The sequence below is a fragment of the Cygnus olor genome, chromosome 1 (assembly GCF_009769625.2).
Source record: "Cygnus olor isolate bCygOlo1 chromosome 1, bCygOlo1.pri.v2, whole genome shotgun sequence".
Classification (NCBI taxonomy): domain Eukaryota; kingdom Metazoa; phylum Chordata; class Aves; order Anseriformes; family Anatidae; genus Cygnus; species Cygnus olor.
The window spans coordinates 55,125,581-55,393,498 of NC_049169.1; the positions used below are offsets into that span (position 1 = coordinate 55,125,581).

General features: G+C 54.8%; 24 protein-coding genes and 1 long non-coding RNA gene across 36 annotated transcripts; 10 read left to right on the plus strand and 15 right to left on the minus strand.

Annotated features, from left to right (window-relative positions):
• Positions 1 to 1,373: 1,373 nt before the first annotated feature.
• Positions 1,374 to 11,265, minus strand: PICK1 (protein interacting with PRKCA 1). Of its 2 annotated transcripts, none has more exons than XM_040544820.1 (13): positions 11,176 to 11,265; positions 10,759 to 10,850; positions 10,131 to 10,242; positions 9,515 to 9,643; positions 9,324 to 9,390; positions 7,916 to 8,005; positions 7,417 to 7,470; positions 7,256 to 7,318; positions 6,794 to 6,927; positions 5,924 to 6,016; positions 5,130 to 5,180; positions 3,521 to 3,665; positions 1,374 to 3,255 (listed from the first exon to the last, which is right to left on the minus strand). In XM_040544820.1, exons 2-13 carry the CDS (start codon positions 10,797 to 10,799, stop codon positions 3,005 to 3,007), a joined length of 1,230 nt encoding a protein of 409 aa, XP_040400754.1. In that variant the 5' UTR covers positions 10,800 to 10,850; positions 11,176 to 11,265; the 3' UTR covers positions 1,374 to 3,004. The 2 variants fall into 2 exon arrangements, with proteins under 2 accessions (XP_040400754.1, XP_040400753.1); XM_040544819.1 differs by lacking the exon at positions 11,176 to 11,265 and adding an exon at positions 10,996 to 11,155.
• A 22,748-nt stretch (positions 11,266 to 34,013) lies between these two features.
• On the plus strand, positions 34,014 to 44,977 carry SOX10 (SRY-box transcription factor 10). The gene is made up of 4 exons (XM_040544808.1): positions 34,014 to 34,308; positions 35,442 to 35,882; positions 41,814 to 42,079; positions 42,475 to 44,977. The coding sequence occupies exons 2-4, from the start codon at positions 35,473 to 35,475 to the stop codon at positions 43,188 to 43,190; spliced, it is 1,392 nt and encodes a 463-aa protein (XP_040400742.1). The 5' UTR covers positions 34,014 to 34,308; positions 35,442 to 35,472; the 3' UTR covers positions 43,191 to 44,977.
• A 3,211-nt stretch (positions 44,978 to 48,188) lies between these two features.
• POLR2F (RNA polymerase II, I and III subunit F) lies at positions 48,189 to 59,340 on the minus strand. The gene is made up of 6 exons (XM_040544884.1): positions 59,330 to 59,340; positions 52,391 to 52,433; positions 52,130 to 52,199; positions 51,922 to 52,052; positions 50,081 to 50,152; positions 48,189 to 48,365 (listed from the first exon to the last, which is right to left on the minus strand). Exons 2-6 carry the CDS (start codon positions 52,408 to 52,410, stop codon positions 48,275 to 48,277), a joined length of 384 nt encoding a protein of 127 aa, XP_040400818.1. The 5' UTR covers positions 52,411 to 52,433; positions 59,330 to 59,340; the 3' UTR covers positions 48,189 to 48,274.
• Positions 52,403 to 55,662, plus strand: C1H22orf23 (chromosome 1 C22orf23 homolog). 3 transcript variants are annotated; one of them, XM_040544858.1, is made up of 6 exons: positions 52,403 to 52,620; positions 52,809 to 52,871; positions 53,191 to 53,376; positions 53,899 to 54,033; positions 54,880 to 54,980; positions 55,286 to 55,662. In XM_040544858.1, exons 1-6 carry the CDS (start codon positions 52,557 to 52,559, stop codon positions 55,388 to 55,390), a joined length of 654 nt encoding a protein of 217 aa, XP_040400792.1. In that variant the 5' UTR covers positions 52,403 to 52,556; the 3' UTR covers positions 55,391 to 55,662. The 3 variants fall into 3 exon arrangements, with proteins under 3 accessions (XP_040400792.1, XP_040400793.1, XP_040400794.1); XM_040544859.1 differs by having other exon boundaries at positions 52,563 to 52,674; XM_040544860.1 differs by lacking the exons at positions 52,403 to 52,620; positions 52,809 to 52,871 and adding an exon at positions 52,878 to 53,021.
• MICALL1 (MICAL like 1) lies at positions 57,466 to 74,218 on the minus strand. Its single transcript, XM_040544791.1, has 16 exons — positions 73,733 to 74,218; positions 68,752 to 68,800; positions 67,340 to 67,481; positions 65,959 to 66,062; positions 65,109 to 65,245; positions 62,660 to 63,234; positions 62,131 to 62,194; positions 61,167 to 61,558; positions 60,554 to 61,032; positions 59,993 to 60,127; positions 59,762 to 59,888; positions 59,419 to 59,509; positions 59,001 to 59,074; positions 58,749 to 58,863; positions 58,388 to 58,434; positions 57,466 to 58,098 (listed from the first exon to the last, which is right to left on the minus strand). Exons 1-16 carry the CDS (start codon positions 73,876 to 73,878, stop codon positions 57,977 to 57,979), a joined length of 2,799 nt encoding a protein of 932 aa, XP_040400725.1. The 5' UTR covers positions 73,879 to 74,218; the 3' UTR covers positions 57,466 to 57,976.
• LOC121063934 lies at positions 73,728 to 77,250 on the plus strand. Its single transcript, XR_005816230.1, has 3 exons — positions 73,728 to 73,821; positions 74,117 to 75,408; positions 75,498 to 77,250. It is a non-coding gene; the product is annotated as an uncharacterized LOC121063934 (long non-coding RNA).
• Positions 77,251 to 77,405: 155 nt separating this feature from the next.
• EIF3L (eukaryotic translation initiation factor 3 subunit L) lies at positions 77,406 to 87,361 on the minus strand. Its single transcript, XM_040544810.1, has 13 exons — positions 87,264 to 87,361; positions 87,066 to 87,114; positions 86,751 to 86,961; positions 86,093 to 86,172; positions 85,749 to 85,810; positions 84,320 to 84,389; positions 83,548 to 83,621; positions 82,332 to 82,503; positions 81,911 to 82,065; positions 80,967 to 81,137; positions 79,454 to 79,951; positions 78,342 to 78,422; positions 77,406 to 77,656 (listed from the first exon to the last, which is right to left on the minus strand). Exons 1-13 carry the CDS (start codon positions 87,294 to 87,296, stop codon positions 77,618 to 77,620), a joined length of 1,695 nt encoding a protein of 564 aa, XP_040400744.1. The 5' UTR covers positions 87,297 to 87,361; the 3' UTR covers positions 77,406 to 77,617.
• Positions 87,362 to 87,584: 223 nt separating this feature from the next.
• On the plus strand, positions 87,585 to 91,645 carry ANKRD54 (ankyrin repeat domain 54; the record flags this gene model as incomplete). Its single annotated transcript, XM_040544885.1, has 8 exons — positions 87,585 to 87,789; positions 87,900 to 87,947; positions 89,138 to 89,236; positions 89,612 to 89,683; positions 90,063 to 90,110; positions 90,217 to 90,341; positions 90,605 to 90,712; positions 91,365 to 91,645. Coding segments are annotated over 8 exons (780 nt in total), but the record flags the coding sequence as incomplete, so codon positions are not given.
• Positions 91,646 to 99,711: 8,066 nt separating this feature from the next.
• On the minus strand, positions 99,712 to 102,847 carry GALR3 (galanin receptor 3). Its single transcript, XM_040544886.1, has 3 exons — positions 102,624 to 102,847; positions 101,235 to 101,606; positions 99,712 to 100,611 (listed from the first exon to the last, which is right to left on the minus strand). The coding sequence occupies exons 2-3, from the start codon at positions 101,582 to 101,584 to the stop codon at positions 99,726 to 99,728; spliced, it is 1,236 nt and encodes a 411-aa protein (XP_040400820.1). The 5' UTR covers positions 101,585 to 101,606; positions 102,624 to 102,847; the 3' UTR covers positions 99,712 to 99,725.
• Positions 102,848 to 103,466: 619 nt separating this feature from the next.
• LOC121063914 (noggin-like) lies at positions 103,467 to 104,812 on the plus strand. Its single transcript, XM_040544853.1, has one exon. The coding sequence runs from the start codon at positions 103,996 to 103,998 to the stop codon at positions 104,779 to 104,781; it is 786 nt and encodes a 261-aa protein (XP_040400787.1). The 5' UTR covers positions 103,467 to 103,995; the 3' UTR covers positions 104,782 to 104,812.
• Positions 104,813 to 106,154: 1,342 nt separating this feature from the next.
• GCAT (glycine C-acetyltransferase) lies at positions 106,155 to 109,972 on the minus strand. The gene is made up of 9 exons (XM_040544809.1): positions 109,756 to 109,972; positions 109,514 to 109,644; positions 108,875 to 108,976; positions 108,428 to 108,574; positions 108,002 to 108,156; positions 107,749 to 107,831; positions 107,217 to 107,388; positions 106,827 to 106,948; positions 106,155 to 106,495 (listed from the first exon to the last, which is right to left on the minus strand). The coding sequence occupies exons 1-9, from the start codon at positions 109,955 to 109,957 to the stop codon at positions 106,344 to 106,346; spliced, it is 1,266 nt and encodes a 421-aa protein (XP_040400743.1). The 5' UTR covers positions 109,958 to 109,972; the 3' UTR covers positions 106,155 to 106,343.
• A 2,128-nt stretch (positions 109,973 to 112,100) lies between these two features.
• Positions 112,101 to 115,632, minus strand: LOC121063917 (histone H5). Its single transcript, XM_040544861.1, has one exon. It carries the CDS (start codon positions 112,877 to 112,879, stop codon positions 112,295 to 112,297), a length of 585 nt encoding a protein of 194 aa, XP_040400795.1. The 5' UTR covers positions 112,880 to 115,632; the 3' UTR covers positions 112,101 to 112,294.
• Positions 115,633 to 116,149: 517 nt separating this feature from the next.
• LOC121063875 (TRIO and F-actin binding protein) lies at positions 116,150 to 133,076 on the minus strand. 2 transcript variants are annotated; one of them, XM_040544788.1, is made up of 21 exons: positions 132,848 to 133,076; positions 131,805 to 131,938; positions 131,451 to 131,562; positions 130,903 to 131,098; positions 130,130 to 130,511; positions 129,874 to 130,006; positions 128,631 to 129,626; positions 128,187 to 128,273; positions 124,404 to 124,460; positions 124,015 to 124,083; positions 123,535 to 123,624; positions 122,958 to 123,067; positions 122,127 to 122,679; positions 121,590 to 121,700; positions 120,041 to 120,188; positions 119,733 to 119,844; positions 119,073 to 119,232; positions 118,823 to 118,933; positions 118,490 to 118,576; positions 117,694 to 117,857; positions 116,150 to 116,565 (listed from the first exon to the last, which is right to left on the minus strand). In XM_040544788.1, the coding sequence occupies exons 1-20, from the start codon at positions 132,959 to 132,961 to the stop codon at positions 117,696 to 117,698; spliced, it is 3,924 nt and encodes a 1,307-aa protein (XP_040400722.1). In that variant the 5' UTR covers positions 132,962 to 133,076; the 3' UTR covers positions 116,150 to 116,565; positions 117,694 to 117,695. The 2 variants fall into 2 exon arrangements, with proteins under 2 accessions (XP_040400722.1, XP_040400720.1); XM_040544786.1 differs by having other exon boundaries at positions 116,150 to 116,935.
• A 3,805-nt stretch (positions 133,077 to 136,881) lies between these two features.
• NOL12 (nucleolar protein 12) lies at positions 136,882 to 140,286 on the minus strand. The gene is made up of 6 exons (XM_040544846.1): positions 140,133 to 140,286; positions 139,946 to 140,051; positions 139,668 to 139,716; positions 139,206 to 139,348; positions 138,154 to 138,254; positions 136,882 to 137,513 (listed from the first exon to the last, which is right to left on the minus strand). The coding sequence occupies exons 1-6, from the start codon at positions 140,207 to 140,209 to the stop codon at positions 137,342 to 137,344; spliced, it is 648 nt and encodes a 215-aa protein (XP_040400780.1). The 5' UTR covers positions 140,210 to 140,286; the 3' UTR covers positions 136,882 to 137,341.
• Positions 140,287 to 141,333: 1,047 nt separating this feature from the next.
• Positions 141,334 to 149,546, plus strand: LOC121063900 (arf-GAP with dual PH domain-containing protein 1-like). The gene is made up of 11 exons (XM_040544832.1): positions 141,334 to 141,870; positions 142,916 to 143,046; positions 143,923 to 144,014; positions 144,104 to 144,186; positions 144,788 to 144,900; positions 145,771 to 145,917; positions 146,314 to 146,397; positions 146,744 to 146,806; positions 147,316 to 147,387; positions 147,890 to 148,121; positions 148,209 to 149,546. The coding sequence occupies exons 1-11, from the start codon at positions 141,783 to 141,785 to the stop codon at positions 148,235 to 148,237; spliced, it is 1,134 nt and encodes a 377-aa protein (XP_040400766.1). The 5' UTR covers positions 141,334 to 141,782; the 3' UTR covers positions 148,238 to 149,546.
• Positions 149,547 to 151,275: 1,729 nt separating this feature from the next.
• On the plus strand, positions 151,276 to 152,910 carry LOC121063902 (urotensin-2 receptor-like). Its single transcript, XM_040544834.1, has one exon. It carries the CDS (start codon positions 151,731 to 151,733, stop codon positions 152,835 to 152,837), a length of 1,107 nt encoding a protein of 368 aa, XP_040400768.1. The 5' UTR covers positions 151,276 to 151,730; the 3' UTR covers positions 152,838 to 152,910.
• Positions 152,911 to 154,998: 2,088 nt separating this feature from the next.
• Positions 154,999 to 158,470, minus strand: LGALS1 (galectin 1). Its single transcript, XM_040544879.1, has 4 exons — positions 158,317 to 158,470; positions 157,049 to 157,128; positions 155,577 to 155,748; positions 154,999 to 155,200 (listed from the first exon to the last, which is right to left on the minus strand). Exons 1-4 carry the CDS (start codon positions 158,323 to 158,325, stop codon positions 155,057 to 155,059), a joined length of 405 nt encoding a protein of 134 aa, XP_040400813.1. The 5' UTR covers positions 158,326 to 158,470; the 3' UTR covers positions 154,999 to 155,056.
• A 14,715-nt stretch (positions 158,471 to 173,185) lies between these two features.
• LOC121063910 (pyridoxal phosphatase) lies at positions 173,186 to 175,469 on the minus strand. The gene is made up of 2 exons (XM_040544850.1): positions 174,832 to 175,469; positions 173,186 to 174,735 (listed from the first exon to the last, which is right to left on the minus strand). The coding sequence occupies exons 1-2, from the start codon at positions 175,424 to 175,426 to the stop codon at positions 174,410 to 174,412; spliced, it is 921 nt and encodes a 306-aa protein (XP_040400784.1). The 5' UTR covers positions 175,427 to 175,469; the 3' UTR covers positions 173,186 to 174,409.
• A 370-nt stretch (positions 175,470 to 175,839) lies between these two features.
• Positions 175,840 to 176,169, minus strand: LOC121063964 (keratin-associated protein 6-2-like). Its single transcript, XM_040544996.1, has one exon. It carries the CDS (start codon positions 176,167 to 176,169, stop codon positions 175,840 to 175,842), a length of 330 nt encoding a protein of 109 aa, XP_040400930.1.
• A 206-nt stretch (positions 176,170 to 176,375) lies between these two features.
• On the minus strand, positions 176,376 to 184,706 carry SH3BP1 (SH3 domain binding protein 1). Its single transcript, XM_040544802.1, has 18 exons — positions 183,541 to 184,706; positions 181,853 to 181,895; positions 181,532 to 181,636; positions 181,318 to 181,394; positions 180,993 to 181,104; positions 180,842 to 180,918; positions 180,255 to 180,387; positions 180,039 to 180,107; positions 179,843 to 179,933; positions 179,461 to 179,603; positions 179,273 to 179,384; positions 179,103 to 179,184; positions 178,663 to 178,743; positions 178,445 to 178,561; positions 178,207 to 178,304; positions 177,874 to 178,003; positions 177,602 to 177,714; positions 176,376 to 177,125 (listed from the first exon to the last, which is right to left on the minus strand). Exons 1-18 carry the CDS (start codon positions 183,600 to 183,602, stop codon positions 176,836 to 176,838), a joined length of 1,935 nt encoding a protein of 644 aa, XP_040400736.1. The 5' UTR covers positions 183,603 to 184,706; the 3' UTR covers positions 176,376 to 176,835.
• A 695-nt stretch (positions 184,707 to 185,401) lies between these two features.
• Positions 185,402 to 196,164, minus strand: GGA1 (golgi associated, gamma adaptin ear containing, ARF binding protein 1). Its single transcript, XM_040544801.1, has 17 exons — positions 196,025 to 196,164; positions 195,858 to 195,942; positions 195,493 to 195,568; positions 194,950 to 195,048; positions 193,815 to 193,938; positions 193,207 to 193,307; positions 191,353 to 191,433; positions 190,844 to 190,981; positions 190,637 to 190,718; positions 190,083 to 190,190; positions 189,624 to 189,779; positions 188,789 to 188,853; positions 188,463 to 188,641; positions 188,077 to 188,357; positions 187,647 to 187,816; positions 187,337 to 187,447; positions 185,402 to 187,233 (listed from the first exon to the last, which is right to left on the minus strand). Exons 1-17 carry the CDS (start codon positions 196,053 to 196,055, stop codon positions 187,123 to 187,125), a joined length of 1,998 nt encoding a protein of 665 aa, XP_040400735.1. The 5' UTR covers positions 196,056 to 196,164; the 3' UTR covers positions 185,402 to 187,122.
• On the plus strand, positions 195,492 to 210,458 carry LGALS2 (galectin 2). Of its 6 annotated transcripts, none has more exons than XM_040544876.1 (5): positions 201,591 to 201,817; positions 203,093 to 203,212; positions 208,637 to 208,719; positions 209,019 to 209,178; positions 210,246 to 210,458. In XM_040544876.1, the coding sequence occupies exons 3-5, from the start codon at positions 208,664 to 208,666 to the stop codon at positions 210,390 to 210,392; spliced, it is 363 nt and encodes a 120-aa protein (XP_040400810.1). In that variant the 5' UTR covers positions 201,591 to 201,817; positions 203,093 to 203,212; positions 208,637 to 208,663; the 3' UTR covers positions 210,393 to 210,458. The 6 variants fall into 6 exon arrangements, with proteins under 6 accessions (XP_040400809.1, XP_040400811.1, XP_040400807.1 ...); XM_040544878.1 differs by lacking the exon at positions 201,591 to 201,817 and adding an exon at positions 202,140 to 202,592; XM_040544875.1 differs by lacking the exons at positions 201,591 to 201,817; positions 203,093 to 203,212 and adding an exon at positions 195,492 to 195,668.
• Positions 210,459 to 211,809: 1,351 nt separating this feature from the next.
• CDC42EP1 (CDC42 effector protein 1) lies at positions 211,810 to 218,470 on the minus strand. The gene is made up of 3 exons (XM_040544828.1): positions 218,115 to 218,470; positions 214,580 to 215,415; positions 211,810 to 214,000 (listed from the first exon to the last, which is right to left on the minus strand). Exons 2-3 carry the CDS (start codon positions 215,016 to 215,018, stop codon positions 213,195 to 213,197), a joined length of 1,245 nt encoding a protein of 414 aa, XP_040400762.1. The 5' UTR covers positions 215,019 to 215,415; positions 218,115 to 218,470; the 3' UTR covers positions 211,810 to 213,194.
• Positions 218,471 to 221,295: 2,825 nt separating this feature from the next.
• Positions 221,296 to 242,515, plus strand: CARD10 (caspase recruitment domain family member 10). Of its 2 annotated transcripts, none has more exons than XM_040544789.1 (21): positions 221,296 to 221,872; positions 231,420 to 231,638; positions 231,998 to 232,135; positions 232,419 to 232,744; positions 233,884 to 234,066; positions 234,364 to 234,519; positions 234,601 to 234,726; positions 234,884 to 235,078; positions 235,169 to 235,291; positions 235,692 to 235,807; positions 236,008 to 236,048; positions 236,442 to 236,562; positions 237,026 to 237,206; positions 238,023 to 238,146; positions 238,473 to 238,713; positions 238,992 to 239,061; positions 239,151 to 239,250; positions 239,345 to 239,503; positions 240,939 to 241,060; positions 241,371 to 241,486; positions 241,711 to 242,515. In XM_040544789.1, the coding sequence occupies exons 1-21, from the start codon at positions 221,836 to 221,838 to the stop codon at positions 241,916 to 241,918; spliced, it is 3,102 nt and encodes a 1,033-aa protein (XP_040400723.1). In that variant the 5' UTR covers positions 221,296 to 221,835; the 3' UTR covers positions 241,919 to 242,515. The 2 variants fall into 2 exon arrangements, with proteins under 2 accessions (XP_040400723.1, XP_040400724.1); XM_040544790.1 differs by lacking the exon at positions 221,296 to 221,872 and adding an exon at positions 229,910 to 230,033.
• A 3,025-nt stretch (positions 242,516 to 245,540) lies between these two features.
• Positions 245,541 to 261,711, plus strand: MFNG (MFNG O-fucosylpeptide 3-beta-N-acetylglucosaminyltransferase). Of its 2 annotated transcripts, none has more exons than XM_040544836.1 (8): positions 245,541 to 246,664; positions 251,085 to 251,133; positions 251,766 to 251,868; positions 251,963 to 252,116; positions 252,749 to 252,834; positions 254,162 to 254,327; positions 254,869 to 254,954; positions 255,801 to 261,711. In XM_040544836.1, the coding sequence occupies exons 1-8, from the start codon at positions 246,311 to 246,313 to the stop codon at positions 255,868 to 255,870; spliced, it is 1,068 nt and encodes a 355-aa protein (XP_040400770.1). In that variant the 5' UTR covers positions 245,541 to 246,310; the 3' UTR covers positions 255,871 to 261,711. The 2 variants fall into 2 exon arrangements, with proteins under 2 accessions (XP_040400770.1, XP_040400771.1); XM_040544837.1 differs by having other exon boundaries at positions 245,550 to 246,664; positions 255,804 to 261,711.
• Positions 261,712 to 267,918: the final 6,207 nt, after the last annotated feature.

Consider the following 267,918-nt stretch of genomic DNA (forward strand, 5'->3'; position numbering starts at 1 on the left):
CTGGCCAAAGCCTTCTCTTCCGGTTTCCTGAACTGTTTCACCTCAGGGGCCCTGGGGGAACCTATTACTGCATCGAGGGATCAAGAACTAAGCGGAGGGCTGCAAGGAAGGCAGCTCATGGGACCGTCAGACGTGGTCTTTCGTTACAGATGGGGCTGACTACAAATTGATGGGTAATGGGTGAAGCCTGCAGGACCCGTAAAGCCATTTAAACCTAGCTGGGGCGTGGGGACACAACGGAAAGCCTTTCAGTCTAGATATGCTCAAGTGAAAAAAAACATAAACGATGAGCAAACTAAGGCCCTGCTCTTCCTTACTCACCAATCCCCCGTCCAAGCAGCCCCCAGCTTCCCAGAGGTCCGAGGTCCACAGCCTGAGAACAACCGCCCTTGTCAGCGCCAGGCAGGTCACCGGAACAACGTCCCCTCTGTTCCCTTGTCACCACTTAACATTTCCCACCAAGCCTTCCCCTCTTAAATCTTTTCACAGAGGGGCATAAAAGCCCTCAGGGTACAAGATCTTGCTACAGACTATGCCGTGAGACAGTCAGCCCTCCGCCTGCCCACCCGCCCCTCTGTGATGGCAGCACCACGCTTGGGTACTTGTCAGAGCACCTCAGGGGGCTAAAACCATCACCAAACCAGACTGTTTCCTGCAGCCCCTGGACCCAGAGCTGATTCAGGCCCTAATACACCCACTGCTCAAAGCATGCTAGCTCATGCTATCACCACCATGCCATACACACAATCCTTTGCTGCAGCAACTTGTTTCTGCTTGGCTTTCTTACTCAAGCAGGGTCAACCATAGCCATGAACACAGGAAGCCTGAGGGGTGCTGCTGTGGCAGAAACGGGTGCCATCCTCCTGCTGTACCGCTCCAGGGGTGCTACAGCTGATGGTTTGCCAGCTTCCACTGGTCAGGTCACAAAAAGGGCTGCTGGGCTACACCGCCTTCCACTTTGTCGACTTTCAGACAGGCTCCACTGAAGCATTTTCTCTGTTCCTCTGAACCGGCACAGCAAACAGCTCTGAAAGAGGGTCAGGGACTTGAGCATTAGCTTGTGGTGCAACTTACCTTGTGGAGTTGTGTGGCCAAGCTGGCCCTGGAGCAGTAATGGCAGCAGCAGGCAGGACCAAAGCTAAGTTGCAGAGAATCTGCTGCTAGATGGAGGAATGGCCTTGCTTTACCATTTGTAATCCTCTTCTGGAAACTTGCGCCACAGTGACTGTTGCGTCTTGGCACAAAGACATCCATGATTACGAGCTAGACAGGCCAGCACATGACAGTCCGTTCCTTTCACTGTATTTTAAGATTAAAAGCAACAGAGGATGAGCACACGAATAACTGAAGAAAAGCCAGGAAGAACAAGAAACAAAACTGTCACATTTGTCTTTATTACAGTCAACAGTCAGTACACTAGAGTCCCTTTAAGTCTTCCAGAGCAGCTTGACCACGGATGACTTTCTTCCAGGCACCCACAGAGATGACAAGGCTCCAAATATAAATCAAACAGAAAAACAACACAAAACAAACAACCATAAATTAATGCCCTTAAATAACTTCTACCACTAGAATGTAATGACAGAAGTCAAAACCTTGACCTCTGAGAAGTACACCACTGCTGGCAGTTGTGCTGCCTGCAAGAAGAGAAAGTGCCATCTGGATTTGGAATCAACCCACAAGGACAGAGGGAGAAGAAAAGGAAGCTTTTCCTTTTCCCTCCTTCCCTTGTGCAGGATAATTGGACGTTACCTACTGTTTCTGGCTGGCCCAAGGGCAGCACAAAACAGTTGTGTAGAGAGGAGAGCAGCAGGTTGTATGCAAGTCACGCTTTGCACTAAAAAAACACAATGTCTCTGCCTACAGGCCCTGTCTTCCTCTCTCCACGAGGCTTCCTGCCTCTCCTCGCTAGTGTAAGGACAGAACACCACCTTTGCAGCGGTGGCTCTTTGTGGCACCTGCACAAGAAGAGTGTGCAGGACTCGCTGCACATCTTCAAAAACACATTTGGTTACCATCCATTACAAGGAGCTGTACGAGAATAAGAGAAAAATGCATGCAGCTTTGCTCTTACTCCCAGGAACCTGTCTGCCTCAGGCAACCACGTTCACATCTCTGCTGACTGCGAGAGCTTCTTCCTGAGCCAGGTCCCTCCTTTCCACAGGGGAGGGCAGAGCCACATCCTGGAGGATTCTAGCCCTGGGGTGGAGCTATTGGGGTGGAACTAAGGAATATGAAGAGGATGGGAGCTGGGGAAAAGACTTGCAGACCCTTGCAGGTGAGTTGTGGCAGCCCAACGTGCCAGGTAGCCACTGCCACCAGCCTCTGCTACGTGAGCTTCCCCCAGCCCCTTGGATGGGGACACGATCAGAACACATGTACCACCACTAGTTCTAGATGTCACTTCTGACTTGCCCCTATTTCTTAAAAACAATGGTGCAGAGAGCTAGGAGTGGATCATCCTACAGAAATCTGCCCTAGAGCCCAAGGGATTGGCTCCAGGAAGAAACAGAGGAAGCTTAAAATAGGCCAAAGCTTGAAGTTTGAAAACAGCAAGCATTGGGGTGAACAAAACAATGCTGGTGCCAACGCTTTCCCATAGCACAAGTGGAGGGCAGGAGGGGGAGGCTCTTCCATTTGTAGTCACCTCCAGATGTTCAACTGCCTTCCCCTTGCCAGAAAGTGGATCCTGCACGCTCAGCAGTGCACACAAAGTCACACGGCGACACGGTAGGAGATTTTCCTCCCCACAACTCAGTATCCAAGTTGGGCAACAGAAATCTGGGGGGCGGGGGGAGGGGGGGAAGGAATATCCAGGCAAACAAGCAAAAGAAGAGAGATGGAAAGGTTGGTCCCAATCCAACCAGCTACTCCCACCCAGGGCAGAGGAGGAATCCCAGGCTGGACATACACAGAGAATCACGGAGGATGAATCGCCATGTGAAACACATGTTTTTATATCGGTCTGCAAAGCCTTTCTTTTCCTCTGGCCATACCGGCACGCTCATGCGTCATCAATGAGCTTTTCACCATTTGCATCCTCCTTCCCGCTCTTCTCTCTGTCACCTCCTCCTCCTTCCTCTTCTTCTTCTGCTCCGTCTGTGTACGTGTCCTTCTGCCCATAGCTGAGAGTAGTGCGGGCGAGGTCCACCTCAATGGGGAAGACGTCTGCATCTCGGAGCACGGCGTAGCAGTCGTCGTAGTACTTGGACATCGTCGAGACAAACCGCTGCAGCTGGAACACGATGTCCTGAACTGCAGTGGAGACACGTTGACAAGAAATCAGGTGAAACACCCTTCCCAAACAAAGTGCGAAGGCTGTGATCAAGCCTCCCTCGCCAGCAGTAGTTACAGACTCCCATTTATTAGTCCCAAGTGGCGCCTGAGGGCAGATGTCTCAGACATAACCACAGAAGGATTCTTTAGCAAAGGCTCTTGAGCTAAGATGAAGGAGGAGCACGAAGCCCGAAGCCTTGTCTGCCTGACCCCTTCAGGTGCTGGACACAGCAGCGGTACTCACCATGTTTCTGGTCCAGGAGCTCTATTTTCTCCAGCACGTCCTTCCTCATCTTGGCGAAACGCGTGCGAGCCTCCTGGCGGCAACGTAGGATAAGGCGGTATTCATAGTTCCCAGTGCTGACTCGGTAGAGGGGTTCACCCAGGGCCTGCCAGAACACGGCACCATTTCAGAGACTCCCACAACGGTGCCTGAGCTCAGCTTGCATGCCAACGTTGACGTGAAATAACCTTGGGTTATTACAGCCCTCTTGGGCTCACTGAAACTGCAGTCAGGAAGCATGAAACAATACGAACATTTGCCACAACAGCAAACTGGATGTTAATGTGGCCATTTTAAAGGCCAAAAATGTGCCAGCCACAGTAAAGAAAAAAGCGTGACCACAAAGCAAAGCAAACAGGACAGGTACCTTTCAAGTCAGCACGGAGAAATGGAAAGGCTTCTTAACTGAACTAAGACAGGCACCATAAAAAAAAAAAAAGCCTAGGGTCTGAGGGATGTATTAATTTATACAAATAACTCTGCTCTTCTTGCAAACTTCATCCTGTATTGATTGCATAACGTAGTGTATGTCTACAGTGAATCCTGTGCTATTTACAACCATCCAGACACAAGACCGGATGCCATTAGGGATGGAACTATAAATTATCCCACAAAAGAGTTTTGAGGAAAAGGGGTTAGTCTGTCAGCTGAATAGCATTCTTCTCTTGCACTTGCAAACAAAACATAAAATTCCACATTACTATGGCTTCATAACGCACATTATATATGCTAAAACCCAGAGATATTACTCTGCTGGCCAAGACTTCTTTCCTTCCTCTTTCCTTCTCATTTAACACCAAAAATATAATTAAATGTTGTGTTAGGAAAGCTTTTTTCATCCCTGGCATTGTGATCTAGGAATTAAAAAATAAAATAAAATCCCTTCTCTGAGATCAATACCTAGGATAAAATAGATCTTGCTTTTATGCAGGGAACCTCGGTATGTAGGGGACACCTTTAAGTATCTTAAGCAGAGCTGTTAAGGATTACAGATGTGAAACTTCAGAACAGGCAGCAAACTTACTGAAGAATGTCATCAGGTTTTTGGAAGTCTTCTGACTTTAAATTACTTATTTTTAGGAAAAAAACATTGTTAGGAGAGATCCTTTAATCCATTTTCTTCAACTACGTATGCAGCTTTTGCATGCATTTTGCTGCAGAGAAGCTAAACCTCCATTTCTCAGAAGCAAGTCCAGAATTAATGATAAGCTGTACAGTGGACACAAATGTAATCTGTGAAGACAACGCCTTAATCCTCCTTACACAAGCCAGTATTACTTAAACACCGAGGCAGGCAACCACTAAGCAAACAGGCTGCAGGGGAGATGACTGGCTGCTCTAGTATTCCACAGCACCAGTGATTCGTGAGTTACTGGCAGTGTTTTCTACAAAGTGTTTAAGGGCCTCCAGTTCTAGTACGTTCAGAAGAAATACATGGCGTTCTTAGGATGTGTTCCCGTGTTTGGATCTGCACAGACACAGGAGCGCTTTTGCAATTGCAAGGCAGCGTGCACACAGAAGCTACAGAAACAGAGGATGCAATTCTCAGTGCCACAATACTGGTACTCACAATGCAGCTGTATTCTTCATCATCCATCTCTTTGACTTTCAGGCAGTAAGACTTCACAGGATTTAAAACAAAACAACAAAAAACACAAAACGAGAAAGGAATATTAAAGATTAGAAGCAATTCCACCATCACCCACAGACATAGGGTCATACCATTTCAAACCTTCCTTCAATGATGTAGGGCATAAGTAAGAAGTTGAAAAAAAAAGATGAGTTATGGGAAGGATTGGTGTGGGAAGAGCTGACATATTCATTTGCCTTAGGGTTGCAGTTTCAATTATTTCCCTTAACAGGTAAAAGCAAACAGATTTCTACAGTTACAGAAAAGATGCACTTAACAACCCTGTTTTTTCGTATGTAGAAAGGAAGGGATGAATTGAATGGAGGAGGAAAAAATATTTGATTGTTATTCTATTTGGTATTCCAAACTACCTACAAAATATGGACTCTGAGATTGGAGAGCTACGTAGGGGAGTTCAAGAGTGTAAGTTCCATCAGAATTCTTTCCAAACAATAAGGAAATTAATTTGGTCGGGTAGAAAGTAAGTGTAGAAAGTAAGTGATCTTGATTCTGGGAGATCCCTCTCCCCAGTGAGAACTATGAGGTCAAAAAGGAGGTGTTTGAATCTGAGTCATCTGCCAATGGACAAAGAATTTGAGGAACAATAACAACAAAATCATTTTCGCATTAACTGTGGGGGAACGCACACGTGATTGTATAGGCTGTATGTGATCCTCAAGCTATGATTCTATAAAACTTAATTTCAACCAGCATTAAAAATAAGAGCAGCTCACCAAATATTCAAACTTGACATCCAGGTATTTTTTGATAGTCAGCCTTGTGTCAGGAATGGCTTTATTCAAATACGTGTTTAAGTCAGTCAGCATCTGCAAGGGAAACATCCTGTCACTGAATGAAGGTCAAAAAGCACGACTTTAATTCATGAAGTCCAACTTTCTAACCAGCACAGGTCACGAGACTGCCTCGAGTTAACTCTTCTTTGAATTGGAGCACATTTGAAAAAAAAAAAAATTGATCTTGATTCAGAATTGCCATTGTTAGAGCATCCATTACAGTCACTGGCAAGTAGCTCCAGCGTTAAGAAATGCATGTCTGGCTTCATCTTCTTTCAACTCATCCTGTTTCACTTTCAATTAATCCTGGAAATTGCTCTCCCCCATCCAAAGGGGCATTATCCAACACTGTCCATCCAACACGGCACTTAAAGTGCGCTCAAATCAACATTTAATATTCTCTTTGCTAAACTAAATGAATGGATCTCCTGGAGACTCACTCACATATATTGACTGATCATTAAATCGTTACCGGATCGCTTAACTAAACTCTTAAATTTAGTGACATCTTTTAATTATGGGTACTAATATCAGGGAAAGGACTCAAGGGACTACACTGATCAAACTATGCTCCCATCCACAATAGAAAAAGGTGAGGAATATATTCACGTGCAAAAGCCAAATGGACAAAACTGATATATTCCCTGTGTTACCTCTCGGGTTATGATGAGATATCCATGAAGGAAAACAGACAATGACAGTTCTTCCCACAATGAATTATCGTGAAGACCACACCTTCAAAGCCAGCCTTCTGTCTTTCTAGATTCCCCTCTTCTCCAAACCCTTTACTGCTATGGTTAAATACTTTACCGGCTTAATTGTTTTCAGAAGATGAATCCCAAACTTCTCAATGTTGCGATGGGCATCAGCAAATTTCACAAAAGCTTCGCTGGCAGCAGGTTGCGGCTCCCGTACGCCAATGACAGAGAAAACATCTCCAAACGCTAGACAAGGGTAATAAATGTAAACAAGTGGAAGAAGAGGTTGGCTCTGGAGAAGAATCATGCCCTTCCCATAACCTTGCACTTAGCCAGGGGACAATGCTATGTATTCCCTAAAGGCCAGAGATTGGCAGGGCATTTCTTTAATGTCTCATGTGAAATACAGAGCCTGTGTTAACACCATGACTGCTCACACCAGCAGCGCAGCCCTTCCCACCTCATTTGTGCAACACTTAATTTTCTTTGGGTAAGGGAACCACACCTCTAAGTACTGACTGAAAATCCTGAAACTGGAGGTTAAAGCTTTCCGCTCCCTTTGCTCACTTGTTACCTCTGTGCGTCTGGGATAGCTCAAAGAAAGCTCTGAGAAGACTCTTGGTGTGTTCTGTCAAGCCTGTGACGGAAGACAGAATAAAACATTTGTCGTTTCACTGAGACATGATGTAGATATCCTTCCTTCCCACATGGTGCTTGATGGAAGACCCAGCTTACCTTTGTACAACTCTGCAGTCCTCTCCAGCTCCTCCAATCTCTTCACCAATCCATCTAAATGGAAACAAGAATCAGAATACAGAATTACAACAGTCAAAGCCAGGACGTGGTTAAGACTTGACTGACGGGAAAAACACCAGTTCCGTATCTTTGGTTCTAATTTCCCTCACCTCCAAAGCCTGTCCTCTGGTCCAATGTGGGAAGCTCTTAAAATAAATGCAAACTAGTCTTACAGTGTGGGACAGTGGTGTGGGGTCATCATCTATCAGCATTCACAATGTGGGCCCCCACTTTAAATTAATTTGACCTTAGTTATTATTTAAATGGCTCCAAGGATATAATTTGTATCACCCAGGAAGAGGCAATCGCAACAATGAAGTAGAGCAGAAGGAAAGGACTCCGAAGGAATAACGTAGAATGTGTAAGTAACTATAGAAAGTTTGTTAGCACAAGTGGGCAACTGTGCCCTTAAGAAAATGTCCTTCTGGGCAATACTTACCGTTGCAAAGTATGGCTCGGCTTAACCCCAGGGCATCTGCCGTCCCTGAGCTCATGTTCTCCACCAGTCGGTGCTTCACCTTCTTCAATACTGAAGGCCAAAAGAGAGTTGCAAACCAGGGTCAGGGGCATTTCTATGAGCACGAAAAGCACACTACATACTTCACCGATTTATTAGGCTCTGAATAAACTGGTCGGCCTCAACTTAACTCGCTATTGAGACAGTGAGCAGAAAAAGAATACCATAGAAACTGAATGTTCAATCCAGCTGTGCATAGCGTATCCTTTATCTTGCCCAACTGTTCTGCTCTCACATCCTATATAATTAAATCAATAGAGCTCCAGTGCTTCATTTGGAAGACTACTCCAATAAATCACTTCATATTTGGAACTAAACTTTGCTTATGCTACCTGCAATATTACTTCATCTGAAGTCAGGATATCAGGCTGAAAGTGAGAGAAATAGGATTTAATACTCAAATTATCCCTTTGCTTACTTATAATGTTTTAGATCTTAAGTTAAATCTTTTTGTCACCCCTTGAATTAATTTCTGTCTGCGGTGGTCATACCCTGCAAATTACTAGAGACAATTATGCCCTTTTTAGAACCAGATGACTCAACTACATTTGTTTAGAGGCAAACTTGCAGGGGTGCCAAGCGCCCGCAGCTCCTAAGAAAGTCAGCTGAAGCCACAGCGTTCAACATCTCTGGAAAATATTCCATATTCTCACTACCCTTCTGTTTTCCCAGAAATCCATCCCAGTCCTCAGCGTTTCCCTGAATTCCTGTCAATTCATTGGTACCTTAAATTAATCCCCATTAAAAGAAATTAAAGCAAAAATAATACATCGATCTTTTAGGGAACTGAGAAAGGTAAGTCATACAAAGGAGACAGCTGCATAGGCTTAGTCCAAAACTTATACTTTATTTTAGTAATAAAGCCTCCCCTTTCTCCTATAAAATATATGGCTGTACAAAACTCAGTGTAGACAGGTATTTTGTCACTGTTCTACAAGCTGAGGAACTGCAACCAGTGTTTTACAACACACATTTCTGTGTACACGTTTGCAAAAATCGCAGTAGGTCAGCAAAATTTACATGCATTAAAAATAAATAGATTAAATGACTATGTAATTGAGTTTCATCATCCATGCTAAATACAGTGCAGAAAAGCAAGCCAGCTGCAGCAACAGTAAAGCCCCAATTTAATTATCAAGACTATTTCAAGAAGGCAGGGAAGGATTTTTTTTTTAAACCTCTAATTATCTTTGACAGTTTCCATTTGAAAATGACTGAGTTAACAGTAAGAATGGAAACAGAATTTTACTCCAGTTTTAGCTAGAACCAATCTTTCACTCCTCTACGTCACTTTAAACACTCTAGGGAGAAAGATGCCAGTAAGTCTTACCGATATCCAAAGACTTCCCCTGCTTTGGGTCGGCCTGAAGTTTGTTGTAGTGAATTGTCACTTCTCCCTGCAGGCAGAACAAAATCAAAACTGCTGTGCTGGAAGCAAGCAGCAGTAGCTTTCCTTCAGCAGTGAACTATAAACCATCAACTGTGACCCAGAAGCTCCAGTGGCCCCCTCCTACCTCTCACCTTTACCATCTGTATCATCTTGGCCACCTCCACCTTGGTCTTCCCTTTGACAGACTTGCCGTTCACTCCTGTGATTTCATCGCCCGCTGCTACGGTTCCATCCAAGGCTGCTGGAGTGTTATCAAATACCTAGTGGAGAGGAAAAAGAGCACAGGTGGCCTGGAATCAGGAGGTTTAGAAAGGAAAATGCAGGGCTGAAGGGCAAAAAACCGACAATTATATTCCTCCTATTTAACTCATTTGTATTTAGTACTGCTCATGGTGAAGCCTCGCTTTTTCTCTTCTAATTCTGAGGTGGGACGGTCGCCTTGTTCTCTCAGGAACTTCTTGTCTTCGGGATGTGCTTCTTCACGCGTAGGATTTGTTGATGCTACGTGTCAACACTATTCCCTTGTAATTCTAGCATGCTCTCCAAGGAGAAGGATAATTTCAGAAGTCTTAATTTAATTCTTCAACACCTATTAGGTACTAGGGTAAGGAAATCTTATTTACTGCAAAGTGCGAACATTTCTCTCACTTTGAGAAAAGCACCTAGCACATTGCTCCCCATGGTTTCCATCTCTCAGGCCAACACTCTTTTAGGAAGACAGTTTATTACGTCTTCCTAAGCGCCTACCTGGACGATATAGAGACAGGGGCAGTACTGTGCTCCACCCCCAATGCTGATCCCAATCAGGTTCTGGGAGTCCTTCTTCAGGGTCACCGTCCCAGGTACAGTGGGGATCCCGCTAGAACGAGAAAGAAGGAAGAGAAAACCAATCATGGCAGGCAGAGCTGTATCTGTAAAAATGACTGCGGTATCTGAGTCAATATGAACTGAAAACATAATGGGAGTTGTAGATTTGAATTAATGACGTTATCTCTGCCATAGAGTCTATCAGCCCAGGCCAGCAGAAAGACCCTCCGGGCTATTGTTTTTGAGACTGTGCGCAAGGAGCAGATGTAGGAGAAACAACTTCATCCATTGCTAGTAAGGGGCAAACACATGCCACATAAATGAGATGCAAGACCAATGCTCCATGCCAAGCTCACTGCTAATCTCACAAAACTTTTCACTTGTTCAGAGCAGTCCACTGTCCTCCTTACAGACCCAGCAGTTCCCGAGTTTCTCTCTACTTCTTCCTGGCTCTCGACACCTTTCCCCCATTACAAACCCTTTCTCCTCTGTCCAAGGCCGCTAATAAGGAGGCTGAGGCTGCTTCTGCTGCCAGCAAGAAGCAGGGCAGGCGAAGCACAACACTCACAGCTTGTCCTCCTCGATATCGTAGTCCAGATCCGCAAACATCGCGACGCTCAGACGGAGCCCGTTCGCCCGGAACCACTTGTGGGGAGCTCCCTGTGAAGAGAGGACAGCGCAGACCCCATCAGCCCGCGATGCCTGCGGGTAACTCCAATTCCCTGAGGCCCCCAGCAGCCCCCTCCCCTTATTTTTCCCCCCCAAAATTCGCTCCCCGTCCACATACAGAAGGCAAAACCCACACCAGGTGCCTCCATCCCCCCACAGGTGCCTCCATCCCCTCACCCCCCCCCCCCCGCCCCATTTGGGCCCAGGCCCAGGGGGTCGCTCCCCCCCCCCAGCCCCTCCCACGCAGAAAGCGTTGCCATGGCAACCGCGGAGGCCCGGCGCGGGAGGCGGGGGGGGGGGGGGTCCCGCCGCTCACCGGAAGTGGCCGTCCTGCGCGCGGCCCCCGCTGCCGCCCGCCGCTGTCGGCCGGCCGACACGTCACCGCCGGACCGGCCCGGAAGCGCCCGGCTCCCTCCCCCTCCCCTCCGCCCCGTTGCTATGGGGACGGAGAGGCGAGGGGGCGCCGCCATCTTGAGAGTGGCGAGGTGATGGCGGCTGCCTGCTCGCCGCCGGTTCGGGGCGCTGATAAAATAAAAAAATAAAAATAAAATAAAATAAAATAAAATAAAATAAAATAAAATAAAATAAATAACAAAACACCAACGAAACACCAACAAAACAAAACAAAACACCAACAAAACAAAACACCAACAAAAAGCACAAAACAAAACAAAAATAAACAAGACAAAAAAACTAAACTAAACTAACATAAAATAAAAAAATAAATACACTTTGAACTCTAAACTCCTTCATGACCAGGAAAAAGGACTAGCCGATGACAATGACCTCTTGCTGTCTGAGAGGGTATTTAGTGTTTGCAGTGTGCAGCACCATAAACCTAGGGGCTATGTACGTTGAAACACCAACTGGAGCCTCCCAGAGTGCTGGAGTACAAGAGCAAAAGCGTGTTGTTAATAATCAGTTTGAAGTCCTGGGTCTAAGAGGTGATTTGTTTATGAAGGGGAGCTCAGTGAGAACGGTCCTTCAGGTGGGAGCTGTCTGCAAAGAGCAGGCTGGCATCCTGAGCCCAGGGAGCTGTCTGAAGACTGCAGCCTGACGTCCTGAGCCCCGACACCGACAGTTTTACACCAGTGAAGGGGTCGCAGCGATGAGCCGGGCCCTGGTCTCTGCACCTGAGGAGCTCACCGGGGCTCAGCGGTGCAAGGGCACCTTACCGTGGCTGAGGATGATACGGGGAAAACAGAACTGGGCTCTTCTCAGGGCTTTTGCACAGCAAAAGACAAGGGGCAACAGTCACAAGTCGCAGCATAGAAATTCTGGTTAGATAAAAGTAAAAAATAATCACAGTGAGGATGGGCACAGCAGTCCAGAGGGATGGTGGAATATCCACCCCTAGAGAAGGTGAAAATTTAACTAGGCAGATTCTGAGATGTTGAGAGAGAAATCCTGCAACTTACTTTAAAATGCATTTGTATTTATTATATATATATATATAATATATGTTTTAAATCTGTCTTTCCATCCTTTTCAGAATGTACAACTTTGCTGTTGACAGCTGGTGGCTGACACGCCTATGACAGAGTTACCTTGCAGCTTCTGCTGAAGTGCAGCCTCTGGCCAGCCAGGTGCTGCAGAACACAGAGGAAAAACCCTACTTAACCCTTCCCGGAGCTGGCAGCTCACACAGCCAACAGGTTATTAAGCAAATGTCACACAGCGGATCAGCACCAGAGGCATAAGCCAGGCCTGCTGTCAGTGCCATGCCATGATGGCAGGACTGCTGTACGACATGGGTTGGGGGCCTGGGAGTCCCACCCTGTTCCTTTGCTGGCTCCTGCTTTTTTTTTTTTTTGCAAAACACGGGTTTTGCTGTCCCAGGGAGGTGACACCAGGCCACCCAGCTGGGCTTCATCTCTAAGGCAGGAGCTCCGCCGTGTGGACACTGCAGAGAACGGCTGCAGGAAGTGGGCCTGGGCGCAGGCATGCAAGTCTGGAGTGCTATTTCTCCTATTTTACTACAAGGGTGGCAAAAAAATAAAATAATTAAAAAAAAGCTTACCCCCCACCTAGGATAATACCTGCATAATGCAAATAATTTGTCTGTGCCCAAGGGGATTTCTCCTAGCCTTGCTTGTGGCTGGGCAAAAAGCTGGTTAAACGGATACTGAATTTCTGCTGGGTCTGCTGCTGGGGCTGCAAGGGGAAAGAACAGGCAGTGAATTTCTCCTTTTCTGTCACCTCCTGAAAAGAAAAAGGAAAAAAAAAAAAAAAAAAGAAAAGAAAGAAAGAAAAAGAAAAAAAAAAGAGAAGAAAAAAAAGAAAAAAGGAAAAAAAAAAAGACCTGCTGACAGATACAAGGCCAAAATCTGTAGGTTTGATGAGCCTTGCTTTTGTGCTGCTCCACTGATGTGTGTGTATTGTATATATCCTTCGGTATGTCTCTGAAGTGCCAGCCTTTGTATGCGCGTGCTGACTGACCCTGCCTTTTGTGTGCACTCTCTCCAATGTGTCCAGGGTCGATTGGATGCACTGTGTATGGGATGGAGAAGGAATCTACACGCGCCCCAAAGCCATGGCTGTCTCAATATTAGAAACCCAGCAGATTGCCTCATCCTGAGGGGAAAAGTAATGAAAATGATAATCTAAAACAAGCAAAAAAGGCCGTGTGATCTGTAAAAATATCCCAGGAAGCTGTTCATTCTCAAGAATGGTTCTGATTAATTTTAGCATCAAAAATTTGAAATGCAGTTTTATCTCAAAAAGATAGGCCCTTAATGTCTACCAATGTGGTTTGGATCAAGAGGGCTCAGTTTGCAAGTACAGACATTTACCCTCCTCTAAACAGACAACCCGGCAAAGTCAGCCCAGGCTCTGAGAGTCAAACTCTCTTCTGCTCGTCTCTCATCACGTGTAATGAGGAGTCTGCAAGCAGATCACACGTTGCATGACTAGTTGGCTTCTTGGCACTCAGACTTATTTCTCTGCACTGGGGCTGTGCTGTGTCTCGTGGGTCTGGCTGCTCTTCTGCTACTGTTCTCAGCTTAGAGTCAACATGACTAACACTGAGCTAACGTCCTCCCCATTCGCTGTTCCTCGAGCGTGTTTTCTGTTTTGGGGAAACATTCAGGGGATAAGTATGGGGATTGGATAAGTATGGGGATTATATTCCCTGGGACTACCAACTCAGAGAGGAAGGGGTGAGAAGCATTGAGAACATGGCTAGTTGTGACCTAACTGCTCATTTCCCAGCGTCTACATCTTATCACTGCCATGTTCAAACTCTCAGGACCTCCTGGGATGAAATGCATCTTCAGTCCACTGGCAAGCTGGAAATATCCCTCCCCACAGGTTCAACAAGCTCTGAGTTCTTGCCCTATACCATTGCAAAAGAGCACAATATCGCTGTCCTTTGGAGTACAGGCTGACTTCATTCCGGTGTCAAAAATTCACATTTTGGAGATGAAAACAATATTTTTGTGCCTTGATTCATTTTATTTTAATAAAATCTTTTTCTTCCTTCCTTCCTTCCTTCCTTCCTTCCTTCCTTCCTTCCTTCCTTCCCTCCCTCCCTCCCTCCCTCCCTTCCCTGGTGGATGTTTGATTGTCTGGAGTTTCCTGAATTTAGGATTATCAGAAGCTTACCAAAGGGCAGCAGCCTGATGATATAGACATTAATGCATGGTGGATGCATTGTGTTTCCACATACTCGAAGCACATTTCGTTCCCCCTTAAATTTGTCCCCACAAAGTTCCCCTCCTAGTCAAGGAGATAGGTCTCAGGTGCATCTCTTGTTACCCACCACTAATATGCTGCTTGGTGCTAATCCCCCAGAAGGTCCAGCTGTTAGTTAGATCAAAGCATTTGCCATGGAAATGCAATACCTGCAACTTGAAAAAACAACAGTGTAAAGTGTAACGGGGTTTCCGAGACCCCGCAGGTGGAAGGGTGGGCTCTGGCTTGGCCGATCCTTTTTAATTTAGAAGGCAACTATCAGTCTTTCCAAACCAGGGGCATGATAACTTGCTACGGCACAGCCTAGGAGGACTGCCCATCTCATGAGGTGCTACCAGAGCTTGTGTTGCTTGGGTTGAGCCCTTGGGATGTGGATGCCTGCAGTGGAATAGCAATGGGGCATGCGGGGACCACAACTCATGAGCAGTGGAAGGGTGGAGGGTGGGAAACAGGCAGAGATTTGCCCTCATTATGCATGGGTCTAACATGCCCAATTACCCCATCCTCTCCTCACCTCCGCGATGTAAAAGACTCTTGTTGAGAGTGGTCATAATTCACGGTGAACCCCCTGGCCCCCCCCTTACTCCCTTCACACCCGCCGCTCTCCATTTTCCTTCCAGAAAAAAACGTGCCTTTGATGAAATGAAACGGCTCAGTCAAAGAACCCCTCAAATGGTTGGGGACCCCTGCACTTGGCCACCCTTGCCCACTTCTCAGCTCTATTTCAGGCCGAGTTTGGAGTTTAAGTGGGCTGACCTTGTGCCCCGGCTGCCCCGGGGGTCAGTGATGAAAGCGGATGGAGGCTTCACAGTCAGGTCTCTCGTGTGTGACTCTTTTGTTCCCAGGACAGGGGTGTGCAGTGCCTGGGACAGTGCTTAATTGTTTCGGGGGCACTGCCTTACCCGTCATGCCCTTCCTCGGGTGGCCCCAGCCCTTTTTGCTCATGCGTGGGAGGGAGGCAGCTTCTCCACTCGGGGCAGGGAGGAGGAAGCAGAGTCTGGGTTGCTTGGCATCATTTCTGGCTGTTTATCAATCCGTGTAATAACTTTCAGAGCGCCAGGAAGGAAAAAAAAATGAAAGAAAGAGGGAAAAGAAAGGACTTCCTGGCATTTCACAAGTCCTGTCTGCCACTGCTGTCATCCTCCCTCGTCCTGCTGTGCAGGCGAGAGCAGCATCACCTCATCCCGGCCAGCTGCTGGACCCATCCGCCATGCCCCATAGGACGCACCCCACAACCAAGACACTGGGAAAAGGATTTTGGAGGTGGCGGGTTAGTGCCAGGGACTGCCAAAACTTCGGGTTGGGGCACATGAGCAACACCAAGTGGTGGTGTGAGGAAGCGAGCCCAAGGCTGGAGGTGCTAGGGTCCCTGGAAAGCTTTGCTAGACCTGAGCTGGGCACCCAAATCTGGCACGGCACTGAGGGCACACAGAGGAGCAGCGGGTTTGTCATATGTGTAGGCAGGGGAAGGATGCTGGACAGCCTTTTGGGGGGCTGATGATAAAGAGCTGAAGGTTTGCAGATGTCCACGATGGAGGTAGATGAGCAGATCTCAGCGTGAGCGTGTGGGAAGCCTTGTACCACTCAATAAATACCTCTTTGGATGCCCTCTCAGCATCTTTTTGCAGTGAGTCCTTCCTGTGCTTTACATCTTCATTACAGCTGGAGGCTGGGGCAGGAGCCTCCACAGCAGGCCCTCCCCTCCGCCGTTTCGGGGAGTGACTGCACAGAGGAAATGGATAAAAGGAGCGGAGGGTCAGGGTTTAATTACCCCATTGTGTGCAGAGACGAGTGATGGACAGAGACTGTCAGTGGGTCACCGATTAGCTGCCAGGGAGCAGACAGAGGAGGGGGGGATCGTGATGAGCCCCCGGGACAGACCAGTGTTGGGGAGAGCCCGTGGAGATGGCAGCTTATAATGGGAGACAATTTTTCTTTTAGTTGCTCCCCCAATCCTTCAGCTACAGGCAGCTCTGGCCAGGTGTGAAGGTCTCCTGCAGAGAGATCAGCCCATGCTGCTTGTCTTCAGCCCCACAGCCTCACCACTGCCTGCCTTGGACATGGCTGAATGTCTCGGGTGACAAACCTCTCCCCACTGCAGTTCTGGCATCTGTTGGCTCTGGGGCTGAGAGATCAGGATTATTCTTGACAACTCAGTCCAGTCTTATACCTGACCCTGCCCTCAGTCCTGCCATACAATATCACACCTCACCTTCTTCCACCACTTCTGTTGCCCTTGGTCTCAAGGCTCCTCTTCCTTTCCTTTTTCCCTACAATCTCTCTACTCATTCTCTTTGGGATTCTGACCTTCTAACTCCATCCACAACTGTCCTCTGAAGTCCTGCGTCCCGTGTCCCCTCTCCCTATCACTCCTACCTTTTCCTCTCCCTTTCTCTCCTCACTCATCCTTCATCCCTCATTCCTGTCCCCTTCACCCCTCATCTCCTAGGGTTGTTTGCATGAATCATCTCTGGAATCATGAGATCACTATTTTTTTTTCTGTCTCTCTGTCAGTGGAAACATCACATTAGGGAGCATGGAGAAGTGACCGGGGGCCATTGGGGTGACTCTGGCACCCCCTCTCCTCACTCTCCCTACCCCCCCCCCTCTTCTTCTGTATCAAAGGAAGCTTTGTTGTCCACAAGCAGAAAGAGAAAAGCAGATAAAAAGGCGGAACATGTGATCTCATTGGCTTTATTTAGACATCCAGCTAACCCTCCTCTCCTTTCTTGATTCATCCAAAATTATCTAAGCAAGAATCCATAATCCATCTCTGGGTTTCTCATCTGTGAAAGAGGTAGTGAGAGCTTCTTTTTTTTTTTTTTTCCTTTTTTTTTTTCCTTTTTTTTTTTCCCAAAAACTTCAACCGCTAGCCTCTTGGTCTCCACAAGGTGTGAAGATCAGCCTGACAGGGCTCGCTGCCAGCAGTATGACGCCTTTGACTGCAGTAGTCTCCATTGTATAAAACTGTGGGATGCCACCTTGTTGAAAGGGAATCGGGATCAGGGAGAAGCAACTCCTTTTCCTTGTTTCACTGTTGCTGAATTGGGGATTTCTAAGAGGGTCCAGAAACACATGGCTTCGGTGGGGACACTGCTTACTGAGGAGGTCAATGGCTGCAGCATTAGGCAACACTCAAGTTGAGCTTCTCGATCCGCCACAGACATCCTTTTTGACCAGGGTAAAATTCTCCATCTCAGGATGCTTTGGTTGCCTTTTGTGACGGCAATGATCAGTGTTTGTCCGCTGAGGCTGACTGTGCCTCCCTGGCAAGCACACCGTACTACAGGTCTAATGTGGGAGCAGCAGGACACGGCTGGGATTGCAGTAAGGATCTGTGTTGGGATTCACTTAGATGTTACCAAGGCAGAAGACAGGAAGAGGACTATAATATACTCATTAATTATTACATATTAGATGGGCTCGATGCTTTACAATGGAAGCTGCTCTGCACGCAGTTTTGAAAAAGATATGGTTGACTTGGCACAAATCTTTGTTATGGGCACAGTCAGACGAATGTAAGGAGTTGGTCAGTGTGCCATTTTCATGATGTTTTAACCAGCTTGGTTTAGAAATCCACCAGACAAGAAGTCCTTCTAATGTGGGAATATAATAGCCCTTTTATCTGTATAGTCCATTCCCCTTCTTTTCAAGAAGAAAAATTATCTGGATCACCCCCTACATCCACAACTTTTTATGCATGTATGTGGGAAGCCTCTTTCTGTGTCACTAAGGCTGAAATTTAATGATTGTTCCAAGGGCCTTCCAAAATAATTGAGGCACTGCATGTGAGAAGAATATAGAAAGTTTGGCAGATGAAGCCAGGGAGCATACAGTGTTCACCTAGAGCACAGCACAGAGTGAGATAGAGTCAGGACAAAGGGTAGTTGGAGGAGTAAAGAGAGGGTCAGTAGAGAAGACAAGCAAAAAGGCAGAAGGAGCAAGATTGCTTCAGGTGAGAATGAAGGATTTGATTTTCTTGCAGAAGGCATTATCAGAGAAGGATACACTAAAATGCTCCCAATCAAAAAGGTACGGAGGTGGGAATTTGGCTGGGAAATTTTCTGTTGCAGGAGAATGGTCACTGTGGAAGCTGCAGTGACTTCAGCATCATGTGAACCTTTTTTTACACATCCATACGTGTGCGTGTAAAATGACTCAGTGAAGCACTATGTGCAAGGAGGAGGCTATAACTAGGATGATGTCTGTGGGAATGCTTGAGGTATAATTTAATGGGGCGTGGGAAGTCATGACATCCCTGGGGATCTGCCAGAGCTTTACTGTGGTGGAGGGTAGAAAGATATCTGTTGGACATGTGCTGGAGGTTAGTGCTGTGGGAGGTGGAGGGGTTTCTCTGAGAAAACAGGCTTTGTTAAACTGAGGTATTCTTGATGTGGAGGGTGACATTTGTCAGTAGGCAGCACTGAAGGGTGCACTGGTGAGAAGAAAATTTTCTTGTAGCACATCCTCAAGCACAATAGCATTTGCAGCAACGGAACAGAGATACTCTATGACATTACAACCTCTCCAATAAAGAGTGTTGGCTCCAGCTTGCAAATTGCTAAATCAGAAAATATGGAGGCAAGAAAGTGACTTTTTTCTGTCTTTTTAAAAAAATGCAGAGTTCCTATAAAAATCGAGACCAGTTGTAGCTGCCACTGGACTCCTGCCAGTTCTGGGTCCCCATCATTTGATTTTCCTGAAACAGGCACCATGACTCCATTCGCAAGACATTTCCATTAGCATGTTGGGCTGATTCAACTTATATCCTGCCCTGTTGTGTCTGACTCATTTTTCCCCATCTCTAGGAGAAGCCTGAAGGAAGGCAGAGGGCCCTTCTCATAGATGCTCAAGGTCTCTATCAGATAATAGCTGAAGAAATATTTGCCATGACCGCGCTATGGTCATTTTTTGCCATTCCTTAGTCACTTGGCAGCCAATGGAGGGAAGAGGCGAGAGCAGGGTGGGGGAGAGTAAATGAGACAGAGGGACAAGAACAAAAGATTCCTTTGTGGTACAGAGAGAGAAAAAAGGGAAAGCATCACCAAATGCCCAGAAGCCATGTTTGTAACAAGAGACCTATTCTCTCAGCTTCTTGGAAAACAACTTGGAGTAAAAGGCCCTGGTTGAATTAACCCTTCATGGAGGCGACTTAATGAGCGTGCAGGAAAGAGGCATGGCCATGGGAGGCGTAAGCTGTGTGCGAGGTAGTGGCACTGGCTCTTGAGCAATTTAAGGAAGGATTGGTTGTCCGGAAAGATGAGGTAGGGATGACGTTGAGTGGTTTGACCATACCAGAGATCTAAAATGTCAGATGTCCTTTCTTCACGGGAGCTTTGATTTCGGCAAAGATCTCTAGAGGGGGTTTTGCGGCATATGAAGCAACAACTCTTTTCAATGAACAATTTTTCTAGGGGTGCCGGTACCTTGGACTGTGCAGAGACAAAGGAAAAGAAAACACACCACCTCAAAATATATGTTTTACTGCAGCATAATCTTGTCCAAGCAGCCTCTCTGAAGTCAGCCCCTATCATTGGCCTTCAAAAAATCTCTTCTCAAACGTTGCATCTCTCTTGCTCGTGTCTTAGATCTCCCCTTGGCTGAGCAGAACAATTATATTGGAGTTAAGGGTTCCCTACACAAATGAATCGAAGGTAGCCCAAATCCCCAATCCCCAAAGAAATATTCAGCTTTTTTTTTTTTTTATCATGAACACTCTCCCTTAGACTCCTCCTCATCATTTCTAAGAAATTTTCCTCTGTTAATGAGCAGATCTTTGAGTGAGATGGGACTTCATTAATGATGGTACAAGAAAAAGATACAGCCCTGGAAAGACACTCTACACTTATTTGAAGATCAAATATCAGCACATGCCAGATTGGTTTGCATCTGAGCTTGCTCTGGGTGCTCTGCAACTTAAAAGAAGTTACTTTAAAAAGTAAAAAGAAGCAACTTGAAAGAACAGCCAGGTCGGAAATAAATGCTTCTTCTCTTCCTGAAAGTACAGAAGGAACACTGTCCTGCTTCTGGAGCCTCCTACTGTAGAGCCAGGCAAAGAGAAGCAAAGGGCAGCTTGGAAAAGGCTAGACGTTCCCCTTGTCCGCTTCCCCACGTCACCAGGACAAGAGCAGTCCTGGATCACCCATCGCCCTAGGCATGGATGGGCAGGATGCAGCGGGTGCCCCGCAGCCCGCAGTCAGGTGGGGTGCCGAAAGGATGTGAGTTGCACACAACATTACGAATGTGCTTTCGTAAATAAGCAATCACATGGAACTCGTACACCTGTGTTTGAGCAGTGCCTTGAAAACAACCAGGAAAATCATGTGGCCGCAGAAGTCTGTAGGCTCCCAGCCCTCCCCCACTTCCTGACCTTCTCCCTCCCTTTCGTCTCCTTTCTCTCTCTCTCGCTGTATTACTGAGATGGTAACCACAAAGGCTGGAGATGAATTTTGTGCCCACTAAACTCATCCTGGGCCTTGGGGTGTTTGTGTTGGCACCTGGTCTTGGCATCCAACACACCTGTGCCACTCGAGGCTACCAAGTGCTGTGTGATGTTCCCTGCAGCCCTACCATGAAAATCCTTGAGTTCAGTCTCCAAGAGGGATTGAAGGGCATTTACCCCGAGTGGATGCTAAATATGATCCAACTCATTGCTGAATGGGATTTTCATTTACTGGAGTCACTCAAAAGAGCAAGTTCTGTGAGACTAATTTTGAAATACAGGTCAGAAAGTAAGAAACTTGAACTTCACATCTGTCCAGTATTCACTGCTCCCTCATACAATTAATTCACAGTAGGAAGCCATGAGTCTCAGAGCATTAAGACCCTGGCCAAGCTAAGAGCAGGTGGTCTCTGTAGAACAAGGGCCACCACACTATCAATAAATGCATGCCTTTGAGCCTGGTCTCCACTACTTGGCTCCTATTGTAGCTAAGCTCCCACATGCATACGGTTACCAACCTCGCTAAGCACAAAGAAACTGAGAGATTTAGTGGGCTATGCCAGATGAGGCTAACCTGCTCCGCTGTCCCTGGATTTGTGCAGTGTTGCCAGTTATGGTGTCTTCTACTGTACATTTGTCCAGCTATCATTTCTTTCCAGCATAGAAGTTGAGGATCTTGGTCTGTAGTCCATAAGGCCTTCATCTTTTCCTGCTTCAGATGCTTCCTTCAGATGCATTTCTACTGACTACAGTTCTTCCCTTCCCTTCCCTTCCCTTCCCTTCCCTTCCCTTCCCTTCCCTTCCCTTCCCTTCCCTTCCCTTCCCTTCCCTTCCCTTCCCTTCCCTTCCCTTCCCTTCCCTTCCCTTCCCTTCCCTTCCCTTCCCTTCCCTTCCCTTCCCTTCCCTTCCCTTCCCTTCCCTTCCCTTCCCTTCCCTTCCCTTCCCTTCCCTTCCCTTCCCTTCCCTTCCCTTCCCTCTTCTCTTTTTTATCTGTTCTTAAAATAGATGGGAGAATTTTGGAGCAAAGTCCCTATCGTTTTATGTACCCATCTGGATTGGAGTCAAGAGGATCTGCTGGAAGCAAAACAATAAATGCCAACGTGTGGGAGAGGACTGAAGAAAGAGCGAGTCTGTATCAGTGGGGTATGAAGGGAGTTTCATGGGGTCCAATGTGGTTAACCTGTTTGAGCAAAAGTGCCACAGGCCAGAATTGGGATCTGAAAATGCATCTGGTTTGGGCTCAATTAAGAATATTTATTATGGATTAGAGTGGGCTGATGGGAAAATTTGCCTGGGTACAGTGTTGATGAGGTGGAGAGAGTGACTTTGTTGGGGCTGGTGGAAAGCTTCATTTTTTTTTATACCAGAACCTGTTGCCCCAGTGGGAAGCCATTTGCCAGACCAACTTCCCATGGATAGGAAAAAGATTATTCAGCAACTGCTGACATGGGATCCCCAAAAGGCTGACAAAGACCTCCAGTTCCCCAGTGTCCATCTGCTCCGTGCCATTTCCTTGCATGCTCATGAGCAGTACACACCAGAACATCTGCATCTCCTGCCCGAACTGGTCCACCACGTCAAATCCATCATCACTCAACATCCTAGCCGTAAAAAGGAAAAGTTTTCCTGTTTGACCAGTTCCCTGACCAGGATGACCACCAGTGTTTGGAGTGAGGAAATAGGACATGAAAACCCAGCACATGGTTTCTTCTATAGAGGCTGGGGTTCCTTAACAGTGCAAAATTTGGTGGTCTGCTATGGGTGTGTGTAATGCACTGCCACAGTGTTACTGATTGAGGGGATAAAATAAAGATTTAGCTTGGAGACAGCTTTAAGTCCCAAATAAAGGTAAATCCAGACTGTTTCTGAATAAATAACGTCTCAACATAAAATGCAGTACCTGGATGATCTGGGAGGTCAGCCTAGGTGGGGTGACAGCACGGTCAAATCCCTTGCCTCCCCACTTGTTCGGGCTCTGCTTTTTTCTTTTTTCTTTTTTAAACAAAACCAAGCAAACAAACAAAAAACAGGAAGAAATGTGTAGCGAGGGGTAGGAGATGGTGTGGTTGCGCTGAGAAGCAGAGCCCCACCGCCTTACAGAGCTAGCAGAGTGGAGCAGGAGAGCGGAGGGTAGCACAGTGCTGTACAGCTGCAGGGCTGCTCACAACAGGGCAGAGCTCGCGGAGAATGTGCTCTTTGTTCCCTGCCTTTAAAGGGTAAGAGAAACACTTATGCATGGCAAATTAGCCCAAAAATGTATTTCTCTAAAACACCCGATTGTCTGGCCAGCTCTGCAGCTGCAGGGAAGTTCCAGGGAGAGAAGGGGGAGGCGGCGGGAAGGAGAAGAAGGAGGGAGGCAGGGAAGGAGGATTTTGATCGCTGGGGAGGGGGGAAGGCAACATGATTGTGCGAACAGGGGAGAAATTCTCATGCCTCGATTCAAAGAGAGCAGACAAGTGAGCGAGGGCACCCCTGACGGAGGGGGCTGTGTTGGTGGTCAGGGCCCGGTCCCCCGGGGGTGGAGAGGAAGGGGGACGCGAGACAGCTGCAGCCGGCGGTGCCGGGGCGTCCTGACCCCCCAGCAGGTTCAGCTGTGCCATCTGGGCCAAGATGCTCCGCGAGCAGTGCCATGCTCCTCTCGTCACCGTGTCGTGCATCCCCGGGGGCGACCGGCCGTGCATCCTCTCCCGCTTCAGAGCAAAACACACAGGGTGCAAATTGCCATGGAGGTGCAGGGTCTGTGCTACTCTCCAGAGTGTTTCAAGGGTGGCACTTGTTTTTAAAATGTCCCAAATGTACCCAGACTTGGTCTGGGCTTGCTATGAATTGCCATCACAACGCTGATACACATTTAGAAACTCCCAGAACGTTGCTGGTGGACAAGTGTTATCCTGAACTTCCCCGGGGTTTGGAAAGCCAAACCCAAAGGTAATGTTCTCAACAACTGCTGAAGCCCTGCCAGACGTATGGACCCAGTACTGGGAGCACAGAGAGTTTCTCTGGGATAAGTCTGCCAATGACTGCATCTTCTAGAGGTTAGGACATGCTCACTTGGGTGCCCAGATTCCCTAGGGAATTTCTGAGCTCTCAAAGGAGCTTGCTGTCTCTTTTCTCTTCTGAGAGCAACAGGAGCTTGTGAATGGGATAAAAACTTTGAAAAAGCGGGACATGCTCTGTGGGAACAGCACCATGGAGACAAAGAAGCTGGACTGAACTCAGCCTGTGGCAGTCATGGTGACTGCCATGGTCCTGTTCCTGCCCCAAGGGATGCCACTGAAACCAGAGCCAGGCCCACCGCCAGCATGGCTGGGACCTGGGTGTCTAGGGAGGGTTTGATATTTGTTCATCTTGTCGTCCAGCTCAGATGCAGGGTTGATGTTGCCACCCACTCCAGCTGGCAGAAGTAAACTGTACTCTGTCTCCAGGTTGCTGTTATATTAATTTTGTGACAAGATTCTTCCAAGGAGGGCAATATAACTCTTCAGGTAACCCAGAAGACCAACAAGCCTTCTCTCACAGGACTGAAGGAAGTGAAGGGCAAGTGTGCCTGGATGTTTTACCTGCACAATACCAGCTGTTGGTGGGAATTATTCATTCAAAAGAGACGTGAGATGAAGATCATTTGGCTGACAGAGTCGTCCCATGGAGGTACCTGCTGGATATGGAGCAGCACCTGACTGGGGGAAGCCAGCTCTAGGTCTGAGGAGGGTTCCTGTAAGGGAGAATTGGATCAGACTTGCTCTGGCAAAGGCATGTGATGGGCAGAGGAGGAGGTGGGAGCTGATCTGCTCTTGAAATGAGTGTTTGGGAAGCTGGTGACAACTCTAAACTCCTGTTGTTGTTACCTGGCTCACCTCTGCGTGGCCATTGGGATGGTTTGCTCTCTCATGTGGTGTGTACAGAGAAGAATAGGGGAGGGAAAATGTTGCCTTTGATCAAACCAGCAGCATTTCTCAGCAGTGACGTGCTTCGTTTTCCACTCAGGTGAAAAGGAGCCACACTGCGTACATTGCCATGTATCTGTGATAAGGCAGAGTCCGTCCTGTCCCCTGCTCTCCTCCCCTCCACTTCTCCTGCAGCACCACACCTTCACAGCCCTGACATCCAGCTCCTCACACGTCCCTTTAGAAACAGCCTGGGCAGCAACTCTACAAACACGTGTGACCGAGTTACATGAGTTTAAGCCTTGGTTCCTAAGGCCACAGAGCTACGGCTGGGCCTGTGCTAGGCCTCACTCCCAATTTTCAGGGAGCCTAAAGGCAGGCCTGCCATGAGTCCCCACATCGCTTGTGGCAAGACGGGACTCGGGGACACCATGAATCCAGCGGTGTGGAGACCCTAAGGCCTCCCAGGGATGTGGTATTACCTGAAGGTGGGAAAGAGGGGTACCAAGCAAGTGTTTATTGGCAAATAATTTGCCAAGAAATGGGATTTCAGGGCAATGAAAACGTTCGCATATCCAGGCCTAATGCAGCAAGCGGTTTTGGCTGGAAGGCGGGTGTGGGAGGGGGATTTTTAAAATATCAAAATATTTCATTTCATGGCAATCTTTCTGAATTATTCTGTTTTCTAAATGCCAAAATGTTGTGAATGGACATTTTGAAAGGGAATTTCTGACATTTCATTTCAAACCAGCATTTTGCATTTAAGTCTTGACCCAGGTTGACAGATAAGAGGTCAGACACAAGAGCCTAATAACCACAAATTAAAAGCTTATTCAAATTAAAAGCTATTTCAAGCTCAGCAGAATGTTTCAATCTCTGAATAATGCCTTGAAAAAAAAATATTAAAAAAAAGTCTTTATTGGTTCAACCACAATGATTTCCTCCACATTTTTTTTTTTTTTTTAATCTCTGGTTTTGAACCAGAGCTTACATTATTTGCCCAGCTTTCCTGGTAGAAATCTTCATTAGTGGTAAGTGTGCTGTGGCAGGCATAGTCGGAGGAAGCTGAGGTTTGGTTAAGTATCAGCACGGGATGCTTGGCCAGTGGTCAGTCCTGAGAGCTGGTGACCTGGATTCCTTCCCTGACCACGTGTCTGGGTCAACGTGCCCAACACCTCTGGGATGGTGGAGACACTGGAGCAGAAATGTGGTTGGGGTATCCCATTGTGTTTGGGATAAAAGTGGCTTGAGGTGAAATAAAAACACCCTTGAGCACCTCGGACAGGGTTTCACTCTTATCTCAATAAATTTTGCTCTTATCTCAGTACAGCTGGTTACGGTGGGGTTTTGGCTGTGCGCTTCTCAATGACGTTTGCTTGGGTTCAGCTCCACAGGTGGCAACAAGCAGTGACACCTAGCAAAGCCCTAGTGGCCACAGCACTTTCGTCATCTAGCTTTAGGAAAGGTGAAGACCAAAGCACCATCATCTTCTAGCACTGTCCCACGGACCCCTGTGAGAAGCAGTGGAGCTCTCTGTGGGCAGTTTTAGAGGGGGGATCCTAGTGTAAGAAAGAAATTTTTTTACTGATTTGGGAAGGGGCCCTGGTTCTTCTCACAATGGGTGGGTGGGCTGGGGAAAAGCTGCCTGGGTGGGATGAAGGACAGTGCCGGTGCTTTGAGAAGATGCTGTGCCCCGACTGCATCTGCTGTACAAAGGCCAGTTCAGCCTCGAAGGACATGAAGAACAGCCTTCCTCCCCACTCTTGCTGCCCCCAGCCCCTCCCCACTCTTGCTGCCCCCAGCCCCTCGTCCCCACCACCCCATCCTCCCTACTGGCCATGAACAGAGTTGGCACGGGTGGGCGCAGCCCCAGCCACTAGGGCTGATGGCTCCTGACCTGAATAAGCAGCATAAAGGCACGGAGCAGCCCCATCGCGGCTCCATCCCGACTCATCCTCCCCAGCTGCGGGAGCATCCGCTGCGAGCCCAGACTGGCCATTCCTACCCCATCCTTCAGTGCAGTTTGCCTTTCTCTCCCTCTCTCATCTCCCCCCGCCTCTCTCTCTCTTGCTCTCTCTCTCTCTTTTTTTATTTAATCTCCTTTTTAGAACATATCATTACAGGAGCAACAAAAAAGATGGGACAATACAACCATTGATGAGCTGCTCTCGTCCTCCCATCCCGGTCCCCCCCACTCCCTCCCTCCCCTTCTCTGGTGCGTGCCAACACTCTTTCCACCCGCCCAGGGCTGGAGCCAGCGCCAAACAACCTCTGCTAATAAACAAGAGGAACCAGATAAACCAGGAACACAATAGAGGGATTTGTTGCACTTTAGTGATGGTGGGAACAATGTCAACTCCGTGGTGCAGCTGCATGGACCCCCTCCCATCATCTCCCCCCACTGCCTCGTGCCCCCCGCGCACTCACAGCCCAACGCTGTGATTTATGAAAGGCCAGAGGTCACTGTGCATTAAAGGGCTCCTTTCTTGCATCATTTATTAACCCTTCTACAACAAGGGGTGCTCATTGTGGTGGTGGTGGTGGTGGGATGGGGATGGGGAGGGGGCGGAGGAGTCCATCCTGGAGGCACCGTGCATCTCTTGCAGGATGCTGAGATGCAGAGCTAGTGCTTAAAACCATTTTCACACCAACCCGGTGTGTATGGGGAGGAGGAAAAGCTTTGGTGAGATGCACTTCGGCTGCAAAACGTGGGCCAGCAAAAGCAACTCGTGCATTCCAGCAGGGCTCTGTTCACATTTCCCATGGGCCGCCAGCTACCCAGCCTGTGCTCAACACCGTGCTGGTGAGCTGAGCTCACAGTCAGCCCTGCGGCCGTGCACACACCTAGGGCTGGCCTGAAAGGTTGCCCTGAATAACCCATCGGCCATATAGTGGCCCTGCAGAGACAATCTGGGTGCATCACCGTAGCCCTGGGACACCTTGTGCCACCAGGCGTGAACATACAGGCCACCTGCAATGCAGCCAGGCAGAGAGGAGGTAGGCGGGCCACTCTGAGATCCCCTTCTCAGGCCAGTAGGGATGTGGCCAAAATCTTTTTTGCCGGTTGCCATCACAGGTAGCATTGTGGTGTCACCACACGGTGCTTTCAAGCCTCCCTGCATGGCCATGAAGCAGCGTGGTGAAATGCAGACGTGCTCATTTGCCGGCCTGGTCTTTTGTTACAGAAACTGCGGTGACCACAGTCACTTTGGGAGAGCTGATGTGATGGCAAAGGGCTCAGCACTGAACTCTGCAGTCTCCTAAGCCACCCCACATCCCCAGATGCACTTATGGGCTCCTTGGAGACCCTCTCTGTGGGCAAGCTTGCTGGGAAGGACAAATCCCAGCTTTCCTGATGGCCCTTGCAGCTTGGTGGAAGGGAGGTGGTGGCGGTGATGGGTTGGGACATCTTCCCCCACCATGAAACAAACAGGGAACAAGGGACAAAAGGTCTGGAAATGAGCCCCCAGATAAGGAGCTGGCCCTTTGAGAAAGGGTGCGCAGGGCAGAGGGGATGCAGAGGCTGGGGTCCCGCCGCCCGAATGCCGGCTGGTAGCTCTGGTTACCAGCACAAGCGCTCCTGCCCTGGCTTTGGTGCCTCGGCCTGGGGCCGTGCTCCCTCGCTCGCTCTCCCTCACATTCCTCCGGGAGCTGATCAGGGCTTGAATGACACCCCAGATGACTCCTTGCTATTAATTCCTGCGAATAGAATGGGCTCCTTGTTCTCCCAGTCCTACTCTCTGGAGGAATTACAGGGGCCAAGGCAGCGGGCTGAAGCCTTCCTGACTTAACCCTTCCCCTGGCTCCCCAGGAGCCTCCCTGCTGCCAGTGGGCTGGTGGAGCTGAAGATCCCCCCAGAGCCACCTTGGTCCCCACTGAACGAGCCCACCCGAGTCACCCAGCACTGCTACGACCCCTTGGGAGGATCCCCTTTTCTCATCATTCAGCCCAAGAGTACACAATTCCTTTCTTCTCCCCTCCAGGTATCCCTCCTTGGCCACACAGCCCAAGAGCACCTGGCTCCCTGCACTGTATCACACTGGACGTGGAAGACTCCCCCCAAGAAAAAGCAAAACTTCCTTCCCCCAGCTCCTCGCCCCTTCAATGCTTGCTTTTTGGGGCGGTCACTTTTTGGAATCGCACCTGGCCTCTCCAGCAGGAGACGAGGGGGTTAACAGCCAGGGAGGCTCTTGCCACCCATCAAAGCAGGTAGCAGACAGACCTGCCCTGCCTCGCGCCTCTTTGATCTTCCCAGACCCTGGTAAATTGTCCCAGGGACAATGGGGAGGACTTGTGTGGCATTGGAAGTCCTTCCCGTGCCTGGGGAGCCTTGGGCTATCCAAGATGACGGGTCAGGAGCTGCCCCAGGGTCTTTGTGGTCCTCAGAGGTGCTTGTCTCCTTTGCTTTCCAGGAGGGTTCCTGCACCTTCTCCCCAAAGCAGCTGGCACCGTAATCCACTGCTTTAGAGAAAATAACGCTGCTGAGCCAAGTCTCCCGCATGTCCACAGCAATGCCTGCATGGCCACAGCAGAGCGAAGCAGGTTCCTGCATCCACAGCCCCCCTCTGCCTTTCCTGCAGCCACCATGTGCCTCTCAGTGCAGTGCTGACAGACTCAGAACGGGTCACAGGCAGCTCTTTGATTTTTCTGAGTGACCCATACCATCTCCTTCCTCCTCGGGCTGCCTTGCTCTTTACTGAGCCTCCTGATGGTTAAAGCAAAGAGTCACCTGGGAAGATCTAGGACCAATATTGGAAGCTTTAGATGAAACTGATGAGGGGTGATGAAGGCCAGAGCCTGGCTGTGGTTCCTGTGCCTGGCTCCCCGTTGCAAGGACACTTACGAATTGAAGGGCTCTGGTCATGCTGACAACAGTGGCTGATCAAATTTGGGGTGGCTTTCATGCTTTTGTCCCCTGCAACAGGAGATCATGGCTGCCATAGCACCAGGGAACGTGGGCTTTGGGGCCTCTCCACTTCTCCTGTTCATGGAAAGTCCTTGAAAATGACCCGAATGCTGGGAGCCCGCTGATATCAGATCGGGGAGGATTTCGGAGAGAAAGGCGCGAGGAAGCAGAGGAGACGGGGCTGGCTTTGGGTGCCCCGGCAAGCATCAGGCCTGGTCCTGACCTCACACAGCCTCCATAAATCAAGTCCCATGATGTCTCACGAGTGAGGCCATCCACAGACTCATAGATTTTCTGAGAGTCATGATGAAATGTTGGGCACTCCCTTTGCTCCTCGCTGCTTTTCCTATCACACTCAGGCGACCTTCAAATAAAAAGAGTAACCGGTTGAAACCTTGCCATTTTTTTTTCTGATTCGTTCATGCCTTCCTCTCTGCACGGTTCAGCTGGTCACCTGGCCATCCCTTCGCTGCCAAAACCTTGCCTTCACTGGCCTCCACGTTGTCCCAGGACTGAGCTACATGGCTTCCCAGCTATTCCATGGTCATGGTGATGAGATGTGAGAGGGCCCTGTCACATCTCCACACCAAAGGGGACATGCAGTCCTCACCGAGGAAGTCTGATACACTATTGCTGACTGGGGCAGGGGTATTTCCAGCAGGTGCCAAACATCTCCACCATCCTCAGCCTTCCCAGAACCGCCCTGGTCCTCCTTTCTCTTTCTCCCTCCCGGCTGATGGGACTGAGCAAACCCATCTAGCCCTCCCTTAGGGGCTGAGGTCCCCCATTTCCAGCAGAAGGGCTTCCTCCTCCTCCTCTTCCTCCTCCTCACCAGCTGTCTCTTCCCCTCCCCTCCAGCCATGGTGGGACCAAGGAACCTCAGGCCGGCGAGGACACAAGGACGCTCATCCCACGTGGGAGCCAGGGAGGGACGAGGGCTCAGCTTCAGCGCCTCCCCCCGAGCCACGCGAGGTGAAGGGGACCTTCTGCACCCCGTCCCCAGCATGGCCACCCCACACCCGGAACCAGCCCGTGCCAGCCTGCCTCCCGAGGAGGCGGCAGGGTCAAGACCCCCGCGGCCCCCCGACCTTGCCCCGCATCTCCCCGCAGGCCCACCTCCGCGGGACGGGGTGCTGCAGCGGGATGGAGCAGCGCCGCCGTCCCCGCTGCTCCCGGCCCGGGTCTCCTCTCCCGTCTTCGGGTCTGAGGCGAGCCGGGCGCTCTGAAAAAGCTTTTTATGTGCGCGCGCGCGTGTGCATGCATCACATGATGGCCGTTCACCTGTATCCCGAACAAAGGCAGCGCACTGTTTGAGGCCCAAACAAGCGAGCAGGCAAGGGAAGGAGGGGGGTGCCGGGAAAACTGAAGGGGCCGTTGAGAGAGCGGGCGCGCGCGGGAGAAAATCCTTATCAAACTCCCAATTCATGGGTCTCCCTTTCCCTCAGCACACTGCCGGTATTGTTTGCCCGTTGTGTGTGTGTTTTTTTTCTGGTGTCTGCCCCAGCCCCCCCCCCCCCCCCAGGCCCGGCTCTGACGCTGTTTTGCTCTATGGAAAGGTTTCATGGGGAACCCCTCCCATTTTCCCAGGCGGTCCCGGGACAATACCAGTGCTGTGCCCCCGGGCTGGGCACGGGACAAAAGCTGGCCCTGTCTCGCGGATGGGGAGCTTGCTGGGGTGCAGCCACGCCAGGTCTTTGGGGCACACAGGGGATTCCTCACCTACCCCTAGGAGCAGACATGGTTTGGGGACACCAAAACTTCCCAATGGGCATCCTGTGGACATTTTTCCCCCCTCCAAGCCCATTTGCCTGTCATATTTCTCCCCACTCCCCTCCTGCAGACACAGTCTCCCCTCTTACTCCTCCACTTCCCACGGGTGCAGTGAATGGGGGTCACCTCAGTGGAGGTTGCCTCTGGTGTCCCACCAACGTGGCCCTCCCAGTGAAACCCTACTGAGCAGGGCCCCCTGCTCCTGTGGTGTTGCTCTTTGTCCAGCTTGCCCAGCCCAGTGATTCCTAAAACAAAGATGGCCTCTTCTCCTCCCTCTCTTTGTGTCCTCTCACCTCAACTGAACAGAAAGCATCACACCTCTCCCCATTGCCCTACAGATATGTTCTTCCACAGCTCGCTCTCCTGTCTCTCCCTCTTCATAGCACGAGGAAAGAGATGAAACACAGACGGAAAAGACTTGGAAAAGGCTGTATGAGCATGCACCTGCAATCAGTGTTGCAAGGGAGAGCTGGAAACAGGAAAAAAGGGCTACATACAGGGAAAGAGAATTCAAAAAGAGGAGGCAGAAGCAAAGGAGACAACAAGCAACAACTAGAAAAAGGCAGAACGGGGGAAAAAAAAAAACTTGCCCACCATTTAAATAGGAGGAGACACTGAGACTGCAGATTGCAGAAACTGTGTGTCTGGTACGTGCTCCTTTGAGTCAGGCCCACATATTTTGGGATGTCCCTGTCTGGGGCCAAGGCACCCACAGCTCTTCCAACAGGGCACAGATGGGACCCGGCTCCTGCCTAGCAGGTGGCAGCAGCCCCTGATGGGGACAGTGAGCAGTGGGACCAACGCTAGTCCACATCCCTCTGGGTTACTGAAGTCCCTTCCTGATTTGCTCCCTTTCTTGCCACAGTTGGGACTGGGGGACTCAGACACTCTTCTGCTCACCCAGACCTTGGGGACATGTAAGAAAATGTGAGCTCCACAGTGCTTACTCTGCATCCAGTGGGCCATGGGCGTCCGCTGGCTTGGGAGCTGGGGTGTCTCCTGCGGGGAGAACTTGCTCCATATTATAAGGTGCAATGTTCACCTGCTGCTGCTTTGGCCAAGGAAGCAGGAACTGGATGTTAGTTTGCTAGGCTCTCCTTTGGGTTTTCTCAGCATCCAAGAAAAAGCCACACATGTTTCTCTCTTCCAAAGGGAAAAAGGCATCATGTGAGGAAAATTATCTGAGCCCCTTTTTCTGGAGTGGGTAATGATTTCTGGAGTGGGTAATGAGAAGGAAGGTAGGAGAATGCTTAAGAGGTTGTTATGCACACAGACACCTTCAAGCACCTCTGCCTGCCACAAGTTTGATCCCATTGACATGCAGCCATTCCCACTCTCAGTTCCATTCTGTAGACTCCTCAGTGGGCTCTAGTGAGGTTTTCCTTGGAACCACACTATGGTTTCAGAGCTACATTCATAGGGAAATGGTCCTATGCTGTTAGCCAGGTCCGCAAGGGCAGCAGCCAGCCCCGCAGCTTTGCTCTGAGTGTGTTAGCTCGGATGCTCAGCACCATCCTTGGGACTGGTTCCCTTATGCTTCATGTGGTGCCAGTCAGGGGTTTTGTGGGATCTTTCTAACAGTCTGTGAAGAACAAAGATTTGCTACAGGAGCTGGAAATGCTCTGGAAATCGCTTGAGGTTGGTTCCCTGGGTCACAGCCGTGCAGACTTAGCACTGAAGCACCTTCAGGTTGGCTCTCCAGTGAGGGGTTGGGGCAGGAGCTAGCTCTATCTCATCGGTAGCTCTGGAGGATCTGGGGAGGTCGTCAGATTTTTATGGGTGACCTCTCATGGTTACGGGGTTGGTGCTGCTCTTTGATAGCCCGTTGAGAAAGGAACAACAACCAGAGGTATCTAGGAAGGAAAGTAAGCTAGAAAATGGAAGAAGTGATGGCAACATCCTTGCACACTGTGTGCTGAGAACCTGTATGTGTCCCAGCAAGGAGTGAGTGTGAGAGAGTCCTTCTCACCAGACGTTCCCCCCTTTCCATGTGAAAGACACCACATTTGCCTTTGGGAGCAACCCATCACGTCCGAGGAAGCTCACCTTGGTTGTTTTGCTGAGAACCCACAGAAATGAAGGCGTTGTGAGGATCCCCGCTCTAGGGTGCAAGAGACCTAAGCAGGTTCCAGCTGGTATACGCTGCCCAGCAGTGCAGTATTCTCTCTGGACCTAATGTCCTCCATTCTCAGGACACTCCTGACCTTCTGCAACATCTTGACCCCGGGGTCCTGGGCCAGCTTATTACAGCACACTGGGGTCCCCGTCAGACCCCGTGACAGGGACAAGGAATATGTTGGGAATGTGGGGGCCACCGTGCCCTGCAAGAACAAGGGTGATGGCAGGGGGAAGAAGGGGAGCCCAGCCACATCCCTCTCTGCACCCAGCAACCCCAACCTGCTGGAGGTTTCATTCTCCGTCCTTGATCTCCGGCCAAGCAGCCGGTGCTGGTGGAAAGTGGGGAACGCCGAGGTGGGGTGGGGGGCTGCCCGCGTCCCCTCCCCAGCGGCCTGACCGTGTCCTGGCTCTGAGAAACGCTTGGCTCCACCTTCCGCCCTTCCCTCCCCCGGTGCTAAGCAGCAAAGCCAGCGAGAGGCATCCAGCCGGGGTATTAGAAAAAACCAAGCCTCCCTCCAGGAATGGCACTCGCCTGATCACCTCCCCGGCAGCGCACCCCGAAGCCGGAGGGAGAGCAGAGGGGCGACTGGGATACTGCAGCCCTCGCAGGATTTGCCGGCCGCACCAGCCAGCAACGTAAGTTTTCCTACCTGAGCTCCCTGGCATTCACACACACATTCACTCCATTTTTTTTTTTTTTTTTTTTTCCTTTTCCCTACTTTCTGCCACTTTTTCAATTTCCCCAGCAAAGCTCCGTGCCACCCTCTGCAAGCGGAGCGACAGCAGCCTTTGCTCCCCATTAACTTTCTGAGCTAAACCAGAGGCATGCTTTTCTAAAACTTCTTTTTTTTTTTTTTTTCCTTTCCTTCTTTTTATTTCTGGCTGGGGGGGATGGATAAGGAGGCCTTTATTTTCAGAGCATTTCTTTCTCAAAGAGGGCAGCGACTGTGCCGTGGCAGGGACTTTTAGAGGTGACTGCAGACAGCGAGAGAGGAGGGGTGTGCGGGGCAGGCAGCTCAGATCTGTGGCTTCTCTCAAAGTTCAACTTCATGTGTGCTTGCATCTGAATATCTATATGTATGTGATATACATATATCCCCACGGATGTGCGTGGGGATGCAATGTAGATATATTTTAAGTCTTTGCTTTGTGGGCAGTGGCCAAGGGATGGGGTGTCCCCGCAGAGGCACTTTTCACTGCCTGCCGGTGCCTTGCGTCCCTGGAGGTGGCCAGGAGATATGAGACATGCCCCTTTGGTTTGTCAACATGGTGCTGGTGCCCCTGTCTTCCTAGGCACTGTGCTGGCGATACAAGGCATGTCTTCAGAAGAAAAGGGCACCTCCTGACACAAGTTTTGTGGCTGTCCCTCCAGTCCTGCTTCCTGTGGGGAGCTGTGGCCGGGCAGGAGGCTCCATGCCTCCCTCCTCTGGGGTCCCCACACCCCCTTGTCCCACTGGTCCTTAGCATAGCTGGGCAGCTGCCGTAGGCCCCTCTGCAGACAACAGCTTGGGATGACTGCAAAGATAGGAGCTCCCGATTAATTGGGGCCCCGGCCCATCCCCACCCCCCCTCGATCACGGGTTTTGTGGTGTGCATGGCAATTGCTTTGCTTGTGTTTTTATCAAGCGGCCCCTGTCTCGTGGTCAGCTCTTCAGAGAGCGCGGAGTCCCTGTTGGATTTGGTGGTCGCTTTTCCTTTTCTCTCTTTCCCCTCGTTTTTTTTTTTTCCTTTCTTTCCTTTGTTTTTGTCTTCCTCCCTCCCCTCCCCAGTGAGAAGAAGGACACTGAGAAGGAAGAGACCATGGCCGACGACCAAGACCTTTCAGAGGTGGAGATGAGCCCGGTGGGCTCCGAAGACCACCACTGCCTCTCGCCGGGACCCTCTATGGCATCAGACAACTCTCCTCACCTCGCCGGCTCTGGGAACGGAGAGATGGGCAAGGTCAAGAAGGAACAGCAAGACTCGGAGGCGGACGACGACAAGTTCCCCGTGTGCATCCGCGAGGCGGTCAGCCAGGTGCTGAGCGGCTATGACTGGACCCTGGTACCCATGCCCGTTCGGGTCAATGGAAGTAACAAGAGCAAACCCCACGTCAAGCGGCCCATGAACGCCTTCATGGTATGGGCACAGGCTGCCCGGAGGAAACTGGCTGACCAGTACCCGCACCTCCACAACGCCGAGCTCAGTAAGACCTTGGGGAAGCTCTGGAGGTAAGAGCAGGCGCGCGAGCGCTGAGGCCCGGAGGTGTCCTAGAGAGGAATATGTAGTCAGGAGGAAGTTTGGGGACGGGGTGGGATGGAGGGGGTGTCCCCTGAGAAGGTTTTTTCCCCACGGGGAGCCTCCTCCCTGGTGGCTGGGAGAACGGGGCAAGAGTGACTGTTATGTACCCTGTATATGTAGGGAAGGATTCCTCAGCAGAGCTCACCTCCACCCCAGATGGAGCCCATGCCTCCGTTTTCCACCTGTTTCCCTCTAACTTTCCCTCTTGGTCCTGACCGGGACACTCATCCTGGTCCTACTTGACTGTCAGGGGAGACCTTGCCTGCTTGGCTCACCCTCTGTTGGGCAAAGTTGTGCATGAACAGAAGCTGGGCTGAGCCCTGTCAGACTTAACTCGCTTGTGGCTGCCCTGAGCCTGTTTGATCTCGGGTCCCCACACCAGCAGGGGTTATCTTCTGTGCAGTGCTGCAGAGCAAGTGGGAAATGAAGACATGGCTGAGGAGGAAGGTTGAGGGAAGGGAGCCAGGGGTTGAGCCACCCACCCGTCCTTCCCGGGTCGGTCCTGGTTTTGGCAGGCCATGTGGGTGCAGCGAGGCCCATGGTGGGGAGTGGTGGGCAAGAGACCCTGCTATAAAGGGGTCCCACGCGTGCAAGGCTAGCCGTGCTGCTTCACTCCCATCGGGCCATTTCTGCCAATAACCCCGTTGACTTATCACAAGCGCTTTCTGCTGCAAGCCCCCCGCACCGTCACCCCCTTGCCTTGCACCGACCAACACTTATCATGGCCATCGGCCTCCTGTGAAGAGGCCCTTTCATTCCCTCTCCCATCCTGACAGCATTGCGTGGGAGGAAGCCCTCTGCCTCAGATGGGCCACTAGACATTTTTCCAAGCCGAAGTGAAACACACCCTGTCCAACAGGTCTCCTCCTGACTCCAAAACTCCTTGCTCACAAGGGAGAACTGAGCCCTTGAGCATCGGTTTCTCCCTCTGCTGTGTCCCCCCATTTACACCGACCCGCCAGTGTCTGCTGTAACTCAAGCAAATGGATTTCTTTGGGAAGCTGAAGGCAGAGGTCTCCTCTGATGCTCTTTCCCTCCCTCCCGCTTTGTTCCCTGCTGCCTTCATTTTCCTCTACCCAGCCTGCTGCTTGATCCTCGGGCTCTGCTGCCAGCCTCTGGACCGCAGGCAAAACTACGATGCGCAGCTCTCAGCCCCCTACCTGCTCTTTCACCTCCACCCTGGTAGCCCACTGGTTCGCTCCGTTCCCCCCCACAGCTTTTGTTGTCCCGACACAGCCATCTCTACCTACTATCACTGTGGTGTCCTCTTCCATTTGTGCCATTATGAACTGATCTCCTTCTTACACTTTGCCCCCACTGCTCTGCCTCCCAGCTCCTTCTGGCTCCCCTCGCTCACATCCCTGCATCTGAATCCACTTTTTCTTTGCTCCCAGAGTGTTATTTCAAGGTATCATTCCCTTGTTGTGAAATACTGCCAGATTTTAGAGCAGTGGCCTCCCTTCGGACACTGCATTTCCTTTGAAAACAGAGCAGAGTGGTAAATCCCTCCACAGCTGCTGCAGAAAGAGTGCACGGAGACGCAGCCCCCGGCCCGTGGTGACATTTGTGCACCTGAGCAGGAGAAAGCACAGCTCCTGCCACCGGCAAACCAGCGTGAGAGCGGCCGGGTGCGGCAGGGGACGTGGCCGTCAGGTGATGGCTGAGGTCCTGCCGAGGGCCCCGGCTGTTTCGTAGGGCATTGTGCAGCCAGAGAGCGCGTGCGTCACGTGGAGGAGCTTGCAGGATCAGTCCTGGGGTCGTGGCTGCTGGGTGCCGATGGCTTTGCTGGGACGCGGATCCTTTCCGAGTCTTTGCTGCTAGGGCAGACAGTGGCTCTCGGAGCTGTGCCAGCCCGTATGGGACTGTACCGCCAGGGTTATGGGTGCAGCAGCACGGTCAGCGTCTGAGCTGGCTAGGACGACGTGTACGTGTCTTTCTGTGGGGCTGGGGGCAAACAATAGGTCACAAAAGTCCAAGGGAGGTGGCCTGAAGGTTTCCAGGATTGCAGCCCCGAGCCAAGCCTTTCAGCCATGGTGCAGTTGGGTTTTCCCCCATTTAGGTTCCTGCCGCCCCCAAGGTATTGCATCTATGTGCCCGTCTAACTGCGGGCAGCCCAGCTGAGCTCTGGATTAATCTCAGTCATGTCACAAATGCATTTGACAGGTCTCCTGCAAAGGAACCTGGATGCTTACAGATCACCTACAAAGTGACCGCCCAAACCCAACAGCCTAAATCCCTAGTTGCTTTGGAAAACATGAGTGGCAAAGTGTATTTCCACATAGGTGGCTGGCTGTGAGCTTGTACAGGTACGGGCTGCGTTAGCAGTGCAGGGAGCGAGAGCTGGTGAGCACAGAGGCTGCCTGCAGACCTTTAAGACAAATATATGCCCAGCGAACAGTGATGGGTAGGGACAGCAGAGCCTGGAAAATCTTTTTGAAGGCTAGTCCAGGTAGTTTTTCTACTAGAAAATCTTAGTGCTGTGTTTGCTCACGGGGCTCGTGATCTCCAGCTGCACACTGCGGAAAGCACTGGGGAGCTGCAAAGTGAGGATGGTGCCATCCTGCAGGAGATATGGGGGAAAATGGGCCAGAGGGAGCCGGGGAGATCCCGGTGCCACACGGCATCCCTGCTGCGTTGTCAGATATCCCCCGGGGAGGCCGCAGGGGGAAGGAATGAGAGGAAGGGGATTCGGCTCCCAACCTCTCTCCTCACCCTCTCCCAGCTCAGACTTGACTTAGGAGCAGATGTGGGAGAAGGGAGCGGCCAAGGGGGGGGTGTACAAGGGGTGTGGGGGCCGTCTCCAGCCGCCTGCAAAGCAAGGAGCAAGGAGCACGCAGCCCCGGCAGCCCGCAACGCTGGGGAAGGAGGAAGATGGAGGGTGTGCTGGTGGAGACAGCTGGTGGCCCCTCTGGCTCTGTGCCACCGCCGCATCCTCCACAGGTCCCAGCCCGTGGTGGGAAGGGCTGCAGGACCCCAGGACTGGGGGGGACTTATGGCCCCTGGTTTGTGTCCACTTGGGATGAGAAGGATGCAGATGAAGAAGCGAATTCGCTAAAATGGAGGGCGAGGGGAAGGGGAGGAGAAGAAGGGAGGGTTTCCATGCTTGACGAAAGCTCGCCTTGGCTGCTTTCCTTCCCTGGGGTGGGATGAGGAACAGCTCTCAAATGGAGGCCGGCTGCTGAAAATGTCGGCGTGACTCTAAGCCAACACGCCAGCCAGCACTGTCTAAAGGGCCAAAAACAAGCGGGACACGAGAAGAAGGGGACAGCGGGGCTGTTGAGAGGGACGAGAAGACCTGATGAAGGGACCTTTGTATGGGGGTGGCAGCTCCCTCGTTTTCTGCACCCCACCTTACCAAGGCAAAGTGCCCAGGACAGGGTGATGCCCATGAAATCCGGGGCTCTGGACGTGTAGGACAAGCCATCCCTGGATGTGCCCCAGGAGATGCCGACCCCATCCCCACCACACCGACTCATCGGTGGCGTTTGGTGCCGGGGTGGGTGGAGAGGGCTGTGTTAAGCCCCACAAGGGCTTTGCTCCGTGATCCATAAGTTCTCTGCCCGTGCAAGATTCCTGTGCATTATCGACAGGGGAGCGTGGGGGGCGGAGGGGGAGGGCAGGAAGCGAGTGAAATCCAAATCCCCCAAATCTCCTGGCCTTTGCCTGCTCGCACCAGTTTCACTTTGCTAAAGCCGATTTGAGCTCTGATCCCAGCGGGAGGGAGGAGGGAGCAGGGAGGCTGGGGAAGAAGACAAAGGCGCGGGGAGTGGACGTCCCGCTGGCCTGCTGGTGGCACTGCTAGCGGGCGGCTGTCGAGGGGAGAGGAGAGGCGGTGAGGAGACCAGGCACAGATGAGAGGGCAGGGATTTGACTCCTGCATAGACATGGGTGACTCTGGTTCAGGCCAGATGTGGAAGGTTGAGCGTCGGCCTTCACTGCTGGCCTCCACTGGAAGCTCTGCTCTGAGTTCACTGGTACATCCAGCAGATCAAAGCTGGCTGTCCGGCACCCAGCCTCTTACAGAAGCACCTCTTTGAGCAAAAGGAGACATTTCGTTCCCAACCACAGCATCTTAATAACTCTGGCACCATCTGGGTTGGCAGTGTAGAGAAGCCTAAACCCAGCTTCCTTGTAGTGAAGGGTTGTAAGGCTGCAGAGTTTGCCTCCGTTTCTTCATCTCCCGTGGAGAAGGGGTGTCCTCAAGGATGGTGTGAGGTTGCCTCCCAGTCCTTGATGCCTCCAGAGGCCAGGATGGCTGGACGGGCTGTCCCTTCAGACCTCTTGGGCAGCCTGGAGCAGGGCTGGCTGAGGGATTAGAGCCCTCCAGGACGTGTGAGCATGGTGTACAGGGGCAGGCGGGAGACAGAAAAGCCGGTGCTGGATTCATGGTGGCTCAGTTGCTTTAATCTGCAGGATTAAGGCAGCGGAGGAATGCGGCGTGTGGCTGCGACCTTCTCAGGCTGCCTAGAGTGAACCCAGGTCAGCACCGTAACGTGCTCCAGGCCACGCCACACACCTTCTGGCTGATGGTCAGGGGGATGCAGAGAGAGTGGTGAGAAAGGGCATGCTTAGAAACCAGCCAGTTACTTGCTGGTGACCCCTTGGTCCTTCTCTGCAGTTTTATCTTTGTGATCTTTGAGACGTCCCTCCCCTCTGTCTTCTGTTTTTCAGGCCTTGTCTTCTTCCACAGTGCCTACAGCATAACAGAATGGCTCGCCTTTTAGCGCTGAGGGCTTTGGGGTGCTTGAGGTACAAGTCACAGGAAAAGACTGGCCCCTTCTGAGAGCACTGGTTTCTGCTTGGAAGCAGGTTGACTCTAAGTCACAAGGATATTTGAGGGGGAAAAAAACACAAAATTAAACTGAAGAGCTTCCAACTGAAGCTGCTTAAGCCTTGAGCAACCAGATCGTTCTCATCTTCAAGCTTTCTGAGCTGCCCTGCCTGTACATTTCATGATTGTCTTGGAGATCCTATCTTAACCAGAGCAGCTCATGATCTGGCAGGAATACAGAGAAGGAGCTTACATTTCTACAGCCTTTCATCTAGAGACCAAAGCTTACCGATTTGTACATGGTCTAGCAATGTAGAAGCTAATTTTTTACAACTACAAGGCCACGTTCAAGAAGGGCTGGGCATTTGTGTTTCAACCTTTCGCATTATCCCTGTCTACAGCGAGCAGGAGCTCCAGGAGGAGCAGGATACACCATTTTCCCCCTTCTAAATTTTTTTAATTCCATTCTAGGATATTGCAAGAGGTTTAAGGGCCCAGTGAGCTTCAGGCAGTAGCTTGGGTGGAGCCAACGCCAATTACTACCATTTATGTTCAAACTCAGAGCAGAGCCCACAAGAAGGCTTAAATTGGAATAAAAACAGTCTGGGGAGGAGCAAGAGATGTGGAAGGCAGCGGTATGGGTAGTAAGGGTGTGCCACACTGCCATTGTTTGAGGCCTGCTCCCAGCTTCCCTTACTTTGCCCGAAATCTTTGAAAGCAGCTTGTCCAGCCTTATTTTCCACGGCTGTGAAAGGCTGGGTTTTCCTTTGGGGGTGAAACTAAAATGCAAGTGAGGCTGTTGAAGTTCCTGAGAAGTATAATGCAGCTGGGGAAGGGACACCCAGCGCTGGCACTGACCATGACAATGAGTTATTAATGCTGACTGTTAACGATGAGGAGGAAAACATTGCTGTCTCCATTAAATCACCCCCAGCTCTCCCTGTTGTTCTGGGAAATACCCTAAAACAGGGCAACGCCCTGATGCTTGGATTTATATGTTGTGCCCTATAATTGTGTGTATTGGGATTTTTTTTTTCTCACACACCTGCCCCTCTCCTTCCCCTCTTCTTTACCACCTTGGCCCCTGCAGGCTGCTGAACGAAAGCGACAAGCGCCCCTTTATCGAAGAGGCGGAGCGGCTGAGGATGCAGCACAAGAAAGACCACCCCGACTACAAGTACCAGCCCCGCCGGCGGAAAAACGGCAAGGCCGCGCAGGGCGAGGGCGAAGGCCAGGTGGAGGCGGAGGCTGGCGGGGCTGCCGCTATCCAGGCCCACTACAAGAACGCCCACCTGGACCACAGGCATCCCGGGGAAGGGTCGCCCATGTCCGACGGGCACCCAGAACACTCCTCAGGTGAGTCCCAGGTCTCTGTGAACCCACTGGCAGGTTACGGCCGACGGGGAGGCTCAGGAAAACAAGCCATCGCTGTAAAAGCCTTAGTGGTGTGGCTCACACCTTGCTCACGACCCAGCAGACTGCTGGAGTCATTGGTATAGGGGCATGCCTGAGTTTCATGGCACTTACATTCCTCTTCTCCGGTGGGGTATCCTTTTACCTTTCCTTGGTTTTGGCAAGATGATATAAAAAGGTTTGGTTTTGGCTGGCCATTTCCCTCCCTCCACTGAAGTCTTCGTGCAGCTGCTGGCATACTGGGAGGAGCGGAGCTGGCCTGTGGAGCTGCCCAGGTATAAAGCAGTAACTCACCTTCTTCTCTCTCTTTCCTCCTCAAAATGTTTTTCACCTTGCAGGTCAGAGCCACGGCCCCCCCACGCCTCCCACCACCCCTAAGACCGAGCTGCAGGCAGGCAAAGCCGACTCCAAACGGGAAGGGCGCTCCCTGGGGGAAGGGGGAAAGCCCCACATCGACTTCGGCAACGTGGACATCGGGGAGATCAGCCACGAGGTGATGTCCAACATGGAGACCTTTGACGTCAACGAGTTTGACCAGTACCTGCCGCCCAACGGACACGCTGGCCACCCAGGCCATGTCGGGGGCTACGCGGCAGCCGCGGCGGCTGGCTACGGCCTCGGGAGCGCCCTGGCTGCGGCCAGCGGACACTCGGCCTGGATCTCCAAGCAGCACGGGGTCTCCTTGTCCACCGCCACGTCACCGGTGGTGGACTCCAAGGCCCAGGTGAAAACGGAGGGGTCCGCCCCCGGAGGTCATTACACCGACCAGCCCTCCACCTCCCAGATAGCTTACACATCCCTGAGTCTGCCCCACTACGGTTCGGCCTTCCCCTCCATCTCCAGGCCCCAGTTTGACTACCCTGACCACCAGCCCTCAGGACCCTACTACAGCCACTCCAGCCAAGCCTCTGGTCTCTATTCTGCCTTCTCCTACATGGGACCTTCCCAACGTCCCCTTTACACCGCCATCTCTGACCCTGCACCCTCCGTGCCACAGTCCCATAGCCCCACACATTGGGAACAGCCCGTCTATACGACTCTCTCCAGACCGTAGGGAATGGGGAACAGTGACCGAAGCAGCGACGGAAAGGCTCCGAAGAATCAGCACAGGCAGAAGAGCCTCCGAACTCCGAGGTCACTCAGTGCCACCATCCAGCCACCAAAACCCACTGAGTATCTGGAAGTGCCTTTCTTGACCCCGGCTATCGCTGGCTCACCCGCCTCGAGGAAGGTTTTTCGTCCTTTTGCCCTTTACCGATTTCACGCAGGCCATGCTACTGGCTTGCAACACCTTATTGGCCTTCTAGATGAGGAGGATTCAAGACATGGAGTGACTGGTCCGTGGCGGGCTTCGTTGTGTGCACCCTGGATTTCAGAGAAGAGACACTGTCCTTTCCTTCCCCTCCCCAGACTCCTCCAGTGAGTTAGCAAGTGTTTCCAAAAGACCACAACGGCCGACTCTTTGTCACCTGCTGTGGGTGAAGGGTGGCTGCTCAGCCGTGGTGAACATGTTGTGGGAGGAGGAGCGGGGAGGACGGCACAGCCGGCTTCCTTGCGATCAGTGTTGCGCAGCAGTCCTGCCCAAGATTCACACATGCATGAATCTCGATCCCCGTTTGAAGACCAACTTACGCTTGCTTCCCCGCTGATTTCCACGACTGCGCCCTAGCTTTTCTCCTCGCCTCTTCTCTCCGTCCTGCCTCTGTTTAATCCCACACTCCTTCCTGCATGGATTTTTTTGTAAGGCTTGACTGAACAATGCGTAGGACTCAGGAACTGCATTGTCACTCTTAGCCTTTCTCATATCATAGCCTGTGTGTGCACGTGTGTTCGTGTATGGAGGTGCAGGAGAGGTGGGGCAGGACCTGTGGATCATTAAGGTGCTGTGAGTGAATCCTCCTTTCTTACAATTACTTTATATCGTTCACTTGTGTCTGGTATTTCTGGCATCTCAGTCGTTTCTAATCTCTTCAGTATCCCAAACAACCTCTGAGCAAACCTAGTCCTTGCTCTTCCAGTGCCTGACCATGCCTCCCTGAAAGTGGAGGCACCAAGAAAGCTACTGTGCACTTGCCAACACCCAGAGGCAATTGCATTGCTCACTTTGAACCCCTGCTCCAAACTCAGGCTGATGTGGCGTGCATCCCTGCTCATTTGTTCATCACATATTGCCATCCGTCAACACTGCCCTCCTACCTTCACTGGGGATGGAAAGATGCTCCTGTGGCTTTAAGCAAGGTAGATACGCACCCAGTCTTGGATGAGTGTAAAGAAAACAAGCCTGGTTAGGTGCAGAAGAACTCATTTTTGCCTCTGGGATTCGAACTGGAAGCGAGCAACTCTTGCAGTCAGATCAACCCTCTTTTTTTCAGCCCAACGCCTGAGGACACTCTGCTGACTTCTCCTTTGACACCTCCAGGACTGGGGTGGTTTGCCATGCCAGGGAGCGAATTGGCACAGAAGTTGCTGCAGGAAAAAAAATGACTCCTGGCAATTGATCGCAGAGACATGTTGTGGGACCTTCCAATGGATAATCCAGTCTAGAAAGATAAAATACTTGGACCAAACATGGACTGTGATCCGTGCCGCTGTTTCCCTCTGCTGTTATGACTGTCAGATGCCCTTCCTGCCTCCCTTAGCTATGGATGACTTCTCCTCGTGGTGTCTGAAAAGATCATGTAGAATGTTTGCTCCCTGTACGCATGTAACCTGTTCAAGCCCTGTCCCCTTATTTATGCAAGTAGCACCTTCCTCCCCCAGCTCCCTTTCCCCAGTCTCTATGCTGTCCTAGCACCATTAACTCTGCATTAAACATATGGAATAATAAACTTAAAAGTTTCATTTTCATGTCTCTGGATTTTTTTTTGACCTCTTTCATGAAAGTCTCTTTTTTTCCCCCCCCGGTAAGTTTGTCATGTGTCACTACAACACCGCACGGATCCCGTGCCCAGCTTTCCTCTGCCTGTCACTGAGAGGACACAAGCAGAACTCCAGCTGGCTTACTGCACTCCTTCATGGAGATGAAACTCTTCTGCTCATAACCCAGCTCCAACCATTTCCTAAGTGAGGGATGTAGTAACACTGAATCCTGTTCCTCAGTTAAAATTCATCACATGCCATCAAGAAGAGCACTGTTTGTGTGTGTTTCACCCAAGAATTTCTTAGCATCATTAATTCTCTCCAGAATAGGAGTGTGGGGTTTCTCTCTCAGTTCCATATCTCCAGGTGGCCATTATGTACCTTCATAAAAAACTTCTCTTACACAAACTTGTGTATTTTGGAAGCATTTTGGAACAACCATTAGTTTCTCTGTAGAAACTCAATGCACCCAGCCTCTTGCCTTCCACAAGCAAGAATTTGAACACACACACACACACACATTGTATTCAAGAATAGAAGTACGTACCTTAGCTGTTGAAGAGGACATCCGGGGTGTAGTCAGGTCCTAGGAGACTATCTGAAGATGTTTGGAAAGAAAATGTACAGCAGGTATTGGTCTGCTTAAGAACTTCTTTCAAGGCCAATGGGAGCAAGGTAGGGTTCCAATTAAAACAGAGACTCCACGACAACTAAAAATGGATTCCAAAGGCTTCAGAGCAAAGACACGTGATCTATCCTGTGATTTTGTGTTCACTAGGCACTTAATGGGTGAGTAAAATAAGCAGGAGGTCCAGGAACTGCAGAGCACATTCAAAGCTTTTTAAAACTCGTGGCACTATTTGGATGAAGTCCTATATAGGACCAAGAGCATCAGCAGCAGAACAACGTAATGACTTTTAATGACGGTGAATTCAAGGTAAACAGTTCTGTGCAAAATAAACCTGTGACCTCTCAGTGAATTGAAGGAGAAATCTCTACCCCAGACTACAGGCTGTGGGGAGAGTCCAGAAGGGAACTAGTGCACTGCCGAGCAGGTCAGGAGCATGTAGGGGATAAGGGGAGCCATGGCAGAGTTAGGGGTAGGACAGCTAATCCCAGGGGTGGAGGAGAGAAGGGCCGTGGTGTGGGTGAACGGAAGACTGGGAAAAGAAAGTCCTTAACCATACACAAGTACCCTTCTCCAGCTCCTCAAAAAGCAAACTAAGAAAGCGATCGGGTTCCACATCAACCATCCTCTAGTGGAAGGGGATGCCTCCTCTCACCTAGGAGTGTCCTCACAACGAAGACATGACTGAGAACAGAGACATGACACTGGTAACAGAGGGGTTAAACACTCCTCCCGCAGCCTAGCAGGAGCTGGCCCAGCATCCTTCCCTATCCCTTTAATCGTATCTGATACAGATGCAAGGCTGGGGAGGGGAGGCGGGCAGGGAACAAAGAAGCCATTTAAAAAAAAAAAAATGGACAAGAAAACGACCCCCGCGCTCCATGGCGGACGCCAGAATGATTGCACAAAGGCACCATTTCAGGGCTGAAATTTCACCGCACCAACGTGATTAAAGGATTCCATGGAGGGTGGGGGGAGAAGGCTGAAGGCCACAGCGCTGCGAATTAACCTTTTCTTGGTAAGGATGGCCGGGATCAGGAAGCACTTGAGTTCTTTGGGGTCAACCCCCTTCCCACACCTGCAAGCATCTCCACGATCCCTGTGACCTGTCGTTTTGCTCAGGGACCTGTTCAGCCCTTGCGTTCTCGCCTCCAAAACCAGCCCCTCCTGCACACATCGCATCCCTGCACAGACCAACAAAGGAAGGATGGATGGGTGAGTGCCTTTACAGGGACCGGTAGGAGAATGACATACACGGCTGGTTATACGAGCTGGGTCCCCAAGCAGGTGGATGTAAACTCCCTTTGGGATGTGGATGTTTGTCTGCAGGCACTGACCACACATACAGCATGAGGAATGCACGCTTTAAACATGAGCACGAGCTTTAACATGAGCTGGTTGGAAAAAGTCTTCCTGGACCAGTGTAAGGAAAAAAAATCGACATAAAGCAGAAACAATAGGTGCACCTTACCTTGTCTTCTCTTAAAAAAAAAAAAAGGCAAGAATTCCAAGGGCACATTTTAATAAGATCACCCGCTATGAAGGACTCGGTGTATTCTGCCTTCCTCGTGCAAAGCAAGAACCACAGAGAAGATTAAGAAATGAAAAAGAGGTATTCGCTGGCTGGAAGCCCTTGCAGATTTTAACACATCCACCCAACTCTTTCTGATCTGAGCAGGGAGCTGTACGATTTTTCTCCTCCTTGCACATCAGAGGCGAGAACACCGGTACCTTGAGAGGACAAATGACTGATCTGTCATCACACTGCAGATTACCAAAGGAACTCTAGAATTTAACTACTGTCGTGCCACTGTAAGATGCGCTGGGCTTCACACAACTGAGATGGCTTGGGAGAGCACCCGTGCACCGAAGAGCGCTGGTCCCATGGCGCATCAGAGAGGAGCTGAATGAGGAGCGAGCGCAGCAACCGAACCTACCCTGCCAAGCTGGCGGGGACCACGACTGGCGACTGTGCTTCCGGCTGGGGCAGTGCCACTGAAAGGGGATCCCCAGCACTGATAAGCAGCAGGAGCAGGGAAACAATAGGTGATTTGATGAGAGCTGCTCTACGATACTCCTGAGAAGCTCCACAGCCAGCTCTGGCCAGAGAGGAAATTGGGGGTTTCCACAGCAACCTGCTCAGGGCACAAAGGCCTGACTGTCTAGGGGGAAGCAATGGAGGTGTCTCACACCCGTGTTTTAAGAAGGGGTAGTGGTGGAGGGCTGGAGTCTTTCTGAAGCCAAAGTACCTGCAAGATCATTTCTGTCCAACAGTAGTTCGGTTGGCTGTTGGTCCTACAACTGGAGAGGAGGGGCAGCTGGAGGCAGCTACTGCAGTCTTTACCCTAGCTAAAATGTACGGGCTTTTCAGGTGGAAATAAAAGAAGAACTTGGCACTTTGCACCCTAATCTTAGTAAAGCCCACACAGACCGACACAGAATGAAAGAATAACCAAGCTGGTGTACAGAAATAAGAAAGGGTCCAAAAGAAATCCTGGGCACATACGACAGAGATGGGGAAAAAAAGGTGGGGGAGAGGAAAAAAAAAACACATTCAGCTTAAAATGGGAAGGTTTATAATTTATTTACACAAATATAAACAAAAATAGAAACATCTGTTGGAGAAGGAAAGAACCAAAAGCAACGGCTGATCAGTCTGTGATAATTAACTCATCCACACCCCAGTCTTCATAGCTCCCGTCAGGTAGATAACGACGTATGATTATGGGGATCTTGCGTGCTCTGGAGGAAGGACAGAGAGGTGAAAAGAAATGCCAGGGCCTTCACTATAGCATTTCAGCAGGCAATGGGAATTGAGGTACGCTGCCATGCTAGCTTCAGTAAGCTCATCAGGTTTAAGTGGGAGATCTGTATGGCACCAGAGATTTGGCATTACACGGTAGAGGGAAGTACCAACACAGTTTTCTTTTGTAGGTGCAAAGCATCGAGCACCCTAAGTCTCAAAACAATCAAAGACCTCCAGAAGGTCAGCACCCTGTTGCTACTGCAGGAATTGAGCCCTGTGACCGGAATTCACTACGAGAAAACACCAAGCATCTAAAAAAAAGATAGGGAAAAAAAAACAAAAAGTAACTTGAGTAATAAATTCTTTTCTTTCCAAGGAAAACCTAGTGAAGATTTTTTTCCCCCTACAAGACACTACAGAAGTGTCAGAATTCCAAGAGCCTTCATGAAAAGCTGACTTCTATGGAGTGTTTTGCATGTCTGGAGGCATCAGGTACATTTTAAAGAAGGATATGTGAAATATTATGGACTATTCAGCCACCAAAGCCTGGTAAAGCTGGGACAGAACACATCGTCTGCTAGCAGCAGCTCCAATTAGAAAGCAAGAAAGTGCTGAACAGAATTTAACTTAGTGGAAGCAGATTTAAATCTGCAGAATGTAATTAAACAGTCTGGAATCTAACGAGGGCATCAGGTTTACGACCATATCAGACGTGAAAAGTAATACGACGTCTTTAATGACCACGTTCAGGGCTTCTGTTTTTCTAGTGCCAGAGCAGCTCCCTCATGCCAAGAATCACAATTTAATTTTGGCACAGCACAGGATGCCACTGTGTGTCACACTCTGCTTTCTAGAGCTCGCACTCAGACAGTGACCAGAAGCAAATTAGGATCTTGGAGATCTGATAGGAGCATGACCTGTGGAGGTTTTAGCAATGATAAAAGGAGCTGCTGTAATAGAGATATAAAGTCTGCAAGAGCAACTGCAACGCACTGAGAAACTGGGGGAGCAGAGGGACAACTCAACTCAAGTATAGGGACTTTATCAGTAAGGGAGTCTGGCTGGTCTGCTTGAAAGAAGCCTATCCGTGACATATTAGCTCGCTGACCACGTCAGCAAGCTGTGGGCCAGAACACTCTGCTGTGGAAAGGTGGGCCTGTCAGCAGCCATCCAGAAGCTGATTTCGCTAGTCAGAAAGGATTTATTTAATCTCTCTGTAAGCAAGGGTTGTGCCTCCTGCAAGCACAATAAGCCAAGTGTAGAAGGATGCAGGAAAAAAAGACATTCTTACCAGGGCTTTCACATTACCAGCCTGACCCTTATTTTAATTTTTGCCAGCACTCCATTTGAACACAGGTCTGTTCAGAAGGCTCCTTCGCATCAATCCCTTTGAGAGAATTAAACTGATTCCAGAAAGATGAGGACCTTGTGTTCTCATCACAGAAATAAAAGACACTTGGACTCCCAAGTAAAAGAGATCAGAGCACTGCTAATCACCAGCACTATGCAAGAGCTCCCATGATGGAAGAGCAGCTGTGGAGAAGTCCCAAGGAGCAGAAAAGGAAGGCAACTGTAGTACTCACTGTTACTGAGGGAACACAATGTTGTCCTGGAATGAGCTGCATGGAATAAGCTGCTAAATGCTGGGATGAGGAAGGGAGTGCTTGCTTTATGGAAATCAATACACTCACTGCCAAAGGCTGGGACTTACTTGAGTTCTTTCATGGCAATCAGCAAGGGATCTGTCTCTCCTTCCAATTCCACCATCACGGGGGCACACATCCTGGAACAAAACATCAACAACCATTTGAGAGAACACAAAGAAGGGACAGCTAAGCACGTGCCTGCGTGTTGCACTCTCATCCACTTTGGAAAGAAAATTTCTCCAGGGGACGATGGACCAAGTTTTTGCTTGAATGTTCTTCTGGCTCTGCCAGCGAGCAGGCTGGGGGTGCACAAGGAGCTGGGAGGGGACAGAACCAGGACAGCTGACTCAGACTGGCCAAAGGGATATTCTATAAGGCATGGCATTGTGCTGAATTAACAGGTGGTGGCTGGCCAGGGGGAAGGGGGAAGGCTGGTCAGGGACAGGACGGCGAGCAATTGCATCATGCATCACTTGCTTTATATATTCTGTTATTATCATCATCATTATTTCTCTTCCTTTTCTGTTTTATTAAATTGTCTCTATCTCAATCCACGAGCTTTTACTTTTTTTTCCCCCCTCCCAAATCTCTCCCCCATCCCATTGGTCGGGGGAGAAGGTAAGTGAGCAAATGGCTGTGTGGTGCTTAGCTGCCTGCCAGGTTGAACCACCACAGAGGAACAGAATATCAAAATTGATCTCAAAGTTATCTAACAGAGAGGGTGGAAACACTGTTAAATAGGCATCCCTCGTGTTCTCACTTGCTCACATCTTCCAGGCTTTCTTTAGGAGAAAATGAAAGGCTGGATTTTTGATGCAGTCTATCGCTAGGGAAAAAAATGCATTTTTGCAGAGGGCTGTAAAAGTAGAGCAAACGCTGATGATGATTGTCTCTCTGTCTGGTGGCAACAGCAACAGAAGTTCACGTTATGTGTGGTTAAGGCCACTGGGGGGCTGCTGCTTGCCTAGAGTCAGCACCAAAAGCAGAAATATGTAGCTGAAGGAGAACCAGGCGCCAGAGTGCTTTGGATTACAGGCCTGGCACATACCCATCCCATCTCACCCATTTTTCTGGTCTTTGACCAGTTGAAAGAATGCACACAAAATAGCCTTCTGGAGTGATAACTGGGCAAAGAACAACTCACCAAAGTGACAATTAAAGAAAGTTCATTTAGAAGCTTGTAGATGGTGATGAGATGTGGAGAAGCACTATATTTTTGAAGGTGCATGTAGCTAAGATGAAATTCAGAGACGCCCTTTCAGACAAATTTTAACACAGTTTAATAGTCTCGCTTGTAGGGCAGTTTTTCAAAAACCACAAAACTTTTTTGACATGTATTATTAAACCAGATCTGGACAGGTAAATGGAACAGATTGAGAGCAGCCAGCCTTAATGGGACTCAAAATAGGATTTAAGTGGCATTATCTATCATAAATGATGCCACACTATTCCAAACACTTAACAAACTTATAGTTTGCCAGAATACAGCTGCACTCAGAGAAGATTTCAGGATGGCTATACCATTCCTAATTCTTACAGCCCTATGGTAATAAATGAAGATGTTGTAGAGCATCTCTCCCTACAACTTTAGCTTCTGCCAGCAGGTCCTGAGCTTTCCAGCCCATGCTGGCTGCCTTATGAAAGGCAGAAAGCAGGATCAGCGTGTCACATTCCCCACTCCTTTTGCCTGTGACACCTGAGGGATTGTTAGAGATGTAAGGGCACGCAGTGATGCTTTTCAGTGCTGACTGAGATGATGATCCACAAGCTCAGCTGTCAGGTAAGGGACTACATGAGGTCCAGGAGGTTTTACAGAAAGGAATAAGCAGCTTTAACAGGGCTGGGAGATATTAGGAGATGACAACCTCACTATAGGGATGCTTGGGATACGGCAGGGAATACTCACGCTATCTGGAGGGCACGTGTGCCCAGGACTCTGGCCCGCTCATACTTGGTCATGTAGGGGGTGGTGATCCGCTTCTGGTTAGCCGCCTGCCGCTCTCCCGACGGGAGGATCTCCACGTTCTCCTGTCCCTCCTGGGGAAACCAGCACAACGCTACGGCTCGGCTGCACCTCAGGCCCGAGCGGCGGGCGAGCCGGCGGGGGCACCCACCTCCTCCGCGTTCTCCAGGTCCTCCAGACCCTCGTCCTCCTCCACATCGTCGAAATCATCCCCGTCGAAGCTGAGGGGCAGGACGGAAGGGCACGTCAGGCAACGCGCTTGGCTCCCAGTTCCCAACCCGAATCCTGGTCCTGATCCGAATCCGGATCCGGATCCTGATCCCAATCCTGATCCCGATCCCGATCCCGATCCCGATCGCGATCCCGATCCCCGTCCCCCAGCCCGCCCCCTGCCTCCCGCTGCCGCTCTCACTTGTCCTCGTTGTCGGACATCTTGCCTCCTTCCTCCCCGCCCGCTTCTGGTCGCTCCCCGTGACGTGACTAGCAGTCGCCCGGCGCCATGGCGCCGTTGCCGTGGCGACGCGCCGCCATTTTACCCCCTCCTTCTTCACCCCCCCTCTGAATGGTAGCCATCGGCTATGGCGGGCTCGGAGGGCGGAGGCAGAGCCCGGTATAGCCCCAAAACCCGGGAGCTGCTGCGAGGTAACGGGGCCTGCGGCGGGGAAGGCCCTGAGGGGTGCTTCTGGGCCATGTGAGGTGGTGGAAGACCCGTGTCTGTCTGTCTTGTCTGTAGGGATTACCCCCTGCCCTGTCCCGCCCGTTCTGGGTGTTATGGGGGGGGGGGGGAGCCCTCTGGGGCCCTGTGTTTACACATAGACAATGTTTTCCAGCCATGATGGAGGAGTCGAAGCTGACGAGCTTCCAGAGGCGATGCCTGATGGAGTGCCTGGAACGTGAGTGCCGTCCGCCTCGCGTTCCCCCCTCGCTGCTGTGGTGAACAGCTCGTGCCCCTCGCCCCAATCGAGGGGGCGTTCACCTACAGGCTGCTTGGATGGAGGCGTCCTGCTCCCTTACACACAGCAGCACAGCTGCTGATGTTTTTTGTAAGTACCAGGTGAGGTGTCCCCAAAGGACGTGTACCCGTGAGCAGCATCTGTGGCACCGTGGATATTTCTTGGCTGTGCTACACCAGGTCTTCGGCTGGTAGTAGTTGGGGGCCATCCAGCCAGGCTCGTCTGTGTCTGACATCAATATTTTGGGTTTGTTCTCCAGGGGGAGATGCCCTGCCCCTCCAGTGCCACCCCACATCCAGCAAACAACCAGCGCCCATGCTGCCTGCTTCCTCCCCACCGCTCTGTCAGCCGAGCAGGCTTTCAGCTAAACCACATCTTCGGCCTGCCAAGGTCTGCCAGGCAGGAGATGCTTACACCCGAGACAAATTCAAGCCACGAGCAAGGAGTAAGTCAGAAAACATTACTAATCATGCCACCCAGTCCCTCTCTCTTCCCCTTATGTCCACCCCCTGCCTGCAACCTCAGCAGTCATAGGAGGTGTTCTTAACTACTGTTAATCCTCATACTTTCTGACTTCAAAGATGCTTAAAAAAGAGATCTCTGAGGGAATGTTCACTGCAAATGCTCACTGACTTCTGCCCACTAGCTAGGGGGATTATAAGTGATAGGACCTTGTACAATCCTTGTGTAAGAAGGGGTGCTGTATAATTTTCTAGCTTATAAATGTGGGTCAATGTGGGTAATAATATGGGCAATAATATGGGTAATATGGGCAATAATACGGGCAATAAATGTGGGTTTGATGTCTGTTTGGTTTTCTCTTCACAGTGAGCAGTTCAGTCTGGGGATGCACTGTCATTAATGTCACATTTCTTCTGGTGTCATTAGCCGGGCAGCAGGGTGGCCAGGCTCCTTGCTGAGGAGACAGGCTGTTAAGCATTTATGTTTTTTTCCTTTTCATTCACAGGAGATTTGGAAAGGGAGAAGCAAAGGCTCCAAAATATCTTAGCGACAGGGAAGGATGTGGTGGAACACCAAGTAAAACAGACACTTGTTCAGACAAAGGAAGAGGAGATAACTGAGATTGACCGCTTTGAAGAATGTATGTCCCTGGGAGAGGGCGCAGGGGAAGCCTGGAAAGCTGCTCCCCCTGAGGGCTGTGAGGCAGGCTGTGTGGTCCCAAATCTGAAGCCCTGGGTGGAAGGGAGCACAGAGCCGGATTCCCAGAGGAAGGACTTGACACTGTGCCTCTGCGATCCAGTCTTCCTTGCAGAATTTGTTCTGCAGAGGCTTGCTGGCAGATGTAGGCTGTCTGGATTGCCCACAGAACACAAACTGCTGGCAGAGGAATACCGTGGTGATTCGCAGGGGCAGCCTGGGCAGAAAGCCCAGGTACTGTGGATCCTTTCTCCAGCCAGTGTGACTCAGAGTAGGCTAGGATGTTTACCAGCCTGACCGTGATTTGGGCTGTGTTTATTTTCACGCCAAGATCAGTAAAGTTATACTAGCAAAGCTTAAATGTAGGGCAGAATTTTAAGCAGTGGTGGACTTTGTCCTGCACAATATTCTGGGATGGCAAAACCCTGCCTTATACCTCCCTGTGCTTGAATCTCCTATGTGTGTGAACGCTCCAGACAGCCCTTCCTGAACTGTGACAGCACAGATTGATAACTATTAAGTACAGAAAACTCTCATGTTGCAAAGAAAACTGGGAAGTCACCGTTCCTGCAGATTAGGGAAGGGAGCTGTGCAGGGGAGGGGGACTTCCCACTGTGTGAAGGACCACCGAGGTATTTTGGTGGGCAAGATGGGTGGGTGTTTCAGCAGATATCCCCCCTCCCCTGGTGGGACCGCTGCTCCAACAGAGCTGGGAGGTTGAGGGTTTGCAGCTAGACATTTCCTTGCCTTTTGGCTGGATCCCATTTTCACAGTGTTTTCTCTCTGTCAGTGGTGAATGAAGTCCAGGAGAGGCAGGAGTTCCTGGCAGAGATGGAAGCTCTAGGACAGGGCAAGAAGTATCAGAGAATTATCGTCACTGAAATCTCCCAGGTATGTGAGGGCCCTGGCAGCACTGCCCCTACAGGGTGTTGAGAGCATTCCTCGTGTCAGAAATCTTAAAGCACAATCTCCCTCCTATAGCTGAGTGGGGAAGAGGAGGAGACAGTTCCTCTTTTGTGGCATAAGAGGGGCATGAATTTGGGAAACTGGGAATAAGAGGCTTTCAGCCTTTCTTTCTACATCTGCATGCACCTTAATCAGGGAAGCAGAATCTTTGCTCTTGGAGTTTGTTTAAAAAAGAAGAAAAAAGCTCCTGGCGTTCTCCTCACTCAGCCCACCCCCTTTGTACTTTGCAGAAAATGCGCGAGATGGAGATCATTGACAAGAAGAGAAGCGAGGAAGTGAGAGAGACCATGACAAAAGACTTTCCTGGTGGGAACAAATCTGATTCCCATGACTAGGCCAAGGGAAAATCGCAAATGCAATTTGTTCCCGCCTCTTCTCCCACATCCCTGGCATTGGAGTCTCAAGGCCTGGCCTGTGTCTGCCTTTCTCTCAGTGGTCCCCCTGAAGAGGGAGCAGTACCACCTGTTGCCTAAAGCCAGAAGGCAGGAACAGTTTGTACATAGCTGGTAACAGAAGCAAGCTGTTGTAAAGTCCTACCCGTGCACCAGATCCCTTCTTGCTCAACAATATGAAAGAGATGAAAACACAACAGCAGCGGCTATTAAAACATGACAAAGCAGAGCCTCCTTCCAGTTATGCAATGCCTTGGAGTACAGCACTCCACGCAGCTACAAATGTCATTCCTTCTCCTCCATCTACCCAGAGGTGGAGGTTTCTAGGGGAGGTACAATGCTAACGTGTCACCACCCGCATCCACGACCCGCTCCAGCCCGCACAGCTTCGGGAATGGCTGTGCTGGCAGATGGCGAGCAGGAAGATGCAGCCGCCTGGCCTTGCGCAAGCGCGAGCCTCCAACATGACTGCAGGTCAGCGTGACTGCATGCATCAGCAGGCTTCTCCGTGGCAGCTAAACTGGGCAGGCGCTCAGGAACACAGATTCAGTGTCGGGGGAGAGGGGATTTCAGCCTGGAGCGTGCTGCTGTTTGCAGCAGGCTTGCTGTGGTTTTTTTGGTTCCTGAAACCGTGGTATGCTGAGCAGCCATCAGTCTCCCACAAAGCCTGGAGATGGCCATTGAGTCACCACCTCTGTCCTTCAGCAGGCTGAAGCACGACGCCCCCCCATTCCTGCACAAAGTCCAGTGTAAGGAAATGCAGAGGCGGATTTTAAGATCCCATCATCTGCTTCTCAGCGATGCTCATCAGCCACTCCACGAGCCAGGCAGCGTGCCTTGTCCCCAGGACAGTGTGAGTACAGAAAGGAATAAGAAACCTAAGCCGTGATTGGTTTTTAAATCTTTTTTTTTTTTTCTTTTCTTTATTTCTGTTCAGGTGAATGGAAGTCATGGAGTTAGTACAGTGTAATTTACAAATCAAGGTTCTGACCGGGCACAGGGCCAAGGGGTGTCAGGCTGCGGCGATCCTGACGGCCTTTGGCAACGACGACACGACAGCAGGCTCCGAAACGGATGCGTTTCTCCGTGGAGAAGCGTTGTGCTTTGGGATCTCCCCTCCCCTACCACTGCTCCTGAGCAGCCTGCTGAGGTATGGCAGGAGTGGCACGGCATTTGGGGGAAATGGGGGCCTGTTTCCAGAACGCTACGCCAGCCATGTTGCAAGGCACTGCTTCGAGAGTGTTTTGGCTGAAGCCTGCTGTATTTTTGGAAGGGAGTGCAGCAGTTTGTTTGGGGCTGACATGACTAATTTGCTAATGGGAAGGCGTGACGAACAGCTGACCAACCAAACACCCATGAAACAGAACGTCTAATTCAGACCAAGCGAACGACCCAATAAATAGCTCCTCACCTTGGAGGAGAAGGCAGGAAACAAAAATGGAAGGAAGGAGGGAGGGGTGGAAGAATACTGTCCCCCCCTTCCCTCCTCTGATGTACACACACGCACACATACAACAAATAAAATAAGGGTTTAAAAACTTTCAGGGCGGGTTTGAATTCATGTAGTAAAGGAGGTGTTAAAAAAAACAACCAACCAGCCAAACCCTCTTTACACACTTTTAAAGTATACACAGGCGAAGCTGGGGAAAGGTCAGTTGTAACCGTGCCTCTCTCCCCAGCCGCTCAAGGGTGGCACTGGTGAGCAGGGGCTCGCCCCTTGCACTAAGTCAGTCTTGTGCTTTTCTGCCCTCGCCTGGAAAAGGAATGTTCCTCCCTCCCCCTGACGGCAGCAGTCAGCGGTGGTTAGCAGCAGTGGGGGTAAGATGTCCTGAGTGGGGCGCGTGGGCTACATCTGGGCAGATGTACGCGGTCCCCTTGGGTCCTCTCAGCCCTGAAATGCTCAAGGGGGGAAAGTCTTCAGGGGGAGGGGACAGCTCAAAATAAATAGGGCACCGGTTATTTTTTTGGCTACGGCTTTAGAGCCTTGTGACGCGAGAGTGTGGTTGGTTTTTTTTTTAAACATTTTAGTTTAGGCCAGTAAAACCTGAAGAATCCTGATTCTAACGCCAGGCTTTTCTCCTGCAGTTAAAAATGGGGCAGGAAGGGGACAAGAGGGAGGGACAGCCAGATGCCCCCCGGCAGAGGATGGAGGCACACGGAGCTGTCACAGTAAGAGCGGGAGAAGGGGAAGGGGGGACAGTTAGTGCAAGTTTTCCCACAGACACCAAACTCCTCAGCTCGCTTCTCAGTCAGTAACACAGACGCGCGACAGGGCAACACTTCCGAAAAGCGAATCCATTTGCTCCCTGCCCTGTTAGCGAGGCCTCGGAGGGGAAAGCCAGCCTCCCCCGCTGCGGGCAGGGGGCTGGAGGCACCCTGGGGTGGCAGCGCCGGTGCCTGGGGAGGGAGCGAGGGGGAGAGGCGAGGGGAGCAGAGGGAGCCAAGCCCCCCTGGCAGGCACCCTACCCCGGCCGCGGGAGGCCGGGGCAGTCGGGCAGCACGTCCCTCCCACTGCTGGCGGCCCCTGCTCTAGCTTTTCTCCTTGGGTGACTTGCTCTTGGAGTCGTGCTTGTTGCCCAGCAGCTTGAGCACCTTCATGGGCTTGAATTTGCCTTTCTTCTTGCTCTCGGCCTCCGTCTCCTTGTGGAACTCTGGGGTGGCAAAGGAGGGTTGTTACTGGGAGAGGCTGATGGTTTGCACACAACAACAGGGACAAGGAATCAAAGCCCTCCGCTGCACGCACACTTCCTTCTGCGTAACAGGGCCTCACAGCACAGCTGTGCTCCAAACTTTTCAGGGCCCTACAGGAAAGGCTTCATTGTCTGCACAGAACAGTGTCACTTCCTCCTCCTGCACGCAATTTCACGAATGGTTTACGCTGCCCCTCACTGAGGTCAGCAGCGAAACCAGTGCTCCAAAATCCTCCTGCTAGTTTCTTACCTTTCCTTTTAATCATGGCTTCCAGCATTTTATCCTCCTCCTCTTCCCTGAAAGAAAGAGTGGGAGACAGGTCAGTGATTCCGCCTTGAGAACAGCTGCTGCGTTGTTTAAAGTCTGAGAACCTCCCACTTCGAAGCCGTGGAGGTGTAGATCCATCAGTGTCGTGTGAGCAAGTCCCACACGCTGCGAGCGCGGCCCTGGCCTTCCCACACACGAGCCGTTCAGAGAGCCAAGGACCAGGAAGCCTGGGAAAGACGTCAGCAGCAGGGACATCTCGGGACATGCCCACGAGCCCATTTGTGTGGCGCTGAGTCAGACGGGCCCACTTTTCCCCTCGCCCCCAGCCCGCATCACTCCTCACCTCTGCCGGTCCTCGTCCAGGCAGTTGACGATGGCGTTCCTCTGCTCGATGATGGTCACCAGCTCCTGCATCAGCACCTGCTCCCTCACCCGGTCCTCCTCAGTCCAGTCCTTCTCTGCCGAGCCAACCCCCAAGGAAGGACAGGCAGTTACACGGCTGAAGGAGCTCTGAAATTCAGAGCTCGGGGCAGAGATCCCAGAGGTGAAGCCCAGGCGAAAAGCAGAGGCAGCTACGGCCGGCGCGATGCCTTACCTGGCTTGTTGAGGAGGCAGCGCAGCTCGTACTCCACGTCCGCCTGCCGCTGCTCCAGGTTCTGCTGCTTGAAGCTGCAAGGGAAGGGGGCACTGCTGGGACCCGCTGCGAGGCTCCAGGAAGGCAGGACATCATCCCAAAATAGGGGGTGACCTCGGGAAGAACCGCCAAGGTGCTGGTCTTATCCCAGACAGCCAAGCCCCACCAGGGACCAACCCCGACTGCTCGAGGCCTTCCTGGGAGAGATGCTGCAGGGACTTTGGGGACTTGCAGCGGGTCGGTTCTGAATATGTTTGGACACTTCTGTCCGCTTGCCCTCTTTCCCCTACTTCTCCAGGCCCTCCAGTTTTAGCAGCGCTGAGACGGGACTCCCCACAGCACCGTCGGTGCCCCCTGCCACACACACGCGCGCGCTTACATGTAGATGAGCTCTGACTCGTGGCGCACCAGCATGTGCTTCTCGTGGATGAGTTTGAACCAGTCCACCAGCAGGCTGTCCTCGGGGCTGTCTGCCAAGCAAAAGGACAGTTCAGAGCCCGCCCCAGCCCTGCAGGATCCTGTCAGCGCTCCGCGAGAGTCAGCCTGACCTCATCCTGTTCCTGAGCCCCAGAAAGAGCCTTGTCTCCTCTTTCACCTGCTTCCACTCTACGAGCGTGGCTGTGACCTTTCCTGGAGCCCCGCCACCAGCGGGGAGGAAGTCACCGCTGCCAACTCCTCGGCTGGACGCAGAGCAGCCCGCGGGTCCGTCCTGCCCCACGTACCGTTCTCAGCGCTGCGAAGTTTCTCCTCCAAGGCCACCCCGCGGTGCTCCAGCTGGTCCAGCTGGTGCTCGATGGCATCCATCTCTCCGTAGATGTCTTCCTCGGGGATGTACTGATCTGTCTGCACCTGCCAAACCGCACAGCGGGGACTGCCATTACCACCAACCTCCGGTTTCCAGTGGTAACCCTAGGGCTGGTCTCCCCCCCTGGTTTCCCCAAGGGCCCTTTTACCTTGCGTTTGATCAGCGGGAAGCCGTGACCCGGCGCAGGAGGACGCGCTGGCTTGGAGCCTTTGGGAGGTTTCTTTGCCGAGGGCGAGGCAGCAGGCGATGGCTTTCGGTTGAAGGGGTTCTCTTTGCAGGAGGACTGGAGCGAGAGGACAAAGGGAGATACGTGAGGCTCCGGAAGGGGTACAGCATCCCAACAGCTGGGATCGAGCAGACGGGCAGCCCTACAGCCTGTCCTACCCCACGCCCTCCCAGAGGAGGCGCACAGCGCTGAGCTCCACCAGCAGCCTAGCCATGGGGTGACAAACGGCTCTCCTCACGTTTGCCGTGGGTTCCCCAGCCTCCCTCTAGCGAGCACGCCGAATTATTTTCTGTGATGGTTCCCTTCCCGTTTGCTTTGAGCACATGAAATTTAGCATGTGGGGCAAGCAGAACAGGAGCACAGCCACCACTTAACCAACACACGCCTGAGCTTTGCTTTTGGGACACACACACACACACACACCCCAAACCTGTGTACGGGGCAAACCTGGACTCAATCCCCCCTTTGAGGTCACCACCTCACCTTCAGCTGGGGTTTGGGTGAAGAGGGGGGCTTAGGGCTCCCAGCCCCGCCATCCGAAGCCAAGAGGATGGGCGCAGGGCTAGCCCCAGCAGGAGGCTTGGGGGGCAGCCGGCTGGGGCTGGTCTTTAAGCTGCCGGCAGAGACGCTCCTGCCGGCGTGCGGGGCGCCGGGCTGCGCCTCCCCGCCGAAGCCGGCCAGTTCGCTGGAGGAGGAGAAGGAGGAGGTGGTGGAGAGGCTGGCTGGGGCGGCAGGGCTCTCGCTGGAGGAGACGCTGGCCAGCGGCGCGTCAGCGCTGGAGGTCTTGGTGGCCGTTGGCGTGTGGACAGTGGGCTCGGAGGAGCTTTTAGGCACCGAGGCCTCGTCGGTGTCACCCAGCACCTTGGCCGAACTCTCGGAACTGATGCTCTCGAGGCTGAGGGCTGGAGACGGGGTGGAGGAGGATGGCTCGGAGTGTGACAGCCTGGAGATGGGGTGGTGGGCTGCGAAGCAAAGGGAGACCTCGGGGAGTAAGGGGGGCAGCCAGGAGAGAAGGGGGGTACGTGCCGGGGTTAGGGGCGTGTGGAAGGGGAAGCGGTGAGGAGGAGGAGGGATAAGGGGGTGGGGGAAAGCTCACCTAGCGGGGAAGCACTGGGGGCTCGCGGGGCTGGCCGCTTCTTTGCCTTGGGGCTGCTGGTGGGAGTGATCCCGTACCAGGGGTGGAGAGACTTGGCAGCAGCCTCACCCTGCTCCTGCTCAGGCGTGCTCTTTTGGGCAGGGGCAACCTCCTCTTCCTCCTCCTCCTCCTCCTCCTCGAAGGGGTTGTACGGTTTGGGCTCTGCGGCATCAGGTTTGCTCTCCTCGCTCTTGGCTTTGCCCACCTCCTCCCCATCCTCCTCCTCTGCAGTCCTGCTGGGGGTCTCGTGGCCGCTCCCCGGGGGAGGAGGAGGAGGAGCTGGCTTCTTCTTGGGCTCTGCCTGCACTAAGGCCATCCACGGCGGGTCCTTGGCTCTCGCAGCGGCTCCAGCACTGGGAGAAGAGAGGAAAAGATAGCGAGAGGTGGCAGGGAGCCGCCCGTCCCGCAGCTCGGAGGATCCCTGCTCATCAGGGACGTGGCACGCATCCGCTCCTCGGCACTGCGAACGCGGTGTGCTTGTGCAACCTCTGTCCCGAGAGCGGGCACCAGCAGGCTCCTGGAAGGAGCCCGGTGGGTATAAAGGTTCCTGACCGCAGCCAAGCACCCGCCACGTCCTTGCACTGGGCCTTTCCCTGGACGAACCCTCCACGAGGCAGCCGCGCGTCCCCTTCCCAGCATGCACACGCAAGGCTGCTTCAGCAGGAAACGCTGAAAGACTTTCCTGCACTCCTGAAGCCCCCCAAGCTTTTTATAGACCCTAAAGGACAGAGCCCCTGGGAGGTACCAACACCAACAGCCCAGCTAACACCGGGCTGGCACCAGCCAGGGAAGGGATTCGATCACGACCTCCTTCCTCCCAAGAGCTGGGGCTGATGGAGGTGGGAGGGGAGACCGCAGCCGAGCCGCCCCCACAGCCCCACCTCGCTAGGGGGGTCCCAGGTGACCCGTGAACAGAAGGACGTACCGATCAGAGGAGCAGGGTCTCCCTCGGGGTTTTGGGACAGGGGGACTGGGTTCAGGTCCCCTACCTAGAAAGACACAGGGGCAGACTGTCACAACACCAGAACGACATATAGGGAGAGGTTAAATCAACGCGAGGCGCATCTCCCCGTGGGAGGCTGGTTGGTCCCGCTTTCCGCAAACCTCGTGGCATGGTCGGTGCAGTCAGTCTCCCCCAGACACCCCCCCCCCTTTTCCTCCCAACCTCATCCTGGAGTTGCAGCTGGAAGACTGACGTGTCCCTCTGTTTTCACCCCTGCACGCTGCCCTAACACTGCCACCTCCCAGCACCCTCTGGAAAGCTCCAGAGGGATAAAATGGAGCAGGCGGGCGCGACACCTAGCACCGCTCCCTCCTCCACGGGGTCTGCAGGCAGATAAGGCTCAGTGTCCGAGCCCAAGATTTAACTGGAGGCAGAAGGGCGCCGGGCTACAGAGAAGGAAGGAAACTCGTGGACGAGGGCAGCGCCCCGTGCTGCCACCAGGCTCTCTCACCGTTCACCATGCCAGGCGCGCAGTCGCTTGCCTCGCCCTGGACGGTGGAGCGGGGCCGGGGCACGGGGTGGGAGGCTGGAGGGGTGAGGGCTGAGGCATCCGTGGACCTCCTCGGGGCCGGGGTGGGCCGAGTGTCTCTGAGGCGTCCGTCCAGAGGGCTGGCTTTGTCCTGGCCGGGCGCTGAGGGTTTGGTGGGAAGGGGAGGCCTGGGGGGTATCTGGGAGGTGGGCGCCCCGCTTCCCGCGTGGGGCGTCGCTGTCTCTGCTTTGCTGGGCGTGCTGTCCTTCTCCTCCGGGCTGGCCGTGCCCTCTGCAGGCGTCTGGGTCTCCGCCGCGTTCTCCACAGCAGTGCTGTTGTCCTTCCCCACCTCTGCTCCCGCAGGGAGCCCATCCTCACCCGCGCTGCCGGCAGCAATTTCAGTTCTTAGCTCCGGCGACTGTCGGTCGGGGCTGGCCCTCCTGTCCATCTTCCCGCTCACGGCCAATTTGCCACGATGGTGTGTGCAGACAAACGTCCCCGCCTCTGACCCGGGCTTGTACGACCCTGGGAGCAGGGTGCTGGAGCACTCCTTGCACCTGCCAACGAGAAGAAAGAGCCCCGTGAGGTGGGAGAGGCCAGCCTGCCCTCCAGGGAACCGATGGGGCTGAGGAGAAGGGCTGGGCTGGCACTCGGAGATCCCTGCAGGGCTCTCGGGTCAGGCTTCAACCCTGCTACTAAATCGCATCGTGATCTTGGGGAAGTCATGCAGGAAAGGAGAGGAACAGAAAAACGTCATCACACCAGCGTGTGCCCCAGTGAGCTCGCAACTCAAGTACCGCATGCATTTGGGTTCCTCTCTCAGCTCAGAAAGGATATAATAAAGGGCAACGTTGGTGCTGGGGTACAGCACGGTTTCCAGAGTCAGGAAAATGAAACTTGACGGGCTGGAAAAGATGCACCTGGTGGGGGCCAGGAGAAAGAACAAACACTGAGCATTAACTAAAACAATACTACTTCTGACTCAGGAAATCCCTAAGCTGGAGGCTCGAAGGGTAGTCAGGAGAAGCAACATTCATGCCTAGCCTGGTCTGACGCTCATCCACTCTCTTCCTGAATCCTCCCTAATGAAGCCCTCCAGGTGCAGCCCTAAGTACACAGCACGGGCAACCAGCTCAGCCCTTTTCCACCTGGGAAGGGAGGAGGGCAGCGTGTATGAAAAAGAGCCAAGGGCAAGGGGCTGATCAAGCAGTCCCATGAAAGCCAAGCTTGTTTCTTCTTGCCTGAACGCTTGGCGCTCACAGCAGCTGGCCGCCCTGCGCTGCCATCAGATAATTTTGGTGAGGAATTCTGCTCTGGGTGTCCACTTGGCTGCTGCTTCCTTTGAAATGCAGAGCAGAAGCGTGAAGACACAGGGGCGGGGAGAAGGGGTATGACGAAATGAAGAGGTAACAAGTTTGGACAAGGGGAGAAAGAAGTTTGTTTTGGTTTTATCTCTGTCAGCCCACAGAGCACGCTGCCGCAGAACGTTCCCAAGCAAACAGCGGCCATGAATCAGCAGGAAAAAAAAAAAAAAAAAGGTAAGGAAAGCACACAGAGAAAAAATACTTAGGATGAAGTTTTGGGACTCTCACTGCTCAGTCTGAAGGGCCACGAGCTGTGCCAAGACAGGCACTGCAGCTCGCCTGTTCCTGGCCCTAGAACAGTGGTGCACCTGCACTCCAAAGCTCCTGCTTTTGCCCTAGCTGCAGACAAGAAGCTGTCAGCACTCTCTCACAGTGCTGTTTCTAAAACACCCCCCCGGTTGGCTTAGTCAGGAGCTGTTCGCACAGTTAAATGAGTTAAATGAGGCCTCCCATAACTTTCCTGTGGCTCAGCTTTTCTGTCCTCGGATGCCGGCTCTTGTCCTGTGGTCCAGAGGAGAGATCTCAACCCCCTCGTCATCCGAGCAGGGAAAGCGAAGTGAAATGACTTCACTGGTGCTGCAGGTAAGGACCTGCACCCGGGGAGTAACCGCAAGGCTGCTGACATCTGATCCCTCGTTCCTTGGTCTGGTAACAGCTTGTAGCTCCCCACACGCTCCCCCTGAGAGCTCAGCACCGCCCCAGGCACCGCGGGAGGAAGCAGATCTGCAGGGCTGATGGCCCACCTCGGACCTCATCGTGGTGGGGGTGTTATGTGGTAGGGAGGCAGTAAAGAGGCAGAACATCCTGGTTTTGGGGGGCGGGAGAAGCGCAAGAAGCTGGTCAGCAGAGTGGGAAAGAGCAGAGTGGGAAAGAGCAGGAGAGGCAGGGAGCGGGGACAGCAAGCAGCACGGGGCTGCACACAAGGAACCAGCCAGACCTCTGGGACAGGAGGCTGCGAGGGAAACACCATCACCGAACCCCTCTCCCTCGCGGCTCCGTGTTGCAGAAGGACACACAGGGATGGGGTCTGGCTGGCTGCAGAGCTCCAGCAGCTGCCCACCACGTACCTGAAGCACTGGCGGTGGTAGAGCTTGCCCTCGGCCAGGTAGCGCTGCACCAGGTGGACGTGCTGCTGGCAGGCGGCGCAGGTACTGCTGAGCGTGGTGCGCTGCGACGGCTCTGCCGGCTCCGAGGGGACATCGTCCTGAGGGGTGACACGCGGGGAGCTCAGCGAGGGGGGCCACGAGGTGCTCGCCACCAGCCCGTGGCTCCTCCAGAGCAGCTGCTGCCCGTGCTATGCCCGCTGCCGAGCGCTTGTGGCACGGGGGCTGACCTCAGGGTCCAGCAATGTGCACAACAGCTGCCCCCAAGTCTGGGCACAGGCGGGCCGCCACTGCCCGAATTAGAGAGGAAATCCTCCGAAAGGTGCCTTGTCTCTGTCCGGAGGCAGGGCTGAAGGGCCGTGCAAGGAACTAATCTAAACCCCAGGCAGCCCGGACCTCCAGGTGGTCTCCCTGCTCTTTGCCATCCCAGACACCCACTAGACCCTGAAATAAAGGGCCAAGGAGATGTCTTTTCTGCTCACCTAATCTCACATTCCTGCTCCTGCCTCATCTACAGCATTATCCTTCCATAGGAAGGGAGGTGTTTGTGCCCTGGGTGCTGAAGGAACCACCCCACACCCATGCCCCTCCATCTCTTCCTTGCCAGAGACAAATTTCAGTCCAGAGACCCCTAGAGAGCAAGGGGTGTCTCCCAAGGTTACCAGCCCCCAAACATCCCTCCTACCCCAAAACACGAAGCTATCCCCCTGCACAGATCTGTCTCACCGTGATGGGCTCTCTCCCCTCCCCTCGCCCCCAGCGCAGGGAGGACCACCGCCTCAGGCCGACTCAAAATCAAGGAATCGGGCGGTACCTGCGGCGTGGAGGAACTCTCGGCCGCAGCCACGGGCTTCTTGTGGGACAGCAGAGGCGGCGAGGCGGCAGCGGCCGGGCGCTTCATAGGCGGAGGGACTCTGGCTGGAGACAGAAGGCAAGGAGGATCAGGCGAGAGCGGTGACTCATGCCACGCATGTGGGGGAAGGGGAGGGGAGGGGAAAAAAAAAAACTCCAGCCTTGTGACACAGGATGGGACTTGCCACTCCTGACGCTTCGGTGTCTATTTTAGGGGGCAGAGAGAAAGGCAATCTAATAACGGGGCAGCCACGAGCCTGCAGCAGGTCCCCTTCTGTGGCCCATGGACACCATCAAATGCCACTTGGCTTCCTCGTTATCAGCTCCCTAAACAACGCTTAAAGACCAGAGCACCCTAAATACCTGCTGCTAATGCATTATTGTTCCCCACTGGGTTCCGGGGTGTCAGCGGGTCTGTGGAGCACCCCTTGCCCATCAGGCACTCACAACAGCCCCCAAAGGCAGCCCGTGGCTGGGAGGCCAGCATCTCAGCAGAAGTGCTCACATCCACGCACGTGGAAGAGATTTATCCGGCGTTGTGGCTGACGTGCTGGAGCGAGAGAGCAGAGCAGAGACCTGGAGCACTGGTCTCCACCCTGGAGGGATGCCCTGGAAGAGCTGTCTCAGAGCTTAGGTTGCAGCTGCAAGGACAGATGAGCTGATTTAAGACACCCCACCCTGCTTCCCCTCCCCCCGTCACTTCAAGCTTACCAAGGTGATAAAAACGAGCTGTGGTAGGCAGGTTCCCTATCTAGCTTTCCTCCATTTCAGTGGGTTAAAGCAGATCACAAAGGGGTCTGATGCGCTCCAGGGGCAACCCCAGTGGCAGGAATGCAGCATGGAGGGAGGAGAACCAAGGCGTTCCCCTTTCCCCAGGTGAGCTGTTAAATCATTCCCTGCCTCTTGTGAAACCTCGCCCTACCCCACTCCCTGTTCCAGGCTCGACTCGCCAGCACCACCAAGATCCAGAACAGGCAGGTGTTATCTGTCCCTCTCCCATTTTCTACAGAAAAGAAGGGGCATGTTTCCACTACCTCCAGGCCCACAAGCCTTCAAACACCCGCCCACAAAGTGGCTGCAGGACCCCACAAATGCTGAACTCCAAAACCACCACGCAGGATTCCTTCCCAGATATCAGCCCCAACTCCCATAAAATCTAATTTCTAGATGCAGAGCACTCCATGCACAGAAAAAAAAAAAAAAGAAGAAAAAAAAAGGTTTGGGCTAGGAATAGGAAGGGGATGGAAGGAATTTGGAAGACTTCTCTCAGCACGCGGTGCCTCTGGGTTTCTGGAGCCAAGCGGGGGGCAAACTGGAAGGCAGAGGTGGGGAAGGGCACTCACCTTGGCTGGGGTTGTTGAAATGGTTGTAATACTGAGACACGTAAGTCATGATGCTGAGGCAGTCGGGGACTTTCATGGAGACCATGTCATTGGGATCTAGCAGAGCTGGGATGCCCAGCTCCCGCTCCGCCAACTCGAAGGCCTGCAGGAACAGCAGAAAGAGGTGGTAACGAGAGAAAATCGATACCCTCTGACAAATAACACAGAAATCAAGCCGGGAGGATCCTGCTGGAGATTAAGCAGTAAGCCTGTGGCGTCCCAGGTAGACAGAGGATCCCAGACGTGCTGCTTGACTGGAAAGAAGGGAACAAGCTGCTGCAGCTGCCCCAGTGTCATTTCAGCTGTCCGCGCCCCTGCAGCTTCCTCCTAAGTGCTCAAGTCATTCAGCTACCGCTCTGGGACAGGGAGGGGGACTCTCAGGAGGTCTCAGAGCTGAAAAAGATGTGTTTTTTCAACCTGTGAAACAGGCACACCACCGCTTACCCTCAAGCAAGAGCCTGGCAGAGCCTTGGCTGGCTCTGGGGAGGGCCGGGGACCGGCAGGTACTTCCTACACAGCCAAATACCAGCTCTACTGCGCGGTGGCCCTGGTCACCCCAAACAGTGACCCTGCAGAAAGCCAGCCCCTGCCCATCCTTTCACACTCTGGGGTGCCACATCTCCTCCTGCCACCACCAGTGCAGCCACGCCTGACCAACAGCCAGCAGCCTGCCACGCACAAGCCGCTTGGGTGCTTTTCTGGGTCTTGGTGAGCAGAAATAACAGCGACACTGTGACAAGAAGCACGTAACTCCTGCAGTTACGTACGTGGCTACTTGAAAGGAAGCAGTGAAGGAAGAAAACAGCAAACAGCCATTTGAGAGCTTCCCACTCAGCAGTATACATGGATTACCAGCTACACAGATACACTCGGCATCCTGCTGTTGCTCTCAGGGCAGCGCACCCACAAGTGATCTCTGAGGGCGGGGGGATGCTAGACCATGCAGAGACCGAAGAGAAAGCGGGTCAGGAGGGGATAGGAGTGGTGTGGGCCCTGAATGGACAGGTACCAGATGCAGGGCAGTAGATAAGGACTGGAGGTGTGTGGTCTCTGGGGTACAAGATGCTGTGCAGGGTGTGGGATCTGAAAGTTATGGAGGAATAAATGAAAATGGCCCTATGAAGTAAGTGGGGGTGTAATCCTCACTCGAGATGTCATCTTGGCAACTACCAGGATAACCACCTTATCTTCTCTTTAGTGCAGGCTGGACGTTGATGTTTCAGACGTTTCCAGAGAAGCTCCTGCCTGCTGCTTACCAACAGATCTTTCTCACCCCCTCAGCGCTGTCACTAAGTTCTTCCCCACTGCATGACCTCCACCCAGTCATTCTCGTGTTCCTTTTTCCTTCTGTGTATGGTGCAGCTGGGACTTACCAAGCGGTTGTTTTCGTAGACATTTTCCTTGGAGAGAGAATCAAAGTCTCTGAAACGAGAAAGCACAAACAAGCGACATGAGACACAGAGGTGGAACGTGAGCGCCCCAATGCCACCACATGAAGGTTCTGGGGATGGACAACCTTCCTCGGGCATTTCAGCAAGTCAGCACGTAAGAACCTAGATAAACAAAACCTTGGTAAAGTAGAAAAATTGTTAGGGAAATTCAAATTAAAAAAAAGAAAGCCCCAAACGGGTGTTGGGCAGGAAATCAAACTGTTCTGCCTCTCATTTCTGCCCGTGCAGTACAGGCTGCAGAAACAACCACGGCACAGAGAGGAACCCCAACAGCTCCCAACCTGGGCACACTGTGGGATTTCACCTGTCCCCTCAGATCCCTTCGGGAAATCAAAACAGGGATCAAGCAGCTCCCCTTGCCAGAGGAGCAAGGCCACAGCAGGGGGACAGAGGGCTAAAAATGGTCTGCAGGTTTTCCAGAGAGGGGAAGACATACAGGAAGGAGTTAGCTACGCCTTTTGCACATTTACGGGGGTATTATGTGTGAAAGCAGCACCACGCTAAACCAAATATAACCCCTTCCTGTCGAAGATCTCAGCTTCGTTACAAAAAAAAAACCCCTCGCACAGCAGCATGGTGTGCCTGTGAGCTGCATTCACAGCCCAGAGGGGTTCAGCGTCAGGTGAAACGAACCTGATGGCGCAGTGAAAGGTGCCGAAATTTGGGACACTGATGCAGGATTCCCCCCGCAGCCCCCGTGCTGTCCCGTAGGCACCCGGGGCCCTCCTCAGCGCCGCTCGCGCGCCTGTCCCAAGGCTGCAGAGGAAGTCCCCGGCGAGCTCGGGGAGGTTTTCCCAGCTGCCCGCGACCCCATAAAATTACACTTCCCCCGTTCAAAAGCGAGAGGCTGCTGGTGCCGTTTCCTCCGAGACGAACCAAGCTGCAAGAGCGAAGGCAGGAGGCGTGCAGAAGGCGGGCCGGGCGTCCTACAGAAGCACCTTGCAGAAAGCACAGGCAAACGAGCCCACAGAACTCAGCCGGGTCGAAACACCACAACTTTTCCCATCCTGCACGCTGCTGAGAAAAGGTTTCAGTGGCAGGCTTCGCTTTGATGTGAACGCTGGGGCCTTTTCTGTATTTATGTCCAGTTTCCACTGGGAGATGTTTTTCCTCCGAGTCATTTTTTTTTGCCTCGAGAACTCCTTTAACCTTGCTGCATGTATTTATTATTTCTCTTTTAAAGAAAATACCAGCTTGGGAACGGAGAAGAAGTGATGACAGCAGAGTTATGGATCGGCTGCCCTCTAAGCATTAACAAGCTTCATTTTGAATGCCCTCGCTTTCAGGATATGGGAGTGGTGCAGCTTGAAGGCTCCTTGGTGGCCTGGGCTGGGAGTTTTTGACAGACAAAACACATGTCCACTCCACCCCACCCTAGCAAACCAAGGCCTTTTTAGAAAACCAAGTCAAAGCTGCCTGGGAAAGCGGAAGGCAGCGGGGAGGACGTGATGCTCAGAAGGCAACAGGAGGGCTCCTAAGCAGCGAGGGAATACAAGGATGGTTTTCCCACTAATGCAAGAGCGAAAAGTCTCCGCTTTTACCCTGGATACTGAGTTCCACCAGTACGAGGCCCTGGGGATCACAGCTTGTTTGGTCGCTCTCCGCCGCCTCTTCCAGCTCTCTCCAGGCACAAACTGGACCACACTGGTCTCCATCACCCGTAAGGATGTGCAAAGAGCACAGGAGGGTTTCCCCGGACATCATCTCCTCTCCCGAGGAAACACCAGGAAACACCAGTCCAAGGCATCGGACGTGAGAATAAGAGAGACTCTGGGCATCCCAGTCGATGGGATGCCTCGACTCAGCAAACCCCAGCGCAGCAGCGTATCCTGGAGGAATATTTCCATGCAAATAACATCCCGAGCGCTTCCCTAATTAGATACACGCCGAGCCACTAAGTACTGTGGGGTTTAGGGCAGCAGGCCCGGGGAAGGGGGAAGGGTGTGCTGCTCTGCTAAAACCCAAGCAAATCCCTGGATTCCTCCAACATCAATCACGAGCTCTCTAACGGCAGTGCTGCATAACGAGGCCCTCAGCTTCCCAGAGCTGGTCAGGGAAACGCAGGCAGGACATGGGAGGGAACAAATGGGATTTGTGAGCCTGCCTGTAAGCGATCCTGCGGCTGCTGGGACGCAGGGCAGCCTTCCTAGCACGGCTCTCCTCTCCCATTTTCCTCAAGCCTCCTCCATCTCTCCCTCGGCACTCGAAAGGCCATGCCCTCTTGTTCTTCTGGCTCCCGAGTGCCAAAACCTCCCCGGAGCTCTGGGAAGGCTGAACAGCTTAAGCTAAAAGATGCTTGTTGCTTCCCTAAGCTGCCACAGACGCCTCGCAAACATTAATTTCATGCTTCAGATTTCAAGAACACTAAGAAAACAAACTTGTTAAGCCCCGCAGTCTGCTGTCAAGTCGGCCTGGATGCTTCCAGCTTAACTGACAAGGGGAAAGAAGAGATTAAATGTCTTGCCCCAAGATCACGGTCAGACTAAATCCAGGTTGCGCCCGAGGGAGCAGGTTTGCCAAAGGAGTGCCTCTGCTGCTCCCAGCTCCCAGATAGGGAGAGCAAGGCAGCGAAGCCGAGATGTGTACTCAGTGGAACAAGAGCTGGAAGGCCTGGATGCAGACGTTCAGCCTCGTGGTTAAACACACAGGTCCCACAAGCACGCAGCCTACCCTCGGTGGGCAGTTCAAGATGTTCTGGATTCAGCAGACACCGAGCACTTCCAGCTTTGGCTGCTTCTATCAGAAAAATCAGTGCTCCCAGAGGAGCATCCCTCCAGTGCCACCTGCCTCAGTGCAGGGGGATTGTGATCGAAACAGGGGTTATACCGAAAATTATTCCAGCTTCACTAATCTGTGTGGCCTGTCGTTCCTTTCGAGACAGGGTCGGACAAGCAGGACAGACAACCAGTTGACACTACAGCCAAAGAAAGCCCTGAGGGTCCGGGTGCCAGAGCAGCAGCATCATCACACAGGTACACGAGAGATCTCCGGCTCCACTCCTGCACGGACACGCTCACTCCTCCGTTCTGCGGCTGAACGGAAAGGCAGCAGGAAAGGGGGAGGCAGCTGAACGCAGACGAACGTCAGCCTTTGGGGCTGACGGGAGCAGCGCGGTCGTCTCAGGAGAGCCCCTCGCAGAGGAAGACCCTGCCAGGTCAGAAAGGTCTCGGTAGTCTTTGCCAAGTCCTGTTACCAAGCTGACTGAGAGCACTTCAGAAGGAAAGGAGGGCCGTTACTTTTACTCTGCCATCGGGAGATTTTCCGCCTCTGATCCAAACCTCCCACTTCCAAATCAGGACAGGCTGAGGAAGCTGGAATCAGATGAAATGGTGCTGCTCCTGACCACCCTGCGAAAATCCTTCCACAAGATGCCATGTCCTTGTAAGGCACTGGGCTTTGCCTTTACAACGCAGCTCGTGCAGAGCAACTGTGAAGCATTTCGTTAGGACATCTGCCAGGAGCTGATTTAAGCCCACTGACGACTTAAGAGCAGCGGCTGCTGCTTAGTGGGATGGTAAATATGGTCAACGGGAAGCCAGCAGGTGGTTTTAGTGGTCTTTATTGTCAGCTTTTACTGAACCTTCGCTTTTCGGTTCTGTTACTGTGCTACCGACCAAAAAATCAGAAACACAGGAGCTGCTGGTGTTCCGGTCCTTGACTTGCCTCTTCCTCTCCAGCAGCCGAGACAGAGACACATAGCACCCTTGAGACCAGGAGCATTGTCAGAGGCTCTGTTCTGCCTTGTCAGTGTCAAACACTGGATGGCTGGGCTCTCAGTGACTCCTCAACACCACACTGAGGGTTTCAAGGTGTCCACCCCAAAAAAAGTCAGACAGCAGTAGGGTTTCTAGCCTACCTGTTCAGCTCCTGCTTGTACCAACGCGGGCGCTGCAGCTCCACTGGGGCACCGCTGCTACCCTGCTGCCTGCCATAGACTGTCTTTGCTGCTGTTGTGACGAAAAGCCACCCCAGGGCCAGCTCAGAAAAGAGGATTTGGTCAGTCGAGGCAGCCTCAGCTGACGGCAGGAACAAGAACCAGCCCAGGAGCAGAACGTGACAGGGGACGCAGCGCTGTTCGCGGGGCTGGAAAGCCTTGCTGACAGGTGAGGAGCGCGTGCACACGTGCACGCCGGGGGCACAGCAAGGTGGGGCGAAGCGAAAGGTGAGGGCTAGCGAAGACGAGAAGACTGGAGCAGACAGGAGGCGGATTCCCAGCAGCGTCGGGGCAGGCAGGGTTACAGCAGCAGCGGCAGGTCGGGGCAGATTCCTTCCCTCGGCTCAGCCAGTTTCGCCAGCGTGACAGCGTGCCCCGGAGCGATCCCAAGCTCACGTCTGCCTCGTCGAGCTCCCATCCCCTCTGCTCTCCCAGAAACCTCGCAAAAGGGAGGCGGATGGGCAGGAGTAACCGAATTACAAGCCGTTTGCGGAGGGAGGCCAGCGGAGCTCGATAACCCCGGTGGCGTTCGCTGCGGCACGAATCGGGCTGGGAGCAGCCCGGCGCGTTGCGGGCTGGCCACCTTTGGCGAGCCGGGAGCAGCCCCGCGCCAGGCGGGATGCTGCTCCTTGGGAAGAGGGATCGCCCACCTCGCTCCGCTGCGAAACACCCCCTCGGGGATGCAGCAACAACCACTGCCCGCCAGCCCCGCAAACCCTCCCTGACGGCTGAGCCCAGCCCAGCACCAACCCCGCGCCACTCCCGCACACCCCCAAGCTCAGTACCCAGCGGCCGCTCCCCCAACCCCAAAACCCCCAGCCCCAAAACCCCACGGGGGGCGGAGGGGACGGAGGCGGGGTGGGGGGGGGGACACCCCTCCGCCTCCTCCCCGTCCCCCACCCGCCCCTGCCCGGCTGGGCGGCCGAGGCGAGGCCGGTGCTGCGCGGCCTGGTTCGCCGCCCTACTCACAGCAGGTCGGGCCGGTGCCGGTGCAGGATGGCGCAGAAGGCCAGGCCGTCGCGGAACGAGGCGCTGAGGTCGCGGATCTCCACGCCGCGGTAACCCTCGCACTGCCGCCGGCACCAGGCTTGCAGGGCGCCCCGCGGGCCCGACATGGGGGCTGCCGCTCCGCCGCCCCGGGGACCGACGAGGGGAAGGGAGGCACGGAGCGAGCGGGGAGGGCGGCGGCGCGGCCCCGCCTGCGGGGAGGAGGAGGAGGAGGAGGAGGAGGGAGCCGGGGCCTCGGTGAGGGACGGCCCCGAAGGCCCGGGGACCGAAAACGATGGGCCCCCCCTCGGCGGTGGGGAAGCTGAGGGTGCCGCTGCTAACGCCCCGGTTTTGTTTTCCCCACAGGAGCGCCCGGGCTGGAGCCCCAGGCTTTCTGCTCGCAGGTGGGTGCTGTGGCAGGCTGAGGGGAGCCTCTCCTGCTTCTTCTCCCCACAGCACGGAGAAGGCTGAACGCCTGGAGAAAAGCGCCTGAAGCCGATGAAGTCACCAGCCCTCGCTCCTGCCTTTTTTTTTTTTTTTCTGCTCAGCCCTTGAAGGAGTGGGAGAGAGCAGTATAAGCAGGAACTGAAAACGGTTTGGAGTGAACCCTAGTTTGCCTTAAAAAAAAAAAAAAAAAAAAAAAAAGGAAAAGGCAACCTCATTTCTGGATCCTGTTCGGGCTTAGATGAGGCTGCTCTTGACATCAGCAGCGCTCAGAATTGCTAGGGCATGAGCCGCTGCAGCAGAGGATGTGAAAACATCGGACAGCAAAGTACATATGGGACATGGGTGTCTCCAGGGGTAGGCTCTGGGCCAGGGAGGGCTTTGAAGATAAGAACATTTGGAGTTGCAGGCGGTACTTCGCAGGAAGCCCTGGAAGAAGTGGAGGAAGAGCACGATACGATCTCAGGAACCCATGACACTGGGAAGATGGATTGTCACAAGCATTGGCTTGTATGCTGAGTGTAACGATCTGACAAGGGGAAGGGGGGAAGCACGCTATTAAGCATTTGCTTATTTTGCTAAAGCTTTTTTTTCCATTTCCAGTTAGACAATCTATACCTACCTCTGTGGAAGACTGATCCATCACACACTGATGTCAAGCTTATTGCTGCCAATCCCAAATCTGGAGTCCCCTCTTCCTCTGCACATTTTTAAGTGGGCTGTGCATTCCATTCTCCTCTCAGATCTCACGCTTAGCACCATCCATACTCCATTCCTTCCTTGCTCTGTTTCATTCTATCACTCCCTGTCCCCAAAAGCTGTAACAGGTGAAAAAAAATAGGTTCTCTGGGGTTCAGCCCCTCTTTAAGTGCCCAAGACAAGCTGTGGCATAAATCACTAGAAAAGATACTATGTAGAGAAGAAAGGAAGGAAGTATTGCCACGACTTTGTAGCAACAGGGCTGGCTGCTCAGCCTTCCCCAGACGTGCCTGACAGAATCTTCCTGCTGTATCCTAAGGGAGCACAGGCTCAGGGATGTTTACTTAACTGCCTTTTCCAGGGTTGCTCGCTCCATACTTGCTCCCCTCACGACTGCAGGTCAGAGAGACAAAGTAGATAACCCTGTGCTGCAGCTCCCTCTTAAAACCACGTTGACCAGAACCGCCTGAGAGCGCATCTGCTATCCGAACCTTGCTGCGGCACGCGAGGCTGAGGTATAACAAACCCACCCTGCCTCCCTGCAGGGCGCAATTCCAGCAGCAAGGCTCTGCGGATGCTGCATGAACGCCCTGCATTCCTCTAGTTTCAAGCGGTGCCAGGCACCACGTCTCACTGAGCCCATCTTTCCGCTCTGTGAGAGAGCTGCAGCTCTTCCTGGCTCCATTCCACAAGTGCCAGCCCCGGTCAGTTAACCTTCAGCAGTCCCTCACGAGGCGTGGAGCCAGGCAGCCCAGCTGCGCCAGGCAGCGGATGGTCTCTGTGCATCCTCAGGAAGACACTCTGGCAGGCACAAAGACAAGCAGCAACGTATTCGCCTATGCGAAAACAGCCTGAAAACACTGGAGGGTTTAAGTTGGTAAATACATGCAGTGAAACTTTGTCATCCAAACACATCAATCACGGATTAAAAATGGACTAAATCCCAGTAACACATTTGATTCGTTTTCTATGCTGTGAATTAGATCATGGAGATGCTGCCTTGCCAGAGGTTCCTCTGTTGTATATCACATCTACCTTAGCACATTATCTGTGAAAAACTTGGGCTTCGGATAATGAGAAAGCGAGAGGGGTGTTGCTGCTGACAGCTCTAGTCACTGTGCTGCTGTTGGTAAATATACCCAGGCAGAAGAGTCACAGAATCACAGAATCATCTAGGTTGGAAGAGCCAGCCCTAAAAATTAAAAGGACCAGATTCTCTTGGAACACCACCCAGCTCCTGTTTTGCTGCAATGCAGCAGCATCTCAATCCTTCCATTTAATGATTTGGTTGCCCCAAACCCTTCAAAACCAGGCATAAGTTCTGAGCAAGCACAACACCAGCAGCAGCAGCTAGAAGGCCAACAGGAGTCGCCCACTTAAACTGCGCTGCCTGTGCCCTGCCTGCTTGGGTTACGGGACTTCGTGATGGGGAATGCAACTTTTGAAGTTATCTAGGACAGCAGAAACTTGACCCTCGTTCAAACACAGCGTATAGTCCAACAAAGGCTTATTATTCCTGACTTCCAAACAGAATCACACATGAAGCCAGGCTGGACTGCCAGGACCCTCTCTCAGTGGAAAGGAATGAAAGGGAGGGGTACCAGGAGGCAGACGGGGTACAAGAAGCGTGCTTTGTGTAGCTTTCCTATTACACACGCAGGTTTTTTCTCTTGCACCTGTTGTTTCCACTCAAACACAAAACTATTTAAAGGCAGTCTGCAAAAGGAGAGGGGAGAGAGAGGGTGTGGAGGGTTGAAGATGCAATTCATTCTTTGCATCCTTTTCTCTTCCCCAATATTTATAGATCCTTGCTTCCCCTTCACAGGACTAATTTTCAGCTGCTCTTTCAAGGCACTGCAAGTTTGCCTGGAAGAATCCAAGGTGGCTGGAGAGCTAGGAAAACGTTTGAAGCTTAAAGCATTTAAAAGGTTTTAACAAATCGAATGCCCTCAGGCAATTTTCTGGGGAAAATGAACTCCATTAAATTAAGGGCCAGGACGTGGGCATTGCCTGTGCTGAAATAAAACACAGCCTCCAGCAAGGACATCTCATCAGATGACCAAAGTTAATATTGGTTGAATGTTTAAAAATATCCTTCCCTTCCTTTAAAAACATGTCGATCCACTTGGGAGCATTTCTACTTCTTAAGAGCTAAAAAAAAAGAGGGGTGGGAAGACAAAAAGGCAACCTTCTAGGAAAACAACCACGACTCGGGTTTATTCAATGTGGAACAACAGCTGAAAGGAATAATATTAGCTTGCAACTTTTTCCATATCCTGTGGAAATGCTGTGGAACAGCTCCTTTTCTCCCTGTTCACCAGTCCTGCAGCCTTCCCTGTTCGCTGTGTGCAGCGCCTCACTGAGCCCGTAGAGCTATTCCCAGTTACCTGCTACAGCATCAGCCACAGACAGCACAAACCGGCAGTAGCTGCCCATACCTCCGGATGCAATTATGTTCTTACATGAAGGGGAGAAAAAAAAAAAAAGAAAGAGAATAGCAGATACCGAATGCTCACCAGGAAAATTCCACTCCTTTATTAGATGTCTCGTCCTTCGTAGGATGGTTTGAGCCAAATGAGTCTGCTTATTTAAAGTACAAAAACCTTTTGAGCCACAGAGGATTCCAGAAATGCCAGAACCCTGGGCTCCCCTCCCTCACAGCAAAGAGAATAACCTCTCCCACCCACTTCTCTGCTCAGGCCGACGGTTGAATCCACAGAAGTTTCAGGGTCTCTGGCCCATCTTCTTCAAGGTTCGGTTCAGCTGGAATTAGAAAAAGCAAAGGTCAGAAACATACACAGTGATCGACACGCTACTGATCTCCTTAGCGACCTTAATCCAGTGGCTCTACTCCTTCCTCTGCACCTCACTGCCAAAAGAGCTCTCGTGCAGCTGCAGGCAGTGTGCGGAACTGAATTAGAGAAACTCCCTCCTCCTCTCCAAGACAGCAGAGGAAGATGTGGGGAGAAGAGAGGTTGCAAAGTTCTAGCAATGGTATCTTAACAGGGTAACCCTCAGCCACGTACTGCTCACATCCCTGCGTCTCAGGATTTTGCTGCCAACGTTTCCAACCCCACAGCAGCCTCTGCTGGGAGAGCGGAGCAGTGACAGCACCTCACCTCCTGTCAAGTCTTTGAGGACGCTTTCTAGAGCCTTAGTTATGAGGGTAGAGATGTGAGGAACACCACACTTGTCTAGGGACGATGGAGTCCGCAGCATTCGAAAGTAAAACCCTCCTTTTCGGTGTGGCTCAACTGGATGAGCACTTCTTACACAAGAACATACCATTCCTCCAAAGCGAGCAGCTGCTGCTCAGACCACTTGCCTTTGCCCAGCAAGGCACAGCACAGCTGTCACACACAAAGCACTCCTTCATCAGGCTCTGCAGAGCCCAAACCTTTCCCTACTTTTCCCACAGAGCTAACACAGTTTTCCTGTCTGGCCTCACCTCCTCAAACTTGTGGATCTGGCGGATGAAGAAGTCCCCATAGCGTCGAGCAACCTTTGTGTCTGCAATGTGGATCATGTCCTGGGGAAGGAAGAGCAGGAAGTCAGGAAAAGGACTGCGCTGGCAGTGAGCAGCGGGCACTGCCGAACAGGAGGGGCAATGAAAGGGGCTCGACTCCAGCCCCAGTTCAGCACCGCACACGTACCCGACCTGTGCTAGTCCCACAGCAAGCATTCTCTGGGGACTGCCTTCCCTTTACCCTCGCCTGTGATGGGTCCCAAACTTGCACTGTATTTGTTTCCCATGTTCTTGCGCCCTCTGCCTATTTTCAGCTCCTGTGGCAGCAGTTGGACAGCCCCAACCCCAGCTCACACTTTGGTTCCCTCTACCAGCAGCTAAAAGTGGTTCTGTCTACCAGGAGAGCTAGGCTGCCATGCGAGTCAGGCACAAATCTATTTGGTTCAGGTAAACAGGGAAGACAAAGCAACAACGAGACCTTGCAGGTACAGACCTGCTCTAAGGACAAAGAGCAAGGGGCAACATTTTCTCCTCGTTTGGCAGGCGGCAAGAAACCCAACTGCTTTGAAACAAAATCCTAAAAGGGTCTTTCCCGTGTTTCCTACTGCCCTAAGCTGCACGGGTAGGTTGGTGACAGGACCATAGCTTGCATTTAGGTTCCTCCTAGAGCAGAGAGGGCTAGATGATGCTTCTGTGAGAAACAGAACTGTAACACGACAGAGCCACACCCCTCCTTTGTCAAGCAAAGGAGACACGGGACACACCTACAAAACTGATAAATCTCACCTGACGCTGACAGCGCTATCTGTCACCCAGCTACCACCCCCTGAGAACACTGACAAACGATTCGCTCTGTCCTGGGGAGGACATTTAGGGCTTTTTTCTCCTGGGTATGACGACTGCCAAAGCTGCCTGCAATATCCTATCGCTGTTCATCCACCAGCACTTCCATTAAGCAGGGCTACAGCTTCATCGTGGGCAGCCACGCCCATCGCATGGCATGGGAATGTTTCCCACAGGCTGGAGCAAAACCCGGTGCTGCCAAAATTTGCCGGGTGAAGGAACTTCCCAGCCAGCGAGGGGCAGATACCAACCTTGTCAATATAGAAGTCGACCTCAGAGGCGGACTGGAACTCCCCATCCAGCGCAGATATGCCGCTGGTCCAAACCAAGTTCTTCATCTTGTGCTTGAAGACAAGCAGCTGGATGCGAAACTCCTGTTCTGTGAGGTCCAAGAAGCCAGCAAGCTTGGCCACGGGCATGGTGGTATAGAGCTTGAGGAAGCTACGGATGGTGGAGAGCTGAGCCTGCTGCTGAACCTCGTCAGCAAAGACCTTGAGTTGCTGCAGGAAGGGCTCCTTGTGGTAGTTAGGGTGCACATTGTCATAGTTGGGCACCACGGGGGAGAGGAACTTGGGGCAAGCGTAACTGAAGAGCTCCTCGTAGACTTGAGCGTCCCCCTTCTGCATGCGCAGCATCTTATCCCCGTACTTCTCTCGCAGCTGCAGGTGGATGCTCTCGTCTATGCGCATGGGGTACATGGTGAGGGCGATGGCAAGGAGCGCGTGCATCTGCTCGTTCTGCTTGTTAATCTGAGGCAGAGAGGAGAACCCGTCAGCCTGTCGGCGGGCTCAGGATTTACGGCGCAGGGGAGAGGAGGGAGCTGTGTTTTTCAGAGACAGATCCTCTACCCAGAGCACTGCTGGTCCTAATGCTCAAGGGGAACAGCACCAAGAAGTGCTTCTGGGCAAAGCAGATGAATGCTGTACCAAGCCTAACGTCAATGAAAAAGGGGAAACGACAAGAGGAAAGCACAGCGAGGGAATGTATCCACAGCCACGCAGAGCTTGGACGGCCAGAAGCAGGTTTGATTTCTTTGGTGCAAGAAAGTCCAGAGGAGTAGGTACAGGAAAGGAAACGAGTTTAAGTCATCTCCTACACGGACTGGCGAGGGACTGTTATTAGGGAGGCCAGTGAAGAAAAGAGTGAGAAGGAAAATTCGTATGAGCGAGGGATAAAACAGTTATGTGGCTAAAACTTACACGCCAAGTTTTTGAAGTGCCACGGAAATAGGAACTGCCTGATTTGGCTACACAAGGAGTTGTAAATGAATCCTAAGGATGACGAGGAGAGAATAGCAGCAAGGTAGTTAAAAAAAAAAAAAAAAGGCATCAGAGGCAGCTTAGGTGGAGAACGACAGAAGCTTTGTTTTAGGCACGATGAGTTTAAACAATTTGCATGTGACTATCTGATAATGGAAATATATCTGATAACAGAAGTAGCCTGAAACACGGGACTGAACAGGACTGAGTTTTAAGGAGCTTTGGCAAGAATATCATTAGCAGCTGACATTCATTAACGACACTGCCCACAGGAAAAATGCAGATGGAACAGGGGCAACTGCACAGCGAACAGCTAAAAGAACCAGTAACGCAGCTAAAAGAAAACTGACACAAATGGCAAAGCAGGTCAAAGGATCTCCAGTCACCATCAGTCTAGAAAATAAAGCTGGACTATTAGATGGGGGTTATTGGGTGACAGAGGAGGGACAGGAAAGGAGACAGCAGCTTTCTCTTTTGGGAAGCCTAGACCCACTCTCTCTCTTACCATCTCGTACTTGTAGGTTGTCCTCTGAAACATGCTCTTGGTCCTCTGGATGTAGAGGAGGATGTTGGCAAAGACGCGGATGGCATCCTGGTAACGCCGCATCATGAGGTAGGCGAAGCCCACGTAGTAATAGGTGGTCACCTGGCACTCAGGCACCCGGGAGTACATGCTCTGGGAAGGACGGACGAACCGTTAGAGGGGAGACAAGCACCTCCGACCCCAGCAGCTCGTTACCCAGCATCCAGACACCTCTGCCTTTACTCCAGTCTGAAATATTGTAGGAAACCTCACCTCACACCCATCCCTGCACTGGCTTCCTCACTGCTTGTTAGATCATCCCACCCCCTACGTTTTCTAGTTTTGGCTTCCTGCAAGCAGGAGACCCTTGCGCTGTGCCTAGTACCGCTCCACTCAGCTCCCCTTCTCGCTATCTCCTGCCGAGCCTTGGACCAAGCCCGTGTTGCAGGGGGACTTTTTTTAGGCGCTGTTGTCACAAGTAACACCCAATCCTAGAGCAAACACATGCAGGGTGGGAGTGGGCACAGCGAGAACAAGAGAGTCGAAAAGAAGAGGAATGAGCCATAAACCAAGGTGGGAGCGACGTATCCCGCTAGCACCGTGCTACCGCTCACAATTCAATTAACACTGCCCCTACTGACGCTGCCTTGCGCAACGCAGCAAACAAACCTCCTAAAGAATCGGGCGCACGTGCTACAACAGCAGCAGTCATTATCATATGGCTCGATTTGCTGCCAAAGCTCCAGCTGTGTTCTGCACACACAAGTGTGGAACTAGATGTTTCTTCCAGCTAATCCTACGAACAAACTCCTGACAACAGCAACAACCTCCTCCTCAGCTACAGGATCAATTACGGCAATTTTTCAGGAGCCCATCTGAACAGAAGCATTTGGAAAACTACAGTGGAGGATTTGCTGCCTCGTTACCTTCTTGTTGAGCTCAATGTTCTCCAGAACCTTGATCGCTTGGTAGTAATCCCCCAGCAGGGAGTGCAGACGCAGCAGCCCAACCAGGCTGAAATAGCCCAGCATCTTGTAGAGGGAGTGGCGACCATATTCACCAGCCACACTTTCAGGATCACCTAGGAACAAAAAAGGAGCTGTTACGCTGTCCCCCCAAGGGAACGAGCTCTCCTTTCCACACCTCTGTGTTTACAAATAAAGGAGCAGGACCTCCAGTGTAATCACTCCTCACGTAAGGCCTATGAGAACATAAGAACCTCTTCCCAGTCAATCCATCCAACGATGAAGGGTTTGATCCAGCTCCCAGATCAAGAAAACAGCCTGGTCAAACCAAAGCAAGGCAGCAGAGACACCAACCTTCCGTGGCATCACCCAGCTATCTCACCTCCACTTGTGTAGACCTCCAGCTGTCGGTTGATGTTGGATTTGTCCACCAGAGAGTGCAGCACGTTAAGGACACTGTGGACGTTCCAGATCTTGGGGTTGGAACGAAGGAAATCAATTTCTTCTTCAGACTTCTTGGCTGTCTTGCAGCGGTACTGGCTGAAAGACTGGAACTGTGGGGAAGAAGCAGATTTGATGTTGAGGGGCTAGTTTGGAGACGTTCATCTCAGTGCAGTAAGCTCACGAGTTGATCACACAAATGCAGTACGACAAGCTACAAGTCCCACGGAGTTTAACTTGAGAACACCTGGCAAACAAAATGGCAAATTTTGGCAAAAAAAAAAAAATATACCACCATTAAAGTACTTAAAGAAAAAAGTGGTACTGTGCAGAGGCAATCTGAGGAAAAAGGCCAGTAAACACAACCAAGTGAAAGATCTCTTTGACAATTAGGACAGGCAACTAAACACCAATTTGCTGTCTAAGGAAGTAACAAAAAGAATGACCAAGTCATAAGATGTGTCCGCACACAAGACACCCATCCTTTCTTATCTAAGCTTCACAAGACTGCACTTGAGGAATTCCAAGCACCTCTACAATATTAAGTTACACAGAAAGGAGTCTGTAGAGAAAAACCAATAGTATTTGAGATCTGAATTACTGCACTCCGAACAGTAAGCATAAAAATATTTCCTAACATCAAGATCTTAGACCATAGACTTCAAATAAGGTCAGCAATCTCTCAGTGCATGCATAAAGGCCCTGCAAACTACAAAATACAAAACTAAAGTAAAACCATGTAACACAACAGAACTAGTATGAACAAGTACGTTAATAAAGCCTTTGTGGTTATAGCAGCAGATTTCAGTCCGGCTCTGCACAAACCAGGCAAAAATGGAGCTGTAAAAAAAAAGCAAACCAAATGAGGAAAAAAAAAATAACACCACCACCACCACAAAAACCCAAACAACGCAACAACTGAAACAGAAATATCAGTAGCAGTTCAGGACTCCCTAAATGGCTGCTGGTAGCTGAAAAACCTGTATATCTACAACTACTTCATCTACCCAGTGTCACACAAATAACAGCGCTCACCAGAGTTGTTTGACCTGCAATGGTACCCTAGATATGAGAATCACAGAGAGGAAGACGGAAAATTTAGTAGTGCTAATAGAGGCGAGGCCACCCCACGATGGCCCAGTCTTAGAGTCACGTACCTGGTATATGAATTCATCGATAATATCCCAGAGCCACTGGTTGGGCAGTTCCAGAGGAGCAGGACCATCAGCATCTGCAGAAGACCGTTAGTAACAGATGAGAAATTAACGCCTCGAGCAAGAGCAGTGGCAGAACTGGAGGAAGAGGCAGAATTGAGAACACAAGAATTCTCCTGAGCTGGGAAATACAGCAGCAGATGAATGAAGTTTGCAGCAGGGAGGTGATACGTAGCTCTGGCTACCTCAGCTGCCGTCATTTTTAAATACGAGTGTGTACGGGGTTAATGTCTAGAGCGTGACTGCTCAGCAGCAGCGATTCTCAGAAACCGCACACAAATTCTACGGGTTTATCCCAGCCACTTTTCTCTGCAAGACGACTGGCAGGAAGTCACAAACATTTAAATTTATCCCAAGCGGAGTCAACAACAGTAAAGAGCTGTGAAACGCTGCTGCAGTTTCCTAGCTTACGTTTACACGAAAATTCAAGGAAGATGGAAAACTAGATAAGTTCTGGTTTGTTTTTCTTTCTTTCTCTTCTCTCCCTTTAGAACATTTCAGAGAGCACTGTAAACTGTTTGGGCTTTCTGTGGTTTAAAGTTCCTGGATGTAAAGTTCAATAAATTCAAATATATGGAAAGCTCATGGACTACTTTTCTCTATACGATCTATAAGGAAACGTCTTCCAGTTTCTCTCCCTTTCTCCAGCTTTATCCTTGCCACCCATTTTTTCTCTCCAAAACGCACAAACCAAAAGAGAACTGCAGCAACTCACTCAGGATGTAGTTGAAGAGATTGCAGTAGTTGTAGTAAGATTCAAATCTCTGCTCCAGAGTGGGGCCCCCCTGCAATGAGAAGGCAGTACAGTCCGTTTAGTTTGAAGCACAGCAGGACTGAATTTACGGGCAATAACGTAGGAAGGACAGTCAACGGTCACAGCATTTGAGGGTATAATTTGGCGATGTTAGCGCCAATTTTCAACCAGGACACCATCAGCACCACCCAGAAAACCTGAAATTGTCTCACTATGGTCCAGTAGAAGAGGGCTAGGGTTAGGTGGCTTGTATCACTGAAATCTCCTACAAATAGAACGCCTTAACTCTCCTCGTCCAGACTGTCCTCTTGCTGTCCAGACTTAGGAACTTCATATTACGTTCAACAGCTTCTTGTCCTTCTCCCTTCACGAAAGACCTTGGACCCTAGACAATACTTTTAAACGCTTTCGAAAGACCAATGAACACAGTAGGGAATCACTCTTCCTAGAGCCACCTTCCTTGTTTCACCTGTAGACACCCGTGGACAGTTTGAGAACCTCTTACAGAGCACCTCAAGAAACCAGTCTCTCCTGTTAAAGCAAGCCTTGGTACTTGGGTTAATACATCAAGCGTTCTGAAGTTCCCATTTCTCCACCCTCTGGTCCCCATCAAAGCTACAGCTATTATTCATCTACCCTGTAAGTCACATACCTGTTCTGTTTCTTTCCTTAAACAAACGAGAACTAGTTTGATTTTCCTACTGATTTCAAATTAGCCTTTTTAAGGGAAAAAAAAAGTGTTTTTCCATAGATTATTATTTCCTCTGTTTCCTTTTCCTCTTCGGTGCCCATGTTTCCTTTTCCACGAGGCACTCTGACCCCATACGGTCTTTTAATCGCAAACAATGTAGCCTTCTCTTGTGACACCCACTCTCATGACACCCCCTCTCATCCACCTGATGATCTGAAGAACAAATAAAGAGCCGCAAAGGAACACGCAAAACAAGCCGATCTCTAAGTCCTGTATTTACAGCTCTACCCAGAAGAAAACTCAGCTCCCTCCCAGCACCTCCTTCTCCCCTAAGTTTGTCAGTGACAAACTGCCACATAACGGCCTCCTGAAAACGCAGACCAGGCCTTCTTTTTCGTACCAGCTGTCATGGAAACCTGCACGCTAATTACAACCAAGTTCGGGGAGACACCTAACGAGCTTCAGAAAGAGAGTCAAGTCTTGCTTTTCAGCTATCAGCAAATCTTTGCTCAACTAACAAAATGCACGGATTTTAAGCTTCCCTAAAAGTAACTTGACTCATACTTCATAAACCTTTCCAAACTTGTTTTGCAAAAATTATGGAACCACTAATGCTATTGTGGCAAGAAGATTTGTCAAGTTTTCTGGCACAGAGAAGCCGGCGTACAACCCAAAGGAAGACACGGGGCAAATACTCACGCTGACTTTGGCATAGATGTGCCTGTAATACAGCTCCTTGTACAGGATGAGGAAAACTGCATCTGTGAAAGGTGAGAGAACTGAACGTTAGCAAACCACAAGGCTTAGGCAACTGGAACTCTCAGAGATGCTGGTGATGCTCTTACTGGCACAATAATAAAGAGAGGCAAAAGAGGACACTTTGCTCAGTTTTGACTTCCTGACAGGCATCTACTGACGGAGCTGCCGCAGTGAGCAAAGATGAGCGACCCAGAAATCAGCGACAGTGTGCTCCAGCTCATTAATAAATCAGAAGTGATTTAGTTCCTTAGCTCTCTGATAAGGAAAGAGGAAGAAATGCTTACCATTTCCAACCTGGGGGGCAATGGCCTCCGCCTCTGGCCATGGGGTATTCTTGAAAAACCTTTCTGTCAGCTTTGTCCAGCTGAAAGATAGACACACACATGGCTTGAGAAACCGTTTAGCAGTACCAGAGAGCGGGAGTTAGGAGTTCACAATACAGAAGGCTTGGACTTGACGGGAAGTAGAGCAACATCCCCCTTTATTAAGACCAGTGTTGAAGCAAAGAAGGGCAAACAGAGAAATTAAATTCTTTAATTTGTCTGTAAAGCATGGAACAGTTGCACGTGTTGCTTTTGCATTCTCTTTATGGTAAAGTTAACGCAGCTATGGGCACAAACGGGAGCACCTGTAGAGAACAGACGTGACTATAGCTCGTCGCTTTCTACAAACCGGCACTGCTGGGCTCACTTTTTGCTGCCGACATGCCACGGGACCTGTATGTTCTTTCAGGTGGGTCACAACTCACTTAGACTTATGTTAAACTAATGCCCAAGAATTATGCTTTTCTTTTGTTTTTCCAATTTAATTCAAGCCGCGGGCTGTATTTTAAAGAAAACCCAGAGCTGGAACAAGACCACTAGTGACTCCTTAAACAAACTGGGAGTGATTTCAACCGGTTTTGAGGGGCGATTCTCCCCCGTGGGAAGGCCGGCCTGGTACCTGTTCTCGTAGATGTCCTGGATCTCGTACACCTTCTGGTCGATGACGTCGCTGGAGACGCGGCTGGCCTGCAGCTCGTACACCTTCTGGTCGATGAGATCCGACACGGTCTTGTGGAAGTACTGGATGAAGTTTTTGATCACCTCGGGGATCACCTGGTAGGTCTGCTGCTCGTACTGCCGCTCGTAGGCCAGGTCCTGCTTCGGGTCCCCTGCGAGGGGCAGAGAGAGCGGCGGTTGGGGGGGGGGGGGGGTGTGTGGCAGCCCCCCCAGGGCCTGCTCGCCCCCCTCCCGGCGGGCTGCGGCCCGCACTCACCCGTGTGCAGGTCGTAGTCGGCCGAGTAGGCGTACGGGTCGTAGGCGGCCTGCGGGAGAGAGGTCACCGACATGAGCCCCGATCCGGATCAGAATCCGAATCCCGATCCCAACTCGGATCCCGATCCGGATTCAGGATCCGGATTCCGATCCCGATTCGGGTCCGGCCCGGCCCCCCACCCCCTCGCGCCCCCCTCACATCGTTGTCGTAGTCCTCGCCCGGGTAGGCCATGGCGGCGGCGCGGCAGGAAGGAGGAAGGCCGCGCAACCCGGCGTACGGCTACGGCTGAGGTGAGAGGCCGCGCGCTCTCATTGGTTGAACTAACCGTCTGTCTTCGACTCTTCTCTCTGATTGGATACACCGCCTGCCCATCATCGCCACCCAGCTCCCGCCTCCGCGGCCGCGCCGGGGGCGTGCTGCGCCTCCGATTGGCCGAGCCGAGCCGTTGCCGTGGCGACGGGCTAGTCCCGCCCCCCCCGGCGGCCCGGCCCGCTCCGTGAGGGGATGGAGGAGGGCGGCGGCGGCGGCGGCGCGGGGCCGGCAGCGGGGCCAGGCCCGGGACTGGGCCCGGCGGTGGCGGCGGCGGCGGGGGGCGGCGGCGCGCTGGGCTGCCTGCACGTCCTGTGGCAGCGGGACGAGCCCGCCGGCAAGATCCCGGCCCGCCGCCTGCGCAGGGCCGCCCGCCTCCACCGCCGCCTGGGGCCTACGGGCAAGGAGAGCCACGGTGAGGGGGGAGGGGAGGGGAGGGGGGGCCTGCAGCGGGCCCGGGGGGAGCTTCCCGGCCTCCCCCACCCCCCCCGGGCCTGCACGGTAACGGCCGGCTTCTCTCCACAGCGCTGAAGAGGCTGCGCGAAGCCGCCAACGGGAACGATTTGGATACAGGTGAGGCGCCGGGCTGCATAAGGCAGCGTGGCACTGATTGATCGGCCCCATTGTCATCGCCTGGCCTGCTCTGTGCTGTTCCCTCGGCCGAACTGTGCACCAGGCCCTGCTGCGAAGGGAGCTGGAAGCTGAGCTGGCGTGTGGGAGCTCCTGAAATGTCAGACAGGGGGTTGTCGGGCACCCTTCAACCCCAAAATACACCTGGCATCACGAACTGATGGGTACAGCCACCCGTGAGCTCTGGCAGGGCAGGAAGGACGCGGCTTGGCTTCAGTCACCGAGTCAAAATGAAGACCAAAAGAGTCAGGCTTTATGAAAATCCTGTTTCTTTCACTTTAGTTCTGGACCTGTGCTTGATACGCGGTTTCCCCTGTTTATAATCCTGAGGTGTTCCGTGTACCCCACAGCTTGAGGAAGAGTTGGCAGCTCTGTTGGAGAAGCAGCTGGGTGGAAGAGCAAGGGGAACAACTGCAAGTAGATGATGATAAGGCTACTGGGGCTCTTCATTAGCTCACTTCCATACATCATCTCTTAACAGTATATTCATACTGCCACTTGTAGGGCAAAAACTAGGGCTGCCAGTCAGTAGCCGCCACTCTTAGGGCAAAAACTAGGAGCTGCAGGTGAACCCAGGAAGTGGCCTATTCAAAACAGATACGAAGAGGTAGTTTTTCCTCACTGGGCGGAGTTACACTGTGAAACTTGTCACCGTGCGTCCACACTGATGTGCAAAGTCCATGCAGATGCAAAAAACGACTGCAGAAATCCGTGAAGACAGCCCGTGGAGGGCTGTTGACCACACGTTGCTATTTCTGGCTTGGGAAGTGCCTGAGATACAGATGACTCAAGGCTGTGAGAGCTAGCCTCGCATCCTTGGCATCATTTTGTACTCCATTTGCTGCTGATTGTTCTTGGAGCCTGAATATTTGGCTAGACAGATCTTGAGCATTAGCCATTACAGCCGTTGGGTTGTCTTTTAAGACAGTGCGTGCGAGCTGGCAAAGGCTGTAGCAGGGGAGGAGGGCGTGTTGCTGGTTCTGCTGAGCCTGGATGCCTGCTGGAGCTGGCTCATGCCCAGCTGACGGCGTGCACAGTCCACATGTAGCTGCAGAAGAGCGGGTGGCATCACCCCTTTCTGGTCAGGTGCCCCCTCAACTCACCTGCGTCCTTCTCCTCCTTGGCGCTGTCAGTGCAGCAACTCCTGGAGGATGGAGCCGACCCCTGCGCTGCAGACGACAAAGGCCGGACAGCCCTGCACTTCGCCTCCTGCAACGGCAACGACCACATCGGTGAGTGGGGAGGGGTCGCTTTTGGGGGATGTTCTTTCTTCTGGTGCAGCGCGTAATGGAAGTTGCCGGTTCTGTGTGTTTTGTGGCAAAGTTGCCAGCTGAACTCCGGCTGTGGGACTTGCAATCCCCGTGCTGGGGTGGGAGCAGCGGCGGCTCCCAGCTGTAGGGCTGTGCTGGTGCAGAAGGAAGGATGTCCTTGGCCCCAGTCCTTCCTCTCCGGGAGTGAGGGAGCTGGAGAGCTGAGAGAAGCACCCCTAATGCAGGTGCAGACCTGTGGCACGCCGTGTGCTGCCAAACGAGGCTTCTTTCAGCAGCGAGGTTTGTTCAGTGGGGCAGAGGGAAGGGACTGACGTGGCTCTGTTTCGTTGTTCCCAGTGCAACTGCTTCTGGACCACGGCGCTGACCCAAACCAGAGGGACGGGCTGGGGAACACTCCCTTGCACCTGGGTAAGTGCCACGCAGCTCAGCTCCGCGTGCGGGGAGGTGAGGTGAGCACTGCGTCGCTCTCCTTCCTTTGCATCTTCTGTCCTGCGCATCACAGTATGCATCCCCAGCTTTAAGAACTTCGGAGGGATTCTTTGCGTTCAGTACCTTCATCCCTCGGGAGGGTTTAGGGTCAGATTTAGAGAAATCCCATTTCCCTGCCTCTGCCGGCCCCAAGGAGCATGAGATCTGTTCCAGAGAGAGTACCCAGGCTTGAGCGTGAGATTACACGTAACGGTGGGGCTCTTCCTCTTTCTCACGGCAGAGAGCCTTGGGAAAGCGGCAGGAATTTCGTTGTTTGCTAGTACCTCTGAGTTGTGTGTCCTGTGTTTTCCCTCCCCAGCTGCCTGCACGAACCATGTTCCTGTCATCACCACGCTGCTGCGCGGAGGTAACGTTTCCTCTCTAACAATCGCAGCCTGCCCCTGCCCTGTTGACGTTCCCCAGGAACACTGGGTCTTTAAGACAGACCTCGCTTTCTGTCCTTGCTCCTGCAGGGGCCAGAGTCGACGCCTTGGATCGAGCTGGCAGAACCCCCCTGCACCTCGCTAAATCGAAGCTCAACATCCTGCAGGAAGGGCTCTCCCACAGCCTGGAGGCCGTCCGCCTCGAAGTGAAACAGGTAAAAGAAACGGTCCCACGTCCTGGTGAGGTGCTGCAGCCGCTGGCAGCCTCCCGCGTGCTACAGGTCACGTATTTAGCAGCTGTTTTAAATACCTGTCTCTAGTCTTTTAGCTGCTCTGGGGAGAGTTTGACTTCTTCCTTCTGTTTTCGGAGACCTTCCTTTTTCCAACCACTGCTCTGAATTTTAACTGCTCTTCCTGCTAAGACATCCCAGCCTGATGTGGCTGTCTGACGGCCGCCCCTTCTGCCTGGTGGTTTCAGATTATCCAGATGTTGCGGGAATACCTGGACCGCCTGGGGAGGCACGAGCAGAAGGAACAGCTGGACGACCTCTGCTCGAAGTTACAGATGACCAGCACAAAGGAGCAGGTAGGCAGCGTCGGGCTACTGTGACTCACCTGCTTGTGTTGTGGCTTCTGCGTTCAAGAGGGTTACTACGTGAGCGAGGGAGCTTTAAGGACAGGCTTGTGGACGTGTTCTTGCTCACGCTGGGTGACGTGGCCAAGTTACGTGGCGACTTGTGGTACTCCTTTGGCTGGACTTCAAAATGCAGAAAGCATCAGGGTGTCCAGCAGCTCAGCAGAGAAGCTGGAAACCAGGTGTGCTGGGTGCACAGGCGTTTTAAGGCCAGCACAAACGCACAGGGTTTTGGTGCCTTTGTTTTACCCGTTTGGTTGGCTTTATTTTGTTTTCTTTTCTTTTTCTGGTAGAAAAGATTGGCCCTCGAAAACAGGCTTAGAGGCCATGGCCGTGATACTCACTGTTGAGTTCTGAGTAGTGCACCAACGCGCTTCTATTTTAAGGGCTGGTTAGATGAGGTGGAGGTCAAGCATCAGAAAAGCTCCTTTGCCTTAGTTTAGGACTTGTTTGAGCGTGAGGACAGAAGTCCTCCTGCATGATTGTGGAACCAGTCGCTCAGCACGGGCGTTCCTGCGGATCTGTAGTCCCTGCTGCATGGGGTTTTTCTCTGGGGTGGCGGGCAGCTGCATTCCCGTGCCTGATGTCCATGTGTATTCTTCAGGTGGATGAGGTTACAGACCTCCTCGCCAGCTTCACGTCACTCAGCCTGCAGATGCAGAAGATGGAGAAGAGGTAACGGGCTTCCGACCCACGTCTCTGACCCAGAAGGAGAAGCCTTAGAGAAGAAGGCGCGCTTCGCAGACTGATGAATGAACGTTGCCGCCCCTGGCCGTGCCTGCCAGATCCGCGCTCTGGCTGGTGCTCAGACTGTCCCCGTGGCTGCCTCATGGGGAGGCAGCGGGGTTTGGACAGCAGAGTTCTGCGGCTGAGACTTTTGGGGAAGGAAAAAAAAAAAAAAAAAAGAGAGTTGTTCTTTTTGTCAGATGGGCTGGCACTGAATAAGATACCCCTCTCGGAGGTATTCTGCCTTGTCCTAAGCACTTAGCTCAACGCAGGTCGGTGCTGGTGGCACGGGCAGTCGCCAGCCAGCTCAGCTCACTGCTGGCCACCTCACTCAGCTGCTGGCCACCGTCACAGACCTGCCTGGAACAGGCATCTTTTGCCACCACCGCAGTACCAAACAGCGTGGGGGGTGGGAAGTGGGCGCCTCGGACGACAGAAGGCTTTGTGCTGTGAGAATTACATGCACTTTATTCTGCATGGTAGCAGCTGAGCAAACATACTGCCTTCAGAAACGCGCACCCAAGCTTAATCCTAACTGTCCCCAGAGCCTGCAGTCAGAGGGCAGAGAATCTGGCCGGTTACGATTGGGATACAAAGCTTTTAATCAAACTAGCAGGTTCCTCTGGGCACGGTGTATAAATCACTGCTGAAAGTTAATGCTTAAATACTAGGGTGAATCACCTGTGAAAGTTACCCAGGTAGACAGTTAGCAGGTCAGGGTTGCCCCGATGCAAAGATAAGGTTTAGGGGATGACTTAATATTAGCGCGGTTTTAGGCAGCCATCTGCATCTTGTAAAAAATCAAACCAAAACCAAAACCAAAACAACAAAAACCCAGCGTAACTGACTTCTCTGTTTCCTGCTACTGGCAGTCTCGGGCAGGAGGTCCAGCAGCAAGAGGAGCTGCTGTGTATTCAGCCATGTTGTCGGGCTGGGGTGAAGGTGGATTTAACCCCAACCCAGAGCTGACACCCAGGCTTGCTTGTCGTAGAGACACGCTGCTCCCGGGTCTTAAGTTCATTTTGAGGAATAAGTTGAGACTTCTGCCCAGGGTGATGCCGCTATGAAGGATGCAGGGAATTGCCCTTGCTGCTCTGCCCCGCTGTGGTTAGTAATGAAGACATGGGTTGATTTGGTTTGAAGCAGAGATGTGTGAAATCTCGTAGGTAGGGCATGGACAGCAGCAGGGTGACGAGAACATGCCCAATAGTTCCCACCTGTGCAGCACACCTAAATGAGGAGGTGTGCTGGTAGCAATACCCACCCCACAGCTTGGGGATTGCTGGTTTGGAGTGTCAGTTCTTAGGATTCAGCTTAACCGGATAACGGCCGCAGTCTGGAGCATTCCTCAGAGACATCTTCTCTAACACCTGGCCTCCTGTCCAGGAAAAGGACCTCAAAGCTGAGATACCAGAATACGCATTGCTTTTAGATGGGGTCATCCGCTGGTGCTGGAAGCCACGGTTAAGACACAGCGTTGTGGTAGGGCTGGAGCTGTCACTGTGAATAACGTTACTTTGTTAGGATATGCTGGAAGGGAAGGATGCGGAGGGGGTGGGAGGCAATCTGACCTTTTTGTATTTTGAACTTCAATAAAATCCTGTGAGCGTTTTTTGGACTCCTCAGCCAGTTCTCTCTTTTCGGAGCGGCTCATTCCTCTTTACCTATGCTCCCGGCCCCAGGCACAGCACCAGGCTCTGTAACTGCTACTCTCGAACCTAGTATTGAAATCAGAAGTGACAACACGAAATTGTTTGAATTCAAACAGCAGTCTGTTTGCAGACCAAGGTACACGGCTGCTGGCTCGCTTTCCGATCTTGACTCCCACAGTCAAGGAATCCAAACTTTAAATCTAGTTAGTCGCTGTGAAACTGTACAAACAGAGGGAAGAAAATCCCAGGGGGATTGCTTCAAGGTGGAAGGTGGCATGCTGTGCAACGAGAAAAAGCAGTCTGCGCTCCTGCATCGGTATGGAGCTGGTGGGGAGGAGGCAGCAGAACTCAAGTCTTGCTCTGTGCCAAGTGAAATGTCTGTGCTGTGAAGAGGGCGAAGGGATTAAGTAGGTGCTAGGGAGGACATTGGGCAGGGCAGAGACTTCACAAAGAGGTCCCTGTGAGAGGAGCGGGTGACCTGTGTGTCCGGCCTGTCCCGGTCGTGCTTCCTCCCACCCCAGCCTAGGCTCGGTGACCACGTTCACCCGGCCGCCACCGCTTCTGTGCTCAACAGCCTTGTTGCTGAGGAGACCATTAAGGTGCCCGCAGAGCAGGCGGATGAGGTGCTCTTATCGCTGCAGTTACCTTGGCTGCTGATGGTGTCTGCAAACTAGATGCGGCTTGGAAGCTTTCCACCCGACGGGGAATTCACTTAGCGGAGATCCAGCGCTAAGCTTTTAGCCCGAGCACTCAGGACCTCGTTGTCCACAGCTCTTCAGGCCTTTGTTTTGCCTGGTGCTGGAGTTTTCCGTAACTGCTCCTGACTGTATGCTTGGAGTGGAAAGGTGAGGGTGCTGCAGCCAGCCTGGAGTGTTTTTGCCTTGCCTTTCACAGCACTGCTGCCTCCGTGGGAGGCGAAGCAGCACTGGCAGGCCCCTGGAGGCTGGCACAATGAGCTGAGGCAACTAAGAGCAGCCTCGTCGCTGGCTTCGCTGCTGCTTCAGCGGTAACAGATAAAGAAAATGGGATCTGATTTTCAGTGGGGAGAAAAATATAGAGGAATCACCACACTCAATTTGTTGGGTCAGCTGGCCATGTTCCGCAGCTCTGTCTCAGAAGGGAGTTAGGTGCTGTGGAGGGAAAGAAGAGGTTCTGGGGGGAGAAAGCGAGCGTGGCTTCACACTGTGCTGGGAGCTGCTCCCGGGCTCCATCTGTTTTTCCTTCTGCTCCTGGCACAGAGTTTTCAGCCTCACTCAGCCGCTTTTCCCCCTGCCCTTGCACCCTGGCCATGGATTTGCCTGCGCAGCCCATAGGTGTGAGGCTGGTGGCAGCTTCCCACATTCCCCGGAGGTGTCTGCTACTGTAATGATGAAAACAACAGCACAGGGCTTCACTCTGCTGTTTATTTTGCCATTAAACTCGGTCCAACCTCCATTTTTCCCTTGCATTACACTGACAAGCACCACATTTCAGGCCTTTCTCGAGTGGCGGTGCCCATCCTCCTCCTCAGGGCCGTGGCGCCAGGCTGCCAGCAGGCTCTGGCAGACAGGACTTGACCCAAAGCCCTGCTTCCCCCTCACCACTGCCTGGCCTCCAAACGTACTCCAATTCCCCTCCTCATTCAGAGCACGGCTCCGCAGCGACGTGCTGAATCCCCAGCCACTGACCCCAACACTGACACAAATAAAACCAGCCAGGCTGAGGATCTGGCTCATTCAAGCAAGTGACAACTTGAAACCTGCTTGCGTGTCACTGAGGACCCACGGCAGAAGCAACAGCCCTGTACGAAGCCTCCCAACAAAGCTGCGTGGATGTTTCAAAGCAAAAGGCCTTGCTCTGAAGCAGCCACTCACCCACGCTAGTGAACGCGAAGCGTGTGCTGCGGTAATGCATGAGCATCAAGAAGCTGTTACCTTTCACTCTTCAGCAGTTGAAATAATTAAACTCCAGGGTATCGAGCCAACATCTGAACACCATTACTTCCTCCGCTTTTACCTTTCCAGCGGACTCCAAATCCATCATGGTAATTATCCTCTGTGCTGCTAAGGAGGCCCCGTGAAGCATCTCCAGCAAACCTTCCACCCTTTCATCTGCTTCCTCCGCTCATTCAGCGAGCAAGCTGGATTTCATCTCCTCCGTCATGGAAAGGTACTGGCAGAAAGATGCCTTCCTCGTGCACTGCACCCAGCCAGCATGGGAGAGCGGCCCCGAGCAGCTCAGGGCCCAGGGGATGGCTAGGTGGAAGAGCCAGCAGTTTTGATTAGGAAGCTGATGAAGGAGATGCAGCAAATAGCACTCATCTGTTGTTTTCTTTCTTTCTTTTTTTTTTTTTTTTTTTCCTGAAAGCTTTGAGTGGGGAAGATATCATGGGGTTTGCAGAAGAGCTGAAATAATCAGCTGGCAGCCTGCTAAGCCCGGTCAGGGATTAGGAACCAGAAGACAGGCGGCTAAACCCAAAAGCAAATAAGCAGAGTTTCCTATAGCTAACGGGCTCACTGGGGAAAGGCCCAGGTACCAGAAGCAGCACAAAACCTATAGGACATGCTGCCCATGACTGTCACCTCACCCCAAAGCTGTCCCTTGCCTGCTTTTATGGCAGAGGCAGCTGCCCAGCCTGCCCTCACTGCCCCACTGAGCTGTGCTCAGCCACTGCCCAGGTGTGGCCAGCCCTGAGAGGGTTAAAGCCAAGCTCATCAGCCTGAGTGATGACAAGTAGGGAAGAAAATATAAGCAAGTAATCATTAATTAAGGTGAAAAGCTGGAAGCAGAGACCTCCGAATGCTAATCAGTCTGACGGAGAGGCTGCGTGCAGAACAGCAATCAAGCTCCTTCAGCTTTAATTACAGCCAGCTCGGTATCAAGGATAAGTCACATTTTCTTCTCCCCTAGCTTTGAGCTGTTGGACCGGTTGGAGTGTGCGTGCTGTTACTGGGCAGACTGGAATTCCCTCCTGGCTATGGGAGCTCCCCAAGCCAGACACAGTGTCTGCCCTTCCCGCTCACGTGCTCCCCAAAACAGGGGCTCAGCCCCAGAGAGCTAAGGAACATGAGCCTGGGCTTGCAGAGGCTTGCTGGGCTAAATGAACCTTCTCACGCAGGTTTTCCCCCTGTCTTCTTTGTCCCGTGTTATTTAGGCTTCACCCCGATGCAGCACTCAGCCCTGACCTGGTCTGCTTCCTTTGCAAGCAGGGACCACGAGGAGCAGGATCGGAGCATCACTGTTCCTGACCACTGTTCCCTTCTCCCTCTCTTGTATGCTTTGGGCTGTGAAGTGGGCCCTCGCATCTGGAAACGATGCAGATTTTTGTACCTGGAGGCTGGTGTGACATGCCAGCTGGCTGCCAGCCATGGTGTCACGCACAAAGGATGGTGGCAGCGAGCTGCAGGACTAGCAAACCCCTGGGGAGGTGGCCAAAGAACACCGGAGATATTTCCAGAGGAGCAGCAGCCACCACAGAGAAAGGGAGACAGAGGAATCGGGAACAGGGATGGGAGGCGAGGGAGGCTCGAGGTGCAGAAAGCAACATCAAACACTTAAGTGGGAAAAGAAGAATAATCCCCAGCACAGCAACAGAGTTGACCTCAGCGCGGGGAAGGGGGTGTCCTTGCAGCTGAGCTCTAACAAGCTGCACAACAGCGTCAGCGAGGGTTAGAAATGCCACGTCGCCTGGGAATTTGATGAGTGGGCAGGACAAAGCAATAAGGGAAGATTTACGCAAGCAGAAGCAGGGGATACAAAGAGAAGAGGGATAAAGGGCGGCGGGGGGGTTGTAGCTCTGCTGCGAGGTCTGCAGCATCTTGCACGCACCAGAGCCCTTCAGACCCCCAGCTCCCATTGCTGCCAGGTGTCCTCATCCCCACTCTATAGTGCCCATAGCACTGAAAGTGTCAGAGGACAAGGACGGGGCCAAAATCTCCTCACCTGTGACCGCAGCCTCCAGCTGCATCTCCAAGGTCCCGCCACACACAGGAGCAAGGAAGGACACCAGGATTTCCACAGCCCGTGCAGGGCTCGGGGCACCACTGACGGGGCTGTGCTGCCTCCAACGATTTTACATTTGGCACAGGCTCACACTGGCATTTGGCAGTGGGCTGGCAGTAAATGGCTCCTCTCTCCCAGCTGGGGCTCCCTCGCTGTTTGAATTAGCCGTAAAGTGAGCAGCGCGGTCCCCGCTGATTTCCAGCCTGCAGTCTGCCGCACCACCTGGCCTCTGCGTCTCCTCCCGGAAAATCAGCCTTAGGGGCTTTGCTGGGAGGGTTAGCTCCATGCATGTGCTGGCTGCGGGCAGCAGGGCAGCGAGAAGTGAACTGTCAGGAAAGAATTGCCATCCACCCTATTCAGGGCAAACACGTTCACTCTGAAACCTACTGATGCCATGACAGTCAGCTCCAGCACGAAACTCTGGAGTGTCCCACAATGTCACTGCCCTCACTAGACACTTTCTGCCAAGCTTTCTCTTTTTCACCTGCTCTTAGGGCATTATCAGTGGAGATCTGCTTCATGCTATAGGTTACACGCTCAGGAGCCACACAGCACTAAGCAAATTCCATCTGCAATTAAGGAAAACGAGGGCTGTTGCAAGCATGCAATATTTACTGTAAATATTGAGCTGGAACAGTGGCAGGTTTAACGCTTTGCAGATAAGGCATCTGAGGTCTGGCTGTGGGATTTTGGAGGGGGTTGTTGAGCTCTGCAGCACTCGAGCTCAGCTTTGTGGGTTTGAATGAGAGAATTCTCTTTCACTGCCCAGAGAAAACCATCTCAGTGGGGATAAAGCATGGGCCTGATGATCCTTGCCTCTCCTGGAGGAAAGCAAAGCCCCTGGGATGTGATCAGAAAGTGTGATGCTAACAGAGATTTCTCTTTCGTCTCTCACCATGGACTTCCTTTCATGGCCTTTCCCAGAGCTTGTCTATGCTGGTAAATGAAGGAGGACGTGGACCACTTGCACTCACAAGCCAAGTACATCAGAGAGCCATGTCCCCATGGCAAAGCTGTCTCATCCCCACAGAAGATGGCTGCCACCATCTGCTGCACATGACCACGCGTGCTGGGGCAGCAGAGATCCCTTGCTTGTCCCCTCCCTGTTCCACTCTCGTCACAACTGTGGTTATCCACCTATGACAAAAGTGGAGCCGTGCGAAGGCCCCACGCAGCCGCATGGTGCTCACCCCACCTCTGGAGCTGCATAACACTGTGAGGACTCCTGCAAAAACGTGGCTGCTCTGCCAGCATGCTGCTTCTCGCCTCCCTCATGCCTGCTTATCCCCCTTCTGCCCTCTGCTCCTTGCCCTTCCTTCACCCTTCTCACCACTGCTTTCAGCCCCTGTGAAGCTTCCATCACCAGTCTCCATCAGCCCATGCTGCAGAGCCCTGCGCCGGGCAGAGACTGTGTCCAGCACATGTCAAACGCAGCAGGCAAAGGAAATAACCAGGGTTTACTTGGGTCAAGGGAGAGAAATTCCAGCACCCTCTGGTGAACGTGGTTTCTCGTCCCCCATAACCCCAAAGCACTTTACATCTGTCCCACGGTCAGGCCGCAGGGATGCTCGGCCATCCCGTGGGGTGTCATTCAACTGCTACCACAAACAAAGTCTCCTCTGTGGTTGTTCAGGGCAGGGTGGCCAACAGGAAACAAAGCATGGCTAAGTTTTGCTCCCAGGAGGACATGGGTCCCACAGCAATCCCACAGTGATGACTGTTGTGGAAGACGTCCCAGCCCACCGACTGGTGTAGGCCTCGCATTCTCCTGGAAGCCCCCTTCATTAGGTTGGAAGGGGCACTGAGGAGAAAAGATTGAACTAAGTGCACATGGGTGCCACCACAATTGTCATTACGTGGAAAAAGGTGTCTTGCCAAGTCAGTAAACCACGCACATGGAGCTAATTCTACCGAATAACATCACCGCTCAGAGAGCAACAGGTCCTTCAGCCCCGGAAGGAAGGGATGAAACTCCTCATGATGAACAAATATCAAAGAGAAGGCAGCAATCCTTCAGGAATTTGCAAAAGGCAGACAGAAAGTAAGCAGAGGGATGAACCAGGTAGAACAACATGGTGGGAGGAGGAGTTGTGGGGTTTGTTTAGGAAGAACCGAGGGACAGACCTCTAGGAGACATCCTACAGCAAGTACTTCTGGTGGAGCAGGGTCAAGGGAAGAGGCCTGTCCTTTCTGCCTTGAACTTCAGAGAAGCCCCAAGAAGGGCACGCAGATATGTCAGCATACAAGTCTTTCCACTCTGCTGCAGAGGTTGTATAATCAAGCTGTTGACACAGATGGCTGGCTTTTTTTACATGAGACAGCGTTTTGAAGGCCTTCTCTGTTCTGGATGCAAGGGCTAGAGAAGGGGAAGTGGACCAGGACCTGGCCCATGGGAAACGGCATCACATTAATGTGTCCCTCTCTTCTGCATTTGTATGGTGGATTGTGCCATTCCTAGACAAGTGGTCCAGTAAGTGGAGGTGAGTTTGAACAACTGGTTGACCATTGCCACAGGGGCTTTCAGCTTGGCTGTGCCCCTCATTATTCTGCCTGCTTGGGAATGAAGTGTTTACTCACTGGCTGGAAAACATGTTCCTTTCCTTTGCTCATTTGTAGTGAACAGTCAGACACTCCTGAGATCTTCTCGGAGGGGTCATGGCTAGGAGATTGCCAGTTGTTACCAAGCTTTCCTCCTCCAGCAGTTCCTTCTGAGCAGAGACCACGGCATCTTGCAGCTGGTGAGTCCATGCTCTGGCATGCTTGGCACCTTCAGTGTCCCTCCTCCTGGTGTTCTCCCGTGGGACCTGGGTCACCTCCGTGTTGCCTCCATAGAAGCCTCTGGTGCTGTTGGTGAAACCTTTTCCCACGTTGACCACGTGGACTTTATTTCCAACTCTCTTCTTCTTCTTCCTGTTCTTGTTCTGGAAGAAGAGGCAGGTGAAGACCTGCTTGAAACGCTTTCGGAAGTGTTTGGAGATGAGGGCATAGACGATGGGGTTGAGGCAGGAATTGGCGTACGAAAGGCAGTGGGAAGCCAGGCGGCAGGCATACGTGGCTCTGTTGAAGGGAAAGTGCCCAAACCAGAAGCACAGGATGACCAGATGGTGGGGAAGCCAACAGAGGCAGAACAGGATGGCGACAGCCACAATCATCTTGGTGACCTTACGCTTGGCCTTACGGGACTCTGAGATCCTTTCAATGGGGTCTACAGAGGTCCACAGGAACTTGATGGTCCTGGCATATGCCAGGCTCACCACAGTCACGGGTAAGAGGTATCCAAAGACAAACGTGAGGATGTCCAGAATCTTTCGGCGCTGGTCCTCCCAGATGGGGACGCAGATGGGCACCCCGTGGTAATGGACAATCTGGTAGTAACTGAGGTAAGGCCCTGCAAAGAGCAGGGACAGCGACCAGATCACTATGATGGCCACTCCTGCGTTTCGGGTGGTGCGGAGATCCCGGGACTTCAGCGGATAGCGGATGGCCAGGTACCTGGTGGGGAGGGGAAGGAGAGACCAAGCAGAATGTGGGTGAGATATCTCGTTGCCCTCCTGCCCTGTGGAGTTGCCATCTGTGAAGCCTTTCCCATGTAGCCCCCCATTTCTCCTCTTCCCCACCTTTCATGAGGGAGGGTTATGGTGAACTCACATAGCTAATGGGATCATCCCAACATGGAGCTGGGAATCTCCATCACCCCGTGCTAGCTCAGGAGGGGCAGGCAACGTGCCTCTTGAACCAGGGAAGAGGGCAGGAGAAGGACATAGAGGGCTCCCTGTTTCTCCTCTGGTGCGTTGTTTCCTCAGGTTTTAGCACTCTTGGTTTTGTATGGTGGACACCAAGCCTCAGTGCATGCTTGCACTCCTCCTGCTCAGGTGAGAAAGAGAAAGGGCTGGGTAATATGGCTGAGAGCTTGGCTGGGTGCTGGGAGAAGGCACGGGGAGATGTGGAGTAACAGTTAGAAGCTGGATCTGCTGGCCCTGCCTCTAGGGAGACCCTATTTGCTCTTTACAGGACATTCAACAAGGTAGGGACTGGTCTTTCTCTTACCCCTTAGCTTGAGAGTGGCAAACACGTTGTCCCTGATCTGAGGGACCGAGATGGGAGGGGACACTTGCCTGTCAATGGAGACCGCAGCCAGGGTGAAGCTGCTGGCGTACATGGTGAGGTAGATCAGAAAATGCACGGCCTTGCAGGCAAAGGCCCCGAAGAGCCACCCATCCAGGGTGTAAATGGTGGCCTGGAAGGGGACACAGCAGACAATGAAGCACAGGTCGGCCATGGCCAGGTTGAGGATGAAGAGGTTGGTGGTGTTATACTTCACTTGGCCATTCCGTAGCAGCACGGCCAGCACCAGCCCATTCCCCATGGTGCCCAGAAGAAAGATGAGGGAGAAGATGATGGGCACGATGATCCCTGCAGCTCGCAGCTCCGGGCTGTCAGAGGAGGCATTCCAGCCCCCTGGCATCTCCCCATCCAACAGCAGGGCCCTGTGAGCAGAGAGAGAGACAGCCTGGATTCATGTCCCAGTCACAGTGTCCTTTCTCCCACCAGCTCACCTACATTTCTCCTACAATCCCAAAGCTGCTTTGAAACCTTTCGGGATTTCTTGCTTTGGCAAGTCTTCATCCCAGCTGACGTTCAACCAGGCTTGGCCAGGGCCGTGGGGACATGGAGAAGGAACACCACCCAGCAGCAGCACCCTGCACTGTGCTGTATCGCCTTTAATGTGCTTTCAAATCAGAGTTCAACAGGTCTCTGAAAAGCGCAGGTGGGACGCATTTGATCTGTGGGTTTGGGGTATTGCTGACCTGATAGAAGGGCAGGAAAGGAAAATTTGGTTGCTGGGTACTATCTTGTCCTTGCCTGCTGGCAGGACTCACTTGTGCTCTCTCATCTCTGCTCTTTGCGCAGCTCTGGGCTGCCAAGCATCCCTCCCCTGTGATGTGGGAGAAGATGGGGGGGAGAAACAACCCGATAGTCATCACAAAGGAGTGATTTATCCCAAAGCTCGAGGAGCAGCGAGGTGCTGACATTTGCTGCCAAACTTCCTTCAGCACTGACTAACACCGTGCTCAGGCAGGGAGCGCAAACACCCTATCTCCTAATGAGCCTTCGCCTTATTGTTCTATCATTAGAACAAATTGTCCTTCGCTGAGCAGCAACCAAGAAGGAAAGACACCGTTATCTAGCAACTGTTGACATGCAATTAACTCTTTTTGGGTCGTGCGAGCTCTTTCACCCCGTGCTCCCCCATCTCTCTTCTCATGCCACTTCTTCGCATCACACTCTGTACTGTGCTGGAAACTCATCCCTGGCTCTGAGCTCCCCTCTGTCCTACTGCTGACGGCCCAGCTCCTCCATCCTGGCCCCATGGGACCTTCTTGCACAAGCAGAAGACCGCGGTGTCCCTCTGGGCCCACACCTCGCACGTAGGCTGCGGGGAACTGTGGGCACACACTCATCCCTGCTCAGGGAGCCCCGAGGCTTGTGAAGCTGGCACTCACCTTTGCGAGAAGGGGCCTTCAGCTTCTCTGCTTGCTCAGGGGAAACCTCCAGAAGAGCCAGGGCAGCAGTGGCGAGGAGGAGGCAGCCCCTCGTCCACGTGGGACAAGGAGAGTTTGAGCAGCGCCGTCACCCCTGCCCAGTGCTCCAGCACTCCCTGCCAGCCGCCAGCTCTGCTCTCGTCTCCTCCTCACTCCCGCACTCGTCTCTCTCCTCCTGGAGCTCCTCGCACGCTCGCTCTCTCTCTGTCTCCCCCTTTTCCCTCCCTCTGCTCTTGCTGCTGATCCATTGATCTCTCTCTGTTTTATTTTTTTCCCCTCTCCCTCTCGTTGGGTTTGGAGTTAACTCCTCTCTGCCCAGCTTTCCTGTGGGTTCAGCAGCTTCCCCGCTCCCACAAGGAGGGGACAGTGGAGAACAAGGGTGCTGCTCCTTGCTGGGAGAGGCAGGATAGGGTCCTGCAGCCCCGTCACCTCTGTGTGTTTGGGAGGTGCTTCCCAACACCTCCAGGGAACGTGGCTGTCCCACCATGCCTGACCCTTACCTTGTCCTCAGTGTATGGGGCTAAAACCTCTGGAGCACGAGCAATTAGTTGCTATTTCTAGCTGTTATTAATTGCTAGCAGCATGGCAAAAAGTGCTTGTTGTGCAGACCAGATCAAATCGCACCCAGCATCAGACCTGGAGACGGAAGGCAAAGCAGGCTTTTGTTTTCTGTCCAGCGCAGGTCTGACCTCTCACCAGCATTCCCCTCCCTGGGGAGAGAGGACAAGCAATCCAGGGATGGCCCCACCAGACATCCAGCTCCGTTATCACCACACAGGACAGCATGTGCTCCGGCTGATGTGACAAAAAGCAACTGTGACCCACACAGCCATCCTCCACTGAATCCAGCCCCAGGGTGCGACACATGCCCTTCAGACCTCCAGGACCACCAGGGCCGAGCATGGCTTGGGGGTCCTTTCTGAGCAAGACCCAAAATCCAGCAGCTGCTGCCCCCCCCCCCCCTTTGCTGGGAAGGTCCCGGATGCCTCTTCAAGCACAGGAGTGGGCAGGATGTGGAGGAGGAGGAGGTGCTGGACCCTACCCATCTGTGGCAGCCTCCTCTCCCTGGGGCAGCACGGGTGCAGGCGGCTGGGGGGAAAAGAGGCAGAGGTGAGGGTCCCGCTGCCCCTGCCCACATTCACCCCACCCGCTGCACCTCAGCCCAGTGGGAGGCCCCCGCTGCCCCCCCGATGTCTGGAGGGAGCAGGGTGTCCCCGGGTAGGCGGGCGGGCGGCCGGGTATCAGCATCCGCAACCAGGGAAAAGGGGAAGGCCGTGCTCGGGACGTGGCGATAACCCGGGGGACGCGGCCACAGCCCGCAGCACCGCTCGCCATGCAGGACCCCTGCCGCTGCCTCCTCCTCCTCCTCCTCTTCCTCCTCCTCCTCTGCCTGCTGCCGCTGCCGCCGCCGGGTGCCTCAGGCCTTGCATCACCGCTGCTGGATGACCCTCGAGACCTGCCACCGCCACCCGGCACCGCTGACCCTGCTGCCCGCCTGCTGCGCGGCCGCCCCTCGGCCCCGGTGCGGCCCTACAGCCTCTCGCTCTCCCCCGAGGACTACCGCTACGCGCCCAAGCCCCGACATCTACGGCCCGGGCGGCTTCGCCGGCTGCTGGGCTCGGCCTTCGACTCCTTCTGGATGTCGGCCGAGGAGCCGGCGGGTCGCAACAGCACCGCCGCCACCGAGGACCTGGAGGCCCTGAGCCGGGAGCTGGCGGAGGGCGCCGGGCGGTACCGCCGCAAGCTGTGGCGCGAGGCCGAGGGGCTGGAGCTGCCCACCCTGCTGCCCCCCGTGCCCGGGCTGCCCCCCGAGCTGCCCACCACCGTGGCACGGCGCCTGCGGCAGTGGCTGGTGGAGTGGGCCGCTTGCCGCCTCACCTCTGCCTGGGTGGACCTGGGGCCCGTCTTCTGGCCCCGCTGGGTGCGCCATACCGCCTGCCAGCCCGACGCCTCCGGCTGCTCCTGGCCCCCCGGCATGGCCTGCCGTCCTGCCCAGCTCACCCACCTCAAGCTGCTGGCCTGGCACTGCTGGGCCCCGCGGCCCCCCGGCCCCCCGCACTGCGCCTGGCGCCAGATCCCCTACCCCGTGGTGGTCGCCTGCAAGTGCTCCTGCCGCTGAGGGGCTGGGGAACAGAAGAAAATAAAATGCCAGAAGCCAAGCGGGCCACCCCTGTGTGTTTATCTGGGGCAAAGGATGCGGGGTGGATTACTCCCTGGCATCCCCGTGCGCAGGGGACTGAGGGTGGTGGGAGTGGGGCTGAGGTGTGGGGAAGATGTGGGGGGATGTGGGTTGAACTTCAAGGTGGACACTGCAGCATGGAGAAGGGCTGGAAGAGAGGCAGGTTTGGGAATGAGGTGTGACAGCATGGTGAGGGTTGTTCATGAGGGTGGGTGGAAGTGGGGGAGGCAAGAACCCAGGGCTGGAAGTGTCCTTGTTTGTATGGGAACTGGATGGGATGGGGCGCTCTGGTAGCTTACCACACAACGGGAGAGATAGGTGAACCCACACCTACCCCACATTACCTGCAGGGTGGTGGCTCGAGATGGGGACGGACCAGCATCTGGTCCCAACTGGGGTGGGCCCACCTGGGATGGGTCGGGCTGGGAGCTACAGCCTGGGAAGGCAGCACCTCCTGCCTTTGCATCCTAACGAGCAAAAAGTCCTCTGCTTTCTGGGCTAAAAGCCATAAACAGCCGCAGATCAGACCTCCGTCAGGAAGCCTTGAAGAAAATAAAGAGCTGGAGGATTCGCCTGGGAACGAAACGTTCTTGCACCTCCTGTGGTCGGCAGCGACTGCGTTATTCAATCGCGGCGCTCTGTGGCCTGACCCGCCCGCCTCCCCGGCGCTGCAGCTCCCAGCGCCACGCAGACCGCAGCCTGCTGCATAGCTCGGCCTTGAAGCAGCTGGGAGAGGCAGCGGGGACGGAGGGGAGAGGTTGGGGTGTCCAGAGGAGACGAGGAGGATGGGGAGTGTACATGTGCGTGCAAGGACACGGGAGGGAGGCTGCATGACACACGGTTGGAGCAGAGGCAATTTGAACAAAGCCATCCTGCGATGCCCAGGACCCGGTGTGTGCCTGCTCGAGTGCTAAATCACCACCTCGGCAGGGCTCAGAGGAACAAATGCAGAGATGCCAGCCTGCTGTGTGTTCTCTGCCGTGTGAAAATTGCACTTGATGGAGGGAAATTACAGGTTTCTGTCACCTGCTCAGATGCATGCCCTCTAACCCATCTCCTGGGCTTGTGCCACATGGGGCGAGATGCAGCTCTCGGGGCTGGGGTGGGAGCCTGGGAGCCCTGCGGTGAGGGTAAAGTTGTAGGGCTGATCTCAGGCACCAAGCAAGCCGGGGAGCAAGGAGCAGCAGTGCTGGGTCCAGCCTCTGCCCTCTTTCCCAAATTGGCTGCTGGTGGCACGGGTTGCCAAGGGCCGATGCACAGCCTAAGAAACCACAGCTCCCAGATGAGAAAGCAAGAGCCGGACATCTACCCACTGCACTGCAGGAAACCTTTAATGACACAGGGGCTGCTGCCAGTGCACCGCAACAGCCAGAGCCTTCCATCGGCCATATGCCTCGAGGTCCCGCATCCAGCAGCACGGTGCTCGAGCCTTACCCCCATGGCACAGGCACTTGTGCTGGTCACGGCCAGGAAAGGCACCGAGGGACGCATCTGGTGGCCCCTCAAGGCAGCGCTCCGTGTTTCCGTCCCACCTCGGTGAAGGCCTCCACACAGCGGTCGATGTCTTCATCGCTGTGCAGAGCCGAAATCTGGACCCGGATGCGGGCTTTCCCCTTGGGGACCACGGGGTAGCTGAAGCCAATGACATAAATACCTGGGGAGAAAGAGCATGGAGAGCTGGAGCTGGCCAGGAGGGAAGCCTGAGGTGGCAGCGGGTGACAGAAAGGCTCCTGGCTCCCCCTCTTCAATCTCAGCAAACATTTCCAAGCTGAATTTCAAGGGGTATCTGCTTCTGAGCTCTGATGGACTAATGAAAAATCCCCTCTCCTCTGGGAAGGACCAAGAGGATATTTGCAGCTGGAGGGTACAGAACTAGCAGATTTCATGCAGCAATCTCTCTGGAGGAGAGATGGTGGTGGTGGCACCATCAGACGTTGATTCCGTCGAGGCATGCGCTTGCAGCCAGAGCTCCCTGCCCTGCTCACCTCTGCTCAGCATGTCCTCAGCCATCACTGCAGCCAGACGGGCGTCCCCGAGCATGACGGGACAGATGGGATGGTCTTTCCCTGAGATGGTGAAGCCAGCTGCCGTCATCTTGCTTCTGAAGCTGGTGAGGAGAACGAGAGGAGGAGTAAAAATTTGTCATCCCTGTCCTGGGGGACCACTGCTGTGTTTTTCCTGGGAGCTCTGGCCACTGAGGGCCAGGTGTGATTCTGGTTCACATCTCCTTCCCCCGAGGGCCTCCAGCTGTGACTGCAAAGTGCCTCACGGCTGTCAGAAGAGGGTGAACACACACACAACTCGCTCCCAACGAGCCCCTTCCTGTGCTCCCACCCCACCCGGGGCCAGAGAGGAGCAGAGACATGGCCCCTCACCGCTGGGTCTTGGCGGCCATGGACTGGGCGATGGCGTTGCTCTCCATGAGCAGGTCCAGGGCCTTGGAGGCGCAGCCCACCACGGCGGGGGGCAGGCTGTTGGAGAAGAGGTATGGGCGGGAGCGCTGGCGGAGCAGATCGATGAGGGGTTTGGGGCCCGTCGTGTACCCACCTGCGGAGGCAGGGAAGAAGAATGGGCGAGGCACCCCCAGGGTGAGCTGTTCAGAGCGGGGTGCCTCGATAAAGCCAACCTGATACCTGCAGCAGGTATTTCAGTGCAAACCAGGCCTAAAAAACACAGCTGATGCCTTTTACCAAGAGTTTCCACCTTGACCCCAAGGGCAATTCCATCGGGAAGTCGAGAACAGGGCAGGACCTCCCTTGGTCCTGTGGCAGGGTCCCAAACTGAGCCTCGTGCCACCAGCAGGACAAGGAGAGCATGTGTTTCGTTGCTTTGTTGTTGGACAGATGAAGGCAACGTCAAAGCAATGCTATGGAGCACTTTAGGGCATGGGCAAGGAAATGCCTTCACCTGCAGCTCCTCCAAGAGCTTTTCCCAGGGTGGAGTTGATGATGGTGACCTTGTCCATCACTCCCAGGAGCTCATCAGTACCCCTGCAGAAAAAGGAATGTCACGTTAGGACCTGTGCCAGCGCGTACCAGGGAAACTGCTCCACACCTGGCACCTCGAGGGAAACAAAGCACCACCAGGCCGGTGGCCAGGCAATGACACAAAACCCCCAAGACTCAAGGGGGCCTTCCACGAGGCTGAAACGACCCCTTACCGGCCGTTGGGCCCGAGGAACCCTGTGGCATGGCATTCGTCGATGAAGACCAGGGCGTCGTACTTCTGGGCCAGCTGGCAGATCTCCCGCAGGGGCGCGATGTCACCGTCCATGGAGAAGGCACCATCGGTGGCCACCAGCCGCAGGCGGTGTTTCTGTGGGAGGGAAGAGTGGCACGCTGCGAGGACGTCACCCTGAGGAACGGGGCTGGAGAAGGGACCCAGCCCTCGTCCCATCTGCTGTAGGGAATGGGTACATCTAACCGAGACGGGGGGTTGTGTTGCAGCCAGCTGCATCCCCACATGGCTTATCCATGCCAAACGGCAAAAAAAAAGGATGCCAATGGCACGGGAAAAGGCCAAATCCTTCAGGGCTGGTTACTGCCCAGACACGTGGGAGCCTTGGGGTGGGAGCGCAGCCCCGTACCTGCGCGTCCTGCAGCTTGGCCTCCAGGTCCTGCATGTCCATGTGCTTGTAGCGGTACTTGTTCGCCTTGCACAGGCGGATGCCGTCGATGATGGAGGCATGGTTCAGCTCATCGGACAGCACCGCGTCCTCTGGGGTGAGCAGAGCCTGTCCGTGTCAAACAGACAGGATGAGCCTCTCCTGCAGGGCGCCACCTCACCCGAATAGGGCAGCCCGTCCCGGTGCGGAGGACAAAGCTGCGTTTGACTGCAGCTGCCACGTCTCTCCTGGCGCTGCTAAATTTTCCACTTTCCTGCCCAGCTCCCTTATCCCCTGGTTTTCTGAGGGCTGAGTAAACAGCTCCACACAGCCAAGGGCACCAGGCCTGGGCTCTCCACCAGGGAACCTCTGCAGGATGCGGCAGGCTCTTTGCTGTCCTTCCCCTCTTCTTTGCCAAGCACTACAAACCTCAAAGATGCCGGCGTTTGCGTCGAAGCAGCTGGCGTAGAGGATGGCATCCTCCCTCTGGTGGAAGCGCGCGATCTTCTCCTCCAGGTCCTTGTGTATGCTCTGAGAAGAAAGAAAAAGCAAGCATCACCGCTTGGGCAGCACAAGTTCCTGCTTGCCTGCTGCTGATGGGTGCATTCTGTGAAAGGGAGAGAACAGACGTGTTTTATCCAGGAAAGGTTTATGTGGGGGAGAAGTTAATGGGCCCTAAAACCACAGTGATCGGCTTGGACGCCAAAAACCCAGCAGGGAGACTCCAGCCTCCCAGCCACGAGGCAGGAGCCGCGGGTTTTCTGTGTTTAACCTGCTGGGGCTCTGAGAGGGATACAGGGGGGTATAAATTGGGGTAGGTTTGGCTGAGATGGTTGAAGTCTAGGATTTTTAAGCGGGCCTGGCTGCAACCCTGAGTGCTGGGAGGGGTGGGAAACGGCATTTGCTTTCTGAACGGATTTTTGATTCTTTTTTGAACGGGATTTTGATTCTTCTCCTCTCCAGGGAGGGCATGGTTTAAGCCGGCTCATTTCCAGGATGAGAAACGGATGAGAGAGGGGGAACTTTTCCTGTACCCTGCTGCCGAAGAAGCAGCCCGGTGCCCGGTACCTGCGTGCCGCAGATGAAGCGCACGGAGCTGAGGCCGGCGCCGAACTCCTCGAGGGCTCGCACGGCGGCGCGGATCACCTGCGGGTGGCTGGACAGCCCCAGGTAGTTGTTGGCGCAGAAGTTGAGGATCCCTGCGGGGCACACGTTACAGCCACCAGCGCCGCCACCGCGACGGGCACCGGGGACCCCCGGGGGACACCCCCCCCCCCCGGGGACCCTCCCCGCCGCCGCCCCGCGCTCACCGGCGCCGCCGCCGCCAGCCAGGCGGAGGTGGGGGCCCTGCGGGGAGGCGATGACCCTCTCGCTCTTCCAGGTGCCGGCGCCGCGGATCCCCTCCAGCTCCCCCTCCAGCCGCCGCCGGAGCTGCGCCGCCGCCGCTCCCGAAGCCGCCCGGGAGCCCCCGGCCCCGGCCCCGGCCGCCCGCGCCGCCGCCCGGAGCCACATCCCCGAGCCCGACCCGCTGGGGGCGGTGCCTGCAGGGCCAATGGGAGGGAAGGGAGGGGAGGGGAGGGGAGGGAGCTCACGGTTTGGTGCCCCGGGTGGGTCGGCACCCCAGGGTTTGGGGAGCCCAAGGGTCTGCCGCGCTGCCCGCCCCATTTTGGGGTGTGTCGGGGTGGGGATGGCCCCGCAGTGGGGCTGGTGGCATCGTGGCACCGGCTCCCGGTGCGGCACTGGGCACCCCTTGAAGCAGGCGTTGGCTCCCGCTCCCAATCGGAGCGGGCTCCTCTCAAGGGCAGCCAAAAGGCTCTGGGCCAAGGGACAGCGAAGAGCAAATGTCCCTTTATCAGTCGGGGGTGGTGGTGTGAGCAGGCAAGGGTGTGCTGTGCTGGTGCTGCAGGTGCTGTGCGCAGGATCCTGGAGAGTGGCTCGTGTCCAAAGCACGGCTTTACCCCTGGGGCTGCACGCCAGGAGCATACACCCCATGCCAGAGGGCAGAGACACCTTGGGCTGTCCCCAGGCCATGGCTGGGATGGCCACCAGCAGCCCAGCCTGTACTTTGCACCCTGGTGTGGGAGCATCTGCTTCCCCAGGCTGCTGCCCCCATTCCCCCTGGCCTTTGCAGCCTGCAAATCTTGCTGGGAGGTCCCCAACGTGTCCCAGGCTGTCAGCACCCCAAAGGACTCCAGGAGCCTCCAGCCCAGTGAACTGGGGTCCTGCAGGCTATTGGGGTCAGGAGTGCCCGGCTCAAAGTGGTGGGACATTTTGCTCCTGAGCGATTTTGCTTCTTAACCACAGGGTTTGGATCCTAGAGAGGAGGGGATTTTGGATGCCTGGGGCTGAACAGGCTTGGACACCCCCTTTGAGAGGTGTGGAGGCCTTTTGGCCCAGGTGATATGGGGAGGAGGCTCTGGCCCGAGGGATTTAGGCACCTTGACACAGGCGAGTTGGGCTTGCTGAAGTCTGAAGGATTTGAATAAAGCCCATCCACATGGTTTAAGAACCAAAGGAATTTAGGGATTTATGGGTGTCCAGCAAAGGGGACAATGAGCTAAGGGCCTGTGGGATTAGCCCAATGAGTTTGGGTGTATCCAGCTGAGAAGAGACTGAGAATCCTGTGGTCTGAGGGGTTTAGGACCTACTAGCTGAAGATCAGGTGCTCGAGCTCAAGGAATCTGAGTGCCTTTGGCCAAAGGGATTTGTGACCCACAGGCCCAATGGGTTTAGACACCAGAATCCCAGCTGGTACCTCTGTCCCCCATTGTAGCTGATTGGGGATCCTGTGGCCCCTCATGTCCAGAAGGATTGGGGACCTAACTCTTGAAAGGGAATTTGGATCTTCAGCATAGGTGGTCTGGAGACCTTTGATCCAATGGTCTTAAGAACAAGAGCCCAAAAGGGTCCATGTGCCTCCAGGCCAAGGATTTCAGTAACCTGAGCTACAGGGTGCTGTACTGGGGTCTTCTAAGGCTAAGAGGCTCGTGCACCATCTACCTGAGTAATTTAGGATCATCAGGCCAGTGGATCTGGGAACGAACAACCAGGAGCATGAAGACCCTAGGACCAAGGGGTTTAGGCACAGCAAGCCTCAGGTTGCTCGCCCAGGTGATGGTGGATCCTGATGTCCAAGGAGTTCCCAGCCTGTATGATTGGGGATCATTTGGGCAGATCCTACCCACGGCTCTCAGACCCGGCAGGGCAGTAGGGCCGTCCCCATGGCTCCCTGCCAGCCCCGCAGGGAGGGACGCTGTGGGGCCGGGCCGGCCCTGAGGCTGTGCCAAGGCCCTGCTGACAGCGGGGCCTTGCCCATCCCCACACCCCAATGGTCCCTGCCACCACCCGTCTGCGCCGTTATCTCCAGCCCTCACCCGCTGGGTGGCGGGCTGACGGGGACGTGGGGTGGGAAGGGAGCGGGGAACCCATTTTCCTCCTCCTGGAAGGGCTGCGGCTCTTGTCAGGCTGTCCTCCCTCCCTCCAAGTCCTCAACCTGCTCACCACAACCCTCCCAGACCCACAGGAATTGAAGTCCTGCCCGGCCCCAGCAGACACACGGGGTCACCCGTGCTCTCAGCACACAGCCAGCAGCCCAGACGTTAAGAAAAGAGACACACAAAGCTTGCAAGACGAAATAAAAACCCAGACCAGCAGCTCTTAAAAATGGGAACTCTTCATGCTGAAGATGTTCCTTTTTTTTTTTTTCTTTCATTAATTGCCTTATTTTAGCTGTTTCCAGACAGAAATAGATCGATTCGTTACAAAATGCAATAGTAAGAGGTAAAAATAAAGGCAAAAGCTATTTACAGAAACCAACGGGGAGAGTCTGGACAAAGGCCTCCAGACTTCTCACTTCTTCTTGGGTGATTTCCGGGCGCCGGATTTGGCTCTGGGTTTCGACCGCTTTGCCTTCTTGGGCTTGGATGTCTTCAGCGACTTGGCCTTAACAGTCTTTGGCTTCTTGGCTTTCTTGGGACTGGCCCTCGACTTCTTCCTGGCTTTCCTGGCGGCGGCTTTGGGCTTCTTTGCCGGTGACCTGGCTTTCCTGGGCCTCGCCGCCTTCCTGGGCGACGTGGACTTTCTGGCAGCCTTCTTCTTCTTCTTCCTCCCTGCCGGGGACCTCTTGGCCTTGTCTCCCTTGGCCAGACGGAAGGAGCCGGAGGCCCCGACCCCTTTGGTCTGCTTGAGGATGCCGGCGGCGAGCAGGCGCCGGATGGAGAGCTTGATCTGGAGGTCGGCGTGCTGGCCCACCTTGTAGTGGCTCTTCACGTACTTCTGGATGGACTGCCGGGAGGAGCCGCCGCGGCTCTTCTCGGCCCGGATGGCTGCCGCGATCATCTCCGAGTAGGTAGGGTGGGACGCCGGCTTCCGAGGTGCCCTCGCCCGTTTGGGCTTGGCGGCCGGGGCCGGGGCCGGGATCGGGCTGTCCGTCATGGCCAGCGCTTCTCCCGGTGCTGCGGTGGAAACCGGGACCTAGTCGGCCACCCGCGGTGGGGGCACCGGGGCAGGCTAAAAACAGGAGCCGCGGGCAACACGGGACGCCGTGCTGCTACTTCTGCCACCTCTGCCGCCTCTGTGGGCGCACCCGCCGCTGCCCCACATTTAAGGGTGTGGTGCGGACGGCGGTGAGGACTGCCTGTCCCCCGTGTCCCCCCCCGTCCCGTCCCGCCCCGCCCCGCCCCGGCTCACTGGGGTGCACTGGGCAGACGGGGAGGGACGTGGTGGGGACAGGGAGGGACACTATGGGGACAGGGAGGGACACCGTGGGGACAGGGAGGGACACTGGGGTGGACACCAGGGGTTGGGGAGGGACACCGTGGGGACAAGGAGCACTCTGGGGGGGACACTGGATGAGACGAAGGCACTGGGAGGGATATCGGGGGACAGGGAGGAATGCTTTATGGGGACACTGAGGGGACGGGGAGGGAAAGTGGGGGGGACAAGGAGGGACATGGCAAGGACACAGAGGAATTTTAGGGGACAAGGAGGGACACAGGGAGGAACATCAGGGGATAAAGAGGGGGGCACTAGGCAGACAAGGAGGGACACTAGGCGTCTCTCACTTCCCTCTGCCCCGAGCCACTATGGTGTCACCCTGGGGTGGGTGATGGCTCCCTGTCATACTGCCCGCTGTCCTCATGGCACTCAAAGGGGTTGTGGGGGGTACTTTTTCCCTGCAAAAAGGCTCAAAAGTAGGTTTGGCAGCCATACCCCGTGGTCCAATGCCTCTGTCCCCACTCCTCTGTGCCATCTGCTCCCCACCAAGGGGCTTTGGGGATATCATCTCATCCCTCACGCAGGGTCACAGACTAAAGGCTGTCCCCTGTTTTGGGGACAGACAACTCTTTCCTGAGAGACAGAGCAGGGACATGAATTCTCATCAGCCATCGCTTCCCAGTTGGGTCTGCATTCAGCTGCCCCTGGGAGATTAAACATGGCTGTGACTGTCACCTTCCTGGAGGATTCAGATGATGTTTTCCTCCTTCTGTCTGAAAAACATCTGGTTGCCCACAGACACGTAGTGCTGGGGGATGAAACCCGGCAGCTCGAAACATCTCGGCACATCCGATACATGCTGAACACCCTCCTACAACACTGATGGCACCTGGGTGGATTCGTGCCACCAGCCAGGGACACGCAGGCGTAGGGAAAGGAAAAGGGGACCCTGGTAGGGGATTCTCTGGCCTCTCCGTGACACCCTGACCGGGTGAAGCACCCTGCGTTTTCTGAGCGGGAAATGAAGCGCCGTTGCTGGCTGCCTGCACGTAGGCACTCAGGCGCAGGGAGATAAGGCCCCATCTGGTTTTATTTGCATCCAAGCTTTAAACCGCCAGCAGCACCCGGGCTCGCCCGCCAACTGGAGAAAACAGAGAGGTGGGGGGGGGGGTGCCAAGAGCATCTCCGAGCCCCGCTCCTTCCCCGCGGAGCCTCCAAAAAAGAGGCAGAAGTTATCAGGGCAGCGCAGTGCCTGGGCAGGGAGGAGGACAAAAGGCTTCACCTTGCTGGAGCCAGCTGAAAATTGGCTGTCTTATCTGAGCCCATCACCCGCGCACCTCCTGCAGCTGGCGGGGACGTGGCCTCTCCGTTGTACATGGGGGACCCCAGCCCTTCATCCGGACCAGGTCCCTAATTTTTAGCAGGTCAAAACAAGGGAAGGTCGTAGGGGTGGCTGCAGTTCTTTGGGGTCCCCCATGGGCAAATCCTGGCCAAGGCAACCCTAAGGGTCTCCGAACCACCCTTGATGGTGGAGAGCATCCCTCTCGCCCTGCATGGGTGGACCACTGTGTCCTTAACGTGCAAGAGCAGCTCTGGAGCTGGAGGTGTAATGGAAATGGTGCAGAGGCTGATGCTGCACGTTTCCGGCATTAATTCGGCCTTGGAGATTGGGAAACATCGCCCTATCACCAACCTCGGAGTTAGGAGCCTGGCAGAGGAATCTTCCAGTAATCCCAATGTCTTCATCCTCCTCCTCCTCCCTCCCCGGGCCTCATCTGACCAGCCCCCCTCGGGATTTCTGCACGTCCAGCCCAGGACTTCTTCTTAAATGGTCAAAGCACACATGTTGTGGACGTGCTGCGATCCACTGGGTACCGACCCACGCCTCGCAGGGCCAGGGCTGTTGTTTAACAGCATCCAAGCACACCAGGGGGAGCACGCAGCGCTCCTGGCGATTAATGGCAGCGAATCCATCCCGGCAAAATATAATTCAACCCGCTTTCCCTTTTCAAAGAGGCTCAAAACATGCAGAAAAGCAGCCCTCAGGCTGCCGAGCCCGCCGACATTTCGGCTGGCTGTCCCTCCCGTGGCCCTGCGGCTGGGTGATAGCGCTGCGGGGCCGACGTGGGGCTGGTATCGCCTCGCCACACGCTGCGCCGCGGGGTGACGGGGCTGATCTGCAGCACCCACGCGTTTCGGCGCGATGCCTTTATCAGGGGCAGCAGCCCCCGGCCAGGAAAAGAAAAAAAAAAAAAAAACAAACACAAAACCCCAAACCCAAACAAACACAGGTAGCGAGCGCCTGGGGAAGGGGATGGCCGGCCAGTTGCATCCCCCGTGGGTAGTTAGGACCATGCAGCCTTAGTTCAGCCACTGGGGACACGCAAGCGTGTTTGTTCCTAAAAACATGTGTGTAATGCTTTTGCCCTCCTAACTTGGTTCCTACAAATCCCTAACATCGAGATGGACACCCATAGCCTGGAAGCTCTCGCCTTCCCAGCTCTGGCCACGTGTGCCAAACTCGTCCCATCTTTAAGCCGGCATTTTGGGCATGATACGAGCCAGGTCCCACATCCCACCATCATTTCTCCCTCGTCCCAGCCCAGGCACAGCTCTGGCTGACGCAGAATTTTTGGACCGGTGTCATGATGGAGATTATTCCCCCCCCCCCCCCAAACCCAAATACAGAGCAGACAGCTGGATAACGGCTTTGCACAGTTTCCTTCAGTCTCCGTGCGGGGACTGGGGGTGCTCTGCTGCTCTCTAAGCAGTCAGCATTCCTGCGCCGGGAGAAACCCTGAGCAAACAGCGGTGCCTGCTCCTGCAAGCCCAGCAAACAGCATTGCAAAGTTCAGCACTGCACAGCAGGAGGCGAATTGGGGTTTACCAGTCATTGCAGAGAGCGTGCCAGCCCCAAAATCACACAGGAAGCTGCAAAAATTGTCCCCTCCACTGTCCCAAGCCCTCCCCTCACCGAACATGTTTTTCTCAGCAAAATGGAAAGATTTTATTAAGTTAAGAAGTGAAGGGCACGGCAGAGCAGCAGCTCCCACCTCAGGGCTGACTGCGCAGCACGGCAGCAGCTCCTCTGCCCCCAAAATTGGCGGGTTCTCCCCGTCCCGAGGGAGGGCGGGTGGGGAGGTGCCAGGGGGTTGAGGCTCTGCCAAGGCAGAGCCGAAGGACAGTCACTGAGAGCTCGATCACGCAGCCTCATGCCAAGGTCTTCTCTTTCAAAGTCCCGGGCGAGCGCAGCTGCGGCCCCGTCGGCTCCCTCCTATGGCTTTGGGTGTCTTCTCCCCAGGGGAGCAGCGTCCTCGCTGTATGTCCCCGTGGGGCCGCGGAGGCCGGGGGAATAGAGGGCACAAAAAGTGCCAGAGGTGGCTGCATGGCCGGGAGCAACAGGGCTGGGGAAAGGGGGGAGAGATTCTCTTTTTTCTCAGGTTAGAAAACGCTGGTGATGTCAAAGCTTTCCCCCTCCTCTTCCCCTTCTTCCCGGGGGAAGTCAAAAATTCCTCTATAAAATATAATTTTCACATATAAAGTCCCAAAGAAGGTGCATGTAAGGAGCCAGTCCAAACAACGTGCTCAGATACGCAGGCGAGAGGGGGTTGAAGGGCTTCATCGAAAGCTTCAGGAGGGGCGTGAGGGGAGGCTGGCTGGGGAGGGGGGACGTCGTGCCAAGGCGATAACGGATGGGATTCAACCTCCCCCTCCCCACAAGTGAGGAACGGAGCAAATTAAAAACAAGAACAGATAAACAAATGAAGAACAGACCTAGAGAGAGAGAGAAGGAGAAAAATAAAAGGGGGGAAGGTTGGAAAGATCCCCCCCAGAGCAGAAACATCGTCCCTTCTGCCAGCCCAGGAGATGGCTGCTGGGTGACCCGCTATGGTCCCACATGTCCTGGGACTGCTCCGTGCCCCGTGGCGAGCACTGGTGGAGCAGGGTGATCCCAAGCCTGATGGCCATGGCCCCCAAGGAAGCAGAAGTCCTGCTCTGGACAACAGGGCACTTGTGTTGGCGTCACAGCGTCCCGTCACCGCGCTCATCTCCCCATATACACCAGGGATGCTCTGCTAGCACTTGTGGGAGGAGAGCTGCGTTGACGCAAACCCCACATTTCTGCGTTGTGGTATGGAAACCACTTCAAAAGGTGAAGGCAGCAGAAACATCACCGCCGCAGGCAGCTGACTACCACATCACTGCTGCCGCGGTCACCAAGGTGTGAGGTAGAGCACCCCCACCTCCAGCCTGGTTCTGCAGGGGGTGCAGCAACATTTAGGGCAGCGTGGTGAGAAGGGGCTGGGGACCTTGGGGGAATACCGGGGACAAAAGGAGGGTTTGGGGGACATGGGTGTGAGCCAAGAGCATGGGAAGCAGAGAAGGAAGAGTTTAAGCCCCTTTCAAGGAGGCCATCCCTACACCACCGCGTGGAGCAGGAGGAACCTGCCTTGCCTCCATCCCTCTGTCAAAACTCAGTGGATCTCAGCCACCCGCACCCGGAGGGGACATGGCAGCTCCCCGGCGCTCACCGTTACTCGCTGACGCTGTTGCACAGTGATTCCTTCTCCTGCAGGGCCGCCATGGCCAGGCGCAGATGCTCCTTCAGCTGCTCGATCTCCCGCTCCGAGCGCACCTTAATGTGGTTCAGCTCCGCGTAGACGTCCTGGTATTTCCCTGAGGCAAATCTCTTGTCCTGCCGGGGAGGGAGAAGAGTCAGCAACCCTCACACTGGTATTTGGGTGGCGAGGTGAGGCCAGCGGGAGAAAGGCTAGCAGGTGAAGGAAGAACCAGCCCAAGATCTGAACCTCAGCAGCATTTTTATAGAAGTATTTAACAGCCCAGGTTGGAAGGGACCTCGAAAAATCATTGGGTCCAATCTTTTGTGGGAAAAGGGAGCCTAGATGAGATTTTATTGAGTACCCTGTCCAACTGTCTTAAAACCTCCAGTGGCGGGGACTCCGCCACACCCTTGGGGAGATTGTTCCAGTAATTCATTGTTTTCAACATAACATTTTATTTTTTCCGTCAAGATGAAACATCTCCCAGTGCAGCTTGTACCCCTTGTCTTCTGCACGTGGCTCCTCGTGAGGGGAGAGGAGCCTTTTACAGGCACCCTTTAAGGACTGGGATACCGCCACGAGGTCATGGTCGTTTTGTGAGCCAGCAGGGACAAGGAGCACAGGGGACAAGAGGCTTTGGCCCGAGCATCCAAGTGAACCAAGTCAAAACCTGCTGCCTCCCAGCCCCTTTCTCTCTTCTCCTGTGAGGGCCTTGGCGTGCCCAGCCCTAGGAAGCAGGGGAGGAAGGCTCCAGGAAAGCACCCACCTTTTGCATCATCTGAAGCTCCTCCCGGAGACACTGCACCTCCTTCTTCACGTACTGCAGCTCGTTCTCCTTCACCCGTAGCAGCACCTGGGCCGGGGAAAGAGGAGCCAGAGGTGACTCAAGGCAGGGGGAACCAGAGAGCCGCAGGATGACCGCTGCCCCGGGCGCAAGCGCGGCGGTGGGAGAGGAAGGAAGAGGGAAGTGATGCGAGGTGCCCCGGGAGAGGCACGGAGGGGAAGCTTGCGCACCTCCTTCCTGCGCGGCTCCTGGCCGCCCCGCGGCTCCCCTCCGAGCCAAAATCGCCGCCAGGATGAGACCCCGTCAGCCCCGTACCTCCAGCTCGCAGGAGCTGCGCTCGTTGTTTTGTGATCGGTCCCCGGAGCACCGCGAGGAGATGAAGCTCCGCAGCTTCCCGATCTCGTCCGAGAGGCGGGTCTGCAGCTCCTGCGGGCAAGCCCCCAGTAAAATATTGGAAGAATATGACCAAAAAGGGGACTTTTAGCAGTCAGGTTAGATAGGGGCAGCCCCCAGCGGAAGGAAGATGCTCTGTGGTCCCCGCGGGCAGGGACAGCCCCTCTCTTGCCTGGTTCTTCCGCAGGAGCTGCTTCCCCTCTTGCTGGCAGCGCTGCAGTGTCTGCTCCCGCTCCTCCGCTTTCTCCGTGAGCTGCCCGATTTCCAGGCACTTCTGGGAGTACTGCTCGGAAAGCACCTGCAGCTCCCGCTTCAGGGAGTCCACGTCCAACCTGCCAAAGAGGCGCCGGGTCATTGCTGCCCTGCCACCATCGCTGTCCTTGTCATCAGCATCGCCTGCCCCTGTGCCACGGACAGGCTCTTCCCAAAGCCTCCGACGTGTCTTTGCCACACTGCTCCGTGTGGATCCAGGCTTCATTCTCCACCCTCCCAGCATGAGGACGGGGCTTCTGGGAGCTTCTAGTCATGCAGGAGCTTTGCATAACACACACAGAGGTACGAGCCTACAGGGGAAATGGACGCCAGGAATAGCGAGACCTCGGCTAGTGCTGGGGGGGGCAGGCAGCTGCTTATTCCTCTGTGGATCAATCCTGCTTTGCTGGCACCAAGCAGGGGATAAAGCTCTCTGCCATATAGCTGGCTTTATGGCAGCAACCTGGCTGTCACCCACCACCCCTGGGGAGGCAGACACAGACGGGTGCGATAAGACCAGCACGGGGCTCGGCGAGGGCAGCAGCACTGAGCAAGGGGCGGAGGAGAGGAGATTTCTTACTGGTGCTGCTTCTGGAGGGCATCCGAGATGGAGCCGCACTGCTGAAAGCTTCGTGTCCTGCCCAGCTCCTTGTTCATCTCCTCCCGGTGGGCTTTCTTCAGTGCTTCGATGGCTGCAGAGAGGGACAACGGGAGACATGGCATCAGGCTGTGCCTGCTCAGCACGTCTGGGGAAACCAAGCCAGGGAGCTGACCGAGCTGCTGCAGACTCAAAGACCTCCGTCTGCAGTTCCTCCTCCTTCCCTTCTGCCCTCCGGGCTTCCCCCGCCTTCTCCACTTCCCAAGACCACCCAAAACACCCGCTCCTACCCGCTGCTGTGGCTGCAGCCTCCTCTGCGAGGAGCCGCTCCTTCTCCTGCCGCAGCCGCTCCAGCTCCCGCTGGTGGTGCCTCTGGAGCTCCTCCATCACCTGCTGGTGGGACGACTCCATCTCGGCCAGGCTGCGCTCGCAGGCCTCCTGCCGTGCCGGGGAAAAGGACAAGAAGCAGGAGGAGTGAGGGGCTTGAAGGTGCCAGGCACACGGACAGGAGGAAGGGCTGCACTAGGACGGGCACCTTGCTGGGCTGGTATTTGACTTTGCAAACCTTAGTCCAGCCCAGGGCCAGAGACCACTTCCCAGGGTGGTTTGTCCCTCCTGAAAGCGAGGTGCTGCTTTTATTGCCAAACACATCAAGAGATTGAACATCTCTCTTTGGCCAAGGGGGGAGCTGGGCCAGACCCTTCTTCCAGGCCACCCTGCCTGGCTGGAGGAGATTAACAGCTGGAACCGCGTCTCGCTATTTGCCTTTTAAATGAAGCAGCGACCCCAGAACCGACGGAAACTGAGCCTCTTCTTCAGAAAAGTGACACCTCCCGTTGCCACATGACTTGGCTGGGCGCTGTTAAAGAGCCCTTCTTCCCCAAAGCCTGGCCATCACAGACCTTCCCACCCAGCTTGCTTTCCTTTCTGCTGGCCCTGAGCTGCAGGACAGTTCTCTCAATGCCCAGCACTGTAGATAACTGGTGTTACAAACAAAAAGCACAGCAGGACATTCTCGTCTCAGCCCCCAAGGCCCTTGGGAAGGACTTTTTTGCCACCTAACCACGCCAGAACATTATTTTTAAGAAGCCATTGCATCCCTCAACTTGCTGTCCCCAATTCCTTCCCCTGGCACTAAGGTGAACACTGATATAGAGGGAACAACTGTCAGGCGATGTTAAAGCAGCACGCTGCAGGGACACAAGCCCTCCCTGGCTTCCCTTTGTGCTGAGATGCAGGAAGCTGGCAGCTGTCTTGCAGATTAAAAAAGGAGAGGGATCAGGCTGGCCACGAACATTGAAAAATCAATGGAGAATGAGCCCTTTTAGGAAAGGTGAAGTCTGGTTTTATGTACGAAGCCCTGGCCTGGGAGCCAAGTAATCAGGAAGATAAGATGCCATTTCTCCCCACTCCTTTTCCTTTATTTATTTTTATTTTTTTGAACGTACGGAGGCCTGTGAGCTGTAAACGTTACTCAAGATCCCAGAGCACCTGAGTAACAGCTCCACGTGACTTGTGGTTTCCTTTATCTGGGCTAGAAGCAGCCAGCCCGTTGCAACGGGCGGCTCACCAGGAGCCTGAATTTCCTTCCCCCGGCCGCCTGCGACACATCCTGAAATCCCAGCAGCGTGCTCACACCGCTGCCTCCCGCCAGGAAGCGGGAAGCACCAGTTCCCCTGGCTCCAGCCCCTTTAAGGACGGGCAATATGCACACCAGCCTTTATGTAATTATCACTGATTACAGCCGAGCCCCGTTAGGGTCACCAAGGCAACCCAACGATTAGCGATACCTGCTTGGCAGTGAGTCCGGGCCGTGGCATTTCCCATTTTGGGGCTCACCTGAGAGATGTACCCCCGGGGCACGTGGCCGTCCCCCTGGGATTTTGTCGCCTCCCGAAGGCTCTCGTTTTTGGCCCGGCAGGACTCCAGCTGCGCCCGCAGTGACTGGACCTGTGCCAGGGAGGGGAGAGAGAGAAAGAGGTGCTGAGCCCCGGGTGGGACAGGGAGGAGGTGGCAGCCTGGAAAGAGAGCAGCGTGGCGAAGTCAGCCCCATAGCCCTAGCCTGCTAAGTGCCAGCAAGGAGGGGAGGAGCCGGACACGCTCTCCTCCGGAGGTAGATCTGTGCTTGAGGACGCTTAGCTCCGACAGACACACACGCTGCTCTTTTCCAGGGCTCGGAGGTGAAGCTTTTGCAAGCCTGGGAGCAGTTCAGAAAGGAGGCAGCAAACGCAAACTGCAACAAAACGCAGCTCCGTGCAAGTGATGCCACCAATGTGGGTGGCCTCGCTCTTCTGCGGAGCCTCCTGCTGCAGGGAGGCCCAAAGCCCCGGGGCACGCACTAAGAAACCACCTCTCCAAGAGGACGGATGCTCTCACCTCCTTTTTCAGGGCCTCGTTGAGGTCTCCGTGGCTTCCCTTGCCCTGGTTCAGCAGTGCTGTCAAGGGCACCCGCCGCGAGTCCTTCAAGGGCAGGCGTTCCAGCTCCAGCCACTTCTTCTCTATCTCCTCGTTCAGCCGAACCCGCTGCTCCTCTGAAAGCGGGGTGGTGGGCAGATCCGGCTCCCCTGCCTTGCGGGACGAGTCCCCCCCCGGGCCGTCGGTGTTGGGGACGCCGCCGTCGGGGCTCTCGAACCACTTGCGCCTCTCCTCTGAGCGGAGAGCCAGATCCCGCTCCAGATCCTCGTGCTTGGGCGCTCGCTCCGAGACCCTCAAGCTCCCTCTCGTCCTCGGCGGGGACCCCTGATTGTGGGGGTCCTGCTGCAAGGGGGACAGTTCCACGTAGTCGAAGGCATGGCGCTGCCCGTCCGCTTTCCAGGGGCTGCCCTTGGCGCTGCCCTCGGAGCCCGGCCGCTGCTGCTCCTCTGCCCGCAGCGAGCCCTTTGTCGGGACGCAGTTACGGATCGTGTTCTCCTTGTTGCAGTCGGAGAGCCTGAAAGCAGAGCAGTGGCACGGGAAGGAGAGGTGCAGCGCGGGGACGGACAGACAGCCCCCGCGCACTGCCGGCCAAAACCCACAGCTCAGCTTTTGCTCAACCCAGCCTTGCGAAAAACACCGCATGAGCAGTTTCGTCACGGTACTTGGCAGCTCTGTCTGAGTGCGTGGGGAGACAGACTTTCCCCACGGGGTGCAGAGGAGCTGCCCTGAGCTCCAGCCGTGCCACACTCCAGTGGGAAAGGAGAGGGGGCCCTGACACCAGGCAGCTCTTACTTGGTGACATCCGGAGCGCTGACGGGGCGCACGTTCTTTCTCAGCGCCTCGATCCAGTTGCGCCGGATGCCCGAGGTCATCGCCGACAGCGTGAAGATGGCATCCTTCGTCTGCAATGGGGACGGGACAAAGGCTCTGTCATTGCCTGCCAGAGGCATGGGAAGCTCCTGGTGGTCTCCCAGGACCACTGGGCGCCTGCTCGCGCAGTATCAGCTCACAAAGAGCTTTTTACAAAACCCCGCAGCCCCTCTCTGTTCCCCTTCTGCACCCACTGGGAATGCCACCCTCTGTCTTGGGCTCCTGGGGACGCACGGAGGGGCAGCAGTGGAGATGTGTTCTTTGTGGGGACGCCTCTTTCACACCCCTCAGGAGACCATCTCCAAGCAAAGGCAAAAGAAACACTGGCAGCAAGCAAACATGAGCCACCACAGGCCAACTCTGGGTGCTGGGCATGTCACCGACTACCCTGCCATCCTGGCACGAGGTTTGCACAGCCCAAATCTCTGGATCAGAGACGTGGATGGCAAGGGAGCAGCCGTTCCCAGCCGGCGTCCCTCTGTGCCCGCCGGGCACTCACGTGTATCTGGAAGCCGTAGTTGCGCTGCACCGCAAATTCTGTCACGTCTGTGCAGGAGCGGAGATCGATTTCGCCATCGAGGTCATCGGCCTGAAAGCACAACCGCCCTCCAGGGCATAAATGCAAGCCCGGCTCTGAAAAAGCCCCAGCCACCTGCCTGCACCCTAAGGAAAGCATGCGCCACCTCTGCTCTGCGGGAGGAGGAAGAATTGGAGAGCAGAGCAGCCCTGCTCATGGGGGTCAGCCCTTCTCTTCACTCCCCACCACGACAACCCCCCCATGGACTCTTTGGGATGAATGATGGACCAGGATGAGGTCTCAAAGAGACACTGGCCACCTCTGGCTCCTTTCACGAGGACAGGACACTGTCCCTTGCGTGGACACGAGGTGGCCATGCCAGCGGTCGCGTCCCTCTCCCCCTCACCACGTGGACGAGACCGGGAAAGAACAGAGGGTTCGGGAAACGCTGCCAGCGCTCACCTCCTCGGCGTTCGAGTCCCTGTAATATCTCAGGCTCGAGTCGGTCAGCACGAACCAGTGCTTCTTCCACTGCCAGCAGACCGGTTAGGGGGAGGGAGTGGAAAAGACAGGAGGGAAACGGACAGACGGTTACCGAGGGAAGCACAGGAACAGGGAGGGATATGCTGCTCTGCGACCTCTCAGCCTCCAGGCTCTTCCCCCTTCTCTGGTTCCCTTCCAACTCCCCCTCGCGCCCCTCAGCTCCGAGCGGTGCAGTGCCACCGGCACCTCGAGCAGAGGTTCCCCACAGCAGGAAAGACCGAAACAGGAGGGGAAGGAAAAACCACTGCTCACACGGGGACCTCGACCAACGGGGCTGGGGCAAGAGGCAGGATCCAGGTCGGGCTTACCTCTCCTGGCTCGTCCAGGATGGACATCCATCCCTTCTTGAAATTGAGGAGATCTGGCTGGAAAAGAGAGGAGAAAGCAGAGGGTTACTGTGTGCTGGAAGTCACAGGTCTCTTGTGCCAGAGGATGGGATCGGAGTCCTCAGAGGGGGAATAAGGAGTGAGAAGAGCCCCGCAACACTTTTAGGAAACGCGTGGGGGTTTAGGACCCAGTGGCGGAGGAGGACGGGATTTAGCTCTCAGCAACAGGCAATCATTCCTGTAAGAGGAAACAGGAGATAAGAGTAAAAAAAAAAATTAAAGGAAAATATGCAGCAGGGAGGTTTCCACAAGGTGCCTTGGAGATATTTATTCTGAGATAAGAGAGGGAGGCAGGGGCGAGGGGACTGTGCGGAAGGGAATGCCGCTCTGCCGCCGGACAGGCTGGGGTTGGAGAAGGAAGCGAAGAAGCGGACACACCTCGTCCCAACCCCGGGCATCCGTGCCCCAGAGGTACATCCCGCCAGCGACTTCACCGCCGACCGCTTATTAAAGACACGAGCGGTTCGCAATAAACCAGCCCTCACCGCAGCCGTGCAGGAGGCAATTTAACAGCTGTGGAAACACGCTGCGTTAAAACGCTCCGCCCGAGGCTGGAGACCAAACCGGAGTCACAACTGGAGCGGGAGAACAAACCCTCCCCGAGCTGCTGCGGGCTCCTCTCCTTCTGCAGAGCCTTCCCCCTGCCCAGCCTCGGGCCATGGCTACTGAGGATGAGCAGAGTTTCATCCTCTTCAACCCCTGCTAGAAAGAAGTTTTCCCCCCCTCTGCCTCCTCCTAACCTCACGCCACCGGTACGGCATCCCAACCAGTTTCTCTCCTTGCAGAAGCGCCACGCCGGAGAGCTGACTCAGGGGAACCGCTCTCCCTGGCTTCGCCCTTGGCCGAACAGGCTGGAGCCGCTCCTCCTCCCGACTCCACCAGCTCGGGAGGAGCTGCACCAGCAAATAATTCAGCCCAGAGACTCTTCTTCCAGGGCAGCTCGAGCAGGCACAGGGAGCAGAGGCAAAGAGCGGTGCTGGCAGCAGGGCACCAAGGGGGCCGCGCGCATCCCTTCGGCCGCTCCCCCGGACCGTACGTCGTTGCCGCCCTGCGAAAGCGCTCTGAAAATTAATTCCTTCCCCGTGGTGGCGGCTCCACCCTTCTCGCCGTTATCCCTTCCAATCCAGTGACTTCAGCGCTGGCTCCGGACTGGGAGCGGCAGGAGGGAAGGAAAGGAGGCGAAGCGTTCGGCACGGCCGCCCCTCCCAGCACGCACGTGTGCAGGGCAGGAGAGGCAGGCATGGTGGGCTCCCCAAGGTGGGGGAATCAGCACGAGTGCTGTGTTTTCTCGTTTTTCCATTTAGGAAAGTGTTTTGGGGTCGGCTGTAGTGTAGGCTCCGTGTCCTGGGGGCCAGGAGGCAGCTCAGCTCAGGGGTGGAAGAAAAACAGACCGAGAGAGGGAGCAAAAGGACTTCTGGGGGGACTTCTGCGCAGGTCAGCTAGGGCTCATCTTATCGATGATTTACAATGCCAGGGCATTAATTGCTGAAATAATGAGCCCAATGTACACCACCGGGAAAACAAACTGGAAAAAGATCAGGCCAGCCCTGCCAGAGCCCCTGCCAACACTCGCTGCCCTATTACTGCCCCACATGCATTACCAGGACCAGCAAATCCCCGCCGCAGGCTTCCCCTGAGCACGTGAATGTCACCGGGCAGAACGGGCCCTTTTTTCCCTGCCAGCCTCAGCTCTGCAACCACCTTTGCAGTATTTTTGCTGTAGCAGGGCTGGTAGCACAAGACAGGACACTGGTCACCGCAGAAAGTGTGTAAAGCCACTTATATCCCCCCTCTCCACGACCAAATCCAGCTTCGTCACCTGGAGCAAAGAGCTCAGGAGACGAGCAGAGAACAGAGCGAGGTTTGGACTGAATCCCCCCTCGGAGGAAAAGGCCGGGGGCAGGAGGAGGAAACGGGCAGGAAAGCAGAGCCGCCGAGAGATCCGGGGGCTGGTCGACAACCAGCTGAGATGCAAGGATGGGGCAGGATGTGTCCCCAGAAAAACATCCAGCCCTGTGGGTGAGAGGCAGGCTGTGCCCAGCCCTACACGGGGTTATACCCGGCCCTGCACTGGGGGGGACAGCACCAAGTGACCGGGGACACAGGTGACGTCCAGAGGGACTGGGTTATAGCACGGCAGGTTGCAGAGAGCCAGCTGCCTGCTCCGTCCGAGGAAGGGATACAAGGGCTGTGATAACAGCGAGCAAGTATCTGAAGAATGTAAACACCAAAGAAGGGAAGGGGATGGGGTGGGAGTGGAAGAATCGCTCCCGGGTGGTACAAGGGAGCCGGAGCCCCGGGAGAAGAAATGGAGGAGGAGAGAAGGCAACAGAGTGAGGGTGAAGAAATGGAAAAGAAGAGAAGGCAACAGACTGAATCTGAAGGATGGGAGGGACGGGAGGACCTTGCCTCGGTGTGGCGGAGCCTGACCGGGCAGAAAGCCCGGAGCCGACGGGGATGGGGTGGTCGATCAGGTGCGCTCCCTCCTCCGCCATCCCCGTGCCTCCTGCTCCTCCTGCTCCCTTCAGGACTGCAGGCCCCGGAGCAACACTTCCCTGAGCACGGCGGCTGGAAGGAGGGACCTCTGGAGGTCACCCCTGCTCCGTCAGGGCCACCCGCAGCAGGTTGCCCAGGGCTCCTTCCTCTCGCCTCCTCCCCACCGCGGGGATGGCAGCGGGGTTCTCGGCCTCCCCAAAAGCACGCTTCCTCCGAAAAAAAAAAAAAAAAAAAAAAAAAACGGGAACTCGCTCCGCCAGGAAAGGGCCGCAGGCCAAAAGAAAAAGCAAACCGCTCTGGCTCTGCTTAACAAAACCACTCTGGGGCCGGAGGGGACGCGCAGCCCAGCCTGCCACCCGTGTGTCCCCCCCCTGCTGTCGCACCCCGTCCCCCTGCCACCGGCGTGGCGAGCCTCAGCTGCTCACGCACCCACTGGGGGTGCCTCCGCCTGCCCCCACGCGTGTGGGGCTGCCACTAAAGCCACTCCATCACCAGCCCTGAGGGGACGGAGGGCAGCCCAAGCAGGGTGACGGGGAGAAGATGGTGGCAGCAAGGCCCGAGCTGAAGCGGGGGACCCCCGGTGCCGGACTCACCGTCATGGCGGGGGCGCGGCGGGAGCGGGCGCTGGCAGCCAGGGCGGCGGGGCGGCTTCAGAGGCCGGGTGGTTCCCGTGGCCCCACCATGCCTGCCTGAGTTTTTCCTCTTTTTTTTTTTTTTTAAATTTAAAAAAAAAAAAGTTTTTCCTCCCACCCCAAACTTCCTGGGAGGACCCAGCCCGGCCAATGGGAGCCGCCCCGCAGCGCACGGCCAATGGAGCCGGCGGGGCGGGTGAGGCCGGCGGGCCCACGGAAGGACAAGTTGTGGGGCTCCTGGGGCGACACCGTGACCCCCGCTTCACGGCCCCCTTCGTGCCCAAAAAGTCCCCGCTGCCACCAGGAGATAAAGGAGGGAAGGCAGCTCAGCGAGGGGTTCAGGCCCAGGTGTGCCGCTCGCCCCCCCCCCCCCCCCCCCTTACGACCTCGCACCTCAGTTTTCCCATCTGGGAAATGGGCATAGGGTGGCAGGGCTGGGGTGTGACCCCCGCCATCCCGCAGGGTGTGACAGCGAGCCCAGTGCCCAGGAGGTGACAGTGCAGGAGGCGGGCAGCCCGCTGTGGTGCTTGGTGTGTGCTGAGCCCTCCCAACCCCACTCCCGGGCCTGGCCCCCTACCTTGTTGCGTCTCTCACCGGCATTCGGGTGTGGGTGCTGGCTTCCCGAGGAGCTTTGTGCTGGGAAGGTGCCTCCACCCAGCTGGGGCTGCGGGGAGAGATAGCGAGAGCTAAAGGCAGGGGGTTTAATCCTCTCCTCGCTTCCCCAGGCCCCGCCGTCTCCATCCCAGCGCGGGGCAGAAGGAAGCACCCCAGTACCAGGAGGGCGGCGCCGCTCCTCACACCCTGGGGAAAAGGGGATGCCGGAGGAGCAGGAAGGCTGTGTGTGCACGTGTGTGTGTGTGTGTGTGTGACTTAATTCTGCCCTGGCCAGCGAGGAAAGCTGCAAACCAGGTCAGCGTCCTGCTCCGTGCAGGCAAAGATGCTCGCTGGTTTTGCGCCTGGCAGCAGGGTCCCCCACCAGCTCCGGCTCCTGCCTGTGTTTTCACTCCTCTGCCATACTCACGTGATAAATAGGAAGCTTCTTGCTCCCCCAGTCACTTTCCAAGGGCTTTTCGGGGTTGTTTGAGTCCTGGGTGTGCTCAGGTGCCTTCCAGTCATCTTCCAGCTGCTGCACTGGACTCTCAGGCCTTCTCCAGCTGTCATCTGGCCGTGGCCAGACATCTAGACATCTCCCAGGGCTTCTCCAGTCCTTTTCCAGCTGGTGCATCAAGTCCACGTGGCACAGGGGTTTCTCCTGGAGCTTCGAGTCCTTCTCTGGCTTCTGAGCTTGGTGGGCATCTCCACGGCCCTTCCAGTCCTGCTCCAGCGGGCGCGTCGGGCTCACAGGACGCAGGGGCTTCCCTCGGCCTCTCCAGTCACTGTCGGTGCCCTTCCCGGGGAGGGGATGCTGCAGTTTTTCCCGGAGGCTCTGCCAGCCACATTCGGGCTGTTTCCCGGAGCCCCTGGCGTGCAGCGGCTCCCTCGGGTTCCCCCATCTCCTCTCTGCCCCCTGTGCTGGGCCAACTGGGGAGATCTCCTTTTGGCTTTTCCACGTGCTCTCTGTCCATCCCAGGGGACTCGAGGAACGTGGGGGCCCTGCCCGGCCCAGCCTGATGCTATCCGAGCCCTTCCCAAAACTCGGGGGGTGCAGGGAATCCCCCCGGCTCTTCCTCTCCGGCACTTTCCCCACGCTCCCAGCCTGCCAGGCAGCTCGGCCCCTCTCCGCTTGGCTCCTCCAGTCTTTCTCCGAGCGCTGGGGAGCGCTCGTGGCCCCCCCTGCCCTCTGCTCCGACCTGAAAGTGGGGCTGGGGGAGCGCAAGCTGCTGCTGCCCCTCTCCAGCTGCCGAGTGGGGCTCGCAGGCTCCCTTGGCTTCCTCCAGTCCCTCTCCGCCCGTGGAGATGGGCACATGGGGTGCAGGGGGGCCCCAGTCCTCTCTGGGTGCCGAGCTGGGCTGGGGGAGCGCCGGGGCTCCTTGGGGTCTCTGCTGCGCTGCTCGGGGTGCCAGGAGAGCCGCTGGCCCTAGGGACACAGGAGACAGAGAGCAAAGAGTCCTCCTGGGAGCAAAAATGCACTTGTGAGGGACAGCGAGGAGGGAGAGAAGGTGGGATGATGGCTGGGAGATGGCTCGGTTGGGTAATTCCCCAGATGAAAAGTACTGCAATAATTGCACCCCTATGCACAGAGGCAGCCTGTAGCGAAGAGAAACCTCTCGAACCCAAACGGGGAATAGGGGGAAACGTGGCAGGAGCAAGCAGCCAGGACTCACCTCCCTGGGCAGGCTGGGGCTGGACTGCCTCCGACCTAGCCGGCCTTTGCTGGGTGGCACCGGGGTCTTCCCGTCCAGCCGCTCCACGCGGCCCTCCTCCAGGGCCTGGAAAGCCTCCAGCGTCTCCGATTTCCTGCGGGCACACGCAGCCTGTCCGGCTGCTGCCCGAGCCCGGCTCCAGCCCCACACATCCCCAGCTGGGGGTACCCCGATGGCACGTGGGGACACCCCAGTGTAGAAACCCCTCGCTTCTCACCTGCGCTCGCAGCCGAATATCCTCTCCACCTCCACCCGGCCTGGGCTGAGCGTGCGGGAGCCGCAGCGGTCGGCGGCGTCCCCATGGCCGAGGCGCTTGGGTTTGGGCAGGTCCGCCAGCACCGTGTACTCCTGCCTCTCCAGCCCGCGCCTCCCCTCCGTGCCCCCACCGCCGGGGTGCCCGTGGGGCTCCCCAGCCCGGGAGGAGGACGCCAGGCGCCTGCCCGCTGGGATGCCGGGGGTCAGAGAGGAGCCGCGGCCGGGATGCGGTGGGGAAGGAGCCCGGGGAGGGTCGGGTTTTCGGTGCTCCAGGGAGAAATAGCAGCTCCCTGTGCGGTGTTTCGCCCGGCTCTCCTCGGGCTTCTGGCTGGCGGGACCTCGGTCTGGGATGGGGAGGAGGGTGTTATTGGGGGAGGTATGGGCGATGCGGGATGCCGCCACGGCAAAGCAGGTTTTGGGGGAGAGCCAGGAACGGGAGGGCAGAGGGAAAACCCAGGCTCTCTGCAGGTGGGGACAGCATTGCAGAGCACGGGCACAGCAAACCATGCAGGGAGATAACACCCGGGGGACTGGGATTTCACAGTCAGCACACCAAGAGGTGCTGTCTCACAGGCTCTAGGCCTTAACTGTTTGTGATTCTCGTATCAAAAACCTCCTAGGACCAGGCTCTGGCTAAAGCGATGCTATATCTAGAGACCTGCTGTCAACTTCAGACACCCCCAGGCGGAAAGCAAACCAGAACCAGGGTCTAGCACGGGAGCAAACCAAGTGTACCTGCTTTCAGCGGGCAGATTTCTTTCCTAAAGCTCGGGGCCTCTGTCCTCACCCAGGATCCAGAGGGAAGGGGCTGACCCCACCTGGGTCTGTCTGCCTGCGGCGCCCGCACCTCGTCCTTGCGGCCCCCGTAGCTCATGGCGTCCCGCTTGCCCGATCCCAAAGAGTTGTCCCACAGCCTGGTCATTTCCCAGTCCTGGGAGACAAGACAGGGCAGGTCTCTGCAATGGGGGCAGCAGGCTTGTGGGCTGGAAGGAGGCAAAGAGGGGTTACAGCCCAGAGCTGCTGGTAAAACAGGACCGGGAGAGGAGCATAAGGTGGTCTCAGCCCAAAATCAGCTGGCATGGCACGGAGTGACACAGGAAAACCTGCACTGGGGAACCCAGCAGTGAATCTAGGGGCAGAGCCTGCTTTGTGGGATGAAGGAACTCAGCTGAGCCCCTCTGCCATCTCAGGAGCTTCTGAACGTGCCCAGCGGACGTGGCACTGAGGTGACGAGGGGCTGGGGACACTGAAACAACCCACACCAAGAGGGACGCCCATCTCACCCTGGCGAGCGCGGAGCTGGCTTTGGCACGGCCGCGGCCTTCGGTGCCGGTTTCTCCGTGCTCGCCCTCGGCTCCGGGGCTGAGCGGGGGACGTGCCCTGCCCTGGTGCCAGCTGTGGAGCGGGGAGAGAGGACAGCCGGCGGTCAGCAGAGCTTGGGGACGGGCAGCAGCACCCAGGGACAGCCCGGAGGAACCCGGGCAGAAGGGATTGCTCAGCCCTTTTGCCCGGGCAGAGCATCGGCAGCATCGCGCCCGGTTTCCCCCTGCTCTCGTGGCTTGGCTCCCCTCTCCCCCCACTGCATCGCTCGCTCCGAGGGGCTTCCCTTGAGCATGGTGGCTGCTGGTGGCACTCACCGCGCCGCCCCGTCGGCTCGGCCCACGCAGACGTACACCTCGCACCGGGGTGCTACGATGTGGACGGCGTCCCAGGGCCCACCTGGCTCTGCGTCGGTGCCGGCGCTGCGCCCTGCCACCTCCACGGCATGTTCCTGCGAGGAAGAGGAGGATGCAGCCGTGCCGTCACCGTGCTGAAGACGAGGACGAAGGAAAACACAGCTCCCTTGGGAAACACCTTGCTTCTTCTACCTCCTCCGAGAGCAGGCTGGTTTCAGAGGCTCGCAGAGAAAGCGCATGTGGGTGTGGGCTCAGGGAACCCCCCTCACTGCTGCTGCTCCCTCGCCACCCAGACAGCCCCAGGAGAGGACACAGCGCCCAGAAAGAGGATAATTTCCACAGAGAAGGTTGCAGCCCCAGCCCCTGCACCTTGGCATCTCCCCCCGGTTACCTGCGGGGCTTAGGAGCAGCGGTGGGGTGCCCGCGCTGCCCTCCCTCCAGCATCTCGCCCGCGCCGGGATTCGCTCAGAGGCAGCTCTGAGCAGATCACGGGCAAAGGGCTGCAGTAACCTTAGAGGGCCCACGACCAGGGGTAGAGGGCACGAAAGATAGCGGGAGGCTCATTACTATTTCATGATCCCAGGCCAGTCGCTCTGGGAGAGCAGCGAACAACACGAAACCCTCCGCGAACATGAAACCGGCTGACGCCTGGTTGGATGCAGCTTGCCGCAGCCAAGCAGCTCGTGCTGAAGGACCGGGTTGGACTGAGGCATCCAGAGCCCCAAATCCCATGAGATTTATCCCCTTCCACCTTCCCTCTGGGAACAGCTCGCTGCAGCAAGGTCTGCCAGGACCGTATTTTAGGTGAGGTGGGCTGTGGATGCCAGAAGGCGCCAAGCAGAGATTAAATCCAGGGTTGATCCCTGCTTTGCCAATCCCCTTTCCCCTGGAAAGCCCGGCTGAGCCTTTGTGTTAGGGATTTCCACCTCTGTGAAGTCCCAAGGCTGAACAAAGAGGCCCTTAATGCAGCATTCATAGCCTCCAGGTGGGATGGAGGAGCTCACCTGGTTAGCGTGCTGGTGAGCCCCTGCGGCGCGGAAACAGTGCTGGCACAGGCTCTTCGCAAATATGTTGGCCTCGAAATTGGCACAGGGCACGTCATCCACCGAACGCGACATCACCCATAGCGGGGACGAGGATGCCGTGGCTGCCGGGCTGCGGGGAGCAGCCCCGAGGAAGAGGAGGGAGGAGCGGCAGCGGAAAGGCAGAGCTCTCAACCCCCCCCCAGGCTCAGGCTCCTGTGGAAGCACAAATGTTATCCGCAGGCTGAAGTTTGCTGCTCTTGGCTGGCAAGGCTGGAATCGAAGGGCATCCAGATGCGAGGCCATCAGCACGACCCACATAATTACACATAATAAAAGGGTATGTTCCAGCAGAGGCCTTTTTTAGAAGGGGGCGCTGCTCTGCACCCTCAAACGACTGCTGACACAGTCACTTTGGGAGTCCCTGAGGACAGAGGGAACGACGCTCAGGTCCTGCTCTTTTCTTTGCAGAAAGTTTTCTGAATTCAAGCTCTGTTAAAAGGCACAAAAAGGAAATCTTTCCTCGTGCCTGTGTTGCTCATAAAGAGCAGCCTAGGAAATTTGGAAACCCACTATGGCTTTTCCTAAACTCGCTGAGCCCACTAAAATCTTTGAGACCTACGGGACAGTTACTTGCAACACTGCAAAGGGCAACAAGCATTGCTAGCACAGCAGCCAGGCTCCACACGTATATCCTGGCTTTCCCTCAAGCATCCTGCACATCATCACCTCCTCTATCCCTCTGGGTTTGAGAAGGAGCCCTTTAATTCGGGGATGGGATCTGTGCTGGGAGGGCTCTGCTTAACTTGTCCCAAGGACAAGAAGGGCAGGAGATCAGTGTGGGGATGAGCCCAGCATCCCTGATGTGAGCGTGCCACTGCTCCCCTAAACGTGGATGCTCGAGTCAGAGCAGCTGACCGAGACTACGTGCCAGCTGTCAGTGGCAGAACCGAGCTGTAATTTGTGTCTGCCGGTGCTCTCGTTTGCAGGACTGCAAATTGCATGCACCAGCGCTGCCCTTGCAGTCTCCCTCCTTGCACTGAGGCATGTTTTCTTGACTCAGCCACACCGGACGTGAGCCTAGGCACTCTCCTGCAAGGAAAGCAGCAAGAAACAGCCCAACACCGCTGTCCATCCCTGCCCACGGATTGTCACCCGTGGCCGGAGCCCACGGTGTCTTTTTGCCTGACGGGCAAATCATCGCTCCCACATCCCATGGGGCGCTTGGGGCCTGCTGCCAGGGTCATGCTGCGCCCCCCATGGCCTCTGACACACATGCATACAGCCAGGCAGCCGGACACGCTGCTCCCAGTGCTTCCCAGTGCCCCCAGTACCTCGACTCCCCCACGGCTCCCAGCACCTCGCTGCCCGCCGAGCTCCCCTGTGAATGAAGCTCGCCGTGGGAACTGCGGGCAGCGAGGCCACACCCCCTCCCTTCTCATTGGCCGCCACCCAACACTCATTTGAATGGCGCCCTCTGATTGGCTGGCTGGCGGCGCGCCGGCGCCACGTGTGCTGGCACCCACGTGTCGGAGGCAGCGGGCGGGCGATCGACCCGGGCCGGGCTGGGCTCGGTGGCCCCGGGGCTACGGCTCGCCCCCGGCCCTCGGTCCCTGGTCCCCGGTCCTTGCCCTGCGCCTCCCCGCGGCTCCATCCCCTCGCTCCCCCCGCAGGCATCACCCCAGGAGCGGGTTAAGGCGGGTAGGGCCGGTGGGCAAGCACCGGGGTAGCCCAGCGTGCCCGCAGCCCAGCTCCGATGTGGGGTGGCCCCCACCCACGGCGCTCCACAGAGAGCTTTGGTCGATCTGGGCATTGCCCACGAGCCCCGTGTGGGCCTCCCTCAGCCTGTCCTCGGTTGCTCCTGCTACAGTTCCATTTACTTCTCTGCCCGGTCCTGGTGAGCATTAAAATATAAACAAATCCCCATTTTGCTCCATTAATTCCCCAAAGTTCTCGTCTCTCTCCCAGTAACGTCTCTCCCCGGTTCCTTTCTGGAGGCAGCAGTGGGACCGCACCGGATACAGCCTGGAGCTCGATACGCTGCTTAGGAGCAACAAGCACAGAGCAATGATTAACACAAGCTCGTGTGCACACCGCAACTCCATCTTCTGTGCGCTGAGCGCCAATTCTTCCACAGCCGTCTGCCCTTTTTGGCTCCCAGTCTGCTTTTGATCCTCTCTAATCCCATTTATATTTCTGTGTGGAAGTCACAGGCTGCTATGAAGCGTGATGTGTCTGGCAGATGCTTAACTCACCAGCTCGTGTGGGGGAGCTCGTATCCCTCACCCAACGTAGCCCAGTTCCACCCTGTGCGTAACAGAGACACTGGGCCAGGGAGGAGTCAGGAATTCACGTTACAAAACCGAGCTTGGATCGATCAGATGGAGAAATCAATACCGCAGCCAACAATACTGGTGGTTAACTCCGTGTAGGATTTAACAGTTCTGTTTTTTTCTTTTTTTTTTTTTTTTCATATACTTACGTGAAAACAGCTTCCAGGAGGAACTGGAAGTTTTCAGAGCGTGGAGAAGCTGTTGGAAATTTCAGCTGACACTTGAGAAAGGCTCGGAAGTTATTAGGGCCAGGGAAACAAGCGAACTAAAAGGGCGATTCTCCTAAATCACCTGGCAGTAACACAACAAACACTTCAGTGCTGTTGAGGCCACTCAGCATCCCATCAGGATTATAATGAGGTCATTCAGAGCTATCCCACTGCGGTTCCAGGCTTTCTGGGAGCCAGAAGAGGCAACCCAACCCCAAGTTCACCCTCGGCATTTCGGCAGGCTTCACAGCTGTGACAAGCACAGGAACTGCGAACAGCGGCCGTTCCAGCGCCAGAGCAAACTCCTTGGGGACAAAGCGCAGTCACATTCTGCCACCAGTCCCCCCACGAGGCACCACATGCCGTGCCGGGGAGCAGGGAAGGCTGCTGCGTGACCCCAACCACCCCAACGGCCCCAGTGTTGAACCAGCCAACCACGATTTCAGACCCTCGCTGCTTCTCATTCACTCACATCTGCATTATTATTTTTTTTGTAGTACCCCTTATCCTCCTCCCCAACGCACTGAAGGGCTTCTCCGTACATCTGTGTGTGCACACGTGCGTGTGCATGCCCCAAAAAACCCGCTGAGATACCCATCAAGTTATGCCATTAGCTCTACAGGCTGCTGGCCGTTATCATTGCTGATGTTCCTCCACAAAGCCCCAGGCGTGGTTACTCTTCCCCCTCCCATTTCTGGCACGGGGAATCCACTCACCCATCGCCGAGTTCCCAATTTTCTGGTATGGGTTTTGGCCAAAAAGGCCTTTCCCCCCGGTCATTTCTTTGCCAGCACACACGCAGGAAGGGAAGAGGCCTCATCTGGGGAAGGGAGCTGGTCGAGAGCTGACAAACAGACGGCCACCACCTCCTGCAGACACTCCAGGACAGAGGTAAGCTCAGTTTTGCCAAAAGCATTTCCCACAGTCCCAGCCATGCAAATGTTTTTTTTTTTGTCGTTGTTGTTTTCCCCCCCTTCTTGAAGGCATCTGTGCTAAAACATACACACTGAGGCCCCAGGAAGGAAGACAACTGCCCTGAGGTAAAGGCAGCCTCTGCTGCTCCCATCCCAGAGAGGGACACACACACACACACAGAAGGGCATTAAGGGATTTCATACCCCTCTGAGCTATCGGGATTGGGATCGGCACAGTCAGCAGACAGTGGAATGAGCCGTTCCTGCCCTGGCACGTTCTGTATTACCACAAAACGCCTCCTAGCTATTCCCTTTCCTGAGCACCAGCAGACTGCAAGATTCTTACAGCAACAGGAATCATCTACCCTCTTCTCAGCTGGTACTGGCATTAGCACAGCTGCTGTTAGACTTCAAGTCATGTTTCTCTTTAGCAAAACTATTTCATAAAGATTTACTCAAAGTTACTAAATTTCACCCGGGACAGGTACCCCTAAAAAAAAAATACAAGTATCCCTGAATTCAGGTGTGGCACTGGAGAAGAAACACACGAGACACGAGAATTCCACGTCTTCATGGAAGAAAGATTTACTGTACAGCAGAAACACCAAGGCACTGGTGCTTGAGTGGAAGCAGAGCTCTTCCTAGTTTCACAAGTTGCCAGGGTGGTGTGCCTGCTGCACTCAGCACTTGATCCTCTCCTTTGATAAAACCAAGTATCAGCTCTGGAAGGAGAGGCTCAGGGACAGAAGGGTTATGCCAAACAGAGAATCTGACCTCCAACACAAGCTTTTAGAGACTTCAGGGCACCCAGATAATTAGCTGGAGACACTGCAGAAATAATTAGGTAGAGCATCTAGTGCCCCTGGCCAGCACTCAGGTGAGAGAAGGCCTGAACTGGGCTCACTGCTGGTCAGAGAGCCGACTAACCAAGGTCCTTGCCCGTGATGAAGAGGCCACGAAGAGCAGCAGGTCAGATGCAGAAAACTGTCCCAGCTGCCGCTCAAAGCACCAGGTTCTCCGTTAATCTTGGTCACGGCCCATTTTGCCCGTCAGTCTCCGTCGCTGAGTCTTGGTGGTTCGCCTCATGGTGGGTTTCTCGATTTTCTGGCGTGGGCCTTGCCTGCGTTGGGGTCGCTTTCCTTTTGACTTCTTCCGGCTGTGCATGTGCAGCGTGGCGGTAAGAGCAGAGATCCTGGGCAGGGCAAGAAGAGAGAAGTATTTGGGGACCGAAGTCTACAGGAGCAAGGCAACACCACAACAATAGCAGGACAGCCCTGCGTGGCCCAGCAGGAATGGATGCTAACAACTGCATGCCCCAGGGGAACTCTACTGTGCCAGGCATCATCCTGAGAGGGCAGAAAACTTGCCATCTACAAGTGCAGTAACAACCAAAAAGAACTTTTTGAGCAGAGGGCAGCCCAGCCATCAGAGAGTTAAGTAACTCTCTGCAACCCCAAAGCAGCTGTAAAGCCTGGATACTCAAAAATGTGGAGAATGCCAAAGCTTTAAGCTTTAGGGTCATTTGACCTTCATCCTAGGGACAAACTCTGTACCCTGCAACACACCCTTCCCTGCATTATCTGACAGGGAGGAGGACAAGACAAACAGTTCAGGGCAAAGCCCACCCTGCAACACCTCCTCCTCCTGCTGCTGTCATCAGAGATCAATGTGATAGGAACAGAGTGTCCCAGGTGGGCTTGTGCTCTGCCAGTGCCCTCTGCTGGCTCCTGCCCACCGGCACCCTAGAAGCACAGCATCCCCTCCGGCAACAAGATCCTCCTGGATCAGCTCACAGAGCCTAGCAGCAAGAAGCTGAATGAATTTATACGTACTTTTCAGACAGGAGGGGGTTTCTGGACTTCTTGGGCACTGTTCTTGCAGGCTTGTTCACCACTTCTTCTCCCTTCTCTTCTCCTGAACCATCATTTTCTCCCTTAAAAAGGAAAAAACAGCAACCAAAAAAATCCTATTAAAACAGGCGGTCTCATTATTCCAGTGTTTCTGCTGCCTTCTTGATTTCATCCTGTTTTGTGAAACATCAGGTTACAGATCAAGACTTTAAATCTTAGACGGCCATTCTTCTTCAAGTCTCAAGGTTTCTTATTGGGGCCCTTCAAATAGGGACAACCAGTACAAAGTCCTACATTATTCCACCCTAGAACCAACAACTTCAGCATGATCTTAATGGACACACAATTGAAGTCTAACCTATGAAGTGAAGGTTTCAGCTTTTTTTCCTTAAAATAATACTAAAACCTCATTAAAATAGATTTTCATTTTAGAAGATGCCCTTATAAGAGGCTAATTGCTCAACACAGACAGTTTGCCAAAGATTAAACCCAGCCACAAAGCTCAGAAGGATCATGTCAACTTGTGCCATAAAGCCTTTATGAAACAAACATGAGATCTCAGTTAATATCTGTTCCAAAAATAGAAATGACCACAACCAGAATCAAATGGTTTCTTTATTTCTGGTCCAAGCATAGGATCACAGAGGGCAAAATCCCTCCTCACCCTAGCAGTAATTTTTCCTGGACAGGTCACAAGAAAGACACGGAGGACAGTCCATGCAGTGAAGCCTATATTCTCTCACTGCTTGTGTTGTACCTGCTTTGAAAATACTATGTTCTCCCCATCCACCTCTGTGGCACCTTCTACTAACACAAGGTCAGTTAACAAAGGACTCCAGGGTGGTTTGGAGTGAGGTGTTCAAGTACAACACTTCTCCACAAACACTGGGCCACTAAAGAGGAAGAAATGTGAAAATTATGAGTTTCCTTTTTCATCCATGCTCCCAGCCAGCTGCAAGTCTGGCCATTCTTACCTAGTCAGCCCCAAGAACGTTTAAGAACGATGCAATGAGAGAGGCAGCAAGAGGCTGTACCTCAGGGGTGGTCAGTCCCAGCTGGCGTGCGCCTGAGAGGTCCAGGTCACTGATGGTGGTCACCGTTACGATGTGGTTTGGGTGGTCGATGTTCACTGACTCTGTCTGTGAGGTTACCAAGTGCTCCAGCTCATCAAACTCTTCTGGAGAGACAAAAAAAAAAAAAAAAAACCACAACTCAATGCGAAGCACTCAACTTTCCACAAGGTGCACACACACATTCCTGCACATCACATTGGAGGGGAAGACCCACGCAGACTGCTGCCCAGCTTCTTGAGGAGATTTAAGAGGAGTGATGTGCCATCCCTGTGGGGCAGCACTGCTACTCCAGCTGATTTCTCTGCCATGGAGGCAGACAACTAGCCTCCTGGCATGTTTGGTGCCTCTCCAGTTCCTCACAGGCTCCTCTGACACCCTCCCTGCTGTGACAGAGCCCAAATCCTGTGACCAAAGAGCACGTACCGAGCGCTTCCTCCCTCTCGCTCAGCATCTTCAGGTACTCCTTGTGCCGCTGAGGGAGGAAAACAAGTCACTGCAACACCCCTGCTACACCAAATGCCCATCCCATCCCAATTCCTCGCTCGGGAGGACCCTTTTCTCCCCACAGCCGAGACAGGGGGAACCCGAGGGCCCCGGCGAGCGGTCGCTGCGTGCCTGCCCCACAGCCGGGGCTCCCTCTGCCATGGCGGGGGGCGCTTCTCCCCAGAGGGCTGGGGGGGGGGGGGGGGGGAGCGCTGTACCTCCTCCTTCATCTTCCTCTGCTCCTCCTTCAGCTTCTTCTTGATCTCCTCCAGGGCCACCTTCCTCCGCTCCACCTTCCGTTTGTGGAAGCCGGTCAGGTACTCCCTGGAACAGAAGAAACCTTCAGCTTCCAGCGCCTCCCCCCAGACCCGAGGGGGCTTCCCCGGCGCTCCCGCCCGCTCTCACCTCCGCTTCTCCTCATCGAAAGTCACCACCACCCGTGAAGCCGCTCCCCCGGGCCCCTTCTTCTTCTTACGGCCCATGGCTTCCCCACGCGCCTCCTTCCACCGCCCGCCCCTTCCGTCGCCTCCCGACCGTGAGGGGCGGTGCGGCGCGACGTGGCGAGGGCGTCCCCCAGCCCGGCCCGGCCCCGCCCGCCATTTTGTGCCTCCGCCGCCGCGTGTGATGGGAGCCGGCTGCGGGGACTTGTGTGTGTCCCCTCGTTGTGCCATTGCACGCTTCCTTCCCGTGGGATGGGAGCAGGAGAGGGGAGCTGTCGTCGTGGGCCTCGTTGGTGTCACCCGCCAGCTCCTGAGGCGAGCAGGAGGCTTCTTCAGGCTTTGGTGCCTCCAGCTCATGGTCCTCTTCGGGGCATTCCCAGCAAAGTTGTTAAAAAGCTCTTGTGCTGCTTTGTGCGGCTGGTGTGGTACGTGCTCCATCCCCGTGAAGCTTGCTCAGTGTTTCACTTCCATGTCTCTATAATAAAGGTCTGAAAGGATTTCAAGGTGCCTTCATTGTTTGGTGTCAGCGGCACGTGTACCGCTCCTCTTAGCCTTGGGGAGGTGAGCGTGAGGATGGGTCTCAGCTCTGAGGCTGAGCCTTCAGGATGCAGGACCTGTGCGAGCAGCCATAGAATCATAAAGGTTGGAAATGACCTTCAATACCATGTGGTCCAACCATCCCCCTACTACCAACATCACCCACTAAACCATGTCCCTAAGCACCACGCCCAACCTTTCCTTGAACACCCCCAGGGACGGTGACTCCACCACCTCCCTGGGCAACCCATTCCAATGCCTGACTGCTCTTTCTGAGAAGAAACGTCTCCTAATTTCCAACCTAAACCTCCACTGGCGCAACTTGAGGCTATTCCCACTAGTTATCTGCAAGAAGAGGCCGACCTCCAGCTCCCCACAACTTCCTTTCAGGTAGTTGCAGGGAGCAATAAGGCCATGGTGGGAGAGGTCCCAGCACCAGCTGGTGGTGGCGTGGGGATGCCCACCTTCCTCTTTGCTAACCGGGGTGACTTTTGCTGAACTTTTGAACCTCTTTTGACCTCTAGTCCTTCCCTTAAAAATGGGTGTAAGGCTTGCGTGGTGGCCAGCTGACTTTATGGGAGCTTCCCAAGTGCTGTTGGGTCAGGGACAGAACCAGTCCCAAGCCCACAGAGTGTGACAAGTCCCGACATGGCCCGGCAGCCGCTTGTCCCAAGCCGCCTTGCCTTTATCAGCTCACTGTCTGCTTGCTCTTTTTTCCTGGGTTGTCCTCTGCCCAGCAGAAATGCAGAAAAACCAGTTCCGTGGTTAATTGCTGCACTTCCCTCCACGCCCATGGGGCAGGCTGCCTCCTCCTCCTCCTTCTTCTCCTCTTCTCTCACTGCCTGGGTGCACTTCGGCCTCCAGCCTCTTTACACCAGCCTGCGCCCTGCAGGCTCAGGTGCAGCCAGGCCTCCGCGCTCCGTCCATTAACCTCACGGCTTCTCCTGCCTCCCTTCTCCCCTTCCTTCTGCCAGCCCTTCTGGTGCTCTGGTGGCCCCTTCTCCCTTGGGGTGGACTGCAGGTGCAAGAAGACCCAGGCACCTGCCCTGCCCGGAGGCAGGGGTGGCATTCAGATACAATGGCTGGAGGCGAAAAGAGCATGAAGGCCCTGAGGGAGGTGTGGAGAAGAGCAGAAAACGCTTTGTGCGCAGACTGTGGGAAGCCAGGTGAGTCCCCGAGGGTTGCTGGAGGACAGGTCAGAGGCAGGATTTGGTCTCTTGGTCTCGTCCTGGCCTGGCGGCGCTTTGAAGCAGCCTGCAGAAGGAGGAGCGTGAGCAGGGGAAGGGGGGATGCTGGGAGGGCAGTTGCTGGGAGCTGTGCAATGCCCTGCAGCTCTTGTGGTGTGGGCTGGTCCAGACTGAAGAGGACCCCAGAGATGTGATAGCAAGGGAGGAGGAAGGAGTTGCAGCACGGGTGGGAAGGACAGGGACACAGCAGTGCCAGAGGAGCAGGGGCTGTGCAGCTGCAGCACTGTGGGTTGCAATCATGGTGGATCTCAGATACAAATCAAGGTCATGCCCAGTCAGGACCCGACAGGAAAGCTCCCAGTGAAAGCCTAACTGCTCCACAAAGAAAAAAATTCAGGAGAGCACGGTCCTTTCCGTGACTCAGCGCTGAACTGACAACCTTCCACAGGCGCTTGGGAGATTTCTTTCACTGAAGAGCTTGTCCTCTTGAAAGGGTACTGCTTTGAGGTTCTACAAGCACTGCTAAAAAATGCCCATTGTACTCCTCCCAAAAGGGGCATGTGGGTTGTACCACCCAAGCCAGAGTAAAACTGGGCTAATTGATACCATTTTACCGTCTTAAATTTTCCCTGGATGATTTTGGTTTTAAGGTTGCTTTTCACTTCCTGAGATAAATACTGTTGTGGGTTTGCTGTGTTGCACTAAACAGCTCCTGGAGTCTTTTCGCAGAGGTGGTTGCATTTTTGTCTCAGATGATTCTTTACCCAAAGGGAGTTTGCCGAGCACTTTGAAGTTTTACAAGGTTCAAGTCAACAGAGATTCAGATTAAGCAGTTGAAGCAGGGGGAATGAGGCAATATTAACAATGCTTTTTCCACACAGACATGTGTACCCTAGGTTAATTAATCCACCCAGGTGAAACCATAGTCATAAACCTCTCTCTGTTTCTCACGGATATGTTCTGAGTTGAGACATTTTCCTTGGGGGTATTTACCACTTCTAGTCATACCCATTTATACCCTCAGATCCTGACTGGGCATCCTCTACCCTGGGTGTCTTTATATGCCTCAGCTGCTCAGGAATTCACCGCAACATCCCTAGCATCAGCAAAGTCAAATCCTTGAAGATGGACCACTGGGATGATGCTCAGGTGCAGGTGAGATTTTTATCCCGTCGGTATGTCAGGTAGGTTGGGTCTAGTCTGTACATTAGCGCTTCTTTTGGCCTTTGGCCAAATCAGGCCTTTGGCCTCACGGAGTTGGAGATTAATGTGGTAAGTAGTCACTTTTCTAGTGCTCTGGATACACAAGTGGAGATAATTCCTCTTAACTCACTGGGAGAGGGAAGATGCACTTACCTTTATGTGTCTCCCCATTTCCTGTTACTTTGTGGCTGACAGATTTCTTGCAGTGTGTCACGCCAAGGTTTAGTGTTTTTTATCATTCATGGTTACTCATTTCCTACTCACCCGCTCCATCCTGGCTCATTGTCTTCTCCTGGTTTCAGCAATGCGAAGGGAAAATCTTGGACAATTCCATGCTCTGAGAAGAGTTTTGAGATACGGTGTGACCTCTTGAGAATAATGACACTTCTGTGGACTTGACCTCTTCCTGTTACATCCCCCCTTGACCCCATTAATTTTCAGGGGACTGACAAAATTTTCCAGAGATCCAAGGAAAATAATCTGTATCTTGCTGCTCTTTGGAGAGGAGCAAAGAGGTTTGGAAAGTCAGAGCTGTTGTTAAACACAGTCTCTCCAGCAAATCCACTGAGCGTGCATGCACCCAGCACCACAGAATTGACATTCAAGGCATTCTGTTGATCTAGGTGCAATCAGTGTGATTTCAGAGAACAGACAAGTCCTTTGAGACCCTCCTTTCTGTAGCCAGACTTCGCAGGGATGTTGCAAAGGAGGGAAATGAGTATGGTCCATGAGAGCTCAATGCATACCTCACCCTGTAATAGATAAGAAAAAGGCCTGACATGAGTCTGCATCAAAGGGAAGGCACTAACTCTCTGTCTAACTCTGCAGTTTCTGGCCAAGCATGGGAATGCTGTGACTAAAGCCACTTACGAAGCTCACATCCCTATTTACTATTACCAGCCAACCTACAATGACTGCCAGTAAGTTGCTGCATATAAAAGAAAAGGGGGAAGGGCAGTTTTGGGTTCCTCCGGTTCATTTCTCAGCTACCTGTCACCTCTCCCTACAGAGTGCTGAGAGAACAGTGGATACGGGCCAAATATGAACGCAAAGAGTTCACTGAGCCAGGAAAACAGCTGCCGTATACGGATGGTAAGGGCACAGCTTCAAAATGTCCTCCTTGTTGCCTTTACTGGAAGCTTTTGAGTGTTATGAGGACAAAGCGCATTGTGTCAGTGTTGCAAATCCCACAAGGACTCCTGAGAACCTGCCTGATGTTTACAAAGCATGGCTTGGGGAGAGTTTAAATTGTGGACAGTGTAGGTTTGCACTCTCGTAGGTTGCTTCCAAGTGTTTCATTACCAGCTGGCGTTGATCAAAGGCATTTGCTGTGCTGGTGGAGCCAGAGCTCTGCAATAAGGAATGTCTGTCCTGCTGCGTGCCACCCCCTTCAGCCACAGCAGTTGTCTCTGAAATGTCACTGCCAGTGTTGTGACACAAAGAGTAGGAGCCTAAGGGCCTGCAGAGACAAATGGGAAGAGTTCTGGTTCCACGCCAGCTGTCTGCATGGGCCAGGGCTGTGGTGTTCACAGGAGAGGCGGCTCTCACACTGGCAGAGGCAGTTGTAGGAACCAGCCTAGGAGGTGGGAAGCATCGCATGCTCTATCCCAGGGTGTGGCTGGGACCCCTGGCTGAATACAACTCTCTGATGCCTGTGGAGGGATGCTTTTAAAATTGACTTTTCTGTTCCTAGGGGTGAAGGAAGGCATCCTCTGGAAGCGAGGCCGAGACAATGGACAGTTCCTACCCCGCAAGTTCCTCTTGTCTGAGAGAGAGGGATGCCTGAAGTATTTCACCAAGCAGGATGTGAGCATGGTGGTCAACTCCCACCTCATTGCATATTCCACCCAGGGCAGTGGCGTCATGGAGATGTGTCTCTCTCTTATGTGTGTTTCTGAGATTTCCTTACTCACCCAGGCCAGGGATGATAAAAGAGAGATGTGTCATAGAGGAGGGGTTCCCTTGCAACTCTCAGGGTGACATTTCCGCCACATCTTCATTTTGTGTTCTCCTACATCCTTCCCTCTTCAACAGTACTTTTGCTGGTGACAAGGCAGAAATGGCACTTCCATGACACTCCCCCTTCCTTGTCTTACTGGTGAATCTCAGGGTACAGGACTGACATACAATCCTACTGTTGATTAAAGGGATGATCTTTCACTTCACCCCATCCATCTTCCTGTCTGTGCAATCCTGCACCATCCCTGGAACCAGCCTCACCCTACTGTGAACTAAGTTGCCAAAAACCTGTTGTTTTGTTTCGAGTAGGGCTACTTTTCTTCTTGTTTACTTCCCAGAAATGAATGGGGCAAGTACTAGTAGACTGTTGCAAGGGAGGAAATGGCTTGGGGTAGGGAGGAACAGGAGTGGGGTCTTTCCTTTCGGAGTCTGTTAGCCTTTAGACTGGATCAGCTGTAAAGTCAGATGTGCTTTCAGCGTCTCGCTGGCAGTTCCAGAGTAGGCATGGCTCAAATCTAAATTGGAGGGGCTGAGCCACTGTTTGGGCTTGAGCATGCTACACAGTGAAGGGGGTGTGTACTACAGCAATTTTGTTGGGAAGGGGGCAGTTAATGCCTTTTAACACCCTCTGCCCTTGCCTTACTTCACTAACTCAGTACCTTAGATCTCTTTCCCATTAGGATTGCTCATGCATGATCAATGCCTTTCTGTTCTCAGTCCAAAGAACCCAAAATCAGTGTCAAAATAGATGTCATCAATGCTACGTTCCAACCAGCGAAGATTGGGAATCCCAACGGGCTGCAGATCACCTATCTCAAAGACAACAAGACTCGGAATATATTTGTGTACCACAAAAGTGGAAAGGTATCTTGGTTTAGTATCAAACGCTGCAAAACAATTGAGCTGACTGGAAAAGCTGCGGGTTATGAGTGGTATGAGGTATGGGTAGGATGGCGTGCGTGTCTGCGAGTCGCTGTAGGAAAACAGGTTGAGGGTTCTGGCACTGTGCTTGCGTGTCTGCGAGAGAGTTTTGCAGCAGGGAGCGGGGCAGGAGCACTGGCTGAGTGGGTTTGTGTGGGAGGAGCTGCTGCAGAAGATGTGCAGATGTGCTGGCTGCGTGTGTGTGAGGGAGATGCTGTAGGGCCTGCGGAGGGCGAGCTAGCTATGTTTGCAGCTGACATAGGGTTGCGTGCAGCTGGGTGAGTTTGGGTGGCTCACTGTTGCTCTAAGCTTTTTTGTTCTGTTCTGTTTCGTTTTCAGGAGGTAGTGGACTGGTTCAATGCCATTCGCTCTGTGCAGTTCCATTACCTGAAGGTAGCATTTCCCATAGCCAGTGATAATGAGGTAAGGCAGCACTAGAGCATAGTGCTGAATTTCTTGCTGGTACTCAGTTACTCTGATAAAAGAGCCCATTAGTTATTGTTAGATCCCTAGACACAGAAGTAGAAATTGCAGTATGTCGGTAGAAGGATGAGAAGGTGTGCATACAAATGCTTAGGATGGCCAGAGAACAGCCACTCTCTGCTATTTCAAGGCACGTTGCAAACAGAAGTGACTCGTGTCTAGGCAGTTCTGCAAACATGAATTTAAGAGGGAGGTAAATTTGGGCAAAGAGAAGGAAGGGTATGAGTTTGAAGATGAATAGCAAAGACACATGGCTGAGTGAATGTTACTCTCACCTTTTTGTCAGATTAAAAGCCGGCTGACAAGAAACTTCCTGAAGGAGGGATACATGGAGAAGACAGGTCCCAAGGTGAGCTGAGATGGGAGAAGAAAACTAGCAGGGACTTGCCAGAGAGCCAGTGACTTTCCCTACTCCATCGTTTTTTCTCCTGTTGTTTCCCCACTCCCCCCTACTCTTTAGACACTAATGGGAACAGTGTGTGTGCAATCAAGGGAGAGGAAAATAAAAGGAAGGGGAAGGACATATGTGAAAGTAGATGAAACCAGACACTCTGCTTTCTCCCAGAACAACCGATCTCTCTGAATGTGTCTGTGTGCATGACTTTTCAGGTATTTAGAATCGAGATTTCTCCTGTCTCAACTTTGGGGTCCTTCACAGAAGTCCAAGAGTTAGGGTCAACAGTTGGGACTGGAAAACTGGTCACTGATCCCCACTTGCAGCTCGGAAGGGGAGAGAGGGAGGTTGCTGTTAAGGCAGGGACTTGATTCAAGTGTTTGGGATGAATTTTGGGTATCCATTTGCACAGCTCACAGCAGAGGGCACTATCACCTTACAAATGTCACCTCTTCCCTCCACAGCAGAGAGAGGCTTTTAAGAAGCGCTGGTTCACGCTGGATCATCGCAGGCTCATGTACTTCAAGGACCCTTTGGTGAGGGGGAGATCTGACCTCTGGCAGCTGCAGGCAACAGTGCTGAGGGCCGGGCCAAAGTGCAACCAAAGTGTTGCTTCTTTGCTTTGATCTGTTGTAAGGGAGGCTGGCGGGTTCCCCAATGTCCCTGAATGGACTCTAGGTCTTCCTCTTTCCAACCCACTTCATTCATCCCACGCTTCATTTGTTTCACTGCCTGCAAACAATGGGAACAGGAAGGGCAAGGGTGTCAAGGCGGTGGGGGCGAGGAGAGTGACATGGTGAGTGTCATGGAGAGACAGATGCAGCAGTTTCTCTCTTGGACCTCTTGAGGTCTACACTCCTAAATTTTCCCTTCTGTCACTGTCTTTGAGAGTAGCCTTTCCCTTTTGAATCCCCTGACCACCTTCAGATCTTTTTGCTGCTACATCCCTGGTCCTCACCCTGCCCTTAGGAGCACTGCTATTATTCGCTGGTTCTTCTTGGATTCAGTAAAACGCTCTCTTTCCCTCCTGATGTGCAGGATGCGTTTGCTAAGGGCGAGGTATTTGTGGGCAGCAGCGAGAACGGTTATAGTGTCCAAAAGGGATTGCCTGCAGGGACACAGGGCAACTTCTCTTGGCACTATGGCCTGACCATTGTCACCCCTGACCGGGAATACCTCTTCACCTGCGAGACAGAGACTGACCAGCTGGACTGGATCGCGGCCTTCACTAGTGTCATCAACCAGGCCATGACACCACAGGAATATGCAAGTAAGTGCCTGGATGATGTTTCCTTCCCCTCCTGCTGCTCCACTTCAGAGTATTGCCCTAATGCACTTCCATTTTCCTTCACTCCAGTTGAAGCCTACTTCAAGTTTAAATCCTAGGAAGCTATGTGGAAACTTCGCTATGACTCGACTCTACCTGGTCCTCTTGGGTGGGCTGACAAGACAGGAGAAGAATTTGACATCAAAGAAACAAAGTGCTCTTGCAGCCTACCCTTTGAAGCACTTTTTTTTTTCCCCATGGACATTTCTCTTTGTTCTGGGGCCCGATTAAGCTGCTTCTTTTCAAGTCCAAGACCTCGTAAGACTGAATTCTCAGTGCTGTGATCCAACTGGATGCCAGCAGTCCTTGCCTATCTATCAGGCCTTGAACACTTGGCACTTGCTGTGGTGGACATGGGACCTCGCATCGCATCTGCATTAAACTGCAGACAGCCACCTACCTTATGTAAGAAAACTTCTGCCTTGCTGGAGCTGAGGCCCAGTGGGCTGTGGGGGCTGCTGGACTAGGAGAGACAGGGGAGACAATTTCATTACAAGAAGTGGCTTCTCTGCTGGTGACAGAGATGTGAAACATCTAGTTATTTGGTCAGCTAATCTAGTAGCTGATAAAGGTCACTTAAAAGATGTAATCTAACAGCCAACTGTGAAGCCTGTTTCCTCCCGTGTGTGTGGGCTTGAAAGTTTCTTCAGACCACGTTTGGAGCTCATCTTCTGACTGCTACTGAGCAGATTAAGAAACCATCTCAGAAACAGTGTTTGTGTACATGTGTGTATGTGGACAATATGTGTGTGTGTCCAAAACAAAAAAGTGGTGGGAGGTGGAATATTGCCTTAGGGAAGATACTGTGAAGGATATTCATGTTACTGAAGTTCAACTGCCAAATCTGAGTCGCTGTAGTCAAACCAGTGGTGAGAGGTTGGCTCCTGGAGAGACCAGCCTATGGCATGTCTGCTACGGACTTCAGACTCTCTGTTGACTTTACTAGAGCCTAGGAATTGATGTCTGAAGTAAAGAATATGTGGGTCTCTGCTCCCTCACTCTCTGTATGTCAAAGGCCTGGCACTTGCATTTTGAGCTACACATTACATATATATGTGCATGTTACGTATACTGTTATGCAGTAGAGTAGCAAGGAAGTCTCTATGTTCATGTCCTTCTAGTAACAGACCTAACCACTAAATCAACCCATGATTCATACCTTAGAGATCATCTCTTAAAGCTCTCCAGCGTGTTTCACATGCTGGAAGGACCGGCTGAGTTCTGCTGTTGGCTGTAGTATCTAATGTGTCTGCAGTTTTACACAGGCGGTGTGAGAATAGGCATTTAGGGTGCTAAGGGAAGCTAAGTGGAATTAATGAGTCAACTATGATTTTAGTTAGCTCCTAAATAAATGAATAAAAAATCCCATTTTAATCTATTGTAACTTCCTAAATGAGCTGAGCTGCTGGCTTCTAAGGCATGTTTCTTGAAAAAAGACAGACAGTCAGAGCAAGGAGTTGTGGCTATTCAGTGCGTTTTCCAGTGTGCTTGGACTGTGAATCTTCCCATCAGAACCAACTGGGCAAAGATGTGACCCCCTCTGCTTTTCTGGTGATCCTCTCTCTCTGTGCTGAGACCACCACAACCTGTTGGGAGCACCAGCTTCTTGGATAAGAAACAGTATTACTCATCCTGCTGCTATGACACAGCAAATCTTTCCACCCATAAGTATATTTCACTGCAGTTTTGCTGATCTCTCCCAGTTTGGAGCATGACTGACCCAGAAACTGAAGGCCATTGCAAAGCGTGTGTTCCAAAGCGAAGTGCCTTTCAGTTTTGATAATACGAAAATGGGACAGTGCGTTAAAAAAAATAAAAAAATAAAAAAAAGGTCAAGCCCCATCTGAACATCCTGCACATTCAGTTCTCCTCTAGAAAGGAGAGGAGAGGGACCCAGCCATGCCAAGTGCTGGCACATATAACCCAGAGGGAGGCTGCTGAAGTCACCTCCATCATTGCCATGTGTGCCATACTCCTGTGGCATGGTCATGTTGAAGCTGCTGCTGTTGCATGTAGCACATTGCTTGGGAGGTGCTTGGATCCTGCTGCAGCAAGGGCAGTTCTGCTGGGGTGCTTCCTTCTGTCTGCTGCTGAGATGTTGCTGCTGGAGGTAGGTGGAGGCATCTGACTCAGCCACAACAAAGCTAATACACTCACTGAGGATGCAAAAAAAGTGTATCTTGAGTGACCTAAAAACCCCTGCAGACTAGCAGTAGATCAGCAATGGCACATCTGTCTGCTTCCTGAGACAAATGTGGTTCGGATGTGGTTTATTCTTAAAAAAAAATAAAATAAAATAAAATAAGAGTGGGGCAGTGCTGGGTGCGGAAGACTTTGGGGCACAGGTGTCATACAGTGATACTCCAGTAGAAGGCAATGGTGCTTAACACACTTCTGCTCCCTGCTCCGAGGGTAGGCAGGAGGGGAGGAGGGGGAAATCTCAGAGGAGGAGGATGGTCTTTGGGGAAAGGAAGGAAGTAGTGGGTCTAAAATACCGAGCCCTCTGAGCCTCTAGGAGCTTGATGGTGACTGAGGACAAGGGTAGAGCAGGGCCAGGTCATAGGCCATGGAGATGTCCTACCATCTGGTGGTCTGTGGGGGCCTTTGCTTGCAAAACTGGGGGTTAAATCCATTGTCTACACCTCAAGGGGTCCTGATGACGTTGGAAATGACTGGGGGGCAGGCCCTCTTGCCCTGGTTTAGCTAAGGGCCAGGGAGCACTGTAGCAATCTTTGCATTTTCAGTGCTGACCCTAGTTTCCCTTCTAAAGTCACAGCACAATTCTTTTGCCTCCTGCCAGACTGGGGAGGCTTATCTTTCAGTTATATCCTGCCTCAGAGGAGAAAAACTGGGCAAGGGGGAATGAGAAAAAGAAAGGGAGAAAAGAACAAGAAGGAAGAGAGAGCAGGAGGAAGGCACTGAGGAAGAAGGAGCGTGTCTGAAAGAAAGGAGGGAGCCATCACGGCTCCAGAGCTAGTGGCTAGCAGCCTGGTATGAATTGGGACTGCGATCACACTGGTGTGTGAAGTTGTGAGTCAGACACATTCCTGTGCAGTGGGCAAGGCGACTCTCCAGGGGTGGGTTAAGGGGGGTGGGTGGGTGTCACATCTCTCCAGCATCTGAGCTGAAAGAACAGAGGCTAGGGAGAAGGAGAAACCCACTTGTCCGTGGAGTCAGCTGTTTTTCTGCCGAGCAAACACTGGAGGAACAACAAGTGAGGAGCTGGTGAAGAGCACAGACCTTTCCTCCTGGCTGACAGCGGTTACTTTGCACCTGTCAGCCTTGAAGGGGAGGGTGGTGTCCCTTCCTCAGCCTTTATTTGACGAAAACCGCTGGACGGAGCTTGTGATGGACAAGATCAGCAAAATGGACGAGATGGCTGGAGGTGAGGAATAGACTTCTCTGGAGCACCTTACGTCTGCTGAGCTCATGCCATTTATCCATTCCTGGGCTTCTCTTAAGAATATTTGTATCTCATACAGCAAGCAGGGAGGGCAGAGAGAAGAACCAGGTCTCTCATAGCCTGATTGTTCTCCCACCCCAATCCCCAAGATGTCTTGTGACCCTGCCCTCATCAGTGTCAGGCCTGGAGAGGATCCTGAGAGTGGCGGCTTCTCGGAGGAAAGTGGCGGTGGGGGTGATGGCAGTAGTGTCCTGGGAGAGGACAGCCCGGTCACAGGGCCACTGGGCACAATGCTGCTGCTCATGTGCCTCATTGGGATGGTCGGGAACATCTACACGGTGCTGGTGGCCTCTGGCAGGGTGGCGGGCCGCTCAGCGGGCTCCCTGGGGGTCTACGTGATCAACCTTGCCCTGGCCGACCTCCTGTACCTCTCCACCATCCCCTTCGTGGTCTGCACCTACTTTGCCCATGACTGGTTCTTCGGGGACGCGGGCTGTAGGATTTTGCTCAGCCTGGACCTCCTTACCATGCATGCCAGCATCTTTCTTCTGACTGCCATGAGCCTGGAGAGGTACTGGGCAGTGACCAGGCCGCTGCGGGCCAGGCGGGCCGGCAACGCTTACCGCAAGTTGGCCAGCGCCATCCTCTGGCTCCTTGCGCTCCTGCTTACAGCTCCCATGATGGCGATGACCCAACTGCGGGAGGGGGATGGCCCCCACAAGCGCATCTGCGTCCCCACCTGGACACCGGCAGCCTTCCGTCTCTACCTGACAGTGCTCTTCGCCACCAGCATCCTGGTGCCTGGCATGGTGCTGGGCATCGTCTACACCCGCCTGGCCCGGGCGTACCGCTCCTCCGCCTGGCCCTTGGGGCTGCCAGCGGCTGGCCAGGCTCCCACCCGGCGTCTCTCCTCCAGGATCTCTGCCATCGTGGTGGCCTACTGGGCCTGCTTCCTCCCCTTCTGGGGCTGGCAGCTGGCTGGGCTGTACTGGGGTGAGGGCATGGGCATTGGCCCCACTGCCCAGGCCTACCTCAACTTTGGTGTCACCTGCCTGGCCTATGGCAACAGCTGCGTTAACCCCTTCCTCTACACCCTGCTGGCCAGCAGCTACCGCCGGCACCCTGGCCGCAGCGGGTCAGGGGTGGCATGGCCCCAGGCACCCTCCCTGGATGTCACAGGAGGCCACAGCATCCCTGTGGCTTCTGGGGAAATGTTGGGGTCCATGGGGGAAAGTGTGGGAAGCCCCAGACCTTGAGCAGTTCCCTGGGAGGGGGGGTATCTCCCAGACTTTTGTGAGTGTTGAGACATGAAATAAAAGTTTACTTTCTTCTGTGCTGGCTTGTGGTGTTTTCCATCCTTGTCATCAACCTGGTGCATTCCCCTTCATGCCTTGCACTTTGTGAGGCTGCTCGAGGATGCTCATCCCCTGGCATGTGTGAGGAGTCAGTCCCAACTCTGATCCTCCGGCCCTCACGTGCTGGCCTCCGCCTTGTGCAAGGCCAGGGAGTAGGCGGAAGGGAGCAGTCAGCCTCTGTATGTCTAAATTATACCACCAAGGAACTCTCACCACCCTCACCTCCTCGCTGGCAACGGACAGAGCCATAACAAAACAGGGACAACAGTGACTCACAGATTTCACAGGACCAGTGAGTCACTTCGAGAAGCAGGCACACTAGTGGGAGACCTGATTAAAGTGCATCCTCTGGCTTGTGGTGAAACTCTCATTCAGCTTTTTTCTCCACCCACCCTCACCGAAATCTTTGAAGAGTCTTTCTGAAAAATGACTCCCAAGTACAGTTTGGAGACATTGTGGGATGTGTGAGATTGCCCTGCAGTACAGCTCAGGGAGGAGAGCATGTCTGTGTAGCTTTCAAGGTCAGTCCAGCAAAGGAAGCTACAAGGAGAGAGCTTCTCTGTGTGTCCTTCATCATAGTTTATGAAAGGGCCTGTCACCAGCACTGTGTCCCTACTGTGGTCAAGGAGATCCCCAACCCTCTGTCCTACTGAATGTACCCCAGGCTGGGACAATGCCACTACATGAACTGGGCCAGGTCTCTTGCCTTGAGACCATCTAGCCCAGCATGGCTCACTTCCACACAGCTAAACTCTCTTCTCATCCGCAGAAAATTTGACCTCATCCATATCACCACACTGGAAGAGTACCCAGGCTACGCTGTCCCCCAACTGTGCACAGGGTGGCAATGCTAGATGCTGCGTTTCCTATTACAGATGTAGCCCTAAAGAACTGGATGCGATAGTCTGGAGCAACCTGGCTTTGAGTAACATGAGGTTCCAAGAGAGATCCAGCTGCAGAGTCTCAACCTGGTTTTACTCCCCAAATGTTCCTGCCTCCCATCCTAAAAACCCATCTCAAGCCCTTGTCTCCAACTTGCCTCTCTCCTCTTCCCCAGCCCCAATTCCTAGCAGCCAAGGCTCACTCTGCATGGGTACCTGAGACACAGGACCTGGCAGATCCTCATGAATTATGGAGCAAGAACGAGAGGTGCTACTGCCTTAGGAACAAGCTCCCGTGCACCAGCTGCTCTGTGACTGCCTAATGGGAGGAATCAGCCTGGCCAAGCCTGCAGGGCGCCCTTGCAGGACATCAAATTGTCTTTCACATTGCTTGTGGCCAGCCTGGAAGTGAGGACCCAAATATTGCGTGCTTCCACCCCAGCTCCACTAGGCACATCACTAGTCATTACTGCTAAATTAGCGTTAGGCTAAGAGAGCCCCCAAGGCAGCTGGTGGCTGATGCCTTGGGTAAGCCACAGCCCAGTGAGCAATATGCTGTAATATCAAGCACGCTTCATCTTCTTCTTCCCCTTCAGAGGCCAGCCTCAGATTAGACTGAGAAATGCCCAGGCTTATGTGGGCTAATATGTGAGTGAAGGGGTAACAGAAGTGTAGTGGAGGCATCCTCATCATCCCACACCCTAGCTGGGCTTTACTACCTCTCTAGCTCTTGTAGTATAAGAGGGCATTTGTGCTTATTCAGTAATTAGAGGGAAAGATTTGGATGAAGAGCCCACTGCAGGCTCTCCCCAGATCAGCAAGACATTCCTTTCCACTGCCCTTCCCATGCAGAAGAAAGACAAGGAGACAAGAATGCTTTCACAAGCAGGACCAGCTCCTCTAGAGGTCTGCAAGCCAGAGGGACCCTTTCCACTTTTCTCCGCCACGGTCACCTCTGGCCACACCATACTGTTTCCTACTCAGACTCCTCCTGACATTTTTACCTTGTCTTCCCAGGCTCTTGCCCCCACCAACCTCCTCTCCACCCATGACATCAAGGGCTAAGGCTATATTTAGTTAATCTCACCCACATGTGATATGCCAGCAAAGCAGGTTATACCACCCCAGGTCCCCCAGCTGACTAACCCCTGTAAGCTTGCAAAAATTAGTTTGAGACCGGGTAGACCAAAACATGTTTATTGATTGCTTTTTTGTATTTGAAACAGATGTGAGGGGAAGTTACTCCCAGCTGAGGGACTGCAGCGTGAAGTCCCCATGTGTATCAAAGTAATCAAAGACAGAAAGACCAAGCCGGTTGGGGAATGTGAACTGGTGGCCCGTCAGGTGGACAGTCACATCACTTGGGTTGATGCTGAAAGTGACCTGCAAAACAAAGGGAGAAGTCAGTGAAAGCTTCTGCCAAGATACTCTCAACCCTTCCCTGTTCCGCAGCATTGCTGCGCCAGCCTCTGCTCTGCAAGGTGAACATGCTCAGCAGCATAACCTGCTCTTCAGCAGCACCAGCATGCTTCTGGTGTCCCAGGTGATGCCTATTCCCTGCTCAGTTCAATAGAAACATCCCTTGGAGCTAGATGGAGCTTGCACATCTGATCCCCACCCATCACCACTGCTCAGAGCCCTGGATGGTGGCACTGGCCAAGCAGGAGAAGCCAGCCACCTCCCAGACAGCCCTGAGCTAGCCACTGCAGTTGGGTGCCCTGTGCCAAATGCCCTCCCTTCACCACATCCCAGGTCTCACCTCTGCGGGGGCTCCCTTCTGGAAAGGGAAGACCGTCTCCCTTTGCTCCGCACCCCACTCTTCCACTTTCTTTGAGTTGCACACGATGGTGTTCACATCGCCATGAGCATCAAAGCGGGGGTTGAAGTGAAGGCCCAGGTGGGTCGAGTCCTTCCCCAGATTCATCACAAAGCTGCAGGGAAAGGAGACAGACACCACAGTAGCACGTCACTCATTACCATGCCTGTCTCTGGGTCTGCTCCCTCAAGCCCGGAGGAGGGTGTCCAAGGAGAAATCCTTTAGGAAAGCTGTGCAGTTTTGCAAAAGAGGTGGTGCTGTCAATGCGAGATATTCTCCACTAAGCTTTTAACAGGAGAAAGATTCAGTGCTTAGCCCTGAACATGGAATTACTCTGCACCCAAACCAGCTCCCAAGGAGTCAGTTGCTTGTCCCAGCTTTCCTTCCAGCCTCAAACAGTTAGTTGGGGCTGCACCCTGCTTGACAGCCACTGCCTTCTCCCAACCCTGCAGGCAGCTGAAATAATTACCATCTCATTAGCTATCCCAGAGCATCTTGCAATGGCAGTGGGAGGAAACAGCTTCCCAGCCCAGTGTCCACCTTGCCTCCAGGCCTCCTACTGAAATGAGAAGTGAGGAGGCATATTGTTTGGCAAGAGAAAGCCCAGGAGGCTTCACTCCAATGGTATCAAACTTCAAAGGCGCTGGGAAGAGCTGGAACATGTTTCCTGGAACACCACTAGTGCTGGTACAGCAGCTATGGGCTCCACCATAGCTCCACCTTTGGGCTCACCAAAGGGCCCCACCAGCCACAGACCTGCAAGAGGGTTGGGGGCTGCTGCAGAGGCTTCCTTGATGGCCACAGCCATCCCTGCAGAGCTAGGAGCACTTCCCACTCTTAGCACACCTGCCCACTTACCATTGCTCCCCATTCCTTCCCCACCAGCACCCAGGAGGTGTCACCACTGGGTGGAAGCAGATTTCGACACCCTGATACCCTCACCACTCCTGGGACCTTGCAGCCTTTCCCTTTACACCATTAAGGGAGCTGTGGCTCCAAGCATCCATGGCACCAGAGCACCCAAGATCTCCCAGTTGCTTGGGATAGGATCTTCTGCCCAAGGCACAGTAACGGTGCCCTTGCTCCTAGGCCACCTTCATGCAAGGGAGAGGATGTTGTGGCTGTTGGGTTGGTCTCGAGACATATCTCAGTACAGATACAGCTTCAATTTCCTTCACCCTGTGCTAGAGAGGATGTGGTCATTGCCAGTTAGTGCAGCTGGGGCTTCACATCTGCTTTGGCTTAGCCCCTTGGCAGCAGAGCCATGTCTGCAAAGTACATTAGGCAATGACTCACTAGGAACTGCTGCTGTTGTTAACCCCTCTGAAAGCTGCTCCTCTCCCACCCAAGGGACAAGATTCCCTCAGCCCCCAGCAGCAGAAGCCAGCTCAGCACGGGGCTTTGGCACAGCTTACCTCTTGGCGTTGGGTGGAATCGTCCCCTTGACCGTGAGGCGCTGGCCAGGCTTGAGGCCCAAGTTGGTGCACACGGGTCCCTGGGGAAGGGGAAGGCAGAGACGTTAGCTCAGTACCTGCTGGCTCCCTTGCTGCGACTTGGCAGCTCTCCCCGCTGCCACACCAGGCGGTGCAGTGCTTTGGACTGCAGGAGAGACAGGGATGCTCCCTTCCCCCAGGGTGAGGCATATGGGACACCCTTGAGAAGTCACCCCAATCACATGGACCATGTGCCCGATTTCCCAACCTTCCTCTTGCTGCTTTCATCAACATATCTGTGTTTCGTGGCAGTAAAGAGAGTACCTGCAAGCTCCCATCACACCCACCCTGTCATGAACACACCCATGTGCCTTGTGGGTCTCATGACATCCCACAGAAGCCTGGCTGTGCAGGGATGGCCAGAAGTTTTGCTCCCCAGCTTCCAAGGGCTTTTTTTTTTTTTTTTTTCCAGGTTTAACATTTGCAAGAGCTTTTTCCTGCTCCATGCATGCACTTTTCCCTGCCTTCTGTAGGAGAAAGAAAACACCCTGGTACTCATTTCTTAATAGCACCAGAGGCAAGAACACAAGAATGCAAGAACACAAGAATACCAAGAGGTTTACCCCCACCCCAATTTCGTTTGCACTTGGGACACTCCCTGATTTTTTCCCCCTCTCTGCCTGATGAAAGAAATCAAAGTGCAAACACTCTTCTGATGTGAGTATCCCTCCAGCAGTCCTTGGTACTCACAGAACACTTCAGGAGAGCACATTTTCTTACGAGAAATAAGAATTGAGTGACTCATGAAAACTGCAGCCAGGAAGCAAGTGGCAAGGCTGCCCAGAAGAGGAGATGCTCAGAGAGCAATAAATCTTACTGCAGATGCTTCCCCAGAGCAGAACTGCTATAAAGCAGGTTACCCCAGCTTGGGAACCAACCTAACAAGGACCCTCACCACGTTCCTCCCTAGAGGGACCCTCAAGGGAAAAAACTCCGCTGCCAGAACAAGAAATAGCAGCCACCCTTCTGTAATAGATGCAGCAGAGATCCTGACTCCCCCCAGCAGCAGGCACCCAGCTCTAGCAGAGCCTCTGGCACAGGGAGAGATGAGCAGCTGGAGGAGGAATGTGCAAGCACCCTCCTGCCAAGCCAGTACCTTCCCCATCATCCTGCTCTATGAAGCAGCACCCCCCCAAAAAAAGCTGCCCCTGCAGCCCCGCTTCCTGCTCCCCATCGCTCCCGGCACTCACGCAAGACATGGTGCTGCTCTGCGGGCTGCTGCTCCTCTCCTCCAAGGTGCAAAAGTCCCAGGCAAGTAGCTCAAGGGCCCCACCCTGGCCTTTAAATAGATGGAGAGCTGAGTTGTGCCAGCCCTTTCCCCACCCGGCTCGCCAATCAGATGGAGGATGGAGAGGGAGGGGTTGGTTTTTGAGGAGGGAGGACCTGTCAGGCCCGGCTGCCTCCTCCCACCCTCACCCAGGCCCCTCTCCAGGATGCTAATCCCAACCCTTCCAAGCAGGCTGCCGGCTGCTCCAGGAGGAGATCCAGCCGCGTGTGGCCTCCAAGCCAATGGAAAATAGTTTTACAATGAGTGTTTTGCTCTCCAAGGTTTTTATCCCACATGGAAAATGGTCAGAGGGACTGAGACTTGGCGGGAAGGATCTGGGAGGCGGGCTGGGCTCTTCAGCTCCGCTTAAACTGGGAGCAGGAGAAATACCACTGGGGGTATACGCTGCCTCAGAAACTCTCTGCAGTCCAGGTGAAACCCCAGGAGCAGAGGACTGATGCTGGATCCAGGGTCTCCCAGCTGCACTATCAAGCCTTGCTGTCCCCCAGCTGCTGACCCAGCCCTTACCACCACCCCTTGTAGGTACTGAATCCAACGAAGGGACACCAGCCCCTATTCTGCAGAACCCCTAAGCACCCTCGAAACCATGTGTGTGTTTTTTTTCGTGGCTGTAGGGCACAGCAAACCTGGAGGAAGCCCTCTCAGAGGGGTGGAGAGGGATCATCCAAGAATGCTCAGTGTTCTTGTGCCGACTCTGGACACATCTAAGGGGCTGAGGAACAAGGGGATGGGGACAAAACGCTCCGTGATAATAAAACATAGGGTCTACATGTCTTTTAGCTGCCTCCACGTTCCCTTTGTGGCAAATATGACTCACCCCGAATGAAAAGATTCCTCTGGAAAAAGTTACCCAATTACTACATGGCTCAACTGTAATTATGCTGAAAGAGGAGGGGAAAAAAATCGGGCAGCGGGCCAGGCTTGTGGCTTAAAGCTTTCCTTGTCTTGCATATTTGTCTCTAAATCACAAGACGCTCTGCGATTTCCTCAAGAGGCCCAGAACAGAAACACACTGAAACACTTTCTTCTTCCCTTTCTGTGAGGCCCATCGGTTCCCCATCTGCTCAGGACGTGACAGTCCCCATCCCTCTTACCCCCATCAAGCACGACCCCAGAGGCTGTCGCTCTTGGGTACTTCTATTTGGTGCCATCAATGCCAGCAGAGGTAGCAGGGAGAAACTCCTACCTGCTGGAACTCAGGAGGGCAGGGAAAGGCTCTGGCATTTGGCCAGGTTGCTGACCCCTCCTGCTCCACAAGTGGATGGAGTGAAGGCCAAAATGGGTCTCCTTCCCCATCTCTGAGCCGTGGGTTTCTCCACCCTGACATGCCCGCTCCCTGCTCTGGAAAGGAGCCTCAGCGCTCAGCCTTGGAGCCTGACTCCTTCCATGGGGTGCGGGACAATGAGAAGTGCTCCATGCCAGCAGGAGAAAAGATAACTCTGCTGCAGAAGAGCCAGTTGCCTTCTGCTTGGGTTAGGCGTGTGATTAAACCAGGCCCTTTCAACTGCAAGATGTCGTGAGACCGAGCCTCTGTGAAGGACCCCAGACATCCCTTCCAAGTTGAAGAACTGCTGCTGGAGCCATGGTCTAGCAGGCTGCAAGGGCTGGATAAGAAGAGATTGTTCTTTTGTAAGAAATGGTGGACAGAGAAGGGAATTTTCTAGATACTTGCTCACTTAGGGCTGGAGATGGGAGAGGCCACTCAAGAGGTGAAGGATAGGTCCTGTGTTTCTGGCAGCCGTGCACCGCAACCCAGCCTTAGCAGTCACCAGCCCCTTGAGTCATGCATGTCCAGGGACCTTTCTCCAAAAGCTGCTGGGAAGATTAGAGAGCAGCTCCTGGATAACAGGTGACAACAAAGGAGGGAATATCACCTCAGAGGAGATGCTGGAAGGGTTGTTCACATCAAGGCGTTTCAGCCTTTAGACCTGAGTCTCCCTTGGGCAGCCCATGCTTGTCTGTTGGAAGACCAGGGCTCTCTGCTGGCTTTAGAGGAGCCCTGAACTAAATGCCTGACATTAGCACAACAGGAATATACCCTCTTGCAGTTTGGCACAGGCTCTACCAGCAGGAAAGGGGCCTATGGGGTGTCTGATTGCCTGTAGGGCTACCAGTGGGCTACCTGCACTGGCACAACACCGTGTTGTCCTTCCTACCACTCGGTTGGAGCGGTGATAGGTGACAAAACCCAAAGCTCCAGGATCCTTATGAGGATCCAAGCTCCTTACGAGGTACGGCTGAATTCAAGGAAGGTCCCTGCCACCCGTTCCACCACAGTGAAGATGCAAAGGTGCTTGCCCGTTATTTTTGGGAGAGAATTGGCACAGGAAGGGCCGCTGTGGGTTGAGAAAGGCAGAGCCAGGCTAGTTAGAGCTGGTAATCTTCACCTCCCATCACCTCAGTCCTTACCAGCGTGTGGCTGGTCAGCCACCAGGGGAATGGTTATCAGCACATTCAGTCTGCTAAGGATGGAGGCGAGGAAGATGAAGACAGGTCACAGCAGACCTTGATGGCACAGGATTGTCCTGCTCTGGGGGAACTCAGCGGTGGTGTGGGTCTCTTCTCCTCCAGCCTTCCAGCCAGGCTCTTCCTCACCAGGAGAGCTTTCCTGCACTGCACTGCAGACCCTTCCTTTTTATTACAGGGAGAGATGCTGATCTTTATCGGATCTTGGGAAGCAAAAGGTCATCTTTATCCAAGCCAAAAGGAGTGAGCTGACCTTATGCTGTTGCTGCGAACAGTGCCCTTGGCCACGCCAAGCTCTGGCCATAGAGAGCCACAGATATGGAGAAGGGAGCATTGCCTGTGGGATACTACTTCAGCAGCCCTTGAGCTCTGGTTAAGAGTGTGCGGCAAGTGGTATCTACAACTGCACCTGCTTTTTCCAGGCTGTGATGTTCCTGACAGCATGGGGCCAGGAGAAAGGAAGATGGGAGAGCCGCCTGCTGTGGCAGGGGCAGATCAAATTCATATCTACGTGAGCATGAGGCCAGAAATCATAGCAAAGGGAGACCTTGCCAAGCATGTCCTGTGTTAGGGGTTGGGCACCCCACTAAGGTCCTGACCCGGGGCACCTCCCCTGTGGCTCGTGCTTCAGAGGCAGCCTGGCTCCTGGAGCGACTCGCTGCCCTCTCGTTAGCCCTTTCCTTGCACAATGTCCCTGTCTCCTCGCTCCTCTTTGGAAAGCGCAAATTGCCCTTGCTGGTGAGAAATCTCAGACAATCCTCAAACAATTGCTGCTGCCTCTGGGGCCTGAGATCATCCTTTGATGCTGGCTGTGACCCCACCATTCCTGTAGAAGGAACCAGACCCCCGTCTGTTGCTGGGTTGCCCATGGTTTTCATCGTAGCTCTTCCCTCAGAGCCTCAGCTTGATGCCAAAAGCACCTGTGCTGAGCTCTCCATGCTGAGGTGGCACCGTTCCTTGAGCTTCCAGCTTCCCTCATGGCCATCCCCACCCTTCCTAACGTCCAGGCTGTAATTCAGCTTGGGCTGAAGTGGGAAACACGATTGCTAAAGGTGAGTTTCATCACTGCGGGTAGCTTTGATTGAAGGTCTGCCTTCTGGCCTTGCTGATAGGCATTGCTATGGATCAGCATACCTGGACGGATCCTGCGTGCTGAGGGCTGGAGTCCAGCTACTGCAAGCTAAGGGGTTGAGCCGACCTGCTGTGCATTGGGTTGAGCTGTTGGGTGGCTCTAACCAAGGTGGTTTGGCAGCTGCTGAAGAAATATCCTGGTCAGGCAAGCGTCTGAAGCAGAAGAAGGAAGATCTGCCCCCAAATCTGCTTATGAAGGAAGCAGTGATGGACTGAGCATCCTGAGTCATGACCTTGGAGAACTGGAGAAGGGCCTGGCCGAAAAGCCCGTGGACTACGTGAGCAAGGTCCACCTGTACACATCACTCCCCAGCTGGCAAGGGCCTGTTTAGGCAGCAATTACTCCCTCAGTGATTTATTTGCAACATCTTTCCACTGGGAGAGCATCTTTTTACCTGTTCATCCACTTTGTGTTACGTGAGCTGTGGTTTTTTGAATTCAGGATTAGGTGCACTAAACTCGGGTTTATTATCTCGCAGACTCCAAGCCTCACATCTTCAATGAGCCACAGCAGGATCTCTCAAGCTTTCCTGCTGAAATGTTTCCAACCACATTCAGTTTCCTGGAACGAGAGTTGCTTGTAAGGCTCCTGCTCTTGCTGACTCCGGAATCTCTGCTTTCATTAAATCAGTATGGAAATATGTTCCCCGGTGGTGAAGATAATTCCACAAACGTTATCAAAGGGTACCTGGGCATGGTGATTTATCTGGGAGAGCCTGAAATTACAGCTTGGGGAAGCGGGGATGAGTTCTGCTCACGCTAATGACATCGGGATGTGTTGGACGCACCTCAAAGCGCGGCCGGGGAGTTTCCCAAATCGGTGCTCCCCACCTACACCCCCACACCTCCACCATGAGGAGCTCACATCGGGCTCCATCTCACCTCCGGGGGATGAACCCCCTCGGGGCACAGCCCGGTTTGTGCAGCTGGTCTCCTGGCTGGGGTGGGCTCCCCGTGGCTGCAGGATGGGCTCAGCATCCTGGCCGGGTGCTGGGCTGCGGATGGGCAGCACGGATCACCCCATGCCAGCCCACGGAGATCATTGTCCCGAGCCATTTGAGTGCTTTCCTAGCATGCAAGTACAGTGAGAAGCCACTGACGGTGCTAGAAATAGTGATGGTACAGCAAAAAAAAACCCAAGCCTTCGATTAACTCAGGCATGAAGGAGCCTGACTCCACGGAAGTGGTGGAGTTAGCAGATCTTTAAAGCCAGCAACACGGTGACTGGTTGTGGAGGCTTCGTGCCACTTGCATTTTGGTTTAGGGGCACTTGGCGCAGGGCGGCAAGTAAAAGCAAAGCAATGCAAGCAAAGGTGGCCGGGTGCTTTAGGAAAGGACCTCTTTGTTTTGGACACAGGGATGTTGCTGGCAGTGACACAGCCTGGCCCAGGTGGTTGTTGTACGTAGAGGGATTCCCTCAGCTGCAAACGCAGGTGGAGAAGCCTTGCGTCATGTAGGGCAGCAGCTGCTGAACCAGACTGGCACTGCAGTGCAGGGAGGGCCGGGAGATAAGCAGGAGGAGATATGAGCTCTCCTGCAGGCAAAGTATGGTTAGGGACCTCGTCCAACTCTGCCACGCACTTTGAAACTGATAATTTGCTTTTGAAAAGAAATGGGAAATTGAATTCGGGCCGGTGCATTGAATTTCCATTTTTCTTTAAATAAATACAGTTAAAGAAGCAGAAAGATAAAAAAGTAGAAGTGTTGGGGTGCAGCATGCGCTGTTCAGGCTGTGCAGGCACTGCAGGCAAGCCCTCAAACCTGGACTTTAAGAAATGACGTGTTTCGAAAGCAGACCTACAAGCTCAGCAGACACTGACTCTAGAGGGGAAAGGATTGCCACCGCTTGGCTGGATGTTGGCTAATGCCACCCAGAGGGCCGGCAACACCAGCCCGTTGCAAGCACTGCAGGAGAAAAAGGCAATATTTTGCTAAAATATGACCCCGTGCTTTAGGTAAGGAGTATTCCTGGGCTAATGGTTGGCACTGGGAGTGCAAGGGAAAGAAAATGCAACTCCCCGCTTGCTGCTGGAGGCTCGGGTATGTTGTTACTGACATGCAGGAGAGCTGCAGGCTACGGACCAGCTGTGATCACTGTCTCCGCACTGCTGTAATACCCAAACCAGCATCCTTGCAGTAGCAAAGAAACCTGCCATTTATTAAGCCTATTTCAAGCCTAGAAACTACCCACTGAGGCATATTACCCGTCTCGGATTGCTGTCTGCTAAAGCGACTTTTGAGACATGCCAGGCAGAGGTTTGTTTGCTGTGTTTAATATGCAGATTGCAAGTGAGTGCTGTGCTCGAACATGTCGGGGCAGCCCAGGTGCTGGTTTCAGCTCTCCCAAGAGCCAGGGCTCTGGAGCAGTGTGCTTGTGGAATAAATGCACGTTTCTCCTGCAACACCCTGGAGACCGAAACTCAGCCACTTGCTGTTTTTCAGCAAGTGATGTGCGTAAAAACGAGTCTGCAATGATGGCCCCGAAGAAAGGGGTTCCCTTGAATAGTTTTTTTTAGGAGCTGCTGGAAGAGGAGGATGTTTCGGCAGGGCTGGGCTCCTTCCCTTCCCCGAGGTGTGGCAGGCGGACCAGACGTGCTGCTCGGGGAGAGAAAGTGCAGGGTGCTCGGCTCCGATGCTATCGCGGCTTGGAGGCAGCGGGAGGTGCTGGGGTGCGTCATCCCCTGCCATGCTGCTGGCTCCAGCCCCCTCGCAAGGGGACCCAGGTGCAGAACTGGGCTCCTCAGCCTCCATCCATCGCATTTTTCTGGAAGGAAGCCCGGCTCTCATCCCAGCACGGCTGGGAGGCTTGGGAGAAGGGAGGGAAGCATGTTGATGCACTTAGCACCGAAGCAAACAGCACAGCATAACTGTATGGGATCCTTAGTGTTCTTGTTACGATAGACATCAAGAATGAGCATTGACACACTCCTGAGTTGGCTGGGGTGCAGACCTTGACGTGCCAACTGACTGCCTGGCCATATGCATGGACCTCAGGGCTTGCCTGTGTGACAACCTCCAGGATTTTACTAAGCACTGATGGCCCAGAGGCTACTGTTTGAATGACGTTTTGATAGGGAGCAGGGTCACAGCTGGGACGGGGGGAAGGTTAGACATAATATCCACTTCTGCTTGGTCTCCTCACAGCAGGAGGCTGGGGGAAGAGGGGAGGAAGCTGATCTGCAGCACCCATGTGCCAGTGATTTGGTGGCAAGTGCTGCTCGCAGCACGACGCCCGCTCTTCTCTCCCAGTGTAGAAGGTCTGCAAACAGCCCGGCTGTTCTGGATGAGCCCTGTAGGAAGAATTAGGGAGGTTCTCCTGGCCTCTGCGCTCATGTAATGAGGGGGGCTCAAGCTGCAATATAATGCTCTTCCTCCCCTGCGAGGAGTACTGTGGGTGCAGAGGTGGGGTTGGAGCAGTGTGAGCTCCCTGCTGGGCTTCTGCTCCCAGCCCCAAGGGAAGGCTACCTCCTCTGAGCTCAGTTTTGGTGGAAAGATGCTGCTCTGTATCCCCCGGGGGCATGTGGGGTGGTCCAGAAAGCACACACACACACCCCACACACCCCTGGGTGAAAGCCAAGGCTGGTGTCTGTTTTGGAGAAGAGCTATTGGGGAGGGAGGTCTATGGGCAAGCAGGCTCTGTCTGTGAATTTCCTAGAGAGAAACATGCAGGGAGAAACAGCTCCAGACCCCGCAGTGCACCCCTTCCTAACAATAGCATTGTCAGCAAGGATGGGTGCTGTGTGCCAGGGTTCCCCGAGGCCCTCGGGGACCGGACAGGCCGCTGACGAGACGCAGGGAGAAATGCCATTGTGACAGCGCGCCCTGCGCGGAAACAAAGGTGTTTATCTCGCTTTGTGGCAGGCTGTTTATTTGGGGTAAAGAGGAGGAAAAGCAGCAGAGAGCAGATGGGCCGCCCTCCACACGGGGCCTTATTCAGACATCCTTGGTGTCCCAGCCCCTCTGGCGGGGGGGCATGGAGGCAACAGGGCGAGGCTGCTCCCTGGCCGGCTCGATGGGCCACACCGTCCCTCACGGACGAGCTCGACACACCAGGCAGGAAACCTCCAAGGAGGGCCACCAAGGGTGGTGGCAGCCCTGTCCCTGCTGCCCAGACCCCCAGGGGCTGATACTCTTCCCCAGATCCCTGGGGCAGATCACGAGGGATCTGGAGGGATCTGGTCTCACTGGGCCCCAACCTTCATCTCTTCTTGTGTCTGCAATGTCTGTCAGACCGAGGCTTCCTGAAAACCACCTCCTCAGGTTCTCAGACCAGCCAGGGAAGCCCTGCGAGCTTCTAATAGCCCAGACTGAGATAATCTTTAGGTGCTGCAAGCTGTTAGAGGACCGGCGTTGCAAAATACCCACCTCGAGTACCTTTCATGAAAGCCTGAGGGCTCAGGCAGGCCTGAGACGGGGGTTTTGTGGAGGAGGATTTTGTGGCATAAACGACAGCTCCAGAATTACAGGAGGGAGCGGCAAAGGAGCAAGAGGGCATGGGGAGAGGAGCCTTTCTTGATTTGGAGGATCTCTTTTGGGATAAACCAACCTCTTGCTCCTGGTCTCTGCATGCATTGAAGCCTGAGCATTAAACCAAGGCCAGCAGGCTGTGACGCTCTCGAGGACTGGCCCTGGATGCTGACCAGCTCCCTGCGGAGTCACCGTTCCCACTTTGGGAAACCAGAGCTCCAGCCACGTTTACTGCAGGGTGGGAGGATGAAAACGGCTCTGGACAGGAGGGGATCCCTGCCCAACAGCTTGCAGCTGGGCCAGAAAGCACTGCAGCAACACAGCTCCCCGCTAACACCAAAGTTTGACCTCCCCTGGTCCCTGGAAGCGCTGCGAGAAGGTCAGGATGCTTCTCAGCTCAGCTGGGGGATGGATGGATGTTGTACCCCTCAGAATGAAACCGAGATGCTTGGGTCAGCGCTGCTGTCCCCAGAAGCAGAAGCTGGTGAGGATGCCAGCACCTCATGTGCCCAGGAAGGTGGCTGCTAGCTCAGAGTGATACCGCCTGCGGGGAAATGGGATGCTTTCTGAAAAAAGGCAGGCTTTCCGAAAAATAAAGCAGGCTTTCCAAAAAAAAAAAAAGAAAAGCAGACTAAGCAGACTTTCTGCAAGCAGTGTGCTGGGCAGGGGTGAGATCTGCCAGTGATGGGGTGGCCTGGTTTGCTGGGCCAACACGCACTAACCCTTTTCAGAGCAGGAAGGGGTTTGGGGGGTCTTGCAAATGGCCCACAAAGGGTTGCTTTCTCATTTTTTTGACCTGCAGAGGTCTGCAAAAGGCAGAGCAATGTCCCTGTGGGCTTGCAGGGCCCCCCTGTGCTCCATGTGCCTGGGGAAGGGCGTCTCAGACCAGCCCCATGGCAGGCAGGAGCTGCCCACAAGCCGATGCTTGCGGTGCCAGGGAGGGATGAATCCCAGGGGAAGGTGAAAAGCAGGGCTTGCTCTATGGTTAATAGCCAAGCTTATATATGTATATATACACATGTATATATGGATGTATATATATATACATCCATATATATATGTGTGTATATATATATATAAAGAGTATCTTGTCTTTAGAAACATTCCCATAAAGTTAAATATATATATATATATATTTAACTTTATGGGAATGTTTCTAAAGACAAGATACTCTTTGATCCCTCCAAGAGGCTGAAATGGGAAATGCACTGCTTTGCCTTTTTTTTTTTTTTTTTTTTTTTTTTTTTTTTTTTTTTTTAATATACAACGTCTTTCAGCCTTTTGGGCTTTGTGCTGCTGGGAACACCACGACTCCCAGCAAGAAACATCCCCCAGCGCCGTAACACCACGGATCGGGCCCCGGCAGCCAGAGCAGAGCTGATGGGGGACGCAGGCCGAGGTGAGGCCCCGCTAAGAGCAACGGGAGGCAGGGCAGCAGATGCCAGCCGCTGCAGGCAGCCGCAGCCGGAGCTGATTAAGTGCACACAAAGGGCAGCCGTGACTTGGAGGCAGCCCGCGGGGCCGCCGGCTGCATCGCGCGATGCTTTCTCCCCGGGATGCAGCCCCGCTGGCCACCGGCCCTCCTGAGCTGAGAAACTTGGGCGAGCGAGCCCCTGCCAAACGGAGCTGGGAGGGAGCAGCAGCTGGGGGCCCCGCTGTGCTGACAAGGGCCAGTGAGAGAAGCCGGCCCCCGAGAAGCAGCCGAAATTCAGCATGCCTCTCACCGAGCCTTGGGGTGATGCGGAAATAATGGAGCGTTTTGCAGGCAGCACCGGCTTGGGCTGGGTGTGCAGAGCCACGGAGCAATTCTGACGTGCGACCTGACAGACAGACAGACAGGAGGCTCAGGCAACAGGGAGAGTGAGGTCTGCTGGAAAGCAATTTCAAGAGGCATAACTTCTTTCTATTCAATTTCATTTATTTTGCCTCTTGCCGTGCCCAACACCGAGGCCTCTGTTAAAGGACAGGGGAAGAGTGGTGACTGGCAGCATGGATGGTGGCAGGGGTTCACAGCTTACCCTCCATGTGTACAAGGAAATGACAGGCAGCAGAGTTACAATAGAAAGACAGGGAAGAGATAATTTGACAGGAATATCATGAAATCGATGAGAATTTCACCCCAGAAAGCCTAATGGGAACACAAGCCAGAAGTTATCCTCTACTCCTAGATTTATTTTCAGCATAGGGAACAATGGCCTGGGAGATGGGAGAATGAAAGCCCTAGACAGACGGCTTGCTTGTGATGTCTGATTTACTTACTGCACCTGGCACAGCATCAAGAGACAAGGAACAGACAAGGATCCTCAACAGGAGTTGGGCATCCTCAACAGGCCAAACAGGAGGTAAACGCAGCGTGGCATTGCTCCACGACACAAGCCCTTTCACCCCAGAAACCTCTGAGGGAAGGCAACGAAAGAGACTGCCTGTGGTGGATTACAAGGCAGTGAGCACCAGGAAGCTCAGCCTAAACCCCCCGAGGGAGCTGTAGGACCTGCCCATCCCACGGGACGTGCCAGTCTCCGTGTGACCCAGGCCGTGCAGGCAGGCAGTTGTGCCGGCGTGCCGAACGGGAGCGTGGTGCCATCCTTCACATTTCCACCTCCAAAATTTGGTGAGCGCACGAACAGGGGCTGGCACGGCTCCACGCCGCTTCTGGGCTCTGCTCAACGGCGGCTGAATCAGCAACCTCAACGCATTAGGGCCGAAGGATGCTAAGTCAGGAACACCTCTGCTTCGTGGAGAAAGGGCACCTGGCCAGGACCACAGCCGACGTGGTTATAGCAGGGGGGATTCTCTAAGACTCCCTAACTTGTACAACAGCGGAGAGCACCTTGAGGAAACAGCAAGCAGCACCCGACTTGCTTCGGGTGACTAAATCACAGCCACCGGGCAGGACAACTCGGATGGTCGCAGACCAGGCAATCCAGGGCTGTTCCCTGCATCACCTCCCTTTTTTCCACGCTCAGGCCTTACGGAGCTGCCTGTGCTTGGCTGCGGTGGTTCACTGAAGCTACAAAGGCTGATAAAACTCTCTAAACTGGGGAGGTTATTAATGGCTTTTAATTGTTCTCAACTGGTTCGGCGTCTCACAGGGGTTGCATGGAGAGCCGAGCTAGCTTGTCGACCAGGAGCACTTCCAATACATCATCTGTGCACAATTCCCAGCCAGGCCTGACAGTACAGCAGCAGTTCCTGTACGTGCAAAGCTGTGCAAGTTGCAGACTGGGTGAGTTTGCTGGGGTCAGAGTCTACACTGTGAAAGGAAAGGCAATAAGGAAGGAACGTACGACGACACGGGGACAGCAGTGAGGCACCCAGACGCCTACAACACCTTGTGTAGGGAGTGAGGAGAGACAACCTGTGCAGCAGAGGAGGCTCCTTACACACTGTGCTGCTGGAGGAAGAGCACACGCTGGCTGCTGCCTCTCGGGGCAGGCAGTAACAGGCTGCTGCTCCTCGCCTCCTCCTCCCTGCGCCCCGTGCTGCAGGACAGGGTGGTGCCTGAGGTGCCTGCCCTGGCAAAGGGGGAGCCTCGCATCAGGTTGGACGAGTACCGAGCGAGTTCCTTGGATCATGAGCCTGTCTTGGCTCCAGAGGAACTTTCCCATGAAAAAAAAAAAAAAAAAAACAAAACAAACAACAAAAAAAAAACTCCTCGATCCTGCCAGTCCCAACACCTTCCAGATCCTTCCCTTTCTCCTAGCAGGTCATGTGGCTGAACGCTACCAACATCCCAGCCGAGGCGATTATTAGTTGCTCATATTACAGGCATCTGCTCGCTGATTAATATCTTTAGACCCGTATCTTCCTGCAGCGTTTGTCGTTCGACCAACCTGATAAGCTTCTATGATGAAATGACTGACATGGTAGATGAGGGGAAAGCACGGATATTGCCTGCCTGGACTTCAGTAATTCCCTTTGATATTGTCTCTCCTAAGATCCTTATAGAGGAGCAGTTAAAGTACAGGCTGGATGAATAGACAGCGAGGTGGATCAAAGACTGGTTGAACAGACAAGTCCCGAGGGTGGTGATCGGTGGCAAGAAGTCTAGCTGGAGGCCGGTAACGAGTGCTGTACCCCAGGGGTCAGTACGGGCGCCCCAGTCCTGTTTTACCTCATCGTTAGTCATCTGCGTGATGGAGCAGAATGCTTCCTCAGCAAAATGACACAAAACCGGGAGGAGCAGCCGCCACAGCAGCGGGTTGTGCTGCCATCCAGAGGAACCTCGGCGAGCTGGAGAAACGGGCTGACAGGAACCCCGTCAAGTTCGACACGGGGAAATGCAAAGTGCTGCACGCGGGCAGGCACAACCATATTTTACCAAAAATGGGTATTGGTGTCCTGGGTTGCATTAGGAGGAGTTACCGGCAGGTCAAGGGAAGAAAGCCTTCCGCTCTTATTTTTTCAGTGGTGTCCAGTGCAAGGGTAAAAGAGGCAGTGGGCACAAGCTGGAACATGGGAGGCTCCTTCTGACCACCAGGCAGCACTTCTTCACTGGGTGGGTAACAGGGCTCCGGCACAGGCTGCCCAGAGAGGTCGGGGACTCTTCCTGCTTGGAGATCTCCAAAAGCCACCCGGACGTGGTCCTGGGCAGCCTGCTCTGGGTGGCTGGAGCAGGGGGCCTCCGGAGGTCCCAGGAGGTCCTACCGACCCCAGGAAAACAGGAGCACGATGAGGAACGTTTCAAACTAGGGGACACCAGGCTGCCAAAGCCTTGGTGCCCTAGAAGTCAGGCTGGTGAGAGCTGCCCAGCCAGAGGTCCCAAAGCAGTAGAGGAAAGGAGCAGACAGCCACGGAGGAGCACACAGGGATTGCTTCCAGGTTACCTGCCTTCAAATCACGTATGCTGCATCCCTTGCCTCTCCCCGGGCCTTGCCCAGGGCAGGCGATGCTCTGCGGGTTGCTGCTAACACCACCAGCCAGGGGTTGCCACAGTAACAGCACTTACACATGGATGCTGGGCTCCTTGGATAACTGAACGGCTGCCACGCGCCTTGCAGGGGTGCTGTCTTTATTGCACAGCGGGCAAGGATGCTGCAGCTTTCAGGAGAGAAGATAAAAGCTGTTCTCTACGCCAAAACAAGCTCCCCCATCCGTTCCACCCTCCCATGCGCTTCCACAGCCCTGTTCTCCCTGGCAACTGCACCGTTTCTCTAAGCACTCAGCCCAAGAAGTAAAACTGCTTCAGATGACTAAATCAGCCTACCTAGGCAGAAGCCATCGCTTATTTCAGTTTAAACGACAGACGTGATCCCCCCGGGAATCCTAGATGCCTCGGCACCAGAGGCTTTAACACAAGCTGAATGATACCTGAAGGGCTTGGATGGAGAGCTCACCACCCCTCAGGGACACCGGGAGGGGGTCTTCCAGTCTGTTTTCTAGGAAGGTCTGCTCATTCTCACCTTCGTGCAGGAGGATAGCGGAGGGAAGCCACAGAACAGCAGCCTGGCAGGTTTGGTGGATCGCTGTATTGCTGCTCTCAGCCCCACGCAGGGCTCAACAGAGCAGCCCAGTGGCTGGAGGCAGCACTGATCCCTCTGCTTCCGTCGTCGGGGAGAAGCAGCACGTAGAGGACTCCTTCCTGGTGGCCTCAGTGATGTGAGGCATCGAGGGTAGGCCAGGTAAAGCCTATTCTTCTGCTCCAAGCCCACCTCTGCTACACAGCAAAGCCCCCAGGGAGAGGTCCGTCAGATCAAAAGCACAGCCATGAGGGGTACTGGTCAGCCATCGTCTATTTGGGGAAAACATAGCTGGGAGCTGTTTTCAGCGGCAACAAGCTCGCCACTCAAGATCCCGAGAAAAGTCCGAAGTCAAGGGAGTGCCCAAACACAGGCTGCTGGGCTGTTAGGAACCAGTTAGCTACCGGATTCCCTCCTATCTCCTGGTGTACCAGCCTGGGAGTCCACAGCCTCCAAACCCATCTGCTGGTCCCGACAGCTGGCAAGGACAGAGAGAATGAGGAAGAGAGTACGAGAAGGATCAACCCTAGGAGCACCCTAGAAAAAAGGGGGGAACTCCAGGGGAAGTTCTTGCTGTGCACCTGTGTATATGCACCTATAAATAACTCAGCCTGGCTGTGGCCCGAGGGCTCAACAGCAATGCTCCGAGTTTGAATTTGGTACAAGTGAGCTCTGAAAAGTGATTTGGGGTCTGGGTATCCATCCAATTAGGGAACTGGAGTTAGCAGACACATTAGATCTTGGGTCTGGCTCTGCTTTGTCATTCAAGAGGTGATGAGAGGCTCATTGAACAAGCACCATTCCTCTGGATATCAAATTAGAGATGCAGACACAAAACGGACAGATAGATGCGTACAAAGGGGACCAATTAAGACGACAGGCAGTCTTCAGAGAGCTCTTTGGATGTCGTTCTATTTTGGAGGGCTGTTCTCTAAGTCATTTTAGCTTAAACAACAGAAAAAAAAAAAGACATTCAACACGTGGGATTATCCTAGCACCAGTAAGCTGCATCTGGTTCCGCCACATGAGCTAACACGGCAGTAACTGACACTGAGGGTGTTTATTCATCTCAACAGCTGATCTTTCAAGCAAGACATGAGAAGCTTGTATACCAGCAACAGCCGTTGAAGAGGTTTAACAAAGGGAAGGATTTGGTTCCCTTATGAGGGACTTCAAATGCAGTCTTACACCCAGATACCCAGGCCATTCTCATCCTGGTGGGACTACAGGCGAAGAAAGGAGGCCATGTCCAGCCTACGCTCACACTTTATTATATACAGAGACACAGTGAGTGTAAGAACATCAACACGGGACGTGGACAGTCAGGGAGGCCCGAATAAACTGTCCCCCGCCCCCTTGGTGCAAACAGTCAGCATAATTTATACAAATAATACAATATTCGAACAATAAATAAGTCTGATAATTAAGATCAATAAATAAATAAAAAAAAAAAACGTAGAAAGACAAAGCAGCAAGGAACGATTCGAGGGCTGCGACACACTCACAGCAGTGACAATACCAACAACATCTCACCCGCACAGCAGCAGCTGGAGCACAGACACCCCCCCGTCAGCCCTTTTCTCTCACCACACCATGGCAAAATCCACTGAGAGGGGGGAAGAAGGGGAGAGTCGTACAGTTCACTCCTGCTGTGCTTTTGAGGTCTAGTAGCCCTCTCTCCTTCACAAGCCCCTTTGGAAAAGGGTGCTTGAAAACAACGTACAACCACAGACCCACTGTGCGCAGTCACAGCTTGTCTGAGTTGCTTGGCACAAAAAAAAAAAAAAAAAAGGGACAAGGACAGTCTCTCTTCCCTTTCTACAGTCCTTCAGACAGACATTGGCACAGTTATTAACCGAGTCAGGGCAGGAGGTGGTAGGGGAAACATATCTAAGGAACAGAGGAAGAGAAGAGATGAGGCGAGGTGATGCTCTCTTCCGCTCGTGGGAGGCAGAGATGCTCTCATTCATCGCTCCAGCACGCTCCTTCCACACGCCCTGGCACTGCTGGAGGCTGGGCAGGTGAGAACACCAGCTACTCCCCTGGCAAGGAGGGGGTTACCACAAGGGCTGCGGGGATGCAGCTCAAAAGTCGAGTTACGCGAGTGGAGGGACAGCAGTAAAAGGCCGCCACTGGTTATCTAAGAGAAAAATGATAAGACGGCTGTTCCCTAACCCCTGCAGCGGGAGAGGCCGTACAGAAACACTGATTTGACCCCAGGTCAGCCTCAAGGCCTCCAGCTCTCTCCCAGAGATGCTCGCACATGAGGGAGAGGACTCTGTCCATCACGGACAGCTCTCAGCAGAAAGGAGGCAACTTGAGCCCTGCCCCTCCCTCCTTCTGCCCCCAGAGAAGGGTACCGGAATGTGAAGAAACGGGGAATTGAGGGAATACGGCGGTGAGAGAGAAATGGGAACAGATGGAGATCTGGGATGGGGAACCCGACCCCTCTGCCCTCGCGTGTAAAGACTGCTACTCATCCAGGCCCGGTATCAAGTCTGCAATGCTGTCCACGTAGTAATGGGGCACCATATCCTTGGCGGCGGCACTGTCGCTGGCCATGTAGGCCTGCGCCTCTTCGAGGCGGGAGACACCCGTCAGGGTGAGGATGGTGGAGAGCCCGCAGTTCTTGCCGAAGAGGATATCCGTCTCCAGGCGGTCCCCCACCATGAGGGTGCGGGACGGGTCGACGCCGAAGCGCTCCACGATGCACTCGAACATGTAGGTGTTGGGCTTGCCCACCACCAGCGCCTTGCGGCCCGAGGCCGTTTCCACCGCAGCTGTGAGACTGCCAGTCCCTGGGGGAGAGAAAGACACAGCGGAAAGCGGCTCAGCACCTGGAGGGACACGCGGGATGGCAGCCAAGCCAGCACCCCGACCCTCCGGAGGCTCACCGGGCGTCCGCCGGCCGTCGCTGAGCGGGTGCCAGGGGTCGGGGTCGGTGGCCACCAGCAGGCAGCGGGGGTCTCGCAGGTAGCCGCAGGCCTGCGCCAGCTTGCCGAAGGTGAAGTTCTCGTCGTAGCCCACCAGCACGGCCCGCACCGCCTCGCCCCCCGGCTCCCCCTCGCCCGCCAGGCGCAGGCCGGCGGCCCGCACCTCGCCGCGCAGCCCCTCGCCGCCCAGCACGAAGACGAGGCCGCCGCCGCCATCTCCTCCTCCTCCATCTCCTCCTCCTCCTCCTCCTCCTCCGAGGCGCTGCCGCAGGAAGAGCGCGGAGCACAGCGCCGAGCTGAAGACGTGCTCGGCCCGCACCCCGCGGAAGCCCAGGCGGCTGAAGCGCAGCTCCAGCTCGGCCACCGAGCGGCGGCTGTTGTTGCTGACGAAGAGGGCGGCCTTGCCGCAGCGCTGCAGCCGCTCCAGCAGCTCCGGGGCGCCGGGCACGGCCCGCTCGCCCGCCCACAGCACGCCGTCGCAGTCGAAGAGCAGCCCCTGCGCCGGGCCCAGCACCTCCCGCAGCCCCGCGCCGCTCAGCCGCCGGCAGCTCGCCATGCCGCCGCCGCTCCGCCGCCGCCCGACTGGCAGCCGCGCCGCCCACTCGCCTGCCCCAAAAGGCGGGCGGGGGGCGGGACAAAGGGCGAGCGCGGAGGGTGATTGGGTGAGGCGCCTCCTCTCCGCCCGGCACGGCGGCTCGCCCCCTGCCGGCGACGCGGCCGCCAGTGCCCCGCGGCGCTGGCCCGCGGGCGCCATCTTGCCTCCCCGGATATAGTTGCAACATATCCATACCCGTATCCATATCCGTATCCGTACCCATACCCATATCCATATCCATATCCATTATCCATTATCCATACCCATATCCATACCCATGTCCATATCCGTATTCATATCCATACCCATACCCATACCCATATCCATATCCGTATCCATATCTGTATCCGTATCCATATCCATACCCATATCCATTATCCATACCCATATCCATATCCATAATCCATACCCATATCCATACCCATGTCCATATCCATATTCATACCCATACCCATATCCTTATCCATATCCGTATCCATACCCATATCCATATCCATACCCATATCCATACCCATATCCATACCCATATCCATACCCATACCCATATCCATATCCATACCCATATCCATACCCATTATCCATACCCATATCCATACCCATACCCATAATCCATACCCATACCCATATCCGTATCCATACCCATATCCATATCCATACTCATATCCATATCCATTATCCATACCCATACCCATATCCATACCCATGTCCATATCCATAATCCATACCCATATCCATACCCATTATCCATACCCATATCCATACCCATACCCATAATCCATACCCATACCCATATCCGTATCCATACCCATATCCATATCCATACTCATATCCATATCCATTATCCATACCCATACCCATATCCATACCCATTATCCATACACATATCCATACCCATATCCATTATCCATACCCATATCCATACCCATATCCATATCCATTCCCATAATCCATACCCATATCCATACCCATATCCATATGCCCCCCACTCTTTAAATCTACTTTCAATATATACATCCATGTGCGTGTGTGCAGTCGTTCTTTTGCTTCTTTTTAAATAAAAACCTCTCACTGGGAAACCAACCGCTTGCCTTTTCTTCTTCCCAGTCCCAGCTTCGAGGTGAAATGTTGGCGGAATGGCGGCAGCGTGCCCGCCAACAGCCGCTGCTGGGCCTGTCCCTCCGCCCTCCGGGCCTGTGGCACAGCGCTCTGCCCACTGAGGCATCTCCCACCCGCAGGCAAAATGGCGCAGGGCCTCCCCTTCCTTCTCCCCTTCCCCCCAGGAGGAAGGCTCTTGGCGGTGGATGAGGAGGGGGATGCAGGCAAAGGCTCACGGCCGCTGGGAGCAGATGGTAGCCCCACACCTCGCTCAGTCATTCTCCGCCATCAGCGATGCCACCAGTGGGGCTCCGTCCCCCCGCTGGCCCCTCGTCCGCAGCCCAATCTGGGGTGGCGGTGGTGGCCTTGGCGGAGGGAGGCCCCGGGGACGTCAGGGACTCGCGGCTGTGGCGCGGTGCTGGCTGTGGTGGCAGCGGTGGTGGGACGGAGGGAGCACCCATCCGTCGCGGCCGGGCTTTGGGGCTGGTGGCGTGCTCAGGGGCCGTGCTCCGGGGCTGGGCCACGGGTGGTGGCACTGTAGGTCGGGCTGGAGCCGGGCGCTTGGCTGGAAAGAAACCAGAGGGTCATGGTGCTGGCTGTGGATCTCAGGTGGACTGATGGACAAGCTGACCCATGCCCAGCTCCCATACTGGAGTCTTGAGATGAAGGGTCAAAGCACATGCAGTTTTTTGGGGTCTTTTCCTACCCTCTTCTGTCACAGGGGGACATGAGGTTTGAACTGGGGATGCTCCCCCCTCAGAGGACCAGTCACGTCCATCCCACAGTCCCACCATGGCTTGGGTGGGGTTGGAACTAGATGATCTTTAAGGTCCTTTCCAACCCAAACCATTCCATGATTACAAAACGACGGGCTGGATCTTGGCCACGCTGCCCATCCTGAAGCCCTTCCCCTCCCATGTGGTGGCCCTAGCACCCGGTCTTGCAGGACGTGGTGAGATGAAGGCAAACTGGACAAGGTAGCGTTGGTGGGGTTGTCTGCCCTGTGGGCATCTCCCAAGCATTGTGCCTGCATGGTCTAACCTTTGCGGGTGGAGTCGTTGGCTGGTATCGGAGCTGGCGGCACTGTGGCTTCGGGGGACGGTCTGGTCACCTCTGGGGAAAGCTGCTGGGTGCTCACCTCAGGGTCCCTCGTGCTGGGGGAGAAGGGGACAATCAGGCTCTGGCTGTCCCGTTGACGGAAGGAGTCAGCTCCTCTGTGGGGCATGGTGGTGGTCCTGGCCACCTCGTGAGGATACGGCCCATGGGGTGGGGTGGGATGGAGGTGAGGAGCCCCCTGCTCCTGCCAGACTTACACTTCTTCATCCGGGAGAGCCGGGGAGCTGGCTACAGGGGATTTGGGGGATGGCTCTTCTACAGGAGTGTCCTTGCTGAGTCTGACATCCGCAGGCGGCGTAAACATCCCTGAGACGTTGAAATCTACATCTGGGTGGGGAGAAAGGCCAGGAAATGATTGTTGTGCCCGTGCTAGACACAGAACATCCATGGCAGGAAACTGGAGCTGCCCAGGACATTCTTCACCCATCCCTCTGCAGTTTGTGGTTGCAGCGGGACCTGGTGCTTTTCTTCTGTGCCCTTCACCTTGTGTCACCATCCCCTGAGGACAGGAAGGCAGAGTGAAGCCCTACCTCCAGGGAAGAGGGTGTCTGCGTTCTGGATGAGGGCTTCCACGATGCCCACCACCTGAATGGAGGAGACCGAAGCCAAGTCCAGCTGCACGGGGTCTCTGAGAGACAGAAGTGGGGGAGGCATCAGGGAAGGACTTTTGGGAATTAACCCATTTTATGCTCATTCGGCAGGGGTAGGGCCCCAAAAGGGCTTTGTCCCTCCCCTGGAAAGCTGGCATCCCACCCAGCCAGACCTCACCCTGTGCTCTGCTGTGGCCACAGCAGGTTGGGGCCCAGCACGATGGCGATGTTGCTGGGGGTCATTTTATTCACCTCCTGGTGCTCAGCCAGCTTGGCTAGAAACTTGATCAGATACCTGTGGGGTAAAAGGAGAGGGTGAGGGGGCAGTGAGTGTGCATTTGGGAAGTAAATGGCTGCCCCTGATGGTTGCATGGGGTCAAAGAAGCCACAAAACACCTCAAATTGTTGTAGCTGTCCTGGGGCAGGCGGCTGCAGGTGTCTCGCAGGCTCTGTACACGGCTGTCAACATCCTTTAAGCTGCAAGAGAGAGAAAAGGGAGGGAATGAGACCTCAGCCAGCTTCACAGGACAAAGATGGACACAGCACGTGAGGGAGAAGGGCTGATGGTGGGCATCGTCCCAGCTTCTTGCTGCATCTCCTCCACCACTCCTGCCTGCCCTACAGTGAGGAGCCAAACAGCTGCTGGGCTTGAGCTTCAGAGCTGTCTGAATTTCTTGTGAGCACCAGACAGGCGGCAGCTGGACCACACGCTGTGGTTGTGTCTCCCCATGAGACAAACGAGGCTGAGCATCCCTGCTCTGAGTGCTGGAGGAGGCAAAGTGGGGTAACTGTGCGCTTTTTTAGCCCCATGGGGCTTTTCCCCCTCGCTGACCCACCTGGCCACTTTGACCCACTCGTCGTAGAGCTCGAAGGTCATCAGAGGCTGGGGCAGCTCCCGCAGGTAGGACTTCAGCGCTCCTGGAGGGGAGCAGCAGGGGTGACGGAGGTGAGAGGATGGCAGTGCTTTCCCGACCCCATTCCCCTGCCCCATGTCACTGTCACCCACCGGCCACAGCGTGGGGGTCTGAGTAAAACTCCTCCAGGGCATTGGAGCCACTGGCCAAGCTGCTCTTCAGCTTCCTCAGCACCGAGGCGCCCGCTGCTAGCCGGAAGAGTCCCTGGGGATGGAGTGAAGTGATGAGGGAGGGCTGTGTTTTTTGGGGAAGGGGGCACGGGGTGACGGGCGCTGCCCACCTCCTCCCTCATGCCGGAGGCCAGCAGCATCATGACGCAGGCCTCGATGGGCAGCGCGATCTCCCGGCCCAAGCTCCTGAGGTGGGTCTCCAGGGGCACGCCGTAGTACCCTGCCACCGGGGTGTCCGCGGCGAAGGAGGGCTCTGGAGGAGAGAGGGGGATGCAGGGAGGGAAGGAGGATCCCGGTGGCATCCAGCCTCGGTGGCATCTCGCTCTCAGCTGGGGACGGCTTGGTGGAGGCAGAATCCTCACCCGGCCTCAAGCTGCCGTGCCGGCCCAAGGTGGAAGGCAGCAGCAGGCATGGGGAGGAAAAAACATCTTTTCCAGCCTCGCTGGCCGTGCTCGCAGCCCTCCCCAGGCTGCCTGGAGAGCAAGCAGGTACCTGTCTGTCTGTGGCTCTCCTTCAGCTCCGCCAGAGCTGAGTCCAGAGACCCCAGGGACTGCCGGTGGTACTGGGCTTGGATTTCCAGCAGCTGGCAAAGAAGGGGCACACAGCTAGCACGCAGGAACCCCCCCGGGGCTTTTTTACCCCAGGAGATGTCCACACACTAAGTAGGACTTGCAAAGACAGGACTTACTCTGATGAAGTAGCTGGCGTAGCTGTCCTCTTTGGTGGAGAAGTGGTAGAGGTCAGCCATGTACTCGTCCTGGGAAGGGAGACAGCGAGAAGAGTGACCTTCTGCCTCCTGCCTGGTCTTGGGGCATCTCCTTGTTTCTGCTCCTGGAGCTGCTGGAGAGGAGCAGGTCTCCAGCCCTGGAGCTGCCCCTCAGAGGAGAGCCAGTGACATTCTCACCTTGCACTGCTCCACTTTCCTCTTCACCTCCTCCTCCTCTTCCTTCAGGATCTCCAGTTTGTTGGCAGAAGAAGCCCCCGGGACGGTTCCAGCGCCAGCGCTGTTACTGGAGCCCTTGGCAGCTTGGTTCAGCCTTTGGGGTGGGAGAGGAGACGCAACGCCCAGCTCATCAAAGAGGATACAGCATAGGGCAAATGTGAAGAAGGGGCATGAGGACGAGAAGGAGGACAGGGAGGCACTCTGGGTGGTTTCTCTAGGCCAGCACTGCTCACTCCCCTCACCCAGAGGATGCTGCTGCTGAACCCAACAAAAGCCGGAGCGGGGTGATCAGTGCCAGGACATTTTGCTTCCCTCTGCAATGGCACTGCCCTTCTCTCTGGTGTGATCAGGCCAACGACTCAGCCCAGAGCAGGGTGCACCCATGGACAGGGTTGCCTGTGTTGTACGGTGCTGGGGACAAGCTGGTGCCTCTTTGACTTCACCCCTGGCCCTGGGAAATTCTCTCCCCACACTAGCAGAGGCCAGTCGAGTCGTCTGCCCCTTACCCCAACCCAGCTGTCCCCCCATGGCCACAGCGTGCCCCGTACCGGCTCTTGATGGCGTTCCAGTCAGAGATCAGCTTCTGGAGGGTCTTCTTGCGCTTCAGGATGATGGGCAGCTCCTCCTGGGAGAGAGGGGCTGGAGTGAGCGGCAGAGGTTTGGGGACGGGACAGCAGAGCAGGGGCTGGCCAGGGCTACCTCGCTGAGCTTGTTGAGGGGCTGCAGGATGTCGCGCTCCACAGCGATCTCAAACTCGGCCAGGATTTTGGCCAGCGAGCTCTGGATGCAGCAGCCCATCTCCAGGGCTTTCCTGCATGGGGGAGAGAGGCGAAACAACCACAGGCTGGAGACAAGTCAGCCTCTAACCCAACGCCCCCCACCATGCCCCTACGCAGCCCCACTGATGCTGCTGTTTTCCATGCTCTCGGGACGGGGTTTTACAGCTTGGCTTGGCTGTGGGAGCCCCAGAGCCAAAACACTGCCCCAGACAGGGTTTTGCCATCTTTCTCCCACCAGCACTTACCCGAGGCTGGATTCCGTGTCCAGTTCCTTGAAGCTCTCAGCCATCGTCATGGACAGAGCCATCAAAGGCAGCTTCTTCTGCACAGAGCCAAAGTTTGGGGAAAAGAGATGAGATGATGTGTGGCAGACATGCACCGGTCCCCTACATCTTCCTCTGGTCCAGCTCCCCGTTGGCTTCGGGGCCCGAGGAAGGACCCTTTGGAGGTAGCACTCACCACTCTCTTGTCCATCTCGGAGCCACAGTGCCCCTGCAGACAAGCCTGGAGCCGCTTGGACACGCTGTGCGCCGCTCGCTTGGCCGGCTCGATCCTCTGCTCGATCTAGGGGCGGAAAGGTGGCACCGGTGAGCCAGCTGAGATCAGCCAGCGCTGTGCCGAAGCCGCCGTGCCGGCCCTGGAGCTGCCGTGGGACAGGCAGGAGCGTCCCGGCCCCGTGACTTGGAGGTGCCGGCGGGGAGAGTTGCAAGATGGGACGGGGCACGTCCCCACGCGTGGCCACAAGCCGACACATGCCCGCCGAGCCGGCCCACGCCTCACCTGCAGCAAATCTTCCGTCAGGAGCTCGGTCGCTTCTTGGGATCTGTGGAGGAAGGGGAAGAAGCCATGAGCAGATGGGGTGGCCTCCTCAGGGAGGCAGGTCCTTGTGCATCTCACCCGCCTCTCTTTGAGCTCTGGGGAGTGGGAGGTGCTGGCTACTGCCTGGACCGTCCTACATGAGGCAGAGTGAGCCCAGGAGAAGAGAGCACCAGGAGCAGAAGGCTCAAAACGCCCTGATGGGACAGGGCCATGGCACCGGTGGGAAGTTTGGGGGTAAAACTTTCTCCCCCAACTGCTTCTTCCTTGAAGGTGAATCCAAGGCAGCTTCTGCTGGAGCCCCGGGGGTGCCTTTGCGGAGCAGGTAGCGGAGAGCTTTGGTGCCGCCAGAACTGAAGCGACTGAACTTTGTGGCCAAAGCGGGGACCTAAACCAACGGCAGCCCTCGGGGTGCCGAAATGAAAGCGGCTCTCTGGTTGGTTTTGCAAGCAAGCGTTCAGAGCGAATCGGGCAAAGGAAGCTGCTGGTTTGCAGCAAGTTCAGATCAAAAACCCAGTGCAAAACCCAAGAGCCGCTATGGCTGCAAGACCTCTGCGGCTTGTCGCAGAGGGGAACCCTCGCTTGGTGGACCCGTCCCCTCACTATTCCCTGGGAACTGCCTCATCCCCCTGCCTGGCCGGTCCACATTTCTCTTTTCAGCCTTTGCAAGAAGCGACGCGGGACGAGCCCGTGGAGCCGCAGGAAACGGGGGCGGCTGGCTCGAAATCACGTGAGACCGCGGCCCACGGCGGGGAGGCTCTGCAGTGGGGCGAAAAGCTCACCGGGGGACTGCACGAGCTGCTGGAGACCTGCTGCCCATCCGGCCTTATGTGAAACGGAGGCTCTGCCGGTGTGGGGACAGGGCATCTCCCCTCCGGGGAGGGGAGGTGGGAGAGGAGAACCAGCTCCCTGCTGGGAAATGCAAGAAGAGCAACAGGCGAGCGGGCTGCAGGAGCTTTGGCAGCTCTGCTGGGGTGGTTTGAAGGACCCTGAGGATGTGGCTGGTCCCCCACAGCCTTCCCATGCTGGGGAACCCAGGTGGCGGTGTGCGGAGGTGGCTGTAGGAAAGAGGGAGCTGAGGGGGCTGGGAAGGGAGGGCCCAGCCCTGTAATTTCAGTTCTGGGTTTTGCAAGGGAAGAGCTTTGGAAAGCCAAAGAGAAAAATAAGGAAGCAGCGGAGGTGGGACCAGGCTGTAGGAATTCGTGTGAAGCTGTAAGTCCTCCACGGGTTCTCCAAGGATCCCCAGTCCTCTCCTTGAAGGACATGCTGGGATGATCAGATGCAGGGCATCGTGCTCAGCAGGGAGGGCAGCTCCCAGCTCCTGTCACCCTCCTGGTCACCGCACAGCCCAGGGCATGTGGCTGGAAAATCCCTGCCCACGGCCCTCATGTCCTGGGGAAGCCAACCTCGTGCCCAGGTGGGTGCAGGAGAGGCAGTCGGGCCCGGGGAGCCCATCCGTGGTGAGCAGCACCAAGCAGCTGTCCCACCGCCCCTTGGCTTACACCGAAGATGCTCTAAGCCCAAGCTCACCCCGCACTTTTTTCCCTCTTCTTTGCGCACCGGGGAGCCCAGTCCGGCCTGGGGCTCACCCTCCAGGACCTGCGTCCTGCCCCCTCCCAGCCCACCGGCACGGGGAGCGGAGAAGTCCTTACCGGCTGGTGGCGTTGGGATGGGACAGCTGCTGCCGCATCCGATTGAACTGCCTCTTCATCATCTTGAGGGACGGGACGAGGCCGGGAGAGCCCTTCCACTCGGCTGTGCCTGCTCAGCACCCCTCGGTCACGCTTGGCATGGGACGCCCGCAGCCCCTCGGCTCCCCGGGGCCACCGCACCTCGTGCTGTTGCCCAAGCACCTCTCTCCCTCCTTGCTCCTTCCTCCTTCCCTCGTTCCCCCTTTTGCTGTTTGCCGGCTTGTCCCCTCCCTCGTCCCTCCCTGGCGATGCCCTGCCTGCTTTCTCTTCCCCTCCCTTGGGCTCCTTCTCTCGCTCCCTCTCTTTTGCTGAGCTTCCTTCCTCCTCCTCCGGCCGCCCCTCGCTGCGGATCAGGTAAGAGCAGTTCGGAGCTCCTGCTCCGCTCTGTGTTCCTGTCACCACCCCACAAGTATAAATAACTTAAGCCCAGCCTTAAAGGGGAAATATTGTTACAGCAAACACGTAACAAGGCAGGACAAGCATAAGCTGCTGCAGAGCCCGAGCGAAAGGCCCACGCTCTTTCCTGCTTTCTCTCTCGGCTGGCACCTTTTCCCCACACCCTACCTGGTCACCCAAATTTTGGGCACCTCTCCATGGACAGCAAAGCCTCCCCTGTGCCCCTCACCGTGCTTTCCCTCCCTCCTGAGCCACCGCAGAGCTGCGGCGAAGGGCTGGTGCCTTCTGCCCTGCAGAGGCCCCCTTCCTCCTCGCACAGTCGCACGGGGACCACAACCTCCCCGTTCCCATGCTCGGCTGTTGCAGAGCTGCACCGGGGCCCTGCTCCTGCCCGGGCGCAACTTCTTCTCTAAAACCACCCCACCCAGCGCTTTTGCTCCTGCTCGGCGAGATGCAAACGTCGCTTATCTGCAGCTACCTGCAGCTGGGACTTTCCTCCTCCTGCGCTGAGGTGGAGCGGAGCCTGCTGCTGGCCGAGCTGGCGAAGGAACTAGCAGCCGAGCCCAGACGGGAAGCGGTCAGCTCGTGGGCAGGGGCAGCCAGCAGCAAGGGGAAAAGAGGCTGAAAGGGCCACCCCACCTGTGCCCCGAAGCCTCGGTAGCCGCCGGGCTCTGTTCCTCCTTGCTGGAGGGCGAGCTGGCAGCAGGCAGCTGCTGGCACCTCTATTTTCAGGGCGGGGAGAGCAGGGAAGGGTTGGTGAACCCTGCCTGAACGCCAGGTTGGGTCTAAACCTGCAGCCAAGCAGCCAGCCGTACCTGATCCCCCTGCCACGGGCCCTGGGGGGGGGCTCCTGCCTCGCATCACGCTCACCGCCAGCAGGCGAGGGCTTGGAGGACTCAGAGCAAATACACAGAAAAGCCCCCCAAGCCCCCCCAGGCTGGTGGGCCAAGCCGCGGCCTCTTTCCTCCCAACATCAGGCAGGTGGCTGCCGCTTCCCAGAGCAAATCCCCCTCCAGCAACCCCCTGCCCAGCAAGAAAACTGCCCCGCGGGGCCGTTTCCGACCGGGGAAGGAGGAGGAAGTGCTGCTGCGGGCGGCCACGAAGCCACCAGCCCGCAGAAACAGCCGAGCGGGGTGCAGGGGGCTGGGGGCACGGCCCCTGCCCACCGCCTGCTCCCAGAGAGAGGGAAGCAGCGCCCAGCTCGCGGCGTGGAAGTGCCTTGATCTCGAACAGGAATTGAGAGCAGCTCGGGGACTTCCAGCATTGCCCTTGCCCCCTTCATACGGCAGGGGAAGCGTCGCAGCGAGGGCTTGGGCAAGCAGGGGTAGGATGCGAGGTGGAAACTACCCCTGGCAGGGTGGAAACAGCTCCTCGGAGCAGTCAGGGCAGAGGCGAAACCCCACTCCTTGGGTGAAGAGGCACAGACTCAGGAAAGAACTCTTTATTTCCCATAAATACAGCAGATTCTTCGCGCCGGGCGTTTTTAATTTTTTTTTCCGTTTGTTTTCTTCCATTTACAGAATTTGCACTGAAAATATATACAAGTCTGTTCTCGAACCAAACAAGATCTGCAAAGAAAAAAAAAAAAACAAAAAACCATACAAAACCCTGAAGAGACCAGAAAGGGAAGTAAGCCACAGCAGAACCCCCAGCACAAAGACCTCGCTTCCCCCTCTCCTCTGCCACTCACTGCCCCCAGCTCCCACCCCTCAAGCAGAGGGCACAAAGCCTCCCAACTCCTCTTCACCTTGTGCAATTTTCCTTCTATCTCCAGCAAGCTGAGCAGGACCACAGCTTGCCCCCAAGATCCAGCCTGGTTAAAAACAGCTTAGGGAAGGGAAGCAGCTCCTACGTGATGGGGATTGCCAGGGCCGTGCCACCCCCTGGTCTCCTCCCCGCCTGCAGATCCCCGCTCTCGTGTCACAGTGATCTGGCGGCCGGGCGAGCCCCCTCCCCGCTGCAGGGAGAGAAAACTGGGGGGGTAAAGGTGCACAGGGCACAGCCGTACCCCGTTTTCTCCCCCCCCCCCAGCTTGGCGCTGGGCTCCCAGTGCAGAGCTTAGTGGTGCCCCCTGGTGATGCGCTGGGCTCCGGCCTGCCCCCCAGCCTGTCGCTTCCCCTGCTGCAAGGGGAAATCAGAGCTGGAAGAAACCATCCCACCTCCTCGTCCGTCTCTTCCAGCCCAGCCAGGGGAGCGCAGAGAATTTGTGGCTTCCCCTCCCTGCCCGGCAGAAGGCTGGGGGGAGGCTCGGCCCCCCGCAGAAGGCCCCTTTTGAACATGCCCCTCGCAGGGCTGGCACGCAGGACAAGGAGGTGTGATGGTGCAGCCGCAGTCCCAAATGCCTGCTGCGGCACATGAAGCACAGAGGAGGGCTGCACGCTTCCTCCCTGCAGGGTTTCAGCGCCCAGAAGCCAAGGATGCAGAGCGGAAGGGGATGGCGAGGCACGAGGCAAGCCCTTCCCACTGCCCACCTCCCACCGACAGCTCTGCCTGCCCCTGGAAGGAGGGGGGGAGTGGAAGATCTCCCCCTGGCCCCCCGAAACAAGGATGGGTGCCCGCTCTGTGGTGCTGGAAAGACACCCAAGCCCCCGTTCAGCCTCGTTCTGCACCAGCTCCAGGGTGATCCCACCAGAAAGGGGGTCCAGCTCCCAGGAGAGGGCAAGGGGGAAGCCCCGAGAACTCAGCATTCGCTAACGCAAGGGAGCAGTGCAGAGCACGAAGCAGCTGAAGGGCTGGGAAGGGCGGAGGGAGGACAGACACGGGAAAGGATCTTCCTTCGCTACACCTTGCCCCAGGCTGAGGCTCTTAAAGCTCCCCCTCCGCACTCCCCGCTGCACCTAGAGGGGAAAAGCGAGGTTAGAAGAGAAGCTGGACAAACTGGAGAGGGAGAAATGCCTTCGGAAGAGCAGGGAAGGCAACCGTTCACCCGCAAGAAGCTCGACTGCGCTTCTGGTCCTGTGGGACGAACATCTCCCGGCGTCTCTGCTCTCACCCTGGAGGCAGGCTCCCTCTGGCCCTTGCCCGGCCGGCTGGAGCAGAGCGTGAGCAGCAGCCCCCCACCCACCCTCCCCGTCTCCTCAGGCTGCCCCAGCCCCCCAGGGCTGTTTTCCCAAGGACTCTGCAATGTAGTGCCTGACACGTGCGGCCCTAGAGGTTTCCCCAGGACTCCGGTGGGGGGAACTGGTCCACATCCCCCATTTCATTGTAGGTTTGCTCTCCCATGGTGAAGGTCAGCTTATATCGTAGCCTCACTTTCTCCTGGAGATGGGGGAGAAAGGGTAAGCAGTCAGAAGAGGGGAAGAAGGGGCTTTGTCTAGGCAACGAGATCAGCCTGCTCATGCCCCAGGGGCGGCGTTGTTACCTTCTGTGGGTTAGCGAGCAGCAGGACTTGTGTGATGGCACTGGGATGGACAATGGGGTTGAAGGCCGGCAGCTCCGTGCCCGAGGGAGGCTGTAGCTTCACCTTCATCACCTGGGGAGAGAGGAGAGCATCCCACGTTCCTGAGAGGGACGTGGCAGCCTATCTAGCCAAAGGGCCTCCCCGCTAATCTGAAGGCAACACGGTTTGTTCTCAGCCCACGGAGCTCTTCCCTCCACCCACCCTGCCCTTCCTGCAAAGGGAGAATCCCATGGGAAGAGTCTGGGGACCCGAGCCCCGGCACCTGCCTTACCTTGGGGACGGCAGACTGAAAGACAATGTTTCGGATGGGCTGCGGGGCCGTGCTAAGCATAGAAATCACCACCACCAGCACGTCAGGCCTCTCGGGCAGGGCGTCCTTCGCGAAGTGGAAGAGGACACGAAAACCATGCTGGTCGTACACCGTCACAGGGAGGATGCTGCCTGCGGGAGAGGCAGGGACAGGCAGCAGTCAGCCAGGAGGGAATCGGCCTGCAGCAACCCTCCCCACCAGCCACACTGCGCACGAGCAGATACAACTCCCCTTCAGCCTCCCAGAAGTCCAACAGGCAAGCTTCCCTTCCACGTGTGCGCCCCCTTCACACCCTGTCCAGTCGTCTCTTCCCTGATCTGCCTGGTTCCCTTCCAAACGGCCCACTTCCAACCCCTTCACAAGCTCGCCCCGCTCTTTCACCCCAGCTCACTGGGTTTGATCGACTCCAGAGGCACAGTGATGTTGGCCAGCGAGATCTCCTGGGGCAGCGTGGTGGCAGGAGGCCGTGCTGGGCCAGGAGCGCTTCCCGGCGGCGTGGTAGCAGCTTTTGGAAGCGCAGCAGGGGCAGGCACCTCCGAGGTCAGGGGCAGCGGGGGGTTAGGAGAAGTGCTCTGCAGCACGGGCAGAGCGCTGGGGTTGGGGGCTGCGGTGCCAGAGCTGCTCCGGTTCTGGAGATCCCTCAGGGTGAGCCGGGGGGGTGGCTGCTTCTCCCTGTGGGGCGAAAGAGACGGAGAGAGGAGTGAAGAGGGCACCGAAACGTCTGTGTCCAGAAGCCCAGGGTGGGGAGAGATGCGAGACTGCCCTGACCCTGCTTACCATCGCACTTGTTGGGACTCCGGAGGCAAAGACTGTTGCAGCAGAGTCTTGCCCAGGAGGTCCAAGTCATCCAGGCCACTCGTGCAAGCCGAAGGTTTGGGGGAGGACGTGCCAGCATCTGCTTTGACTGGCGGTGCTGCCACAACGGGGGCGATGTTGAGCTCGCTGCTATCTGATGACTGTGGAAAGAGCACGCAGGAGAGCCCCCCAAGCCCAGGCAGGGTTGTACGTCAGCATCAACCACGAGATCTGGGACGTTTCCTTACCTACTCCGTCTCTTTCTCCACCACCCTCCCCACCTGCTTCCACGGCTCCCAGCACGTTACCTGGAAGCTGTTCCAGCCACTGCTGTCACCAGCCTGGGCAGGATGCGGTGCTGGATCGTTCAGGCCTGCCAGAGAGGAAAAAAAAGTCACGGAGCCAAGCTACCAAGTGGGTGAGGGCACTAAATGGGGCCTGAAATAAGGCACCTGTAACCGAGGTCCCTCCGGTCAGGCAAGACACAGAAGCAGTAGGGCAGAGCCACCAATACAGCCTCCACCTTGGCCTCCATCCTTGTTTGGGAAGGAGCAGGGAGGATGGTGGCGGTTTCCGTGCCCTGAGGTCCCACTGCAAATGGCAGAGAAGTGGCTACTGCTGGGCTGACACACCCCACCTTCACCTGCACCTGGGAGACCACGTTGTCTACTTCAAAGCACCTATCCTAGGAAACAAACACTTTGTTGGGGAAAAAAAGGACTCTAGAGCCTTCTAGGATGGGTACCTCACAAGACTTCCACGTGAACAGTTCTGGAAGTCCCCATGTGTCTACTGTCAACTGGTGACATCAACTGCGAAGAGGAAACACGAGGAGCTGGGGGTGACCCACCCTCGTGGTGCCATCTGCTGATGGCCATTGCATCACTCTGGATTTACCTGCCAGGTCAGTTTACCCAGAGCAAATCGGAGGGTGCATCCCTGTGGGTTCTCTCTGGCTTGGCAGGAAAACAGGACGGGACTTAAGTTCAGAACCACAGCAGGGTCTTTCCTGCCACCTCCCTCACACTAAGTGAGGGACGCCTCTTGGTCTTTCACAATTCACGCTTCTGCCACAAGAAGCGCCATCCGCTCAGACTCTCCAGGGTCAAGGACATAAAAGAGCTTTTGCTCCGGCCTCCTCACCTAAAGACATGAGTTCATCGTCCAACAGTGAGACGGAGCCAGCCTGGTCAGGCACAGGGACTGCCGAGCCACCTGAGAGGGTGGGCATGGCTGGGTAGGAAGGGCCTGTTGCTGGGAGGTCCAGTCCCGACAGATCCAGAAGTGCTGAGGTGCTGCCTGAAGAGAAAAGAAAAACAAGGTGAGAGGCAAAAACCTTATCTCAATCCTCAGACTGTGCTGAGAGCCAGTTCCCATCCTTCCTCACACCTGGGAGAGGGAAGTTCCCATCTGCTCTCCCTTCCAACTCCCTCTCTTCACACACCAGTCATCTCTACAAGCTATTTCTTCATCCCAGTCCAACTCTGAACTCCCGCAGGTTTCACCTGTCCACTTCTTTCAATCTTCTTTTACACCAGAGGAAACCAGCAACAGGGTCTTTGTGCTTGATCTTCCTATCCCCCGTTCCCCGGGTCTCCTCACCTCGAAGGGGACCAGCCATCATCTCCCCGTTGATCTCTTCTCCCCGCACAAGCTGCTTGTAGAGATTGATCACCTGTGTCAGGTTGTCGTTGGCTTGCAGGATCTCCGCTGAAACGGGACAGATAGGAAAAAAGTTTTAAAATAGTAAAGAAACGGTAAGAAGGAAATAAAGAAATAGTAAAATAGTAAAGAGGGGGGTGACTTTTATACCCCACTCAGCCTACTCCTTCAAAGCAATTCCCCAGGACATGACAGCATAGAGCATTTTTGCCACTGTTGCTTCAAACTTTCTTGAAATATGTTGATACCTCAGAAAGACAAGTACAACCCTCGTTCCTACAACAGCGGAAGAAACCTGTAACACTGCCGATTGGTGCCATCTGCCCCCGCTTAGCGCCAAGCCATCTGCTAACTAACCTACAGTGAGCAGCCAAGCCACCCCGACGCAGCAGCTGCTGATAGATACCACATCACAGGTAGCCCAAGCACAAGACTCCTGAGAAAAGAAGGAGTGAGAAGGAGACAACGTGAGATAGCCAAAGCGAGAAGCTTACCCAAAGCTTCATCATTGTCTTCTGTGTCACTGGCGAGCCGGAAAAGCATGGGCCTCATGCGCTCGCAGCGCTGATACAGCTCCTGGGGGAGAGGAAAAAGGGGCACTGAGGCGAGCAGTGGGACGCTCGGCTGTGGTGCAAAACAGGCAGGAGGAACTCGGGAGGATAACGGTCACTCATCCCTGCTAAGCCCAAGCCTCTCCTCACCTTCATTAGGTCCTCGTTGCTCTCCGTCGTCTCCCCCTTGCTGTAGTTTGTCACCATCTCTGTCAGCAGCTTCACGTTGTTGTTCACCTCCTCGATGGCATTCACCCTCTTGGAGATCTTCTCCATGCGCTTCTGGTCCTGGGGGGGAAGCAGGTCCTTGCTTGTCAGCGCATCAACTCCCGCGACTTAATCACAGCAACGCTGCCCCAGAAACAGTCTCCACTCCCGTGGAAAACCCCAGACCATCTCTGCAGCGGCACTTGCCAGACAGGGCTGGAAATGCCACAGATCTTGTGCTGCAGCAGGGTTTGTGCCACAGAAACCGCTCGGAGTCACTCCTCCAAGTAAAGGACGGCAGAAGTCACACAAGGACTCTTTGGCACTGCTGCTGCAGAACTTTTTGCAGCTGCTCCGTACATTTGCCTAAGGACAGAGACCCTCTGCTCCCGTGGTACCCAGCTATCACCACAGAGGCCGTGACTCCCTGCCCTCCTCCTCCCCAGCCGCACCTCCTGAACCATCTCCTTGATGAGCTTGTTGGCAGCCCGGAGGTCCTCGGGATGGGAACTTTTCAGGAGGCGAGCCAGTATCTGCAAGAGAGAAGCACCTCTGAGCCCAAGCTGAGGGGCTGGCAGCCGGATTCGCTCCTGCAGCGCTGGAGCTGGTGGAGACACCCAGCCCCAATCCCAGGTCTGGCAGGGGCAGCAGACAGCACGTAGGCTCTAGTGTCAGAAGAAGTCTTGATTAAAGTGTTCAACAGCTGCCTTTTGTAGCTGGACCTTGAATTCAGCTCATGTCTTTTAGTTACAAGGCCTTATATTTCTTCATTTTGATCTCCACACTAAAGCATAATCCTTCCAAAATTGTCTAATCTTAAATACATTTCTTAGGTTAATACAAGTCCCCAGAGATGAAGTCACTGACCCGAGATCCTTTTGTCATACATCTTATGACAATTTACTATACCAGCATATTTTTGCAAAACTATTGACCCTGTGCTTTCAAACGTTGGAGATCGCTGCTTTAAATGTGCAGTCGTAGAGGACCTTCAATTTTTGGCATCCCAAAACATGATTCAACTAAAACAAGTTCTGTGAAATTGTTTTTTTTTTTTTAAAAAAAAAAAAAACTAAACCTATCGATGCATTTTGACATGATTAATATTCAGTGCAAAAATTAAGTTGGGATAATGGAACTGTTTTTAAAATGTCTGAACTTGTAAATCCTAAGTGGAATAATTTTCAGAATCAGGTAAATTTTTTTATATGCTTATTCTTAACATGCATCTGTATTCACTCGATGATGCAATATGCTTCAACAAACATTCTTCCAGAAAATTCATTACAACCTTTTTTTGGGTGCATCATTGTTTTTCATGAGCTGTGAAATTTCTATTTCATCCTTCTGATACAAACAGTAATACCAAACTTCCTTGGAATTATCTGTGCTGGGTGTACTTTGTTTTCCCTTAAGTGGTAACTTTGGCGTATTGTTTCATAGCAGGGCATGGTTCATGACAGTAACGCCAGAACTTTTTTGCTGTTGGATAACTGAGCGTTGATTAAATCTGGATCAATTTCACATGTTATTTGTCTATTTAGTTTAAATGCATGGTATGCTATAAGTTTTTACGCTGGTTTCAGAAACATGGTCAGCGTCTGTAAGGAGACAGCAAAAAAATGTACCACAACTGAGTTAAGTCAAAACTATTTGAACAAAGTTGAATTGGCAGATCGAATTTATATACCGGAACGCATCAGAGCTTGGTTTGCAGTCAAAACCATCATTTTTGAGTCATGAAGACAGATTTGACTTTTGACCTTTGAAAACCCAGCTACAACAGCTTGAGGGCCAGCAGAGACCAGGGAGAGAAGTGTGACCGGTCCTCCTTTCTCCTTTGTGGTTCTGGCTGTGTAACTGATGTCTTTCCCCGAAGAGCCCCTGCATTCAAAGCCTGCCTCTGCCTGCCTGCCGAGCACAATGGAGAGCCTGGAGCACAGCGACACCAGCGCTGGGACAGACAGAAAGCCTGGTTTAACACGGGGAATCGCCACGGGATTGTAACGGGCCCTTACTCAGATCTCCTCACATGCCCCTTCTGCAGCTGTAATTGGTAAAGAGGGAGACCAACCTTTTTCTCTCACGCTCTGTAGTCAGCGAACAGCCTTGCAGGACACGCACAAGTCCCCATTTGTGACACACGGAGACAGAATGTATCCCCTGCAGCAAGCTGACAACCCATCTCTGCCGATGAACTAGACCCAGACCCTTGGCTCTTACTGGGTCTCCAGCCCCGGGGTTCAGGAGACCCAGAAGCAGTGAGGACGATGCTCTCCGTCCTTCTCCTCGCACAGACCCCTTACCTTCGATTTCTCTTCGTCGTCAAAGATGATGTTCTTGGGACGAGGAGGAGGTGGCGGAAAAGGAGCATCGTCAGGCAGTTTGGGGTCACATTTCACAATACCTGCAGCAGAGACCGACGGAGGTGGCGGGAGGTCTCACCCTCTGGAGAGGCACTGCCACCTCGGGCAATTCTTCCCTAACAGCCCGTCATTCCCAGCCGGAACGGAGGGGTTTTGGGTCTGCTCCTGCCAGCTCTGATCCTGAACCGTGGTTTTTATGCAAGAACTGCTGCCCCAACACCCCCAACACCATCCCATCTTTGACAAATCCAGCACTCGTGCTGCCAAAGCGCTCATATCCCTTCAGCACCAACCCATTCCAGCGTGCCATCTCCTGTAGGGCGATAACCCCTCCAACCCATCTAGCGCCTCAGACCACCAGCAATCCCCTCTGCCCAGCCAGGAGCCCCACAGGGCTCCCATTCCTTTGCCGATTCCTGCTGCAGAACCAGGCAGACCGATGGTCGTGCTGAGTCTGGGCACAGATACAGTCTGTTTTGGATTCTGCCGGGACAAACAGGAAGAAAGAGCAAGATTTCCATCCCCCCTTCCAGACCCCTGCCTCTCACCTTGTTTCTTCAGCATCTGGTAGGCCTCCAAGATCTTCACCTCGTGAGGCAGCCCCAGCGTCCAGCTGTACATCAGCTCCAGGATCTTGGACTTCACTTTTTCTGGTGTCCGGCTGCCGAGATACTAGAGGAAGAGAGAAGAGGCAGCCTGAAGCTGATCCGAGCTGTCACAAGCCTGGCCTGTTCCCTTCCTCCCCTCCCCCAGGAGAAGTGAGACAGTTCCCAACGGCGCAAGGACAAAGAGGAAGCAGGCAGGAACGCTCACGAGGCCCTTGCAACACGTCCTCTTGGTTTCCACCACTGGAGGTGGGAGAAATTCTGCAGCGGCAGCCCCTCGGCAACCCCCAGGGGCTGGTGGAAACGCCCAGGCAGGTGTTTGTCACCTTGTGAGGGAAAGCGTGCTACCAGGTGGTGGCACGTTCACTGTTTTTACCACCGTGGGCACAGTGAACGTGCCCCCAAAGGCCACTGGCTTAGTACAGATGACATCCTCCAGAGCAGCCTAGCAAGAGGGCCGCGGGATCTAACTGTCACTGTCCCTGGCCGTTCACCGTCACAGGTCACAAGCTGTGACTGACAGCCTCAGGTTTTCCCTAGTTATATTTAGTCTGCGCTCCCTTAACTCCGTGCTTGCTGGCGACGCGAGCTGCCTGCCCTGGCTGAAGGAAGGAACAGGCCCGGCTGGCGCAGCAGCAGCAGCAGCAGCGGAGCAGGTAAGGAGCTGGTGCTTCAGACAGACTCGCCAGAGCACCGCTGACCAGGCCTGGGCTTGCCCTCAGAGCGTCTCAACCAGGCTGGGACACCCTGGAGAGACGGGGTCACAGTGTCAGAGCCGAGGGAGGCTCCTGAGCACAGACAAAGCCCGGCAGAAATGCAGTGAAAGCATGCTCCAGGCTCACAGATGAGCTCAGAAGCCTCACAAGCGCTGGTTGCGACAGCTCTGGCTGGCCCCCAGCCTCCTGCAATAAGAATCAGCCAGGAGCAGGTGAAAGCTCACCAGGAGCATGGACTAAATGTCTCCCAGCATCACCCTGTTTCCCCCACGTCCCAGTGGATGTCCCGCCCACCGCTTCTTCCCAAAGCCCTCCTTCCCACCGGACTGGGGTTCCCTCCGGCAGGATCCCGCGGGACCCACCTTGGGTGACACCACCTTGATGAGCTCGTTGAGGAAGCGGAACTTGCCCACCTCATCGTGGAAGCGCTTGCCGCAGCTCTTCATGCAGGACTCCAGCACCTGGGGAGAGGGCCGGGTCAGCTGGTTCGGGATTCGGCTCCCCCTCACCAGGCGCGGGGCCTGGGGCTTCCCTTACAGCGCCTTGCGAGGACGCCTGCCTTCCCTCCATCATATCACCCTCCCAAAGTGGGGCGGGGGGGGGGGGGGGGGGAGAAGGATTTTGAATTTGGGGTCAAGTCTTTGCAAAGGTGGCTCATTGGACCACGGAACTGGACATCCGTAGTGCACCAGAGCCATCCGGAGGTGGAGCGAGAGCTCGCAGACGCTGGTTCACAGCTCCTCCACTCCTGCATTGCCACCTTCCGCCCCTCTCCCACCCCAGGGCTCGGATGCACCAGGGCTTTCTGAGCACAGCTTCCCAGAAACCCAAAGCTTCCCTTGCTCCTCAAGCACGACCGGAGGAACCCCACGCCCCAGCCCTCTTCCAGCCCCGCCGCCCCTTACCGTGAGGGCCTGGATGGCTTCCCATTCCTGCGGGGACTGGATCTTGTGCGCCAGCAGCCGGGTGGCGAGCGGAGGGCTGGACGGCGCGGAGAGGGAAAGAGAAACCCCGTTGGTTATTGCCGATAAACCCGTTCGTGGGCTTTTCTTTGAAAACCCGCCCAGGTCACAGGACTAAGGTACAGACGAAACCCCAGAGCGCCGTGAAACCGCGGCGGACCCCCGATAAAAACCCCAGGCCACCCCCAAACCCCGCAGGACCCCCGTTGTTATCGAGCCAGCTCCCCGCTGGGTGCCTCGGGGCCGCACCGCCGAGGAGGCCGGCAGGAAACCCGTCGCCCCCCCCCCCCCCCCGGGGCCTCACTCACCCCTCCAGCTCCTTGTTGAGCTGCTCGCAGAAGGCGCCGATGCCGTCCCAGTCCAGGTCCCGGTTCAGCGGGCTGGTGGCCTTGTCTGCGGGCGGCACAAGGGCGGCCTCAGCCCGGGACGGGCCGAGCAGAGCCCCCCCAGACCCGTCCCCGCCCCCGCTACTCACTGATGCGAGCCTCCAGCGTCTCGGGCTCCATGCCGGGACCCGCCCCCGGCCCCGGCCCCGGCCCCGTCCCCGCCGCTGCCGCCGCCGCCGCCTCAGCGGGGCCCCGCCGCGCCGCCCGCCCGCCGCCGCCGGGCCATAGAGAGGGCAGGGAAGCAGGCTAGAGCGCCGCCCGCCCCGCCGCCGGAAGTGGCGGCGCGCGGAGCCCGCCCCCTGCCGGCCGCTACGGAGCTCGCAGGGAGGGAGGCGCCCGAGGCCTCCGGGAGGGCATAGAGAGGGGGAAAGGGGAGGCTAGAGCGCCGGATAACGAACGCAGCCGGCGCGGCGCTTCCCGGAAGAGGGGTGGTGCTGGCAAGCGAAGCCGCTTCCGGTGCGGCGACCAAAGGGCTTCCGCCCCGCCGCGAAGCCGCGTGTCCTTTAAAAGGACACCAGCCCGCCCGCTGCGGCGCATGCGCGGTGCGCGCCGCCCGGCCTGAGGGGGGCGCTGGGCGCGTAATGGCGGCGGCGCCCCTGAGGGGAGGGAGGGAGGGAGGGAGGCGGGGATAATAAACAGTAACGGGAGCGCTCCTGGCTGCAGCCACCTTTATTTTATTGTCGTTTTTGTGACAGGGTCCGGCCTTCTGCCCGGCTGAGGGGCTGCGGGGGTGGCTGGGTTGGGTTGGGTTGGTGGGTGGTGGAATCCTGGAAGTAAACTGAGAGAAATAAACCGAGGGGAATAAACCGAGGGAAATAAACTGAGGGAAATAAACCGAGGGAAATAAACCCATGGAAATAAACTGAAGGCCTCCAGGAATGTAAACTGTGCTGCCTCCCCCTCTCCGTGTGGCTCTGGCAATCGGGGCTATCCCGAACCCTGCCACTTAATAAGCACCGCTCGTTTTCTCCGTGCTCCAGCGGTCTCGCGAGGAACAATGCGTGTTCGCCTTTTATTTTCCTTTTTAAATAATGCTGGTGAACGGTGCCAACTCGGTGACCTTTGGGGAACGAAGGCCTCCAGCTGCTTGAAGAGCCTGGGGTGCTGATGGCCTCCCCAGTGGGAGCGCCTTCCAGCATTAACCCCGCAGATGGCAGGCGAGGGAAATGCCCCGGTGTCACGCTCCTAATGGCTTTTCCATACGGATAACCATTGTTTTTGCGGGGATTTTTTGGCCATTAAAAAGCGCTTTTTTGGTGCCTGAATGTAGGTGTGTTTTTTTTTAACTCGCTACCTTGCATCACAAAGCTTTTTTAAGGGCCTTTCGTAGACAATTGCCACATCCTTTCCTCTGCTGTGTTCAGGCACGTTTTTACGCGAGTTATTTTAGTCCTGTGAGTCAGTCCTGCCTGTCACTACTACCTCTTCAGCTTTTCTGAGAACCTTTAAATCATCTTTAGGAGACCGGGGCCTAGGTACTGCTATTCTGGGCCGTGTGCGACCTGTGCAGGAGGTGTGCGTCTCCCTGACCCAGAAAGAGTATTTCTGACCAGCGGTTTTTCAGCCGGGTGTTGCACAGCCCCCTTTAGCTCAATTTTCAGTCTGCCTTAGTCTTGAGGCGTTTTATTTTCTTCTCTTCAGCAACATCCAGTCGTTATCAAGAAGGCTGCACCTCGTTTCGGCTGGCTGAAAACAATGGGAAATGAACTCAAGCATAACGCTGATGTTAGCAGCGGCGGCTTTTCAGACCTTTCTTTTCTTTCGCATGAGCTTAGCTGGCTCTTTGCCTCTTGGTTGCATCTGCTTTCTGTGTAACGAGGACCTTAAGAGCAGCAAAAATAAGAGGTTTCTTAATTTTGCTCCCTGCAACAGGGCTAGATGATGTCTGAGAAAAACCTTTCTCACGTACCTCAATTTATTTCTACTGACAGCTGGAATCCCAAACTAGATCTGAAGCCTTAATGGAGCGAGACGCTCCGTACTGTAATTAACAGTGATCCAGAAGGAAAATACTGGAACTATAATTAGCTTGCAGCCAGTTGCAGAGGAAGGTGATTACGCACAAGCCGGAGGCCCGGGTAGTTTTGCATGCCAGAGAAACAACAGCGTTTGCTGGGAGAGGGCTGTGCCATGCCAGGCTTGGCAGGCCCGGCTGCCTGCTGAACCACAGAGGGCAGCAGCAGGCAGGAGACCGACTGCCTGCTCAGCCTGGGTTTGGAAAATGCTGCTGCTGCCTTTCGAGCCACAGCCGTGGGTGAATCATGCCCCAAACCAAGTCGGGAAAGGTGGGAGGGCTGCAGGAGTGGTGTCTGGGTCTGCTGGGTGAGGGGTTTTCCAGGCAGGTGGGACTCCCCACCTGGCTGTCTTCTGCCAGCCAGAAATGCTCCGTCACCCTCGCTCTGTTCCCACGTTTGTTTGGTTTCCCTGCAGTGTGTGTCTGGGGGGAAACCGTGCGATGTTTTCAGGTGTGCTCATGTGCAATAGCGGGAGGTATCGTGTGCTTCTTGTTGTCCCCGGCCTGTGAAGTCAGGTTCCCTTTGCTCTGTCATATTTCTCTTTCCGTGGCAAGGCTTTCTACCAGAGTCCTTTCACTTTCCTGCCTCTGTATTGTGGTCTTTTGTTCCCTTTCCTCATTTTCCTTCCCACGGCTGACTGCAGCAGGCAGTTCCTGTGCTTTTGGCTCAGTTACCTTTGCTGCTTTCCCTTGGAACAAGGCTGGCAGCTCCTTTCCTGACATCACCTCGGACCATGCACCTCTTACACAATCCTCTGGCTTTGCAGCCCTGCTATTCCCTGACCTTGGCTAATCTCCTTCCTTTTGCAATACTTCTAAGCACCTTTCCCAGTGGAGTGTTGCAATTAGAGAGGCAAGTATAGAGTTGCAGACTTCTCCAGAGGGAGAGCAGGTTTGCGCTCCTTTAATCTGACAGGAAATGTCTTCTTCCCTTTCATATGCAGCACTTTCTTGTGGCATGCAGTTACCCACCAGGATTGCTCCCTTCCATTTCTTTCAGCATTTCCCTTTTTTGCTGCAGGAAGGCCTGTCCCCAGTGATCAAAGACATCCAACTGCAACTGCAAGAGCAGAATGAGGAAATAGGATGCTCTGTAAGGGATCAGAAAACCTGCTTGCAAGGTCTCTGCCATTAAGCATGTCTTGGAGCGAGACTGAAGGAAATGCACATCTACGTTCACTACCTCGGTTTCCCCTGTTGTTTGTGTGGGGAAATTCCTCTGGGGAATTGACTTGACCTCTGTATGCTGAATGTCCTTTCCGTGTTGGTTCTGTCATTACAGCTGGAGCAACTGGTTCAGCGAGACATGCGAGCGAGAGAAGCAAATACCAGAGCTGGTGGTGTGCTGCTTCCTTACAGACCGGGCACCCAGGGGGTGTCTCGGTCCCTTGGCTGAGTCACCGGCATTTCCCTGTCAAAAAGGGAAAAAGTTTTTCGTGTAAAAAGTGGCAGAGCCTAGTGACCCCCTGAGAAGGCTCAGCGGGGTTTGTTGTTGCAGATAACATCTTCACAGGAGAGTTTGGGACAGCCAGAGGATGCTCTGAGAGCTATATCAGCAGCAGGCAAAGATGAAAGAAAACTGACAGGATAGAAAACCTAGCTGTGGCCTGGGGGCTGATGGGTTATGCATCTGGGTAAGCCAAAAGCGGCCCAGAGAGAGGAAGATCTGCCAGGTTATAGCGAGCTGCTTGAATTTATGGGGCTAAAGCGAGCATCGAAGGCCCCAAGCCCGCAAGGGGGAGCCTGGCTGAAGCCATTAGGTACGCTGTTGGTGAGATCAGCTCCTCACTGGAGCAGATACACCACCGATAAAGTGCGCTTGGGATTCAAGTGTTGAGAGGGGCACTTGAGGAAGTGAACAGATTCACCTGTTCTTGCTCTAGCCCTGACTTGCTGCGTTATCTCTAGTGGATTGAAGGGGTGTAGTTAGAAAGCACAAGTACTGGAAAAAAAAATATGGTTTAAGAGCCTGGATTCTGCAGAGATACAGTTCGGCTCTGAAGAACAGCAGGAGGAAGAAGGAGAGAAATCCTATTGCTCAGGCATTTTTCACGGGCAGCCAAGCGTGCTCCGAGCAGGAAGCAGCGACGTGAAGCGAGGAATCCCGGAGCGAATCGGGGAGCCCGAATGCACCAAATCCCCAAGCCCGGCTGACGAACACGTCCCTGCATTGCGGTGATGACCAAGTGTGACTTAGTGAAGCGTTTGCTGGGGCTGTGTAGTGGACAGAGACGCAGCGTTGTGCAGCTTCTCCCCCCAGCGCAGCGCGGGGAGGAGGCAGTCCCGCTACGGGGTGCCCCGGTGCCGCACGCACGTGCTCTCGGCTTTGCAGCTGGCCCAGGTTTGGCAGCTGGTGAGCTCAAACAGGCGCTTTTTGGCCTGGGCTCGAGAATCCCGTGTTGCCAGCGATCCTGCTTTGGCTGCAGCTGCCTCGGGTTCCCTAGGAAACTTCAGCGCTGTCTCAAATCCGGGCTGCGAAGCGGCAGGAGGAGGCAGCCTCGTGTCCCTGCCTCCGGCCTGGCTGCTCATCCTTTTCTGCTCGGCACGGCCCCAGTGCTGGGATGAAAAGGGAACTGCAGCCCAGGAGGAGGATGGAGATGCAGAGTCACGTGCGTATTTCCCAAGGGTGGTCCTGTGGCTTCGTCTGTGTTAATGAATGCAAGAGGAGCGGAGCCCCCGGCATGGTTTTGGGCTGTGCCAGCTAGCACCGCCACCGCACCCAGGCACGGCTGGGGGACGGCGTGGGCTGGGGACTGTTCCCAACACAGCCGTCGTGTCACTGAGCATTTAACCCTGTGGCTGAGAGCTGTGCCCTGCTCCTCGCTCTCATTGCCAGGAGCGAAACAGCCCTGTCCTGCAAGCCCAGATCCCTCCAAAGGCAGGCTTTTGAAGTGCAGTCCCCTGCAGCAGCTGCTGGAGGCAGTTGGAGCCTGTGTTTACCCGCTAATCCGTCTCCCATTTTCACTTTTCCTCTCTGCAGAGGGAAAATGCCACACAACAGGTTGTAGGTGAGTGGGGAGGGCGTGAGCGTGCGCCAGGCTGAAACTGGGAAAGGCTCTGTCTGCTGGGCAGGGCTGAACGCGCAGCCCTGACTCACTGCCCCGAGCCCCGTGCTACGGGTCGCTGGCTGCACTCGACCTGGATTTTGGGGTGGGAGAGGTGCTGTGAGACAATGCTGCCCGAGTGCATGAGGTGACGGGGCTGTGGGGGCCAGCTCCTGAATGTGGGGGCTCACAGACATGTCGAATTTCCCCTCTGGGTCTCCTGCCTTGGGAAAGCCCAAATTAGGGGCCCTTTGTTGTAGCCAGGGGGCAAAGCTGTTCTACAGGGGCTTCCCCATGCCCAGACTCCTCTGTCAGTTGACACAGCTCGAAGCAGCACAGCTTAACAAGCGGGCTTTGGGGCTTCCTAGCTCCGGTGAGCCTCACCTAGCTGCTCCTGCAGCCAGATGTTTGCTGGTGGCCGGAGCAAGCACTAGGCAACTCTTCATCTCACCCTGAGCTGGCTCCCCGGGGAGCTGTGCCTCCGTCAGAGCCGTTCAGGAAAGATTCACACCCCTTTCCTGATGAAACCGAGTGAGTAATAGAGATGCTCCTCGGGGATGGTGTTGTAAGCAGTGCTACGTGCGTGTTCAGGACCAAGGAGCAGGTCTCCACTAGCTTCTCCCTGCCGGTGTGCGGCAGACATCGATGCATGTCCCATCTTGACAGAAGAGATAAGCTATCTGCCTGCTGATGGGAACTTTGCAGCCACTGTTCCTTGCATTGTTCTTATCAGATCTCCTGGTTTGGCAAGCCTCTTCGTTGCACGCGGAACAGGCAACGTGTTTGGGTCTCCTCTGCCTGGGATGTGATAAGATTTGTCTGGCGTGAGTCGTGTGCAAGGCATTTAGCTGGTAATTCTCTTTTCCCCCTCTCGGGAGCAAGTGTTCTCCCTCCAGGAATCAGGCTGCGATTACAGCAGCGTCTGCTTCGTGGCGGGGGAGCTCTGGAGGGGAGCAGCACCACGAAACCTGGAGAAATAACAGCAGCAGAGAGAGGCACAAGCTGGAGGGAGGGAAAAAAGTGCTAAAGAGAGCAAACGCCATGGCACGACCACTGAGAATAAACAAAATAAACACCCGCCGTGGTCAAGTGAGGGCTTATGTACTACTGAGTGGCTTTGCGGCTGCGTGGGATGGGTCACGGGAGCAAGGAGAAGGCACAGCATCCCAAATGGGGCCGGCCAGCCAGCAGCATGTGTCCTCAAGGGCACGGGGTGTCCTTGAGTGCTCGGTATGGCCCTGGAAAGGCAGGCGGGGTGTCCCAGCTGTGCTCAGCTGGTGCTGCCCCCATCCCCATGAGAAATACTGAGCTGAAACCTCTCCCGACAGTGCTGTGACCCCGCAGGCTCGGCTGCGGGCTCCGAGAGCTCTTTCCTGCTGGTGGAAGCTCCAGGCAAGGCTGTTGGTGGAGTTCTTCACCAGGGAGCAGGGAAAAAGTGGTTTTTGCTAACCAGGGGGTCGTTCCCTGGAGCTTCTGTGGTGGCTGCAGGTCAGGTTCAGCTCTTTTCCCTACGGCTTGCTCTGGAGGTCCTTCGGTTCGTGTATTCCTGGTGCCTTCGCTCCGAAATGGAGGAGGACAGGAGCACAGAGGGTCAGCTGGGTGAGCCTGTTTTTTTCTTAGGTCTCCTTTAGATGCCTGCAGTTCCCTCTTTAGAAGCCCATTTCCTGCACTGAGTCACTCATTTTGGGATTTTGCTTCCCTTTTTTTAGCAGCTTTTCTTTTCCGTTTCCATCTGGTTTGGTTTTTACTGCTTCATTTCGCAGGGCCATCAAAGGGAATGTGTTCAAGCTAATTTCAGAGCAGCGGCAGCAGATCATTTGGACTTGACAGCCCCTTCCTCTGCAGACCTCAGCCACAGCCTTGGATCCAAAGCCCCTTCAGACCCTCTCAGAGCTGGGGGGGGTTAAGGTGGCTTGCTGCTTGCTGGCAGGCATGAGGGGTATGAGAGTTTAGTGATGTGAGCATGGGAGAACAGACTTTTTTTTTTCTCTCCTTCATTCCAGCCCATGAGCTGCTAATTCTTGTGGCTTTTCCAAACTTGCTATTTCTCCCTTAGCATTTTTTTTTTCTCTCTCTCTCTCGCTTTATTTTTTTTCCAGTGGATGAGCCACCCTTGGCATCGCTCCTCGTGCGTGTGACTCAGACGGATTCTGCTTGTCTGAAGGATTCCTGCAAATCCTCAGAGTTGTCCAACCCGCCTCGGCGCAGCGCTGGAGCCCGTGAGAAATGCGCTCGGGGCGAGCTGTGCAGCAGCAGCAGCCTTGTTCTCCCCGTACGGGGTGGACCGCTGGCCATAGGGACCCGGTGGCCGCTCTCACTGCATCCCCCTGCTGTGGTGTGGGGCTGGATCCCGGGGTGGCTGCTCAGAGCTCGACCGAGGGAGGTCCCCACGGACATTTTGTGTATGGCGCAACCCTGCATTTCTCTTCTGCTTATTTGAGTTCCAGCCAGCTGGCCTCATGCTGGCTCTGTTGTGGGAAATGGTCCCCTTGAAGGCAGGGGACTTGGGCTTGGGGCGTCTCGGAAGTCCCCTGGCTTCCATTGTTGGAAGACGACTGTTCATTTTGAATGCCGGTGGTTTTGGGGTTTAATTGGACCCACCCAAGGGCTAATTTTTTTTTTCTGAGGCACTCAGTACCTCGGTAACTCCTACAGACAGTAGATGGCATGGTGAGAGATCAGCATCTCTGATACCTGAGCTGCATTAGCCAGGAGAGCCCAGCTTCCTTTAGCTTCTAGGATAGGTTTGCAAAGCTGTTTATTTTATTTTATTTTTTAAAACTTGTTTGCCTGTGCCTCAGTTTCCCTGTGCGGGGACTGCCATCTTTCTTTCTCAAAGGTGAGAGAAAGCTGTTGGAGATCTTAATCTCTTGTTGCAAGATGCACATGGAGCAGAAGACCTCACGAAGCTGATCCGTTGTGGAAGATACTTTTCCAGTTTAGCTAATAATATCTCAGCCAGCAAGTGTGGGTAAAGCGGGAAGATCCCAAAAGTGTGAGAGATGGGGAAGGCACGAGCCTTCTAGGCATCTTCTCCTTTGCCAGTAGGGAAGCTTTCAACACAAATGCACTTTTATCTCCAGGCATGTTTTTCAAAGCCACAACCAGCATTCCTGGCATGCCCCATGAGGGAAAGAATTAGAGAAATGAAGGCTGGAAATGGAACTGGGTGGCATGTAATGGGTCCTCTGAACTCGTTTCCCCACGCTCTGCCAGTTTTACACCTCGTGCAAGCTGAGGACCCATAGGACATGACCCATCTGTCTGCTTGGGTCAATGAAATGGCCCTGGTGCCTTACGAGCCAGCTTGCATGCATACAAATCCCTTTCCTCCTCTTCCCTGGCACAACTTGGACCACACAAAAACATTGCCAGAGAAAAACTGGGGTGATGCTGGTGGCGAGCCTACCAGATGCTGGTGGCCTCTAATCACCTGCCCCCAAGGTTCAGAGAGCGAATGCTTCTTCCGTGCTGCCCAGAAGGGCTCGGGATGGTGCACGTTCAGGGAGCTGGGGCGTGAAGGGTGGCAGGGAGGGGATTACACCTTTGTCTGCCAGTCTGTTGTTCCTTCCCATTTTAGTGAATCTGAATGTGGAGAATTCAATGCTCCTAGAGGAGCCATCCTGCTCTGGTTGACCTTTTAGACAGCAGGTTAGGGCTCATGGGCACTGGTTTCCTAGTGCTCATCACTGCCTTGGCTTCTCCTGCATCTCCTGGATAATCCTCTCTTGTACACACCCTCCAGATCCGCAGACCTGCTTATCCAGTCTTCTGCTTACCTCAGCGCTCGGCTGAGCTAAGTACTTTTTGTTCTCTCCGTCCTCCTCCGTTAGGAAGCTGGCGGGCTGTCAGAGCTTAGGGATAGGCTGGGTGAAGGTTGTGGCATTATCTGATGAAAGATAATCAAACCCACACCCCTCTACTGAAGGGGAAACTGGCGTTGTCAAGCCTATCTGGGATTTTTTGAGACTGGGCATCACCACGGGGAGGTGATGCACAGCCTCTTCTTGGTGCTGTCCTGCAACTGGTGGGGATTGCATGAGGGTCTGGGTGGATGGGCAGGACCTGTTTTTTTTTACCATTTGTTTTCGGAAAAGCTGCAGTAATTGGGGCCTCTGAGAATCCAGGGCTCAGCTTCTTGAAATTCACAGTCCTCTAAGGCAGGGGGCATGCCCCCTTTGTAAAAGGGGGAAACTGAGGCATGAGCGGGCCTCAATCAGAACTGCAGGGAGGAACTGTTACTGGGGCCTGGATGAGGTCGGAGAACATGGTTTAAATCAGGTCACCGCTTGATATTTATTGTGTAGGGTTTTTCTTTTTTTCCTTACTCTCTCCCTGAAATCCTTCCCCAGAGGCTATTCAAGGAAATAAATAGCCAATGGAAAGGGACAATAGCTCGCTGTGGAGTACAAATTATACGAAGCAGTAGGAAATAATAGCAGAGTGAGCAGCTGCTGCTCCGAAAAGGAATGTGTGCTCTCTCCAGCTCCTCTTTGCCTTGAACGGGTGCCGATGCCTGGTCCGCAGCGCAGACTCCCTGGTGCCTCGGGTGCGCAGTGGGATGGAAACCTTTTACACCCCAGCCTCTTCATCCAGTGCTGACTTTGTGGTGTCTAATTAGCGCCAAGCTGCAACTGCAGTGCTAATGGGATCTCTCGCCTCTGCTTGTGGAGCTTGGTGTGGTGCAAGGACAGTGGCACGCCTGTCCCCATGCCATCTGGTGTGGACAACCCACACCGCTTTTCTGAGGGACTCTTTTTGGCTTGTATCATCTGCAGGAAGGGAGACGTTGGCTGCTGTCTCCTCCGAGCCCCTCTGCAGAATGCTGTGAGGAGAGAAGATGAGGACTGTGTTGCTTGGTGTGAGTGCTGGTGTGGATTTTGGGGTGCCCCCCCTCCACGAGCAGCCCTGTGGAGCCTCTCATAGCTGGGGCGGCTGTGCCGCCTTAGCTGGCCTATTGGGAAGCCTTGGATTTTCCTCAGGGGTTCAGACCAAGCTGGCTTATCTCTTGCCTGAGTAAGAAAAGAAAATATATACTGCTGCCAGTGATGCTGCTGCCGGGGATCCTGGCAGCCTGCCTGGAAGGGCAGCTTTCGTTCTGTCTCATGGCGCGGCTGCCATGTGGTAGTGGTTGCGGCTGTAGGTACTGCGGCCTGGAGCCACCCCGAGGGCCCCGAGCTCCCACGGGTGCTCCTGCTGGCCTGAGACCTCCCCAGGACTAGAGGAAAGACCGGGAAGGACTGTTGACCCCAAAACCTACCTTATGGGACATCTGAAAATGTAGTTGCTATGTTTCCCCTGGCTTCATGCTCCCCATCCTGTCTGAAACTCACAGTTTACCACCCTCTTCCTCCCGTCATGAGAGCCCTGCTGCTCCTCTATATGCACTCCAAAACACTGGCAGCATTTTTGTGGGCAGAGACCCCTCAGAGCTCCATGAGACATAAGGGTCTCCAGCCAGAGGGGAGGTGTTGGGGCCCCCACAGCTGTTCTGTGGAGGACTTGCCCTGCTACCCTGCAGGCTGAAGACCCAGGAGGTTGTGCCGGTCTCTTCCCCCCTTAAAATATGATTTTTATGACATGGCAGGGCCTCCTCTATCTCCAGCGATGTCAACATGGGGGTCCCACACCAGTAAGGCCAGGTGCCCTCTGGCCAGCATGAGCATGGGGTGGACTCCCAGGCAGATACCCTGTGACTGTCTCTTTGGGGTGAAGGATCCTTGGGTCCCTTGTGCCAGTGACCACCAGCTCCCACAGCCACTATTTATATTTTCCTTGCTGCAGAGATCCTCCACCTCCTTTGCAGATGCCCTGCAGCCGCATTTCCTCTCTTTCGGAGATTTACTTTCCCATCACTTCACCATTTCCCCAGCCTTTCTGCTTTGCAGTGCTTTGGGGGAAATATCAACCCGCCTCCTTCCCCCTCCCGTCATCCCAATCACCACATCCTATTGCACTGGAAGGTTTCGGCCTTTCTGGGGTCCCTAAATTCTCCGACCCTTCCTATGTGGGAAGGACATCCCCCTGTACGAGTTGGGCCATCTGCACAGAGCTGGCTCAGCTCCGCAAACGAAGGAAGTCACCAGCGCTGGCAGGATTGCTGCCTTGTTTCCCACTATTGTTCCCAGTGGCAAATAAAAAAAAGGGGTGAACGCCCCTGCCGAGCATTTGCAGGAAGGGGGGTAACGTTATCTCAATAAAATCACACAGCCCCTCTCTGACCAGCCCGTGCCTCTTTCCTGCCCGTCTCCCTCCTTGTGTATATTCTGACATCCGCGGTACTCGCGGCTCCACACGCAGCTCTCTGCATGAGTGGCGTTCCCCATCCCTCGGGCATCTGCTGCTGTCCCTCCCAGGCAGCCTCACCCTCTGCCAGGGACATCGGTGGACGTGATCAGGGCGATGTGAACGTGTGTGTGGGTGCCACATGGCAGCAAACCCACTGCCAAACCCCCCGCCTGCAAACCACTATCCATGGCACCTGCTCCTGCCAGCCCAAAGCTCAACCCCGTGGAGTTTCACCAACAGCTTCAGTGACCCCATCAGCAAATAAATTCCCAGGGCCTGCTGGGTTTTATGAGCCGCTGCAAATAGGAAATCTCTCCAGGAGAGGAGTGCTTATCAGCATTTATCTCTTCTCACGTCAGGAGCCTTTGGGGAAGGGCAGGAGCTGTCTCCCAGCTGTGCAGCAGTGGGACAAGAGCACTCAGCAGCTCTCTGCAGGGATGGGGCTTGGGAGAGGGACTGCTGCGCTCCTGAGCCTTAGCCTCCTTCTCCTTCTTGCTTTCCCACTGATTTCTGGAGTCTGGGGTTGAATCAAGAGCCACAAGAAGGGAGGGAGATGATTGCTTTTTTTTTAGCTGAGCTGTTACACAAAGAAAAGAAATGAACATGGGGGTCACACCTCTGTGGAAGATGCTTGTCCTCTGTGGTGGCTGGAGTAGCACCACGAAGGGCCGTGTGTGCTGGTGCCTCCACAAGGAATCCACCGAGAAGGCTGGGAGCTGGTGAAGTCGCCCTTAGTCCCTAGTAAAATGCCTGTAAACAGGGAAGCTGTTCCTCTGGATCAAAGTCTCCTGCCTTAGTAGCTGCTGGAGGCAGGAGCGCTGTTAATGTGTAAGCCACAAGGAAGTGTAGGGTTGTAAGGTCCTCCGTTCGAGGCACTTCTCAGCTATACTGCCGGTGGCTCCCTACCTGGTGACTCTGCCCGCCGAGGAAAATGTCTGTAAGGGCTGCTGCTCCTGTCCGCTGTCCCCCAGGGTCCCTGCCTCATGCTGCCAGGCGGTCAGCAAGGCTGAGCCCGGGCTGGGCAAAGCCACGGCTCGCTCCACCCTCACCATTCCTGTTTCTTGGGCTGTGTGGGTGATGCTGCCCACCAAACACGGGGTTGGACCCCTCTGCTTGAACCCTCTGCTCTCATATCCTGCCTTTCCTTGTGCTGAGGACAAGCCTGTTCTCATCTCTTCTCTCTCTCATGTCTTTTGTCACTTGATGGCTTTGCTCAGCCCTCCCCTCACTGAGAAGCCCGTGCAAGACCTCCAGCGCGGAGTGCTTTAGTCCCTGAGAGGAACCCCTGCTGAGAGCAGTAGATGTTCTCCTCGCTGGGGCACCTTCTCCAACAGCACGCCTCTCCCTCATAACAGGAAAAATTCGAAATCTTCAACCTGGATATGAAGGTTGGGGACACCCTGAAGGTGAAGGGCAAGATCTCTGGTGATGCTGAAGGGTAAGTGCGATGAAACCACTTCGAATCACTAGGCCTGGAGGTGAGCTGCGGAGGGAGGTGGTTTTCCATGGTCATCAGAGAGGCCTGCCTGTCAAAAAAAGGTAGGACAGCCTGGTGTAAGGGGACCTGCACCACCACAATTTGGGCTGTCTCGGTTCACGAGCATAACGGGCAGCCAGGAGGTGTTCAGCACCTTCGACGCTGATCGAGGAACAGGGGCCGGAACCACGCGTTGGATCTCAGCTCTTCCACGGCCCCGTCCTGCCCATGTGGCTGACCTCCCTCCTGCTCGCCCACAGCTTCTCCATCAACCTCGGCAGCTGCTCCTCGGACCTGGCACTTCACTTCAATCCCCGCTTCACCGAGTCGGTCATCGTCTGCAACTCCAAGTGCTGCAAAGCCTGGCAGGCCGAGCACCGCGATCACCACTTCTGTTTCTCCAGGGACTCCAGCGTCAAGGTGAGGGCTCCATGCCGGCGTGGGGTTTTGGGTTGTCTTCATGGGGGGGAAGCCCCAGGTTAGCGGGTTCTTGTATCCTCTGTGCCTCCCTCTCTCTTCACTACTCCCTCATCCTCATCCTCCGGGTTTTTGGTCCTGGTTGCTATTTCCACTCCTCCAAGTCCTCAGCGTTTCCCCTGGAAACTTTGCATGAGCTCAGGCTTTGTAACTGCTCCCAGCCCTTCATTCCTGCCCAACAGATGAATACACTAGGGCCATATATGCACATAAAGGGGCTTTCCAAGAAGGATCTTGCTGCTCTCTACCTTATTTCTCTCCCTAATTCCTGCCTATGCAAACACGTTTTAAGCCAAACCAGGTTTGGGAGCAATGTGGTACAAACTGCCCTTTCCTCTCCAGTTCCCAAACCTCTCCCTCAGCTCTTCTGTCCTCACCACTCCTAGATCCATGCTGACAATCCGTCCTCCCTCTCCTCCTGCTGGGGATGCTGTTCCCGCTGCTGTCTCACCCTGTCTGATGTCTCAAGATGTGGCCAGGGCTGCGTTTAGGAGCAGTCCCCTTCCTGCTGCCGTGGAGAGGAGCCTTATTTCCTCATCCATGGCTAGATGTTGGGGAGGGGGTGGAGAGGTGACAGCTCTGAGGAACAATCCCTTTAATTTGCAAAGGTCAGTGGTAAGTTCTTGCTCTGTCCCTTTGTTCATGTTTATGGCTGACACCCCTTTTTCTGGGTCCCCATGAGGGCAATGAGGCAGCAGGTTTGTTCCGCCCTGTTCAGAGGAGATCTGAGCCACGTGGCACATAAGGACTCAGTGGAGGCAGCACTTAAGTTTAACTGCTCTGAGTTAACAACCTGAGTAGCTGAAACAGCACCAGGAGAGATCCTGTCCCCAGGTCATAGAATGGGTACCAGCTTGCACCTTCAATGTCAAGTGCTCATTTCCTGCAGCACCCCCAGCTCAGCCCCCAGGCTAGGTCCGACTGTCACACATAGCCCCTGGAGTGGTTGGTCACCTCCTATTCTCCTCCTTGTCCCCAGCTGCTGACCTTTCTCCCCTCCCTTCCCCCAGCTCTTCATTGAATTCCTGGAAGACAAATTCAAGGTGAAACTACCGGATGATCACCATGTGGAGTTCCCCAATCGGCATGGCTTTGACAAGCTCAAGTACATGAGCATCAAGGGAGGATTCAGGGTCACCTCCTTCAAGCTGGATTGATGGGCGCTGCTTCCTACATCCAATAAAATCCCAGCTGGAACTTCTTGCTCCAGCTGCTCTGGCTTCTGTGAGGTCTCTGGCTGTGTGGATGTGTGCGAGATGCTAACAAAACCCATTTTTTTCCACCAACAGGAAAGGAAACAGCTCCCAGATAAGGCCAGGTACTTTTCTAGGTCAGACCAAGATGTGGGGTTGAGCAGATAGCGCACAGGGCAAAGTAGGCTGTAGGTGGGGTACAAGAGGAGGAGGAATATAGGAGGTGATTGCTTAGGAGATGCTTGTGTAATCTCTTCACAATGCACCATTTCTTCCTGCGCCCGCATTTTTGGGAGGAGGGAGGGGAACAAAAGCACTGACGTGAGCAATATGGCACTCAGTGCCACAAAAGCGCATAATTAAATGTTAGGTTTGGGAACCTCAGGGCATGGGTTCGCTGCTTCCTTTTGGCTTGCTTGCACTGGCAGGCAGGAGGAAGGGCTGCCATGCCTTCCTGCCGGCACGGTACCAGGCGAAGCGGGGACGGGAGCGCAGGTGTGCCCCCGTGCTGGCATTCCTGGCGGCGATAAGGAGTTGTCTCCTCCGGCTTTCCCCTTTATCTCACCTCACTTATCTGCCCGTGCATTCCAGCCAGGTTAGCCATTACTCCGACACTGCCACACCAAATCCTGTTCGGAGGGAAAGTGAGGCAGGGGAGGGCGGAGGAGAGGGTTTGGGCTGGGTTAGGTGGCTCGTCACCTCCCGCCAGGGTCCCTCGCACGGGACTGCAGGCAATTACTGCTGATTATCTGATGCTGCTGCTCTAATTAAGAAGAGTCTTGCCAGTTGCAGGGAGGGAAGGCGGGCCTGAAGCGTGCTGGGTCAATCCTGTTCTCAAAGTCCCTGGGGAAGGAGACTGAAATACGCAGAAAATGAGGAAACAGAGAGATCGCCGCCTCCAACAGCACTGGGAGGGAGGACCTGGGAGGGCTGCATGCAAGAAAAAGTCAATGTCACCTCCTTGCCCTCACAGGCAAAGCCATAAGTGATGCCGGTGTGCAACAGCAAACTAGACTGGGTGGGATGAGAGCAGAATAGGAGAGCATCTTATTGTGCCCTCTCCACTTCCCTGCTGCCCTCGCCAGCTTTGGGAAGGGCACCCTGGTCTGCTTTGGGGTGCCAGTGGGTTGGTGCTGGGCTGGGGAGGAAGCTTTGCTCCTCCCCGGGAGCCATTCGTGCCACATAGTGCCAGGTGAATAGGGGCTGGCTTCATGTGTTGGTCACAGGGCTGGGCTGGTGGATCCAGGAATCCCAGAGGTGCTGCGAAATCCTACAAGGAGCAGAGGCAGCGTGTTTTGTGGCTGGGACAAGAGCAGCAGACGTGGTGAGGGAGGACGATAAGGTCGCTGCAGCAGAGGGAGGGAGGGAGGCACCAGAGAAGTTAGTATCAAAACTGCTTTAATAAGGACAATAATAAGTGCACAGGGTACAGAGTGGAGGCAGAAAGGCTATTCCACGGACGTGGGTCTTTGGGCTGGAGCTCGTGTTATGGTTCGGGAAGCAGAGAGCAGGGGGAGCTCATCCTGAGAGCCAGCCCCCGGCACAGCGGTGGTGCAGGCTGATCCTGCGTGGCCCTGCCGGGTGCTGGTGGCCAGAGCTGGGGATGTGTTGGCACCGCCTGGGGGGGCCGAGGGAGGTGGGCTTGCCCTTAACCTGCCTGCAATGCCCGCCTGGCTCCCACGTACAACACGCGCGTGCCGGAGCCTCTTTATTCTGCAGAAGGACCGGGCGGCCGGCGAGCTGCGTGGGAGCGTGACCTGCTGTCATCTCCCCCCGCCGCACACCCCCGTCCGTCCCGGAGAACAAGGAGGGTGCTGTGAGGGTCCCTCCGGTGACCTCAGCCCCCGAGCATCTCGGCTCCACGCCGCGGCACAAAGGCGCTTCTGTGAGTGCCAGTTTGCACGTGGGGCAGCGTGGGGGCCGCTTGTCCCAGGGTGGCCATGTCACCTCGGCGAGGGGCATCGAGCATCCTCCATGCGTGCCCCTGGGACCAGGCGCTCTGGGAAGAGGGGTGAGCACGCTGGGGACAGGGAGAGGGTGCGAGGATGGGGAAGAATGGCTGCAGAGAGGGAGTCTCCTTGTTCTGGGGGGTGAGAGGAAGGGTTTTTTTTTAGGGGCTGAACTGCAGAATTTGGTGCCTGGACAGCCTCACCTCCAGCAGGTCATGAAGTTTCTCCCTCTCCCTGCTGCAAGGGTTGGACAAAGAGACTTCCTCAGCGATGTCCAGCAGCAGGAGGCAGGGGGAAAGTCCCCTGTGAGAGGCAGGAATGCCGGCTGGGTGCTCGGTGCAGCCACAGCCACCTCCGTGACCTCCACTGCCTCCCCGGGGCAGGGCTTTGCATCAGGGATCAAGCCTGGTGTCTGCGGGCTGTCTCTTGCTCTGCTCCCTGTCTGTCGCCATTCCCTTTCCTGAGCACATCGTTTGCTTGCTGGGGGGGATGCGGGATGGGGTGGAAAGGGGCTCGGGGGGTTCTTTGGCACATGGGAATGTCCCTTTGGCACCTAATGAGGATGGGGAAGGGCTGCAACACGGGGCACTGTGATGCACAGCCCTCACCTGTCCCTGCAGCACCCTGCCAACCCTGGGGGGCCCGGCGGCAGATGGGGTCTCCTCCTGCTCCCCCTGCACCCCACTGCCCTCAGCCAGAGGCCAGGAGGTCTCCTGCCAGGTCTGACCTCCAGCCAGCGGTGGGGCACGGGGAGGAGGGCGAAGACCACGGCATTAGTGTCCTTGGGGGGAGGAGCCGTGATGGGAGGGATGGCCCTTCACACCTTGACTTCATCGTCCTCCTCCTCCTCGTCGGCATACTCAAAGGAATTGCTGCGGCCCCCCCGGGTGCCACTGTACCCCTCCTGCAGGCTGGGGAGCTCGGCCTCCTCCTCCTCTTCTTCCTTGTCTCCTTGGTTCCAGGTGGTCTCTGGGGACCGTCTTGCTGCTGTCACTTGCGACCGCCACAAGCTGCTGCTGGGGCTCTCCCACGCGGCCTGTGTCCGGGCTTGCTGGCCACCCTCGCCCTTCTCCGAGCTGCGTGGGGTGCTCGTCCCCCCGTAATGGCGAGCCAGGACCTGGGCTGCCCGCTCAAACTCTCCCGCCTCAATGGAGCAGTCGTTCCAGTGCCCCTGCCACAGGGTCCCTCCGGGTGCTGCCCCCGACCCTGAAGCCCAGCCCGGGTCCTCTCTGGCACACTCGATGGCGTGTGCCTCCCCATTGGCATGGACGGACAGTCCCAGCAGCGAGCTGGCCTGCCCGGAGCGGTCCCAGAAGCTGGACGTTGCCTTCACCGCTCCATGGGATGCATCCGGTCCTGGAGGGACCCCATCCTCGGTCCCCTCACCCTGCGGGACTGTGCGGCTGCCGGGCAGGTCTCGGTCATCCTCTACTGCCTTGCTCCCGTTGGTTTCAGAGAAGCTCATCACCTGGAGGAGCTCGCTCATGAGGGAGGGCCCCAGATCCAGGCGGAAGGACAGCAGGGAATCCGAGCGTGCGAGCTCTGCTTCCCCGGGGAAGGTATTCTCCTGGGCCTTTTCCAGGCGAGGGACGCGAGGGATGGTGCAAAATCCAGACTCCAGCCCTGCAAGGCAAAAACGACGGCTGGTGAGCACAGCTAGGGTGCCATGGTCCTACATGTCCATGGGACAAGGGACGCTGCCACTGAATTGGTGCAGGCCGGTGGCACTGGTCCCTAAAGGCCAGGCCAGGTTTCATCCCCTTACTGGGTCTGCTGGTCCTGGGCTTGTGAGGCCCAGCGAGCAGTGGCATCCCACCGCTGCAGCTCGGGGATGGGCATTTCCAACCCAGAGCCAAGCAGAAGCCTCCAGATGGGCACCAAGCTTGGTAAGACGCCAGTGGGGATGGAGCCAGGCAGGCGGGACCAGGAGATGGCAGCATTGCCTCGGCTTGCCTTTCCCTCTGAGCCCAGCCATGTCCCCTCTGGCCGCTGTGGGCTCCCTCAGACCCTTCTGAGACCTTCTGCCACAGCCTCTGGTGAAGAGCAGAGCGACAGCCTCATGCTGAGACTAAAGAGCCACCCAGCTGTCCTGTCCCAGCCATCCCACCCTCCTGTCCCAGGGGGGCTGCTCACGCGGGAGCCATGGGGCTGAGGGGACACGGGGGTGCCTGGGCACCACCCCCCGCTCCGCGCTCCACTCACCGTAGGCCTGGTGCGTTTTGGAGAAGCTGTTGGAGGCACTTTTGAAGGAGAACTTGCTGGTCAAACCTCCACCGCCGCCGTCGTACGTCCCCTCGTTGAGCTGCGGCAGCGACACGGCGTTCTTGATGATGGGCGAGATGGCGGGCGGTTCGGGCGATGCCACCACCTGGCTCCCGCTGCCCCGGCTCCTCAGCGGTGTCCGTCGGACGTGCCGCAGCGTCCGGGTGAAGAAGTTGTTGGCTTTGGTTGTCTCGGTCCCGCCGTGGTTGCTGAGGAAGGAGGTGTCCCCGAAGACGTCCCCGCCGCGCCCCACGTGCATGGTGTGCCGAAAGTCCCCGAGCGGCGGGCTGATCATGTCTGGCGTCAGCTCCGACTTCAGCCGCCGCTTGCCGTGGGAGCCTGACACCCAGCTGAGCACCGGCAGCTTCCCCAGGCTCATCTTGCACCTCCTCGTCCCCTCGCCTGCTGAAACCCAAAAAAAACCTAGCCTCTGGTGCCGGAGTGGCCTGTCACATCCCTGGCATCCCCATCACTGGGGGAAACAGCTTTCTTCGCCTTAGCTTTGATCTGGTGGCAGTGGTGGGCCTACGTAACGCTCATGGGGTCACCCAGAGTGGGGATGTCCCAGCTGTTGGTGGCCTTGGTGGGGACGGGTCCTCTCGAGGAGCGGTGGGTGCTGCTCCCTCACCCAGGGAGGGACGGTGGTGGCACAGATGTGTCCACAGGGGTCTGTGGTCACCCTGGGTGCTGCTGGAGGCTGCCTCTGGGGCTGATCCGATGTCTTCTGCTGCAGGAGCTGGTTCACAGATGGGTGGCGGGTTAAGTGTCTCAGTCCCCTAAAGAAAACAGGCGGGAAGGTGAAGCCCTCAAAGAGGATTTTCCCAATCTTGCCAGCTCTAATCCCAGGAATGGCAGAGCTGGGTGGTCCTTGGGGGTGGTGAGGTTAAAATGGGAGCGTGAGCAGTGCTGGGGGGACTGTCCCCAGCTGTGTCCCTTGCCCGGTGCTCCTTTTGGGGTGGAAGGAAAAGCATCCCCAAGCACATGCCCTTCCCTCTGCCCGCTGCAATCCCGGCTGAAGATTTCCTCCCCGTGCCCTGCCCCACGCCGCCCTCCTGGGGTGAGGAACCTCTCCCTGCTCCTCGCTATTCAGACGAACCCTTCAGGAGAGGGTGAGGCCCGGGATGGTGTGGTTCTCAGGGAGGAGGGGAAGGGAAAAATGCAATATTCGTGTATTGGGTTGTTTGTCCTCCCCTGCCTGGGTCCCCAGGTGCTTTGCCAGGGCGTGAATGCAGTGTGGAGCACCCGGGCATGGGTGGGGGCGGGGGCAGGCGGGTGCTGGGGGACAGGCGGGGAGGCGGTGGCAGGGCGATGACCGCGGGGCTATGTGGCCTCTCTGCGGGAACGGGACAGCGGGGAGGGATCTGCACGTCCCCGGCGGCATGTGTTGCAAGAGTGGGTTGGGGAAGGGAGAAGGTTGGGGGCACCCCAGAGCATCAGCGGTGTGGGTGCCCTCCTGCGGCACTGCTGGGTCCGTGAAGGCTGTGGGGACGTGTCCCTCCCCGGGCTCAAGGGCTGGGGGTTGAGGATAGAGCTGGGTCCTGTCATCAGGAGGGGACAGGAGGCCGAAAGGATGCACAAGCCCCACTATCCCTCAGTCCTTGTGTGTCTGGACCCCCATTGCTGCGTGTCTCCACAAGTCTCCCCCCGCCACGCTGCCTGGCGTCCCCTCAGTGTCCCTGGGTCACCTTGGAGCAAGTGCCCGGGAGGCCAAGCCTGTGCCGAGGGGGAAGCCTGGGCATCGGGCTGCTCTCCTGGCAGAACGCACATGTTTTTTTGCCTTGCCCTGGCCTTGTTTGCTCACCCAGGGCCCCTCTTATCTGCCGGGGGTTAATGCCTGGGAAGGGAAAACAAACCTCCCCCCGCGGAGGCCGCCACCATTGGCTGCCTCCCCTGGTGGCAGTGGCAGGGCCGCAGGACGGTGGCAGGGCCACAGGATGGTGGCAGCCTCGCTTCCTGCCAGCCCCCCAGCCCCATGGCTCTCTCTGCCTGTGTCTGTGCAAAGCCTCGAGGCTGGGACACGCCGGGCACGTGGCAGATTTGGGGTGGGAGGATGGCGTGGGGGCAGGATCCCCCCCTGGCACAAGCCATAGGGCTGGGAGGGGAGGAATCCCCCTGCCCCATAGGCCCGGGCTGCCCTGTGGACCCCCATGGGGACCCTCAGCGCTTCCCTGCTGCTCCTGGGGAAGGGGGCGGATGGTGCCAGCCCTTTTTCCTCCTCCCCTCTGCCCCTGCTGTGTCTCTGCCCTCCCTCTGCCCAAGCATGCTGCTCCGAGCTCGTGATTCTCGGGGCAAAGGCTGACCCGCGCTCTCCTTTCCTCCACTAGGCGAGGGGACCCCTGTCTGGCTGTCCGTCCGTCTGTCCGCCTGCCCACCTTCCCTTCCTCGTCACCCTCTCCCCTCCTGCAGGAAGCCCCCTCGCCTCGAGGGCTGGGAGCCTCCTCCTCCCTCCCCGGCCTCCCCCGTGTCCCCCCCCGAAGCCGAGCTGGTTTCCACTGGTTTTCCACTCGCCAGGAATGGCCGGGGCTGCTCTGCTCGCTGGGAAGAACGGAAACCAGCAAGGGAGGGAGGATGGGGGGGAAATAATCCAGATGTCTCGTTGGCTGGAGCTGCTGAAAGCAGCCTCTTCTCTCCCCCCACAACCCCCCCAACCCCTCCTTCTTGCACACACCCCACGGGGACACTCTCCGAAGAGGGAGAGGAGATGTTTGGGGTGGTCTCGACAAGGGTTGGAAATAGCTGTGGGCGGCCGGGAAGCCTTTCCAAGCCTTCCGAAAATCTCCAAGTGCCCCGAATCTCCCTCTCCCCGCAGGAGGAGGAGGAGAGGCAGAGGCTCCACCGGCTTCTCACTTTGTTCTGGGATGGGGGAAGCCGTCAGGAGCGGGGTTTTGGGTGGGAAAGGGGCGATGGGCCGGACTGAAGCTCCCTCAGCAGTCCTGGAGCGGTGCCGGGCAGTGGGCGGACAAGCCCGAGTCCAGCTCCCGCGCTGCCTGCTGCTATATATATATTTATATCTCTGCCTGTAATGAGGGTATTTTTCCAAGCAGGCACCCTGGGATGTGGAGGGAGGCTGGCGCTCCACGCAGTTTAAAGCCATCCCCTCCCTGCTCCCTCTCATGCTCCGACACCCCAAACTTGTGGCTCCCTGGGGTGTTCAGAGCTGGGTGAGGGCGGTAGCAGCAGGAGGGCACCCTGCTCCTTTCCCCCATCCTCGGGGCCCGCTCCTTGTCCCGTTCCTCTCCTCACTCCCCTTTCCTCGCTCCCGCTTTCCCTTATTTCCTCCCTGTTTCCCGTCGCATTCCTGCCTTCTTCTGCCTTTCTTCTTCCACATCCTCCCCGTCTCCATCGCCTTGCCACCCCTCCCGCTTCTCCCACCTCCTTGTTCCCCCTCTTACCGCCTTCTCCCCCCTCCCTTCCCTTCCCCTCCGAAACACCCTCCGGCTCTCCGCACGTCAAAATCAAAACTTTCAGGCTTTACCTCTTACGAACCGGGGCGACTTTTTTGTGTTTTTTTTTTTGTCCCGTCCTCTGGCTGAAAAGTTGGGAGACGCTCCCTGTGCGCCCCTCCAGCCGGCTGGGAGGGCAAGCGGCGGTGCGTCCCAGTGGGGAAAGGGAAGGGGATGCGTGCCCCCCCCCCTTTTCCCACGCCTGTCCCCCCCAAAGCTGGCTCCCCAAGGCTGCTCTTTGGGTGCCTGACGCCCCGGTGCCACGGGAGCGAGGGAGCGAAGCTGGCGGGGAGGGGACGCGGGAAGGAGGGGGCGGGCTGCGGCACCGCCGAGCCAATCCTCGCCCCGGCACGGACACCGGAGAAAATGAGATTTATTCCAACTATCCAGGACAGAAAACTTCAGGAACTTCTCTGCCTTCCCCCCCCAGCTCCCCGCCCCACTTCCCCAGTGCCATTTCCCTTCCTCCGGCATTGGGCTGCCTCCTGCTTGCCCCGCTCTCTTTCTTCAGTGAATTTGGGGGAAGGGGAAAAGCCAGGTCTCTGCTAAGCTTGTTGGGGAAGCCGGGCAGAAGGAAAGGACTTTGCATGATGTGTGTGAAAGCCCTGGTAATAACACGGGGTCGTCCCAGCCTGTGTCGGATGGGAAGCCCCCAGCGCCCACGGTACAGCGCTGCCGACTCGAATGGGGAGAGGGACCCCTAGCCTGGGGGTGCACGGTCACGCCAGGACCCGTGGGTGGTGTAGGGTGAGCATTGGTGGGGTAGAAGCCTCTCTGAAGGCAGTGTGGGCCAGATAGGTGCCACAGGCTCAGGACAAGAAATATGAGGTCAGGGCAAGCATTACAGGGTCAGGACAAGCATTACGGGTTCAAAACAAGCGTTATGTGGTCAGGACAAGCATTACGGGGTCAGGACAAGTGTTATGTCAGAGGCACTGTGGTAGGTTCAAGGAGGTGCTCTGCTCCTTCATGCTATGAGCTTCTGCCCGCCCATGGGACACTGCATCCCTCTGGCATCACGCTTTGTTCCTTGGCGGTCCCTTATCAGTGCCACCGAGGGGCAACCTGCTGGTGGGCACAGCATTGCCAGTGTCACTGGTGACCCCATGGCCTGGAGATGAGGCTCTGCTGGGGGTGTTTGGCCAGACACAAGCACTGTTTGTGGCCCTGTGGAGGAGAAGGGAGGTGTCTCCGTTGGTGGAGGCGAGATGAGACTTGTTGGGATTGAGCAGGGCCTGGATGAAGGGATGACAAGATGTCTGCGGAGGAGATGTCAAAATGGAGCCTGGCCTCTTGCTCGGCTCGGGTGGCCCTGCCGAGGTGCCCTGGGCAGGACGGGCACCGCGTCCTTGGCCATCCAGCTCAGCTCAGGTTCTGCTCACTTCTGGAAAGGAGGAGGCCATGGCTTCTCGCCGCTGCTGCTCACCCCAGGACCACCACTGCTGGTAGAAGGTCTTATTTTGCTTGAACCTCTCCTGGAATGCTTGCTTCTTGAGGGTTATCCTTCGCAAGGAGTAACCCCAAGCTGGATTTTGGCATGTGTGCTACTTGAGAGAAGGAGGGGAAGCTCTTTGCTGGAGGCAGGCTCTGTGCCACTTTCCAGCAGACCAGCTTGGTGCTTTCCTCTTCGCTCGGAGGCTTGCAGTAGGGTTTTGGCACATCGTCAGCCTCTCAGCCTCAGGCTGCTCCCCTGTGAAATGGGGTAGTTGCCTTCTGCCTTCCGTGGAAGCCAAATATGATGGCGAAGACAAGCACAAGCCTTGTGCATTTTAGTCCAGACCTACTTCTAGCAGGTCTGCATCTTGGATTGAGATGGGAACTCAGGTCTGAAGTGGACAGAGCTGTGCCACCAGTGGGAAAAGGAGAAACCACGACCTACATCCTTCCAGCTTGCCAGGGCTATAGTAGGCACCTTTTTCTCGTGTGTCCCACCCAGAGGAAGCCAGCGGGGTGGTGGGAGAGGCTGGGACAGACCCATTCTTCAGCACTTCTCCATCTGCAGCCTGCAGGGGTATCTCTATCCCCATCCCTGTCCTGGTGCCCTGCAGTGGGGGCTGCGGCGGGGAGTGAAGGCAGCCGCCTCTGCCGGGGAATGCAGAACAAATCTCTTCCAGATGGGGCAGGGGCCACGATCTGCTCGTTGTGGGTCGCCTGCTCCTCCTCCTCTTTCTCCTCCTTCTCTTTCTGCTCCTCCTTCTCCTCCTCCTCCTTGCCCGTGCTCAGAGCATCTTTGCATACTGGGCCAGGGCTTGCTCCATTTCCAGGAAAGCCTCTGGAAACCCCCCTCTTCTCAACCCTCCCCGAGCCAGGCTGTCAGGTTTTATCCCTTCGGGGATGGCGTTGGAGTGGGTTGGAGCCCTCCAGGGTATATATACGCCGGCTCTGGGACTCAGCATCCACCCTGGCCATGGGAGGTGGATCAGCCTCACTGGCTACACCCTCACCTGGGCAGTGCAGTTCCTAGACCCCTGCCTGACACTGAATCCGTAAAACCCTACCTCCCAGCCCCTCCTCGTGTTGTCCTTCTGCCTCGGCTGTCCCTGCGAGTGATGCTGTGGGTCTGGATGGTCTTGCAGAGCCACTGCAGCGCCCGTGGGTGCCCTGGGCAATAGCTAATGCCTGGACCCCTCCCAGCCCCATCGCCCCAGACGCCCAGCTGCCTCATTTACCCTGAGTCACCCCCGCCTTTCATCCGTCTGCAGCCTCACCCCCCCCCGGGCAGCGGGACCAGTCTAGCCATCGCGGAGAGACCGGCTATCGGGCTTATCATCGGAGCAGATGGGTGGCCCCGCAGCTCCCGCAGGTGACGGCGCTGCTCGCTTTGATTCCTGCAACATCAAAGATGGGGCTGAGCAAATTGGCCCCCCTTCTTCCCGGCCCTCAGAGAAGAGCCTCACAGGTCTTAGGTGTCGCTGGGTGCGACAGGGAAGGAGTGAGGGATGGGGGAAAATGGGGGAGCCCAGCTCCTGGCACGGTGGAGGAGGCAGCAAAGGACCCCAGGATGTTCCTTCCTCCCATTTTGCTTTGCAGCCCCACAGGGTGAAGAGGGGCTGCAGGACTTCCTTTGGGGAACAAAAATCCCTTTCCTTCCTTTCTCCCGTGCTTGGGGGGATGTGGCGGGGACACCCCAGCTCAGGGACAGGACCCCCATCCCTGGAAATTTCCCCGGGGACGGAGGGTGGAGGGGCGGGCAGGCGGGAAGGGGCGCCCGCTCGGCGCACGAGCAGCAGATATCCTGTTGCTGCCCAGGCTCCCCAGCTCATATTTCCTCATTAACTGGGAGCGCCGCTCGTTTGCGGGCGACTTCCAGATGTTTCCATTCTCCTCGCGGCGGCCGCATACCGCGCGGGCTGGGAGGCGCTGCCGGCAGCCCCCCGCTGTCACAGAGGGGCCGGGGGGGTCCCTGCCCCGCCGCGCGTCCCGGGGTGGGTCCAGGTTCCCTCGCCCCGCTGTGGGTGATGGACAAGTCCTGCGTGGTGCCTTTCAGCTTCCGCCCATCGCTCTCCTGGCAGCTTTGTGGGCGATTTCCCCTCTGGTGGCACCCCACGGGGCCATGCTGCAGGTCCCCACACTGTCCCCATAACCCCTGCATGCGGTGACGATGCTGGGAAGAGGGGTGGGACGTTTTAAGAGCCTATTTCTGATTTTCCCCTGCTCTGGAGCAGTGGGAGGCGGAGGGAATGGGAGCGACCACGTCCTGCCTGTGGGCTTTGCAAAGGAGGGGATGCTTCTCCCAGGGGACCTGGGCTGGGAATGCGAAGCCTTGGGGTTTGCCAAAGCCCAGGAGGAGGTAGGGATGAATTCCCAGGCTTACTGGCAAACTGCCTCTCCTCCCTCTGCCCACCTCCTCCTATCCCGAATGTTTTTGTGCTCCTTCCTCCTCTCCCCCTTGGCTTTCTCCTTGTGTGCTTGTCCTGCTTGCAGTGCCGCAGGTGTAGGGGTTTGGAAAGGCGGAGGGAGATGCAGACCCCAAGTCTGTGCTCCCCTGGCACGGACGGGAGGGAAAGGCTGCTTTGGGACACGGCTGGGAGCAGGGTGGGGGCATGCTGCATAAAGCAGAAGCAACCCTGGAACGGCTGCTTGTGGCCTGGAAACACCCCTGTGACTCTGGGCGCTGGGAAAGGAGATGCAAATATCGATGTAAATATGGATATGGTGTCTCCCACCAGTTGATTCTCCAGTTCCTCTTCACAAACACTGCAGAGGTGTAGGAGGGACTCGAGGTGGGGGGGGGTTCAGACATCGTTTTCCCTCCCTGTAGGATCATGGATCCATGTCCCACGATGCATGGATACAGGGAAGGAGGGATGGGGATGAGGAGAGAAGTCATCCCTGGGGTGAGGGCATTACCACGTGTGAGGAACCTGTCCTGGTCCAAGGGACGAGGCGCAAGACAGGGGAGTGGGTGGAAGCAGGGCCTGGACGACTCTTTAATCTTAATGATTTTGCCTGTCCATCCAGCCCGCGTATTTTTGGCCACGGAAGGAAGGGGGTGGGGTGCAGAGGCGGCTAAAAATAGGGGTGTCCCTGCCCATTCCCCCAAGGCGGGCATCCGTCTGTCTGCCTGCCTGCCTGCCTGCGGGGCTGCTGCGGGATCTGGAGGAGGGGAGCAGGCCCGGCCTCCTCCCCAAAGCGTCTGGCTCCGCTTTTGTTTGTCTCTGGGCCCTACGGGGACAGGAAGAGGCCGCGGGGCTGGGAAACAATGGCTCATTCTCTCGGCGTCAGCGCCTGGCCAGCAGCGATAGGGGACGCGGGCCCCCGGCCAGGAGGCGGCACGGCCTCGGCCGCCCCGAGGAGGCAGTGGGGGGCGATGCCAGGAGAGCTGGTGCGATGTGGGGTGCCTTCCCCAGCCCGTCCCTCTTTCCTGCTGTGTCCCTCACCCCAAACCAGGCTCCTGGGTGGAGGGGAGTGGGGTGGTCTCATGTAGGTGCACCCTGTGGAGGAGGTGATGGAGGAACCAACACCCAGTGAGAGGTGGGAGCGTGTCTGCAGCCAGCTCTGCGGCAACCCCTCGCTTGTCCTTGACCCTATAAAACCTGCGGGGATGGTGTGTGAAGGGATTTGGCATCCCGCAGTGGGAATGCCCCCAGCTGCAGCCAGGGAGGTGTTCCTTTCCGCCCTCGGTGCTGGGAGCTGCCGTGTCCCTCTCTGCCCCAGACCCTCCTCGTCTTCCCATGGCACCGTCTCTCCCAGGCTGTTCGATCCACCCCCAGTGCTGGAGCTGCCTTTCTCCCTGGTCATTACTTCTCCAGGTGTGGTAGGGGTACGAGGAGATGGTGCTGGCGCCTGAGGTGGGGCAGAGGTTAGGGGATGTTTCGCAGGGGCTGAGCAAGGAGGGGAAAGAAGCACCTCCCCGTCTCCAGACCCCTTCTCAAGGTCTCGGATGCTTGGGGCTGAACGCTTGCCAGGGCTCCTCTTGTTTACTCAGATGGGAGCTGACACATCCAAGGTCTCTGCTGACTCCACTTTCCCACATGCTGCTGCCGGGCGCATTCCAGGGCAGAGTGGAAGTCAGCGCCGAGGCATGCGAGAGGACTCGATTCGGGATGCCATCCTGCCCTGCCCGCTCTCCTCCGGCATCCGGCACCTCCTGCCAGGCACTCGGGAGCTGGCACCACGGCATCACCTCTGGCTGCCGACCGGGGCTTTTACGAGCCAGGGCTGGCGCGGAGCCCAGTGGGAAAGCATGGACGGGGACCTGGGGACGGGAATCTGCCTCTCATCCCGACGGCTCGCAGCAAGGCTGTTTTTTTTTCTACCCTCCAGAGATCTGGCTCTGATGAGGGTTAGCAGCGCGGCGCTCTGCAAGGGCCAGCATGAACTGGAGGAGTGGCTGCGCCCCGCTCTTGCACGCACGCCCTCCCAGCCCAGCGCGGATGCCTTTGGTTTTAGGAGGGAACACCGCAGAGCTTCCAGAAATAAGCGCCAGGAGATAAAGAAGGGTTTGCAGGGCCGGGGCTGGAGAGCGGCGCTCGCCCTCTCATTTTGGCTGCGCTCCCCTCGCTTGGGGCGCTTGGGGTCCCGGGGATGCTCCGACCTCTGCCAGGGCATCTGGCACCTCTGCATCCCTCAGGCTGCTGGAGAAGGTTGGCTACGACCTCTCCTCTCCAGGGCTGGCCCGCAGAGGCCCCTTTATGCCCAGCCCCAGCATCTGGAAGAAGGGGCCTCGTCTCCCTCCTTGGCTGCCGCAGGAAACGCGGAGCCTGGAGGTCAGGGGCCGGCGGCAGCTCCTCCCGCGGGGCCAGCCGCCCGGCGCAGGGGCTTGCATCACACTGGAGTGGAGGGCGGGGGGGGGGGAGAGAGAGCCAGGCTTTTCCTGTTTATGTGACTAACAGACCCCCGAGAAAGGGAAAGGGCTTGGAAAGCGCCTCGCTCTTGGGCGGGCTCCAGCGAGTGCCGGGGATTGCATCCCCGCGGCAAGGCTCGGCTCCTTCCCAGGGCACCCAGCTCCCGCAGCGCGGAGGCCGGGGCTGTGGAGCTCAGCTCGAGGGGGAAGGCTGGGGCTGGCTCCCCGGGAGGCGAGGCACGGCTCCTTCTGCATCCCAGCCTCTGATTCCTCCCGTGGCTGTCGGAGCCGACAAAGGGCTTGACACCGGGTCTCGGATAATGCTGGTCTCTGCGGGATGGTCCGAAGGGCCAAGTGGTGCTGGGGATGAGTTAGGGAGGCAGCTGGGTGTATATATAAATATTATACATATGTATGTCGGCTATGGGAACACCAGACATGGAGGAATGCGTAGGGGAAGCGTTCAAATGACACGGTTACCCACGAAGGCTCCAGCACGCAGCCCATGCAGTGGGCAGAAGGGCTGCAGGGTCTCCCGCAGCATCTAGGGCCGCATCCTGCAGGGCATCTGTAGCGGCCCTGGTGGTACGTGGAGGAGGAAATAAGGTCCCAGGTTTTTGCCTGGGGCACCAAACCGCTCTGGCTTTGGTCACATCTGCACCAAACTTGCCAGATCTCAGCTTGGTAGCCCTTGGCTGTACTGGACGTGGGTTGAGGGGTGGGTTGTGCAACTTCACATCCAGCAGATGCCCGGGGAGAGCACATCCCACCAGGTAACACTAATGGGAGGAAAGGGGAGTCACGGCCCCTTTAGAGGTGGAGTTGGCGTGGGTACAACATCTCTGGCGTGGAAAGGCTTGGGAAGGGCCTCAGCAGCAAGGAGCAAGGAGCCCTGGCAGGTCTGCATGGCAGGAACGGGCGCAGCCCTTGGCTCCCCGCGTCCTGTGCAAGGGCTCCAGCAACGAGGCCACGCTGACCCAAAGCTTTGGGGCTTTGCCCTGGCACTCCCCCAGCCACCTCCTCCCCCAAGGGGTTGGACGGTGGCGTGGTGCCACCCTATGGCTCTGGAGCAGTGTTACAAGTGGTGGTGGCACACTGCTGGAGCTTGGATGGGTTGCAGGGAGAAAAGCCAACACGCCTTCCCATCTACACTGGCAGCCCATGCACTCAAAGCCCCAAATATTGTAGCAGCAGAGAGCTTTGGGGAGCTTCCCCTACATCGGGCACCTACATACCTCCAGCTGGAGTTGGAGCTCTGCCGAAGGGGGTATAGGGGGTATTTCTGTTCTGCACAGTGCCATCCTCCCTGCCTACATCTGATATAGGTTGACGACCCTGTTTGTTTGGCCCATTTGCCCTCCTCTGGCTGCAGGTGAGCTGCTCGTTTTGGTCGGCCAGCCTGGGTTCGTGGCAGACCTTCACTGGGACAGACCTCGTGCCCCGGGGAGGAGCTGGAGTCAGGGGAGGACAGACAGCCCGTTTCCATCTATTGCTAACCGGGCAGGCCTGAGACTGGTGTGAATCACCCCAGTGACACAGAAAGCTGCCGTAGGAGACATGCCTGGAGAGGCTGGAGCACTTGTGGGGTTCTGCGGGTCTGCAGGCAAGGGACAGGGTCTCAGTGCAGAGTGTTTGCAGGATGCTTGTTGGGGACGCTGTCATTCTCAAGCCCCGTTTTGAATGTTGGCTTACATGCAAATCTATCCCAAAATTATTTCCGGAGAGGTGGAAAGCAGTACCTGCTCCACGTTTCTGTTCCAAACGGGTTGCGTGCGGCACCCAGCAGCTGGTTGAGGTTGATGTGGCCACATTGACCTCTGGTGGCCGCAGCCTCAGCATGCAAGGAAAGCCCTGGGTGGCTTTGGCGAGCTGCTGCCTGCTGCAATTAAAATGCAGTTGGGGTCACAGAATCACAGAATCATCTAGGTTGGAAGAGGCCTCCAAGATCACCTAGTCCAACCTCTGACCTAACACTAACAAGTCCTCCACTAAACCATATCATTAAGCTCTACATCTAAACGTCTTTTAAAGACCTCCAGGGATGGAGACTCAACCACTTCCCTGTTCCCCCTCTGGGACCCTTCCTTTATTGTTGGGGTAAGGCGACTGGGAGCAGGGCTGAGGTGGGAGAGGCGTGCGAGGAGACTTCCAGTCTCAGCCCTGTTGGCTGAGGCCCTTGGCCATGGGCAGTCAGGCAGCTTCAGAGTGAGGAAGGGGCTTTAGGGACTTGAATCCCATAAGCCTGCTCTAATTCAGCTCTCACTTGCCACCCCCCCACCCCTGGATGCCCTGATGAGGACGGAGATGTGCTGCCGATACCATCCCAAGGAGCTCCTACATGCTTCTGCATCCTTTAGCTCCAGGCAATGGGTGTAGTGCACGAGGGGGAGGAATACTGAAGGAAACATTCACTTGTTTTCCTATCTCCACACACATTTATGTGCATTTTCTTCCTGCCATGAGGGCCGCTCATCCTTTCTGGGGGGCTTGTTCCTCCCCTTCTGCAGTCACCTACACCACCATGGAGCCGCTGTTGGCCTGTCGTGGCTCTGGAAGGCATCAGGGGGACGAGCAGGCAGTCAGAGCCCTTGCAAAGGCTGTTAATATAAACTCTGAGCTTGGTTAGTGTCAATAGGAAAAATAAAAGCGTCTTTTTGTGTGTGCTATCTAACCTGGTGTGAGTGTGTGAGCTGCTCAGACCAGGCTGGAGTTGAGAAATCTGTTTCACATTTTCTGAGCTTTCAGCGCTTGTTTTTTTTCCACGTGGGAACAATGCTGTGGAGAGGTTTTGTGACACAGAGATATGCGTTGCGACAGCTAATAAAGAGAGGGAAAGTTTGGGGGGGGGGGGGGGGTGTTTTGGACTTTCTTCCTAGACTTGACCAGAGAGAGCACCAGGGACTTTAGCAAAACTCCCCCCTAAAACTTCATCAGAAGATACAAGTCTTTGCAAATCACTCAGCTGCGAGGAAAATAACATAGTTTGATGGGGAAAAAAAAGCACAAAAAGAGGTATTTTATTGAAAACATTGTGACCACTTCATGTTACCGTGTAGGTAAGATGCTTCAGGGCAGGCTTGTAACATAGGCAGAACATAGGCAGGATTTTACAACGCATCTGAGCTCACCATCTGTTAAGCTTTATACCGACAGCGTTTCATCCACACAATGAGGAATTTAATTCCTTCACCACCTCAGGCCTTTCTAAAGCGGTTTCAGGAGCTCGCCTACCTCCAAGGTTGCCCACCAGTCAGCCCCACACCACGAGACGCCGCCGAAAACCCATGGCTTTGTGGGCTCCATGTGCTAAGCCCTTCCTCTCTCGGTGGAAACATCGCATGGCTCACCGCTTGCTGGCCTGTCATAGGTTTCCTGTGTGAGCCAGAGGTGTTTGGAAAGTCTTACCAGTGCAACTATTTTGGTCAGGAGTTGAAAAAAAAAAAAAGCAAAACAACAACAACAACAAAAAAAAAACACAACAAAAAGCCAACAACGAAAAACCACCAACCCACCCAAACACCGCATGATGACATTCCTGGTGTGAATTCAGCTGTATCAGCACAGAAGCTGCTGCTCTCAATAGGGCTAATTCGGAAACGTGAGACCTGGCTGTGGTGGCACTGTGACAAACTGGGGGTGTCTGGTACCACCGCGGCTCTCCCCCAGAAGGAGAGCTCTTCACTGCTGTGCCCACGTTCCCTGGGCAAAAAAAAATAGGGACAGGACATCTTCTGCTCAGGAGCTGTCTGCCTGATCTGCTGGCCTTCAGGGGTGGTCTTTTGGTCCCGGGCCACCTGCCCAGCTCAGAGCCCCTCCAGGAACAAAAGCGGCAGCTAAGGCTTGATGTGGGAAGTGCTGTGTCTGCTTTGGGTTTGCTCTGAGTCACAAAGCACCACAGCTACTGCCCGTGGGGTCAGGGAGGGTGGAGGGAGAGGTTTCCTTGACACCAGCCTTGAGTTTGTCCCTGTCTGGGTGAATGAGAGAAACTAAGCCGGTTTGGGGCTTTTATCGCGACTGCGAAGATCTCGCCTTCCATCACCGTGTAATATCCTGCTCAGGAAATCTTTTCACTAGACCCAGGTTGTTTGCAAGAGAATAACTAGCAGGAAGACGTTGACATGGCTTGAGTCAGAAGTCGTTCCCTGCAGGCAGCCTTGCTCCTGCTTGTTTTCGATCGCCCATTTACAGCTGGAGGTAAGGGCTGGAGATGGAGCCGCATCCTGCCTGGAGAGCCCGGCTGGTGGTCTCTGCGCCCTGCCTTTGGGGGGGAAGCTGGGCAAAGGGGGGAGGAAGGCAGCTGTCGGGATCCCTTGCAGGGAGGATGAGTCAGCAGCGAATTCATACGCTCGGGGTGGCAGCGGCTGGGACGGGTGCCTTGCAAGCAGAGCGGGCGTTTGCCAAAAGCCCTGCGTGTGCACGGTGTTTGCACACGAGGGCTGTGAAGCCGTGCGGTGAGTGGAGGAAAATTTTGGGAGCGAGTCTCAAAGCTGGTCTCAGGCGGTGGTTGTGCTTGCTAAGAGCACAGCAGCATGGGGAAGTGGGCTTGCTAGAGCCTCCCTCCCCCACGACCGCTTTGCTGAAGCCGGTGCAGGATCCCCGCGGGGTCCGGAGGGGACGCGTCGGCCCCTGGAGGAGAAACCATCCGAGATGTTCATTTTGGGTCCAGTGGGAACCCTACAGCTCCTTTAGGGCGGGCGGTCTGGTTCGTGCTTGGAGCTTGTTTTACACTTCGGCTTCTGTGGTTTCCACCTCTGCCAGACCCCTCGTGGTCCCAGCGGCGCGGCACAGCTTTGGGCAATGGGGTCCGTGGCAGGGGCTAAGCCACGTGTGCCTGCTGGGATGCTCCAGCCCCGCTCCTGGACGACTGTGGCCGCTCGGAACGGGGACGAGGAAGGTTCCTGGCACCTTCCCCCAGCTGGGCAGCCCTGAGCAGGGTCAGGCCGGCGCTGCAGGCCCCCGCACGCCGCGGGTACGGCTCAGCCACTCTGCCCCGGGGGTGCCTCCACGCCCAGCTCCACCCACACCCGCTGCTCGGGACCGGGGGCCAAAATTAAGGCTGTGGCACCTCTTCTCGGCCTGGATTGAGCTTTTTTCCAACCACTCCTATTTTCTCCCCTTGCTCGAAACCCGCTCCGTCCAGAACCAGCTCTGCACCAGGGGTGGCCAGGCTGTAATTCCTGGAGCCCTTAAACCACAGGAGCACCCCAGCTCTGATCTGGAGCTCTCCTCCCCGGCCAGGGGAAGCCGAGCCGGGCACCCCCTTCCCCCGGCAGGCAGTGGGGAGGTGAAGCCGGCTGCGTTTCGGAAGAGAAGTTGCTGGCGAGCCACATCCTTCCGGAGAGCAGCTCCAGCCCCGGGGCTGCCGGCGGAGAGGAGACGGGACCGCAGGCTGAGGAGGACCCGTCCCCGCCTCGCCCAGGTGAGGAGCAGCCGGAGGAGGTCGGAGAAGAGGGGGGGGGGGGGGAAAGGCTGGGGGAGAGGCTGGTTGGGGAAAGGGAAAAGGCGGGGAGCCGGCTGCCTGCCCTCCCAGCCGGGCGGAGGAGGGAGGGAGGGAGGGAAGGAAGGAGGAGGAGGAGGAGGAGGAGGAGGAGAGGTGCAGCGGGGTGGGGAGGCCGCTCCAGACACACCTGCAGGAGCGGGCGGCGGCGCGGAGCCGGGATGGAAGGTAAGGGGACCCCCCCCTGCGCCCCCTGCTCAGCCCCGCAGCCCTCCTCCCCTTCGGAGGCTGCCCCGGGGGGGTTTGTCCTGATGGCTGTGCTGTGCAGTTCATTCCTCTCCTCCTCCTCCTCCTCCTCCTCGCCTCGCCTTTCCGCCCGAAGCGCCTCCAGGCGTGCTCGGGACCCCCCCCCCCCGGAGCCCCCTGTCGAGCCCCGCTTTGGTCTGAAGGTCTAAGAGGCGGCTGGGCTCGAAACAGCACGGCTTCTGTTACCTGCTCTTGGTCTTCCCACCTACTCGTCTCTTACTCTGTAAGAAATGCAGATTATTTTCCCTATTCAGCTTCCTTTGAATGGAACTGGAATGATCCAGATCTGTATCAGTATTTAGGCTCCTAAGCCCTTTGGTGCCTGAAATCAGACACTTGAGTACCTTTAGTGTGTCTGACAGTCCTCTCCTCCTGTTATCCTGCATCCAGCAGACCCCGAGACCCCATATTTCTGCTTGGAGGATTAACCTCAGCGCAGCTCTCTCGGCCGTCCTCCTCGCTGTGCGAGTTGGCCGGCTGAAATAGCATGATATCAGCCTCGCCACAGAGAAAAAAAAAAAAAAAGGGAAAGAAAGAGAAAAAGAGCGGGAGATTTTCTTCCCTCTGCTTTCATGCACCGTGAACCTTTGCACCGCCGCTGGGGACATTTGGTTTGTGTGGCTGGGGTAGGAAGCTGGACTCGGTGCCAGCACCGGAGGGGAGGTGATGGAGCACGCTGGTGAGGAGTTGGCTTTATCTTGCTAGCTAAAAGGATCTGTGCTGGCTGGGGAAGCGGGCTTTCTTTGTCAAATGAAAATGGATGGGCTGGTTGAGCTGATGCCCAGGTGGGGAGGGAGTTTCTTGCGGGTACCTGCTCCATCACAGCCTGTGGGGCTTAATGGGGCAGGCTCACCGCTGCTGTAAGGGCTTTGGGGCCATTGACTTGGGGGGATGCGTCTTGCTTTGGCTGAGAGTAAGCTTGCCTTGTTGCCGAGTATTTCTAGCTTCCACACCCATGTGCGGGAAACTCATGGAAAACACATTTTTGACATTCCCATTTGGCTCCGCTACCTGCAGCCAAGCTGCTCCATGCTGCAGGGCTGAAGGTGACATCTTCCCTCGGCTTCCCACTGTATGCACTCTTAACTACCTCGTGCACCGCTGCCTTCTGCCTCCTACGTGTCTAAAGTGGTAGGGGAACACATCAAGGTCCTGCTGAACCAATTTGTGTATAAGATGACTTCTGAAGTATCTGAGTCCTGGGTGCAAGACTGAATCATTTGCAGGATCATACCTTGACTCATTCTCCCATACCTTTCACCCTGTGCTCCTCCACCACTCAGACTTTCTCTCCTTTTATCCTGCCAGCCCTGGAGAATGCCTCTCTCCAAGCCTGCAGCCTCTCGGAGCAGGAGGAGGAAGAAGATGCCATCTGGGAGAAGATCGAGAGCGCACGGCACCAGCTGACCCGCTCCCTGAACCCTGCCAAGCTCACCCCGTACCTGCGCCAGTGCCGCGTGATAGACGAGCAGGATGAAGAGGAGGTGTTGAATTCGTGCCGATTCCCTTGCAAAAGCAACCAGACAGGTGGGAGAAAACACAGATGGGTCTGGTTTGTGGGGGGCAACCCGTACTTGACACACAGTGGATGCTCACAGGCTTGAGGTGTTCTGACCTCCTGGTCCCTCACACTGCAGTGCTGCCCTGGCTTTTTTGGTCCATGAGATGCTCTGCAGCCAGATTTCCCTCTCCTCCTCTGTGGTGTCCCCTCCTGGGTGTGCACACGTGAAGGCTGTGCTCCCACCCCATTCCCTTCTCCAGCCCATCCATTTCGTGGGGAGAAGTAGAATTGGAGAGGCTATTTTCTGTCATGAAGCTGGACTATGCCTATTTATTTTTCCTCTGGCTTGCAAGGAACTCATGCTAATTCCTTATCCCTTATCCAGGCTACCTGATGGACATCCTTCGGCGCCGCGGGAAGCGAGGCTACGAAGCCTTCCTGGAATCCTTGGAGTTTTACTACCCGGAGCACTACACCCGGCTCACAGGGAGGGAGCCAGCCCAGCGCTGCTCCATGATCCTGGGTAGGGCCAGGTGCTCCGTCCTCCCTTCGGCTGCTTGGGAAGGGCCAGCAATGTGGGCATGGGCGCGTGCATGCGTAAAACCCAGGTTCACGCTACCTGAGAGCAGCGAACCTTGACGGCTCTGCTTAAGATCTGGCAGGAGGGGAAACAAATGGGTGTGTAACAAACCAAGGGGACCAAATTGTGTGTCATGGGCCTTGGTGCATTACAAATTTGTGGGCTGCTTTTTTGGGGTTACCCCTGTCTTGGAAGTCAGGACCTGATTCTCCTTTGTCTCCTCCAGATGAAGAAGGCCCCGAGGGACTCACTCAGTTCCTGCTGATGGAAGTGAAGAAGATGAGGGCTCAGAGGAAAGAGCATCTGCTGAAGGAGCACCAGCTCCAGGCGAAAAACCAAGCCATGGAGCAAGAGCAAGCCCGACTGGAGCAGCGGCTGCAGGAGCTCCTGAAGGTGCAGGAGCGATGCCAGCGGCTGCGGGAGGAGTGGGACTCCAACAGCGTGGAGCTGCTGAGGCTGAAGGACGAGAACTACATGATGGCCATGCGCTACGCTCAGCTCTGCGAGGAGAAGAACATGGCCGTGCTGCGCAGCCGGGACCTGCAGCTGGCGGTAGGGTGCCAGGAGGTGACTTTTTAGCGGGGTGGGCAGCGGGTCCCACAGCCACGGGGGGTCTGAGCGGGGTGGCACGGCTCAGAGGGGTGCACGTGGGTGTCCGTGCGTAGGGTGGTGCCTTGCTCAGCTCGGCTGTTGGCACCTTGAGATGCCCTTGCATGTGTTTTCTGCCCTGGGCACGTACGGCGTGGAGCTGCTCGGCATGCCTTGGCACTTTGGCCGAGAGTCAGCCCATTTTTCCCCCGCTCCGACACTCCCTACCGCCTCCTCGTCCTCTGCTGATGTTCCCGAGACTCACGCTGCATACCTGAAGGGATTTGTGACACTGCACTCTGGCTGCCAAGCTCTCACCTCCAGCAAACATGCGCCTGTTTCCTGTCTGGGCAAGGACCAAAGTACCTTGAACCTATTAATAACCCAGCTACTTAGGTGCCTCCTGGCATTCCTCCTGCTGCTCTGCACTCCTCGTGCAGCCCCGTGGTTGCCTCTCATTCCCCATCCCGCTCTGCCCGTGCCAGGATCCTCCCCTGCTTTCTATCTGGCGTGCCTGCCTGTGCCAGCTCTCCCAGACCCCCTCAGAGCAGAGAGGTGAATTTCTCGCGGGTGACTGTGGGGTGGAGAAACACCTCTAGGAGCCGAGTGGACCACGAGGTCTCAGCCCACTTTCCCTTGAGCTCACCCCCCCTGCCCTACATTGCCTTCAGTGGGTTTTTCTGCCGTGAATTTGTTTCTCAGCTGCTCCAGGAGCTGGGAAGCCTTTGAGGGGAGTCTCAGTTGCTGGCCCTGGCAGCACACCAGAGGCTCCTGGTCTCCCCAGGGTCAAGGCCAGCTGCACTGTGGATGCCCTGAGGTAGCAAGAAAGTTGTTGTGCAAAGAGAGGAGCTGGAGATTGAAAGTGTTTATGCAAAAACTCGATTCATGTGCATCCTCCTCCTCCTCCGTCCTGTGAGGAAAGGCTTTTGTGCACAGCTGTGCAAACCTTGCCCCGGCTGAAGCTCCTTCATGTGGTTGCCCAGCCCTTGCTTTCCTGGCCTCCAGGGCATTTTTCTGCCCAGCTTCCTCTCTGCTTCACTCTCCCACCGAGGCAGAGGTGCCAGGGCACATGTGCCAGCCTACGTTTGTTCCCCAACCCTCAGGTGGACCAGCTGAAATGCAAAGTCACCAGCCTGGAGGAGGAGTGCAGCCTGCTGAAGAAGCAGGCAGCCGCGGTGCCCCAGCGGGAGACAGAGGAGCGGGGCCACCCTGACACCGTGTCCGAGCTGTGGGCTGAGAACCAGCGGCTGATGGCATCGCTGCAGGAGCTGCAGGGCACGTTGCAGGTACCCCACAGGGCAGAGCTGGCTCAGAATCACAGAAGGCTTGAGACTGGAAGGGCTCTCTGGGAAGGTGGCTGCTGTCACCTCTGGTTCTGGGCAGCGATGGGTCCCTCTTTCCAGCTCTGTGACCCTTGGGTGTGCTCACAAGCATCGCTCTGTGCCTTTGAGGGCACAGTAGATCCACACAGAAATGATGAGGGCAGTCGTGCTGTCATTACTCAGCCACCAAGCCGGGCACTGCCCTGGTGTGGAGCTCCCTCGGTGCCTGCAATGTGATGACGGTGCCTCCTCATCTCCCAGGCTCCAGGCGAGGTCCCAGTGCCGGGCTCTGAGCAGATCCTGCTGGACATCCTGGAGCATGACTGGAAGGAAGCCCAAGACGACCGGCAGGACCTCTGCCAGAAGCTCAACTCCCTGCAGAGCGAGCTGCAGTGGGCCGAGGAGCTGAGGGATAAGGTAAAAGCATCCATCACCAACCCCTTCCCCGCGTGCGGTCGCTTCTGAGAGCGGCTAACGCTCGCTGCTTGCTGCTGCCAGTACCTGCAGGAGGTGGAAGACCTGCAGCTGAAGTACCGGACGCTGCAGAAGGACTGCGATCTCTACAAGCATCGGATGAACACCGTGCTGCTGCAGCTGGAGGAGATCGAGAAGGAGCGCGACCAGGTGAAATGCTCTCCACCTGCCGGCAGGAGCAGGGCTCTTGTGTCTGCTCGGGGTACCCTCTCCTTCCCCCGTGGGTCTTCTCCAGCAGTGCCAGGGTGGGAGAAGGGGGTTTGTGGTGCATGCCTCCTCGTCTCACTCTCAGCCTGGCTCCTTGCAGGCTATCCAGAGCCGGGACGGGGTGCAGCTGCAGTACTCCCAGAGCCTGATCGAGAAGGACCAGTACCGCAAGCGCGTGCGAGCCCTGGAGGAGGAGAGGGACGAGCTCCTGAGCAAGCTGAGCCAGGCAGAAGGGCTGAACAGCACGCTGGAGGCGCAGCTGCAGCGCTGCAGAGGCAACCGCAGCCTGGGCAAGGTGAGGGCAGTGGGAAAGGAAAGCACAGCGAGGAGGGCAGGTCTAATTTTGGGGGGGACGCAAGGGGATGATGGCTCCTTTCTCTCCTAGATGTGCAGCTCTTCCTACTCCCTCTGCTCCAACCTCAGCAGTACCTGGAGCCTCGCGGATAACCCTGCTGGCTTCACGAGTGGGCTCGTGGACGCGCTGGGGGACTCTGCCATTCAGAGCATGGTGAGTGCTTGGCTGTGGGAAGCTGTTCCCGTTGGGAGCAGTGGGAACCCACAGCCCTGCAAGGGCATGAGGTGTTGAAGCAGGGTCACCGTGGGGCACCCTAGAAATCAGCAGCCCCGTGTAAGGTGTTATCCTCTCCAGCAAGCTCTGTAATCATACCCCAGGGAAGCAATCCTAACTATTTTATACCCTGTAGCAAATATCCTACTCTTTTTAATGGGATCAGGTTCTTGCCCGTTTCCCTCTGATTCTTCAAATCTTCAAACCCTCATCCCCTGAGCCCCCTAAAGTGGGAAGTCCCACAGGCTGCTTGTGCCCCTGGACGTGCTAAGAGTGAGATATAAGGACAAGGGTGCTGGGTGCTGGTGTAAGCAGGAGTCTCTCTCTCACTCTACCCAAGGAGGTGACCCCTGACAGCGAGAAGGACATCAACCGCCTCTCCACCTTCCCCTTCCCTCCTTGCATCGGCTCCATCCTCCGGCGGCAGCGGGAAGAGAGGTGCATGCCCTACAAAAGGTGACTGCTGGGGGCTGCCTGAGCCTGGGTCTCCTCTAGGGGGGTGAGCAGGATGGCTCTGGGAACCTGGAGTGGGGCTGAGGGTGGGAACTTCTGTGTCAGGGTTGGGGGAAAGCTGCGGGGATGGGGGTGAGAACGGGATGAAAACAGGCTTTGGAGAAGCCGCTGCCTCTCACCTCACCTTTGTGTCTCCTCTACAGCTTGTCCTGTGGCTCCTTTAGCAGCATTGAAGATGCAACAGGTACCAGGGTGGGGACCTTCCCCAAATGGCTTATCTAGGAAGAAGTGGTGTCTGGGGGGAGAGGGCTGGGAGAGCTGACCCTCCCTCACACCTTCAGTTTGTGCAGCTTGTCCCCCCGCAGAGCAGGTAACTGTTTCCATCTGCTCTGTTTGATTTATGGAGAGCTTTGCTGGTAGAGAGCTCGGTTTGGAGCTGGGGAGTAGGAAAGAGAAGAGAGCAATGCCTTCACCCTGAGGTGTTATCGGTTCTGGGTGATGGGCTGTGGATCTCCTGGTGCTGGCGTGGCCTGTGGTGGATGCTGGTGGCTGATCTCCATGCCATCCTGAGAATATGATCTCCCTGCAGTGCTCCAAGAGGTGAGGTGCCCCCTTTCTCTCTTGCTGTCTCTCCTAGGCAGTGGCTTCGCTAGCATCTCGCTTGGGGCCTTCTCCTCGTCTTCCAGCAGCACCTACGCCAGGGTGAAGTCGGAGATCTGCTTGTCCACGCTCCCCAGCCGCCAGGAGGTCACCAGGAGGTGACTGCTGCTCTCTGAGCTGGGCACCTTGGGCCTGCTGCTTGGAGGGGGTTTCATGATGTTGAGGGGCCACGCTTGGGAGGCTCTTCCTCCTGTGGGCCCTTTTCTGCTAGCAGGAGAGCAGAGAAATGAAGATGCTATATTCCTTGCTTCCTAGCACGATCCCATTTTTCTGTCCTGTCCCAAATGTTATGGAAGGATGGGGATGTTGCCCTGGGACACAAATCTGTCTAGTCTGGGGCAGGACTGGTGGACCCCAGCTTGGCTTTTGTATTTGGTCTGGTGGGGTGGAGCGGGATGGGGGGTTTACAAGCTCCATGCACATGCCCCGGTGATGGACTGTGAGCTCTGCATGATATGTATTGTTTAATGTAATAAAAATGCTGTAGCTGGGCACAAGGCATGGGGATCTGGTTCTTAGAAAAAGCAGCAAGCTTCATTTGCTGGTGTTTCTCCTTGCCAGGTCACTGGTGGTGCAGCTCACGAGCATGGGTCCCACCGGCAACCTGTCGCCCCAGGAGAAGAGTCTGGGAGCCGACATCTCCATCCTTGGAGGGAACAGGACAGGGATTTTCGTCCAGTGGGTCAAGCCAGGCTCACAGGTTGAGAATGCAGGGCTCAAGGAAGGCTGCCGGCTCATTGAGGTGGGTCTGGGAATGGGCTCACTCTGGGGATTTGCGGTGCAGACGGGATGCAAGGAGTGTGGAGCGAGCCCTGGTACAAACTGGCTTCTGGCCAGCTTGAAGTCCACCTCCATCTCTCTCGTTTCCCAATCCTGCTCCTTACCTAGAGCTTGATGCAGCACGAACAGGCACGCAGGTCTCTGCACTCAAACATACCTGCACATGCAAAGGTGCCGAGACTTTCTGAAAGGCTTACCTCAGCTGCAGGAGGAGAAAAACAAAAAGGAGTCACGAGGATTAAGACAGCAATATGGCTGTGTGTCCCCAGAGCTGCCTGTCACCTTGTAGCATTGCAGAGCAGTTTGCTTCTTGCATCCTGCGCATGCCTGTTGCAAAACAATCAATTCTGGAGCGAGATCTCGCAGGCCTCCGTGACCCTCTCAGAGTATAATTGCTCTGAAGAAAGCTCCTGGAAGGAGGGAAGGGCATTTGTTTTGGCAGGAATGACACCACTTGAAATACAGCCACAGTACTCAAATTGATATCCCACCTGTAACTGGAAATAAACCAGCCTCCCTGCCTCCGCTCCTGCACACATTTGTGCACACGCGTTTGCTTTCAAGGCAGCCCAGCATCCAAACCGGGAGGGTGGGGGGTGGCTGGCAGCAGCTATGTCAGAGGCAGAGGAGGGAATCAGAGGCTGATGAGGATGCCTTGCCCTTGGGCAGAGCTTGTCCTGGGCCTGTGCCATCTCTTGGTTAGCCCTGATGGGTGAGGAGCTGGGGGGGGAGCCTGCTCTTCCAGCCCCTGGGTCTAATGGCATCTGCTCCTTGCCAGCTGAGGGTCCCGTCGCTGAAGGAGGAGGTGCTGTCGCTGGAGAACTGCACGCGGGAGGTCGCCTACCTGAGCCTGCTGCATTGGGATGAGCCCTCGAGCCTGGTCTTTCAGCTGGACCTGCAGGGTAAGGCCCTGGCAGCTGGGATCTCCTTCCAGCATCAGCTCTCTGCTTCCCTTCCTGACCTCTCAGCTCTTCTCTCTCTTCTCCTGTTTGGTCCTAGGCCACTAGGTGTGACACTGGGGTTGGCCGTAGCTCCGGTTACTTGCCCTGTCTGGTGTGACATGTGCATCCTCTGAGTTACAAGATGGAGGTACAGACCTTCTGTCTGTTTGCCTCTACACGCCCACCCCACCCCATAACCTCAAAGCTGTGCTGGAAACTTGGCTATCTCTTTGGTGATGGTGGTCTACTGTGTCCCCACCTGCGGTGACCTGCGTCTCTTGCTGCAGGATACCAGCCTCTGCGGGAAGCCCTGGAGGAAGGGAAGAAGTTTTCTGGAGACTCGTTCTATGTCCGCACCAACCTGCCCCTCCTGGAGTCGTCAGACCCCTACGCGCTCTGCGTCAAGTGTCGGGAGATCCTCCACGTCACGGACACCATGCACAAAGGGCGGCTGGAGTGGTACTGCTCCCGTGTTGACCCCCTGACCCTGCGGGACCTGGACAAGGGGACGGTGCCCAACTACAGCAGGTAACGGGGGGAGGAGGAAAGCAGAGGGGTACCTGGGCTACCTGTCCCGTTTCTCTCTGGTGAGCATCCCCAAGGAGTCCTGAAGGCATGTGGATTGGCCTCTTGATAGTGTAGGATGCCCAAGCATAGTGTTGGGGACCAGTGCTGTAGGGTTTTGGTGCCTTTGTGAGACTGGGAGGAAGCCTGTGCTTCAGGAGGTCTCTTTGGGGAACGTCACAGCTGGCTACAGTCCCTGAGGTCTTCAGAGTTGCTTGAGGGAAACCTCTTCGTCTTTTCAGGGCCCACCAGCTGTTGAAGATCCAGGAGAAGAGCCACCTGCCTGGGCAGCAGAAGAGCCACAGAAATAATGTAAGCCGGAGAAGCCATCAAGGAGAGCTTTTTTAACACATTTTTGTTGGGCTGTGCTCTCAGCTCTGTTGCCTTCCCTTCCTCTTCAGCTAAAGAAACGGGCCTTGGACCAACTGCGCCTGGTGAGATCCAAACCACAGAAGAGCCCAGGCCAGCCCCCTCAGCAGCTGTGGCTGGACCCTTGCTCAGGTGAGCTGTTACCCCCACACCTGCCCCGTCACCCCTGGGGACCTTGTCATGTTTTCACCTTTTTGGCTTTCTCTTCTACATTCCTGTCTTCCAGACCCGGACAGGAACCTGAAGCCTTACAGCCTGGTGCACCCTGTGGTGGTGAAGACACCGCGCCCCGTGGTGCTGTCACCCAACTGCATTGCTCCGCGGCTCATCAGGAACCTGCTGGACCTGCCCACCTCTCGCCTGGACTTCCACGTGTGCCCAGCAGGTAGGCAGCAATGAGGGGCTGCTTTCCCTTTTTATCTCCTGCCACTCCTTAGCCATGTGGTGGGAAGGCAAGGTGCTGTTCAAGGAGGTCACTTCTCTGGAGGCCTTGGCAAGCCCAATTCAAAGAATGGGTGCTCTTGGTCCTGAAGTATGAGACATGGTCTCACGGGGCTCTTGGAGAGGACATGAAGAGTCTCTTCAGCAGCTCACTGTGGGTGTCTTTCAGTCTTCCCATACAATACCCATTGACAGGTCAGCATTTTTTGGGCAAAGTACAAGATGTTCCCTTAACTGTATCCTGTCCCTTTGGCCATAAGGGAAGCCAGCCCTCCCTTCTGGTCTTCTGGGCCATGGGGATCCTCTCTCTTTCCTTGAGAGGGTGGTGTGGCATTGTCTTGCTGCTCTGGGTGGCTCTTCCCAGGGGTGAAGCCCTTGCCTGAGGTGGGATCTGCAGGTTGACTTCATACCTGCCCTTCCTCTCTGGGAAAGGCAGCATCCAGCCGTCCCCTTCCTTCCACCAGCAACGTGAGGCTGACACACCACTGCGTCGGCTGCTGGGGAACAGGGCTTTTTTCCCCAGAGGGGATTTTCACAGAGGACAAATCCCTCTTCCCCCCCCTCCTTTTTCCATCTCTCTCCTTGCCCGTGTTTACAGTTCAGTCTTTGCCAGCTGCAGGACTGAAAAATGAGTCGGTACGCTTTTTGGGGGTGGTGATGGAGGTGGTGAAAAATCTGTTTTGCTGAAAAAGGACGGCTCTGCCAATTTTGGCCGCTGGGCTTCTTAGCTGAGTGACTTGGCCATATATCCTATCCTACTGAGCCCTCTGCAGGGTCCCCTTCACATTGCACAGGAACATGCTTTGAAATCATTTACTGCAGCAGGGGATGTAAAACCAAAAACAACTCAATTCTCTCCTGCTAGTTTTGGCTGTTGTGAGGAAAGAAGGTGATCTGAGAGCCCTGAGATGTTTCTCTTTTCTTTATTGCCTGTATTTTCTCTTGCTCTTCTCTTGCAAGCCAGATGACCTTCCACAGGAGCTTGCTGCCCCTAAAAGAAACTTGTGAAACTTACCTGGCAAAATAAAATGATTCGTTTTCTGCTGTGCTTTATCAGGGAGGGGCTGGAACAGTGGGGAAGGGGGGAATCAGGGCTGGGAGCTGGCTTTGGCTGCTGCTGTACCACAACATAAGAGCTGCTCTTGCCCTGCAAGGTCTTCAGCTGCTATATCTTGCTTTTTCTGTGAGCAGAAAGCGGCAGGAGACCCATGCCAACGTGTAATGTTGTGTAATTAGACTCGCTCTCCAGAATCCATAAACACTGAACTCAAGTATTAGCACCGCAGCAAGCGTGCAGGAGCTGAGGTAGAAAGTATGTGCAAGAGGGATGAGGGGATGATGCCTCCCTCTTCATCTCTCCTGCTCCTCTTGGCTTGCAGAGAAGCTGGCAGAAGAGCATCCCAGCGCTGCCCGTGCTCAGGAGCCCTCTTTGTCTAAAAGTGGCCCCCAGGAGTGGAAGGAGAACGGCCAAATCCGCATGATCCGGGAGGCGATGGAGAAGGTGCTGAATGGTTTGGGGGGAGAGGGCCAGGATGGGGCACCCTGTTCGGGTGGGAGGGAAGGATGGGACAACTGAGCGGGGCAAGAGGGTGGGTTGCTCTTGGGGCAGGCTGGCTGTGATGGAGGGGGTGACCCTGCTCTTTAATTCTCCCCTTCCCTCCTGGCCCTGCTTGTAAATCCCACATTTAATGGAATTACTATTGGAAAAGCAATGATATTTCACAGTATGGAGTTTGATTTAATGTGGCTGTCAGGGGCTGGGCCTATTTCTTCTCCATTTAAATCAGTAAATCTATTCAATTTCCTTCCAGAATAAACATTGCCTGCTCGAGCTGGGAGTTCAGAGTGTGAGGGATCTAATTAAACGTGAGATATACCCCATTGTTATCCACATTGAGGTCACCGAGAAGAACATCAGGGGACTCAGGTAAGACAAGACCGTGAGGTACGGATGGAGGGCATCGCGGGAGGATGGAGAACACCTTGCCTCTGTTCAGAGGGAGAGGAGGTGGCTGAGTTTGAGGTTGACTGCTGTGAGGGAAAAAGGGCAAAAAAAATCAGCTTTGTGCACATGTGAGCGAGCTCTTGTTGGTGTTTTTGCAACCCCATCTCCCCATATGAAGGTGAAGTCTGTCCCTATGTCTTCCCCAGGAGCTTGCTGGGGAAGCCGGGCCAGCGGGACACGGAGGTGCTGAAGGTGTGCCGCGGTGCTGAGCGGGCTCTCCACGCCCTTCCCTGCTCCTGGGCCCGTGTGGAGCCCCACGCCTGGAGCCACGCCGAGGAACTGCCCAAGGTGGTGCGGGGCTGCATCTTCCAGGAGCAAACGCGCCCGCTGTGGGTTGAGGATGGCGATGACTGAGCTTGGAGTAGCAGAGCCTTTCCCAGGAGCTGTCCTCGGGCTCCTCCAGGTAGCGTGTCCACCTTCTGCAGGGGGATGCCAGCAGCAAAGGCACCACGTGGCCTTGTGGGTCCCCTTGAGGACATAAAGAGTTGGGGGCATAACACGTGTTGACCCACCAGCCTGAGCTTTCCATATTTTACTGGAGAGAAGTCTTCCTTCCACCTTTCCGCTGGATGCCTCCTGGGCTGTTCCCCATCACCTTGGGCCCTTGGCTCTGGTACGTGGTCAGATCGGGAGCACGGGGGAACCGTGTGAGATCAGGCTGTGCAGGAGCATATCTCACACACGTACACATTGAAACCCTTTGCCCATCACCTCCGTCTTCCCTGCCCCGTGGCACCGTGTGCTCCGGGTCCTCCTCTACCTCACCTCCTGCCCCGTGGAGCGGGAGGCACGGCTCGTCTGCAACCGCCCCGCCGCGGCCGCACTGACACTAAGACACAACCAACCCTCGTTTTATGGGAGCTGTACTTTTTATTGCTTGTAAATTATTAATGGGCCATTTTATTGGCAACCCGCGTGTAAAGGAGAATTAAATGCCATTCATAACGGCAACGGGTGGCAGGCTGTGGACTCGTGTGTTAATGGGGAGGGTCGGGTGATGCACAGGGGTGTTTCTCTCCTCCTTTAGCTGAGGCCCATCTGCCCAGCTCCTCTGCTCTTGCAGGGCAGCAAGAGGTGTGTGGGGAGAGGACAGGCTGAGCATGCCACAGACCAAGTTCCCTCCCGTTTCTACTTGCCCTCTGTTTTTCAGCCCCTTCCTTCTCTGCAGTGCTGATGTTAGGCAGGTCACCCTAGGAAAGACGGGGAAAAGCTTGCTTGATGTCCTGGCCAAGGTTCCTCGAGCTTCATCTCTCTCCATACCCCAGTTATCATGAAGTGACAAGCCAGCTACTTGTCCTCCTGGGGGACAAGGACAGGCGTTTGGGGGGTAGATGGTCTCTCCTGGGAGATGCAAAAGGAAAATGGGGGCTGTGGCTGTGGGGGACTTTATGGGGCAGGAGACCAGAGAGAGGGCTGGGGTCAATGGGAAAAGATGGGCCACCAGTATCAGAGGCTGAGGTCTCCTGTGTCCTCCTCACCCCTGTAATTAGGGGACTGCTACTGCCATGCACTTCTGAAGCTCCAAGCAAAGATTAACTTCAGGGGTCCCCTGTGAGGTGTTATTTCAGGCTCTAAACCAGTTGCCTGTGTCTTTTACGAGGACGAGAGGGAAGGGGGGAGGAAAGGAAAAAGAAAAGACTCTAACCTGCAGTCACTTAAATGTAGAGCAAAGTCCCAGATCTGCCCTGGAGCAATGCAGCTATGGAGGGGACTGGTGTAACAGGGCTCCAGCTGAAAGCTCCTAAGTGGAAGCATCCCAGCACAGCTGCCCCGGGAGGGTGGGTGCCCTGCAGGCAAACAAAGCGGTGCTCTTGTTGAGCTGATGAGAAGACAAGTCCCAAAGCGAGCTCCCCTCCACCCAGGCAATGGGTTTGCAGGGGAAGGAGGCTGGAGCCTGCATCTTTGCATGGAAAAAGTAGTGCTCGAGTACCCAGGGGAAACACTCCCCGTTAGGCACTGTTTCAGAGCTTGACAGCTCCTCCTGCCCCTGCTGGCATTGGAGCCACCACCAGCCTTATGGCCCTGGCCATAAAGGGTTGGGGGGTTAAGCGCAAGCTTTACCCACTTTGGGTAGCTGCTACCCCCCAAAAAATAAACCAGACATTTCCACACACCTTGCTGGGCCTTCCTTCAGGAGGGAAACTGAGGCAAAGAAAGGTGGTGTTGGGAGGCAGGTTGGCACTATCTGGCTCTCTGAGCGCTAGGCGGCACTGCCTTGCCTGCTCCTAGCCTTCTTCAGGTCCTCTTTTTATCCGTCTTGTCTCCCCCTAGGCTTTCAAAATCCAGCTCCAACTAGTCCTGGACATGGGTGAGAAACGGGGCAGAGGGCTCCAAGGCAAACATTACGCCCCCACTGCCCTGCACACTGCCCAGCCCACCTCATTTATGTCCCTGGGGGGGCAGCTGCATGCTCTGAGGAATGAGTCACGGGTTAGGTAAATGGGCAGAATGCAATTAGCAGCCCTGGGCATCAATTACCAGCTGTAACAGCCTTGTACAAACCCCTTGTAAAGCCACTGAGAGCAAATTTTCTCCCTCTGGGGAGAGCAGAGGCCGAGTGGCAGGTGTGTCCCCGCGGGAGGTCACCAGCCCTCTCCACGCTGTCCCAAGGGAGCTGCAGCAGCATGGGGTCACCTCTAGTTTTAGGAGTCTTTTGGTTTGTACATGGTCAGGTCAGACCCGCTCTGCTGCCCAACACTATCAAGGTTGATTTGGGTCACACTTGCAGCCCCCAAAGGGCTCTTTTGGGGATCTTCCACCTGTGTCCCCCTTTCTCTCCCAGAAGACCTGGGGCAGGGATGGGAGGTGCTGCAGGATGCTTAGGAGCCATGGAAGGTGCCTGTACATCTGCCCGGGGCTGCAGCTGTGTGGCCAGACTCCTCAAGGAGGGTCATTTCTGGCTCTGGAGCAGTGGCTAGCCATGGGAGCAACCACAGTATTTGGTGTGGTGGCAGTGGTTCGGTCGTGCCAGCTTCATGTCTCTGCGGTAATGTAAAGCCTGAAGGTGAATGACAACCCCCTGCCCCAAATTGGCGTAAGAAAACCTCAGTAGTCAAACAGATCTAAAAATAAAGCCTGGAGGGACCCTCTGAAGGAGTATGGGAGATGCTCTGGAGATGTTCTTGCTCCAGGGGAAGTCCAGGAGGCTTGTAGACTAGGAGAAATACATGAGAAGAGGGGACAGAAGCAGATTCGGTGATTTCTTCCTTACAAAAGAAAAGGCTGGAACCAGGGACAGGGCTGGGGTGAAAGTGCATGTATGAGGCCTGGGGAAGCTGAGCACAGGGTTTTGGTAATGTGGGGAGGTCTTCCCTGTGTCCCTGCCACATGGTGGGAGTATGGAACAGAAGAACCCTGATCCCTGCCCTGCCCCTCTTTTATAGCATCCCATGATCTGGCATGTGCACAGGGGGGGGGGGCTTTGTCACATGGCACACCCTGCGAGCCATACCCCCCCCCCCCCAGTCTTATTCCCTTTTATTTTTATTTTTTGCTATGCCCACAGCTTGCAGCTCCCTCAGGAGGCGCTCTGATTTCAGCAGCTTATGTAGAGCGCTGTCCTCCTGCTGTCCCCACGCTCGCTTCTCCACCGAAGCTGGGGTGGGGGTACAGACACCAGCCCCCCCCATCCTGGTTGCTTCTTCGTACCCCCCATGGGACAGATGTGGTGCTGGGGGAAGGATCTGGATGTGCCAGTTTCCTACAGGACTTGTCTGGGGTTCTCTGGAGAGGGAGAGGGTGTATGGGGGGGTAGCAGGAGACCCAGAGTCCTGTTTTGGGGAGGCAGGGTAGGGTAAAAGGGCAGGGATTCAGAGCGGTGCCCACGGGAAAGCTCTGGGGCCGGGGGATTTTGTGCAAAAACATGCTTCTTCCCAACAAGAGTTCACCTGAACCTGCACCCGTTCCCCCTTCCCTCCTCCCGTAACACCGAAGGGCTGTGCAAGGCTTGGGGCCCCCCATAGGGCTGGGAGCCCCTCCGGGAGCTGGGCTTTCACAGGACCAGCAGTCAGGCAACAGGTTTGTCCTCCCACATCAGCTGCTTGCCACCTGGGAGAGGGCCCAGCCTGAGGTCTTGGCGCAGCGGGTGAGGCGAGGCAAACCCCGCTTTCAGGCCGGGGGCTGCCCCCCTCCATCCTCCACCCTCCATCCTCTTCCTCCCCCGGGGCTGGCGCTCCGCCCCATGCCCGGAGGCGGGACCGGGGCTGGCAAGGAGCAGGACCGAGCTGCAAAGAGGGAGCAGGTGGACAGACAGACAGACCAGCTGCTCGCAAGGCACCCAGCCCCTTCCCACAGCCCTGCTCTGGCCCCATGCGTCCGCCACAGAGCCCCTGGCTTGGATGCGCAGGCTGGTGTCTTCTGGGGAACTGATGTCTTCGGTCCGGACTCCCCCTCGATGGCTCTGATCTCCTCTGCCACCCTCTCCACCCCCAGCCCAGGACCCTCATCCTGTCCGCCAGGAGCAGGGATGCTCGCTTTCCTCCTGGCGAGCTGTACCAGCCACCCACCAGTCGCCCTGGAGTATTTTCCTGCCACACGTCCCTGCCTCGCTGGGTGATCAAGCCCCCTCGGTCTGTGGAAATTCCCCTCGCTTCATCTCTATCCTCGGGGACTGCTGTCGCTTTGGATTTCGGCTCTTCACCCACCCCAGTCCTTGGCCTCATCCTATTTGTACCTCGCTCTTGGCTCGTCCTGCCCCGCAGAAGGCTTAAAGAAGTGTGCACAGATTCCTTTGGAGGCACGTCGGCCATGGGCCGCCGGCTCATCCGTGGTCTCTCTGGAGCAGCAGTCTTCCTGGTCAGCATGGCCCTCCTCTCCGTACGGCACCGGGGGGCTCAGGAAACATCTGGGGAAACATCCCCAGGGCTCAGAGAGGGGATGCCGGAGAACCCAGAGCGATGGATGCATGCAAGTTCAGAAGATGCCGTGAGAGGTGGTGGCAGGGGGCAGAAGAACCTGCAAATCCAGCCTCCGGAGAAATACAGGACCGAAGGAAACCTGACGCTTGGAGACATCTTTATAGCTGTGAAGACCACCAAGAGATTTCACCAGAGCAGGATGGAGCTGCTCCTGGACACGTGGATTTCCCGGGCGAGAGAGCAGGTGAGCGTGTGGATTTGGGCTGCAGAGGGGTGCTTGGCAGTGGGATTGGGGACGGGGTGTCTGTGGGGAGGGACAAAGCCAATGGAAGGGGAAATTGGGCACTGTGGTCCCACCCTTTGCCTCATTTTCCCTAACTCTCACCTCTGTTCATACTGAATGGTGGATGCTACCCAGCAAAATGTTGCTTTTGTACCTGGTTCATGGGAAGGGTGGCCAGAGAAGCTGAAGAGCTTCCACTGGTGGCCAGGTTGTGGTGGTCAGAGAGGCTGAAAAGCCTGTGTGGGCTCTTCACATGAAGGCTGTGAGGATGAGTGCTCTCAGCAAGCATCGCCATCCTCTAACCTAATCCTGACTCTTTTGGCTTGAGGTGTAGGGGATTTGCTTTCATTTTCTTTAACCACTGACACCGCAGACGGCCCCAGCCACACCGGATAGGGAGCGCAGGCCTTCCAGGACCCGTCTGAAATGGTGGCCTTCTGCCTCCTTGTGCCATGAGTTTGCAAGGTTTGGAGCTGAGGCTCCCCTTTGTTTAACAAGATGAATTCAGGCCTCAGCAAAGAAGGTAGACGGGGGTGGAGGTTTTGGGTAGGAGAGCGCTTGAAGCAAGGCAGGGTTTTCTGGGTAAGGGTGGTTTTCCACTTTCTGGTGCTGCAACCGTCTGGTCTGCTGCGGTTGTCACAGGAAGCCGTGTCCTATTTCGGGCACACTTCCTCTCCTGTCTGCGCGTCCATCTTAGCATCTGAGATACCCTGCTTCCTCCTCCAGACGCACTTCTCCTCTCCACCCACCCGTTCCTGCCCTCAGCCCAACGGCTCTTTGGAGAAGCCAAACCACACCGTGTGCCCACGCCGGCATCAAACACCGCCAAAAGGGCTTTTGGAGCAGGTTTGCAAGGAGCCCCTGACCTTGCCCTCCTCGTGTGATTGACAGACAGACATCTGGCCATCCTGCAGATGGCAGGAATTAGACAGCAGCTCCCCACGTTCACCTGGCCATCTCTTTTTGACAGACAAATGAAGTCCCAGCCTGGGAAGAGGTGGTGAATTTTCTGTGCTGCTGCCAGCCCAATAGGAAACCTCCACGAACTGAGCAGGAGAATGGGAAGCGAGGGGTCGAATGGGAGGGTCAGTCATTTTTAAAGTGCTTTTCCAATGTTATCAGATTCTGTTGGAAGCTCAGTGCTTTCCTTCCCTCCTGTCTGCTTCCCCTCCTCACCTCCCCCCCAGTTTTCAATTTTTTTTTCTTCTGCTTTTTAACTAAATGACCTTAAGGGCAGGGGAGGGGGAGGGAGGCAAAGAGAAATACATGAAAGACAAAAGTTTTTTTCTTTTACTTAAAAAGCAAGCAAGCAAACAAACAAAAAAAAAAGGCAAAATTCTGTAGGGTTGTACTTGGAGGTAGGGGAAAGGGTTAGTTTTGAAAAATTGACAATATAGAAACCCTTGCTTAGCAGGAAAAAAATAGAAAAAAAAAAAGAGAGAGAGCTCTCAGCTTGCAAAGGTTATTTAATCGTCGTGTGGCCATGGACAGGTTGCCAGAGCTCCTACTAATGAATTTTTATAGAGAGACATAGACTTTAAAACCCAGGTCTTGGAAGCACCGATGTGCAGGAACTGTCTTCTAGGGCTGACCTGCCACCTTGCTCTCTTGCTGGCTCTAACTCATAGCTGGAGACTGATTCAGCGTGTCCTTCTCTGCAGGTAGCCAGTGGGGAAATTTTGGCAGCTGGCTGTGCTCCTGATGCCAAGCCTGGCTTCAGAGCTGGTTACCTGCACGGTGTCCTCCCGGAGGAAGTAACCCAGACCTCAAAGGCCAGGCTTAGGTGACTGCACCAGGAGGCAGGACCAGCCGTGGTCTTTTATGATTAGGAGAGATCGCACAGGAGCCAAGTTAAAAGTCTTCTATGTTGGACTCTATTCGGGTATAATGTGAGAGAGAGATTTCTCCTGAAACTGCACTGCTTAAACAGAAGATGTTCAGCTGGTGGGAGGTGGGGAAAGGGAAGTACAGGGTGGGTGCTCTTCCAGGAGCCAGACCGTGATCTCTCTCTTGAGAACTAATCCAGTGCAAACTTTCCGCTGGAACTTGCTGTAGAAATCATTTCAAGGAAAGGCCCATTACTTAGAAAAGACTTCACCTAAGCAGAAGTGTCAGTTTTGATGACTGTTAAAGCTAGACAGCATCTTGAAGTGGCTGGCACTCTTAGCCCTGATGGTTTGATGAAAATAAGTCTCGATTTCTGGTCTGAAATGGCATTTCGTTCGGTAGCACAAACTAATTCTAGCAACCTCCCCTCCTTACAGCAAGCCAAACATCCTACTGATGGAAATGAAAACTTTGAATGACCCATCCTCAAACGTTTTTCACATTTTCAGTGCTGTGAACACAGTGTAGACTTTGAATCTCTTCTCTGCCCAGACGCACCATTAACCCTGTTCACGCATTTGCATTTTGGAGGCTGTTTCTTCCTGGAAAAGGGGTAGCCTGGGAGATTAATGTGACCCTGGACTGTCAGGTTCCAGATGTGTATTCCCTTTTTCTAGTTTTTATTTGTTTGTTTCCAAATTTAGGCTGTGGAAGCCTCAACATCTAGTGTTTATCCATGACGTGGGCACCTGTGTTCATGGAGAGCTGCCAGGCCAAGCCCTTTGACACCAAAATTTCTGTATCACTGCTAACACCTCTGTCCACCCTTTCCCACCCAGCCATCTTCTCTGCTCCTGCACGGCCCCATAGATGGTCTAGTGGAGCACAGAAGGGTGGATACGGTAGAGAGGCTGCTTCTCTCCAACCCAGCCTCCACCCTCGTAGCCCCCTTCTTCCAGTTCTGTCGGAGAGTCTGGTGTTTCCCATGGTGATGCTGCTCCTTCAGCCTTGGGTTCCTGCAGAAGCATGTCAGGTGTCTGCAAAACAGCATTCCCCACCTCACATCAAGAGGAAGGTGGGAGCCTTGGGGTGTTTTCACAAACAGAAAACCTAGAAGAAGGTACAGATCCCCATTTTAAGGCAGTCAGATGACATTGGCTAGGCACATGATTTCTGGATGGTTTTATACCTGTAAGCAAGTCATTTCTAGCAACAATATTTCTGTTTTTTGAAAACATCAGGAAGTTTCAAGGGTTTCAGAACTGTTTTCTTAAGATGAATTATTTGTCATGGTGGAAATTTCTGCCTTTAAATGTGTTGGCAAGGGAAATCCCATGTCACTGCGAATGCCTGCCGTGCCTGAACCTTAGGGTACAGTCACCTGACCCAGTGCAACTCCTTCACTTGAGACTTTGCTAATTGCTTACTGTCCCCTGATTACCTTGGAAATTTCTTAAACTAAGCAGGTCTATCACTGGGGTCATGTAGGACTGTGTGCACGGTCAGTTATTGCAATCAGCCGTGGGAGGGGAATTCACCAAGTCACTGCAGCTCAGACATTTGAGATTGTGAGACCATCCTGCCATCTCTGCTCAGCTGGGTGGTCTCTGAGGGTCCTCCACTGCCTTCCTTGCGTGTTCAGATCATTTCTCTTCCCACACCTCGCTGGCGGGGGCACATCACCCAACCCAAATGCATGGGGAATGCAGGGAGATGTAGAGAAAAGGACACTCATCTCATCAGAGCAATGACAGCTCCTACGAGCTGGTGTCCATCTGCCTTGTCCCTTTTGTCCCTGCCCAGGTGCTGTTTAACCAGCCTGTAGGCAGCTGGTGGAGAGACTGTTTAAGGCTTGTGCCTCCTTTTTGATTTCATGAAAGCTCATTTTCTGCCTGAGGAAAGCTTTTCTCCCTGAGCCCTGATCCCTGTCTGGCCCTGAGGAGGGGGAGACATGCCACATAATGGCAGAGAGGGGGATTAGAGAGCCTGGGGGTGGAGGAAGAGGAGGAGGAGGCAGGCAAGCAGCAGGGGGCTGTACACACTTATCACACAAACAGATGTTCTCCTTTCAACTCGAGCATCGTTCAACCACAATGCATGCATTTTTCTGCAACTGACACGTAAGTCAGGCCTCCCTCAACCCTTTGCTTGGTGTTGCAGGTTCCCTTGTCCCTCTTCCCAAGGCTTCAGGGGGAAAAATAAAGCAACACAAGCAGTGATAATGATGGCTGGGGCGTGTTGGGTGGTAAAGGAAGTGCTGATCCTGCTCAGGGCAGTGAGCAGCCCCTGCAAAGCCCATCCTGTGCATGGGGGGGAAGCAGCATGAAGCAATAGCAGGGCAAGAGGGGCAGCGAGGGGGTCTGTGTGCACCTCCTGTGATGGTTTGGAGAGCTTTAATTGGGAAGGGGAGCACTGGGGAAGCTGCTGTCCCTCTGCTCCTCTGCTGCCCGGTGCCTGGCATGGGACCATGGCAGCAAGGCCTGCTTTGGGGTGGTTGGCCAGGAGCAGCACCAGCTCCAGGCCTGACAGTAACCTCCTTTTCTCATCTCCCTAGACGTATGTCTTCACTGATGAAGAGGATGATGCCCTGAAGAGAAGAATGGGTAACCAACCACCTTTCCCACATCACCACCTCAGTCTTCTTGCCTTCAGTCTCTCAGGTTGCATGGCCTTTGGAAGGGGGCTGGCAAGATGGCTGGCTCCAGGCACGCAGTACAAGCACCCAGGGAGAAAACCTTACCCTGTACCTTGTCTGGCCATGGGCAGGGTGGAAGTGCAGTTAGCAAGGGACCTAGCCTTGGGCAAGATGCTTTGCTTTCTCCTGGCTTCATTTCCTAGGTGGGGGGAAGGATGGGACTTCTGTGTCTGTGGGCCACAGTGAGGTGGCGATAAGGGCACTGGTCTCTGTAAGGTGCAGTGGTGGCAAGGGGAAAGTAGAGTGCTGAGCTGATGGCTAAACTCTTGTCCCCATTGTACCATTTGTGGGGTGGAGTCTAGCTATAAGAATCACAAAATGGTTTGGCTTAGAACAGCTCTGAGAAGGCTTGTGTGGAGTGAATGGTTTGGGGTTGATGAGGGAAGAGGTGAGCATGTGGGAGATGCCCACATCATGGCAGGCTTGGATCAGGGGGCCAAGAGGAAGCTGGCCGCGAGCAAACCTCTTCCCTCCTGCCCAGAGGTCCTCCCCGTGGCCATGTGGGCCACCCCTGAGCCCCAGCCTTCTCTCTGCCCACAGGTGACCATGTGGTGTTCACCAACTGCTCCACCGAGCACAGCCACCTGGCCCTCTCCTGCAAGATGGCTGCCGAGTTCGACACGTTCCTGGCCAGCGGCCAGAGGTGAGCTGGGGCTGCTGCGTGAGGGAATCCCCACGGGGCTGCCAGCACCTCCTCACTGCGATCCTCTTGTGTCTTCGCTCCCGTCTCCCTCCAGCTGGTTCTGCCATTTGGATGACGACAACTATCTGAACCCTCAGGCCCTCCTGCAGCTGCTGTCCTCCTACTCCGCAGCGCGGGATGTCTACCTGGGGAAACCCAGCCTGAACCGACCCATCCGGGCCTCCGAAACGCTGCCCAACAACCGGACGGTATGTTGCAGGGTGGGACAGCTGTGGGTTGTATTTAATACTGTGGCTAATCAGCTGTACCCTGATGAGAGAAAGGTCCTAGGAGCAAGAGACATCAGCTGAGAACATGCCGGTCCTGTCTGAATGCGGTAGCATGTGTTGACTCACTCCAGTCTACCTTGAGGAAGGGAAAGTGATGTCCCATGGTGCTGCTGCACCACTGGGTACCCATCTGCAAGGAGATCAGCCTGCCTTGGGCAGCCCACATGCTGCTGCCTGCAGGAGCTTGGCTGCTCCAAATGGATCAGCCCTGCTCTAGCAGGCTGGCAGAGCTCAGCCTGGATTTCCAGCTAGCCTTCCTTAGCCCCGCATGATGTGATTTGGCCAGTGGTCTCTTCACCTCTGCTTGCTCACTTTTCTCTTTGAGCTCAGAGTGCCATGTTAGCAGCCTTGCTCATCCTGCCTTCCCAGCCATGTGCAGAGATCAAAATTGGTGCTGTACTACTAGCAAGTCCGTCTGGGTAGCAGTTTTGGGGTGACAATAGGGCTCTGTTTATCTCTGTGTCAAAGCTGGGTTTCTAGCATTCCCATCTCAGGGAGCATGGTGTTCCTCTGAGCCTCTGCCATTGATTTGCTCTGCTGTTTCTCTCCAGAAATCTGTGCGCTTCTGGTTTGCCACAGGAGGGGCTGGGTTCTGCATCAGCCACAAGCTGGCAAGGAAGATGGTGCCTTGGGCCAGGTGAGCCGTGCAGCCGGTGGGTATATGAGCCTTGGGGATTAGGAACACAGACACACAGTGATTCCTGGCAGCATCAAATCTGGATTTGTGTCTGTGATGTTTGCAAGGATGTTTGCAAGGGTGCAGAGTGCCACGCGCTTCAAATCTGTAAGCATGTGGGACTGGAGGAAGGATGTAGTGGGCGGGTCTCCCACCTGATTAAAAAGAGACAACAGCAGGCACGCCAGCAGACGTGATCATAGGATGACGCACTCCCTCCTCCCCAACTCCTTTCAGCTCTTGGTTATTCCCCCACCCTCCTTCCCTTTTATTTCGGCTTCGTCTGACTCTTTTCCTAAGTGCTTTCCCTGTCTGTGTATCTCCCCTCACTCTTCCTCTTTCCAATCTCCTCTGCCTCCCTCCTGAGCTAATTTTCCATTTTCCCACCCCAAACCCTCTTACACTGGTCACTGTAATTTCCTCAGCTTGGTACAGGGAGAACAGGTCCCGGGGTCTTGTGTTAGCCCAGCCTACAAGAAGATGTTTTCCAGGATGCCCTAGGTTATGTCACAGACTATATGTGCATATATCAACAGGAAACATCTGTGCCAGCCTTAACCAGATCTTTGCATAGCCAGAAAGACAGATCTGATGTACACCAGGTGGTCCTGTTTTTGCTGGTTTAGCTGAAGGCCATGATACATGTGTTGTGCTAGACCCAGACAGGATAATGGTCTGTGATCCAAGGTAAAATTAAAGTGGCAGGGATAGAAAACACGTAATCTGTCATAAAGTCTGCCACTACTGTGTTAAAAGGCTTTAAACCCATTTGAACTAGCTGAGGGGTGTGTTACAGTAGACAGCACTTTGTGTCATGTGGCTGCTTCCAGTTACAAGAGCCCTAAAGCTAGGTTTACCCTGTCATCAAAGCAAGTCTGTGGTGCTACGTTAGGGTGAAGCCAATGAGCGGCTCATTCCAGCTGAAAGACTGTCCTGTTCCCTCTTCCTCCTGGTTCTGGCCATGCAGTCCTGCCATTTCTCTTGTGCTGGCTTGTCTGACCCCTGAATGACTCAGTGCAGCTCACCAAACAGCTGGAAAACTAATGCGGCACAGCCTCTGCCAGCTCTCTGAATCAGCTCGCTGAGGATATATATCAGGCACAACATCAGATACTTGGTGGGGACAGCATGGCCGGCATGGTTGAAGGGCAAACACACTCCCACGTCTTTACAGGTGGGACTTGGGGATTTCTTGTCTTGTTCCAAGGTTTACTCTGGTTTTCAGTGACATGGTTGCCTGTATCCCCCACCTTCTTCTCCTAACCCACCCAGCTCTGCTCTCTTCCAGTGGCAGGAACTTCCTGAGCACTTCAGAGCTCATCCGCCTGCCGGATGACTGCACCATGGGGTACATCATCGAGTGCAAAGTTGGTGGGCAGCTGCTGCCCAATGCACTCTTCCACTCCCACCTGGAGAACCTGCAGCTCATCCCCACCTCCCGTCTCACTCAGCAGGTGAGCAGGGGAAATGGAACAAGAAAGAGGTGTGTGAGGAAGGGGAGATGGAGCGGGAGGCTAACAGACACATATCCCATTTCGTGGCCGTGAGGTGGATTGAGTCAATCATCTGCTCTTTTGAGGAGGTTTTCCCCACAAATGGTTCCTTGCAATAAGGACCAGAGGTTTCCTGCAGCACAGATGACAGTCACAGTGGCCCAGGGTCACTGGTGGGGAGCAGGGGTACAGGGGAGTGATGGGAGGACTGGGGAAGTCCTTGGGGGAACATGGCACCGGGACATGGAGAAATGCTGATTGTTTGGGAAAGGGGCTTTACACCATGCCTTCCTTGCATGGAGAGATAACAAGGGGTGTAGGGGGCTTGGAGAGGACTCAGGTGGGGACCATTATGGGAAGGAGGAGAGGAGAGGTGGAAGGCAAAGGCCAAGCCATCAGAGAAGGAACAAGAACACAACCTTTTGTTACCCAAAGCAAGTTCCTTGCTCCTGAGCTCACCACCACACCCTCCCTGCTCCTTTCTCCCCACCTCTCTTTGCAGGTCACACTCAGCTACGGTGTCTTTGAGAACAAGCTCAATGTTATCGAACTCGGTGGTCCCTTCTCACCGCAGGAAGATCCCTCAAGGTACGGGGCATGAGTGATCTGGGCACTCCGTGGTTTGAGCTGTCAGACGATAGGCTGGGAAGGGGAGGCAGCTAAATGGCGTGCGGAAGGTCTAGAGTGAGGGACAGAAACCTTGCAGCCACATGGCTTATTGGGTGAGGAGCACACCAGCATCAAGATGTTTGTGAACACTTACAAACTTTGAAAACCCTTTTGGATGAATGGAAAGAAAAGAAGTAAAACATTTTATTTGGACAGTTACTGAGCCAAAAGTTTTGCCATTTATTTCACACAGAGAATGAACAAGCTAACCTTTTACCTCTGGGACAGGAACTGAAATGTTCTTCTAAACTCAGGAGAGGAAATTCTGCTTTATTTTACTTGCTTTGCTGAGGAAATTGAAGGGAGAAAAGAAAAAGGTTTACTTCAGGATGACTGCAAACAAAAGCATTCTTTGATTTACTTTCTCTGGTTTGAGTGAATAAACCTAAAGTTGTTATTTGCGGAGCATGGGTAAGAAGTTTCTGGCTGGAGATAGCAGGGGTAGGAAGCCACCAGGCAATGAAAAGAGCATCCAGAGAACCATGTAGTGGGGGCTGGTGCAGTGCCCACTCACCTACCCATGATCAGGGTGAGCCATGGGCTTGGGCTACATGGTCCAGAGCAGGGATTCAGGTGTTGGAGGGAGGCTTGGCTGCCCCGCTGTGCCAAGATGAGACATCGTAAGATGAACAACCAGTCCTGGGGCACTGTAATGCGGGGAGAGCATCTGATGTGGGATGTGGCACGAGGAAGAAATCCTTCCATTCTCCAGCTTTGCCCTGCAGTAAAAACTGCCACCTGACCTTCCTTCACTGTTTTCCCCAGCAGGTTTCGATCGCTCCACTGCCATCTCTACCCCGACACCTCCTGGTGCCTGCAGGCTGTTGGCTGGTGATGCCCAAGCATCAGCTACAGTGGGTCCTGCCGATCTTGTGCTTGTAGGGGGTGAGACATGGAAAAAGCTCAGCGCTCCCAACTTCCCCTTTGCTGTGGCAGTCTTGGGTCCTTGCTGAGTACTGGTGACACGGGACAAGAGAGATCTGTGCCAAAGATGGATAACGTGGGCTGGACACGTGGATGGGCTTCCCATCTGTGCTGAGATACTTGCAAGGGAATGGGAGCAGTGCGCTTTCCTAAGCAGAACAAGGACTGGGCGGTGACTGCTGTGCATCTGGGTGGAGATGGGGATGTCTGCTCCTTGCTGTGGATTCGTCTTGCTGGACTATAAAGGCCCTGGATCAGGGTACCCAGTGCCAGACTGGGGGTTCGCTGAAAGCGTACTTTGTCTCCAGCCTCTCTGAGCAGGCCCCCTTCCTCCATATCTGCTTGTGCTTTCCCCATTTCCCACTTTTCCCAGCCACAGCCCCTTGGCCAAGTCTCTGCCTAGTTAAACTCTGACTCTGCCCTCCCTTCAGAAATGGAAAATGTGACCATTTCTGTGCTGAATGAGTGCTGGAAAAGCATAGCTCTTGCCTGACTGAGGGGAGATGGGCAGGAAATACAAGAAATCAGGAATCCCCCTTGGCTAGGACAAGGGAGAGGATGTGGAATGGGGAAGACAGTAGGACAGACAGAGATGAGGGTGGTTCCTTTACTCAACATTGAACGCTTGATCTTGGATGGCCCTGCATTATTCCTCTCTTTTTACCTTCTTGATATGGGGTCAGGATAATCTTTTGCTCTAATTACCAACCTGTCGTCTGAGATTAGACTCCAATTCCTACCTGTGAGAGAGGAGACATAGAGGATTAGAACTGGCTGAAAGAGAGGAAAAAGGAAGAGATGGAGAGAGTGCTCAGGAGCGGATTAGAGGTTACAGCTTTATAATCTTCTCTGTGCCCCGACTGAAAAAAATTAAGTCATGAAGGAATGGAAACAGCAGGGCAAAGAGCTTTTTATCTCTGCATTTCTTTCCTCCAGACGCTAAGAGCTGCTTTCTGCCTTCCTGCTGTCCCTGCTGAGCGTAACAGGGAGAAGGAGCCGGCCCAAATAGGTTACAAGCTTTCTGGCACATTTACGGGGAGCCCTCATCTCAGCACAGATCCTGCCACAAAAGCTGGGCAATTCTGCTCAATGGGGAATGAACTTTGGCACCATTTTGTCCTTGTACACATGGATAAATGGCTGGGGGAGAGCGTTGCAAGGGAAGCTGGAAGGCGAAGAGACTGTTTTAGATGGCAGGTGGCATCACAAACAGGTATTTCTCTTTAAGAGTGTTTCAAAACAGGCTGCTGGGATCTGTGAGAGATTCCTGTAATCTCTGGATGAAAGAACAAATGCCCTTTCTCCAAAGAGCTGCTCAGCTTTGATGCTGCTGATCTGACTAAGCCTGCTGGTGGGCTGGAGGAGCCAAGGGGACTATCGCTGTGCCTCTACCATGTAAAAATGGGTCACCCTGTCACCCCGTCCCACCCTCACCCCCCCAAACAACAGCATCCCCTACACAGCATGCACAGAACTTAAAGGTAAGGCATCAGAAATACCTTCTACCTCAGCAAAGAGGGACCTAGATATAAATGAGCACTTTAATTACTGGCAAAGAAGAAAGCAGGCGTTTGCAGAGCTGTTTTCCAGCCCGGTCATTCTTGCGGGCATTAGCCAGCTTGTGAAGCAGCAGAGAGCTCTGCTTTCTTCTCTTGCACAACATGCCTTTAAACTGGAGAATCGTGCTGAGCAGGGGCAGGGGCTACTTGATGCCATTGACCATTCCTGGAAAACTGCAAAGCACTTGTCTCACACAGCTACGTGAAAGGGAGCTCAAATAGACACAAGCCAGGTATTAGAAGGTAGCTGAAGAATAAAGAAGTCCTGCCCAAAGGGCAAATGATTTTGTTTGAGCTTATCCAGAAGAGAAAAAATGTTTCCATGAGAAGAAATGGGAGTCTTCAAGAGAAACCTACGCTATTTGGATGTTTTCTTTTTTTGCCCATTCAAGTTCACAGCTGAGTTGTTAATTGATTCTTGGTGTTAAAATGCCAGCCCTATCTGTAGATGCCCTGATGGCAGTTAAAGCACAATGAGATTCGGGTGCCTGGGGAAGAAGAAACTGGTACAGCACACTCGCTTCCCTGGGAAGAGAGTGGAAGCTTGCATTGGATCCTGGCTTCAGCTGGTCTGAATTGGGCTGGTGCCTTCTGCATGGCTGAAGATCAGATGTTAAACATGTTGGGTCCTTGAGCGGCTGCATGGGGATGGGTTTAAGACCAGGCTTTGCTGCTGGAGCAGTGCCACTTCTGTGGGAAAGGTCTCATAATGAAACTGAGAAGAGATGAGAATCTGTCTGGGGCAGGGCATCTCTTGGGCTGTAGAGAAACAACTGACAGAAAAGTCCTGCTATGCCTGTGACGACAACGTGCTGGAAAGAAAATCGTTTCTCAGAGTTGGCAAAAAACCCCCCACCCAGGGTTTCTTTAAGAACAGAGAGACAGGTTAAGGGGACATTCTCCTCTTGAAATCTGATCAACGTTAAAACCTGAGTTAAAATTAGTTTCAGGAATGGTTCCTGCCCCTGGGGCTTGCTGTCAGATGTTGTGGTTTTACAGTCTCATTTTCCTAGTTTATTAAAATGTTTAGCTGCTTGGGAAAATGAGAAACAATCTTATGTGAAACTTTTCAGGGGTCGGTCTTTTTTTTATTCTCCTTCATGATTTTCTGATGTAACAGTCAAAGTTTTTGGAAAGGCTCCACTGAGCCAATTAAAATGTTGTGTTTTTCTTTCTTTCTTTCCTTTTTTTTTTTTTCTCTCTCTCTCTAACATTCCCATTTCTTGTTGCAGTACAAAAATCTATCCCAAGAACTAAAAGGGACGGAGACGTGGTCTTTTGATTTTACTGGGGAAAAAAATGGGGTCAAAGTCAAAGGTGTTGGCATGACCCAGCTGTTGTACAGCATTAAGTGTAGTTCAGGATTTCAAGTAGAGAGACCTCAGCCTGCCCAACACCATAGCAACGAATGCTATTAATGATGTTTAAGCTGTGTACGGAAGATTCAGAGAAAGGGGAAGGAGGGGAAAAAAAGCTAGTTACTGTATTGAAATGTAAAGTATTAAGTGAGGCTTTCATGTTAACAATGTCTTTTTTTAAAATGCTTTCCCCGTAGCTGTGAATAATTTTTATAAGGGAACCCCTATCTGACAGTGTAAAAAATGCTAATGACTCTCCTTTCTTCAGGGGAAAAAGAGAAGTTAGTTGAAATAGGTGGGAAACTGCAGTTGTTGTTAAAGGCTTGAAGGGGAGAGAGAGAAGAATAGCAATGCTAGACAATGCTTCTCTTGCTGGTGCCAACTCCTCTTAACAGCTCTGCTGCCGAAGGAAAACACATTTCTGTGCCTCTCTGAGATGTACCAAGCTTGTACCCAGGCTGCAGCCGCAGCTCTCTCCCCAGGCCTCTTTTGCTAAAGATGCAGCCTTCAAAAGACTAACAGTTCATTAAACAGAAGCCAAAAGGTGAGAAATGGGCATGGGGAGAGACTGGAAGGAATGGAGCCACCAAGAGGAGCCTTGGAGGAGCACATGGGAATCGAAGCTGTGCGTTGAAAGTGCTGATCTGGGGGCTGCCCAGCAAGAGTGGAAAGGGGGTCCTGACCCCCCAGCCTGGATGTGTATGATTAGGACTTCACCCTGGAAGAGGTGAAATTGGTTTGGTTGGCCCCAAACCTCTTCTTCTTTTTCTTCTTTTTCTTTGTTTGTTTATGAGAGGCTGACGTGCTTTCATCTGTCATTTATACTCAATTCCTTGCAGAGGATTTGGCCTTTTAATTTTGAGTCTCCCTATGCCCTTACTTACAATGAAGGCTCTTCAGGCAGTCCCGAGGTGGGATCAACAGCATTTTTCACTCATTTATGTCTTTTGTTTTCCCTGAACAACCCCACAAGACAGCTGGCTTGTCCTTTAGCACCGCTGGCCACCATGGCTCTGCACACCTGTTTTTGACTCCCAGGCCCTAATTTCGTGTTTACAGCGAGGTGATTGGGTCTCGTTTCTCAGCTGAACCTGAAAAAATGCTTTGATCTCCTGTTCCTGTATCCATAGTGACAAACTCCCATGTCTGTGCTCTACTGCTCACTCTTTTCTTTATTGTCCTCCACGAACAGTGGGCTCCACGTGCAGCTGAGCCATGAGACTCATTGCTGTAGGGCAATGTGTCAGTCACAGCTTTGCATTGCTTAGAGGCAATGAGCCTCACAGCGAGTAGAGGTAGACTCTGTCTAAGCTGGTAAAATCCCTCTGCCCCAAAGTACCTGTGAATCACAGATTGAAGTCTCCAGGACGGAGCATGGCAGGGACAATCTCTGTTTCCTAGGGTGCTGCTTGCACTAGGAGGGCTGAGCCGCGGTCGCTCAGCTGGCATTGCCTCCCGAAGGCTGTTCCTTGACAGCCTGAGCTTTTTGTTGCTCTTCTTTGATCCAGCTCAGACTCCAAGAAAGCCGGGAACTCATCTGTCTCCCTGTTTGAACTGCGTGTGATTAATTACAGACCCCGAGAATGGGCTGCTTGCCTATCTCTCGTGCTCAAATTGCCTTCCAGGATTTTGCAAGGCTAAGGAGCCTCTTCAGATGTTGTGTCTGACTGCTCCCCGGTCAAGCCTCCCTTGGTTTTTGCTGGTAGCTTCATCTGATTCATGGTGAACCTTGGAGAACAAATTAAACAGAGTGCTTTGTGTGTGGATTTGATGGCCCTGACCCTTCCGCCGCTGCTTGAAGAGAAGACAGTGTCGATTTTCTGCAACATAAGAAAAAGAAGTGAAACTGCACGGGGAAATTGGATGGGGAGAGATGCTGTTGTGCTGAAACCTTGCTTTACCCATGCCACCCCCAGAAGTGGGGCAAAGAGAGAACCTGCAGCTGGTGTCTTTGGCTGCAGTGCATCACATGGAGAAAATGCCATGAAATATCTGTTGTATTGCACTGGCAGAGAATCCAACAGCCCTGGTAAACGAGCCAAGGCCAGCTTGTTGTTGGTGATGGACAGAGAGAAAAACAGGGCTGCCCCTAAGCCCGTACGAGCAGAGATGTGGTGGGGAAGGCTTACAAGACCAACGGGACAGTATTGCCACATCAGAGCAGGGGTGGTGAGATGGTGTTTGGGATAGGGAGGAGCAGGGATTGGGGAGAAAGGTCTTTCTCCATCCAAGAATGCCATGAAGGAGCTGAAGATAAGCACATGGGGAGGAAATCTATATCCTCTTCATGGCCGTGCTGGCAAGTGATGAATGCTGGCCTGAGGACTGGTCCCTTGAGAGCTAGGGGTTCAATGAAAAGAGGGGAAAACTGGAAAGAAAAAGGCAAAAAAACGACCCTGGCCCTTCCTCACCACCCCACCTCTCCCACATTGCAATGAGCTTTGGCTGGGGCGAGGCTGACTGCGTAGGCTGGCCAAACTCTCTCCACTGTGTGATGTTTTTTCTTTGTGTGCCCAGGCAGGGAAAACTCCTCTCTGAGCTCTCAGAGACCAGTTTCCAAAGACCTGCTGTGGGGTGCAGACAGACAAGGTCTTGGAGCAGTTGGTAGGGGAAGCAGGGCCCCTTCATACACTCCCCTCCCCTTTTTCCCCAGCATCCAGCTAATGTTGGCCGGTGTCTGTTTTTAGAAAAAGTGGCAGATTTCAACAGCTGAGCTGCTTTTCCAAAGGGACATCTAAACAAACAGCCTGCCATCTGCTCTATTGTCCCTGGAATAGCGGCTCGGCTCGGAGGGGGTGGGGGGAGAGGGAAGGAGGGGAAGGAAGGGAATGAAAAGTGGAGGTGGGGGGGAGAGGGTGGGAAGGGGGAGAGGAAAAGGCAGCGAGGGGAGGCAGGGAGGTGAGGAAGAGCTCTGGGGAGTGGGGAGAGGAAAATGAAGGTGGAGGATGAGGGAGAGAAGGAGGAGGGTAAAGCAAAATGGGGAGCTGTGCAAAAGCAGGAGGGCGGTGCGGGGATAGGACTAGGAGAGATGCACGGGGGCAAGCAGGGCAGGCACCTCCAGCACCCCTGGCCCTGGGTGATGCTGAGCCAGAGCCCTGACTGCCAAAGAAACAAACCGAACTTAGTGGCCTGGATAATCACTCCCTTTCCACCCACACAGCCCCCCCACCCCGCCTGCCGTGCACCCCCCCCTGCCTCCGCCTTGGCTTTTATTGAGTGCTGCAGGGCAGGGGATTGGAACTCCAGGTTTGGCAGCAGAGTAAATAACAGCAACACGGCCTCTCCAGCCCAGGAGGGAGGAGGGCTGGTTTTAATCAAAGGTAAATAACAGTCGGTGTTCTCTGACCCTTAATCCAATTTCCTAGAACTGGAAAATAATGTTCCAACTTAGATACATGGTGCTGGCCCACAGGAGAGGGACGGCTGCTCAGCCAGCCAGCTGCTGGGCACTGCACAGCCAAGCAGACCTGAACCTGGGGAGATGCCAGAAGGCTGGTGGTTCATCTTGGCTGGCCTGGGACTGTGCTGAGATTATCTGACTCCTCCTGGTGCCATTTTCCTTGCTTTAACCATCCTCCTGAATGGGGACGGCTTGCACATCCCTGTGAAATGTGGGCCCAGATGGATAGAGGCTCCCTGGTCTGCTCTGATGACAGGAGAAGTTGGGCCCAGCTGATGCCCTGCATCTGCACCACTGAAGGGCATTTTGCCTTCCATGGGTCAGGAGAAGGGTGATTGTGCCACTGTGCTTGCTGTCATAGAGTTGTGGCAGGAAGAAATACATCTTCCTGCTACAAGGCGAGTGTGGGCAAGATTTCAGTGTTGGAAAGTGTTCAACCACTTCCAGAAAAGCAGGACTCATCACACATAGTTGTTTCTTGGAAGACAAACACCATCATTCCCAACATCCCTCCCATTCTTCCTTCTTGCCCCAGCTTTTATTGCTGAGCACGATGCCATACGGTACAGAATAACCCTTTGGCCAGTCTGGGTCAGCTCCCCTGGTCCTGTCCCCTCCCAGCTCTTCGTGCACCCCCAGCCTCCTCACTTGCAGGGCAGTGGAAGCAGCAGCAAAGCTCTTGGCTCTGTGCAAGCACTGCTCCGCAATAACTAAAATATTGATGTGTTATCAGCACTGTTTTCATTAAAATCCAAAACACAGCATTGTGTGAGCCTCTACGAGGAAAATTAACTCTATCCAGCCAAAACCACGATAAAAGAAATGTTTACATTGATATTAGTCTGGTAACACAAGGGGCTGCAGCAGGGCCAGCTACCTTACAACCCTTCTGACAGATGTTCTTCCAATCAGCTACTAAAACATGTTGTTCTGCTACAGACTATTGGTGTTGCATTGGAAAACCAGGTTGCTGGTAGCTAAGCAGTGGTACCAGGTTGATTTTGGAATAAACAGGTTTGTTCTGTAACTCTCTGCCAATATGGATTTGCGGATGCTCATGGAGCAACTCTGCGGCCTCTAGGGCACTGCTTTCTCCTCTGTGGGGTTTTTTTTTGATTTGTAGTTCTCTGGCACAAACTTTCCCTGTTTGGAATGAGGCAGAGACACATACTAGAGCTGAGGGCGGAGGAGGCCAGATCCTTTCCAGCCCTTCCATCTTGCAGAACGACCTGGTACTCTGTAGAAGGGGCTTCAGGTGCTGTGGATACAGAGCACCTGACTGTGGTTTCATGATCGCTTTTCAGGCTAAGCCCTTTCTAAGCCTCAAGGCCACGGAGAGAAACTCCTCACCAAAAGGACAATAGGATGGCTGGTCCTTACGCTTCACTCCCACTCACCCAGTCCTGCCTTTGCGAGTCCAGCCCCAAAATTATTGGCCAGAGCGAGGGAAGAGGAAAAATACTTTTTACACCTGTCCGATGGCGTGTTTCTTTCCCCCTCTGCTTGGCTCACTCCGGGAAGCACTTTGCTTTTGTAACTACTCGACCCCCTGGGATGTCGCCAGCCCCCAGCTCAGCACCATGGACAGGGATGGGCCTGATCCACCTCGTCCCTGTCCTGCCTTGGACTTGTCTTCCCCTACCTCGCCTCGTCTTCCCTTCCTCTGCCTCGCCTTCCCTTCCCCTGCCTCTCCTTCTCCTGGTTTCGGCCAGGCTGGCGGGCAGCCTCCTGGTGTGGCACGGCTCTGCCTTGGCTCAAACCTGCACCAGCCCCTCTTTTTGCTCTTCGCTTCAGAACGAATACACAGCGCTACAGCTCTGCATGCAGCTGCTCTGAAACTGTAGCTTAGATCTGGGTTATTTTTTGCAGATAAATCCTCTTTTCTATCAGATTTGACATCAAGCAATCCCTCCAGATCCCTCCCCTTCTCCCTCTCTGACTTCCCCCTTCTCCTTCTGCCCTGTGTTCTCTTTCCTTGCATCTGTGCCCTTCCCTCTGTATTTCTCCCTCCCCTTTCCTTTCCCATAGCAGCTCTCAGTGAATATCATTTCATCTGCTCTCTTTTTCCCTGCTCTGCATCTCCACGGTACTCTTCATGTCTCCGCTGCCCTCAAATGTATGTATTCAACTGCTTCCTCTCTTTTATTATGATTATTTTTCCACTCCCTCTCCTGTTGGTTTCTCAGTGCTCATTTCCACAACGCTGTTGAGTTTATCAGAGAGCTGGCTGTGCCACGCAGTTCTGCATGTTGAGATTAAGCTCAAAATACCTGGTAGGTGCTTATTTTCGGGCGGCCTGTTACAGCTGAGGGAACTTGGGATCCTCTGCAGGGCACGTTGCTATTTCACAGCCTGCCCCTTACCTTCCAGCAGATGTAAGGAGGAACTTTTAGGGTGGCGGAGGCAAACAGCAATTGCAGTGAAGGAATTAAAGATACAGGCAGCCTGGGAGATAGCTGGAGTCACTGGCTGATGGGTGGTTGGATGGCGTAGGGGCTCTCGTAAAAGCAGATCCCACGTCTCAGAGGAGCTCTGGTCTTTGCTTCCATCACGGTCTGTGCCCACCAGCATGGGAACGGGCAGAAGGCCCAGAGGCCTGGAGGAAAGAGGGAGCTTGCAGAGAGATGTAGTCCAGTAATCCAGTGCAGATTCCATCTCTCTGCTCTTCTCCTAAGAGTCTAGCTCAGGTGGCTTCTCCTTGGGAGCTTTACAAACTGATACGTCCCTGAGATCTCCTCAGCGAAGGTCCCCCACACTTTGCTGCAAGGTACCTATAACGTGCACTGACTTTTTTGGTAGGATCTAGTACCTAAAGGGGAAGAAACCTGCTGAGGACTTCTGTGATACTTGGAAGTGATCCAATGTGGGATAAAGGGATATCAATTTCAACTGCAGAAAGCCATTTTAATTTACAGGATCTCAGGGAACTCCCAGCCTGACACCGCTTTGCTTGGGATTTAGCCAGGGTAGCATGGTAGCATGGAGAATGGGATCCAAGCCAGCACTGTAAGCATCTGGATTTGAGTAGGGAGGAGAAAGGAAGGAGTTATTGATTGTCTTTCGCTTGTTTTGCTGCCTTTTAAAACTGGACAGGCCCATCCACAGGTAAAAGGACTACAGCAAGCAGGGATTGTAGATGGGTCTGGAAGAAAGTTGCGTTCCACTGTCATCCCTCTCCAAACTGCACTACATCACAGAAGAGCTCACAAACTGTTTGGAAGAGGCAAGGGGCTTTCTGTCAGGCTGGAGTTGTCCTTATAAAGTGACATTTATGTTTTTACCAAAGCGTTTTCTGGCCTGTGATTCTTCCAACACTTTGGGTTAATAGGAGCAGAGGATGGCTCAACACTGTCTGAGGCTCAACATTTAGATGAGGGGAAAGGGGAGAGAAGGCAGTGGTTTCATCAGGGTCTAGTGAAAAGCTGAGGGGATGGAAAGCCCAGTTCTTGCTCCACCTTTGGTGCCATCGGTTTACTTTCATGGATTACTCTCAGCAAGGCCAGGGAAGAATGCTATTTCCTAGCTCCTTCCCTGGCAGACAGCTGAATTTCAGGACCAGACCACCCAGTGAGGGTGGCTACACCATGTGCTAGGCCCATGTGGAATTTTTTTTTTGTTGTTGGACTGCATGTCTAAGCAATTTCAGTGTCTTCTTCCAGGGCAGTTCACAGCATGGTTCCACTTGCTGAGGCTGCAGAACACCTTTGTTTGCTCTTTTAAAAACAAATTCCTTCCCCTGCCTATGTGTGTGTGTGTGTTTCTTTTTCTTTTTGTTTGTTTGTTTTGTGTGTGTTTTGTTGTTGTTGTTGCTATTTTGTAATATTTACAAATAGCCTCACCAGGCTCAGCTGCCTACCCATGACACACAAGAATAACTTTCTTCTCAGGGACCCTCCTCCAGGACTCACCTGGAAATCCCCTCATCTCCTCCAGACCCCCTGGCACTCTCTGCACCTGGTACCTCACTGCACCTCTCCCTCTTTTGTTCCCCAAAACCTCAACACAGCACCCCAGTCTCAAACCCATGCCACCTCCCCGGGTAACCCAGTTTCCATCACCTGTTCCCAGCTAACCATCTCTCTAAGGGGTAACCAGACCTGGTATTCAGCATTTCTGCAGCACTTGGGCTGGGGAGGAATTTGGAGAGAGAACTGCTAATTAGCTCCCGTCTCATCTGTCAGGTCAGAGTTATCCTGCTTGAATGACTTAGATACCAAAGCACAAAGTGACCAGCTCCACAGAGGGACCTGAACTCCTCGGACTGTAATCTCTCCCTCCTTCTCCTCTATGCTGATAGGAATAGAAGGTCACCTCTGTAGCTCTGGAGACGAGAGAGAGAGTGTACCAGGTTTTCCACTGGTGTAAATCAGCACAGACCCACAGGCACTTCAGACCCCTGCTCTGCCTACATAGTCCTAGGAGGTTTTTTAGCACAACCTGGGGCCCCACAGGCAGGTCTGTGTGCGGCTGTCCTGGCTCCAGGCAGAATGAGCCCGGCCTCCCCTGCCAGTTTCATGTGGCAGATTGGGGTCGTCAAAATACAGGGAGATCTCCAGGGGAGCTCTGGAGGAGAATTCGGGATGAAGAATGAAGGCGTGCACGTTGCAGCAGGTGAATGGCCAGGATGCTTTGCCCCAGCACTGGGGAAACCCATCTGAAGTGGCCAGACCACCTTTTCCTATCAGGGGGTCAGCCATCCAAATGGCACTAAGCCTCCAGGGAGAGAGCGTGCTCATCCCCAGCCCCTTCCACCACACCTCTGATTTTCTTGGGAGCAAAGGAGCAAGAGATGCACTTTTCCTCCCACAGAATTGGGAACGTATCCAGAGAGCCCCTGGGAGTCCCCGCTGCATCTCCGCAGCGGCGCTGGGCGAGCGTGAGTGTGGTGCCTGCGCCTCGCAGCCACCCACCTGCCCGTGCAGAGCCAAGCGCTGACTTCTCACCACTTCTGTCCCTCCTTCCTCATCCCTCCAGCTCCCTTGGGGTCTGGCTCCACGCTGCTTGTGGCCTGGCTTGTGCTGCTGCTGGAGCCGTGCCTACTGAGGCAGAGGTGGCAGGGCCTGGTGGGGCCAAGATGAGGCCCAACGCAGTCCCCAGGAGGTACGTGTGTGAGGTTGGGGATACGGAAGGCTTGGACAGTCCAGCTAGTCCAGAAATGGGACCAGCAGAGGGCACTCCGATACTGCCGCTCGCCCACTGGACACAGCCCTTGGGCCGGGGAATGGGGCTAACCCCAAAGCCCTGTAGCCCATCTTGGGTTTGCTCTGGGTGTAGGAAGCAAATGGGATCAAGAGCAGGGTGGGAGCCTGCAGTCCTGTGTCCCTCACTGCGGGAAGGGGAAGGGGGAAATGGGTGAGGAGGCTGCAAAGGGGACATGTCCAGGGACCCCCTTGCTCCCCACATCTGCTCCATGGGTTTTCCACTCCCTCTGAGACCATGGGTGCGATGTGGCCCTGGAACAGGACAGCTGAGGGGAGGCAGCACCTTTCATTCCTTGGAAGGACTGCTGAGCTTCAGGCTTAATAACGGGGACAACCACATACACATCAGTCCCCAGGGTCTAATGCTGACACTGCCCCTCCTTCCCCTGCTATCCCAGTGCTGTCCCTCAGCAGGACCAGCTCTGGGCACATCCCCACCTT

Excerpts from the sequence above, each read along its gene's own strand:
- LOC121063875 (XM_040544788.1), bottom strand. The coding sequence starts at position 132,961 with ATGTCGCGTTCGGTGGATGACGTGCCCTGTGCCAATTTCGAGGCCAAC. Across the intron at positions 130,512-130,902 it reads AATCTGCCCGCTGAAAGCAG|ACCGAGGTCCCGCCAGCCAG; the intron begins GTACACTTGGTT and ends TCCCCATCCCAG. Across the intron at positions 124,084-124,403 it reads TCCTGGACGAGCCAGGAGAG|TGGAAGAAGCACTGGTTCGT; the intron begins GTAAGCCCGACC and ends GTCTGCTGGCAG.
- LOC121063914 (XM_040544853.1), top strand. The coding sequence starts at position 103,996 with ATGCAGGACCCCTGCCGCTGCCTCCTCCTCCTCCTCCTCTTCCTCCTC.
- NOL12 (XM_040544846.1), bottom strand. The coding sequence starts at position 140,209 with ATGGGCCGTAAGAAGAAGAAGGGGCCCGGGGGAGCGGCTTCACGGGTG. Across the intron at positions 140,052-140,132 it reads TTCGATGAGGAGAAGCGGAG|GGAGTACCTGACCGGCTTCC; the intron begins GTGAGAGCGGGC and ends CTTCTGTTCCAG. Across the intron at positions 137,514-138,153 it reads AACCCCCTCCTGTCTGAAAA|GATCTCTGCTCTTACCGCCA; the intron begins GTACGTATAAAT and ends TGCCCTGCCCAG.
- LGALS1 (XM_040544879.1), bottom strand. Across the intron at positions 155,749-157,048 it reads ATTCCACCCAACGCCAAGAG|CTTTGTGATGAATCTGGGGA; the intron begins GTAAGCTGTGCC and ends CTTTCCCTGCAG. Across the intron at positions 155,201-155,576 it reads AGAAGGGAGCCCCCGCAGAG|GTCACTTTCAGCATCAACCC; the intron begins GTGAGACCTGGG and ends TTTGTTTTGCAG.
- LOC121063910 (XM_040544850.1), bottom strand. The coding sequence starts at position 175,426 with ATGGCGAGCTGCCGGCGGCTGAGCGGCGCGGGGCTGCGGGAGGTGCTG. Across the intron at positions 174,736-174,831 it reads CGACGGCCGGCGGACGCCCG|GGACTGGCAGTCTCACAGCT; the intron begins GTGAGCCTCCGG and ends TCTCTCCCCCAG.
- LOC121063902 (XM_040544834.1), top strand. The coding sequence starts at position 151,731 with ATGTCTTGTGACCCTGCCCTCATCAGTGTCAGGCCTGGAGAGGATCCT.
- SOX10 (XM_040544808.1), top strand. The coding sequence starts at position 35,473 with ATGGCCGACGACCAAGACCTTTCAGAGGTGGAGATGAGCCCGGTGGGC. Across the intron at positions 35,883-41,813 it reads ACCTTGGGGAAGCTCTGGAG|GCTGCTGAACGAAAGCGACA; the intron begins GTAAGAGCAGGC and ends TGGCCCCTGCAG. Across the intron at positions 42,080-42,474 it reads GCACCCAGAACACTCCTCAG|GTCAGAGCCACGGCCCCCCC; the intron begins GTGAGTCCCAGG and ends TTCACCTTGCAG.
- LOC121063900 (XM_040544832.1), top strand. The coding sequence starts at position 141,783 with ATGGCTGGAGGCGAAAAGAGCATGAAGGCCCTGAGGGAGGTGTGGAGA. Across the intron at positions 144,187-144,787 it reads ACAGCTGCCGTATACGGATG|GGGTGAAGGAAGGCATCCTC; the intron begins GTAAGGGCACAG and ends TTCTGTTCCTAG. Across the intron at positions 145,918-146,313 it reads TGTACCACAAAAGTGGAAAG|GAGGTAGTGGACTGGTTCAA; the intron begins GTATCTTGGTTT and ends TTTCGTTTTCAG.
- LOC121063964 (XM_040544996.1), bottom strand. The coding sequence starts at position 176,169 with ATGGGTATGGATATGGGTATGGGTATGGATAATGGATATGGATATGAG.
- MFNG (XM_040544836.1), top strand. The coding sequence starts at position 246,311 with ATGGGCCGCCGGCTCATCCGTGGTCTCTCTGGAGCAGCAGTCTTCCTG. Across the intron at positions 251,869-251,962 it reads TTCCTGGCCAGCGGCCAGAG|CTGGTTCTGCCATTTGGATG; the intron begins GTGAGCTGGGGC and ends GTCTCCCTCCAG. Across the intron at positions 254,955-255,800 it reads CCGCAGGAAGATCCCTCAAG|CAGGTTTCGATCGCTCCACT; the intron begins GTACGGGGCATG and ends TGTTTTCCCCAG.
- C1H22orf23 (XM_040544858.1), top strand. The coding sequence starts at position 52,557 with ATGGCGGGCTCGGAGGGCGGAGGCAGAGCCCGGTATAGCCCCAAAACC. Across the intron at positions 52,621-52,808 it reads AACCCGGGAGCTGCTGCGAG|CCATGATGGAGGAGTCGAAG; the intron begins GTAACGGGGCCT and ends AATGTTTTCCAG. Across the intron at positions 53,377-53,898 it reads ATTCAAGCCACGAGCAAGGA|GAGATTTGGAAAGGGAGAAG; the intron begins GTAAGTCAGAAA and ends TTTCATTCACAG.
- POLR2F (XM_040544884.1), bottom strand. The coding sequence starts at position 52,410 with ATGTCCGACAACGAGGACAA. Across the intron at positions 52,053-52,129 it reads ACCTGGAGAACGCGGAGGAG|GAGGGACAGGAGAACGTGGA; the intron begins GTGGGTGCCCCC and ends TGGTTTCCCCAG. Across the intron at positions 50,153-51,921 it reads ACACGTGCCCTCCAGATAGC|GATGTGTGCCCCCGTGATGG; the intron begins GTGAGTATTCCC and ends GTTTTGTTCCAG.
- PICK1 (XM_040544819.1), bottom strand. The coding sequence starts at position 11,055 with ATGGGGCGGGGGGGGGGGGGTGAGGGGATGGAGGCACCTGTGGGGGGA. Across the intron at positions 7,471-7,915 it reads CCGAGCCATACTTTGCAACG|ATGGATTGGTGAAGAGATTG; the intron begins GTAAGTATTGCC and ends GTTTCCATTTAG. Across the intron at positions 3,256-3,520 it reads GCTCCTGGACCAGAAACATG|TTCAGGACATCGTGTTCCAG; the intron begins GTGAGTACCGCT and ends TCTCCACTGCAG.
- GCAT (XM_040544809.1), bottom strand. The coding sequence starts at position 109,957 with ATGTGGCTCCGGGCGGCGGCGCGGGCGGCCGGGGCCGGGGCCGGGGGC. Across the intron at positions 109,645-109,755 it reads GGCTGGCGGCGGCGGCGCCG|GGATCCTCAACTTCTGCGCC; the intron begins GTGAGCGCGGGG and ends TGTGCCCCGCAG. Across the intron at positions 107,832-108,001 it reads TTCCTCGGGCCCAACGGCCG|GGGTACTGATGAGCTCCTGG; the intron begins GTAAGGGGTCGT and ends CTTTTTCTGCAG.
- CARD10 (XM_040544789.1), top strand. The coding sequence starts at position 221,836 with ATGCGAAGCCTTGGGGTTTGCCAAAGCCCAGGAGGAG. Across the intron at positions 235,292-235,691 it reads ACTCTGCCATTCAGAGCATG|GAGGTGACCCCTGACAGCGA; the intron begins GTGAGTGCTTGG and ends ACTCTACCCAAG. Across the intron at positions 236,049-236,441 it reads CAGCATTGAAGATGCAACAG|GCAGTGGCTTCGCTAGCATC; the intron begins GTACCAGGGTGG and ends TGTCTCTCCTAG.
- GGA1 (XM_040544801.1), bottom strand. The coding sequence starts at position 196,055 with ATGGAGCCCGAGACGCTGGAGGCTCGCATCA. Across the intron at positions 195,049-195,492 it reads AAGCCATCCAGGCCCTCACG|GTGCTGGAGTCCTGCATGAA; the intron begins GTAAGGGGCGGC and ends CCCTCTCCCCAG. Across the intron at positions 187,234-187,336 it reads TGCTCGCTAACCCACAGAAG|GAGAAAGTGAGGCTACGATA; the intron begins GTAACAACGCCG and ends CCCCATCTCCAG.
- LGALS2 (XM_040544873.1), top strand. The coding sequence starts at position 200,511 with ATGAAAAGGGAACTGCAGCCCAGGAGGAGGATGGAGATGCAGAGTCAC. Across the intron at positions 200,559-208,636 it reads GGATGGAGATGCAGAGTCAC|GAAAAATTCGAAATCTTCAA; the intron begins GTGCGTATTTCC and ends CCCTCATAACAG. Across the intron at positions 208,720-209,018 it reads ATCTCTGGTGATGCTGAAGG|CTTCTCCATCAACCTCGGCA; the intron begins GTAAGTGCGATG and ends GCTCGCCCACAG.
- SH3BP1 (XM_040544802.1), bottom strand. The coding sequence starts at position 183,602 with ATGATGAAGAGGCAGTTCAATCGGATGCGGCAGCAGCTGTCCCATCCC. Across the intron at positions 181,105-181,317 it reads GACACGGAATCCAGCCTCGG|GAAAGCCCTGGAGATGGGCT; the intron begins GTAAGTGCTGGT and ends TCCCCCATGCAG. Across the intron at positions 180,388-180,841 it reads TGGAACGCCATCAAGAGCCG|GCTGAACCAAGCTGCCAAGG; the intron begins GTACGGGGCACG and ends CCCACCCCAAAG.
- EIF3L (XM_040544810.1), bottom strand. The coding sequence starts at position 87,296 with ATGGCCTACCCGGGCGAGGACTACGACAACGAT. Across the intron at positions 86,962-87,065 it reads CGACTACGACCTGCACACGG|GGGACCCGAAGCAGGACCTG; the intron begins GTGAGTGCGGGC and ends TGCCCCTCGCAG. Across the intron at positions 81,138-81,910 it reads ACATTGAGCTCAACAAGAAG|AGCATGTACTCCCGGGTGCC; the intron begins GTAACGAGGCAG and ends CGTCCTTCCCAG.
- CDC42EP1 (XM_040544828.1), bottom strand. The coding sequence starts at position 215,018 with ATGAGCCTGGGGAAGCTGCCGGTGCTCAGCTGGGTGTCAGGCTCCCAC. Across the intron at positions 214,001-214,579 it reads CAAAACGCACCAGGCCTACG|GGCTGGAGTCTGGATTTTGC; the intron begins GTGAGTGGAGCG and ends TTTGCCTTGCAG.
- GALR3 (XM_040544886.1), bottom strand. The coding sequence starts at position 101,584 with ATGCCAGGGGGCTGGAATGCCTCCTCTGACAGCCCGGAGCTGCGAGCT. Across the intron at positions 100,612-101,234 it reads GCTGCGGTCTCCATTGACAG|GTACCTGGCCATCCGCTATC; the intron begins GCAAGTGTCCCC and ends CCTCCCCACCAG.
- LOC121063917 (XM_040544861.1), bottom strand. The coding sequence starts at position 112,879 with ATGACGGACAGCCCGATCCCGGCCCCGGCCCCGGCCGCCAAGCCCAAA.
- MICALL1 (XM_040544791.1), bottom strand. The coding sequence starts at position 73,878 with ATGTCGGGCCCGCGGGGCGCCCTGCAAGCCTGGTGCCGGCGGCAGTGC. Across the intron at positions 61,559-62,130 it reads AGACCCTGCTCCTCTGATCG|TGCTGGAGCCGCTGCGAGAG; the intron begins GTACGTCCTTCT and ends CTCTTCTCCCAG. Across the intron at positions 59,075-59,418 it reads GAGTCAGAGCTCATCTACAT|CTTCAAGCAGCAGAACCTGG; the intron begins GTAAGCGCGCGC and ends CTTCCCTTGCAG.